Source organism: Eulemur rufifrons, chromosome 13 (genome assembly GCF_041146395.1).
Source record: "Eulemur rufifrons isolate Redbay chromosome 13, OSU_ERuf_1, whole genome shotgun sequence".
Lineage (NCBI taxonomy): Eukaryota > Metazoa > Chordata > Mammalia > Primates > Lemuridae > Eulemur > Eulemur rufifrons.
The window spans coordinates 12,085,839-12,374,196 of NC_090995.1; the positions used below are offsets into that span (position 1 = coordinate 12,085,839).

At 39.8% G+C, this 288,358-nt stretch overlaps 2 protein-coding genes, 1 long non-coding RNA gene and 1 pseudogene across 3 annotated transcripts; 1 reads left to right on the top strand and 3 right to left on the bottom strand.

Moving 5' to 3' along the window:
• Positions 1–7,984: 7,984 nt before the first annotated feature.
• WDFY3 (WD repeat and FYVE domain containing 3) lies at positions 7,985–199,147 on the top strand. Its single transcript, XM_069485368.1, has 66 exons — positions 7,985–8,060; positions 54,912–55,122; positions 65,742–65,865; positions 75,759–75,868; positions 79,267–79,428; positions 85,161–85,353; positions 86,945–87,131; positions 88,762–88,928; positions 90,733–91,200; positions 92,043–92,144; positions 94,577–94,770; positions 96,617–97,074; positions 98,547–98,630; positions 103,573–103,750; positions 104,526–104,740; positions 106,815–106,927; positions 109,516–109,747; positions 110,939–111,039; positions 111,204–111,422; positions 112,941–113,122; positions 115,732–115,963; positions 117,304–117,464; positions 119,720–119,831; positions 121,654–121,844; positions 123,010–123,162; positions 124,880–124,953; positions 125,053–125,214; positions 126,613–126,707; positions 127,261–127,381; positions 127,606–127,823; positions 130,644–130,879; positions 132,048–132,182; positions 133,604–133,783; positions 135,558–135,791; positions 140,474–140,573; positions 142,051–142,211; positions 143,727–143,956; positions 145,076–145,185; positions 146,457–146,639; positions 147,501–147,658; positions 148,703–148,780; positions 149,440–149,667; positions 155,329–155,382; positions 157,472–157,643; positions 159,001–159,164; positions 162,028–162,176; positions 163,529–163,649; positions 164,211–164,296; positions 166,127–166,207; positions 168,586–168,640; positions 168,897–169,016; positions 170,385–170,502; positions 171,429–171,535; positions 173,007–173,160; positions 178,159–178,250; positions 178,793–179,005; positions 181,791–181,938; positions 182,990–183,144; positions 183,981–184,139; positions 186,444–186,623; positions 189,887–190,069; positions 191,212–191,308; positions 193,756–194,079; positions 194,695–194,806; positions 195,221–195,418; positions 198,686–199,147. The coding sequence occupies exons 2-66, from the start codon at positions 54,943–54,945 to the stop codon at positions 198,807–198,809; spliced, it is 10,587 nt and encodes a 3,528-aa protein (XP_069341469.1). The 5' UTR covers positions 7,985–8,060; positions 54,912–54,942; the 3' UTR covers positions 198,810–199,147.
• LOC138394007 (large ribosomal subunit protein eL37 pseudogene) lies at positions 16,183–16,434 on the bottom strand (annotated as a pseudogene).
• LOC138393887 (uncharacterized) lies at positions 96,453–109,603 on the bottom strand. The gene is made up of 4 exons (XR_011235271.1): positions 109,514–109,603; positions 108,934–108,938; positions 103,631–103,771; positions 96,453–96,910 (listed from the first exon to the last, which is right to left on the bottom strand). It is a non-coding gene; the product is annotated as an uncharacterized lncRNA (long non-coding RNA).
• Positions 199,148–218,459: 19,312 nt separating the features above from the next.
• CDS1 (CDP-diacylglycerol synthase 1) lies at positions 218,460–259,929 on the bottom strand. The gene is made up of 13 exons (XM_069485546.1): positions 259,813–259,929; positions 246,342–246,469; positions 244,572–244,668; positions 239,509–239,606; positions 237,222–237,361; positions 235,550–235,608; positions 233,877–233,959; positions 232,283–232,370; positions 229,633–229,701; positions 227,796–227,948; positions 226,116–226,235; positions 224,018–224,121; positions 218,460–220,101 (listed from the first exon to the last, which is right to left on the bottom strand). Exons 1-13 carry the CDS (start codon positions 259,927–259,929, stop codon positions 219,972–219,974), a joined length of 1,386 nt encoding a protein of 461 aa, XP_069341647.1. The 3' UTR covers positions 218,460–219,971.
• Positions 259,930–288,358: the final 28,429 nt, after the last annotated feature.

The window sequence follows — 288,358 nt, forward strand, 5'->3', positions numbered from 1 at the left end:
AGCAGGATATTGCTGGTTTTATAGAATGCTTTGGGAGGAGCTTCCTCCAATCTGGATTGAACTGATTAGTGTAAACAAGCATATATAGTATGCTATCTTTTGTGTAAGATAAAAGGGAAAATAAAACATACGTATCTGCTTGATTTTAGAAAAAGAAGGGGTGGTGGGAGGTAATGGGGCCAAAGGTTTATGGGAGGTAGTGACACTTAAGAGTATACCTTTTTATATAGTTTTGACTTTTCAAAGCATATGTTTTTCCATATCCAAAATAAGGATGGGAATGGAGGAAAATCCTAGTTCACCAAAACAAGTGAACCTGAATGTATTTTAAGTTAGTACTATACCTGCATTGAAGGAGATAAAGAGTGAATCTAAGTAATTTATTAACATAGTATTTGACTCTATGTCCTCAGGTTGGGTAGAGGTGAGACGGAGGGGATGCAGGCAAATCTTGAACTCTTCCTGTTAGGTTTATTTTTTGTAGTGATAGGGACAGAGCACTTGTGGGACTTTTTAGCTGTATTGGAGATTGAGTCAATGTTTTGAGGTTGTTGGAGTGAGGATTTTCCCTGAGAAAGGAGGAACATACAAATGGGGGAAGGCAACAGTAAATCCTGTGGGGGATGAATTGGAATTGCGGTAACGGTGTCAATTATTCAGTTTATGTATTTTACGTATGGGTGTATATATGTACATACATTTGTATGTATATGTGCGTGTATGTGCATATACTTCCTAGCTCTGTCCAACAGAAAGGCAAAGAGGAAAAGAGCCCACCTAACTCCGAAATCTTATTCTCTAATATCATTCCCAAGTCAAAGGAACCAGAGCTCCCCAGAGAAGCAGCTGATGCCAGGCCAGGGCAGGCTACATCCCAGGTGAGCCTGCATCATTTTTTTAATGCTAGAAAACAGGAAAATGGTTTTTAAAAAATGGAAACATGTCCCAAGAAGACTGTTGGTATTTCTGTTAGCCAAATCTGTGATAGTTTACTCATCAAATAAGTATAATAATCAATTATAAACCGTTCATAATAGGAATTAATCTGTAATGATAATAAACTGGTAAATATGTGAATAAAGAGAGGGGGAGGGTGGACTCTTGCTTACAGAAGAATTCTGAGTTGTGGCGTTGGAAAATCATCATTTTGCAGCCAGCATGGTAAAGATTAGGTAGGGCAGGAATCGTAACAAAATTGAGGGGGGGAGGGGTGTTGATGAGGAGCAGGACATTTCCTTGGTCTTAATGTGTCTCCCCACAGACTGTATCCTTGCAAGGGATAAAATAGTGGTTGTGCGTTGGTGACCTCCAGCAACAAACAGCATGGGGCAGATGGTCACCATGTGACTCTGGATGTGACCCCCTAAGGAAATACACATCGAAGCAAAGGAGCAAAGGGCTATGATGAATCTAGTTTATTCTCATTTGCCTTAGAAAAAACAGTGAGTGTGGGTGTTTGTAAGAATGGCATGAAAGTGTGAGAGAGAGCACATGAACACAAATGATAAAGCAGAGGAGGTGACATTAGTAATAGGTGACTCTGGGTGTGAGTGATGTTTGTATTCTTATATTTGTAACTTTTCTATAAGTCTGAAATTATTTTCAAACAAAATATCTAAAACGTTTAAAATAATCTATCCTTTATTTTTAGACTTTCCTCATTTGTAAAGAGCTTAGTTTTTTGTCTGGAACCAGTTTGGAATGAACATTTTTATAATATTTTCCGGTGTGTTGGTGTTGTGCTCTGCAAGCCAGGCATTGTTGAGTATGAGAGCAGTGAGCATAAAATAACGAGTCATTCTGTGGATGGCCAGAGTCTAAAAGTCTAATTTTGGCTGAACTATTTACTCTATTGATTACTTTAAGTTTATGGACGTATCAGCTACAATGTCTGTTGAAGTCTTTGGGGTTATCATTGTTATTTATCTTTTGCAGAAATTTTAGAATGATTATTTTGGATCAAAAATCTAGTTGCCGTTTCCCAGTTATTTAGATTATCTTGTTTTGTAAACTCGGAAAGACTCCTATTTTTAGCACTAAGAGAGTAACTATTCATGTGTTTAATTAAAAAGTGTATATTGAATGTCTGCTATGTGCCAGATCCTTTCCTAGGCATTGAAGGTAAAGCACCAGACAAAACAAAGCCCTTGCCCTGATGGATTTTACATTTTCATGGGAGGACATAGACAAACAGGAATAGAAGTAAAATAAATGAATGTAAGTTGGTTACAGTGGAGAAAAATCAGGGAAAGGGGTTAGGGAGTGCTGGGGGTTGACTTGTTGCAGTTTTAAATAGAATTTTAAATAGGGCAGATAGAAAGCACTTGGTTTCAGTTGTCTGTGGGACATTTGAGGAGAGATGGGAAGATGGGAGGGGATGAGGGCGGTAGAGATAAAGCGGTACCTGCTTATCCGCACTTTCTCTTGTCACAGTTTCAGTTACCCACGGTTTGAAAATAGTAAATGAAAAATTCCAGAAATAAACCATTCTTACATTTTACATTGTGTGCTGTTCTGACTAGCATGCGATGAAATCCCGCACCATCCCCACCTGGGATGTGGACCGTCTCTTTGTCCAGTGTGTCCGGGATGCGTAAGCTGCCGCCCGTTAGTCGCTCAGCAGCCTGCTCCGTCTTCAGATCCGCTGTGGGTATCTCAGTGCTTGTGTGCAAGTAACCCTTATTTTACCTAATAAGGGTCGCACAGCACAAGAGTGCTGTGTCTAATTTATAAATTAAACTTCATCATAGGTATATTATACAAACCTATGATAAAAACCAAAGGAAAAAACATAGTCTATATAGGGTTTAGTACTATCCGTGGTTTCAGGCATCCACTGGGGGGCTTGGGAAGTATCCCCCTGCAGATAAGGAGGGGAGGACTATTATAATCATCCCTTGGAAAAGCAGGTAGGCAGAGAGAATAGCAAGTATAAAGGCCCGAGGCAGGGATGTGCCTGGCCTGTGAAAGGAATAGCAAGGAGGTCAGTAGGAAATGAGGTCAAAGGTAACAGGGGCCAAAATGTGTAGGTTCTTTTGTGACATTTAAAAAAAAAAATTGGCTTTTACTCTGAGATGGGAAACCCTTGGGAGATTTTGGGAGCAGATGTTACATTATATGACTTATGTCAGGGTGTCTGTATCGTCCTGGCTGCTTTGATGAGAAGGGACTGAAAATACGGCAAGGGTAGAAGTTGGGAGGCCAGTTACCAAACTAGGGCAGAAATCCAAGTGAGAGATGGTACAGACTTTGACCAGAATAGTTACTGTGTGAGTGGTGAGGAGTGGTCAGATTCTGGATGTATTTTGTAGACAGAGTCACTTACACTCGCTGATCCGTTGGCGATAAAGAAAGGATAAGAAGTTGAACTTGAGAAGTCAAGGAGAAGAGGAGGAATTGGCAAAGGAGGCTGGAGGGAGTGGCCAATGTGATAGAATGGAATGCACAGAGCTCTTTGTTTCGGAAGCCGGATAAAGAACGTGTATTAGTGTGTGGTTGGTCACGGCAGCGGCTGGAGTATATTTAATTTGAACGGAAGTGTGCTTGCAGACAGAGAGTACATGGTATTGATGTTTTGCCAGACAGGGAACCAAAGAAATTGGCCATCGTTTAGAGGGGTGTGTGGGGTCCAGAGCTTTTTGTTGTTTGTTTTCTACTGATTGGAGATGTAATCTGCCAGTAGTTTTGCTTTATTGGGAGAAGGAAATTGATGGCGTAGGAGAGAACAGTGGGGCTTATTAGAGCAATGTCTTTGAATAGGAGTAGGGTTGTAACATCTAGTAGCAAAGTGCAGGGGTAGGGCATAGATTCAGGTAGGTAGACAAATGTCTTGAGAGATTCTGGAAGTTCTCTTCTGATTGCTAGTTTAGGAATCAAAGTCAGCATGTTTAGAGTGATTCAGGTTTGTTTGACTTTTGATTTCTTTTTCCCAGCGTGATGCTTTTCATCAGGTGATCTGGCAGGAGTCCTTGGAAGCCATAAGAGAGCTATAGAACTGCCTGTTTAAATTTTTTTTGGAAAATTAGCTTTTTGCACTGGTTCACATCTGTAATCCCAGCACTTTGGGAGGCTAAGGCGGGAGGATCACTTGAGCCCAGGAGTTCTAGACCAGCTTGGGCAACATAGCAAGAAGCTATCTCTAAAAAAAATTTTTTTTTAATTAGCTGGGCGTAATGGTGTGCGCCTGTAGCTACTTGAGAGGCTGAGGAGGGAGGATCACTTGAGCCCAAGAGTTAGAGGTTGCAGTGAGCTATGATTGCACCACTGCACTCCAACTTGGGTGACGGAGCAAGACCCTGTATCTTAAAAAAACAAAAACACAAAATTATTTTGTTATTTTAGTTTACTGTGTACTTTTTAAAAACTTGGGAAGAGACACCCCAAATTTTTCTGTGCTATCTGGAAAAAAAATTTACTCGTTGGTTTTTAAGCCAAAAAGTATGATTGATTCAGAGGCCATTAGAATTTACCCAACATAATCCCCATGTTAACTATAAGAAAATCAACTCAAAGACATTGCTAGGCCAGGGTGGTGTAGCTAATCATCTAGTCTAGAATCCAGGTCTCTGTGGCATTCTAATTTACATAATTTAGTTTTGAAATTCAGTTTTCGTACATACATGCATATACATTCAAACTTAACTCTGTGACAATGTAACTGACTTATTCTAAATTGTAGGCAAGCAAGGTATGAAATAAAAATATATAAAATGTCAGGGTAAAAACGGGAACTCGAAATTGTGGTCTAAATCATGAAGTGTATAAAACCTGATATGTCAAAATTGTATTGCATATTGCAATTAGAATGTACTGAAATAATTTCATAATGTTTTCTCTTGGTTAAATTTATTGATATATTAAAATGAAAGATTGTAAAGCTGGATCCATTATATAATATTTTACATTTCTGATACTTTAACATATCTACCAATTGCTTTGATATTCAAAAATGGGTTGAGAAAAACATAAGCACTCTAGCTTGCGTTTCTAGTTGTTTGGCTTCCTGCTATTTTTGCTTCTCCTTCTTTATCTCAACATTGGCCTGTACCTAGGAATTAAAAACTCATAAAACCAAATAATCAGCATCTAAAATACATATAAAATTTCTGTGAAACAGTATGAAAAGGGCAAACAACTCAGGAGGAAAATGGGCAAAAGTTATGAATAGGCATTTCATAAAAGAGGAAACACAACTTAGCCAATAACTAGGAAGAAATGCTCAGCGTCATTAATTGACAAAAAAATTCATACTAAGACCACAATTAGATGCCCTTTTATACCCTATATTAAGAAGCTGGCATTGCTAAATGTTGGAGAGGACGTACGTGTGGCAGTTCCACCACTACCTGTTGGTGGTGGAGTTATAAATCGCTGAGCACACTTTGGGGAAAATAAAAATTAGCATCACCATAAAAAATTGAACATATGATTACTGCCCAACTCTTACGCATATACTTAAGAGAAATTTTGACACATGTGGAATAGGAGACACGTATTAGAACTTTCATAACAAATGTTCATAATAGCAAAAAAAAAAAAAAAAAAAGGAAAAAACCCTGTGGTTAAAATACAAAGCTATTGACACAAGAGAATGAATAACTTGTGGTATGTTTGCACAATGCAGTATTATTCTGCAGTGAAAAATGAATGAACCGCAACCATACACAGCAACATAGATGAATCTTGGGAAGATAATATTGAATGAAAAAATCAAATCTAACAAGACAAGAACTGTTCAATATCATTTTTGTAGAATTCAGATGTAAGCAAAATGGAACACTGTATTGTTGAGGGATACGTAATACACATACTGATTCTGTTTTTTAAAAAGCAAAGTAATGATAAGCACAAAATACAGGATTGCAGTTATAGGAGGTGGAGGGGATGGGAAAGGTGGGGTGTGGAACAGAGGAGGACCAAATCAGCAGAACTGTACCAATAGCTTACGTTCAGTTTCTTGAGTTGGGTGACAGGTATCTGGATGTTCCTTATGTTATTTTGCTTTGAATTTAAAACATGTTACAAATAATTGTTGTATGTAGCGATTAATATATTAAAAGATAATGAAGCCATACTTCAAAGTCACAATTTAGGAGACATGTCATCACTCCTGCCTACTGCCACCCGAATTCCTAATAGCGCTCAATATTTTACTAGCGGTATCTTGTTTTAAAGCTTCTATCTCATTAAGCTTGTTTATGTCTGCCATCTGACAAGTCACTCAGGAAAAACTAGCTGGATCAATGATTTGAGGACATAATAAAGGATTTTTCCTAGAAACCACCTAAGAGGTAGACTTTTTTCTTTTTTTTTTTTTCTTTTATTGAGACAGAGTCTTGCTTTGTTGCCCAGGCTAGAGTGAGTGCCGTGGCGTCAGCCTACCTCACAGCAACCTCAAACTCCTGGGCTCAAGCAATCCTCCTGCCTCAGTCTTCCGAGTAGCTGGGACTACAGGCATGCACCACCATGCCCGGCTAGTTTTTTTTGTTTTTAGTTGTCTGGCTAATTTTTTCTATTTTTAGTAGAGACAGGGTCTTGCTCTTGCTCAGGCTGTTCTTGAACTCCTGACCTCAAGCGATCCTCTTGCCTCGGCCTCCCAAAATGCTAGGATTACAGGCGTGAGCCACCACACCCAGCCAGAGGTAGACTTTTAAGGAATACTTTTCCTTCGACTTCTAGCTGGCTTCCTATAAAATAAGAATCAGCCAAGAAATGAGATAGCAAAACTAGGTTACTGTTGGATAGTCTCTTGAATAATTACCTATATATTTGAAGGCAGTATTACTAATTTTGTTTGAGCTCTTATAATGATCAAAGGGACTAACAAAAAAGTTATATGACAAAAACAAATAGCTGACCAGAAAAGCAGAATGTTGCTAAAGATGAAGCTATTCTTAGGCATAACATTTTGGAGTTAGAAGGCCCTTGGGAATTTAGTCCAAGCATCTCATTTTTGAATAAAGGAGCTTTGGGAGCAAAGAAGTAATTGACTAAACCATAGAACTTGTTGAGAACGGAGTTAACAAGAAGGATCGGAAACTAGATGTCATGGTTCATATACTGGTGATTTCATATTGAAATATTGACTGATAAATAAAACATTTAAATATCTTATATGAGGCACACTAAGTAACTCAAGGCTGGAGTAAGACCTTTGAGTGAGACAGCAGTTTTTTAAAATTTTGATTTATAACAAATCAGTTTAGCTCTATACCACATTTAGCCGCAGATGCTTAGCAAATACATCTAGAGAAATAGCATGAATTTTTGTTTCCTCCAAAAAAGAGACAGTGTGGTCTGTGATGTATAAGTGAATATTGGACTGGAAGTGGGAAGAATTGTGTTCTGAACCTTACTCTGCCACTATGTAACTGTGTTGTCCTTGATTCATTGCACAACTTCTCCAGGTCTCGGTTTCTTCACCAGTAAAATGAAGAAGCTGAATGAGAATGGTCCATAGAAACCAGCTTTAAATGACTGTATTTTTCATGGGGGTGTGGTTTTTTTTGTTGTTGTTTTGGTTTGGTTTGGTTTTTTTTTTTTTTTTTTGAGGCTGGGTCTTGCTTTTCCACCCAGGCCAGAGTGCAGTGGCACAGTCATAGCTCATTGCAGCCTAGAGCTCCTGGGCTTAGGTGATATTTGTCACCATATCCAGCTAATTTATTTTATTTGTATAAATGAGGTCTCTGTTGCCCAAGCTGGTATTGAACTCCTGGCTTCAAGCCGTCTTCCCGCCTCGGTCTCCCAAAGTGCTGGGATCATAGGCGTGAGCCACTGTGCCTGGGCTTCATGGATTTTTAATAGCAAATTTTATCTATTTTAAATAAAGTGTTACGTGTTCCATTATTAAATAATAAGTAAGGCAACAAGTTGAGATAAAATCGGTAGAAAATGAAGGACTCATGATGCTGAGTCAGTTTGTATTCTGAACACAAACTGAGTTTTCTTTTTCTCTCCTTCATCACAGGTATAATACTTCTGCACGTCTGCTTCAGGAAGAAGGTGCCTGCCGTTTCTATTGTTTTTACGCAGGTTCATGCCAGCCCAGAACAAAGAATCAGGTCAGTTTCAGGATTGCTTTATCTGTTGAAAAAGGAGGCGGGAACAGAATCACGGTTGTCTTTCCTGCGTCACTGCGTAATAGCAGGACCACCGAACTGCGATTCGAAAGAGCTGGGTTTCATCCTTCACCACTGACGGCTGGGTCAACGTGGGCAAGCCTTTTCTCCTTGTTGGCTTCTAGTTTTCTGCACCAGCAATGAGGTTCATGAGACTCAATTGTCTTCAGTTTCAATTCTGGCTTTAAATTATTACTGCTTTTATCTTAGGTACCTATAGAGGCTAAAACCATATTTGTAAAGCATCGTTTCCTCTTTTTTTTTCCCTAGAAAAATCTAGTATTTTTAAAGCACAGGATTATTTGGAGGACTTTAATGTATTATATCGTGGTTACTTTGACTAGTTTAAACGACAAACTATGTTGTGAGGCACTTGAGAGTACTGTGGCTGCCCAGTTGCCTTAGTTTCAGTGTTTTATTTTACTTCGTTGTTACTGAAAAGTTTATTTTTTACATGAAGTTACAAATTTTCCAACAATGTTGTTCAGCTTTAGAGAGGATACCTTTTTGCCCATGTTTTTTATTGGTTTCGAGTGACCCAATTCAAATTAGTTTAACTGAAAAGCAGTGATCAGACTTCGGGGAGCGTCCCAGGAGACAGCACGGGACCCGAGGACAGGAACGCAGCCGGACTGCACAATGAGAACCCGGGACCCAGACACAATCGGGTTTCCTGCAGGCTCGCAGCAGAGCGCCTCTCCTCGGCACGCCGCTCTCATTCTTCCCTGTCTCTCTGGAAACTGGCTATCATCACGTTTCCATTCTTTGTGATGGGAACCCTGGTTGCCGCTGCCTCCCAGGCTTTCTGTCTGACACTCCAGACTCCCGAGGAAAGGCTAATTCTTAAGTATCCTACCCTGGAGTTCCCAGCACAGACTCTGCTTCTTAAATCAGATGTCCCTGGACAAGCTGTAGCTTAGGGCACGGTCATTTTAAAACTTGACATCGGCTTTCTTTGTTTCGAAGGCTGTTCTCTGAAGTGGATCCAACTTATTCCTACTAACATGCAGATAGATAGTAACAGTGTAGTAGTATTCCTTCCGGTTGTACAGTAGTGGCCCCTCTTGTCCTAGGGAGATAGGTTCCGTGACCCCCAGTGGATGCCTGGACCCCACCCAGCACTGAACCCTGTATAGACGGTTTTTTCTCTGTACATACATACCTATGGTAGAGTTTAATTTATAAATTAGGTATAGCAGGAGATTAATGACAGTAATAATAAAATAGATCAACTATAACAATACACTGCAATGAAAGTTATGTAGTCTTTCTCTTTCTCTCTCAATATCTTACATTCCTATACCGCAGGTAACTGAAACCGTGGAAGTGGAACTGTGGATAAGGGGAACTACTGTATTTGCATTTTAATTGGGATCAAAGGTTAAGCTAAAGCTGTATTTCCCAAACTGTGTACAAATGAAATCCTAGGTTCCCATATATAAAAAAGAATAATACAAGTGCAAGAAAAGTATTAGAATTTGAAGGGCAGGGTTTTAGGGTTCAGGGAGTGGAAAAAAATAAGAACCCGTGTTAGTGTGGTTAGAGGAAGAGGGCAGATAGATAAGTAAATGTGTATTTCTAAGGTAGCAGTGTTACAAAAAATGGATAAAGGAAGCAAAAGGAAAGCTTTTTTATTTGTCTTTTTGAGAAAAAAAGGTATGAATGTAGGCGACAGCTTTAGTCCTCGCTCAGCTACCAGCTACGGTGTCGGGTAAATTCCCTCTTCTCTGTGCATCTCTGTTTATTCGAATCCTGGCATTGCTACTGAACACCTGGAGTCACTTCAACTTGGGGACATCAGTTTCTTCATCTTACAAATGGAGTTGATGACAGTGGCAGCTCATGGGGTTGTTATGAAGAATTAATGTACACTAAGTGTTCATAATAGTTCCTGGTTCCTCTTCCTCCTCGTCCTCCTCATCATCATCATCAAATTTTAAAGTGAGTAGACTGTGTGATTGCAGGGGTCCCAGCTCACTGAAACTCTGTGATCCTAAGATTTTCTGCTGTGGACTAATATTATCTGGATATCTCCTTACATCCTTCATGGAGACTAATTTTGGTATTGATAAAAATTACCTTGAATTATGTATACATTGTTACCTATTGCTGTGTACATTAGTTTGTTAGGGCTGCCGTAACAAAGCACCCCAAACTAGGTGGCTTAAACAACAGAAATTTATTGTCTCACTGTCTGGAGGCTGGACGTCTGAAATCAAGGAGTTGCAGAGGGGGTTCCTTCCAAGGCCTGTGTGGGAAGGATTTGTTCCAGGCCTTTTTTCTGGGCTGATAGATGCCCATCTTTCCTGTCTCTCCACCTCATCTTCCCTTTGTGCTGTCTTTATCCAGATTTCTAAGGACACTGGTCACACTGGATTAGGGCCCGCCCTAATGACCTAACTTGATTACCTCTGTAAAGATCCTGTTTTCAAATAATGTCACATTTTGAGGTCCTGGGGGTTAAGATTTCAACATGAATTTGGGGGGCGGGAGACACAATGCACCCTATAGCACTACATAACAAATCACCGCAAAACTTAGCAGCTTAAAACAACAAACATCTGTTTTTGTTGCTCAAGAATCTGGGCATTGCTTAGCTGGGTCCTAGCACAGGATCTCTGGCACAGCTGCACTCGGTGTGTCTGCTAGGGCTGTGGTCTCATCCCGAGGTCCTGGGGGAGGAGGGTGTGCGTCCAGTCCACTTGCACAGTTACGGGCAGCATTTAGTTCTAGGCTTGTTGTTGGGCCAAGGGTGTGAGCCATTTGCCAGAAGGCTACCTCAGTTCCTTGCCATGTGAGCTGCTTCCCTGGGGCAGCTCACACCCTGGCAGCAACTTCCAGTAGAACAAGCAAGAGAGGGTAAGCAAGGTGGAAGGCACACTGCTTTGGGAATGTAATCTCAAAGGTGGCATCTCTTCATTGTTTCCATATTCTGTTGATCAGGAGTGAGTCGCTAGGTCCAGCCCACACTCAGGGAGAGGGGATTACACGAGGACATGGATACCAGGAGGTGGGATCATTGGGGGCCATCTTTGAAGCTGTCTACTACAGCATATAAGAATGGAGAGAGAAGAAAATACGCCAAGTGGGAAAATACAGAAAGCATTTAATATTATTCAGAAAGCTTAGTCTTAAACTTTAAAGAGAGGTTCATCACCCCTGTGCGGTACAGCTTTATAAACAGAAAGTACTCCACCCTTACAAAAAGAGAAATATAACTTCTATCTCCATTTCCTTTTTTAAAAACTACAATATAGCAAAGGAGAGTATATTCCGTTTTTTTAAAAAATCAAAATCAGTTATTTTTTGGTCCTATGTAGAATTCTTCAAGTGGTACATGACTTTTCACTTAGCTAAGTTATTAAAATGATATTTCACATAAAATATACAGAAGTGTAACCTGATTTCCCTTAAAAAAAAAAAAAAACAGTAAGAGGTCTTTGGTTATTAAGATTACTTTAATTTTAGGCCGGGCATGGTGGCTCACATCTGTAATCATAGCACTCTGGGAGGCAAAGTGGGAGGATCGCTTGAGGTCAGGAGTTAAAGACCAGCCTGAGAAAGAACAAGACCCATCTCTACTAAAAATAGAAAAATTGGCCAGGTATGGTGGCACGTACCTATAGTCCCAGCTAGTTGGGATGCTGAGGCAGGAGGATCTCTTGAGCCCAGGAGTCTGAGGTTGCAGTGAGCTATGATGACGCCACTGCACTTCAGCTAGGACCACAGAGCAAGACTCGGCCCCCACCCCCCCAAAAAAGATTAATCAACTTTTTTGTGATCACTTTCTACAGCTAAGGTATTATTAAGTATTAGGAGTTATCCATTTGTGTGAGAGTATTTAATACTCCAAACTGGCTAAGGATACTGGCCAATTACGGTTACTTTTACAGAATGTAGTGATATAATCATATATACTGCATTTACCAGCTAGTAGTTATAACCATTTACACTGATAGAAAAATACTTGATGTTTTAGGCAGGGTTTTCCAGAGAGACAGAACTGATAGGGTGTATATTGAGAGAGATACATATGAGAAGGGATTTGTTAGGAGCATTGGCTTGCTTGACTGTGGAGGCTGAGAAGTCCCAGTACAGTCTGTCTGGAAGCTGGAGAACCAGGGAAGCCAGTAGCAAGACTCAGTTCCAGTCCAAAGCCCTTAGAACCAAGGACGCCAATAGCATAACTCTCAGTCCAGGGCCTACGACCCAGGAGTCTAAGGTAGAGGGAGGGGAGGGGAGGGAATGGGGTTGCTGTGAGTCCCAGAGTCACCTGGAGTTCTCATATTCAAGGACAGGAGAAGAACGGCATCCTGTCTCTGGAGGAGAGAGTGAATATCCCTCTCTCTGCCTTGTTTGTTCCATCCAGGACCCCAGCTGCTTGGATGGTGCCTGTTCACATTGACAGTGGATGTTCCCCACTGAATCCACCTACTCATGTGTCTCCTTCAGAAACGTCCTTACCTTCACAGACACACCTGGGGCAGCCCAATCATTCTGATCAAAGGCCAACCACCTGGGCTTCCCTTTCAGCAAAAGAATGGGCTCAGGGTTTCCCCAAGCATTGAGAATAATCACCGTTTCACCAGCTATCTGGGTATCCCTTAATCCAGTCACATGAACACTCGAAGTCGACCACCTCTCCCACTTGGAAACTGTTTTTATGTGGGTTCTTTTTGCAATCCTTGTTATGGAAGGCGGCATAGATGTATTTCTGGAAGTGAGATTTGACCTAGTTGGCATTATCTGTACGAGTTAATCTATAGGGAGGGGTGTGTGTGTGTGTGTGTGTTTGTGTTTAACACCTGGAATAACATTTTCTTCCGTAAATTTAGTCTAAGAAAATCTCAAGTTCATTGAGAAAAGATTGCTTTTAAAAACTGTTAGAATAGATACAGCATGTACTTCTCAAGCATATGATTAGATGATTGGCTTTTACATGTAGTTTAATTACAATTATTTTTGAATTAATATAAACAGCACACATTTTAATAAACAATGAACAAGCAGCCCGTTATTTGAAATGATGAGACTTATTTTTAACTCACTAGGTTTGGAAATTTTACTGTACAGAAAATAAATGAGCATCAGTGTAATAGGATTTCCATGTGGTGAGCTTTTCTACTTGTTGGCAGGATTTAGTTTAGTAGAAACAACACATTAATTTAAGATTTTTTTTTGATACACATATAATGGACTGGAGGATGCTTTCTCATTTTTCAACAAATGGTAATTTTTTTTCCTTAGGAAAAAACTGTCTTGCATTGATTATGGCAAAGAGGGTGTTAGGATACTGTGTTACCAGGATATTGAGCTGAGAGTTTTGTTTGTAATATGCCACCTTTTTGTTATGAAAACTTCTGCAACTGGATAGATTTATGACTTGATTTTAGGCTTTAGACTCTATGAGGAAAAGGAAAATGTTTTATGGCTTTGAAAAATGTCACCCAGAAATGAAAATATGTGTAGAATATATTCTTTCTAAAAACATATATTGAGAGAGTTAAAAAAAAAAGTTCAGGGAAGGGAACTCAAGAAAATATAAGTGGGCAAATATGTTTAATGTGAAGTTTAACTTGCAAAGCACAAAAAGTTTTTATAATCAGGAAAAAAATGCAAAATAAAATAAGATTAGTAAATAGAGTTTTAGGATTTTAAAATTTAATTCAGTTTTCTTTTATTTCAAGAAATGATACTCAAAATTTAGGATTTAGAAGCACTGTCATTTTAATCATTACTGTATCTCATGTCATGAAACTTTTTTCCTTTTTCTTTCGGTTTATTGAATAAAGCTTGCAGACATTCCCACATCATTGAATTGATTTTTAGCCCTGAGTATCCCTTAGTTGGCACTTGTTTTGAGGACATATTATGCATCAGTCTTTATTAACACTATGATGAAAAATGTAAACAGTGTTAAAAAGCAGAGATGAGAGTGGAAAACTGTAGTGTAATAAATGTTTTGGTTAAGGTCTCAACCTTAATCATATTTTCTGGTTGAAATTATGGTATCATTGCTTATAGCTATTTTCCCTGTAACAGATTTCCTAACCTCCTCTTATTTCTTCATCTGTAAAATGGGTTCATTAATAGTATTTAATAGAAGTATCAAAGGATTAAATGCTTGCAAAGGGCTTAATACTGTGCCTGGCACATAGTAAGTACAAGCTAAATCTATGTTAGCTGTCATTTGTTACAAGCATCAACCTTGGTCATTTTTACTTCTGAATTTTTAAAGATTGGAATATAAACAAAATAATGTTTACAGCTAATGCTAATACATGTCCTTCAGTGTTTAGTTGATCGATTACATATTTTATTAGCATTTTGACTTTAATTTTACACTTGATCTTAGCCAAAAGGTGGAGAAGCGATGTCAACTTTATTGTTGAAGAATAAAGTTTGCATGAAAGGATGTGAGTTTAGAGGCATCACTTAAATTATTGACTTGAAGGAAGAAGAAAAAGGAAATAGAGAAATAAGTATGCTCCTTTTGCTTAGGAGGTCTGAGAAAGTATTTTGTAGGAACTAAATAAATTTTAAAAATTGGTAACACTAAGATATACTAAGTTTTTATTTTCTTTTTAAACTGTGTTAACCGCTAGCCACGTTCTTCTATTTTTTCTTTTGTTTTTACATAGGAGAAAATGGTGGGGAGAAGGGAATGCCTGTTTTCTTCATAGGCTTGTAAAGGTGGAGCCATTACCGGTGGTTCTGTGAGGTGGGGGTGCCTCAGTTTTATGAAGATCTCTATTAAAAGGCATCTCGACACGTGTTAATCTGGTTGTGAGATGACTGTGGCCACTTAGTAGCATCCTAAGAAAGCTAAAGCCCCTCTTGTAGAAAAAGGATCTATGCTAAAGTTAAGGGAAATAGGAATTGAGGAGAAAGTCTCTGTTCATGAACATTTTGCCTCTAATTTGGTCATATATCAGCTTTACCTTTGCCTAAACACTTTTTTTTGTGCTTTATAAATGAAAAGGAAGAAGGCCACTGTTCTCATTAAAAGTTTATAATTTGAAAGTGTTAGACAATATAAATAATATAAAAGAAAGGAAATGGAAGAAAAATCTGAAATACAAACTCTCAAGTTGTTTATTACCTTCTTGTGTATATTAGGGGAGGAACCTCAAAAAGCCTAGCCTATGATGGTATTTTGAAAGTAAAGATTCAGTATTTTTTGATTGAATGAAGGATTTTTGGTAAGAGGTCAATGTTCTGAGTTAAAATGTGACTTTAAGAATTATCTGATTTCAAAACATACAAGGAAGAAAGTACAGATTCTTTTTCATTTTTCTTTGCTCTCTTTTAAACCTAATCTTTTTGGATTTTCTTATAAAAATTAGGATATTTTGATTCTTTTCCCCTCTAAATAGCTCAAATTATTTATAATAGTCTCCCTCCCCCCTTCCACCTTCATTTCTTCTTTTTTTTTCTTCCACATAATCTTTGACTTTTCAATTTGGTTCTCTTATATTTGGTCTAACTACATGTTTTGTAGGAAGCAAATTATATATCATGTGTTTATGATGCAAGAATTGTTATTCTCCTTAATAGTATCTCTAGCTGTTTCTTAACTATATAATTGCCTAGTCCAAAACATGTTTCAAAGTCCTGTAGGAATGAATTTTTGTAGTCATCTCTGAGCCAGTCATGGTTCAAAATTCAAACTTTTTGAGATCACAGTTAAGATTCGGTTTATTTTTAAAAACCTTCACCTTTCTTTCAACATCAGTAGATAATCCTAATGCTTTGCTGTTCCTGAGAAGGCATTTAGGAATAAAAGCTTTCTTTTGTGGTAAGGAGTTGTTGAAGGAAAGCCATTACAAAATTTTATCAGAAAGCGAGCTATCTCTCAAGAAAGAACCCTCATGGTTTATTGTTGTGGGGGTCCTACTATAGATTTAGGTAGTCTAGGAGTTTAGAGTTTGTTTTTGTTTTTTAAAATACGGGTTTATCTTTTTTTCTTTTTACATTTTTAAAAACCAAAACATTTATTGCATGACTAATTGTTGAAATTCTTAAGATGAACTGGATGTTTGTTGCAACAGCTGCCCTCTTGGGTTTAGGTGTTTCCTTCACGGGATCCCTGCCTGAATCTGCGGTACGCAGTTTTTGGATGCCTCATCTGACCAGGCCGGGTGGTGTTTTGTCTCTGAGCCCCGGCACTCCAGTCACACTTTCTCTTGCACTTGCCAGGGTAGCCGCGTTGGCCACAGGTCGCCTTTTGAAGGGGGGAAGCCTGGGAGCCACGGCAGCAGCACAGTGTATGCATCTTCCTGTGCCTCTTTCCAAATGATGACAGTCCCTTCGTCATCTCGCTTCTGTGGCCCAGAGCAAAGAGAAAAAATGGGTTTATCTTTCTCTCTCCAATTTTTTGGATCATACGTTGTTGTGTTTTCCATTTTCTGCACCTGCTAAAGAAAGGCATATTCAAGAAATTCAGTTTTATAATGTCCCAGATATATTTGAAATGTATCCCTTTTACTTGAATAATAGTTAATGATCATTATAATGAAAATAATATTAATGGCAGCCAACATTTACTGTTTCCTAGGTTTTTTTTAAACATATTGCATCATGTATTTTCCCTAACAGTCCTGTGAGATAGATTCTATTATTATTATTCTAATTTTATGCTGTTAGAAACAGGCAGGAGAAGTAACTTGCCCATGGTCACAGGATTAGGAAATGACAAGGCCAGGATTCCAATCCAGGAGTCTGGCTCCAGGGCTCCTGCCTTTAACTGCTCTGCTATTCTGCCTCTCTGATACGTGAAGAAAAACATCATTTCTTTCTTTCTTTTTTTTTTTTTTTCTCCTAAAAGGACATAAAGCATTTTTACATTTTCTATTTGAATTTGTGTTTGAAGATGATAGCCTGAGAATGTGCGTTATATTAAACACAGTTTTCAAACATTTTATCCTGTTGCTGAGAAAATACATACTAATAAAAAAATTTGGACCAGAATGATTTGTTCTGTCTTCTCAGGTGACCGCTGTATAAAGTTAACATCCTATTTTGAGGAAGAATCTATTAATTTGTAATTGACTCCCAGGCTTTGCTGTGTCCTAATCATATTTTTGGTATTTAATACATTAATTTAACTCATTTGTTTCCTTTGGAAGTTCATTCTGCATGTATATAGATGTCCATATTTACCTTTTTTTTTGAAAGTTGTTTTGAGAACATTTATCCCAGTGCCAAATATTGTAGACTCAATCAAGTACAGGAAGTACAGCCAGGCTTCTGGGGGAACTGAATATTTTTAGGTGCCTGTTCTCCCTTTCTTTTTCTGTTGTTGCCTGTACTCTTTTGTTTGTTTTGTTTTGCTCGATGGTTTTCTCTGCTTTCTTACCATTGTACAGTGTCAATCGTGAGTGTTAAGTTCAGCTAGCCTGCAGCCCCCATAGGTAGTTATCTTGGTTATGATAGTCTAAATTCTAACTTGCTAGGAGAGAGAATTTATTTGGCTCACAATATGAAGAAGGTCCAACACTGTGCAGTCAGCTATTGTTGGAAGAGCCCAGTTATGTGTTCACGATAGAGTTGCCTTTTCAGTTATCAGGGAAAGGGTAGGGAACGGGCTATATGCAGGAAGAAAATCAGTATCTTTAGTACAGTTAGTAAAGAAAACCATTGTCCACAAACAACCTTTTGGAATTTTAAGTTTTGATACATTTTGAGGTTATTAATTTGAATTAGCCCTTTGCTTTTTCTTGCCTTTGTGGATGTTGGGATTTTTGTGGCAAACCTATTTTCATAGCTCTTAGTTTATGAGTTTGGAATGAGAATATTTTTTAAGTCTAATAGAGTGGAGAATGATGTGTGAACCTGAGTGAATGAATTTTTTAGTCATATGTTATAACTGTATTTTAAATTTCTCTAAAGTGTATTCCAGCAAAAAAAATGTATGGTGACTGTAGTTATCTTTTTAACTTCTTTAGGTTCACTGTACTTGCCTTTCTGTGTGCTTTGCCTAAGGCCTGAGTCTCAAAATGGTTGGGACTTTTAAGAATTAAAAAAAGTCCCTACTACAGAATTCATAGAAAAGAGTATCTGTCAGATTGTGTAAGGTATATGTAAATAATTCACAGGTTTTATGAAAATATAATTTTCTTCTTTATCTTTTGTCTACCTTGATAAGATACTCAGGTAGAGACTATAAAACATGGTTTAAGGAAAGATTTATGCAGTACAACCACAATTTTTATTTTTGGTAACATGGGAGAATTATATGGTTTTATACTTGAAGTATTGGTGATATAACATGCAATTATTTATGGAAGAAAAAGAAAGTAGAGTCATAATTTTGTGTATCCTTCGAACCTGGTAAGGATGGAAACTCATTGTAAGATTTAGCACTTTGCAGACCAGTGGGAAGTTTTTTATTCCTGCTTTATCAAGAATACTATAGCAGAACTAGTATTCTTGTTCTGTATCAAGAATACTAGACATCTAAAAACCAGTGGAGACTGTCCAATGTTTCCCTCACCCCACCTTTTTAATCCGAACTTTGTATTTTGAAATATTAAACATACAGAAAAATTTAATGAATAATACAGTGAACATTGAACCACCTTCAACCTTGACTCAACAATTACCAACATTTTGCCACACACATTCTCATTGTGTGTATGTACATTTCAGGGAAGGGGCGTGGCATTGCTGAACCATTTGAAAGTAATTTCAGACCTTATGACAGTTCACCCGTAAATACTTTAGTACGCATCTCCTAGAAATAAGGACATTCTTCTATATGACCACTATATTATTACCGTATGTAAGAAAATAACGATAATCCCATCTTGCCATTTTAAATCCAGTCCATATCTAAATTCTCCAATTGTCCCCAAAATTTCTTTTATAGATTTTTTTCAAACAACATTACATTTGTTTGTGTCTCTTTATTCCTTTAAAATCTTGATTAGCTTTCTTTTTCATGCTTTTTTTTTTTTTTTTTTTGGAGACAGGGTCTCATTCTGTTTCCTGGGCTAGAGTGCAGTGGCATCATCACAGCTCACTGCAATCTCAAACTCCTCTGGGCTGTAGCGATCATCCTGCTTCAGCTTCTCAAGTAGCTGAGACTACAGGAACGCACCACCACGCCCAGCTAATTTCTTCTATTTTTAGTAGAGACAGGGTCTCGCTCTTGCTCAGGCTGGTCTTGAACTCCTGAGTTTGAGCAATTCCCCTTCCTCTGCCTCCCAGAGTGCTAGAGTACAGGTGTGAGCCACCACTCCTGGCCTCTTCCTTTCTTTTTTAATTATACTGATTTTTTGAAGAGTCCAGACCATTTTCTCGTAGAAATCCACATTCTCCGTTTGTTTCTTCCTGGTGTCTGCCCAGTGAAGTTGGAAAATATTCGTGACATGGGAGCAGGAAGCCCCATGAGATATTAAAAAAAAAAAAACAAAAAAAACTTCCCAGGGAATTGGATAGTGACTTAGAAGTAGTTATTTCTTGGCTGAGGTTAAAAAATGAGAACAATTAAGAGTGATTTCTTTCAGGTTAGTGAAGCAGCAGTTGGGAATAGAATGGGAAAAGAGATTAAAGGGAATGCTCTGGCAGTGAGGCATGATAATAGGTGAGTTACTTAATAAAGAGGGAGGAGGGTTGGAGACTCACGGTCCTCAAAAGCTAGAGGGTTAGATGCCCACTCTCTTTTGGCTGAATGGTGCCTTTGGGTTTTCTGCTCTGACTGTGGGAGGCATAGTGAGCCCACGTCAGTTGAATTGCCATTGGAAAAGCAAAAGAGGTTGTGTGCATTGAACCTTTTGTAAGCATGTTACGGAGTTTCCTATGGAAGCACTCATGGAATATTAATAAATTGTACTTTTTGCAAATTTTTCTAGAGCAAATTTGCAGCCATGATCTTACACTTTGGCTGTGTCTACCTTGTAATGATTATATAGGTACTGTAGTGGGAAGAATTTCAGAATCAGATCTTGGGTTGAAATCCTATTCCTACCACATACTAGCTGAACAACTTTGTTCAAGCACCTTAACCTCTGATTCTGTTTCCTCGTTTGTGAGGATGAAGCAGCCTAGTGTAGGGGAAAGAACAGAGAGGCTTTGGAGTCAGGCAGACCCGATTCTAAAGCCTGGGTCTTCTGGTTCCTAGCATGTGGCCTTGGGCTGCTTAACTTCCTTTACTCTCAGAGTTCTCTTTTGTAAAAGTAGGATTTATAATACCTACTTCATGTGACTGTTGTCAGTATTAGAGAGACAGCTCGTGTAAAACGCTGAGTGTGGAGCCTGGCATATGGTAGGTTCTTGGCAAATGTTAGTTTTCTTCCCACGGGGTTATCGTCAGGGTCAAATTAAATAAATGGTCAGATAAATGTGGAGTGCCTTTCTAAGGAATAAAGTCCTACACAGAAAATTTAGCCAGTGCCTAGGAAATAGAACATGAATATAAAGCCATGTGCTTATTTCCATTCATTTTACATTGTAGAAATCTCTGCAATGATGGTGTCCTAGGAAATATTGTAAATGCTAGAAAATAACATTTCAGAAATCTGCTTTTAAGAAAATAGAACTAACAGTTAAGTATTAAAATGTTGCAATTACTTACACTTTTTTGGTATAGAAAATGATGCCTTTGATTTCTCAGGGCTGTGCACTAAAATCAGTGACCTGTGTGAGTGAGTGTATTTACAGCCTGAATGCTTTCCCTTTGGATGTAGTTTGGAGGAATTTGTTTTATTTACAAAAAATTTTATAAAAACAAAAATAAGCTAATCACAGTTTTTGCAGTTTGACAATAGAGAAAATAATATTTAATTTATAGGGTCAGCGGTCATTATTCTGTTTCCCAATTAGAATTTTTATCTTTGATGCTTGGGACACGGTGTTTGGAACCAGCTGCTAAGAATATCTGTTAGCATTACAGATTAGTAGGGACGTCGTTAAGAATCTGATTTTCTTTTCCCCTGTAGGGGAGGCAGAATTTCAACTCTATCCTCCTAGGGTACTGGCTGGGCCCAAGAATTAAATTGACATAAGACAGATTGATGAGAGACAAAAATAGAAATATATTTAATACAAGTTTTATGTGGCTCAGGAGCCCTCATAAAGAAATGAAGACCCAAGGAAGCAGTGAAAGTCAAACACACACTGAAATGGACAAAGAACAGTGAATTGTGAAAATGTGATGAGGCACAGGGGGCTTGGGCTAGGACAGTCCATTGGGTAGAGAAGTGGCCAGGAAGGTAAGAAGGATTGGTGTTGTAGGACTTGTTTGTATGGACTTCCTTTGGCCTTAATGTTTTATTCTTGATGATAAGAATGCTGTTTTCCTTCTAGCATAGAGAGGACATCTTTCACATGGGAATTTCATCCTCTGCTTTAAGAAACAGCACAAAAGGTCAGAATGATCTTCCTGTACCTGCTGTTTTTCAAATGCCTTTAACTGAAATAATATGCCAGAATGGAATATTTTGGGTGACATGTTCTTAACTCCTTCACCCCAAAAGGTTAAGATCACCCTCATGATTTATAAAACCTTAGACAAACTGCCTTTGTAAGCTCAAAGATCTCTCTGCACGTTCCCCAGCTAAATAGGAGATCGGTGAAACACTTCGATTTTTAGCTGTTAGTATCTTTTAATTCTATAAGCAGTATGTGTGGAGAGTAAATTAAATAACTTTGTTGCCTATAAATTTTTTTGCTGTTCTTTCAGCCCTATATTTATTAGTACATGCTTAGATCTATAGAAATCCAACGGAAAAGCCCATCTATAAACTGAGTTGATCTTTGAGCCTTTACTCTCTCCCCACCCACATGCTCACACATACACACTCATGCTTAATATTTTAAAATTAAAGTTTGAAGGACAAGTGTTATCTGTTGTGAAAAAACTAAATGAATGTGATGATTAAAACTTTTTGTGAGGAGAGAAGGCCATACTATGATTTATTTAATCCTCATTACTTCTGTTTAGTTTGTTTTCTTTTCCTTTTATAAACTGGAACACAACTAGAAGAAGCAAGCTTTTTGTCCTGAGAAGCTAAATCGTTTAGTAAGACACTTTAATGTGTATCTTGTCATCTGTTGTATATTATAGTCTTAGCGTGAAATATAGAGATGTTTATATTTATTAAATATTTTATTTTTTTGTGCAGCTTGAAGTTATCATGAAAGATACTTGAACCTTTTACTGATATCTAAAATCTAGAGGTATAGGTGTACAAGTAGGATCCTAAAATTCAGATATAGATATATATTGTATTAGTTATATAATGTATAATATATAATATTGTATAACATGTAATATACATATGTTTTATATATATGTAGTTGTATGTGCAGTAATGTATAATTATATATTGATGCCTTGAACTGGAAAATTAAAAATCTGAAAGTGAAAGTTTTAGAAACATGGTTCCATGTTTGCTTAAAAATATTTTGCAGTACTTGTAGAGTACACTTTGATTATGAATAGTACTATTTTCAAGTAGCTTTTGATAAAATGCCAGATTTTGATAAAGACATAAAAAAAGAACTTTTCTCTGATTATGTTGAGCTTGCTATTCCATTAGCAATAATTGAGAAAGGGCTAGTTAATTAAAATGTTGACATTTTAATACTGGGCAAATCTCTACTATGAAATCCTAGAGGATAGACTTTTCTTCTTTCTTTCCCTTCCGTTTACTTTTTCCTTCTCTACTTTCAGTTGTCTACCTTTCCACTTCCTTCCCTTCTCTTCTGCTTCCTTTTTTTCCCCTTCCCTTCCTTCCTTTTAATGACCTTCTCTCCCAGAGTTTTTATCTCATGTTATTTGTATAGGAGTCACTGAACATGTTGCTAATAGCAGCTACTTTAAGATTGGGTCCAAGAAGGCTCCTGCAGTTGTTTTATGACTAAATCAATTACGTAATACTAACTTTTAAGTCTCTGGGCAATAATTTTTGCTTCTTTGGTTCTCAGGATCCAAAGTAATATATTTTATCCTTGTCGCCGTTTTTTAAGTTGATCCATTAAGTTCTTTCCTAACTATATTTAGGTCCACTTAAGAAATATAGAGAGTGACACGGTCAGATTTCATTTGGGGGTGGGCACTCTGTGGCAGCATGTAGAGTGATTTACGGCCAAGACCAGAGGAAGGGTGATCATTAGTAGATTGTAGCAAGTAAATCAGATGAGAGATGCTAAGTGATTAGGTCCGAAACCAATTTGGTATGACTGGAGGAAAAAAGGACATGTACATGAAATTCCCTTAGGAAATTATCCTTTTGAATGTGGGAGTTGTAGGAAAGGAAGGAAATGAATTGAAACCTAGTGTAATCTAGGTTAGCTCTAAAGTTTCTAGCAGGATGGCTGGTTGACACTAGGCCTGTTCAGCTGTGTAGGAATTACAGAAGAAAGAACACATATTAGAGAGAAAGATACTGTGTTAGCTTCTGAACATAATGATTTTTTGGGGGGAACATAATTTCAAACTTAAAGTTGCAAAGAACGTCCATGTTTCCAGATTCATCTGTTGTTAGCCTTTTGTCCCAAAAGCTTTATTGCGCTGTATGTGAATGTTTGTGTGTGTATATTTATAAATGCACAAGCATGCACATATATATATATTCTTTTCATTGAGCCATTTGAGAGTTGCATTGAATATATCATAGCCCTTTAGTCCTAAATACCTTAGTGTAGATTTCCAAGAATAAGGATCATCTCTTGCATTAACAGTCTGAAAGCTTCAGTAGACTTAACAATTGTTACATTACTTTACCGATCATTTTCTGATTTTTTCAGCTGACTAAATAATTGTTCTTCATAGCAATTTTCTTCCCCTCCAATACAGGAATTAGTCTGTAACCATATATTGCATTTAGATGTCACGTCTTTTTAGTATCCTTTAATCTGGAATAGTTCTTCAAGCTTTATCATTTATTACATGGACATTTCAGACATTTCAAAGTATGCAGCCATCCTCCCTCTCCCATTTTTGAACAATGCATTCCTTGTTTTTGGTTTGTTTGATGTTGCCTTTTGATAAGATTTCAGGTTATGCATTGCTGAATGGAATGTTACGTAAGGGATGTGTCTGTCTTAGCATTTTACATCTGGAAGTACACAATGTCCTGCACCTCATTTGTGATATAAATTTTGACCATCAGTTTCATCGTCTTAATTTTCCATGATATAGTTTCTGTGTGTCCTTTGCAATTAATAAGCAATCTGTGGGGAGGGAGACACTTCAAGACAATTAAAATATACTGCTTTTCATAAAATTTCATCACCTGTATGTAGCATCCATTGATGATACTTGTTCGATTCAGTCTTTACTATTATGGTTGTAAAATGATTTTGCCTACTCTACTAGTCCCTCCACATTTACCAGTCGTTACTCAGCATTCCACTGTAATAAGAGCCCTTTTATATGTCCATATGTATTATTTTATTATTGGTATGGATTTATGGTGTCCCATTTTTGTCCCAATGGTTATCAACTCATTACTGTCCTTAAATATTTTGGAGCTCAAATTGTCCCAAATCTCACTAGTGGCACCTTCTTCATGCAGGCTCCTGTGGCCTTTTAATGCCCTCATCAATTTTTTTTAAGCATGTCATTGTTTTCATTGTTTATAATAAGGCTCATCTTGTGCCCTTAGTGCCCAGTGCTGGAGTGAGTCATTTCTCCTGGGAGCCCAGCTCCTCTTATTGGGAACTGGTATCTGAGACCAGGATCTGGACACTTGCTATGTGCATTACTGCTGGATGTCTTTGCTTGTGGACCCTAGCAGGGAGCAAAGCTAGAAAATATACGCATGTTTATATCTACATACATACACATGTATGTGTATATATATGTATGTACATGTGTGTGTATATACATGCACGTAACATGGATATATGTATATATTTTTTTCAAAATATGAACTCACACTGATACCTCCAATTCTCCCTTTTTCTATAATGAGAACACAGGCTTCCAGCAGTACCATCATTTTTACTCATTTGCTTGAAATGGGTATCATCTAAAATAGTTTCAGGATTGCTTCACCTATATCACTAAAAAACAAAAACAACATCCTACCCTAGTATAACCAGCCTTACTATTTTCTGATTTATCCTTCTGATTTTCTTTTTACAATGATAAGCAAATATATGTGTTTTCTTATTTCCCCTTTTTTCTAACACAAAAGATAGCATACTGCCTGTATCAGCACTTTGGTACTTAGCTATTTTCACTGGAAAATATAACCTGGAAATTGCTCCATGTCAGTTCGTAGAGATCATTGTCATTCTTTTGTGTGTATGTATACTAGTTTATTCATTCTGTCTTCTGTGTTTGTATATCCAGGTAGTTTCTTGTTTTTTACAGTTACGCAGTGCTGGAGTGAATAACCTTGTGTCTTTTCTTACAGTTGGAGGTATATCTTCAGGATAAATGTAGGAGTGGGATTACTAGGTCAAATTGATGAATGCATATGTAGTTTTGCTAGATGTTACCACATTTCCTTTCCATAGGAGTTGTACTGTTTTGCATTCCCATCAGCAATGTATGAGAGTGCCTGTTTTCCCACTGCCTCGCCAAGAGAATCTATTGTGGAGCTGTTGAATTTTTGCCAATCTGAAGGGCAAGGAAATAGTATTTCAGTGTAGTTTAAATGCGCATTTTCTTATTGTGAGTGAAGTTTAACATCTTTTCAGATCTATAAGAGCCATACGTAAATGGGAGATGTCTGTACGTATCTTCTTCCATTTTTCCCTAGGATTTTTGGTCTTTTTTCCTTGTTTATTAAGCTCTTTGTATGTTAGGAACATTAGCTCTTTATCTGTAATACATATTGCAAATATTTTCTCCTAATTTTCTCATTTAATGTTTTTTGACTTTGCTTATAGTAGTTTTTGCCATTGAAAGTTTTTTTAATTTTTATGTAATCAAATTTATTAACGATTTCTATTATTGTCCTGACATTTTGAGTCGTAGTTAGAAAACATAATGAGTTTAAAATGAATTTGCTGTGTTTAACAGGACCAGAGAAACAGGAATAATTCTTTCAGCTCTATTTATCACTGTCCTGCAATCTTACCTTTTAAAGCCTGAACCAGAAAAATCTGCTATTTTATGTATGGAATAGGTAAATTTATTTTTTTAACTTTTTGTTACAGAAAATTTCAAATATCCATAAAATTAGCGCTCATGTACTGATCATTTAGCTTCAGTAATTATCAGTTCTTTTACACCTCCCATACCAAATGACCTAAATTATAGGTTTTCAGTTATTGTGAATTATCCTTATAAAGAGTAAAGTTTGGAGTAGCCTAGTAGGCTTTGGCCAACTGGCCTCCCAGGCTCTCAGGCCTCTTTTCAACGGTCTTGGCACCGGATCTGACCTCTTTTAGGCTTCTGTAACTTCTCCATTTCTACAAATCTGAAGTTTATAGAAAAAAGATGACAAAGATAATAAGTCATAGACTAATAATGTTGCCACCAATCAGTGAAATAATTCAGACTTGGCTGATTGATGCTTAAAGTTGTATCTTTTATTTCAGGTCAAGGTAAATATATAAGGATATATATTCATCTCTTTTCCATGGTTCATTGTTTAATCAGGATAGAACCAGCAAACATCTTTTATCAGTAGATCTAAGAAGACGGCTTAGAGATGTTTGCTAGCCAGAATCTAAATACCACACAGAAAATATTCAAAAGTTCTAATTCGTCTAATGGAATTTTCTTTGTTCTACAATTATTTTAAACTGAAATTATATTGCTTTTATTTGATAGCTTCCTTAGAAATTGTTTTATTAATTCAGTGTATTCATTTCCAGTTTATTAAGAGTCCGTAGTTAATTTGGAAGAATGACTAATTTGGAAGAATGACGAGATCACAAGAGCTCTGGGATTTCTTCATTCATGTTATTTTTAGGGTCTGTATTCTACTTGGAACAACATTCTTGATACATTGAAACGCAGTTGAAGTACTGAGTTAGAGTTTTAGAATAGTTTTTCCCTCCTGCTTAAGTGGAAGCTGATCAGTCAACTTGCTGACAATCATATGCTGAGAATTACAGTGTTCTTCAGAAACTATGTTAACAGGAGAAGGAAGGAAAATCAATCAGTGACTTCTTCTTCTGATGACTGTAAATAATTTGCATAAGCAAAGTCCACAGTTGGTTTCTGTTTTTCATTGAGAAGAGCGGTGGTAGGGATCATGACAAGACAGAACGCTTCCTGGCAAGAAGCGGATGGAGAAGCCTGGTGTGATCACAGGGAGATGTTGCTGCCCTGGCCTGTGCTCATTATCCTTCCTGTGCCCACGTCTTGGCAACTGCCCGGATGGACCTAAATGTTACATTTTGCTTGTTTTTTGCCTTTCTTGATCTGTCATTTTTGTCTCATTCTGTTTTTAGTATATGATGTTGTTCCTCCCTTTTCTGAAATTACAGCTTATTCACAAAAAGGATGATTTTCTTATAGCTATCCAGCATGATGACAAAAAGGGATCTTTTTATGATTAATACTTACTCCTAAATATATGACAGGGCTCTACTTTTGTGAAATAGGAACATCAAATATAATTTCAGGATTAAGTTTATTATGAGACAGAAGTTCTTTATTAGTTGGTGGGAAATAGTAGCATTCCTGATTAGAAAACAACATGGTAAGTAATTGGTTTGGTGCCCCTTGCCAAAAACATGAGACACATTGTTGGATGTGTGTGTATGTGCGTGTGTGCGCCTGTGAGCTTATAATTAAGACCTTTTTTTTTTTTTTCAGTTCCTGTTAATGGAGGTCTGCACGCTTAAAATTTCTACTACCTAGAGGTTCTACAGTTTTGATTATTACAAATTTGGGTGCGCATATTTTTCTCTTGGGAGTCTCATTTTAAACTGGTTTAAAGAGAGAATTCTAGATGTGGAAATACAAACAAAGTAAAAATAGACAACTGAAGATCTCAAGCCTGCAATAAACTTGGCTTTTATTTCCGTGGAGTGTTTGTGAATTTAGCTTGGCTTGAATGCCAAGTTCTTGCTATAAAAACAAAAATCCTTTTGGGTTCGTTTATAGGCTTCTCCTTTAGTCTGGCTGGGGAACTGGATGCTTCATTTAAATATGGGCTATATACTTTGAAGGTATAGTACTGTATCAGTTTATGTTGGTCTGAAAAGTTTGTTATGATAGACTTTAGATCTAATTAAATTCAGTTTCAGGAATAATATTTAATCTTAAATGCTTTATTCTTTTAACTTGTAAAGTATACATCACCTAAAATTTGCCATTTTAACAATATTTAAGTATACAATTCACTGGCATTATGTATGTTCAGAATGTTGTATAACCATCATGCACTAATTCCAGAACTTTTTCATCATCCCAAACCTAAACTCTATACCCATTAGGCAGTAATTTCTCAATTCTTCTCTCTCTTGTCCCCTGGCCACCTCTATTCTATTTTCTGTCTCTATGAATTTGCCTGTTCTAGATATTTCATATACATGCAGTTATACAATATTTGTCCTTTTGTGTTTGGCTTTTTAAACATGGTATAGTGTTTTCCAGGTTCATCCATGTTGTTGCGTATATCAGAACTCCATTCCTGGCCAGACACGGTGGCTCACACCTGTAATCCCAGCACTTTGGGAGGCCAAGGTGGGAGGATCACTTGAGTCCAGGGTTTAAGACCAGCCTGGCCAACACAGTGAGACCCTATCTCTACAAAAAAAAAAAAAAAGAACTTCATTCCTTTTTATGGCAGAACAATGTTCTAGTGTATGTGTCCACCTCATTTTGCTTATTCATTCATCTGTTGATGGACACCTGGGTTATTTCTACCTTTCACTATTGTGAAAAACTGCTGCTAAGAGTATTGGCATATAAGTATCTGTTTGTGTCCCTGTTTTCAATTCATTTGACAACAGGATTGCCGGGTAATATGGTAACTCTATGTTTAAGTTTTTGAGGAACTAACGAACTTGTTTTCCACAGTGGCTGCACACATTTTGTGTTCTACCAGTAACGCACGAGGGTTCCAGTTTCTCTACATCCTCACCAGCACTTGTTGTTTTCCATTTTTTTGCAGAATAGCCATCCCAGTGGGTGTTGAGTGGTATCTCATTATGGCTTTGATGTGTATTTCCCTAATGACTAAAGACATTGACCATGTTTTTCACACACTTACTGTCTGTATACAGTTGGCCCTTGAAGAACATGGGGCTTAGGGCCGCTGATTCCCATACAGTTGAAAATCCGTGTATAACTTTTGACTCCCCACAAACGTAATTACCAATAGCCCACTGTTAACCAGAAACCTTACCGATAACATAAACAGTTGATTAACACATATTTTGTATGTATATGTAATATATACTATAATCTTACAGTAAGCTAGATAAAAGAAAATGTTATTAAGAAAATCATAAGGAAGAGAAAATGTATTTGCTGTTCATTAAGTGGAAGTGGATCATCACAGAGATCTCTGTCCTTGATTTCACAGTAAGCAGGCTGGGGAGGAGGAAGAGGAGGGATCGATCTTGCTGTCTCGGGGTGGCAGAGGCAGAAGCGGTGGAAGGGGGGGAGGCGGGAGAGGCAGACACACTCAGCGTAGCTTTACAGAAAAACATGGTAATTTCTGTCTGGCTTATTTTTTGCTTTTTCATTTCTCTAAAAATGTTGCTGTCACCAATCCTTCCTCCTCTGTTTGCTTAGGTTCCGGTGCCCTTACCATGGAAGGGTGCATGTTGTGGAAGAAGTCAGAAGCAGTCTTGAATAATCAGAATGCTTCTGCCAGATTGCTCAATGTCAGCTTGTTTTCTGGCACTGCTGCTTCTGTGTCTTCCTCCTCATTGTGTGGCGCTGGGCGGAAGCATTTATCTCCATCCAGTCCTCTTCTGTTAATTCCTCCGGTGTGGTGGTTATTAGCTTTTGAATTTCTCCAAGATCTGTATCTTAAAACCCTTCACCCCCTACCTTTTTTTTTTTTTTTTTTTGCCATATCCACAATCTCTTTTATGATTTCCTTGATTGGCTTTGTCGTAAATCCTATGAAGTAATGCATAACATCTGGACATAGTTTTCTCCCGCAGGAATTTGTTTCAGTCTTGATGGCTTTCACAGCTTTTTCTGTAGCAACAGTGGCATCTTCAGTGGTGTAATCCTTCCAGACTTTCATGGTGTCCTATCAGGGTTCTCTTCCATACATAGCATTGGCAATTCTCTCCATAGAGTACCATGTACAATGAGCCTTAAAGGTCCTTATGACCCCCAGATCTAGAGGCTGAATTTAAGAGTCTTTGTGTCTGGTGGCAAGTAGACCACTTGTACGCTTTTGGTCTGTGTGTGCACAAGTTTTGATAAATTTTAACGTTTTACAATAGATCGTGTATATTTTATAGTACAAAATGATACATAGACTAATATCTATATGTATATTATACATTCATGGCATACCTAATTTTTTCTTAATTTTTTCGATATTTCTAGGCTATGTGGCTTCTCTGTGAGTTTTTCCAAATTGTCGCAAATCTCCCCAATATTTTCCAATATATTTATTGAAAAACATCCACATATAACTGGACCTATGCAGTTCAAATCTGAGGTTTTCCTTTAGCTTGACATATGTGATTAGGTGTTAATAATACCAATGGGAAAACACTTATTCCACATGTTGTATGAGATTGAACCATACACATTACTGATACTCTACCCTTTCTGACCTAACAAAACTGGCAATTTCATCTGACTCGACATAATAGAAAGCAAGAATTTTTTCTAAAAATCTTTATATTCTTTGTGATTTGATTTCCTCAGTTTGTCACTTTTATTCATTCATTCAACAACATAATTAACTCTTCATTTTTAAGTCGTATAATACACATATTCTGGGAGATTTTAAGGACTACAAGTGGTTGGTTAGAAATTATTTGTTAAATTTCTGTTACTCTGGCACCAAGTGAAAGGCTTTGCATATGTTATCTCTAATCCTGACAATAAACCGGAGAGATGAATTACTATAAATGGCAGAGCTAAGATCTGAACCCTTTTACGACCTAGTCTTGGAAGTCCTATAGTATCACTCCCCACATTTTACTTGTTAGAAGTGAGTCTCCATTTCAGGGGGAATGGAGATACAGGCTTTTCCTCTTGAAGGTCGGAGTATGAAAGAATTTGCTGACATTTTAAAATCACCACAATGCTTGGGACTTTTGGATGTACTTTCTGTCGTCATGAAAAATTTATTTTGCCCTCTAAATAGTGCCTTATCTTTGATGTCCATGTAAATGATTTACAGACGATTAGTGGTCACTCCTGAGTTCTCTGTCTTCCAGTTTTAACTTGAGACATGGTCTATTAATTATACACAATGGAAGCAATTACTCTGAATGTTTTTGCTAGAACGGAGATCTTAATCTTCTTCCAGTTTTTCATGTTTGATTTTTTAAAAAAAACTATTTTATTGAATTTACAGAATATATAACTAATCTATAAGTTGTTTCTGTTGATTCTGTGAAAGCACTACACCCTATCTCTTGTTTTTTCTGATAATTATTTTGTATTAACCAGATGTACCTTTTGATTAATTCCTAGTGACAGTTTACAGACTGCTGATGGGCAATCGGCAGGTCTAGTTTCCCGAAAGAAAATTGCAGACCATGTTACAGAGCGAAAACATATGTGGCCCAGTCTCTCAGTGTATGTACAGAATAAGATGCCAGATTTTCTTGACAGCTTGGAGATGTGAAGAGCTTTGAGAGCAGAGTGAGAAAACTCGAGTGTGTGAAAGGGCTGACAACTGTGATCTAAACCACGCCTTTATATTTATGGCTAATCTAGAGAGTAGAATGGAGGTTTCTGAGATAACTTGAATTGCAGTATTTCTTCATGTGGTGTGTCATATTTGACAGAGGAAATATTGCATTCAGGACTTCATATTCACTCTTGGATATCAACCTGTCAGACGGTGTGCAGAAAAATCACAGAGAAATACTGAGATAGGTTATTGATTTAATAATGTCCTATAGTGAATCGATGATTAAAAACCAGGAATAAGACCCAAGATTATTAGTGACCCAGACCATACTTTCTGATCTGATCTTCCTCGGCAAACTCTCAAATTCTCTGTCCTGAATTTTTAGGGATTGTTTTCTTGTTAGTTTGTTTTTCTTTAAGCCATCTGCTGTGATTTGAAGGTGTCCCCTCCAGAATTTAGGTGTTGAAGCATAATGGCCATTGTGATGGTGTGTTAGTCCATTTTCCTTTGCTTATAACAGAATACCCGGAACTGGGTAATTTATGAAGAAAAAAATTTATTTTTTTACAGTTATGGAGGCTGAGAAGTCCAAGGTCAGGGGACCCCATCTGGTGAGGGCCTCCTTGCTGAAAGGGACTCTCTGTAGGGTCCCAAGGTGGCTCAGGGCATCCCATGGGTAGGGGGCTGAGTGTGCTAGCCCAGGTCTCTCTTCCTCTTCTTAAAATTTCACCATGCCCACTCCCATGGTAACCCATTCATCCATGAGTGTATTGATCTATTCATGAGGGCGCTGCCCTCAGGACCTAATCACGTTTTTTTTTTCCTAATTTTTTTTTTTTTTTAATTTTTAGAATCAGGTGTCACTCTGTTGCCCAGGCTAGAGTGCGATGGTGCAATCATAGCTCACTGTAACCTCAAACTTTTGGGCTTAAGCAATCTTCTTACCTCAGCCTTCTAAGTAGCTAGGACCACAGACGTGTGCCACCATTGTCTGGCTAATTTTTAAATTTTTTTTTTTTTTGTAAATATGGGGTCTTTTTGTGTTGCTCAGGCTGGTCTTGAGCTCCTGACCTCAAGAGATCCTCCCACCTTGGACTCCCAAAGTGCTGGGATTACAGGTACAAGCCACTGCACCCGGCCTCATCACCTTTAAAGGCCCCACCTGTCAATACTGCCACTTTGGGGATTAAATTTCAACATGAGTTTTAATGGAAACTTTAAGTGGTGATAAGACCATGAGGGCTTCTTTCTCATGAATGGGACTAAGGCTCTTATAAAAGAGGCTTCATGCGGCATTAGGCGTCTTGCCCTTCCCCATTGTTCCCTGTTAGGACACAGCGTTCCTCGCTTCCAGGGGCTACAGCAACTTAGAAGCAGAAGGTACCCTCACCAGACAACCCAGCCTGCCAGTGCCTTGGTCCTGGATTTCTCAGCCTCCAGAACTGTGAGGAAATAAATTCTTATTATTTATAAGCTACTTGGTTTCAGGTAGTCTGTTATCACAGCACAGATGGACTAAGATACTGTTTTCTGAATTTTTTTACATTTTTAATTAAGTAAAATTGACCTTTTTTGGTATAGCGCTCTATGGATTTTGGTACATATGCAGATTAGTGTCATCACTGCCATAATGAGGGTACAGAACAGCTTTATCACCCCAGACGACTTTGGTCTATCCCATTATAATCACAGTCTTCCTCCACCTCTAACCCCTGGCAACCACTCACCTGTCTCCATCAATATAGTTTTCTCTTTTCAAGGTGGCGTAAGTGGAATTGTGCAGTATGTGATCTTTTGAGACTAGTTTCTTTCATTCAGCATAATGCCTTTGAGAATCATCCAGGTTATTTTATGTATCAATAATTCATTCACTTTTTTTTTTGTTGTTGAATTGTATGAGTGTTCCACAGTTTATTTATCCGTTCACTTACTGAGGGACATTGGGTTGTTTGCATTTTTTGGCTGTTAGAATAGAGACGCTGAAAACTTTTGTGTATAGGTTTTGTGTGAACAAAAGTTTTTGTTTCTCTGGTGCAAAGGTCAGCAAACTTTTTCTGTAAATGGCTCGATAGGAAGTATTTTATGCCAACTGGTCTCAGTTGCAGCTACTCTGCTGCTGTAGTGTGCAATCCATAGAGAGTCCAAAGTGAATGGGTGTGGCTGTGTTCAAATAAAATTTTGGTCACAGAAGTGGGGGTGTGGGCTGGATTTGGTACCACGGCTGTCACTTGCCAACCCCTGTTCTGTTCTGCAGTAAATACCTGGCAGTGGGATTGCCAGGTACAGGATAAATATATGTTTAACTTGATAAAAAATCGCCGAACTTCCAGTTCATCGATTTTGAAAAAATACATAGTTTAGTAAAATTTGAATTACGGGATGTTACTGAACTCAGACCTTATAGTGCACACAGCAGGCTCACATGATTTATGAGAAGACAGGCTTTTGTCACGTCTTACATTGAGGATCTATTTTGCCTTCTACTTTTATTCATATTCATGTGTGGTCTTTTGGCTTGGATGTATCTTTTCTTCACAAATAAAGTGCATACCCTTTTTTCAGTAATTTGTATTTGAATTAGTTGGATATGGTGGGACATTTCAGGGAGACTGCCTTTTTAAAGTATTAGTAGCAAAGGATCAGAGAGCTGCTGTGTTTTTAAATCAGTTAAACAGTTAATTTCATGCTAGAAACTGAGTGTAACTGGATAGGCAGCCATCATACCATGGCATGAAATCTTTTCAGTGCCAAACGTGTACCTTTTCATTACAGCCCACGCTGTTTACCCAGTGGGAGCTCACCTACAACATCATGTCTTTGTTCTGTGTGAGTTCCTGGTGACAGCTTAGGTGTTACATCTTAGGTTTATACCCAAGTACCCTAGGAGTTCTTCTTAGGAACAACATCCTACAGATGCGGATGGGAGGTGGTTGTGTTTGTTTTATCTGCAGAATGCAGAATTAGCTTTCTGTTTTGTTGTGATTCACTTTGCCACAAAAGCTGGGATTTGGGATTAAAAGGAAGGCAACTCGTCTTGGATATATTGTGCCAATAGATAAGGAAGTTGGAGATGATGAATAAAGCAGAGGAGGTATAACTCTCTAGTTAGGGTTTACTATTTATTACTTTTTCTCTTCTGAAAAAGCAGTGAAGCCCAGGACCATGACGACGTTAGGAGGTGGGAAGAACGTTTTGTACCAGTAGTAGACAGTCCCACTTGTCTTGATGTGATGGTTGAAAGGTTGTACCTGTGGGTGGGAAGTGCTACACTGTTGATAAGATACGCTTTTTTACAAGAGTTAACTCTCTGGAAAATAAACGATTTCCTACGTTCTGTGGGCCTGTGCTGTGGCAGTGGAATCATTGGTCTGGAAATTGAACATGATCTTCTTTGGGAAGCAAATAAAAGTCACAGTCATCTTCCCAGAATATACATGCATTCACAGATTTAGTATGATGTTTCAGGGCTTCATTTACTCCTAAGCCAACACTGTCCAATATAACTTTCTGTGACAGTTGAAATGGTCTATATTGTTTTGTCTATTACAGTAGACACTAGACACATACAGTTTTGGGCACTGCAAATATGGCTAATGCAAGTGAGGAACTAGATTTTTTTTACTTAATGTATTTAAATTAATTTGAGTTTAAGTTTAAATAGCCACATATAAATACTTGCTGCCATTGTTCACCTCTGAAGCAATTTTTACAGTCAGACAATAGTCATCGTATGTTGCTATTTTGAGCTAAATTTTAACATAGGTTCGGTTGTCTTCTAAGAATGTAACTTATATGTAACTTAAGGAGATTTAATGGAGTTTCCAGTATTTGATCCTGTTTCTTCCATAATGCAGTGTCCAGAGTCGGTTTGTCTTGGGCTGTGAGGCTTGTTCAGAGAAGGCGAGGTGAGAACACGTACGTATTGAGTGTTGCCTTGTAGGCTCTCCCGTGTCACTGTGTCCTGCAGTAGGAGCACTCTGGTGATTCAGGGCCACCTTGGCTCAAGATTCTTAGAAGTGCATTTCTCACATTTGAACATTTTTTAGTAACAAGAAAAGAAAGTTATGGTGACCTGCGTAAAGTCTGATCCTAACATTTCTGTGGCCGTGATTCTCAACCCTGGATGCACGTTAGAATCAACTGGGGAGCCTGGAAAAACCGTGCCCAGCTCTAGCCCCAGAGATTCTGACTGGAGTGGGATGGGTTCTGGGCATGAGGATATTTTCTAAAGCTCCCTACTTGATTCTGTCATCCAGCTAGGGTTGGGATCTTCCGTGTGTGGGTTAGAGGACCTGGGCCACCCCTGTCAAGGAAAAATTCTGAATTAGAGACTAATTTATAACCTTCCACCTACCCCTTTCTAGTTGGAGCCCAGACTTTGAGTGTTGAGTAAAATGCCGCAAGAGCAGTGAGCCCTCTTGTGCTCACAGGTTCAGAACCTGTTACACAAGGAATGCCCTAAAGGTCAGCGTAGGGGAAGAGAAATTAGTGGGGTTTTGTTTTTAATCTTTATTATCATTGAATTTATTGGTAAATTAAGACCGTAAATGACTTGTGAGTAGAAACGGCTTTTTAAATGAACTTGATGTATAGAGTTACCATTTATAAATTTGGTTACTATATCATATGTGTCTTGAGAATTATTTATTTCTAATAGGCTATTTAAAGGAGAATATGTGTTATATGTCCACCTATAGGCTTACACACATTTAACATATCTTTGGAAAGATATTTAAGAAATTAGTAATGATGCTCTGGGGAGGGGAACTGGACCCTGGGATGGGATATCAACTTTTACTGTTTATTCTGTTCACTGTGGTCTTAACTCCATGCTTTTATTAAATTTCAAAAAATAGTTTTCAATGACTAAAAATGCTTTTTAAAAGTTTTATAAATATGCTTATAGTTTTTTCTGTTTCGAAAATGGAAAATAACCTCACCTTCTTTGAAACTGAGGGTCTTTTCTTACTATTTGATACGGTATTTCTTATTTGGATGTGTTATTTAGGTGCACACATCAACTTTCCCTCTCTTGAAATTTTTGGGTTCCTTTTTTTTTTCCACATTTTCTTTTACCGTTTTATCCACGTCCAAATTTGTCTTTTTTTATCTTTTGCACTAATTCTTATTCCTTTATTCTATTTCCAACTTAGTTAATGGCACTACCATTGTTCCTGTCACCCAGCCTGCAATTCCGAGTCCTCTTCATCTCTTCCCTGTGATCCTGAAAGACATCCACTTCCCAGTGTGTCTATCCTGTGTTGGTGGCAGTACTCGTGCTCTCTCATACCACTGTCCCCACCCCTGCCTCCACCGGCACTGCCTTTATTGTTGAAGGAGCATTTAAAACTGCAGTCCCCAACCCCCAGTCAGTGCCTGTTAGGAAATGTCCCCAGCCCCATCCCCAGTCCGTGGAAAAATTCTCTTCCATGAAACTGGTCCCTGGTGCCAAGAAGGTTGGGGACCGCTGATACCCGTCCCACACTTCACACTATGTTTAGAAATATTTTCTCAACACATATTACTCTCCTGCTTGATAGTTTATCTTTAGCCTTTCACATAAAGCCTTTCAGGATCTGCCTATCTACCTTTTCTGCGCAAGCCCCGTCTCCAGCGTTCCCCGTGTTTACTCCGTGTTCCCACTTTGTTGAACTCCTGGGACAAACCAGAAGCACGTGTTGTGCGTTCTCTTCTGTGTGCATACAGTTTATTTGCTAGAAATAAGGTCCAGCCCATTTTCAGCCAAATGAACTTCTGTTTAGTTTCTAACACTTAGTTCAGATGTCACCTGCTCTATTCATAGTTAACTGCTTCTTCCTTGTGTTCCCATAGCATCTTGTTTACTTATCCATTATTGATTATCATAGCACTTATCATTGCTTACATTGTATCTTTTGGCTTAACCAAGAGCCCCTGGAAGGTAGAATGTTATCTGTTTATCTTTCTAGCATCTAGCAGAGTAGTGGATGTATTAATAAAAAGTGTTATTAAATGAACAAGAAAATAAAAGCACACAGATTTTTGTGCTCTTGCTTTATAATCATTTGAACTCACTAATTCAGTGTTTTTGAAAATTTACTAAGAGCTAGACTGAATTTTACATTGATAAAGAAAGTTTACTAAGTTATTTATATAACTGAGATTGAGGAAAATATTTACTTATTTAAAAGAGCTGACATTTTTTAAAGTATCTTCAGGTGATTGATGATTTAAAATACTTTCCATGCAAATCACTCGTGTAAGTACAAGACAATTTGACTATTATTTAAAGCAGAAACCAAAGTAAGCCTTTATCAACATAAACTAGGGCTTATGTTCTTGAAAGGAGTAATGCTGTATTTATTTAACATATATAGTTTCTATGTTTGATTTATTCTCTACTGCATTTTCGTTTGAATATTGACATTCATTTGCCTTTTATTAATTCTTAGCTTAAATATAATGATAAAAATTTACTGTAGTTTCTAAGTTTATATTCTTTATAGATACTTGAATATATATTTAAAGTTGATTCTGTGCTAAATTATTTTTAAAACAATAGTTTTAGGTCTATAAATCTCGGTGGTCTAGAATTTCTCAAATTTCCAAATAGGAAAATCTAGAGATTGAAAGAAAACATCTGGCGATTGAGAATTATAAGTTCTCCCCATCTCTGGATGTACCTCCTATAAACTTACCTACGGCAGGAAAGGAAAAGGGCCATTTAAAGATGGTTGAGTAAAAGCATTTAAATTCTATACTTCTTCCTGGTGCTAACTGAACATAACTAAAAGAATAGGAAGAAATCTTTTAACTTAAATGCAATGAGGAGAAAACCGTAATCCCAAGCCACAGACTGCAAGAATTGCTGCCAAATACCGTGAACTTGAGAACAAATTGAGGAAGTGTGCAGCCATCTACAGATATTAAACCAGACCTCTCACCCACGGTGGGTGGTATAGGGACCACACATAGTGGCAAGCAATGTGGGCTTCAGGAACAGGCACAGATGTACCCCCCCCCCAAAACTGTGGTGGCAGGAAGCAGCAACATGGAGGCATCTTTTTTTTTTTAATGCAAAGCAGCTGAAGGGAAGTAAACGCTGAATCACAGTGCAGTGATATAAAAGTACATTATTTTATTCACAGAAGAGTAAGGTGATAGTTGCTGTTGATGTTGGAATGAGTTTCTTCCAAGGTTATTATCTCATATTATTTTCTGAATGAATGAATTTTCTGAATGAAAAGATTGCTCAGAACTTATTAAATTACCCAGTACATCACTGAGTTTAATTGCTAATAATAGCTTTCTATTTGTATTTTCCTTTTATGAATTCTGCCAAGAAATCATTTCCTTAATATTGTGAACATTAAGGAATATTTGGGGTTGAGGAATAATGTTAACATTGGGGAAGATTTGAACTAAAGAGAACAAGAAACTCTAAAAGGAAAAGAAAATGTAGTTAGGTGCTAAAACATTTCCTTACGTGTAGTGTATCTAGAGATACTGAGCAGTCTCTGCCAAGACGTTACTCATGAGTCATATTTCTTGTTACCAGTCTGGTTACACCCTTGGTGGAAGATGCACCAAGTAAACATGGGCTTTGTGTTTTCTACTTATTGGGGACAAAAATACTTGACAATTTTGTCCAAATGTTTTAAGGAAGACCAAATAGTACTGTCTCTTGAAGGAATAGCTAGAAAATAAAACCGCCATTGCTTTCCTAAATAAAGTTACTTCATAAAGACAGAGTCAGCTTCCATTTAATGAGAAGAGAACTGAATATAGAGTTGTGTGTCTTGAATTCAAATTTTAGCTGATACTAATGATTGGATCTTTTTGGCAAATGGCTTAATCTCTCTGAGCTTGCGTTTTTTCATCTGTAAAGCAGGCATTATACCGTTTTGCTGTAAGGAAGTAAATGAGTCAATTTCTGTGAAAATACCTAGCTTTGTACTCGGCTTGTATCTTAAGTGTGTATTTCCTAAAGACTGACACAGAGGCAGGAAGCAGGGGTTCCTGAGGGACTGACTCCAGCCCTGGCTACTAATAGCTGATACTGTCCCTTTAGACTTTTAAAAATGATTCAAGGGCAGAATGGCTGGTGTTTTCCACTTGCAAAAACTGGTTACAAACCAATGAGCAGAAAAATTTACGTGTTAATAATTAACATATGCAGAGAACAAAGCTGCAAAAACCTGATTAGCTAGAATGGTTTGAGGATAGGCCAGTGAAGTTTACATTGTTTCTTCTATTGTTGAAAGTCTTTTAAAAATGTGCTTCTCTTTCCTGACACTCTTCCTCCCCACCGACCTGCCTCCCTGCAGCTAGATTAAGTTTCCCTGCTGTTCTTTTCCCTAGTATTTCTTCTGTTATGATGATATAACATGCATCACCTTTATCATCCTTCATTATCTTTGCTACCACCCAGACTCTAAACTCCATGAGGTCAGATATCCTGTCTATTTTAAATGAGTTATCATTTCCTGGCAAATGGTAAAATGTCACATGTGCTTGCTGTTGTTGATCTTCACCACTGTATCTCACGGACCTACCTAGCATAACTGTTAACAATTCATAAATTACTCATCATTCAGAATATTATATTGTATAAATCATCCTTCTAGATCATAATTTTCATCCTGTTTCCATAGAAAGAATGGGAGATTTTGCCTAAGTTGTAGTGACCCCAAAATAGTAATAGCAAGTTGCTCTCTTTTTATTAAAGCCAAAAGTGGGTTATTGAATACTAACAGAACCATCTTCGTATTCCCAAAGTGACTTTGTTGTTATTGGAGACTATTTAGATATGTCTGAGGATTGGAAGAAGCTCAGATTCATTTTGTCATTAAAAGTTGCACAATTTATTTTGATTTTATTTAAAAAAACTAGTTTTATTTCTCCCTTTCTTTCTGATGCCAGATGTCTTTCTGGATCTGAGAGAAGAGGCTTGGTCTAGCTCTTCCCTCTTTGGGTCAGATCCTATTTCCCTCACGGTTTACTAAACATATTGAGTTATTATCATTGGCCAAGAGAGTCATTTCCTCCTCCCCAAGAGGTGTTACCTTTTGTTAGTATGTGTTTTTGCAAAATGTATGTTTTTTTGTGTGCGTATTTTTAATTTCTAAAAAATGCTACTGTAATATGTATTTCATCTTATTTCTTAGTGCTTTTCACCCATCACTCTATTTCCAAGATGCAGCCATCATAAATGGATGGAAAATACATACTTTTAAATGACAGTATATGACTATGCATTGCCTATTCATTTTCTCAGCGATAGACCTCTTATACAGCCTCCAACAAATCCCTCCCCATGAGAGAATTTCTTAGGGGTATAGATGTAAGAACAGAATGAAAGATTTTAAGTAACTCGGGGTTGCCCATTAGGTCCCCCACCATTCTATTTTCCCACCAGTCACGTATGTAGTTCCTGTCCATGTGTCTAAGAACACAGGGCTTTTTCCAGCTTTCTGATTATTATAATCTATTAGGTTGTTAAGTATGAGCTGTCCAATTTCCTTAACTATTAAGTTTGACGGTTGATATCTCTGACATTTCACTTTGACACTTCTTGTTTTACATTTATTGGGAAGGTACATCCTCAGTCTTTGAAATGCGTGTTCTGGCTTGTGATTATCTTTCAAAAATTTTTTAGAGCAATTTTTGTGAAACCATGGATAAGTCAAAAATTTGTGTTATTCTCGAATTTGAGTTCTGTTGTGGAAACAATGCAGTGCAAGTAGCTCGACATATCAACAAAGGGTGTGGCTGATGAACACACAGTATGTCAATGGTTTGAGAAATTCTGTTCTGGTGATTTTAATCTTGAAAAGGAGCCACGTGGGCGACCTGAGACCAAGGTGGATAATGATGAGCTGAAAGCTGTAGTGGAAGAGAATCCATCTCAACCTATGTGTGAATTAGCAGTAAGGTTTGACATCACTATTCCAGCAGTATTGGACCATTTGAAACAAATGGGCAAGGTAAAGAAGCTGGATAGTTTGGCAATGCATGAATTAAACGAGCGTCAGAAGAGAAATTCTTGAAGCTTGCCTTCGTTTGCTGTCATGACATAGAGGGGAACTGTTTCTACACTGTATTGTTACATGTGATGGAAAGTGGATTCTTTTTGACAATCGCAAGTGTTTGGCACAATGGTTGGATGAAGATGAAGTGCGAAAACACAGCCCCAAACCAAATATTCATCACGAAAAATGAATGGGGTCTGTTTGGTGGTCCAGCGCTGGTATAATCCACTACAGCTATATGAAACCTGGTCAGTCGATTGTAGCGGATGTCTACTGCAACCAGTTGGATGAAATGACAAGGATGCTTGCCATGAAGCAGCCGACAGTTGGTCAATAGAGACAGGCCAATCCTCTTGGAAGGCAATGCTTGACGACATGTCACACAAACAATGCTGTTCAAACTACAGTAGCTTGATTTGGAAACTCTTGTCATCCACTGTATTGACCAGACCTCGAACCAACTGACTACCACTACTTCCAGGCTTTGGACCACTTCTTGCAAGGAAAAATACTAAGTTCTCGACAAGCTGTGGAAAATGCCTTTGGTGATTTCCTGGCCACTCGCTCTCCAGGCTTCTTTGCCGCTGGGATAAATGAGCTACCATTAAGAAGGCAAAACTATGTTGATAGTTTAGATACATAGTTTGATTAATTATACTGCTTCTTTGAGATATAATAAACTACACTTTTGATTCAAAATAGGACATTTCATATTTAATGACCTATAATTGGTATAATTATAGGTTTATAATTATAAACCTTGTTTCCTTCTTTTAACATGAATTTCTCTGGTTACTAAATTAAAACATCTCTTTCATATGTTTCATTGCCTTTCAAGTTGCTTGTTCGTATCTGTTTCCTTTTTTCCATTGGATTGCTGTATTTTTCTTGTTAATTTAAGAATTTTTTATAAATTCTAAATTCCGATTCCTGTCAGTTTTAAATATTCCAAATATCTTCCCCCTTTGTGTTCCTTTTTTTACTGGTTCCTGATCTCCTTTCCAAAGTATTTAATTTTGATGTAATTAAAATATTTAATTTTTATGTAATTATATTCATCATTTTATTTTTGTATAGGGTAAGTGGTTTTGAATTTATGCTTCAGAAGTTCTTACCTGATAGATAAAGATACCTTTATATACTTTCTTCTATAACTTTATAGTTTATATTTAATTCATCTTGAGCCGACCTTTGTATGTGGCTTTAGGTAGGAGTCTAGTTTAATTTTATTGTAAAATTAGTTACTTTCTGAGTATCATCTACATGATTATTATATACCCTTTCCTGTAACCATTATCATGTCTTAGGTTTCCAACACATAGATAGGTCTGTTTCTGATCCTTCTCCTCTCTACTTTGGTTTGTTTTTATTTCTTGTTCTATTACTGTTGTTTGGTAAAAGATTTTCAAAATCTAAAAATTATATAATTTAATTTTCAAGTTTCATGGTCATTGTTACCTGTTACCTTCATTAACAAGCACATTTACATTGTGTTTAACACTTTAGTAACCACTATGGTTCTCGAAACATATGTTTTGGAAATTCTTGATAAATGTCTTTAAATATAATTATATATTCTTTAACTATAATTGTGTTAGGATTCTTGATCAGTTGCTTCATGGGTCTCTTTCCATTTTGTTTTTAATGTCAAATTGTGCTTTTCAAGAGAAATCTGAATTTGACATTAAATGAGTTGTGATCTTGTCTAAAATCTGAGAGTATATTGAATATTTATATACTCTGAGAGTATATTAAATGGTATGAAAAATTTTAAATCATTCAGAAGTTAAAGGCAGGTGAAAAACTTTTTTAAAAAATCTAGATAAATAATTAATTTTATTTTTGGAATATGTTGCTTTGAAAAACCAGTCCAAATATTTTAATTAATTAAAGTTGTGGTAGCTCTCAGTATTCCTGAATGACTTAGTGTATGTTCTGCTGGGATGATAAATATATGCGTAAAGCAAAATCAACTGAAATGTCTCAGAGTGACTCAGTTTTGACCATAGAATGACTTTGTTTTGTATAATTTCAAAAGAAAGAAAAAAATTCTAAAAAGTAATTGAAAATTTCTTGAATCCTAAGTCTGTATTCTATTCTTTCCTACCTGCAACGTTTTGCTCAGCCCAAATTGTAATTTTTAGATTGTAATTTTGAGACAGCACAAACACATGTTTATATTTTGTTTTGATCATTAAATAGAAATTATATGTGCTTTCTAGGGGGAGTTAGGTAATGAAACTTCAGTTTATATATTTCATATGGAAACATTTATTCCTTATACCTTATATTTTCTATTTCAGCCGTTGAATTCAAAAGCCTAGACATTTGAAATAAAATAGATTATGTATTTAATTTTAATCTCCAAATGCTTAACCTGCTAGAAAATATTTTAACTGGAAGATTTCAGTTGTATAGTTTTTCTCTTTTTCCTTAGCTCTAGTTGAGCTATTGATTGTAAAATATAACAGGAGACAAATAGGATAAGAGTAATAGCTAGCTAGGTTTGCTTGATCCTTCAGTCCTGAAATTAAAGGCAGTGCTTTTTTAGATTGTTCTCCAAAATAAAAAGAGTTAGGCTTTATTATGGAACATTAAAAAAATGAATCTAGGAAGTAGTCAATTTCCTACTGCTAGAGGGTCTGTGCCGGTTCCTTCGAGATAGTATTTTATATATTTTATTACATGGTATTCCTTCTAACAGGATGCTGAGACTTACCAAGAAAAATATTATAAACTGCTTTGTACTTTGCAAAATTATTTACTTTAGGAACTTATTTCCTGAGAAATTAGAAATGCAATATATTTAAAATATTGTCACTATTTCAGATGGAGTTACAAAGTGTACTAAATAGCTAACTGATAAGAATAGCGTTTCTCCTCTCATTCTTCTTCCCCAAAGGCATTTTTTAAAATAGGATACATGTGATCAACAGTGAAATGATGTAATTAGGACATGGCTATTTGTGGTAATCATTCTTCTGTTTTGGTATGGTAGAAGGTCAGAGATGTGGTTTTTAAATTCTTTTTGCCTCTCCATCCATTCTTTAACCCCTATCCCTGAACCCCTTTAGTGAAACTGTATTCCTTAGCCATGAGAATGTAAATACATTTTTATATTTCATATGTAGACTAATGCAAAAATTATAAGGGAAATAATACTCTGATTAGCAAAGGGTATAAAATCCAGTAACAAGTACTTTTTGTAGCCTTGATATTCGTATTAGTATCACCTTTTCTTTTAAAACTTAAGAGTTTCATAATTTTCCTAATTTTTTTTCATTTATATAATCCCTAGTAAGTGAATAAAGAGCAGATTATACATACACATATAATATTTAATAATTTGGATAGAAGCATTTGCGGAAAAAAATAACAAGTGTCAGCAGTAGAATTCTCTGTCTCACTCTATCCATCCATTTCCCATCCGGCCTGTTAGACATTTATCAGGCACCTTCAGTGTGTGAGGTACTATGCCAAACACTAAAAAGTCGAATATAATAAAACGTAGATCACTGACCTCAGAGGAGATTCCTTTTCAAGGAATGGTGGTGGAGTTGCCCATTTTCTGGAGGTGCCGTCTGTAAATCCCAAGATGCTTTTACTGTACCTGTGGTAGGTTGAGAAATAGCCTCAGGTGGGATCAGACTAAGTTGTTGGCTGTTGACTAAGAGCCTCGATGGGATATTTAGTGCCTGTTTTTCTAGGTGATGAGTACATGTGAATTTGAGCTGTGGATGTGAGATGATGGCACAGACTTACATACAGGTGAATGAACGTGCTTCTTACAGAGAGCAAAGAGCTGTCAGGAGGCATGAATTCAAGTCCTGTTTGTGCTGCTTACTAACAGTTAGGGAAAGTCACCTCTCTGAACCACCTTTCCAGAGGGAATGTTTGAACATTGCATTACGTGATGGTTTTTCATGTGCTTCATGGTTATAAATACTAATGTACAAATGTATGTACATTAAAACAGAAACAGATAAGCAGATCTTAACAATCATTTTTATTTTATGATCTTAAAGATCATGTTTTAGTTAGAGGCCAATTAGATTGTTTTCCTGGGGAAAAAAAAAAAGACACTTGAATTCAACTCTCACAAGGGATGTAATTTGACAGGCTGAGAAAGAGACTTGGTCAGTGGAAGGGAATTTGCCTAAGATACAGCTCTGTTTCTTTCAAAGTGCTTCCAGAAATAACTGTAATGTCTTATTTATTTATCTTTATGGTATGTTTGAGATGAAGCAAGGATAGCTTTTTTGCTTATTCTTTAAATTTAAGCAAACAATTCACAGGGGAATATGTTATTTGCTGCCAGATAAACAGAAAATGATTTCCATGATTCCATGAAATCTGTGAATGAAAAGAGTATCACACAGACTGAAATAGAAAAATGGATTAAAGTAAAAGTGTATAATGTTTAGCAGTCGATGCGTGTGTATGGTAAAAAATTGTAAGATTTGTAAATGGTAAAATCTATTACATGAAAACATGGCCTTGAACAAGGCTAAGTTGAAAAACGTCAATTGTGTATATATGTGACAAACAATTTATGAAGCATAATAGGACCTACCATCGAACCTAAGTATAATATTATCGCTATCATAAAATTTTCCTGAGTGCTTCCTCCCCACTTTGTTCCCTACTTTCTTCTGGAAATGACCTGGAACTTTCTGTCCATCGATCCCTAGCTTTATATTATGGGTGTATGTAAACAAAATGAAAAAATATGTTACATACACATGTGTACAAGCAAAACAATATATTAATAGGTATGTGTACAGTTTTGCTTGTTTGGGAGCTTTATTTAAAAAAAATAGTATCATATAGTATGTTATCTTTTGCAACCTTTTATACTCAACATTAAGCTTCTAAGATTCATCCATATTCCTTCATGTAGTTTGTTCATTTTTACTTTTGTGTAACATTCAATTATGTAAATGTACCAGAAATTATGCTTTCCCTATTGATGAACACTTGCATTATTTTCAGATTTTTGCAATTCAAACTATTGCTTATGAACATTCTTTTATACATCTCATTGTGTATACATATGGAAGTTTCTCTAGAGTATATACCTAGGAGTGGAATTGCTGATTCCTGTGATGTGCACATGTTCAATTTTACTAGATAATTCTACCTAGAAAATGCCAATCCATAAACACTATTTTAAAAATATATAACCCTTTTGTCCACATCTTAACCAATTTGGTAGTCACACTTAATTTTGATATACAATAGTGTATTAATATCCTGTTGCTGCTGTAACAAATCACCATGTTCTTAGTGGCTTAAAACAACACAAACTTAGCTATCTTTAAGTTCTTGAGGTCCGAAGTCCAAAATTGGTCTTACAGGGCTAAAATCACGGTGTGCGTTCCTTCTGGGTGCTCTAGGGGAGAATCTGTTCCTTGCCTTTTTCATCTGTCTTCTAGAGGATGTTCGTATTCCTGGTTTATGGCCATGTCTCTCTGACCTCTGCTTCCATGGTCACGTCTCCTCTCACTCTTCTGTCGTCTTCTTTGCTCCAGTAATACAGAATCATCTACTCATGGCAAGACCGTTTGCTTAATCATGTTTGCAAGGTCCTTTTTGCCATATAAGGTAACAGTTTCTAGAAATTAGCGTGTAAACATCTTTGGGGCCATTATTCTGCCCCTCTCCTGCTAGGATTATCTCTATAATTTGTTTAATGTTCATATTAGATTGCTGGGTTATGTACCCGGTTTGTTGACAGCCGCTCAGCGTTTTGCCTTCACTCCTCAAAAGTAGAAGAAGCTTTGCCTTTACTTTCAAAGTATAAGAAAAGTAAGATTTTCCCCCAGAAAGATTAAGGGATAAAAAAAAATAAACCCTGAGGAATTACTTATATTTCTTTGATGAAACTATGAGACTTCCCTTAGCCATGTGAACTATTTATTTCTTTTCTCATATAATTAAGGAGTTACTTAAGAAAGCTATTCTAAGTTTTTAGCTGAGCTGCTCAAAGGCAGCTGGTCACTTGACAAATTCGTTTTTAAAATTTAGGCTAGCTACTTGTTCTGTACCCTTCTATAATTTAAATAATAGAAAACTGTTTAAAGGATTTGGGGTAGGGAAGTTTAAAGTGGTTTTCAAGGATTAACATAAGAGATTAGATTAAGACATATTATCTGGGTTTATTGCTGTAATTATCCCATTGCTATTTAAATAATGCGCTGTAGGCAGTACAAGTACTTTTTTGTGAAACAAAATAGGGTCTGTATTAGAAAGCCAGCTCTTATACATAATAATCTTTATAAATATTTTGAAAAGCCCTATTAACATTATCCAAAAAAAAATCATTCTTTGGTTTGTCCTCATAATTATATTTTACATATCTCTTCTATATTGCTTTATAAACTTCTTTTTTTTTTTTTTTTTTTTTTGAGACAGAGTCTCACTCTGTTGCCCAGGCTAGAGTGAGTGCCGTGGCGTCAGCCTAGCTCACAGCAACCTCAAACTCCTGAGCTCAAGCGATCCTCCTGTCTCAGCCTCCCGAGTAGCTGGGACTACAGGCATGCGCCACCATGCCCGGCTAATTTTTTCTATATATATTTTTAGCTGTCCATATAATTTCTTTCTATTTTTAGTAGAGACGGGGTCTCGCTCTTGCTCAGGCTGGTCTTGAACTCCTGAGCTCAAACGATCCGCCCACCTCGGCCTCCCAGAGTGCTAGGATTACAGGCGTGAGCCACCGCGCCCGGCCTATAAACTTCTTATTAAACATCCAACTGAGAAATAAATTTTCCCTTAATTTTGTATTTATCATTTTTTGCGAGTCTCTAAAACATAATATTTTAAGGGCTTATAATATGTCCCTTCCCTTGCTTAAATGTCTAAAAATGTAAAGAAAAAGGAATTAAATATTTCATGGTCAAGATAAAGGAAGAAAAATAACATTTATTGAATGTAACTGATGTACTTGGTACTTTATTGAAATGATATTATTTATGTTTCATAAAAAGGCCATGAGGAAAGATTTTGTAGATGAAAGAACTCAAGGGGCATTTAGAACCTTTCACCTGAAGTTACCTAACTTATCATATGGGCATGTTTGCACAGATTTGACTGATAAGTGCCTACTCTTTCTACTCATTCACTGCTGAAGAGTATTTTAGACTTGTTACTCTTGGTCTGAATTATGTTTTAAACATTTAAATGTGGACAAAGCAATGATTCTGAAATCTGATATACTTAAGTGTTTTTTGGCAAGTTAAGAGCAAAGGAGGAATCTGAATTTTTTTCCCCCTTCATTGAGATTATCTGAGTAATTAAGAAATACCAGTAAATCCAGTGAGTTCCTATTAAAAAAAAAAATTCATTCTGACACTTGTTATTTTTTGGTGATGGGCACACCTTTAGCTGGGACTCAAGCATTACAAAAGTGATCCATCTAACCTAAAACGTTTGTATCCCCTGAATATTTTGAAATTAAAAAAATACAGTAACAGTATATAAAAAACGAAACAGTAAGCAGACTTTATTCAGGACTGTCATGAGAGGTGTGGGGATCATTGCAGTGGGGTTTTGCAGAAGAGGAAGAAGATTGAGCTCAACTTCAGTATGAATACAGTGTGGAACAGTGGGAATTTATAGCCGAGGAGCAGGGCGGGGATCCGTGGATGGAAAATTGCCAAGAAGAAACATCGGGGGTCAAGGGAGAGTCTGGCTAAGCCAACCCTACGAGATTCTTGCTGAAGGCAGGACAGGGTGGTCAGACGTCCCCTGGGGGTGGTGGAGGGATGGGGCGCAATCAGATATTGAGGGTGATCAGATAAGCGGGGTGGGGATTCCGGCTAAACTGACCCAGCAGGATTCTTGCTAAAATCGGACAATGCGCAGACAACATTGAAGCCCAAAAGACAGGGCCTAGGTGAGAAGACATTTTAGAGGAGCCCGATTGGAGTTTGGTCAAAGACAGAATCTTTATCACTTTTAGCTGATTGGCATATATCCTTTTGTATCTGATACATATTAAATAACCATGGTACAACAGCTTGATTATAGTTAGGTAATGTTTGTCATAATACGATCGTGTGGTTTTTCTAAGTAAAATGAAAATTGATGGAAAAATATTTCTTTCACATTCTGATTGTTACTTGATGCTAAATAAACAAACATGCTAACTAGAGCCACAGTTTCCAAGAATGTTATAATTTAAAATAGACACATCAATATGAGTAAGTCAGTTAAGCTAAAAGATTTTTTTTTTTCCACTATAGTATTTTGCATGGGTTGTTATTGTCTTGGGGGCCTCCTTAAAGGTAGGGAGCAACCAACCACATTGGCAGTAGCAACAAGAAGAATACAATTCTCAGAAATTAACTTAAATAAGTGAGACACTTGTACACTAAAGATAACAAAACATTGATGAAGGAAATTAAGGACACAGATAATGGGAAAGATACTGTGTTCATGAATTGGTAGAATTAATGTTCCTGAAATGTTTATACTACCCAAAGCAATCTACAGATTGATTGTAATCCTTATCAAAATCCCAATGGAAATCCGTGTATTTACAGTTGACTGATGTTCAAACAAGGCCGCCAAGAACACACAATGGTGAAAGATAGTCTCTATAATAAGTAGTTTTAGGAAAATTGGATACGCACATGCAGAAGAATAAAATTGGACCCTTATACCATAAATAAAACAATTCAAAATGAAATTAAAGGCTTCAATGTAATACCTGAAGCCAAAAAAACCACTAGACGCTATATAGGGAAAACGCTTCTTGATATTGGTCTAGGCAATGATTTTGAGAGGGATGACACCAAAAGTACAGGCAACAAAAGTAAACATGGTCTAGTGAGATTGCATCCAACTAGAAACTTGTGCACAGCAAAGGAAACAATCAGTAAAATGAAAAAGGAACCTATGGAATGAGAAAATATTTATAAACCGTATATCTGGTAAGGGTTTAATATCCAAAATACGTAAGGGATTCATACCACTCAATAGCAAAACCCAGATAACCTGATTAAAAAATGAGTGAAGTACATGAATAGACATTTCGCCAGAGAAGACATACAAATGGCCAACAGGTATATGAAAAGATGCACAATCTTACTAATTGGGAAATGCAAATGAAAACCACAGTGAAATACCACCTCACTGTTAGAATGGCTGTTATCCAAAGGGTAAAAGATAACAAATGTTGGCCAGGATGTGGGAAAAAGGGAACCCTTGTATCAGTATCTCAAGGAGTATCTGCACTCCCATGTATATTGCAGCGTTATTCACAATAGCAAAGATATGGAAAGAACCTAAGTGTCCCTTGGCAAATGATTACCTAAACAAAATGAGGTGTGCGTGCCCACACACACACACACACACACACACACACAGCCTCAGACAAAAGAGAAGGAAATCCTGTCATTTGCAACAACATGTGGATGAACCTTGAGGACATTATCACTAAATATGAAATGAGCCATTCACACAAAGACAAATACTTTGTGATCTCGCTTACACGTCCATATTCTATAGTCAAAGTCATAGAAGTAGAGAGTTAGAAGGGTGGTTGCCAGGGGCTGGAAGGAGGGAAGTTGGGGAGATGTTGATCACGAGGTGCAAAGTTCTGGAGCTCTAAAGGTGTGCCGTAATTAACAGTGCTGTATTGTGTGCTTGATATTTGCTAAGAGGGTAGATACTATGTGTTCTCACCGCAAAATTTTTCTTAAAAATGATAACTATGTGAGGTGATGGATATGTTAATTAGCTAGACTGATTCTTGACTTTTGACTTTTTTTTTTTTTTAAACGATGTAGACCCCTTTGAAAGTTGGGGAATCTCTTAGAAAAAAATTTTTGAAGTATTTGAGGATCATGAATTCCCTGAGTCCTACCCATAATGTCTAGTTATAAAAAGACTAATAAAAAAAAGCATAATCTAAAATGTTAGCTAATGTATAAAATTTTTATAGTTTACTTCAAATTTTGTTTTTGTTCTGGAAATTTCCAGGACCATAAATACCAGTACATACTAGGTTATTTGAATGTATTTGTTGAGATTTTAGTATTTATATTTAGAACTCTTACATATTTTCCAAGAGTGAAATATGTTGAACATCTATGACCTGGACTAATTTTTGTTGTTTTGTAGTTTCATGTTCTCCTGGGCTCTTTGCCTATGTGTCTAAGCGCTGTTTCCTGCACTTGGCCACTGGAAAGTGTACAAACTACACTCTACACAGTAGTCAGTGTAGAAAAGCCATTGGCAGAGTTCTAGGCAGAAGGTATCTTCTGCTCCTCACCTGTGGTATCATATCACATCCTCCTGTTGCAGCGAAGCTAGAGTGCATAAGCATATGCCTGTAGCCAAATACAGATTTCACTCAAAATTCTCAAGGGCATATATTTAAAATGTTTGTCCTTCTTACAGTTTTAAAAATCAATAGGGAAATGTTTAGTAAATAACATTCTAGCTTTGCAATAGTGTTTCCTTTCTTAAGAAATGGCATACTGGCTTGTGTGGTTATGCAGCAAAATTAAAAATTAATCTCAGGTAATGCCTGCTTTTCTACCGATTAAAAAGCAAATTGCCTTCCATCCAAATTCTGCATATCCATAATGTCCTCTCAGCCTTCCTGGTTCCTTTTGTAAGATATCCTGTTTTTGTGTCTGGAATTAGCTAATTGCTGGCACAGTCAGTAGTGGTTAAAAAGGAGTAATGGTGCTTTCTGAAAACCTAGTGTTACTGAGTTTGTAGATACTTTAACACAGTGGTTAGTTTGTATATTTTTAAACTGCAGCTCCAGCAAGGGATCATTTTATATCAGGATTCAATACATATTCATTCGTACACCCTTACCTGAAGTAAGCTTCATGAAACAATAGTTACCTTTACTATGTGTATTCTAATTTTTTCCATTTCTCTTTTTAAAATGCTTGTCACTATCCACTAAATGCATTAACGTGACTCAGCAAAGAGTTTCAAACTGTTGTTTTGAGAACATGATCTTCAATTACATGATCCTTTTATGATTTAGATGATATATTGGGGTATTTAATTTGCATATTTTCAATCTTTGACATACACTGTTCTCAAGCACTCTAAGTGTAGTTTGTCATCTACAAAAAAGTTAGAAAAAATTTTTTCTGCAGATACAATTATTTATTTGCATTGTTTTTAGGAAATTGCCTGTTTCAGCCAGCTCCATAGTTCCTTAAAACTGCTGAATTTCCTTGATTATTTTTTCCATCCAAATTTTTACCCTTATATCCAACATTTTCCCACTTTGTCCATTAGTTTCAATGCTCCAAGCGCTTTCTACACCAAATGACTGGTTGTCAATTTTTCACACCATCCATATTCATAAAAGAAAGCCAGCCACCTACCAAAAACTTTGTGGAGCTCTTGCTTTTGTTTGGCTGTTTGTTTTTGATGTTTTGAGATTTGGATGAACTTGTTTTTCATTCTTTCTGTATATGCTTAACTGTAAGGTTATTAAGTACGAAATGTCGGATTTCTTTACTAAGTTTGACAGTTGATATATATATCTGACATTTCACTTTGCCACTTTTTGTTTTATGTTTATTGGGAAGGTACATCCTCAGTCTTTCAAACACATGTTTTGGCTTGTGATTATCTTTCAAATTTTTTTTTGGAGCAATTTCTTTGAAACCATGGATAAGTCAAAAATTTGTGTTATTTTCGAATGTGAGTTCTGTCGTGGAACCAGTGCAGCGCAGACCACTTGAAATATCCAACAAAGTGTTGGGGAAAGATGTGGCTAATGAACGCATAGTACGTCAATGGTTTGAGAAGTTCCGTTCTGATGATTTTAATCTTGAAAATGAGCCATGAGGGTGATCCGAGACCAAGGTGGATAATGATGAGCTGAAAGTTGTAGTGGAAGAGAATCCATCTTATCCTATGTGTGAATTAGCAGCAAGGTTTGATACCACTATTCCAACAATATTGGACCATTTGAAACAAATGGGCAAGGTAAAGATGCTGGATAGATTGGCACCACATGAATTAAACAAGCGTTAGAAAAGAAGTTGTCTCAAAACTTGCCTTTTTTTGCTGTCACGACATAAAGGTGAACCATTTCTACACCATATTGTTACCTGTGATGAAAAATGGATTCTTTTTGCCAATGCAAGTGTTCGGCACAACGGTTGGATAAAGATGAAGTGCCAAAAACACAATGTAAAACGGAATATTCATCACAAAAAGCAAACGGTGTCTGTTTGGTGGTCCAGTGCTGGTATAATCCACTACAGCTTCATGAAAGCTGGTCAGTCGATTACAGCGGATGTCTGCGGCAACCAGTTGGATGAAATGATGAGGATGCTTGTGATGAAGCAGCCAACATTGGCCAGTACAGACAGGCCAGTCCTTTTCAAGACAACACTAGACCACATATCGCACAAGTAACGCTGCACAAGTAAAACTACAGAGGCTGGAGTTGGAAACTCTTGTCATCCACCATATTCACCAGACCTTGCACCAAACACTTCTTCCAGGCTTTGGACCCTTTCTTGCAAGGAAAAATATTCAGTTTCCAACAAGCTGTGCAAAACGCCTTTCACGATTTCCTAGCCACTCCCTCTCCAGACTTCTTTGCTGCTGGCATAAACAAGCTACTGTTAAGGTGGCAATATTGTGTCAATAATTTAGGTGCATACTTTGATTAATTGTCCTGCTTCTTGTTTGAGATATAATAAACTATACTTTTGATTCAAAACTGGACATTTCATTTTTAATGTCCTCATATTAAGCAACGTATTAGTAAGATTTCTGATCCTTTTACTTGTTGAGCTTGATGTGACTAACTTAATTGGAAACATTTGTTACTGGTCTGATTAATGTTTTATATTTAATACAAATTGTGCCAAGGCTAGTGGGAACTTTGAGTGCCATGATTCATAATTCGTCATTCAGGGAGATATATCAAAATTAACTTTGCTCCTCTGTCTTTTCTGTTTAAGGACGTACAAGGAAATACTGTAGACAGAATTTTCTGTTTTGGAGACTTTTGATAAGCTCTGGCATGCCTGCTTCACCTGGTCAAGATGATGGCGTTTGACCATGTCTGTATTGCCGTGTTCCTACAGAATTAGAAGTGTTTCTCACCAACCCGCCAAGATGAACATGGTGAAGAGGATCATGGGGCGGCCGAGGCAGGAGGAGTGCAGCCCGCAAGACAACGCCTTAGGACTGATGCACCTCCGCCGGCTCTTCACAGAGCTGTGCCATCCTCCCCGGCACATGACCCAGAAGGAACAAGAAGAGAAACTGTACATGATGCTGCCAGTGTTTAACAGGGTAGGTACAGGCTGCCAAGCACACACCTCCCAGGAATTAGGAATGGGACTTTTAAGGTTAATTTTATGTCATAGTTAGAAAAAAATGATAGGATGAGTTAGTTTTTTAAGAAGCTTGATGTTTTTATTTCTTCCTTTCCATTTGCTCTAAATTAATGTAATGTGATATGAAGCCTGCTCAGAATGAACTAAGAATTTCTTCGGTTCTAGCAGATTACAGGAAGGTTGTGAGCCTTCTGTGAAACGTTTCTGTAATGGTAGGGATAGAAAGCGGGATAGATGGTAAATTATCATTTGTGTTATTTCTCTTATCTTTTTTAAGTGATGGTTTTATTACACCAAAGGGTACAATTGCCCAGGCTCTTTGTACACTTTAAAAACTCATTGCAGTTTGTTTTGTTGTTTGGCTGGTTTTCTATACGAGGATAGTTATAATCCATGGACACTCTAAATAGAGTTAATATTTTAATGTATTTTGTCTATTAGTTGGTAGTAAACTTGTTGGAGATTTTTAAAATAACGTTTTATATTTATCAAAGGTTTACAAGTACATAGTTTTCAAAAGTCAAGTAGTTCCACAGGCTTCCAAGTGCCCGCCTGCTCTCTAGCACTAATTGCTGCTGCCACTAAAGCCTTTTAAATAAATACTTTCTCTCCTCTTTTCTGATTATTCGGTTTTAATTGACTTCCCACTGAGCAATATGAGAATTACCTTTTTTACTTCTTGTCCTTCTAAACCATAACATACATACTCCACACTCATTCATACATGCTACCTTCTTATTTTTCCCATATAGTTACCCCATTTTTGTAAGCAGTATTCAGTGTTTACTGTCTACTGACAATGGTGTAAATTTATTCAAATACTAACTTTAAAGTATACCTCATTTTTCCCTATTATTATAGAATTTCTTTTTCCCTAGACTTCACAACTGTTTCAATTTCAGTCTTTCTTTCCATGTTTCTGTTTGTCTTGCTCTTCTCTGTCTGTCTCTCCTTTCCTCCTCCTCTTTCTCTCTCCCTCCATCCCTCCCTCCTTCCCCCTTTGCCTCATCTCCCTTCTCTCTCTCCCTGGTTTTCTCTCCCTTGCCCTGTTCTCCTGTCTCTTCCTCCTTTCTCCTGTTTGTTTCTTTCTTCCTATCTCTGTCTCTCTGTCCATCTCTGAATGCCATCATTTGTGTTTCTCTCCCCCATCACTGTCTTTCTCTCTCCTCCCATTTCTCTTCTTGTCTCTCTCTGTCTCTATCCCTCTCTGTCTCTCTCTCTCCCCTTTGTCTTTTTCTCCTGTTGGATTCCCCATCCCCGGATCTGTCTCTCTGCCCTTTACTATTTCTTCCTCTCCCCCCACCCCTCAGTCTCTGACTTACGCTCTTCCCCCTGGTCTCACTTGGTTTCTGTTTTGTTTTTTCTATCTGTCTATCCCTCTGTCTGAAATTTTCTAGGCTCTTCTCCTTCTCATTATTTTGAAATTTTATTATGGCTTCATGATGAGCCTTCTTAGTCTGAAAACTTTCTATTGTTCTGGGAAAATATTCTGGGAAAATATTCTGAAAGATTTCTTTGAGAACATTCTCCCCTATGTTTTATATATCCCTCTCTTCTGGAACTCTATCAGTCAGATATTAGCTCTCTGAGATTAACCTTGCGCTGTCATAGTTTTAATTTCCTTCTTTCTTACTTTTTTTATGTTGCACAATATCTCCTCTTATCCTTTAAAAGCATTAAAATTTTTTTCGTATTTTCTCGCACTTCTTGCATTATGTTCGCTTCAAGTTAATTTTTTTCACTATGTTATTCTCTTTCATGTAGAGGAATCTTCAGATATCTGGTCATAATTGTCTATGTGTTGATATTTAAGAATGAGATATTAAAATAAAAAGAATGAAATTTTGAAATATTAACTGGAAATGATCCATGCAAGTTCATTTACAACTTTTTAAGTGGTAAGGTGATCCGGCTGTGGGCTATTTAATGGAGAGACCCGCTCAACTTCGGTATCCTGAGATCTTTTCTTTGGGATGTGTTGACACTCCAGGAGGGAGCGATTCCCTAATCTGCCTGGAGCATACAAGCCTCACTGTTAGTGTTTTCTTAAAGCCAAGTTAGGGAGCAAGGCTGATGTCTCATGTCCAGCAGGTAGACTTTTACTTAATTTCCAGTTTCCATACGTGAGTGTTCTCATCCTCGGGTTGTGCTGGCATTCGTGTTCTTCCTCTGTGGGGATTGGGTCTCCAGTCATCTGCACTGAGGAGGGGCAGTCACTTGCAGTTTCAGGGCTGTAAAATAAGAAAAAGAATATCTACTTTATGGGGTTGTTGGGAGGATTAAGTTAAGAAGATATACTTGAAGCACTTAACAAATATTTGTCATCAGAAACTTGTATCTATTGTTATTGTTTTTGTTATTGCATTAAAATATAAAAGTGTAATAAGACAGCAAAAATGATAAACTGTTTATGTGAAATAAGTGGTCAGTTTATGTATTACTCAGACCAAGTTCAAGGCTCATCAGACCCCACATTTGTTTGTTTTCTCATTCCTTCATTTATTCTGTTACTGTGTGTTCACTGATTTATTCATTGAACTTGTATCAAACAAATACACATTTTGCCATACACTGTGCTGTGAATTAGAGTTGCTGAGATGAGATAAATCTGCTGGGGAAGCTATAAACACACAAACAGATAATACAATGAGAAAGAAATGTAGTATTGGAGACACAGGAGGGTACCATGGCACCACTGAGGGTAGTTGTCTGAGAGTCTGAAGGGATCAGGGAAGGAAGGTCTTCCTTAAGAATGTGACGGATGCTTGAGCCCTTACAAGATAAGCATTAGCCAGATTAGGAATAAACTGGGCTCCATTAATTAAGAAGACAGTAGAAGTTAAAGCATGAGCCAAGGCAAAAGGCAATAAACATTTTAATACACCCTAGCATCTGTAAGCGGTCCTAGAAGTTGATTTTACATCAAGGAGGGGCAAAAAATAAGACCACCAAGATTGACAGGAGGCAGATGATGGAAGTTTTAAATGTGATCATATTAGGAGCTGCTGCTTCTTCCTGGAGTCATGCAGAGCCAATGAGGCAGTTTAAGCAACAGAATAAAAGAGGCCAAGGCAAGGCTGTCTCCCACATTTCCAGTTTGGGAAACTGAGTGATTATTTTCCCCAATAGTTGAGAAAGAAAGGCTTAGGGTACAGGTTCAGATTGGGGTGTTTAGTTTGAACCCTTCTGAGCTTCCTAGGTGGAGGTATTCAGCAGCCACTGGCTGGATACATGGTTTGGGGGACCTATTGACAGAGATGTGGTAGTTGAAACCACGGAGCAGGAGCTAGGCAATGACAGGGCAAGAAGAGTGAGGAGAGGGTGGTGTTAGAGAACACAGGAAACATTAATAAAAGGCTTCTAAAAGGAGAACAGTCAACGTTGTCACATACAGTATAGAGAGCTAGTAAGATGAGGACTGAAAAATATTCATGAGATCTACCAGGTTTGGAAGTCACTAGAATAGTGGAGCCAGAGAGCAGTGAGTTGGGAAATAAATGAGAGATGAGAAGAGACAGTGAAGCTTTGAGAAATTTGAAAGAAAGTAAAACAAAAGAAATTGATGGAGGTGAACATGGCAATAAGGGTTTTTTTTGTTTGTATGTTCCTGGTGTTTTCCTTTGTTTTGAAAGATGGGAGTGATCCAGGCATGCTCATAAAGCGAGGAGAAGGCAGCAGAGGGGGAAATGTGGAAATTTTGAGGAGAGAATGAAATTGAGGGAGGAAGGGTCATGGAGTCAACTTACAGGTGGATGGGTAAGACTCGAACAGAAGGACATTCAGGTCATCCTGTAGGGAAATCAGATTTTGTTGGGTGCACAGATTGGTAGTTACAGTAGGTGTTGAATAAGATCTTGATTGATGACCTCAGCTTCCTGTAGTCATCAGCAGGTGAGGTGGCCTGTTCAAATTCCAGAGTAAGTAGGTTGAGTAGGCGACTTCAGAAAATTAAGGTGACTTGGAATATTAGTGCAAGGGAATGAGCGTGAGAGAGAGTTGAAAAGGGGCAATGAAGGAATGGGTTAGTGTTGTTGGCCCGTGAAGGTTGGCGGTGATAGGTTTGAACTGTATCTTACCCCTACTGGCCCGTGTGGAGTAGAGAAGGCTGCACTGAGGTTTGCTGGGCTGGTGAGGCCGAGGGGCAGGACTGGAAGGAAGAGCATTAGAGATGAGTTCACACATCAGTGTGTTGGACAGAATAGGAAGAGGATGGAAGCATTAATGCATTTAGAGAATGTGCGTTTCCTTATCTATGGAATAAGAGGCCAGATTATCTGCTGGGAGTGACGGAGGGAGGAGATGGTAGAGTAGGCACTGAAGACAGGCGGGGAAAGGTTTACCGTAACTGTTCTGCAAATGGGAGTGAGAACTGACTACGAGAAGCCATTGTTTTAGGCCCTGTTCAGGCCAGTTATTAATTTTTATGGGAGCCAGTTCTGGGAAGTAGTTTTTTTGCTTGTTTTGTTTTTTAATCTTGTATTTGTTTGTTTGTTTTTTTCTTAATGTCATGAGGTACTAGTGGCTACTGAGTAGTTGGAGGTAATTTCCTTCTTCCAGACACAGGAATATGTATAAGGTGTTGATAATACATAGAGCAATTAGAGAATTGTTGTTCTTAGCTATTAATGTGCATTACCAAGTAATACCAGACATAGGGATCCCACGTATTTCATCAGTTAGACTTCCACAGCCAGTTAAGGTGAGTCTCAGAATAGAAGATCTAGGGAATATTTGGTTTTTTAAAAAAATAGATATGATAGGCTTTAGCAATTATTTTCTATCTGCTTATGCTATTTTAGTTCTCTTGTGTTCTGTGTTGTTTTAAGTCCTAATAACTATTAACAAATTCTTTCAAGTCACAAGCTTTTAATTCACTAGGAGCACACGGAGATGCAATGCTTTAAACTCTAATATTAATATAAATAGCAATTTGAATATCATAAAGTTTTAGTAAACTCTTAACTAACGAAAAGATAGTTATTTCTGTACCATTGTGACCAATTTAAAAATTACATACAAATTATATTCTTTGGATTATTGTTAATTAAAATTGTCTGTAGATACCATGTCCATTAAATCTAAAAATATATAACCATATCTATTTAATATTTGACCATCTGTGCACAAACCTTCTCTACTAAGGAGAAATGCCTTTGGTGAATGAATGGCTCGGTATGGCCCTCCGGCCGACCAGTTCTATGACTGCTAAAAATGAGTTGCAGTGTCGATTTTTGAGGCTTTGCTGGAGTTGTGCTAGATGGTGAATAAGCCGTAATACCGTTAGACATGGACATCTGTCTGTCTACAGAGTAGATTTTAAAATTATGCTTAATAGTGTTATTTCAGTGTGTAATTTTGCCTTTAGGAGACCTGGTTGGGAAATGACATGTGTTGAGTCCTTTTCCTGGGCCAGGTCTCTTGCTGGGTTCCTGAAATGCCTCCTGTGGTCTTCATTACAGTCCTCCAAGGCGGCCGCTGTTCTCCTCCCTCTCACTGATTCTCTCAAATGGAAAGATGATGGTGGAGTCTCAGAATAGCCGAGTAATATTTATTCAGCATTCTTAAAAGTAATTAACCTTTAGTCGCAAGAACAAAAGCTTACAGAGAAAATACTTGGTCTAAACTTACTCAGAATGAATAGCATTTTAGTTGTCTGAAATTACCTTAACTGCCATTGTTAATTCCTTGGTATGTGTTATCATACTTCACATGTACTTCAGAATGTGATCTTTACCAACTAGATCTTCTTTAAGAAACTCCGCTTGTTTTTGAACTTATTTCCAATTTATATTTGAGAAATATTTAAATTGAATATAGTTTCCTTTTTTGATTGCTTACAAATGACCTTTTTAAGTTGTTGGCTTTAGAGAGAGGTCACCCAAGTTTAGAACCCAGGAAGAGAGATATCAGAAGTGATTTAAAAAAAAAAAAAAAAGTGTGACAAATGAACTATTTGTTGCAGCTTTACAGTGATACTAGAGAAGGTGGCTTGGGTCTGTGCAGCAAAAAACTTGCTGAATTCACCCCTAAAGTAGTCAGGTTTACTTGCCCAGTCACTGGCAAATCTGGACAATGACAAGCCACACCAGAGCAGATGAGAATACGTGTTCTCATGAGGCAGGTACAGCCCAGTAGGAGAGGACAGGGCTGAGGCAGGCGCTCTGTTTCTTCTCTGCTCAGTTTAGGGTTCTTAGAAACAAAAACAGTGTAAGCTAAATGTTTCCATAATCATTTATATTAATTGATAAGAGATATTAACTGTTTTACAATATGAAGTAATATAATTACATCATCATTGTTCATTTTTTCACATTGTTATTTATAGCAAATTACTAAAAGGCTAATGACGGTCAGTATGCTTTCACTTAAGTTTAGATGTTATAATGCGTGTATCTAGGAAACAGACTCCGCTTGTAAAACTTTGTAAACATTCCAGCGTCTCTTTTATTAGTCATATTTAATAAATTCTTGTTGAATAGCATCCTACAGCAACATATTTAAGCCTCTAATTTATGCATGCCATTAGATAACAGCATTTAATTTGTTCTACCTGAGTGCCAAAAACATTTAGTTGAGGGGTGCCAGGAAATTTTCTAAAATTTATTTAGGTGGATATTAAAAATGACCCTTTTGAAAGCAAGTCAGACCATGCTATTTCCTTCTAAAGGTGAATAATAGCAAAGTTATGGTGAGAGGTTCATGGAAAGTTTGAGAAAATATAGTACTGAGTAATTAATAGCCCTGCTTTAGAATCAGACAGATCTAGTTTAAAATTCTGTCTCCACCACCTCCTGTTTTAAGTTAACTTCTCTAACCCTTAATTTACTTATCTGTAAGATTAGGATACTAACGGCACCTATTCTATAGGATTTTATGAGATTTAAATGACACATGAAGAATTTAATAGTGCTAGGTACATTTTTAATGCTCATTATATGGCAATTGTTATTTTTAGTGAATTAGCTAGAAGGCATTTTTGTTCCTTAGTACTGTTTTTTTTTTTTTTTAAATCTGTTATGAATGTCACATGTCTATTATAGAATCATCCCATTTGAGTTGACTGTGTCACCAGTTCTCTTGCCCAACTCTCTCCCTCAACAGATAAGGAAACTAAGAAACAGGAAATTTTGTCCAATTGTCCGTAGTCGCTGAGAGTGAGAAGTAAAATCAAAGCCTCCTGACTCTCGGCTCCATGCTCCATCCCCTCTGGCAAACATTTATGGAAATGGTGGAAGCATTGTATATTTTCAAGAAATGCCAGTATTTGTTGAAGGTGATGAAAACATACCTAATATTTTTAGATATAATTGTTTATGTCAATCACAAAAAAATACACTCTTTTCTTTGCTACCTTATGCATTCAGTATTATCTAAGCTGTCGGATTCATGCTTTAGTCCCTGTACCCCTCCAACCTTATCTTGTTATTAATATAAAAAGTCCCTCTTATGCAAAATGCTCCAGCTTTACCTGCCTCTTTTTGATTCCTCAACCACCCTACTCTCATTCTTTCTCCGAGGTCTTTGCACAGCTCTGTTCTTACTGCCTGGAACCTTCTTTCTTTGTCTCTTTGCATCGTAACTTTTCCTAATCATTCAGTATCATCCTTTGGCAACAGTGTCGTTTCCTCAGAAAGATCTTTTCTGACAACTTTCTTCCCACCCCAGGCATTCTCTTTCAGTTACCTTGTTTTACTTTCTTCATAACATGTCACTGTCTTCACCATAATCTTAACTTTTAACTGAACTTGTTTACTATTTGTCTTCTGTGCTAAAATGTAAACTCCATGAGCATACTCATCATATTTGCTTTATTTATTTGTATTCATCACCCTTAGAACATTGCCTGGCATACATAATAGGAGATCAGTAAATATTTTTGAGTGAATAAATAAATAAATGAATGAATGAATCAATAGGGTTAGCTCCCTAGACCATTAATAAATATTGTTTGTGTCAAAGAAGCAATGTTTGTTCATCTCAGATTAGCAAATGTCACACACTCCGTTTTCTATAGTACTGATTTTGGGTTGGTCAATCCAAGCCAGTTTTATTTATCTTTTGAAAAAAATTTCTTTACAGAAATAAAGCTGTAAATATGAAGATTGTGTGAAAAGTTAGTGGCATTTTCAACAGTGCATTATTTATCCAGCAGGAACTCTGTTCGAATAATCATATCCTTACAACTGTCCAAGAAATGCGCTATTAATTTTATGAAGTTACCTTAATAACTTAGGAAAAAATTAATAACTTAGGAAAACAATACCTCTTAATTTTTAGGAGCAAAAAATATACATCAATATATCCTGAGTAATAGGAATATTTATAAATACCTTCATTAAAAAGTTACTCATCTCTGAGTACAGATAGAATGGCTATTCAAGCATGTATCTTTAATTAGGCTTCTCAATTTTTATCTCCCGTTTTTTAAAGAATGAGTCTTATTTAACAGGTAGCATAAGGTTGACTGTAAGCACGCAACCTTTGTCAAAAATCTCAGCAGAAAAAACATTTATTGACGCACTCCTGGTTCTTTGAGATTATTAAAAATCACAAGTTGATGAATGGACTAGATATAAAAATATATACCCTTGTGGAATTTATTATTTTAGAGTTTTCAACTTAATTTGAGGGAGGTTGTAAGAAACATAGGATCTGTTATAAGAATGTAAGAAACATTTTCTATTAGAAGGATATTATGTTATTTGTTATATACTTTTATTACGATCTTTGAAAGGAATTTTTTTTCAATATTAATAATCCCTCCTTATCTTCGGTTTTTTGCTTTCCGTGGTTTCAGATACACACGGTCAACCATGGTCCAAAAATATTACATGGAAAATTCCAGAAATAAACAATTTATACGTTTGAAATCATACCCTGCCCAGCTCTGTCCCTCTGGGGGGTGGATGGTCCCTTTGTCCGGCGTATACATGCTGTATAGGCCGACCTCACGCTAGTCACTTGGCAGTGGTCTTGGCTGTCAGACCAACTGTTGTGGTGTCACTGTGGTATCCCGGTGCTCGTGTTCAAGGAACCCGTGTTTTACTTAATGATGGCCCCAAAGCGCAACAGTAGTGATGCTGGCAATTCGGATATGCCAAAGAGAAGTGCTTTCTGTAAGTGAAAGGGTGAAAGTTCTCAACTTACTAGGGAAGACCCAAAACCATATGCTGAGGTTGCTAAGATCTATGATAAGAACAAATCTTCTGTCCGTGAAATTGTGAGCAGTATATTGTTACAATTGTTGTATTTTGTTACTAGTTAATCTCTTCCTGTGCCTAATTTATAAATTTCACTTTATCGTAGGTAGGTATATATAGGACCAAACATAGTACATATAGGGTATGGTGCTATCCATGGTCTCAAGCATTCACTGGGGCTCTTGGAACACATCCCCACAGATAAGGGGGGATACTGTAGTATGAGGAATAGAAGTACTTCCTTAAATATATTTTTTCTTACCCTAAGGATGTTATGAATGGTGTGACTGACTGGGTGACGGAGCCAAAATTTGTGACCAAAACATTGAAAATAAAGAGGTCCTTTTGATCTTAGATTTTTAGTCTTTTTTCCAGTCCATCTCCCTAGCCTTTGGTTTTCATTTACTTATTTGTTTTGTTTTCTTTCTTACTGTTAGATTATGTTCTGATGTTCTTCTTCAGTGCTCCCTAAATGTTCTCTAGAATTTGGTGTGGGGACAGGAGGCATCTAAATAACCAACCATGTGTAGGGAGCATCACCATAAAAAGCAGAGAAAGCAAATACAAGTAGATTACGTTCCCTGCTATTGTAGTGACATTTGAACAGGTAATAAGAATACAAAATACTGTGTGATAAGTATTGTAATGGAGAGGATAATAGCTGTTTAGAAGATAGAGAATTTCCTTTCAGCTATAAAAACATTTTTACAAACAGTATTATAGAATACATCTAGTTACATAGCCATTAAAATACTATTTTTTTTTTTCTTGTTATGGTCCATCCAGGTTTCTTACTCTTCTTGCTGAACCCATACTGGTTTATCTTTAAGAATTATTTATTCTAAATTTCCTTTGTCTTCAATTTTTGTAAAAACAAGTTTATTTCATGACCTTTCCATTTATTTTCTTTTATTATAGTCTTTTTCATAACACTAGTGTTTTGAAAATTCTTGTGTTTAGAATTTAGAAATTCTGAGATAATCAGTTTAGCAATAAATCAGTCTCTGCTTTTCACCATACAGTGTCTGTAAGCCATCAACTTTTCTGTAAATTCTCAGTTTAGGTTTTCTGAGAGAAATACTGTATTTTCTAAAGTTTTTAGTGAGATTGATTCAAATTTTATAAATAACATCTCTGGCTTTTAGATTTCATTTTTGATTATCCAACAAATCATTTAATTAATACGGGGAAATGGGACTAAGCATGTGATGATTTATTGAAAGAGTAGTATTTGACACATATTCAGATCCAGAGTAACTATGTAAGTACACTTTCTTGACTTGATTTTTCAAGTCATACCACACTTTGAAAGTTATGGAATTTTTTAAAAAAGTGACAATACTTCATTAAAAATGTTTTTTTTTCTTATCTACAGGTTTTTGGAAATGCTCCGCCAAATACAATGACAGAAAAATTCTCTGACCTTCTGCAGTTCACAACACAAGTCTCACGACTCATGGTGACGGAAATTCGAAGAAGAGCATCAAACAAATCCACAGGTATTTTTACAGAAGCCAGCAAATCCGGACTTATTTGAATGGACAGACAATTCTATAACAGTACTATTAGTATTAAATGGAAAACAGATGCTGTTCGCAGCACGTGGATGTCAGGCGCCAGCAGTTCCCGAGAGTCTTCTACTCTGGGATAGTTCCACTCAAGGCTACTCTTCTTGGACCACCACCACCTCCACCCCAGCCCTTTAAAACACACCCTGTTTCCTTCTAAACAAAATCTAAATTTCTTAGCTTGACATTTAAAACAAATCTGCGATCTGGTTATATGCATTTTTTTTTTTTTTTTTTTTTTTTTTTTTTTTTAGCATACCTTATTTCTGTTGTTTCCTTTTCTGTGTTTCAACCAAACTGGGCTGTTTGAAGTCCGCAGATGTGTCTACACTCTTACTTGGATCCTTCACTTGCAATGCTTCACTGAGTGGGGGGGACTCTTGTTCATCTCAGCATGTCTGAATCTCAGCTTGGATTAAGTCACATTTCCTTGATAGAAGTTTTTTGACTTCGTTCATCAAAAAAAATTTTTCCCTTCTGAAATAGTGTTTTGTTTCAGAACCTCCTGAGTGGTGATTATGTCTTTATCTTCCCATCAGACCCTGAGCTGCTCGGGGGCCTCTGTGTCATCTGTAGCAGTTGCTCTCCAGACCAGCTGACGGCTGTCCCTTTTATGTCTCCACTCATGTTATCCTGGGATTCCTTTCATTTTTTTTTCAAATGGATTCCATTTCTCGAATCCCACGGCATCTTTTTTCTCAAATTAAACTTCCTCTTTTTGGTAAAGCATCTTTGCCAGCAGCTTCCTGAGAAAGGATACAGGGGGGAATTACTGGGGCTTTTTTTGTTTGTTATTTTAAATACCCCATGAGTGAAAAAATTTTTTGATGATTACTGTGTACAACGAGTTTTTTTCTTCTTCACCAAGTAAGGTGATACCTTTAAGCTGACAACCTGTCGGTTACCAGTGCTGGGAACAAATTCTGTTACTTGGCTTTATTATAGAAAAGGAAACTTAGAAAATCAGGGGTCCATATGAGAAAAGAAGGCAGAAGCCCACCACCTTCATGCTCCTACAGAGAAGTGCTCTGGGGAGCTCTACTGAGTGCACTGCTGGGGTTTGCATTTAGATGCAAAGGTACCACCCTCCCTCCTCTCCATCTCCCTTCATTCCCCATTACTAAAGGATGTGCTTGAGAGCGGTCTTATCAGTGAAGAAACACAAACTTCTTGGGATCCAGGTCATGTGAGTACTGGATTTGGAGTGAGTACTGTTGAGTTGCTGGAGAATGCTAGCTGTCTAGTGCCAGGAGACCCTCCTACCAAAGATCGGATGCTACCAGTCTCATGGGGAGTTGAGCTTGGGTTGCCCCTCCTACGGGGAGATGGTCAGCGTCTAGCGGGGTTTTTCTCCCTGCAGCCCAGCGTGAGCACTCGAGGTCATTTTGGGTAATCTTGCTACTTGTATGACATCGATCCTCCTTTAAGTGGGTATCAGATTCTATGTTGCAAGCCATTTTATCTCAGAATTTAAAAAATAATTTCGCTGTCATAGTCTAGATTTCTACACACCTATTGCGAAATCAGAAGCTTACCTAGATTCTTGATTCTTTCTCTGTGACCTAGTTTTTTCTCTAGAAGCTTTTAGGATCCTCTCTTTTTCCCTACTATTCTAAAATTCCAGGATAATGTGCCTTCTGGTAGACCTATTTTTATACATTATGCTACGTACTCACTGGACCCTTTCAGTCTGGGAATTCATACCCTTTAAATTAGGGAAGGTTTCATGAATTGTTTAATAATATCCTCCCCTCCCCTGGAAATAATAATCTCTTTCCAGTCAGATATCTCCATTAGACTGCTCCTCTCATTTTCTGTCTTTGTGTTTTGACTGCTTGTTAGAGAACCCTCAGTTTTATCATCCCTCCCTTCCGTGGAGTGTTTTTCTTCATTTTGTGGCTTTATATTTTTCATTTCTAAGAATTCTTTTTTTTATTGGTTTCTATTCTTACATGGATGCATTTTCTTCTCTTTTCATCCCCCTGAGTACCTGTTTCTTTCAGGCTTAATGAAAATGTTGCCTTTTTATCAATTTGTTTTTGTTTTTATCTTTTATCTTAGAGAATGTCGTCACATGTCTCATCTTTGACCATCTGCTCTTATGTAAGAATGGAGCCTTAAAAAGCTGATGGGCAGCTTTTTAATTACGTGTGGAGTTTGCATCTGTGGGCTTTAGTGTAAGGTGATCTTGGTGGGTTGTTTTGTGGGATTTTTCCCCTGAACTAGGGATACTTCTCAGAGAATTGTCCAGTCTCTGCTTAGAAAATGTATATATGACTATCGACATTTTAGAAGCCAAGTGGAAAAAAGGTTTGAGGGCCCTCAACATTGGGTATATAAGCTTCTGTTTTATTTCTGTGGGCCCACGCTGTGCCTGGTGCCCCCAATCCAGACTCCCCCTCGTACTCTTCTCAGTGAACAAGCCTCCCAGTCCAGTGCTTATCTGGTAGTCTAGGTGCTCTGGAACATGTTTCCTACCAGCTCTCCTCTGTGTAGTCCCGTATTTACCTCTGTGTCCAAAGGTACCTGGTAGCACCAATTCCTGAGCCTCTCGGAGCTTCTGTAGTCTGTAGTTTGGTTGCTTTTCCACTTTCCCTGCACTTACTTTAAGATTCTAGGAGGGTTTGCTAAGTCACTTACCACAAATCTTTCTGCTATTTTGGTATCCCAAATTTTGTTGCTCTTATTTTTTAATAAAAAAAATTTTTTAACTTCTTTTTGGTCTTAAGAGTTTATATCTTTAAAAAAAAAAAGTCTTTTAACAATTATTTTAGTGACTACATTAGTCTGCTTGGGCTGCTGTAACGAAATACCATAGACTAGAAGGCTTACACAACAGAAGTTTATTTTCTATGACCTTGGAGGCTGGAGATGAGGTTGCGAGCACGGTTGGTCTGGTGAGGGCTCTCTGCCTGGCCTGCAGACTGCTGCCTTCTTGCTGTACACTCAGGTGGGGAAGAGAAGGAGAACAAGCTTTCTGCTGTCTCTTCTTGTGAGGGCCCAGCATGAGGGCCCTGTGCTCATGGTGTCATCTAAACCTAATTACCTCCAAGTACCTTCATGTTAGGGGTAGGGCTTCAAAGTATGCATTTTGGAGGGACACAGTTCAGTCTAGAGCAGGGATATTTCAGAAGAGAGCAGAGGTAAATCCATGTGCTCAACTTTCCATCCTAACTGGAGGCGATTATATAGTCTTTTTAGCAGCAGCCATTAAAATCTAGACTGAGGGCTAAATCCCTTATTCAGAAGCAGTACGTGATATGGATTGATGTATGGATTTTAAAGCGAGTTGGTTTAAATTATTTTTGCAGTCCTTGAAAATAAGTCCCATGAAAGGTGATAAGATATTGTAAGGTATCTGTCTCTGTCTTCTCCCTTCTCCACCTAAAATTAGGATCACATCCTTTTTTATCTTTACTTCATTTACTCCTGTGGGAGTGAAAAGTTGGTATACAGAATAAGATTTGTGTCTTTGGCTTTTTTAAACAGGTGATTTGAAGAGAAATTTCTGTCACACATGGATGTCTCATTGCATTTTCTTTCTTGAGTGAGTGATTAGAAAAAAATTCCCAAAAGTTTGCTTATAATTCTGTTGCCGTGTTTTTAAATACCTAATCTACACGTTGGTAGAAAGACATTTTGCTACACTGGTGGTTTGTTCTCCTAAATCCCTTTATGATTTTACATCCATAGAGCAAATTTTTATATGTAGTGAAAAATGTCTTACATGGAGTAGAACATGTCTCATTGTTAGTTAATGGTAAGAGTTACACAAGTATGTTTTTAACTGGTAATTTTGAAATAATTATAGACTCATAGGAAGTTGCAAAAATAGTACATAGCGTGTTGTGTGCCCTTCATCCTCTTTGCCCTAGCAGTGACATGTTCTTACCCAGGAGTTCTTAGGAGACATTTTTCCATGTCATATAATTTCACATAATTTTTAGTTTTAAACTTCTGAAATTTATTAACTTTAGAATCCTGTGCAATTCAGTTGAGTTTGTGTATTATTTCCTGATGAGAAATCTTTCCTAGCACCCTGTCTCAAATAGGTCTTCTGTCCTCTGTCCCCATGCCAGTTAGTATCTGTTCAGTCACCTTGTGTATAATTTCCTTCCTGGCACGTCATCATCTGAAAGTAGCTTATTTATTTACTTATTTAATTTTATCTGTTACCTTCACCCTCATCAGTAACTCCTAGAAAAATGCCTCTCACGTATTAGGTGTTCAATAAATTTTTGTTGTTTTTTGACATAGGATATTTTGGCGTTTTGTTTTGTTTCGTTTTAAATACTTTGAGAATTTGAGTACTGTTAGCAGAGCCAGCCTTCCTGATTTTTAAGAGAGATGAACATAATTCTAGAGTATCTTCTCAGTCTGCATTAAGAAACTCTGGCTATGGGAATCCTTGTTTTCTTCTTTCATTTCTAGTCTTGAACATTGGAAGATTCTTTTGGTCAGTGTTACTGAAATACTTCCATGGAGATTTTTTGAGCTTTTTGATTTTTTTAGTTAAAATTCTAGATTTTCATGATCTAAGTACATCCTAAATCATCCAACTCTTACATATTTCATCCGTATTTTCTTATTTATTTATTTTTATTGTGGTTAAAAAACCTCACATACCATGAGATCTACCTTCGTAACAATTTTTTAAGTGTACATTGTTGTTAACTATATATGTACCATGCTGTATAGCAGATCTCTAGAACTTTTTTATCTTGCATGACCAAAACTTTATACCCATTGAGCAGGAACTCCTTATTTCCACCTCTCCTCAGCCCCTGGACACCAACCAAAATTCTGTTTTCTTCTCCTGTGTGTTTGACTACTTTATTTACCTAATATAACCTTTTATTTTATAGGAGTTATCATTGAAAGGCATTTTGTCATAATTTATATTCACATAATTTTTCTCCAAAAAAACAAGTGAAATGATCTCTCTATTAATTCCTTTGAATGTTGGCTATATTTGTTGTACCAAAACAAGATTATTTTTCCAGGATCCCTCTGAATTTGGTGTGGAAGACTTACTTTGGGTGTTACCTAATCACCACTCAGACATAAAGTCTTCTTATCGGATTACTTCTAACATGGACTGCAGATACCAGAGTAGGAACCGTGCTTCTCTTGTGTTCTCTTGTTTGAATCTCTCAGACGTTAGTGAAAATGGAAATAAAGGGAATTGATTGAGGGAATCAAGGGAATACCAAGATGCAAAATGGATCTGTGGACCTATTTGTTATACATTAGGACAACTTCACAGTCTCTCTCTCTCTCTCCCTCTCTCCCTCTCTCCCTCTCTCCCTGCCTTAATTCTCTTTTGATGCCTCCCATGTGGCTTTTGTTTAAAGTATGCAGTGACTCTCAACTAATTTTAAAAAGAAACATAATTTTTTGGCCCTATGATGTCCGGGGTCTATCTTAAGATTTTTTCCCCCATTTCGTCTAGTTATTTGTTAAGGTCAGCCATGCTAATTCTGCTGAATTCTGAGGGGACATGGTTGATTGATAACAGTGAAGCAGAAAATTCCCACTTGGATAAAAAAATAGTATCTTCAGTTGATCAGTGACTTCGCTGCACGTGGGTCACCACTGTTAAACCCAGTGGCGCAGCCCCCCAGCGATGGAGAGGCTGGACAGTGTGGCCACAATACTCCTGTGGCGGGGTTGGTGGAATGTCCTGAGTCCCCAGTTAGACAACCCAGCCTTTTTTCTTTAAACAGAAAAACAGTGTGCCCTGCTGTCCCCCAAGGATTTCAAAGCCACAACACCCTCAGGTAATCTCATTTCCCAAGGTGTGGTTCTGTATTGTCAAATGAAAACAAGCATGGAAGCTGTGAGTTCTAATGCTGTTTTTCTGACTAACTTGTGGAATTTTTTTTTTTTGGAGGGGTCAGGGGTGTTTAGGGCTTTGTGTCTTCATTAATAAGATAAGTGTAATAATACTATTGACATGTCTCACCATCACGCTGAAGCATCAGTTTGAAAATGACATATGCTTTAAATGGACTTTGCAAAGGAAAAATTATTGTATTGCACTTATTAACAAGTTTTACATTCTAATTGTTCACAATGCTGTCTAATTGAATTCACTCGTATTCTCTCATTGTAGCGTACGTTCTTTATTTAATCTAATTATGAGCTCTACTAACTCCATTTCTGTATTTTTCATTCTAATTATATATGAATTGAAATGAAGTGTGAAAGCTAAAGCTTGAATAAAATAACTGGCAACTCTAAAGATGGGTTAATATTAATATGTTCTTTTTATTAACTCATAATCTTAGATTATTTAAATTTGTGTTTGTTAAATATTATTGAAATTAATAGATCCTAATAACAACATGTTTGTGACAAGTAGTGGGCTTTTTCCCCCCAAAGTTTTAAGAAACTATGTGATTTATGGAGGTTTTATTTAAAATTACTTTCTAGGATACATAACATTTTAAAAATAGCACTAAAGGCTATGTAGTTTAAAAGGAACTGCTTACCTCATTTAAAACAAAAAATGGGAGATCCATTTGAGATGTCCTCAACGACAACATGTTGAAATTGGTAGGTGAAAGTAAAATAGTTCTGAATACATTTGATATATAAAGATAGTTTGTTTTGTCAGTGGAGTTTGGGATCTCCCACGTGTCATTCAACCACAGTCCTGTCCAGACCTCTGTATCTGTAGGAGCATGTCATTCAAAACCAGATAACATCACTTTACATCATTACTGATACAACTTTAGATCTTTTCTACCCTCTCAAAAAGAGTAATTGTTATTGTTACACTGGTAAAGATGTTAAAAGGATACATTACTGACTGTACCACGCTGTTTTTTTCTAGTCTATTTTCACTTGCTTTATCTTGTCCAGTCAGCACAGCAATGCACTGAACATGTTACAGTAATGTTTAATGACAAATAGAACATTAGCTTTTTATCTTTTGTCTTTTCTCATCTTGAGGAATTCCTTAATGTTCATTGTCAGTCAAAACATAAGAAACCACACATTTGAAGTATAAATGCCCCCCATTGATCAGATAATTAGAACTGCTTCAGACCAAGAATACATTTTTGGTGTTTTGGTTCTCAATATATCCATTAGTGTCTATTGTTTGTATCTGACAACTTACTGAATAGTGAAAATACATATTTGCCCATTTTCTTTTAATGCTGATAGTGCTAAATAATATGAGCGGAATCCAAATTCATTTGAAATGTGGCTTATCTGTGGGTTTCTATCTTTTGTCCCAGGAAGATAACTTTGTTTTGCCTTTTCTCTTAAAATAGGTTTAGTTCTTCAAAATCTGTTTTTCCCCCTCTGTGAGAAACATAAGTGGTATTGACAAGATCTTTTCCTAATCATTGTTTTTTATGAAGTAAAATTTCATTACATTGATTTAACTATGAAATAATTTGAAAACTACCAGCGGTTTCTTAAAGATACTGAATTTTGAAATTGGAAATGTACAACGTAAAACAAAAGTTTTATGTTGTGAAGAGGTCTAGAAAATGAAAGCATAATGTGTCAGCCTTTAGCTGAGAGTTCTAGCTAACGGGGAGGTAGTTGTCTTCCTTACATGGGTGTTTAATTACTACTAAGGAAGGGGCTCGTGTTACGTAGCCCTTGGCCAATCGTTTGGTTCTTTGTAGACTTGAAAAAGATATTTGTACATCAGTTTTTACCACTGATCTCCAACCACGGTTGCTAAAGTAGTTTTCTCCATGCTATTCTCTTACTTTTTTTCCTCCTTTCTCTGAGATTTTCACGCTTTAGTCAGCCTTAAACATGGCTTTGTTGTGTTACTCCCCTTTGCAAAACTTTCAGAAATTCCTCTTATCCATGATAAATCCAAACTCCTTGAGAAAGTTGAACTCCCTGTGTCCTCTTGTTATTATTATTCTTTGATCGAGTTAGGTTGATTGACTTAACAGATATTTATTGAGTGGCCGCTTAGTGCTGGGTAATGTGCTAGATACTGGGGATTGGCAGTGAGTGAGGCTTACGAAGAGTCTGCTCTCTTTTCTAGAGGGATGAGAGACTATAAATCAGTAAAAGTAGGAACAGAGTAATTTAAACACTTCCGAGATTTTGAGTATTAGAAATAAGCCAGGCTTCTGTTAGTTTCCCTCTTTTCCAGGAAATAATAATAATTATTATAAATTATTATAAATAGTGTTTCAATAATATTTAATTAAATCGATTAATATTAATTTAATATTAATATTAAATTATAACTATTATTTATAATAATTATATATTTTTAAAGGTAGGATCTGTGTTGTCTAGGGTTGCCTAAAACTTCTGGGCTCAAGCGATCCCCCTGCCTCGTTCAGCTTCCTGAGTAGCCGAGACCACAGGCTCTGCCACTGCGCCTGGCTCCAGTTAATTCTTTTAATCACTGTCTTTGTCTCTTACAGACCAGATGGCCTGGATTTGAATACGAGCTCAAATATGAATTCACTGACTAGCTCTGTGACTATAGGCAAATTACTTACCCTCTCCATTTCTCAATTTTACTATAATGAGGAATAAATTAATAGAAAATAACTGATAGGGTTCTTGTAAAGATTAAATGAGTTAAACTCACCAGTACTTAAAACAGTACTTGACATGTAGTTGACTCAATAAAAAGAAGCCACTTAAAATTTTTTTTCAGTTAAAAATATTCCCTCAAATGGAAGTATATAAAGATGAAATGTGGAAATATGCCTAGCACTGAATCATATGTAAGCCATGTATTCAGTACTCTAATAAAACATTTTTATCTTTATTGTATTAAATTGAAGAAAAAAATACCTCTAGGATAATCTAAATCCTGTTAATTCTACCTTCTGCTCCTTTATGAAGTGTGTTAAGTATACATTAGTATCTTACCCAGTTAGTTCACAGTGAACAGATTGGACTTACTTTCTGACAATTTTAATTCATCTCCTATGTTCATGTGTAAAAATTGGCAAAGTGTACTGATGAAATTAAGTGCAAGTTTAGGGATTTCTCCATTTTCCCTTCTTTCTTAAAACGTAATCAACTAAATTTACTTTGAAAAAGTCTTCAGAGTCTGCATTTGTGTGAGTGGCTTCTCTTACATACCTCACTGATTCTCTGCTCCTACCGTCAGCGGCTCAGGCTGTCCCTGTGTGTATCTCTGAGGCAGTCTCTTCCCTCTGTTTCCCTCCGACCAGTCTCTTTGGCCTTTTATAGTCTGTCCTACACGTTACTCCTAGATTAATAGTCTTGGAATAATCTTTTCATCATCTGCTTTGCCCAAGAAACTACATTTGCTCTCTCTTGCCTAGAGAGTCAAATACAGCCCTTGGCTTGTTAGGCGTCTATATTTTTTATCACTACGGCTGATACTAGACTTGTCAGTTATGCTCTTCTAGATTGTTAAGCCAATGTAATTACCGTTCTTTGCCTTGATCTGTATGTTCAAGCCCATTTCTGTAACCACTCTTGGGTTTCAATACTCTGCTTCTATTCTCTCTGCGTCCCCGGCCGCTCCCACTTCCTGGACAAGTATGTTTTCCAGGGAAGTTTAGCTCACATTTTACCTCTTCCGTGAATCTTTTTGATTAGTTCATGACATATCTTTCCCTAAAATATGTAGGTTGACTTCTGCGTTTCTGTATTAATGATATAAGGGTTTATGTATGCCGTTAAAACATTACTAATTTTAAAATTTGCCCATAGAGTATGTAATAGTGCTAATATAAAGTATGTGCTTTTAGTAAATGACCATTTCCTTGGTAGGTTTTAAGAAAGAGCCTCTTTATATGTGATCTACCCCTCTCCCCTCTCATTTAATGGCTTTCCCTTTGGTTTTCTAGAGGCTGCAAGTCGGGCCATAGTCCAATTCCTGGAGATTAATCAGAGTGAAGAAGCCAGTAGAGGCTGGATGCTTCTGACAACAATTAATTTGTTAGCATCCTCTGGTCAGGTAACCCTCTTTTTTGTATCCTCTTGGGATTTTGTTATTAAATTTATCGTCATATCCAAATGAGATTATGGTAATCATTTGTGTTCTTCTTACTCTTCTAAAACATTATTTCATGCTTCTTGCAACATCTCTGTGAGGAGCTTGATATTTTATGCACTTCACTCACGAGGAAATGCATGGCTTAGAGCAGTGTTTTCCATCTTTGCGTGTCATAACACACATAGGACGTGATACTATTTGTACAGCATCCTGGGCAAAGAGATGGACCACTTAAAGCTGGAGACAAGTAGCCCAGGAGTTCTGGGTTCATCAGGCCTAACCCAACATGTTTGCATCCCATGTTAGGGAAACTCTAGCTTAGAAAAAAATCTTTGTTCATTTAAGGTCACTCAGCTAATAAGGAACAAATGACGTGGAAAATATTTTTACATTTTTATGGAAAATAAGGAAACACTGACATTATCAGGATAATATATATTCTCTTCTCCTTTGATTTATTCTGGAGATTGCTTTTTGTTTTCTCTAAATCAGCTTTAAGTATCTGTCATGATACATGTTGCATGTATTCATTAATAAGCCATTTGGATACCTAGATTTTGACCTTTGATATTTCTGGAGTAAAGGTGGTTTATTCAGCCTTCCAAAATCCAGAGTGTAATTACATATTGAAGTCTGTTCTAATCTTGGGACTGTTTGTTGTCTAAATTGCAATGGACTTTCAAACACCTCATATCATTTAGTAATGGAACTTACAAAGGTGACTGTGAATAATTGTATTCTGAAACTAGTCCCTAGCCCAAAGTAATGGGCACTTGGATTTTTCTCCTTGGAATGGTCTGTTCTCTTTTTCTTGTTTTGTTTTTGTTTGTGTGGTTTTTTTTTAGTTTTTTTCCCCACTCGGAATTAGTGTGACTAACTTGTCCTGGTTTTCTGGAACTTGTATGTAGACAGTCCTACATCTGAGGAAACCACTCAGTCCTAGACAAATGGAGATGGTTGGTCACCCTAAGTAAGCTTCAGATGGTCCTAAAAGCAGACCATTGTTTTCGTGCATCTGTGACTATACTGGATGACTAACAAAATCCCAATTCCATTTGCTGTTGATGGTAGCTATAAATGGTTCTGTGTTACTATATCAAATTTAAATATCTATTATAATATTTAAGTATTTCATATCAATAACTTTTCATTGTAATGTTTTTACATTTATTCATATTTTCTGTAGAAACCTAATCACTTAAAAATTACAAGTTTAGATGCCAAGTTATTCTTTAAATCTATCAATATGATGAAAATGAAAAATCATGTCATTTTTCTTAATAGGAAGGGAAAGCTAGTAATATAACTGGGGGAAAAAAAACACTTAAGAAGCAAATTTGTTCTGCAGAAGGGTGGGCTCACTGAAAAAAATAAATAAAAAATAAAAAGCAAATTTAGTGTTATGTTACTGAGCTGCCTTTTTTGTTTGAGTACCATTTTCTGGTGGCAACAGCGATACAGAGCGATGACTAAAACATGGTCCTGACTCGACATGTAGATGACAGAAATGAAGCAGAGAAAGATAACACCATGAAGTCAACAATAGGGTATATGTATCGCCATGAACATAGAAATGTGAGAGTAAGCATTTTGAAGGCAAGGGTAGGATGGAAGATAAGAAATTAAGGAAAGTTTGAGACGTAGCAGATATTTAAACCGAACGTTCAGATGGATGGTGACATGGTATGTCAAGAAATAATAAACATAGGTGGGTAGAAAAGACGGTTTGGTAGTATTTGAGGCAGAAAATGATACTGGGTAGGTAGAAAGGGGACAGATTTTGCAAAGGGTTGTTCTTGAGGGTCTCTGCTCTCCATCACCGTGCTGCTGCGTTAGTTCAGACCCCATCTCTCCTGTGGTGGTTGGTATTCCTTTCCTAATTATCCTTACCTTCTGGCTCTCTGTATTTTATGATCTGTACTACCACCAGCTAATTTTCTGAAATCTAGTTCTGTTATTTTTTTATTTGTAACATATCACTGGGTCTTTGTTGCCAGCAAAGTAGAAATCAAACTAGAATGTGGGACCATTTTTGTAGGTTGTTGAACATACAGTCTTTGTGGGCCACTTAACCAGCTCTCTGCCCTAAAGAAGGGTGTGTAAGTAACGAGCCTCAGTTGCTTTGTGTGTAAAATAAGGATCGTACAGTAACAGTGTCTACCTCACAAGGTTGACTTGAGGAATAGATGACAGCATTTAGATAAAGTGCTTAGCCTTTTGCCTGTTACGTAATAACCACTAATTAAAGATTAGCCATTATTATTGTGGCTTTTCAGGAGTCAGCAATTTTGAACTCTGTGTTTGCTCAAACATACTGTACCATCTGGCCTAACCTGCTATGTATCTTGATCCAGGTGACCTTTCCCTTTTTATTTTAGTTCCTTATACATCTCTATTCCATTCCTGCCAGTGTTGATCAGTCCCTTTCATGTATATATATATACACACACACACACACATACATACATATACATATACACACACTACCGTTGTTAGACTTAAGCGATTAAATCATAGTTACTTATGAATCTGCTAATGCTAGTAGACTGTGGTCTTCTGAAGAGCAGGGATGCTTTTATCTGCCAGCACACAACCTGACATTCCCTAGGCATTCAATAAATGTTTGACGAGAAAGTAAATAATCAACAGGTGATGCCAACCTATTGCTCTCTAGTGCAGTAAAACTTTTTATTCCAAGCCTCATCATGGAAAATTTTGACAAATATCATACTGTATTTCTTAACAACATTAAAATGTTTGCTATAAGAAGGTCCAGAATTTTTTCCTCTGGAAATCGTTGAAAATAATAGAGGGATGTATTTGTATCAGTGATGGCTTTATCTGCCAAATGTCTTTCCAGCCCCAAGAGTCTGTAATAAGAATAAAAGTAAAAATGATAGTAAGGCAGCTATTAATGTAGTTAGTGCTTAATATCTTTTGCATTTATTATCTTATGTATCCCTGATATTTACCCTAAGATATAGGTACCATTCTATCTACTTTTATAAGAGAGAAAAGTGAGGCCCAAGAAAATTAAGTATTTTGCTGAAGTTCATGGTTATTAGGTGCTTGTTTTTCTAAATTCCAAAGCCTATATTCTTTTAAACATGGTGCTTTTTAATAAATAAGTATCAAATTTAATAATTAACCTGCTATATAAAAAAGCAAACCTAATCTCAATATTTGATTAAGGGACAATGGAGTATTTCTTGGCACGTAGTCATTTTTAAATTCTTACATGAATTTAAAAACTTACTTTGATATGTGACTTTCTGGCTTAACATGTGTGAATTATTCAGCTATACCAATTACGGTTATGTCTGTCTGTCGATTCATTTATTTATTGGTTTATTTTCCAGAAAACCGTGGACTGCATGACAACGATGTCAGTGCCTTCCACCCTGGTTAAATGTTTATATCTGTTTTTTGACCTTCCACATGTGCCTGAGGCAGCTGGAGGTGCCCAGAATGAGCTACCTCTAGCGGAACGCCGAGGACTACTCCAGAAAGTTTTTGTACAGGTATGGAAGGTGCTATACCTGTCGTCTGTATAGCTCTACTTAAAATGAAATGGGTGCACTTCTTAAAAAGATGTTCTACATATTCCATTTTGTATAGTATCTCATTCTGTTTATTTTAGTATGGCTTTATATCATATAATTATCACATTTTTTGAATCTGCAGAAAGAATATTGAAATATTATTTTCAGGAATATTCGAGTGAGGCCTTAGAAAGTTTGTTTCTCCGAATAGATCCAGTTGTTAGTATTACATTTGATAGGTCAATAACATCTCTAAAACAAACTAAGCAAGGAAAACTTTTTTGAAAAGTAAGATTTAGGTAATATTTCTGAATCAAGACATTCTGTTCAGTTGCTGTTTATGTACAGGACATTCCTAACCTATAAATATTTAAATTATAAAGGCAGTTTGTTTTAGTGGCTGCTGCTAACTCCTCTACCTCCTGTCTGCCAAGTCTTCTTTCTTACTGTTACTGCCGTTCTTGTAATGGCATTGTGGGTTAACGGAGGTGTAATAGACCTTTGTTAGCTAGCCTGGGAATGTAGTTATCATGCGTGATATTCTTCCTTGGGAGAAAAATTTCAAAACAAGCAACCTGCAAACATGTAGAATACAATGCGTCCACTGGTCTAATGCAGTATAAAAAACACGTTTGACACAAAAAGATAAACACTGTGTGATTCCACTCAGGTAAGTTATCTACAGTAGTCAAACAATTAGAATAGAAAGTAGAATACTGGTTGCTAGAGACTAAGGGGAGGGAAGAAAAGGGAATTACTGTTCAGTGGGAATAGAATTTGCAGTTTTGCAGGATGAAAACGTTCTGGAGATCTGTTGCATAACCTTGTATGTGTTGTTAACACTAATGTACTGCACAGTGAAAATGGTTAAGATGGTAAATTTTGTTAGGAGTTTTTTTTTTTTTTTTTATCACAATACAAAGTTAACAACAACATGTTTAAATCTAGTTCTCTGAAGTTATATAACCTAAGATGCAGATTTTTCACCTATAAAATGAAAATGATATTTACTTAAAGGGTTTTTGTGAGATTCAGATGAAATACTAAGTAAAGCTATGGGTCTCTACTTAGCACATAGTAGACATTCAAGAAAAGTAACTGATTGCTGCTCTGGGTCCATCACCACTGAGAGAGTAGAAACAGGATAGAAAGGACGGTGGATTGGAGTAGATACGATTGGAATGGGCACCGTAGAGCAGGTGTGGAGAATGGTTGCGTACTCACTTCATGTTACTGGAGTCTTTCCTGCCCCTGCTTTGCAGAGGTGCTAGTGATGAAAGAACAGGAGAGAAGGGAGACCAAGGCATTTTTAGAAAGTTAAAAGAATGGAACTATCAAATAAAATACTAAATCAGCAAATATTTATTCAACACTTGATCCATTATACACTTTTGTGCTTGTGGTTGACATGTCTTATCTTATCTCAATTTGCAACACAACCCCATGGCTTCAGAGCTTTTGTTTTCCCCCAAAATGATGGTGTGAGCAAGTGGCAGAAATAAGATTAGGACTCAGGTTTATCTGACTCCTGAAGATTGGATGAGAAAAGCAACGGGAATAAATAAAGGAATAAATCACATAGAATTAAAGCTGCTTAAAGATACTGCTGATGAATGTGGTGGATTATTCTTCGCTGATTAGACTAGCAGCCTCATTTCAATAAAGCCCTTTTAAAGAACTAATCAAATCAATGCCTTAGGCGATAAGTGGGAGCTACAATTTTATACTTCTAATATCTAATGGAAACGCATTTTTCTACTTTTAATATTAATACCTAAGTAAACATAGCACAGTTTTTTTTTTAAACTTAAAAAAAAATGTCCCTGTCTTTGAAAGCAGTGAGTGCTGACTTTCAAATAATGTGGGACTCGTTTTAGCACTGTGGAATCACTGAATGTTAAACTCCTCGTGTACAGTTGTGGAAAATGGTACCCGTGTGTGTGGTCCCCGCAGGTGAGTGGCAGCGATGAGAACCTGGCTTTCCCACCTCCTGGTTCTGTGTTCCTCTAGTGCATCTCTTCCTTTGTTTTAGTTCCTCGGTGCAGGCTAGATACTGGTTTCATCCTTTTGTCTAGAAGGCCAATTGAGACAAGTTTGTTAAATGTTTTATGATAGATGAAATCCCCATGTTTGCATTATTACGTGACAGATGGTTTCCTGGGAATTTAGCATTTGGTCCTGCTTCACGCAGGCATTCTTTTTTTTTTTTTTTGTCGATGTGGCCAATTATTGTTCTGCCACACTCGGTTGGACTTTGTAACCACAAATAGAAGTGGTTAGTGTAGGGGCAGAACAGGAATGAGAAATAGACTCTTCAGCTTTCTGTTCTGTAAAATGACAGGATTATACTAGATTATTTGTAAGAACTTTTTTGCCTAGGAAGATGAAGAACCAGTTATCTTAGAAGTCATCAGTCAGATTCAAGGAATCGTTAAATCCAGTTTATTTTTGAGAACGGGGATTTGACTTGGAAAAAAAGCAATTTATTGCTTTTTTGAGTTTGCTTTCTATGTTAGAAATTAGGGAAATGGCATCTGTGCCTCTAATCACATAAGGCAGTGTCAGAACCAATAACAGGTACAATCAGTACATCTCTCTGAGCATATACCATTCTGTTGCAGTTGACTATCTATATTCACATGGGAAAAGATGGACGTTCAGAATCCAGCAGTTTTTCCCGGCATCTGGTGCGAGGGTGCCGTATTTACTGATTTTGTAAATATTTTATTGTTTTTCTTAATTCTTAATACTTTTTTCTTCCTGGTATTTGGCAGCTGCGAATTAGAAAGCTTTTGCATTTAAGCAAATTTTTGCATTGAAGGACATAGGAAAAGGAACACTTAACTTTTGCAGACAAAGCATATTTCAAATACCTCTTTCTATTTAGCAATTTCCCCACTGATGTTGAAATACCCAAATTTCATGAAGCATTTTATCTTTCAGGAGGATAAAATGATGTCACAAATTAGAGTCATTTTATTCATGTTGTATATTTTAAAAATATTTAGATGAGGAAAAGTTAATGAAGACAAAAAAGTTAACTTTTCTGACCCTGAACTGGGATTAGAAGGAAGAGTCTATTGAGGGCAGAAACCACTGCTGAATTCCCCAAGCAGCAAGCTCTATAATGCTGTGAGCACTCGTGCAGTGAGTATCTTGCAAATCATAGTTAAGGAATAAGCTCTCATCAAGAATTTAAGAAGTCTTGAGTCTTCTTTGAAAGCAATTCTAAAAGGTTTTGGCAACTAGATATATAATTTTTAAAGACACTTCCAAGTAAAGATTATTTTTGTTGTTTCGTATATCCCCATTTACTTGTGTAGAAAACTGAAACAATTTGAAAAATACCTTTACTTTTAAAGATCTATTTTTACTTTCTCATTTCCCCAAAACTGTATTTTTAGAGAAGAAAATTTCACTTTAACTGTGGCAAACTAAGAATTAAAAAACTACATTAAAAAAAATAAAACACTGGCCTTGAAAAGTAATGCTGTTTTATCCTGTTTCAAGCCAAAGGTGTACAAAAATACGGTGAGGAGAAGACAGTAAGTGTTTTTAAAAAAATAAATTGATAGAAGTAGGATTGGTTTATTGTCTTAAGGTGAAATACATCTCAATTTTAGACGTCTTTTTTAATGTTGCCTAAAAGCGGTAATCATTGTGGTTTTAATGACATTGCTTAATATTTACTCTGAACTTTTTAATAATATTCAGATCTAGTCCTTTTCTAGCTCTTCCCTTTCCTCAAACATTTATTTATTTATATACACACTTGTGGGGTTTTTGCATGTATTTATTTTTTATTTCAGAATATTAAGGGAGTACAAATGTTTTTGCTACATGGCTTGAGTCAGAGCTATAAATGTGCCCATCACCCACATAGTGTTCATTGTAGCTGTTAGGTGGGTTTTTGCCCCTCCCCTCCTCTCCCTTACCCCCTGCTTGATTTCCAAAGACTTTTACTTCCCGCTGTGCACTGTGTGCCCATGGGTTGGTTCCGGTTTATTAGAGAGTACGTGTGGTGTTTGTGTTTTCCATTCTTGAGATACTTCACTTAGGAAAATGGTCTGCAGTTCCTTCCAAATTACTGCAAAAGGTATTAATTCATCCTTTTTAATGGCTGAGTGGTACTCAGCCATTAGATATACCACATTTTGTTAATCTGCTCATGAATTGGTGGGCACTTGGGTTGATGCCACGTCTTTGCAGTTGTGAATTGTGCTGCAATAAACATTCGAGTGCAGGTGTCTTTTTGATAAAATGACTTCTTTTCCTTTGGGTAAATACATAGTAGTGGGATTGCTGGATCAAATGGTAGGTCTACTTTTAGTTTTTTGAGGAATCTCCATAATGTTTTCCACAGGGATTACGCTAATTTGCAGTCCCTCCAACAGTATATAAGTGTTCCTTTCTCTCTGCATCCACACCAGCATCTATGGTTTTTGAACTTTTTAATAAAAGCCATTCTAACAAGAGCAAGGTGATACCTCATTGTGGTTTTAATTTTCACCTCCCTGATGATTAGTGATGCTGAACATTTTTTCATAAGTTTATTGCCATTTGTCTTCATTTGAAAAGCTTCTGTTTATGTCCTTTGCCCACTTTTTATAGGAGTTATTTTTTTCCTGCCGATTTGTTCGAGTTCTTTGTAGATTCTGGATATTAGCCCTTTATCTGATGTTTAGATTGTGAATATTTTGTCCCTGCTTTTGTTATTTTTAATTGACACATAACAATTGTACGTATTTATGGGCTAGAGTGCGATGTTTTAATACATACAATGTATAATGATCGAATCAGGATAATTAGCATATCTATCACCACAAACTTCTATCATTTCTTTGTGTCGAGAACATTGAAAATCCATTCTTTTAGCTATTTAAAAATAAATGATAAATTGTTAATAACAGTCACCATACAGTGCTATTGTAGAAGACTAGAACTTATTCCTTCTGTCTGGATGTACTGTTGTATCCGTTAACCGACTTTCAGCTCTCTCCCCTCCTCCCTGCGTCTGTTAACCACTGCTCTACCCTCTAGTTCTATGAGATCAACTTTTTTAGCTTCCACATATGAGTGAGAACATTTGGTATTTATATTTCTGTGTCAGGATTATTTCACTTAACATAATGTTTTCCAAGCTCATCCATGTTGCCTCAAATGACAGAATTTCATTCTTCTATATGGCTAAATAGTATTAGATTGTATATATATACCACATTTTCTTTATCCATTCATCTATTGATGGACACTTAGGTTGATTCCAAATTTTGGCTGTTGTGACTAGCACTGCAATAAATATGGGAATGCAGCTATCTTTTCGACATACTGATTTTTTTTTTTTTCCTTTGGGTAAATACTCAGTAGTGGGGTTGTTGGATCATGCGGTAATTCTGTTTTTAGTCTTCTGAAGAACCTCCATACTGTTTTCCATAATTGCTGTACTAATTTACATTCCCACCAACAGTCTAGAAGAATTCCCCTTTTACCATATATTCACCAACATCCATTATTTTTAACTGAGGTGAGGTGATATCTTATTGTGGTTTTGATTTGCATTTCCCTAATAATTGGTGGTGTTACGCATTTTTTCCTATACCTATTAGCTATTTGTATGTCTTCTTTTGAGACATATCTGTTCAGCTTATTTGCCCATTTCTAAATCAGATTATTTTGACTTTTTGCTTATACATTCTTGTTTTGTTTTTTAGATCTTAGTGAAATTGTGCAGTTTTGTTTCTCCGGCGGAGGAACTGGCTCAAAAAGATGATCTCCAGCTTTTATTCAGTGCAATAACCTCTTGGTGCCCTCCCTATAACCTGCCTTGGAGAAAGAGTGCTGGAGAAGTCCTTATGACCATCTCCCGTCATGGTCTTAGTGTCAATGTAGTGAAGTATATTCACGGTGAATATCTCTTTATATATTCATTTTAAGTGTTCTGAATTTCTTCCACTTTTCTTCCTTTGATGACCTTTATTTTTATCTATCAATTTTCCAAAGATTGTTCTTTAAATTAAAAAACAGATTTGCCAGGAGAAAAAAATTATTTTGTTATTTGTGGGGTAATTTAAATGTAAGAAATTCTCAGGTTTCGAACAACAGTTATTTACAAGAGGTAATATAATTTCATTATTATGTACATGTTCAGTCACAATATAATGTAAGTTCTGTTATAGTCTATTCTTCTCTCTCCTTTTAATGAAAAAAAGAGGAGTTTTATGAAATTCTACAGTTACCAGACTTTCTGAAGATAATGCATAAGTAGCCAGATAATCCGTCCGATGCAGCATAGATGGAACTAGGTAGATATCTTTATCGGCAGTAAGAAGTTAGGTCTGTTTAACTTACACATGATATTCAGCTATCCAAATAGTCTACTTATTTAACATACAGATGCTCCTCAACTTACGGTAGGGTTAGGTCCTGCCTGATAAACCCATCATTAAGTTGAAAATATTGATAAGTCAAAAATGCATTTAATACACCTAACCTACTGAACATCATACCTTAGCCTGTCTTACCTTGAGTGTGCTGAGAGCACTTAAGTTAGCCTGCAGTTGGGCAGAATCATCCAACACAAAGCCTATTTTATAATAAAATGCTGAATATTTCATGTAATTTATTGACTACGGTTCTGAAAGTGAAAAGCGGAATGTTTGTATGGGTGCTTGAAGTACAGTTTCTGCTGAATACTTACCGATGCTGCACCATCACAAAGTTGAGAAATCTGAAGTGGAACCATTGTTAAGTCAGAGACCATGTGTATATTATTCTCCTGAAACTCATTCAAAATAATTAATACGACTATTTTTTTATTTATTTACACTTATTAAATGACATATGTGAAACTTAGGTCATTAAATGTTTCCTTCCATTCCTGTGTTAAATCCTAGCTTTTATGTGACATTGGGTTTCTTTATATAAATAAATTTCACTAAAGATATTTTTTGAAATGCCACAAATTCTCAAAGTCAGTGATAGGATATAACTGTGTTTTAAACTGGTAATATATTGTACAAATATAATTTTTAAAATCTTATTTCCTGAGGCATTTCTGCATTTCGTTGGTCTATATTCTAATTTAAAGTTTTAATTAACTATTGGATCTTTCTTCTTAAAAGACAGTTTTTTGTTTTTTTCATACTGTTACTAAATCAGTATAAAAGATCAAAAATACTGCTTGGCAGTGGCCAGTTATTTTGTTTAATGATAAAACATCAAAATATGATATAAAAAATTACATGTACTTGCAATATATGTCAGCTATTTTTCAACGCTTTTCTATACTATTATGTATTTTTTAAACTACTTAGAGGTAGTACAGTACTTTCTCAATGAATTTGACTCACTTTTCAAATGTGTAACACACATCTCATAGCATTTTGCAGATACCTTAAAATTTAATGTTTCATTAAACATCAATTAAAAATGAAGAAAATTTGCTTAAGCAATTGACATAAATATACCTGTTCATTTAATTTTTTTATTCTTGCAGAGAAAGAATGTTTATCTACCTGTGTTCAGAATATGCAGCAGTCAGATGACCTGTCTCCCCTAGAAATTGTCGAGATGTTTGCTGGGCTTTCGTGTTTCCTCAAAGATTCCAGTGATGTTTCTCAAACACTTTTGGATGATTTTCGGATATGGCAAGGATATAATTTTCTCTGTGATCTCTTGCTTAGGTAAAACCCCACAATTTAAGACTAAATTTTAAAGTGTACTCAGTCTTGTCTGTCAAACGAAACAACGTGATTTGGGGTTGTAGGGAAAAGGAATCAATGAAACGCTTATGTAATGTATACTTGGGTCACCTCTTGGCTTTACTCCCTTCTTTCTGTTCTTTTTCTGCCAACAGAATAGAAAAAGTTGATTTGAAGGTAAATTGGCAAATGCGAGCCCAAAGCATGGTGGAGTCAGAGGTTAGCTGTCTATGAAGAATAAATCTGCTCTTTAGGAAGAGAGGGAGGAGAGTTCAGATGAACTAATTAATATCTTCCTAAAGTATAAACTCTTCTTGTTTAATAATAGTATTGGTTATCCTTATTTTTTTAGTACTTTTCTAGTGTTTTTATTAACGTAGTTAATAACAAGAATAATTACGTAGATTAAACGAAACCTTACAAATGTGTGTATAAAACACATGAGTCCAAAATGTTTCACTAGTCTCCTTTTTTATTCCAAATGGTACATGCATATACTCAGAAAGTGGCTGGTTATAAACATTATTAGGAAAAAGATGCACATTCCTCATCTAGCTATTCCTGGGCCATCAGTTATGTTTTAATCATTTTATCTGTTGTAAGCCAGGACTATTTTGTAAACTTCTTAATTCAATTTTTTCCTTTTTTTTTTTTTCTTTAAATAGACAGGGTCTCGCTATGTTGCCCAGGCTGGCCTAGAACTCCTGGGCTCAAGCAGTTCTCTCCCCTCACCAAATAGCTGGGACTATGGGCACCTGGCTTTAAACTTCTTATCAGTTTAACCTAGTTGCTCTTAGTTAATAGTAGGCAACCCCCCAAAGAATACAGTTTTACATGTATATCCTCATGTATGAAAGAGCACATATGAAAGTTGATGAAATAACCACTTCACACCAACACAGTGAGGTGCTAATTGGTGCAGTCCTTTGAGAATACAGGTTGACCAGTTATTAAGAGCCTCAAAAACGTTGATAACTGTGACACAGTAATTTCATTTTTGGTTATTGATCCTAAGGATATAATTGTTAAGTGTAGATGAACTTTTATGTACAGTAGTGGTCTTGTATTCTACTGGCTGTCTCACCTTCCCCTCCCCAAATTTGTGGCTGGCTCTGCGTGATTAAAAACATATCTATGATAGCTTATACTAATGCGCAGAGGCACATAAATCACACTGGTCAATTAAAAAAAGGAGGTTGCAAAATTCTCTATGTGATATCAGAATAAATATTGTAAAAACTGAACTTTTCACATTAAAAAAGACATGTTTAAGAAATATAATGTTAAAAGTGATTATGAGGCTAACTATAATTTTTCTCCTTTCCTACTTTTGTACATTCTCCAAGTTTATTTTGATAAGAATAATTTCTTCTAAGGGGAAAAACCCAATAAATTTTGTTCTTTACGAAAGATATTTGTTGCACCCCATTTTTTGTTCTCAGGACGGCCATGGTCAAAAGCTAATTGCCTGATGACTCCTGTGTTCTTTCAGAACTTCTCGAAGTACTTTATACATTTGTTTACTGCATATACAGTTGAAAAATACTTTCTGTATTAAACTTGAGAATACAACAAAAGAGAAAAATTATTTCCTAAATCATACTCTTTCTAGATTGGAACAAGCAAAAGAGGCAGAATCCAAAGATGCCTTGAAAGATCTGGTTAATCTGATAACTTCTCTAACAACATACGGCGTCAGTGAACTAAAACCAGCTGGTCTTACCACGGGGGCACCCTTTTTATTGCCTGGATTTGCAGTACCTCAGCCTGCAGGCAAAGGTCAGTCATTTCTGCCCCCTCCATTCTGAGCTACTCAGAGCGATGGAGAAAGAATGAATGTGTTTTACTTTGGTTGCTCTTTGTTTATGTTACTTGTACGAAAATAATATGTTGTTTTTCATTAGAGTTTGTGCTTTTTATGGTTTGTCTATGTAATAATTTCTTGAGTTAAGTTACGGTCTTTAGCAGATTAAAGGCTTGAAAATAATATTATAAAATGTCATAAAATTAAACAATGAAATTTCTGTTATAGTATTTCTTTTGAGCATTCTAACAATTTAATAATCCAAACGCACTTCTTTTGAATAATGGCATTCCATGCATTTCTACTTTACGAAGATGAAATTTAATGCACACTCTAATCTCTGTACCTGTTACTAATATATGTAAGTTGTCTGTCAGTATCCGGGGGGCTTGGGTCCAGCATCCCCCACAGATAATGACATCCGTGGATATTCAAGACTCTTACATAGAATGCTATAGAATTTGCATATAACCTACACACACATCTTCCCATATACTTTAAATCATCTCTAGATTACTTATAATATCGAATACAATGTAAATGTTATGCAAATAGTTATGCTGTATTGTTTAAGAAATAATGACAAGGAAAAAAGTCTGTAATTGTTCAGTGCAGGCACAAACATTCCTGTTTTTTCCTTGAATATTTTTCTTCTGTGTCTGGTTGAATCCACAGATAAGGAAGGCCCACTGTTTTGGAAAACATGAAGTATAAATGCTTATATTTTATTTAAAGCTAAGCAAATCTAAGTACAAAGAAGTTACATTGTTTCAAGAAGTTTCATTGTTTTTGGTATTTGCCATACATGGAATAAATTGATACATTATAAAACAAAATTAAAATCATATATAAGCTGAAGATTTTTAAAAATCTTTGCATATTTTAGAAATGTACAAGCCAGGGTTTCTGAACAGTCTTTCTAAACTTTTAATATTTTTTGTAGTTCTGTGTTTACCCTTTTTCTAAAATCCAGCTTATTCTGTAAGACTCTATATTCATTCTTTGGTCACTCTTGCAAATGCTGTTCACTCCTAATAGTTGTTTAACTGGCATCAGTCTTTACAGGCAAACTACTTGTTTTCATGTACATCTAATACCACTTTCTATGTTAATTTCTTTATGATTATTGTCACTAATTTGTCTCACAAGAGCCATGTATTAATATATAGATTTTTATTTTCCAGTTGATGTGTCTAAAAATCAGAGGGTTAAAAATATAACTAGTAGCTAGCCATAAATTGCTTTAACAAACATTTATATAAAGAAATTATACTTTTAGCTTGAAAACAAATTTCCAACTTAAAATTTATTAATTATAACGGAAAACTGGAACTTAGAGAATTTTTCCCCTCCTAATTTCCTGCTTCATTCTTGCTGCTCTTAGGCCTGTTACTTCTTCGGCCCTAAAGTCTTTTCACCTTGAGAGGTAACTGTTCTTATAGTCAACGTCCATGTTACAGATAATAAAATGTGACACCACTATACATTTCCAAACTCTGGATCAATATAATTTGTGTGTATTCTAACAGTCTAATTTTTCAACATATACTATTTTTTAATTGAAATATTCATGATGATGCATTAAAGGTTTAATCAGTTTTATTTTTAATTAAATGATATGAATATGATGAAGAAAAATAAGACCCTTTGTGTGAACAGGGTGTTTTCTTAGTAAATAGTTGATAATTGTAACAATTCGTGATGTATTTAAACAGACTAGTTTGCCATGATTAAACTATCACATAGCACCTACCTTTGTGTTTCTGTTTTCTATTTTAGGTCACAGTGTGAGAAACATCCAGGCCTTTGCAGTTCTTCAGAATGCATTTTTAAAAGCAAAAACCAGCTTCCTTGCCCAAATCATCCTTGATGCCATCACCAATATTTATATGGCCGACAATGCCAATTATTTCATCCTCGAGTCACAGCACACACTGTCACAGTTTGCAGAGAAGATTTCCAAACTCCCAGAAGTACAAAACAAATACTTTGAGATGTTGGAGTTTGTTGTTTTTAGCTTAAATTATATCCCTTGTAAAGAACTTATTAGTGTTAGTATCCTCTTAAAATCTAGCTCTTCTTACTACTGTAGCATCATTGCCATGAAAACCCTTCTTAAGTTTACAAGACATGACTGCATATTTAAAGATGTGTTCAGGGAGGTGGGCCTTCTGGAGGTCATGGTAAACCTCTTACATAAATACGCCGCCCTCTTGAAGGATCCCACTCAGGCACTGAATGAACAAGGTAAAGCATTTTCCGTAGTTTTATTTTTGTTTGACAAAGGGGTTTGGGAAGTTTGTTTGTTCTCATTGTGCCTTTCAGTTGGTTATTGATTTGAATGACCTGCTAATGTGTATTACTGTGACATACTAGTGAATATCCAGGGTTAACTTTTTCATTCAACCTCAGTTAGGGAATTGGGGAAGGAGAGCCTAGAATTGTGTCACTGTAGTGGAAGAGAGTTTAAAGGAAGGCAAAAGCTGAGGAAAAACATGCATGACCCACATGACAAGTGTCTACTATTAATACATTCTGCTTCTCAGAGGGAATCCTAAAAAGTTTCTGGACATAATTGGATTATTACTGATCAGATTAATTTTTGGAAGTAAATTTGATTAAATGTGTAGTTACCTTTAAATATTAATTATAGAGAGCAAAAAAATACATCTGTTTAATGATGTTATACACATACAGGTATTATTATATACCTTTCTGATAAATCTGATAAAAGTACTGTATTATCTGGCAATTAGTAAAATGTGAATGAATATAAGTTGAATAGGTAGCATTTTTCATAAACTTTTTTTTCTTTATGGTGCTTCAAAACGTAGCATTTTCCTGTTGACCTCCTTGATTAGGAAAATCTCTATGAGAAGGATATATTTAACTTTTGCATTTTTGTTTTTCATACTTGTTGGATAACTGTTTCCAGCCATACCAAAATAAAATCTGTTAACATTGATTTTGAGCCTACTTTTGCCAAATGTTGGACGCGTGTATTATCTTGAAAGAAATTATTAAAATTGAATCAAGAAAAAATAAGCTTTATTATTTTTGTGATTTGGATCTTTGAACCTTTTTCCTAGGGGACTCAAGAAATAATAGTTCAGTTGAAGACCAAAAACATTTGGCTTTGTTGGTTATGGAGACCTTGACAGTCCTTCTTCAAGGATCCAACACAAATGCAGGTAATTAGGAAAGCCACAGGCAGATACTTTGGGAGGAGATTACTTCAGGTTGTATCTTCTCTAGAGATTCTTGCTTCAGAAATCTTCCTATAAAAAATATTTATGATGGTACATTCATGTCCCTAAAAATGCACTACTTTTGACCATTAGAAGTATCTTAATGACAAAATATATAACGTTTTTACTATTTCAGAATGTTTTTTAAATTGCTTCTTATGATATGTCTTATATTTAAAGTATTCTTTTTCTAATCTTTGACTTATATATTAATAAATGCACTCTTATTCAATTTGCTTATTTAAATTTTTTTGAAAATATTTTCTCTGATGATTTAAAAAAATTTTTTTAGTACTACCTTGGAGTATTACAATGCTACAACCTTTAGGAAGTATTGAAAAATGATTCTCTAATAAAACTTAACCTATCCTAGGTAAATGAGGTTTATTAAATATTTTGTTTATCTTTAGTCTCCATTGCTTTTACTTCCTTTTCTTTCTGTCATTAACACAGAGTCCAACTATGTTTATAAAATAATCACTCTTGCTTTAAAAGAAAGATTACTTGAAATTTTAGTCCACATCAAAAAGCTCTCAGGCAACAGGGTCAATACAGCTTGAGGGAATAAGTGAAGGGAAGGTGCGTTCTGATTAGCAGGCTGGGCCCGGATCATGCAGAGGTTGTTAGGACGTGGTGAAGAGCTTGGATTTTAAGTGTCATGGGAAGCCGTGGATGAATAAATGAATGAACAAATGAACCCCATGCACAAATGCATGACTGTTCACCTGAGTGCAGAGAAACTCAGCATTCGGCATATTTGAAATACATCATTTGTTCTAGGTGTTAGGGATGGAAAGGAAAGACAATTTATGCTCCAAAGCAATTACAGTCTAATGGAGGAAGATGTTAATACATAATTATATAAGTAATTATTTAAATATAATTTTGTCAAATGGCAAGACAGAGTTGAATGAATTTAGTAGGTAATTGAAACAATGAGCATGATGAAGTTTAATGGGTACTATAATAATATTTTGTGTATGGCATAATGCATCATTTTCTTATTTCCAGTTGCCTGAGGTACTCAGAAACATAATAAAGATGTACTAACAAGAATTTATTTGGCAAATTAGCTTTTGATGACATGATCTAGAGGTTGCACAGGGCGGGATTGGACAATTCTGCTTAATACATCTCCCAAGGTGCCAAACATTTCCACACAGTTCTTACTGTCTTTCTTTTCCTTATTAAGAAAGATGTTACTAGCTGTGTGATCTCAGGCACTTGAAGAAGTACTTTGCTCATAGTAAGTGTTTAAAACAGGATTAGCCATTATGATTACCTGTTTATCCCTCACTGGCAACAAGGACATGAGTAAACAAGGTCTTCATGTGACCAAAGGATGTCACAGATTCCATGTGCTGAATCTCAAGCACGTAACTTAGATTCACCACTAAGTTATATAATTCTTAAAAAGTTAGCAAATAGCCATGATATAGGACGGTGGTTGCTACAGCAAAATACACTATCAGTTACTCAGCAAACGTTTATTGAAACACAAATCAGGAGAAATCCAAGAGTTACAGAGGACCAAGCATAGAAACAATAATAGTAAGACTGTTGGCTATAAACTGTAATAAAGGTATTCTGAAAGCATACAGAGTAGAAAAATTACTTAGCGGAAATACTAATTAGTGATTTTTAAGTCACTTCATCCTTTGTTTTTATACTCGAGGATGATACTTGATGTGAGAACAGTATCACTTGTAAGCAGGAGCACAGTCTGCAAGGCTGGGCTGTGTAGACAGACATGTCCTGCTCTGTTGCTTGCTAGCTGTGTGGGTTGGGCCGCATTACTCAACTGCTGTATGGGAGGGGATGCGTATTACATCAGTCTCTGTGAAGGCTTTGGAGCAGAGCTATGACTGATGCTTTCTATTCCAGAATTTGTCTTCTTTTGTTGTTGTGCTCTACCTATGTAACAAAAAATTTTGGTTCCTTGTGCTTTTTCCTGTGGTAAAATAATTTAGTTCATTCTTTCCTTGTCACTATTTTGAAAGCCTTGTTCAGTTTGAATCTCATTTATTTGGGGTATTGGTTTTCTGAAAGCGTTTTACGTAAGTTTATTTCATTATTGGGTATCCTGGTGTCTACCTATGAAATTTCTGAAAGTTGCAGATTTGGAGAATTTGGACATGGTGAACATACCAGGGCATTAATCTTGCATTAAGGAAATCTAGGGAAAATGTGCATGACTTTTCTGACATTCACAGTGCAATTTTATATTTTAATTCACATGGTGAAATCGCTGGGTAGGTTTTACGTACATTCTTTTGAGTTACTGTACCTACAAAAAGAAATGAATTTCTATTCATCTGACTTGTCTCAGAACATTTTAAGTTAGCCCACATGGTACTTTTTCTCCCTCCTTCAAGGAATTTTTCGAGAATTTGGAGGTGCAAGATGTGCACATAATATAGTAAAGTACCCTCAATGCCGGCAGCATGCCCTGATGACCATCCAGCAGCTGGTGCTGTCCCCAAATGGGGACGATGACATGGGCACTCTCCTGGGGTTAATGCATTCGGCTCCACCAACAGAACTGCAGTTGAAGACTGACATTTTACGGGTAAGTTTGATAAGTATGTTTCTACTCTTTTATTCCAGAAACCTTAGGTTATTTTTAAGTGATTTATATTTAAGTTAGAGACAAGGAAATTTCAGAAATCCAAATTATTAAAAAAAACCATACAGCTTGGTAGATAGTATTTAAAAAAATATATGTTAAAATCTTTTCTTAGTATGAGTTAATATTGTATGTACAAATACATTTTATTAAATTTAACAAGATATGGAGACTATTGTTACCAAATAATATGAAAATTTATTGGTTGCAGAATAATGAAAGAACTGCACAGTTTTTACATTTTATTTACATATAGATTGTGTATTTCCTGTCTTGTAAAATAATAAATTAAGACATAGTTATGTATAATGAAATCCTCATAATTTCTTAAGCAGTACATGTCAAAAAGGTGATTATATATATTAATACAGGTTGAGCATTTCTAATCTAAAAATCTGAAATTCGAAATGCTTCAAACTATTTTCATGCACCAAATTATTAACATGATTGTATAAAATTACCTTTAACCTTTATATATAAGATGTATATGAAACATAAATGAATTTCGTGTTTAGACTTGGCTCCTATCCCCAAGCTACCTCATTATGTAAATGCAGATATTCCAAAATCTGAAAAAATCTGAAATGTTAATCATTTCTGGTCCCAAGCATTTTGAATAAGGGACACTCAACCCATACGGAGCCTTTCCATTCTTCAGATACCATTATAAATGTGTGAAATCCTTTAATAAAGTGAGTTTTTCAAATGTAAACGATTGGGAAGATTATAAATTAATCTAAGGTCATAGTAGATTAGTCTAAGGTAATAGTAGATACTCATTGTGCTACAATTACAGAAATAGAAAAGGAGTCCGTTGTATCTAAACGGATCTCAAATTACTGTTTGGGTGAATAAAGGTTAAGTGCATGAGTAGCGTAATTACACTGCCTGGGGTTAAATCCTGCCTTCACCATTGTATAAGCTGCACAATCTTTGGCAAGTTATTTTACCACGTTGTACCCAATTCCTCATCTATAAAGTGGGAATAACAGTAGTACCTAACACATAGGATTGTTGAAAGGGTTAATAAGCTAATGTACAAAAGCACTTAGAGTGCCCGGTACAAAGTATGTGCCCAGTAAATTATCAGGTGATTTTATATTGTGTTTTTTAAAATCATAAGGCAAATTAAAAGTATGACAGTTCAAAAAATAACTGAAAGTTATAAAAGTTTTTTTTTTTTTTTTTTATGTATTTAGGTTTAATTTCTGAGAACATACTGCTGTTCTGGGAAAGGGCAAACTTTCAGCCCTCAGGCTCCAGTTCACTTTGCAAGAGAGAACGTAGTAATTCCTCTAAAGTTGAGAATATGGTCATTTTATATGAATCAAAAGACCTCAAACTGTGGCTGCCCTGAGCATCTCTCTGATCTCTCCTAGAATAAATCAGTTTGTACACACAGTCACAACTTTTCATGAATGTGTGTTAATCAAATTAGACTAGAATATGTATTTTACTTATTTGATACCTGAATTCATTGATGCTGTCATTAATTAAAGACACTGGAAAAGCTTTTCAGCCAAGATTTGGATATAGCCCTACTCTATCAAAAGAAATGTGTGATGGTGTTTCGTAAAATTATTTTCTGTCTTTAATATGGCATTTTTAATTAGCAAAATATTTGATATGCTTCCTATTACAGAACTGCTTATTGGGTAAATAACAAAAACATTCATGTCAGATGTTCACAGAATACAGACTCTTTGATATATATGCATGATGGTTTTCTCTTTTTCTTAAAATTTGAATTATGTTTGTTTTTGGTTGTTTTGTCTTTCCCCTCCCCCAGGCCCTCCTGTCAGTCCTTCGAGAAAGCCATCGTTCAAGAACAGTTTTTAGGAAAGTTGGAGGATTTGTGTACATTACATCCTTGCTCGTTGCCATGGAGAGATCTCTGAGCTTTCCACCCAAGAATGGCTGGGAGAAAGTGAACCAGAATCAAGTGTTTGAGCTTCTCCACACCGTGTTCTGCACACTGACTGCCGCAATGCGCTATGAGCCAGCCAACTCTCACTTCTTCAAAACAGAGATCCAGTATGAGAAGTTGGCAGATGCTGTTCGATTTCTTGGCTGCTTCTCAGACCTAAGAAAAATAAGCGCCATGAATGTCTTCCCCTCAAACACACAGCCATTTCAAAGACTCCTAGAGGAGGACGTGATCTCACTGGACTCGGTGTCGCCCACCTTACGGCACTGCAGCAAACTCTTCATCTATCTTTACAAAGTAGCCACAGATTCTTTTGACAGGTATGGTTCTGTTCTGTCCCCTGATTACAGGGCGTACTAGGCGTGACTTCAGCATTAAGACTTGAATTGCAAGTTAACCCAATAGAAAATGAAAACAAAGGAATCTTCTCTCCTAGATGCTAGAGGTGTATCACTTTATTTTTTAATATTACTGTTGCGCTGGTGTTAAGTTTTTTAGCATGGAAGCCTGCATAGTATTTGTAAATTCAGGTTCAGTTAGCTCTCATTGCAGTTATTGCAATAGTTTTTATGAAGTTTCCTTTAATGGTGGTGTTTGCTTTTGTTCTCTCTTTCCTTTGTAGCCCCAGAAGCACTAGGTGCGTTCGGACTTACTGATATTTGTTATCAACAGAACATGGCTCTGATTATTCATATTACCAGACAGATGCTCTGTCTTTCTCAACGTCTCATAATCCCCAAAAAATGATAAAGCTCCTTAAGAGACGTATCAGTGTCTCGACTCATCAAGCCCAGTAGTCAGTCAGGCTCATTGACTTATTCCTTCATTACACAAGGACTTAACAAAATCCCATTGCGCCAACTCACTGTGCTAGGCATTGGAGATTCCGCTCTGAACAGGACTGTCTTGGTCCTTGCTTTCTTGTAGTTGAAATACAGACACATGGGTAATCAATTACATGTATTGTGACAAATTCTGTAATGGAAAAAATACAGGGTTCTAGGCGAGCCACTTTACCCAAATCACTTAATATTTTCAATGCTTCAACTGTGTCTTTAATTAAGTTGTCACTGTGAAAATAATGTAAGAGTTATGCTTCTAATTTATGTCCATGTATTATTGCTTTTAACAATTATCATAGTTTTATAAAATAAATGAGTTATTTTTAAATTGCCCCATAAACAGCTAAAGTAATGCTATTGGATAGAGCTTCTAATAAGTTTGGTATCCTTTACCGTGGAATAGCTACTTTGAAATATCTGCTAAGATATTTCTTGCTTCTTTACAAAGATTTCTGAGTCCTTAATATTTAGATTTGAAAGTAAAAAAAAAATTGTAAGACATTATAAAAAAAAAAAAAACTTCTGTTTTTCCCTATCTGAAATGAAGATGCATATATACTGTTAACTTATCGGAAACATGAGATAGTGTAGTGTCCTAGGAAGAAGCTATATAAATTTATGCATTCAAATTTAACCTCGTTTCCCTTGATTTCTACTTATCCTAGCGAGCATACCTCATTTTTGGTCACTTTGTCAAAAATAGGGCTTAGGAAAGTCTGTTTAACAACTGTGTTAGATGTTAACATTAATGGAATAAGCATCCGCCTTAAGCATGCTTTCCTGTTTCATTCAGTGCACGTGTTGTAGTCTTGTTCCTTGTTCCCGCTGAATACGGAGGATGTTCCTTATTAAACTTTTACTGGCATTTCTTGTGAAACTAACCTATGGCCAACCTGGTGTTCTCTTCTTCTAACCTCTCTAAACCGCCCTGTCTGTTTTGTCGTCTGTAGTCGTGCAGAGCACATCCCTCCCTGCCTGACAAGTGAGTCTTCTCTCCCCTCTCCTTGGGGGACACCAGCTTTGTCCAGGAAAAGGTACTGATCTTCTAAGAGAAGTCAATCTATTTGTGTGGGGTTTTTTTTTTTTTTTTTTTTTCCCTGTGCTTACTTATATGTTGATGTGGTCATTGTGTTTTGTACCTTCAATTTCTTTTTTTTTTTTTTTTTTTGGCTTTCTGTTTGACTTTTTTCTTTTTAGGTTTTAAAATTATCAATTTCTCTTGAATATATTTATGAAAGTAAAATGTGTTGGTACTATAAAGCTATGAGGGACGTGAAGAATTTTGTCATCCAGCTCCATTATTTAGACTAAAGGACACATTTTGGTTATAGAGAAGGCATGTCTTTTATTAAAAATAACATAAGAATCTGAGAACTTAATGTCTCTTCAAGTAGAGTACTTTTCTGCTCTTTTTTTTTTTTTTTTTTTAACTTTAAATGTTAGGATCATTCTTTGGTTTTTATTTTTACTCCAAAATGAACATCATAGCCCTGGAAGGAAAAGTGTATTTTCTCAAGCAGGTTCGACCAGTTGAAATACGCTATTGTGAAGACTTATCAAAGCTAAACTTTGAAAAAGTGAATAACAATCTACTTCAGTTCATTGTTTCATGGGTTCTGTGTAAATCTCTGGTCTAGTTGATCTTGTATATTAAACTTACGAATTTTTTAAAATTGCAGTAGATTGACAAAAAATACAATTAAGATCCATTTAAGATAACATTTGCAACCTGCATATAAAATGATCATAGTCTACAGTTGGTACCAAATACTTTTCGTTCCCTCTCCTGTTTTCCTCATGACCAAGAATAAGTCTTTAACTTATATGTAAATATTCTTCCATTGTGGATTTTTAAAAATGAATCCTGAGATTCTGCTTTATTGTCGTTTTAATTTTATTACTATTGTTCAGATTTTAAAACTTGAATGTAGTTGGAGCTAGTGCATGAAAAGTATTTGTTACAGGTTCTGTATTTTAGCATATTATAGTAGTAACATTTATTAGGGCCAGACCAGGTGCCTCACATCTGTAATCCCAGCACTTAGGGAGGATCACTTGAGGCCAGGAGTTCGAGACCAGCCTGGGCAACATAATGAGACCCCCGTCTCTATGGAAAAAAAAAAAAAAAGCCAGATTTGGTGGTACATGTCTGTAGTTCCAGCTGTTTGGGAGCCTGAGGTGGGAGAATCACTTGGCCGAAGGGGTTTAAGGTTGCAGTGAGCTATGATTGCACCACTGCACTTCAGCCTGGGTGACAGAGTGAAATCCTGTCTCTTAAATATATATATATATATATTCATTAAGTATATAGAAAGACTTATTTTCCTTTTTCTCTTAAATTTACACAGGGGCTTAACAGCTTATTTCTTACAGTAAACCATGACATAGTTCAAACTGGTCTTAAATAAATTTAGAGTTGTTCAATATGTTTGTGCTTAAAAAATACTTTTTTCTTTTTAAAGAGGTGTCTTAATTCATGAAACCATAAACTAGATAAATTTGATTTGATATAGTATATTTTTCTTCTGCCAAAATCAATGAGGTAAAGTATTTGTGTTTGAAGATTTGTGTATGTGATCCCAAAGAACTACTGAATGTTAGCAAAATAATTTAAATTACTAGTTTCAAATTACTTAATATCACGTTTAAAGTATAATGATTATATCATAAATGGTAAAGTCCTAAAAATTACTGTTTAAAAACATTTAGTAGTTTTTAAGTATTAGCCAAAAACTACAAAATAGAAATGAACAGATTAAAAGGGATACATTTAAAAAAAATTCCATCGGAATTTACTGTTTATTTAAATGGTAATTTGACAAAGGGAAAACATTTTCTTTCTTTTCTTAAAGAGTTATTTATGGCTTTAAATAATAAAAAAAAAAAAATTGTCATCATGTTTTGTACATCTGCATGTAGAGATACCAGGTCTTTGACTTAAGGCAAAACCATGACTGAGTAAACAAACCTAGTTGAGAGAATCCTAATCCATTTGAGTTCTCCATCAGTCTTCCGAATTGATGTAACCCCAAGGACAGAAAACCCTTGATAGTGTTCATGCTAATGCTGAAATCAGTGTTGACGTTTTCAGGTTGCCTTCTTTTCGGGTCCCACGCATTTTGCTGAGTGTGAGAAGCATAAGCTAGTAAAGAATATCATGTTTTTACTTCACAAATCCAATTCCAGTAACTTTTGAAATTAGAATTGAATTCACACTAATTCTAGAACCTCTCAACAAATGACATCAGCTCGCAGGCATCTTTTTCTTGTGGCAAAACATGTTGGTTTTGTTGGCAAAGGGAGAAACCAACACTGCACTGTGTTTTTGATGGCTTGTGGAGCATTCAGATGCTAAGAAAATTGTGAGCTTGTGATACTTGCCTGAAATGTAAAATCCTGGAGGTTCTTCTCTAATTATTTTAAGAATCGGGGGGAAGAGAGCTAGTTAACCTCATATTTAGAAAACTAAAACTTATAATCTTTTTCATTATTTGTTATTCAGAGGAATAATAGAACAGAATTGTAGCTGAGCAGTGTTCAATCAGAGTTGGAGGAAGTGAATGCAAAATAGTAATCAAAACTCAACAGAATATAACTGCAGTGGAACAAGAGGTGGTGGGTACTGGTTATTGTTCAAACGTGGTATCTGTTACTCAGTGCCCCTGCACACTTGATGATAATTACAGCAAAGCATATTCAGAACTTAAATATTCAACTATATATTCCTAAAAGAGGTAGATCAGTCTTAAATATATGTGAGAATTTAGGTTGAAATATTTAAAATAACAATTTCTGTAACTTTTGCAAGGGACCGCAACATAAAAATTAAATTTTGAAATGTCGTCTTATCCTGTCTTTACAAATGGTTAGGTCTTGCTCGGGAATTAACCATTAGCTTACCATAATCCGTAAATTTAAAAAGTGGTCATACCTGTGGTGATACCTAGATGATTTAATAAGAATTAATGTATAACATCTATTATAATACACCTAATTTTAGTTAATAAATATGTTTTAGATTTCAGCAATCTTTGTAGTCTTTTTCTGTTTTGAAAATGGTGAATGTAATTTCTTTATCGGAATATTGTTTTCTTATAAAAGGTTAAAAAAACGTTTGCTACTATAGTAGTATATACAGGTTGAGTATCCCTTATCTGAAATGTTTGGTACCAGAAGTATTTTGGATTTTGGATATTTTCAGATTTTGTAGTATTTACATATACATAATGAAATACTAAAATATCTTGGGGATGGGACCCAAGTCCAAACAGAATTTATTTATGTTGCATATGTACCTCATACACATAGCCTGAAGATAGTTTTATATAATATTTTTAATATTAATAATTTAGTGGATGAAACATAGTTTTGACTGCATTTTGAATGCAACGCGTCACATGAGGGGTAGAATTTTCCACTTGTGATGCCATGTTAGTGCTCAAAAAGGCTTAGGTTTTGGAGGGTTTGGGATATTAGGGTTAGGGATGCTCAACCTGTATTAGTAAAGAGTTCACTGTCCAAAGACGTTAAGATTTCTTTCAGGGTCTTTCCATAATTTAAATCCAAATCTAGATTAAATGTGTCAATTTAGAAATAATTTTGGAAGGCCTATAACTAAAATATACAATTAGAATGTGTGCGTGTTTAATGAAAACATTTTTTATGAAATTTTTGAATTCAGTGGTGAGAATTCCTGTTAATACTATAGAGGAATTAGGAATCTTTTTTTCTAGATGGGTCAAAATATTTTAAAGAACAAAGTGAACAACATAGAAAGAGGATACCTGTTGGTAATAAGCATTTAGAGATCTTTCTCTCGTAAGTTTAGAAATTAAATCCTTCTGAACGAAAAACAGCAAATACAGGGAGTGAAAACATGAATGGGTGGAGAACTTGCTGACTTAAATAAACTAGGAGAGCCCGTGTGGTTTTTTTGTAAGTAAAGCTGAATACTTTCCTAGAATCTCTGTTAAAAAGAGAATGTTACTTTTTTTAAAAAAACATGGCAGTGCCAATTCTTTGCTACTAAATCACTGACACGAAGCATCTGTTTCCCAAGCTGCTCTCGTACCAGAGAGCTGAGACTGCACTGCTCTCGGTGACAGAGCTCAGCATTAGGCAAATTACGCTGAGACCAACTTGCTGGAACAAAGAGCTCCTATAGGCTGAAACCACAAGCATCTGTTTCTTGGTGCCAAGATGCAAATTGTGCAAAATTCATGAATTGTAGATGAGTAGTATGAAAGAGAAAGTGGAGATCATTGATGAGAAGAAATGTTTACATTCAGGACATGGCTGGGCTTTCTAACTCACAGAAACTTATATAAAATATGTCTTCTAAGTTTTTAAAAATAGTGATGAATATTTACAGTGGTTGCGGGAACAGATGCAAACAGTGAATGTCGTTCCACATAAACTAAAGGAAAACTTCCGTAATGCTTAATGTATTTATTCTTGGGTAGCCAGGGCTCTGAGCCAACCCTTACTCAGTTGGCCCAGTTATAGAGGAGGCCACTTTGATCTTGTTAGTTCTTGTTAGGCTACTTTGATCATAGGCTAAGGAAAGTTAAAAACACATAATTTCAGAAGAAAACAGTCTCATTGAGGAACTTAATTTAACTAGATCTTTCATCACATATTATTTCATCTTCCCAGAACTTTGAATCACTATGATTTTACTTATGTGTTCTTCTCATCTTCTGGTACAAGTGTCATTTTTTAATGAAACAATCCAAACAGTAAATGGTAAAGACATACAAAGGCCAAGAATAGTTGATAAATAGTCTATATATGACTCAAGAGTTGATAATATGTTGCATGTTTATATCCCAACCTTAAAATATTTTGCAACCTATCCCTGAATTACAAGGCTTTTTGCTTATCAGTGGCTATAAAAGTAACAGACGATGAAGAAAATGAACAGAGAATCTGATGGGAATCAAATACCAAATTTACCCCTTCTTTCTTTTTATCTAGACATGCATATCATTCTGTTTCAACTCCCCCCGTTTACCCTCCTAAAAATGTCGCTGACCTGAAACTCCACGTGACAACTTCGTCTCTTCCGAGTTCCGATGCGGTCATCATCCATCCTGGAGCCATGCTTGCCATGCTGGACCTCCTGGCCTCTGTGGGGTCCGTGACACAGCCGGAAGTAAGCTGGGTTACGTTACTTCTTCCCTATGTTTCATGAATGAGAGGATGTGAATGTGATTGATTACATGAGCCCAGGGTGTGTTACCTATCACGTGCTAAAGTAGGTACAGGGAAAAAATAGGATTTTTCTATTTGAGCCTTTCATGATGCATGGTAGATAGGTATGTTGTAGAATACAGTTCATTCGTTACAAATGCAACCGCGATGGTTCCCTCTGGTACTAGAATAATCCTGTTTGTCCTTGTAAATCCTTCTCGGCAGTGGACACTGTTCATGAATAATACAGAAGGAAAAATGACTGAAGATACTGTGTTGAGGCTATTTGTTTGTTTTGACTGCTAGCACTCAAGAGGTTGGGTAAATGGGGGTTTGGGTGACTATTTTGTGAAAATGTTCTATGGGCTTTAAGGCCTAAAGTATCACAAATACAAACAGGAGGCCTTCCTTATATTAGTTATCTCCCTACCATGGAAAGAGTTTATACTCACTATTTTTATAAAAGTTAGAACTACTTCTAGTTATATAGTCATGTAATACAAAAGACTTGGAAGAAAATGGAGTCCAGCTGGGTATGCTTCTAATAAAATTAAAATGGGAAGTTTTCCCCTAGCCTGTTCTATGATTGCTCTGTCACTCTAAGCCAGTTACTCAGCTTATCTGAATGTGTCTTGAAGCATGTAGAGACCTCATATTAAAACGTGTGCTTTGTGTGGAAAGAAGTGTCACCTCTCTCACTAAGAATGCCCTGGTTTCCTGGATTTCTTTACCTTTAGCATGCTTTGGACCTTCAGCTTGCCGTGGCAAACATTTTGCAATCCCTGGTGCACACAGAAAGAAACCAGCAAGTCATGTGTGAAGCTGGTCTTCATGCACGACTGCTGCAGAGGTGCAGCGCCGCGCTGGCTGACGAGGACCACTCCCTGCACCCGCCGCTCCAGCGCATGTTCGAGCGATTGGCCTCCCAGGCCCTGGAGCCCATGGTGCTGAGGTCAGTGAGTTCCCTTCTGCATGCTCAGCAGGCCGCAGTTGTTAGTAGCAATGTCAGTTTCTAGAGTCGTTTGTGATTCCAGAGTTCTTGCTTTAGTTATCTGTGGGCAAAGCATAACAAAAATGGATAAAATACTCAAAAGATAGCATTTAGAAATAAATCTGGTTATGAGCAGTCATTTAGTGTTTTCTGTCCATTAGTTATTTCTTCCACTTGAATTCAGCAAACTCTCACTTTCCTTTAAAAATAGGCCAGGCGCAGTGGCTCATGCCCGTAATCCCAGCACTTTGGGGAGACTGAGGCGGGAAGATCACTTGAGCCAGGAGTTCAAGACCAGCCTGGGCAACATAGCAGACCATGTCCCTACAAAAACAATAAGAAAAATTAGCTGGGCGTGGTGGTGTGCACCTGTAGTCTCAACTGCTAGGGAGGTTGAGGCAGGAGGATCTCCTAAGCCTAGGAGTTCGAGGCTGCAGTGAGCTGTGATCATGCCACTGCAGTCCAGCCTGGGTGACAGAGGGAGACTCTGTCTTGAAAAATAAATAAATAAAGTCATGTTTAATATGTAAATGGCTTATAGCTACTTTATATTCATATTTAAGAACTTTTCCTATGTAAGAAATTTTTTAGAAATACTTTTAACTTTTTTACTTTGAAATAATTATAGATTCACAATAAGTTGTAAAGATAGTCCTAAAGCTTTGAAAATAGCATTGTGATTTTCCCCTGGTCCTTTTTTTTTTTTTTTTAATAATCTGTTTTAATAGCAGAGGGATAGAACGATAGACTGTCTCATACCTAATACTAACCATAACCATAACCGTTTGGTTATGCTCTGTTTTTGCAATGAATTCAACAGGGGAAAAAAACTCAAGTGACAGACAGTACCAGTACCTGGCTCCCTACAAGCCTTAGCTTATAAGCTAAGTGTCTGTAACATGCTACATGAAAAACTGGCAAAGGATACTTCTTTACTTTTAAACCTCATTTTTTTCTACCAGAGGGAATTGAAAATTCAGAGCAATTTTTTTTTTTTTTTTACATGATGTCATAAATGACAGGGTGTGGAAGATTCATGCTCTCAGAAAATGTATGATATAGTAAGGAATAATCAGATAAGCAGAAAATTAAAATATTGCCTAAGTTCTGTAATAGCCGTGTCATGGAGTTCATAGAGGGGCAGCTTACCCAGACTTTTTGGGAAGGGTGGCTCATAGCAGGTTTTGTGGAAGAAATGACAATTAAGAGATAAAGTTTGGAAAAGAGTTAATTGTATTAAAAAGTGGGGGAAAGAATATTCTCAGCAACTAGAAAGGCAAATATGATGGTCCAGAGTAGGGAAGGAGTACAGTATTCTTAGGGAGTCAGAAATTAAATACACCTCGAATTTATGATTGGGGGAAAAAAATGGGAGCAGTGAAGCTGGAGGGTGAAGTGAGAATCTTGTCGTGTATGATACTGTATACCAGCCGTTTTGGGGAGTTTGGGTTTCCATCTACTCACCTACGAGAAATGGAAAGCCACTGCAGAGTCTTAAGCAACAGAGTGACATTGAGTAGATTTTCATTTTGACAGAGACTGACTAGAGGGGAGAATGGATTGAGTTGGGGCAAGACTGGAGTTACAGGAGGTAGGGAAGACTCTGTTTTAGGAATGGAAATGGTGTGGTCTGGGTGGTAGCAGCAAGAATGGAGAGAATATGGCAAGATGCAATATTATTAGGGAGTAGAATCAGCAGGATTTTCTGAATGTGGAAAGTCAAAGGAGAGGAATCAAAGCGCATTTCAGTGAGATGCAAATGGTAAGAAAAGCCCCAGGTTTTTGCATATAAGGTTGCTGAGTTTGGTTTAGACATATTCGAGTTGGAGTGCTTCTTATTTCTGAAAACATAAATACTGAAAAATATGTAGTAGATATATAGCTATATGGAGATTAATTATGAGGTTAACATTGTATATTTCTTTTGTGTTTTAACTACTCTGTTATAATTCATTAACTCTCTCTTTTTTGAGTGTTCAGTTTATGAATTATATAATGTTCATCGAAGAATAATTTTGCTTTGTGTCTTCATCAGGGAGTTTTTGCGTTTGGCAAGTCCTTTAAATTGTGGTGCCTGGGACAAAAAACTGCTAAAACAGTATCGGGTCCACAAACCAAGTTCACTGAGTTACGAACCAGAGATGAGAAGTAAGTTGACTTTTGAGGTTCCTTTTTTTGGTGTGTTTTAGAAATGAAAATCATGTGAGGGATGAATATTATGTCAAGAAGTTTGTGAAGAAAAAGAAAGCGAAGGGTTTGTTGTTACTTAAATGGAGAAACACAAGGTGGGGTCGGTTAACTAAGGAAGGGGCGGTTGGGTGGAAAGGGAATCGTCGGTGATGATAGGATGCAGAGGAGATGAGGATTACGGGCAGAATAACCCTGGGTGTGGAACGGGGATACGTCTTTCTCAGAGGATTCATACTCCCCTTGCTGCCTGGACTAAAGAGTGGCTGATTAGATTATTATTAACGGGCTGTGGATTTGCAAGGCAGCTGCTGCAGGAGAACATGGAGAATAGGAAATTAAAAATACTGATAAAAGTAGTTGAAGTTACACTCCAAGGAGTGCAGGCCAGATAGGGAATGAAGTGAGGCCAGGCGGCTAGTGATAGGCTGAGAGAAAAGGGGTAGATCGGTGGACTGGAGAGGAACAGCCAGGCCAAAGTGCAGATGCAGTGGGAGAAAAGGAATGAGGAACTGGAGGAAGGAGGACGGGATAATGCGATCAAAACTGAAGGAGTGGAACACGCAGAGAAAATGACCGTGTCCAGATGGTGGCTCTGGAGTGAAGGAGAGGTGAAACTTGAAGGAAAGGTGATCTTAGAACTAGAAGGGAGGCGTCAGGTGTGTCGTTCGTGTGGATACTGACATCCCCCAGTACGATGGCAAGCATTCGTATCGAGAAGACTGAGAACAAAATGCCAATGTTCTTGAAATCAGCAGAGGTCCTACTAGGAGAACAGTAGATGGCAGCTTCCTAGAGAGACGAGATAGTATTGCTGATGAGAAGTGTTTGCCTGAGGCTGATAGGAGAATGATTGGGGAGTTAGCAGGATGCAGGTAGGCACTGCCTAGCGTCTGTCATGGACACAGGGGAAGCAACAGACTCCGTGCATTCGAGACCTGTGGGCAAAAAGTGTTCTCAGTGGAGAACTCAGTTGCTCTGGTTTCCTCCCAGTGTTAATTCTGTGCTTCTGCTGGATTTTTACTTGTTACTCATTTTATATCATTGTTGGCAAAGTGATAAATTATTTGTTTCGATGGATTACGATGGCCGTTACTAGTGAAACAGGCAAGAATAAAGTAGGATGGCCACTTTGGAAGGAGGGAGTGATCTTGTAGATCAACCCATTCATTTTTCAGGTGAGAATTCTGAGAGTCAGATTAAACAACCATCAACCATTATTTCAGTCTTAATTTTTCCTCATATGAATTATTATCGGTGATTAATCAATACTGTGTTATGGAAAGTTCCAGACCTTTTGAGTTCCAACACAGTTAGTTTTATTGGAAAACAGCAAGTATTGGACCTTTTCATAGCAATTAATATACATCTCCTGGGTGTATTATTTTTGTTGTTATTTTTGTACTTTACGCAGTTACTTAGAATTGAGTTGGGATTTTCTTTGCTAAGAGTAGAAAGAAAGATAGCTCCTTTCGCTAAGAGCATATTGAGATATTTTTTACAGTTCCCTGAATGTCCAGCACATTTGAGAGGAAAATAATTACATGCACTTAGGTAATTTATCTTGAGAGGAAGTATTTTCTCTGTTACATTTGCAATATATTCCTGGGAAGGTAGGATAATTTGTTTAGAATTTGTCTTTTTATTCTTCAGATTGTTGTCATTTGTATTCATATAGGAATCTTTAAATTTGAGTACATTTGTAATCACATATTCTAATAGTTATAAGGAAAGAATTAAAAATGGGGGAAAAAATGAGGGAAGCAAAGATGACCTGTTTGCTTTCGTTTTAATGCTTCTACAATATTTTGTTTTCCTCTCAGAAATAACACAAGATAGCTTTGTGAAATAAAAGTATAACCTGGTAGGCCGGGCGCGGTGGCTCACGCCTGTAATCCTAGCACTCTGGGAGGCCGAGGCGGGTGGATTGCTCAAGGTCAGGAGTTCAAGACCAGCCTGAGGGAGACCCCGTCTCTACTAAAAATAGAAAGACATTATATGGACAACTAAAAATCTATATAGAAAAAACTAGCCGGGCATAGTGGCGCATGCCTGTAGTCCCAGCTACTCGGGAGGCTGAGGCAGTAGGATCGCTTAAGCCGAGGAGTCTGAGGTTGCTGTGAGCTAAGCTGACGCCACGGCACTCACTCTAGCCTGGGCAACAAAGTGAGACTCTGTCTCAACAAAAAAAAAAAAAAAAAAAAAAAGTATAACCTGGTTTTAAACCATTAATTCAGATTTATAATTAAATTACATTGTAGCAGTGGCTTGGGTCGTGATTATTGGTGAGTTTTATTCTTGTTTGTATTCTGTAGTTTCCAACATTTCTGCAATGTGCATATTATTTTAGTATGAAGCAAAAAAGGAAACATACTATTTAAGTTTTAAAATGTAAAGTACATTAAAACTATATAGTGATCTTGATAGTTAAACAGAAAATTACTGTATATTGAAAGTGAAGAGTGGGTATGTCAAAATAAATCAGCCTTGTCAAGTTACTTTTAAACTCCACATGATACTTTTCACCAGAGATTTTCTTTGACTTACAGGTAGTATGATCACGTCTCTTGAAGGTCTGGGTAGTGATAATGTTTTTAGCTTACATGAAGATAATCATTACCGGATAAGCAAGAGCCTGGTAAAATCCGCAGAAGGAAGTACTGTACCTCTGACCAGGGTGAAGTGTCTGGTCTCCATGACAACCCCACATGACATCAGACTTCATGGGTCATCAGTTACTCCGGCTTTTGTTGAATTTGACACGTCCCTAGAAGGGTTTGGGTAAGAATTTGCAAGGTAGCCAAGCCTTTATTGTATTATTTTATGCCTCATACTTGCCTTTCCAAGTAGATCTTTTGTTTTTAAATCTACTTGATTAAAACATGTGATAGCATACTATGTATTTTTAAATGAGTTATTTGTGCATGTTATTTTAAGATTTCTACATTTGATTATTCTAAATTATTTATTATACTAGATAATTTGATATGATAGAGGAGTTTTCAGTCTAAGGCCCATGGCCTTCTGTTAGTAAAGTTTTTGTAAATGTTATTTTTTTTTTTAAAAGAAAGTTTTATTGGAACACAACCACACTCATTTAAATATGTATTTTCTGTGGCTGCTTTTGTTCTTCAGTGGTGGAGTTGAGTAGTCAGGATAGAGACTTCTACTTCGCAAAGCGTAAAATATTTATGATTTGGCCCTTACCGGAAGAGTTTGTCAACCCCTCATATGATAAATACAAATATACAGATAATATATAAATTAAAAATAGATTAAAAGCTTTTTGAATGGGTATCATAATCTACTCAAATTATCTACTAAATATCTTATATACTATAAGTATTCAGTGACTGTCACTTTAAATTCTTTCAAGGGACAGAAAAGGCTACAGTAGCAGAAGCAACCAGGAAGAATCTACAAGTGTTTATGTTACGAAGTCCAACAGCCTTGAAATTGACACAGTTACAATGCTCATAGATGATGTTTGTCTATACTAGTTGTTTGCAGGGTTCTTATATGTTGAACTAAATCTGTGAATTGTATTTTAAGAATATTGTGGAGAGTTGTTACCGAACAGTAGATGAAGACGTGTTTGAGAATAGTCAGAACTAACAAGAGCAGAGGCCACAGGAGAGGGTGACGGGGGGGTTGCAGGAGGATTTCTCCGCAGTGATGAGATTGTTCTAATGTCTGCATCGGGGTTATACGTTAGTGCAATTTACCATTTGCAGGTTATACCTTGATTTTTAAAAAATTGAAATTAAAATGATATTATTGGAGATTAAAAAGTATATCTTCCAGTGCTTTTACAAGTTAAGAGAAAAGCTTTGCTAGGCATCCTGATTAATTCCATGGTCTTCTCATTCTAGTTACCATTAAATTCTGGCAGTTTATTTCACTGTGGTAAGTGCATGGTGTTAAGAGAAGAAATATTTGCTCTCTAATATCTGTGTTGTCTTTTCTTAATAGCTGCCTGTTCCTGCCCAGCCTGGCCCCTCATAATGCCCCCACGAATAATGCCGTCACGACAGGTCTCACGGATGGGGCTGTGGTCAGCGGCATTGGTTCCGGTAAATACTACTTTCCTTTTGCTGGGGAGATTTCTTTTTCCCAGTAGATTATATTTTATTCAGAGTTTACATGCTTTCATTGGCCTCTTTTTTTTTTTTTTTTTTTTAAATGTAAATATGTCAGCACAAACTCTTTCATTGTTATTTTTCTATTTTTACTCCAGGTGAAAGATTCTTCCCTCCTCCATCTGGCCTAAGCTACTCTAGCTGGTTTTGTATCGAACACTTCAGTTCTCCTCCAAACAACCACCCCGTCAGACTCCTCACAGTCGTGCGCCGAGCCAACTCTTCTGAGCAGCATTACGTGTGCCTGGCTGTGGTTCTGTCCGCAAAGGACCGGTCTCTGATTATTTCCACCAAAGAGGAACTACTACAAAATTATGGTCAGTATTTGCTTTTTCTGCCTTTATTTCTTGATTCCAGAAGTATTAAAACTTTAGCGTTTATTTTTAAAGTCCATCTAATAGTTCCTTTTCAACTTAAATTATTATGGCATAGAACAGGTTATGTGAAACCTAGAATATTGTTTACCAGGGAATTTTAAGGCACTTCCAAAGAGACTTAAAAAACAGTGAAGGGAGTGCCAAATAAGGACTCATCTCTACTTGCCAAGAAATCACAGCTTTTGCTAGGAAAGCAGGTTGCTTGTTTGATGTATTTTGGTAAGGATTATCATTGGCTGTGAATTCTGCTTAACTAATTAATATTCATCAGGCACCTGCCTACCATATGTGCCACACTGTGCTAGACACAATAACATTTCAGTTACTTTATCCGTCACTTAACCTTCAAGACTTAAAAATACCGTTTCATAATCCTCATTCCCTCCAACATGCCGTAACCTACCTCGCTAGAATATATCTGCAAACTGAAGATATTCACGAAGATCTTTCTAAATGATGTAAATAACATAAAGTATAAATCTCAATTTACTCAATTTTCTTTGGTTTGAATGGAAGCATTTGCATATAAATGTATTCTTTTTGAGTCGTCTAATTTTCTTTAAAGTAAATAAGGTAATATCACACTGATTGACATGTGGTTGGTACTCAGTAAATATTAATTGAACATGAATTTTAGCTTTTCAGTTAGATTGTGAGGTTTCTTGTCTTAGTATTCTTCATGGTGCCCAGCGCTAAGCTGGGCGTTAACATAGTTAATACGTTAGAATTTTTGTTAGGACACTGTATTAGCCACTTGCTGGCATTTGGTCCTGTTGACTTCTTCCTCCTAATTGAAACTTCAGAATGGTGGTATTTCATTGTGGTTTTGGTTTGCCTTTCCCTGATGATGAGGGGTATTGAGCATCTTTTCATATACTTGTCCACCATATGTGTGCCTTCTTTGGAGAAATGTCTATTCAAGTCTTTAGCCCTTTTTATAATTGGGATATTAGTTTCTTTACTGTTGAGTTGTAGTAGTTCCTTATATATTTTTGAAATTAACCGCTTATCAGACATAGGGTTTGCAGATATTTTCTCCCATTCCGTAGGTTGCCTCTTCACTCTGTTGCTTGTTTCCTCTGCTGTGCAAAAGCGTTTCAGTGTGATATAGCCCCACTCGTTTATTTTTGGTTTTGGTGTCAACTAGTCTCTCTTTATTATTTATCATAAGGTTATTTTATTATCTATTTTATTTTTTACTTCATCAGCTGTTGTAACTTTGATTATAACTACATATGTGTCTTGAGCAGAAGAAAGTAAAAATATCTCCTAGGTTTTACTTCTTACTACAGATAAGTGTATTGAATGAATAGTGTATCTTCATTTGCATCATCATTTTATTTGTTTTAACATAAAGTCAAAACATGCTGATCAAGATATGAATAATTGTTAGAATATGGATGATGTCGGAAAAGATTTTTTTTTTACATCTTCTTCCTCCCCCCTGCTTTATTTTAGTTGATGATTTTAGTGAAGAATCCTCATTTTATGAGATTCTCCCGTGCTGTGCTCGCTTTCGATGTGGAGAGCTTATTGTTGAGGGACAGTGGCATCATCTGGTTCTGGTGATGAGCAAAGGCATGTTGAAAAACAGCACCGCAGCCCTCTACATTGACGGACAGCTTGTTAACACTGTAAAGGTAAATCTATCCACTTTACGAGATAGTTTGGGGCGGTGATGTGTATTTCGTAGGGTTATTTTTAAGGTTATTCTCTTAGTTTTAAGTTGACCTTCAGTACCCATTGGAATAATACGTTAGAATCATGCGGCTGATTCTTACCACTTTATTAGGGAAGAAAACAACTGAGAGATTATAGGTACCAAAGAAGTTACTGAGTATGTCAGAGCTTACCCAGATTGCTAAGTGCTTTCTCATAATAGAGAAACCAGCTGAGGCCGGGCCTGGTGACTCAGCCTGTAATCCCAGTGCTTTGGAAGGCCAAGGTGGAGGATCACTTGAGGCCAGGAGTTTGCAACTAGGCTGGGCAACTTAGCAAAACCTTGTCTCTACAAAAAACTTTTTTAAAAAATTAGCTGAGTGCCTGTAATCCAAGCTACTCAGGAAGCTGAGGCTGGAAGATCCTTTAGCCCAGGACTTCAAGGTCATAGTGAGCTGTGGTCACACCCCTGCACTCTACCCTGGGCATCAGAGAAAGACCCTGTCTCTTAAAAAAAAAAAAAAATTTAAAAGAGGAAAAACCAGTCGAAGAATTCCTAGTAACTGTGAACACACTATTTTACCACTTCATTCTTATTATTGTAATTTAGTCCAGAAGACTATTTCTTTAGAGCCAGAATAATTTTTTTTCCTTTGTTTTCAGATCCCCCAGCTTATTCCCTTATAATGATAAGTATTCAGGTTGCTGTTTGTTGAATGAGTGAGCACATAAACATTACTCTAGATACCTCCACTATGGTATTCAGATGAGAGAGAAGAGAGTTGAAGGAACCAGTAAAGAAACAGATGAAGTTACATTTTCCAAATCAGCATGAACGCTGCTAGTTACTTTCTACAGAGCTCAGCAAGCAAGCTCTTAGAATTGTTTCCATTCTACAAGATAGTATCCATTTTAGAATGATACCACTTAAAAGAAGTAACAAAGCCAAAGTTTGTCATTTTGTGTGAATTAAGGTTTAAAATCACTGAAACCAGCAACTTCTTGTAATACATTTCCTTCTTTAATGATAATGATATATTTTTTGTGACATTGTGTTTCAATATGATAAACCCTACAATGCACCTCATGAGAATAGTCATTAACTTTTCGTATACCTGATTGCATTTGTAGATTGTGTAGCAGGTTGCTCCTTTGTGTGTGTGTGTGTGTGTCATTGAAAATAAAAATATTCTCAGGTTCTAGAATTTAGGGATAGAATATTTACTATTAATATATTTCCATCACTGTCCCCGTGAGTAGTCACAGTACTATGAAATCAACTTTAGTTCGCATGTTGGTTTTCACATTCGTACTATTAACATCACCAAGAGTTGTTCTTTAATATATAGAATAATAGATGAGATCTGAAGCTGAGACAATGTTACAACAAAATAATCACGGAAATGTCCTTCATCCCATTAAGTCAACAGTCTCTAACCTTTTTGGCATCAGAGACCAGTTTCATAGAAGACAATTTTTCCTTGGAGTGGGGGGTGGGGGTTGGGAGGAGGAATAGGGGGTGGTGTCGGGATGACTGAAGCGTGTTACATTTATTGTGCAGTCAAACCTCTCTGCTAATGATGATTGGTATTTTCAGCCGCTGCCTGAGCTCTGCCTCACACCATCAGGCATTAGATTCTCCTAAGGAACATGCAGCCTAGATCCCGCGCATGCGCAGTTTACAGTAGGGTTCCCGCTCCTGTGAGACTCTAATGCCGCTGCTGATCTGACAGGCAGAGCTTGATGCGAGCCATGGGGAGCGGCTGTAAATACAGATGAAGCTTCACTTGCTCGCCAGCCGCTCACCTCCCGCTGTGTGGCCTAGTTCCTAACAGGCCACGAACCGGTACCAGTCTGTGGCCCCGGGGGCTGGGGATTGCAGCCTTAAGTGACAAAAGCTGCCTAAGTAATGAAAACTGCTTCTGCTAGAAAAAGCAACTTAATTTCCTTATCTCTTACACTCTACCTAATTATACATTTATATAAATGAATGGAATGATAATTTAGGCACCTCATTAAACAGTGGTATAATTTCAAATCTGGGACTGTCAATCAACAGTGGTTAGTACTTTACATTGAGATTAATATGTAAGAGTATAAATTGCAGTGTGTATAAGGACTGTTCATTTTTCTTAATATTTTTCTAGTACTTTACCCCTACAAAACACTTTCATCAATAATTTTAGTTCATAGACTCACACTGAAGGTAACAGCTACTTTTAAGACTACTTGAATTCCATAGTGGAAATCTCCCTATTTTATATCAACACTAAAATTTCAGAGAAGCATCATGAATTTGATATCCAGGCCAACCAGACAGTGACAATATCCCAATACTTTTGCCATTTCTAGCATTACAGAGTCTATCTGTGTTAGAGAGTTGGATAACAAATTTCCAGCTACCATATTTGGTGTAGACCCCTGAATCTTGCCCTACCCTTATGTTCCTTAACCCCAGATGTTTTTGTGTGTTTGTAAAGTTGTGTAACTTTGGGGTAATGAAAATATACACAGCTGAAGTAGTTATTTTTTTTTTTTTGGTGAAAGTGATTTTTCACATCTCACACATTTGCTTTTGTCTTTCTTACAGCTTCATTATGTTCACAGTACTTCTGGGGGTTCAAGTTCTGCAAATCCGCCCGTGGTGAGCACGGTCTATGCCTACATTGGCACCCCGCCTGCCCAGCGCCAAATTGCTTCGTTAGTGTGGCGCCTGGGACCCACTCATTTTCTAGAAGAAGTTTTACCTCCTTCAAATGTTACTACCATTTATGAACTCGGACCAAACTATGTTGGAAGTTTTCAGGCTGTCTGTATGCCATGTGAGTAACTTATTCCCAGTTCTTGAAGTTTTATGAAACTTAACTCCTGCAGTATTGTAGGTGCATGTGTGTGTAAGGTTGTATGTACGTTTATCTAGGAAAAGGGCCTTCTCCAGTTTTCTTCAGCATGATACTATTGACCACTTACTCCTACGTAAAACACTCTCCTCCACTGATCACACTGTACTTTCCTGATTCTTTGTCTTTATGCCTGATCGCGAATTATCCAGTTTCTCTTGCTGGCTCCAAGATGTAAGCGTACACTCTCTGAGAGTCTAAGCTAAACCCTGTTCTTTCTGTAATTTTTCCTGTTACATGAAGCAAGTTAAAGCGTAGCTAGTCTTACTAACGGAAGAATGGATTGGTTCAGTAAACACACATGTATTCTCTAGATTAGACCAATTAACATTTCTCCTCATCTCTTTACTCCTATAGTCTACTTTTTGTTATCCTTTCTCCCCCTAGAAAATTTAGAATCAAAGGTACTAAGGTTAAGCTGGCAGTTCCTTTGCAGTGCCCCTTCTAAATGGTATCTTTTATTCCCTTGCTCTGATTCTGCCAAGGGTCTCAGACGGGTTAGGAGAGGTATATTGTAAATGATAATAATCCTATGACTCAGTAGTTTGTCTTATTGCTCATATCCTTGATTAAATCAAGGTACTATCTAATAAAAAGCTAATACTTCTCAAGCACTTACTATGTGCTAAGTTAATATGCAAGAAAGACGTAGTTGTTCTGAGCCCTTCACTTGTATTTATTCCTCTCAAAACACTAAAAATTATGTACTGTCATTATCATCCCCATTTCACAGATGAGGAAACCGAGGCACAGAGGTGTATAAATCATACAGCTTTTAAGTGATAAAGGAATATTCAAACTCAGGTCATTTAGCTTCAAAACTTACACTCTTAACTTCTCTGTCATGTTGTCCAGAATAATACAGGGGGGCTCTTCTTGGGGAGGGGACACGGTGCTGCCAGGCTCAGGGCCGTTCCGTTCATTGTCATTCCCCTTTTCCTTCAAATCTGGGAGGACGTGCTTTACGATCTGTCAGATAACAGTTAAAACACCATCTCTCTCTTTACATTATGCCATTTGTTAAGCATATTTTAAGAGCAAAACTTGGAATTAAAGCTCTATGACTAGATTTTTTTCTCTATTTTCTAATTAAACAAATGAATAGCCAAAAATTTAAGTAAAATAGTTTTTTAATGTAGTCCATTTTAAAAGATTTTTCAAGTCCACCCGTTGAAAAATGATAGTAAGAATTAAAAAAAACACTTGAGTTAGGATATGGAGAATTCCTAGTGATTTTAAAAAGAATTACTCTTGTTTTAAAGGTAAAGATGCAAAATCCGAAGGGGTCATCCCATCCCCTGTGTCATTAGTACCAGAGGAAAAAGTGTCGTTTGGCCTCTATGCCCTGTCCGTGTCTTCCCTAACAGTGGCAAGAATCCGGAAGGTGTATAATAAGTTGGACAGCAAAGCCATTGCTAAGCAGGTAAGCAGAATGATTTCCCAGTGAACTATGCCTGATTCTTACTGGGAACCTATTTCAGAACCTCCTGTGAATACCATGCGATTATGAGTAGTTGCTAAAAACAGTGCCGTTCTTGAATTGTTTATGTTTGGTTTATTTGACTTCTCATGTAAGCCAAAACACATTTAGATATTCAGCTTAATTTGGAAAAGTGACAATTTCTTTCTGTTAATGAGCGCATGATTTATATTAATTCTTGTATACTGGCAATTAAATTAAACTTTAGAAAACTAAAGAAAAAAATTCCTATTTTTAAGGCTGTAACTCAACAGCTCTTTTGTCAGGCACCAGTTGGGTCAAGGCACAACTGTGGGTAAGAAGAAAGCGCCTGCCTCTGTTTCTTACGTTCTAGTGGGAGAGACAGATGATGCTAACTAAGCAAATAACCTAATCGTAAAGTGCGTTACAAGAGGATGACTGCTGTGCAGTGGAATGAAGCAAGGAAGAGGGAGAACAGAGAAGCTTCCAGTTTTAAATATGATACTCAAAGGAGGCCTCACTGAGAGGTTGGATTTCGAGCAAAGACTGAACAGAGAGGAGGCATCAAGCCACAGGACTATGGAGAGGGGGCTCTACGGTGGGCTTGAGGGTATTTTGTATTCCAGGAATACAAATGCAAACCCCTGACAAAAGCACTCTACATGCCTACCGCAGAAGCAGGTGTGGGTAGAGTGAAAGGAGAGAGAGCCTGAGTAGCAGAAGAGGAGCCCAGGGAGGTGATGGTGCCAGATTGTTCAGGATTTACAGGCAATTGTTGAGGTATGACTCTCACTGAGGCAGGAGGCATCATGGGGTTCCACACATGGGTGGAAAATGTTGTAACTTCCACTTTAACCAGGATCACTGTGACTTCCTCTATGGAGAAGAGGTGGAAGAGAAACACAGGTAGAAGCAGGGAGACCAGTTATGAGGCCAATGCTATAAATAATTCCTATGAGAGATTTTGGTGGCCGCAACTGGGACGATAGCAGTGGTAGTGGTAAGAAGTGATCAGATTTGAGGTATGTTTGAAGACCTAACAGTTTTTGGTGGAGGAATGTGGATGGGTGCGGAATGTGAGAGAGTCGAGGATAAGTCCAAGGTTTTATTCTTAAATGATAAGGAAAATGGCGTCACCTTTTCTGATTTGGAGAAAACTAAAGAATTAATAGATTTGGGAGGAATGTCGAGAGTTCTGTTTTAGAAAAGTTTGACACATGTTGTATTAGACAGCTTAGTAGAGACATCAACACCATTGGAAATATGAACCTGGACTTCAGGGGAGAAGTCTGAGTTCCATGGATGTTCACACGTGGTGTTTAAAGCTGTGAGACTCTGTGTTTTCACCAAAGCATAGACGTAGATGGCAAAAAGAAAGCTTTGAGTACTGAAATCTGGGACATGCCAGTGTTGTGGAGTTGGGGAGAAAAAGAAAAACCAGAAGAGAAGACTCAGAAGTAACAGTCTGGGAGAAAGGAGAAAAGCCAGGAGAGTCTGGTGATGTGAAAATCACTGTGGCAAGTGTGTTAAGCCATCAAATAGGATGAGGAGGGAGGACCGACCACGGGGTGTAGTGACGTAGAAAGTCATCATTGAGCTTGAACAGCCGTTTTGGCTGCTTATCGGAGGCAAAGCCCAAGGGGAAGGAAATCAAAAGAGACTGGGAGCGGTACGTGTTGACAGCTTTTGTGCAGAGTTGTGTGCGTGGGCTCCTTCCCTAAGGAACTCTAAGGAACATAAACCACCTAAATTAAATGCTACGTGAATAGAATTAAAGCGCTAGGATTACATTTGCTTTGAAAATAGATCCTGTATGTACAGAATTTAACATTCCTTTACATAGGCATGTTTTATCTATTGAATTCTTGAATAATTTTATGACAGGTTTACTCAGATACGGAGTAAAGCTAATGTTCGCTGATCAGGATCACTGAGGCGGCAGTGAATGGTGACAGCCTTTAAAACACAACAGGATCCCATTCAGAGAGACCCCCTGACGCTGTGTCCCAAGGTGTCCTTGCCATCTGTGTCCCAGTAGATTGTATTTAACTTAACTTTCTATGAGTTTCCACACTTTGGAAGTGTTTGTCCATTTTTAAAAATGATTGCTCTTTTTCTCAACATTCTGATGAGGGAGGAGAGGAAAGCGATGTTACCAGTGATATGTTTGGTGTCTTTTCCAGGCACAGCGCTGAGACTATTCTGTAGTTACATTGTTTCCCTTTCCTATTCTCCAGTTAGGCATTTCCTCCCACGAGAATGCCACTCCCGTGAAGCTGATACACAATTCAGCGGGACACCTCAACGGGCCCGCCCGCACAGTTGGGGCCGCGCTGATTGGATACTTGGGTGAGTTAGATTGTTGTTGTCCCAGACGTCTTTGTTTGCCTGCAGTTTGCATCCACTTTGCTTACTTGAGGGGTAGCTTTTTAAGTTCGTATTTTACAGCACTGACTGGTAGTGTTCTTGCAATATTTAGAGATTAATGTCACAATCTCAAGTTCCAGTCAACTTTAAATTCATAACCTTTCCTAAAATCCTACTATTTGCCTTTTGTCAGCACTGTTGAGTACTAACTGCATACTTCTATGTAATTTTTAGGTAGACTTCCAACTACATTTAAAGACAGGTGTGAAATTCAGAACTATAGTTGATTGTTTCATGGTTCGGTATGGCAGTGGTCTTGCTATGAGTATTTCTGTTAATAGAAATAAGCTATAAATAAAAGCTTTGGAGTATAAACACTGTGAATCTGAGGCATGATGATGCCACTGCACTTTAGCCAGGGTGACAGAGTGAGACTGTCTCCAAAAAAAAGAAAAAAGAGACTTTAGCGCCGATAGACATTCTATAGAGCCTTGTACATAATGTCTGCTTTAAAAGAGTTGATTTTTTTGATTGGATAGAATCTTGAGGCATAATCCGATCAGGCCATCCAGAAACTTCTGATCTAGTGATTATGCCTTTTAATATATAAATCAGCGGGTAATACTGGGTCCTGTTTAGATTAACAAAAAATGTTGTGCTGGTCCGAATCCTTCGTGTTTATCAGCCCTTGGCAATTTTCATTGTCCCAGTGATGTGCACACATCCTTGTTTTTCTTTTTTTGATACTGTTGAATTAACACAGCAGTTTTCTTTAAAGCACATAATGGTTTTCTTTTCAATAATACTTACTGAGTACTTCTCAGTGTCCTCTTCACGAGCACAGCAGTACTGTGGCGCGGTGGAAAGAGCAGGGAATGAAAAGTCCAAAGATTTCATTGGTAGCCCTGAGATGTCACTGTGTGACATCGTGCCAGACATTTGAGCTCCGTGAACTTCAGTTTTCTTATCTATAAAATGATAATCCTGGCCCTAATCACCTTAGAAGGGAGTTTTCAAGACCCAGTGCCATAACATATGAAAGTACTGTGATTACTGCAATGCGCATAAAAATATAAAATGCAGGTTAATTTATTTTTTAAAATCTCAGTCCCGATCACTGGGCAAGTGACATTCAAACAGTGCGTTCAAAAAATATTAGGAATGTAGATGTGGTTTTGTTTTTGGTTTTTTTTTTTGTTTGTTTGTTTGTTTTTTATTGACTTACACAGTTCCAGGGCGATGTTTCCACGAAGTTATGCTCTCCTGGGGTCTCTGATGTGCTGTTACTCAGATTATTTCACTAGTAGCAGCTTTGGGTAATATTCAGTCCTGTGCTTTCCTTGGCTTATCCATGCAAAATACTTCATCCCTGCCAGGGTGGCCTCTCTAACGCCTCCCCCAGTTCACAGAATTAAGGCAATTCTGTTGTCCCCAAGTTTATTTCCCAACAGAAGCTACCAAGGCACTCACACTTTGCTCAAAATACGTTCCCCAAACCCCTGCACCATGAGCACCGCCCACAGCCACACAGCAGAAACTCGTGTGCTCGCTCTAAAGCCCAGCTCTTCTCTGCTCCCTCCTCCCTTCCCAGACTCTTCCCTGAGAGTAGGTACATTCGTATGTATCCCCTTCTCCCACATTCTACCTTTAATTGTTTTTTGTCTTTTTCAGAATTTGCATTTTAGGGCAGAATATCTTTTAAAAATAAAATCTATGATTAATTAAAAACTTCTTAAGATGATCTATTCAGTTCTTGTCCACATGGGGAATTCATTTTAATTATTTTTCACTATCTTTTAATCAGGAGTAAGAACATTTGTCCCTAAGCCTGTTGCCACTACTTTGCAGTACATTGGTGGAGCTGCAGCCATCCTGGGCCTGGTGGCCATGGCCTCTGACGTGGAGGGGCTGTACGCAGCCGTCAAGGCCCTGGTCTGTGTGGTCAAGAGCAACCCACTAGCCAGCAAAGAGATGGAAAGGATCAAGGGCTACCAGGTTGGTGACCGTAAAGCTTTGCCGTCACTTCACTTCGCACCAAAAAAATACTCTAGTTTTCATCATCATTCACGTTGTTTCACACTCCGGAAGAATCATATTGTCCAGATAAACTTAAAAGAGCCAGTATTTTTTATTAAAATTAACATGTGTCGAATGAGAATATGCATTATTTTCTTCAATTTATTCTTTATCTCAGGTCTTACTAAACCCTTGAATTAGGCTACATTATTTTGACATTGCTTTGATACATTTGTGTATGTTTGCAGAACAATGATTTGCTTGTTTGGACGTTGTTTTTCTCTGTGGAAATGGGAATGACATGAAAGAGAGTCCTGTTACCCTCTCCTTGAGATCTTGCTGGATCAGTGATAGAGCCAGGGCTCTCCCCGTTTCCTTGTCTCTCCGCTTCGTCATCCTTTACCTCCCTTACTCAGAAGATGTGGAGGCCACTACGTAATAAGCAGGGCATTGCCATTCCTGCAAACTCACGTGGAATTAACAAATATACGGTGTTCATGTATCTACAGTGTGTACAAGATTTAGGCAGAAAGTTATTTGTAAGAAGAGAAACAAATATTTGAAACAAGATTAAATTCTTCTATCATAGATGAAGTACAATTACCTTCTACAACTTCAGCCATTAGTTCTTGGTAGTGAATATACTGTTTACTGTGTGATATAGATATAATTGCACTATTTTCGTAAGTGTTTTGGAAGAATTTCAAAATGATTATTTGTAGCATTGTTCATCATACAAAATAAGAACAACCTAAATGTACCAACAATATGAGAATGACTAATTATGCTGAAAACATTCCTTAGCGTATTATTCAGCCCTTTAAAATTGTAATTATGAAGTCTGTTTTGCAAAAGAAAAAATCCTTTTATGGGGAAAAGAAGTACAAAATTGTATGCACGTGATGGTAACGCCTATGTAAATTATGGGTTTATGTAAAAGTAGATATTTTAATAATAGAGTGATAGGATCACTTTGTTTACCAGATTTTCTCTAATGTTATATTATCATGATAAAAATTTAGAAATCAGTTTGGAAATCTCAAATTGCTCTCCATGGGATTCTCCACTGTGTGTGTGTGCGCGTGTGTGTTTGTGTGATACATATGACGATTCATCAACAGGCGTTGGTGTCACTGTCTTGCAGTTGCTGGCCATGCTGCTCAAGAAGAAACGCTCCCTTCTCAACAGCCACATCCTCCATCTGACCTTCTCTCTGGTGGGAACGGTTGACAGCGGACACGAGACCTCCATTATTCCAAATTCAACCGCTTTTCAGGACCTTCTCTGTGATTTTGAAGTACGTTATAAAAACACTAACTGGTAGCAGATAACCAGTGACCCATTTCTTCTGTGCAATTATAGAGTTAAACTGTTTTATCTGAGATGTGTTTAAAGTTCTATAATTTTCTGATCATGTTAATATCATTTAGCAAAATACAAAAAAGTAGAGCAGTGGGTAGGGTTCCTGCTCTGCAAGGTACTCCATTTGATAAATGTTTTCCAAGGGAAATGGTGCAACGCATGTCTCTAGCTAATCCGCTGCTGCCAGCGGCATGATAAGGGGGCAAACGTAGTTTCATCAAACAATTCTGGTAGAAAGTTTTCCTCAATAAATGGGAATCTACACCTGTAATTTTGGTTACTAGCAGCTACGTAGTAAAATAGCATTCATTTTACCAAAATCACAAGATTTTCATGTCTACTGTATTGTTGTCGTAGCAGCTTCCACCCTGTCCTCTCAAGGCACCACGTAACCACTCATGTCCTTTCTCCACTTAGCTTCTTGTCCACAGTGCTTGGCATAGTCCCCACAGTGTCTGCACACTAACCTCATGGAATATGTCCCCGTCAAACTGTAGGGTCTTTAGGCTTTATGACTGCAGAGATCATCCCTGTCTCTGTGTCCCTACCGCCCAGCGTAGCGCCTGGCACTGTGTTTGCTAACGGTGATATCTAGGCCCCGACTCCTGTTCCTCGTGACTACTGTAAGTTCCCTCCCAGAATCAGTACCCTCATTGCTTTACTGAAACTGTATTTTCAAGGCTCATGAACAGCCTCCTTCTAAATATAAATTTATGGCTTATACTCCGTTCTCGGTATCCACAGCTCTCGGTAGCATTTGATACAGTTTGTTTTCCTCTGTCAACTTGCACTCTTCTTGCTAGCCTTCAGGAATCGCTCAAATGCTATGTAAAATAATGAACACTGTGTAGCCGAAAGATTATAGAGAAAGTAGTAAGAAAGACTACTTTTTCTTCCTTTCTGGAGGATATTTTTGCATGGAATAGAATTCTAGTTGACTGTTTTTATTCCTTTCACATTTTGAAGATGTCAGTCATTCAGTTGTCCTCTTCATGTTTCTTCTGCTTAGGTTTATTGATCTGTAAGTTCATCATTTTCATCAAATTTGAAATTTTTTAGCCATTTTTTAAACTATATTTCCTGCTCCTGCCTCCCTTCTCTAGACACCAGTTACACATATCTTGGAGTGCTTAATACCGTCTCACAAATCACTCATACACTAAATCTGATCATTTCTTTTTAGTATTTTTTTCTTATGGTTCATTTTGATTAGTTTCTATTGTTGGGTCTTCAAGTTTACCTGAATCGTTTTTCTGCAGTTTGTAGCCTGGTATTAGTACCATCCGGTAAATTTTTCATTTTAGATATTTTATTTTTCATGTCTAGTAGTTTGCTTTGGGGCTTTGGTTATCTCTGGTTATCTTCCATTTCATTCCTCATCATTTTCATGTTCTCCATTATATTCTTCAGTTATATGGGGCATATTTGGGATAGCTTTTTAATTGTGGGTTAATTCCATCATCTCTGTCATTTTTGGGGCTGTTTATTTGCCCTATTTTTTAATTTTTTTTCCCCCTGCATATGAGCAGTTTTATGGGGCTTTACAAAATAATTATAAGTGATATAAGTTACATGTGCTGTATTTGTGTTTGTTGGATTGGCATTGGTATTTTCTAACCTGAAGTATACCACTATTCTTTATTTTATTCTAGGTCTGGCTCCACGCACCATATGAACTGCATCTTTCCTTATTTGAACACTTTATCGAACTGCTCACAGAGTCCAGGTATTAGTATTAACTAATTAGTATTAACTATAACCCATGTAGTTGTTCAGTTACAGAAAAGGTGATAGTCCAGTGTGTAAAATCTCCTTTCTGTTACAGTGAAGCTTCAAAGAATGCCAAATTAATGAGGGAATTCCAGTTAATCCCAAAGCTGCTGCTGACTCTTCGAGACATGTCTTTGTCCCAGCCGACTATCGCTGCCATTAGCAACGTGCTGAGCTTCCTACTGCAAGGTTTCCCCAACAGCAATGACCTGCTCAGGTATGAAAACTTCCATGTTTCTCTTGTTACTAAGTAAAAGTACCAATGAGATTACGATGAACATGATTGGTTCCTATTCCTGTGTAATAACATCTGTAATGTTAATACTATTCAGGATACTTGCGAGGCCTGGAAAACGTACATATCTTAGAATCTTACCTTTATGGACCAAGGGCCAATCGTTGCCACTAGTGAGTAAGAGAATTTTGGTGAGAAAAGATAAAGGAATTAGCCCAGTGAGATTGATTGGCCTGGACATAAAAGCATTCCGTCTAGGAATTCCTCATCTCTCTTCACACATTCATAAGTGTGTGTGCACTAGCAAGTACACGCACTCGCACGCACGCACACACACACACACCCCCCCTAGAGCAGACATGCATCTTTTTTCTATTTGGTCTCCATTACTCAAGCATAAGATGATATTTTATCATTGCATGTTCACAGTTTTCATATAATGTGAGTAATATTTTGCTGACAATGTGAAATGTGGTTTAAGGCATATTTATGGAGAGTCTGAGAAATGTTCTTGTGTTCACATGACAATCCCCAGTTTGGAGGATTATGGTATCATGGAAGGAAAACAAGAAAAAACAAACTATCCCAGTCAAAGTATTTTCCAAGTAGAGAATTGCTTAAACTGGATTTGATCACTACTTTCCATGTGATCTCCCAGGCATCTCAGATGAAATCATACCCATTTATTTGATTATTCTCTGCAGACTAATAGCTAATCTGTGTGTTTGCAAATCACTCACTTTTATATTCATTTACCTTGAAAACATGTTTTGTTTTGTTTTGTTCTAACTCAGTGACAGATGTAAAATTGGAACTGAAGAATTATTTTGGAGAATTATAACTATCATTATCAACAATGCTTATTTAAAACTTACCCTAGCATTATAATGATCACTTCACTAAAACCTATCAAAGTTTTTAATTTTTTCCTTACTTTAAAATGAAGAAACGAGCACCCACAGAAATTAAACTACTTGTCCCAGTTTATATGTTTATAAAATAATAGAGGCAGGATTTTACTTTGATCTGTAAACTCATGTTCTTAACCACCAGGCTACAGTGGATCCAAGCAGATAATGTTAGGACATTTTAATTTGGATCAGGCAGTTTGATTTTTGAAACAGTTTGGGTGTTAGTAGATTAAAGAATTCATATTTCTGGAAAACTGTATTTTCCCTATATTTTAAAAACATTGTATATAATGTTACTTGGGATAGCTCAAGAGGAAGCAAACCAAATATAATCACCTAAAGATCCATAAAAGATTAGTTAAAATAAGCACGATTTTTTTTTTCTTTGTATTTTGCTTCTTTGTACTTTATTATTTGTCTTGGGGAGAAGAAAAATAAAATCCATAACATCTTTTTCCTTTATTTAAAGGTTTGGACAGTTTATTTCTTCTACTTTGCCAACCTTTGCAGTTTGTGAGAAATTTGTAGTTATGGAAATAAATAATGAAGAGAAGCTTGACACTGGTGAGTTGATTCTGGAGTTTGGAAAAGTTAGTGGTCAGTTAATTACTATGCCCCTTTCTCTTCTGGCACTAATTAGACCTGAATTATATGTCATCATATTATATTACTTTTCTCCTTAAATTATTTTTGTGGTGTTTCACACATGTATTTGTTTTATATCAGGCCTATACAATATACAGAAGTACAGTGTTGCCTACAAAATTAAGAGGGTGTAAATTTTACTTTGAAAATAAAATTACTGTTTTTACTTGTATGAGCCTCATTGGGTGGCTTTCCCCCTGTTGGGATGGGGATGGGAATGTTAATGCAAAAAAGTGCTCACACTGCCTTTATTATCACTAGTTTAGGAAATGGCAAATGTAAATGAAAAATTTGGAGGGTTCTAAGAGAAATGATTTCACTGACCCTTTTTCTCGTCCATGTTAGTGGAAAGCACTCCTAAAGAATGTTTCCTAAAAGATATATTTTTCAGTGAGATTTCAAAGAACCATGTTGGATATTTTATTTTTGTTTACCTGCAAGGGAGATTTTAATATATTTATTTTCGTTTTAGGAACCGAAGAGGAGTTTGGAGGTCTTGTGTCTGCTAATCTTATACTTTTGAGGAACAGACTTCTAGATATCTTGCTAAAACTAATTTATACATCTAAAGAAAAGACAAGCATTAATTTGCAGTAAGTAAAACCTGTTTGGAATCAGTTGTACCGGTTGCTGTCACTACTTTCTTCATGTCAGACAAAAACATGAAGGACTTGCTGCTGACTCTAAACGGACTTTTTTAACCCTGAAAGTTATACTATTTCAGGAATGAAAACTAGTCTTACTTCTTTTGTTTTAATTTGAAATCCTAATCTTTTAAATTAATTTTATTTTTTTATCTCCATCTGTCTTTGAACAGAGCTTGTGAGGAGCTGGTCAAGACACTGGGTTTTGACTGGATCATGATGTTTATGGAGGAACACTTGCATTCCACCACAGTCACGGCGGCAATGAGGATTCTCGTCGTCCTGCTGAGTAATCAGTCCATTCTCATCAAGTTTAAAGAAGGACTTAGTGGTGGAGGATGGCTGGAACAGACAGATTCCGTCTTAACCAACAAGATAGGAACTGTCTTAGGTATGAGACTTTTGACAGTCAGCTGCTTGAAAATAAGCTGTTCTGTTTTGTTTTTAAATCTTACGTAAACGTGTACTCCAATTTATCTGATAATGATTAAGAGTTTTGAATTTTAATTAATGATAACAATGCAAAGCTTAGGAGATTTCAGATTTGTATTTTTTAATGACTAGTCAGTCTGAAGTCAGGGATAAGATATGACAATTTGAAAATTCAGGGAATTCCTCAGGATATTTTTGTAGTATAGGTCCCTTTCTATTCTGTAAGTTAATAATTAGCAAATTATTAGTAGAACTGAATTAATGATAATTAATATTTTGTGTTTGTGCCAGTTCCTAAACACTTGTCATATAATTAATAACATGTCATTTTCACAGTACCTCTATGAGGTGTCAATACCATCATACCCATTTCACAGATTAGGAAGCCAAGGCTTAGGGGTAAAGTCACTTGTCACATAGCGAGGAAGTGTCAGAATCTGGATCCATTTCACTCAGATCCAAAGGCCATGCTTTTAACAGTTACGTTATGTTGCTGCTCAAGGACTTAAGCTCAATCAATGTTTCAGCAAAATTCTTTCACATATATTTTCTCATTTGTCCTTCATGATTCTGGATATAGGTATATATTAATATTTTATAGTATATAAATTTTATAGGAAGTAAATGAAGCCTAATGAATATAAATTAAGGATTAATTTCTCTACTTAGGATTTTAAGATTTAACTATACGAGAGTCCTGGACCAGGCAATAGCAGTGTCTAAGACTCTGTCTTATGACTATTAGTCTTATGTTTTTACTGTCCTACATCACTTTAGTAATATTAAAAAGAGGTGTTACCGTATTTGACCCACCTGACTTTATGTCTTAGAATTTGTTTGTCCTTCATTGATACCTGCTTGCACTTTGCATGTGCTGCTTTGATTCCAAAAAGGAAATCTAGGTACTCACTTTTAATTTGATTCCATTTAATTTAATTTCCCCTGAATATCTATGTGACACATACATATATGTGTGTATATAAACATGTGTCATCTCATTTGATTCTATCTGTTTGATCTGATGAGCAACCTAATGTTTTTGACTGTTTAAGTGCACATTTATTTATGAAATTTTTCTTTATAAAAATACCTTTCACACAGCCATAATTTGAATCTAAATTAACACTTAATTGTATATTAAATATTTTTTAAGATTAATTATAGGGGAAAAATAGTATGAAATTTTAAAAAGGAAAATGAGAATGCTAGTATTGGTTTTTTTTTTTTTTAGAACCTGCAATTGAATAAAAATTTATTTTCCTGTTTAGCATATAAAATACTACTTTATGTCTTTTGATTATTTTTCATTTTAATTAATTGAGAGAGAAAAGAGAGAAAGAGAGACGTCTTGCTGTGTTGCCGGGCTGGATTCAGACTACTGGGCTCAAGCAGTCCTCTCACTTCAGCCTTCCAAATAGCTGGGATGTCTTCTGATTTTTTAGAGCTCAAAACATTTTTTATTTTTGTAATTTCATTTAGAACTTAACTATAAACACAAAATCAATTCCATCTTCTAATCTAGCCAGTCTTTCAGAAACGTGGCAGTGTCATTAACAAGGGCAAAGGAAGTAGCGTAATTTTATAGGCTCTAAAGTAGAGACATCAGGTTTCAAATCTTCCCGTCATACCACTTTGTGAATTTGAACAAAAAAAACACATATTTTCTATGGTATAAAAATGATAGCAGTTTCTAAAGCACATGTTCATTGTGACTAAGAAATGGAATGATATATGAAGGAGTTGGGTAAATTGCTATACAATTTTTATTAATTAAAAGAGCATGGTATTTAGGAAGAAACCTAGACATAAATTTTTCTTTTATTATGTAAAATAGGAGTTGCAAATAGGTGCTTTACTTCATTCTAGAAAAATCTTTAAAAATGTGAATATTTGAAATATAAATTGCTTCAGAATAAAAAAATCAATCCTTCATCTCTTGGTTGCTATTCACAAAAGTCTTCCATTGAAAATTTGGCTGTGTACTGAGTCCTTTACTAAGTTTGGGGGTGGAAAAAGAACCAAATGTTTGGAATATGTCCTGAATTTAGCTATGAAGCAGAAGAAACACTATTGGTAGAAATACTGATACTGTCGCCATATTAATAAGCACTGACCATCTCCTGAAACAGCTGGGTTTCTGGAAGGGATTCTGAGTGCTCAGCTGAGCCTGTGGGTCGCTGTGGCCACACAGGGCTTGAATTGGCCATCCCAGTGCCTGGCCGCTTTCCAACAGATTGCAGATCACGCTGCGAGGGAAGACTGTTTTTGCTTATTCATTTAGTTTTGTCTCTAAATTTGTAGATAACTTAAAGTGAATGAGCTTATCATGGTTTTCAGGACAAGTGAAATATATTAACTATAACAAGCATATTTTTAAGTTTCATATTTTAGCATCCTAAATTTTGGCTGTATTTTAGTTTTCACTTTTTTCCTAGGGAAATAATACAAGCAGGAACATCAGAGCTCTTCTGAGATTATTCCTCTAATGAGTAGAATTTATATGCCCTTACGAAGCATTTTCAGAGTCTCGTATCTGACCGTCTCAGCTGTATTTCTTAAACGTGTGTCCTAATAGATAAACTTGCTAAAGTCAAACAGCTGGTGAAGTAAAACTTCTGACTGTGAGATTAATTCCACAATTGAATACTTAATTGCCTGTCGTGATACGAACGTTCTGGGTAGAAATGTTACCCATACTGAATGACCGCCTTTGTTGTTAATGCGTCGTGGCTGCGGCTGGCTACTTTTGTGCTTATTGTCGCATTTCCTCTTCCCGTAGGGTTCAACGTGGGCAGGAGTGCTGGCGGGAGATCGACCGTCAGGGAGATCAACCGGGATGCGTGTCACTTCCCTGGTTTTCCGGTCCTGCAGTCGTTCCTTCCCAAGCACACTAATGTCCCTGCCCTCTATTTCCTCCTCATGGCACTGTTTCTGCAGCAGCCAGTGAGTGAGCTGCCTGAGAACCTGCAGGTCAGTGTGCCTGTCATCAGCTGCCGATGTAAGCAGGGTGGCCAGGTAGGAATGACCTAGTAAGGTGAGAGTGTAATTACATGTACCAAAGACTCACCGTAGGGTAGTGGGTAATCACAGCAAAACCGTCACTTCTCTCACGTTAAAGTTGATTTGGGATAGAAAAAAAATCTAAAAGTACCATAGATAATTTTCTCAAAAAGAAGTCCTTTGTCCTTGTTTGGACTTTTTCTCTGTATGATGACTGTGTATGATTATATGTGCATAAAGACTTTGGATGCTGTTTGGATGATCTAAAGAACTCTTTTATTATGTGATTTTTATCTAGAAAAATAATTTCATTTCCATAAAATTAAAAATGAAGGGAGTTGTTTGTGTACCGTAAATTAATTGAGTGGATATGACAGGTTTCTCAGTGTAAATTCTGATTAAAAAAAAAATGTAATCACTTAATGTTAGATATAACCGTCCACATTAGGAAAATAGTAAGACTTGTCTTCTAATTGAAGACTGTTAATGTCTGTATATAATTTATGTTTGTGACACTACAAACCCTTAGGAATTTAAATTTTAAACTCTGCGTCCATCCTAATGCTAAATGCTATTCAAATCAGTTCTAGTAGTTGACAAAACCTTTTAAGTGAAAACACTGAGTCTGTGCACTTACATTAAATCAAATTACAGGTTCATGCTTCGTAGAGTTTTGTTGGTTATGTAATTTTTCAAAATACACATGACACCATGAAATATTATGTAAAACTGCTAGGAATAAATTTCTTCCAATTGATTTTTATTTCATCAAATCTCATCTTTAAATAATCTGAAATTAAATTAGAACATTGCTGAGAATGGGAAGGAAGTGAATTCATGGTGCTTTTTAAAAAAGATCCTGTTTAAAATCATCAGTTCTATAATTTCATCTTGTGGTTAATATGTATTTTATTTTTGTTTTCTTTAGAAAAATTGGAAAGCAATGTTTTATAACGTAAATACCTAAAACAGGATATGATACATAGTATTCAACTTTTTTTATAAGTATATAAATGAGTTTTAAAATGTAGGATGCAGGAGTACTAGGTCTTTATCTCTTTATCATTGCTGACTTTAAAAAAAAAAACTAGTGTCAGAGAAATTTTACAATATTAGAACTTATGAGGGTCTCTACTGAAAAAAATTAATAGTGGCTAATCTTTAATCACTTTCACCTCTGCAGTTTGATTTGGATTCTATTTGGACGTTTATCTTTGGAGTTCCTGCCTCCAGTGGAACTGTGGTCTCTTCTATCCACAATGTGTGTACAGAAGCTGCTTTTTTATTATTGGGAATGCTTCGCAGCATGCTGAACTCAGTAAGTTTACCGACATTCCGAGACCTGTTGATAGTTCCTCCGGCCCGTGATTTTTTTGTAAATAGAGGAATCCTTCAGTAGCATAGCTGTATATTTACAACGTGATCTCTGGAACCTCAAAGTCTGTTTTATTATTTCTAACATGAGAACGGACTGTACTGTTCTTAAGACCAGGGACTGTCAAGCCCTACCTAGTGCAGAGCCTTCCTGTGGAACTTCAGACATACTGACCTCAGTTGTGTGCCTCAGTTTCCTCATGTGTAAAATGCTGATGATAATAGAATTTATCTCTTAGGGTTTTTGTGATGATTTAACTAGTTAGTGTACACATAAAACGTTTATAAGATTGCCTGGTATATAGTAAGTGCTTCAGAAGTATTAACTGATATTAACATTATTAATGTAATAAAGTATATTTTATAGTGTATACATCTGTAATCAATGTATATGACAGTATATGTTGTTACAATAGTATGTTATTTTAACCTTTAAAGTCACTTTCATTTAGAAGTTAAAAATGGTGACAATGTAAGTTTTACTTTCTTTTGCTTTTGTTTTTCTGTTCTGATTATTTCTGACTTAAAGTATTGAAAAAAGAGTAAGAACACAAAATTTATGTTCCTGTCTATCTGATGGGAATACTGTGAATAATGGATTTGTTTACACAATTTTAGGATTGCTCTGTAAGAGGAATTGTTAACTTAGACTGCTTGAATTACACATACCTGACAAATCTAATTTTAGTCAAAAGTATGATTATGTCATCTAAGCGCAGAACATTACCATCAAATGCATGAATTTAGAAAATGCTTTAGAATTCTTGTTTTGTCACACCCATTCTCCTGGAACGTGAAAAAAAAAAAAAAGGATTCTTGTTTTGGTGCCTACTGTAAACAAATATAAAAATCTAACTTACAAAGAAAGCCATTCTCTGGGCAGGTATCAGGAGATACACGTTGTTCAAATATACAGTGTTCTTTTTATGTTTTTTAATCATCATTGTTGTTGTTGTTGTGTTATATAATGCTCAAGTGTGAGGCCCGGAAAGGTGAACTGCCTTCCCCATCCTTTATGGTGACTGCTCACTCTGGCACGATGCACAGTGGGTCACACTGGTGGCAGTCCAGCCGCTGGTGGTACCAGAGTACTCACATTAATGGGATGAGTGGTCAGAACCACTGACTTCAGTTAGCTGAGCTGTGAATAACCCTGTCAGTTTCCAAGGGCATTGTTTTTGTTTTAGCTAATTTCTAAGTTAGTTTGTGTGTGTACACGAGTGCGTCTGCTCAAGTGTGTAACTTAAAGAGTGCTGGACCAACGATATATCCAGTTTTATAAGAATAGTGAGTAATGGGTTTTTAAAGTAATTTTTCGCAGTGTCCGTTACTCTAACACAGTGGTTCTTCTCTTGTTGCCGGCAGCCGTGGCAGTCGGAAGAAGAGGGATCTTGGCTCCGAGAGTACCCGGTGACCCTGATGCAGTTCTTCAGATACCTGTACCACAACGTGCCCGACCTCGCCTCCATGTGGATGAGCCCGGATTTCCTGTGCGCCCTGGCGGCCACGGTCTTCCCCTTCAATATTCGCCCCTACTCAGAGATGGTAGGAACGGGGGAGGAAAGTGTCAGAACTGGAATTTGTCTGTGCCAGTGGTTAGCAGATGGTTTTGTTGTTGTTGTTGTCAATCTTTGAGGCCTTTGACCAGGTTATGGGATCATAACTCTGTGCAGCACCTTTTACACCATCCCGTGTCCTCAGCTCCCACACTTCCCTTCTGCTTTCCCCTAAAATGACAGCAAACTGTGCTTCCTTTTTTCATTTACCATATTCCTGTAAGTCCCTGGTTAGTAATTTCCCTCTCCAAGTAATTGATCATTTCTCATGTGATGATAAATAACTCTGTAGTTGTAAAATGTTCTTTTCAGGTAAAAGAACTCTAGTCTAACAGAACTTCTCTCTGTTTTATTTTAGGAATTAGGCACTTGCTGAATTTAATCCTTATAAATGACTTATAGGTTTGATGGTCTTTATAAAAAATAAAGTATATGTTGGTCCTTCTGCTCAACTTTTCTCATTTCATTCAACTTTTATTTTTCTTATTTTATACTAATTTAGTAGAAAATTATTAGCTTATAATCATATAGAGTATAGATACTTTTCTCCTTTATTTTAATCTTTTTTAATTTTTTAACTGACAATAATTGTACATATTAATGGGGTACACGGTGATGTTTCAGTACATATGATGTATAATGATCAGATCAGAGTAATTAGAATATCATACCAAACATTTGTCATTTCTTTATATTAGGAATGGTTGATATTCTCCTAGCGTTTTGAAACTATGTATTACCGTTAGCGTAGTCAGTCCTGTGGTGGTGTAGAACACGAGAACTTACTCCTGCTATGTAGCTGTAATTTTGTATCCTTGAACAAATCTCTTCCTGTCCCTCTTCCCCCTGCCGTTCTCATTCCTAGTATCCTCGCTTCTACTTTTTCGTTCTTTGAGGTTAACTTTTTTTAGCTTCCACATACGAGTGAGAATATCTATTGTTTAACTTACTGTTCCTGGCTTAGTTCACTTAATTCTTTTCTCCTTTAAAATAGGCCCACAAGACAGTTATTCCTCCATAATACTTCAGAATTTCATGATGTTTCCTCTCATTTCTACTACATGGTCTAGGGCCTAGGATAAACCGCCTTCTTCGTACAAATTTTCCTCCCTGTATAAAGGTGGAATATTCATTGTACAATTACAGGGATTTATAGAAGAAAGACAAGTGTAACACATGACCTCAATAGCTTGACAGGTTTATAATTTTAGAATCCTCATTTCTGGTAAAAATTGACCTTCAGTGCTATCTCAGTGCCTTTGTAATCTGTCTGCTAGTCTCTCACACTTGCCTCCAAATTGGCACAAGTTTTATTTATTTATTGGGGTTTTTTAACTTGCAAAAAAATGGATCACCCCTTGGGTGCTACTAGTATGCCAGATTTTTATCTGAAATTTTGTGAGATTTGACTTCTCAGTATATGGGTTTCAAATATGCAAATGTAGTCATTCTCATTTTATTATTTATTGTAGGTGCAGTTATCCACAGTAGACTTATAATTTAGCATAACGCAGATTGTATTGTTAGTCGTAGATCAGAAAGACCATGTGTTGAGTAACCTTGACACGTGCTACCAGATTACTTACCTTGAACGCGAGAGTCAGGTAAAGCAGAGTGAAATCATGTGCTGGGCAGCTTAATAGGTGGTAAATGCTGAGAGAAGACACTTCTGCTGCAACAATTTTATTTTTAGGAACCACAGAAGTAAAAACGTCAAATAAAATCTAGTATGATTACCATATTTTCCCATTTGATTTTGCTAGGTGACCGATCTTGACGATGAGGTCGGATCTCCGGCAGAAGAGTTTAAAGCGTTCGCAGTGGACACAGGCATGAACAGGAGCCAGTCCGAGTACTGCAACGTGGGAACCAAGACGTATCTGACCAATCACCCCGCTAAGAAGTTTGTTTTTGACTTCATGCGGGTCTTAATAATAGACAACCTCTGTCTAACCCCTGCCAGCAAGCAAACGCCACTAATTGATCTTCTGCTGGAGGTAAAGACGAAGAAACGCATTTACATCTCTTCTGCATTGCTTTTGTAGTTAGAGTGTCAATGACCATACAAGTTCTATGCCACAGATTTCTAATTCTTCAGGGTTCTGTATGCGCAGAACTTGTCATGGGCTGTGGAAAGTTTTTAATCTTACCTGTGCTTCAGACCCTATCAATTTGTTCTTTTTTCCATTTCCTCAAGCACGTCTCGAGCCTTCATCACCCTTTCTCTAGGAGGTGGCAAACATTTTTGTAAAGGGCCAAGTAGTAAATATTTTAGGCTTTGTGGGCCATACAGTCTGTGTCACAACTGTATAACTACACTATTGTATTAATAGCTAAAAATCAGCCGTGGGCACTACATAAAGGTATGAGCATAGCTGTGTTCCAGCAAAACTTTATCTGCAAAAATGGGCCCAGGCTGGAAATGGCCCACAGGCCACAGTGTGTCAGCCCCTTCGCTAGACATTGACGGTACCGAGTAGCATTGTCTCCTCACCTCGCCACTCCCTGTGTCAGTCCTACATATCCATTGTTGCCGGATACTATGGCGTTGGCGTGCTGTGCACCTGAAGGCCTGGTGGGTCTTGCGCGTGTAGGGGCTCAGTGTGTGCCCGTCAGATTTTCCCCAAGGCGGCACAACTGCTGGGTTGGTTGCCAGTTCTGCCGCTGCGTGGTCTGAGTCAGCTGATGGGTCAGAAGGTGAGAGTGGCTCTGAGCCTTAAGTGGCCTCGCTCGTGGCGCTAGACATTAGCCATCCCTGAAAAACATTAAAAATGTTCACTTAGAAAAGTCTTCAGAGAAAATAAAAGATCACAGAGAGGGAATTTAATATGATATAATTAGTTTCCTATTCATTCATGTTCTTTTAGCCAATTCATACAAATAGGGTCAAATAGTACATGCCAGGGGCTCTTTAAAAAACATGTTTTATGAAGGTTTTGGTCCTAGCAGATGCCTGCATTTCTCTCTGAGGGACTTCCTGCGTGCCCTCCGCAGTCTGGCATCGGAGCCGGAGCTTTCTCTGCTCCCTCTAGTGGCTAACACAGTTACCTTGTTATTTGCAACCTGAAGACCATAGATGTTTATCTTACTCAAGTGACAGTATCTCCATTTGGTCAATTAAAAAAACTCACTAATGTAATTTGGATACCGGTCATGCTAAGCATTTTAATCAGGAACACAATGTTTAATAATGGTAGAAGAATAATTGGTTTCGTCAGTAAGCCATGTAGTAGAATTTTAAAACATGCCTGGTAGAGCTTGTCCCCTTTGGAAGCTTTAAAAAGATCTGAGAAGAGAGATAGCCTGCATCATAGTGTATAGGGTAAAAATCTGAAGTATTCTGTGAAAAAAATGTCACGGTAATTGGAAAATAACAGCATAAAGTTCAGGAGAGAAGTGTGCAAGAAAGCAGAACTGAGCAAAAAGTAAGATACACATATGTGAAAGATGCGGGGTGAGTGGGTATATCCAGTAACCGCATTTTCAGGCTCATAGGAACCTTAATAGCTAATGAACTGGCCCTCTATAGTTATCTTTTATTTTTGTTTTCTCTATTTTTTTAATAAGAAAAGTTTGACATAACTATTAACCTTGAGATAAGTTTCTCATTGTTGCGGGCATGAATTTGTCCTGTGGTGGAATTGTGTCCCTAACGGTACTGGGAAGTTGTGCGTGATGGGATTATCGTACCGGGAGGAGCAGGGAGTTAGTTTCTGGATGAACCTCAGGTAGATTATAAACCACGTAGTTAGAGATCAACTTTCCTGTGTTCTTTCATCTCTCACAACAATTAGCACAGTGCCTTGGTGTATTCTATAAGCACAGTAAGTCCTCACTTAATGTCATTGATAGGTTCTTGGAAACTGTGACTTTAAGTGAAATGACACATAGCAGGTCCTTGAATAATATCATTTCCTTCAATGTTGTTTCATTAAAATGATGAGGAAAAAAATTGGCTTTTTTATATATCATTGTGCTTGAAGTCAAAATGTCCAAGAATGTATCAATGACATTAAGTGAAGACTTACTTTATTTTTGAATCATTTAATTATTAACTACATCCGTGGCAGTTCCCAAACAGGAAGATATAATACTACATAATAAAAGGGATAGAAATTTACTTTTAAAAATGAATGCACTACTTTGATGAACTTTAAATCTAATACATACGTAAAGAATACATATAAAAATATGTTAATGAAAATATTACATGCCTTCCTATGATGTAAAAAATTGCAAATATGATTTCGAATATTATGATTATGAAGTCTTTATCCATGAAGAGATTCAAGAATAGAGTTACCATATATACTTACCATTTACCTACATAACCGTCTTCAGTCTTATGAGTGCTAGAGTTTCATCATGAAAGCATCTCCTTACTTGATTATGTCCACAAGAACATGAAGTTATCTTCATTAGCAATCTGTAAAAATAGAGGATTCTTATTCACATAGACTGGCTTGAGTGTGACACTGAAGCCACATACGAGGAAGGTGGTGTGGTCTAATGGAAAGAGCATGGGTTTGGGAGGAAGAAATACCTGGGTTTAAATTCTGTCCCTTGTTTATTATGTAAGCATTTTAATCTCCCTCAGCTAAATTCATTCTCTGGGAATGATGCTGTTTACTATCTCGGCTGCAGGATTGTTGCGAAGGTTAAATATGTGTGCATCACTCAGCTAAAAGTATTCTGAGGATGCAAGCGTTCATACAGTCTTAAGGCCTTTAAAAGTTAGTCTGGTGTAAATCTCAGCAAGGACATAGGACTAGGCCACTAGGGCCGGTAACAAGTAAAAGTTCTTGGTCCTGATCACTCTGCTTATCATAACAGCTTTGGTGAGAAGAATCAGAGTATTAAATGCCTATTGGTGACTGAGCCAGCCTTAAATCCTTCTGGAATAAGAAAGAATATTAATAAAAATAAATACTGCTGACTGACCAAGCACCTCTCTAGTATAGTCCCTCTGTTTGACAGACTCCAAAACTTTGTCCAGCTGAGATTTGGTAAACCTTACTCATTATTAGGTATTTCATTAACACCTTGAGCTCATTACAATCCTGAAGGAGTACTGTTGTCTTCAGAGTGTGGACTATTCCTTAGTAAATTCTGATCACTCAAGCTGTTGCCTGAAATGGTCTCTGATCTCATTATAAGGAAATCCTCATGGAACTGCTAGTGTGCTGTCAATCGTTTGTAAGTCCTCACTTTCTCTTCAGTTACTGGGGGTAAGACTCTCGAGCTAACACCAGCCTGAGAGACGAGGCAGGCCTTGCTCACAAGTCCCCTGCTGACCCTTGTCTTAACCTGTTCAACTACACGAAGAAATTCAGTAAGGTTAAATACAGTTTGAGAAATTCTTCCCTTTTTCCAAAATTAGGTAACTGACAAACCAAACTCCTAAGCACTAGTATTCTTTTAACTGTTACTAGACCCATATTTTGTCATTTTAAAACTAAATAAATGTCTTCTCATGCAAAAAAAAAAAAAAAAAAAGAAAAGAAAAAAATTATTCTTTACAACTTTTGTTTAGCTGTCGGTTTTTGAATCTCAGGCTATTGATTTCACTATATAGCACTCAGATTTCAACTGCTGCTTTAAAGGCTTTAACAAGACCACCTTGAAAATCACAATAGAAAGAAAAACAGAGCAGTCTTCTAAAACCCCACTTTTTTTTTTAACATAGTCATAAACACAATCCTGGATCTCTCTGCAAGAATAAGTAGGTTCTTTCATTTCATTGGCCAAGCATCAATACTGTGGCTGAATCTAAAGCATGCAGATCTCTTTGTAAGGAAGAACATTACAGTTTATTGAATTATTCAGTTTCTAACTCCTGTCAAAAGCCTGGCTAGAACTACTGGCATTTGGGAACGATGGCAAAAGGATCTTTCCTGCATTTCAGCATGTGTTCCCCGTGCTTTGCCGCTGACTTGGTCAGACACTGGAGAGCCATGCACTTGGATTGTCTTCCCCTAATTAGCGCTAGAAATGCTGTCCGGGGACTGTACTTTGTGCCCTAAGCTTTTACTCAAGATAATTTTTAAAAATCATCTCTGTACTTTGTAAAACTTATCAAAGATACTACCTATAAAGGTTGTTCACTGTCCTCCTGATACCCATAGAGAACATTTCTCTCCGAACAATTTTAAGAAAACACATATCCCTGCTGACAATCTAGTCTGCTTTTTATGAATAATACACAGCTTTGTGAACCATCTTTTTTCTCCTTCTTGGTACCTATGAAGCTCAGAACTAAATTGTTTTTTATTGTAAATATTTCATTCCCCGTTGACTTACTCTCTTGATGACTAGGTTCTTGAGCTTGTATTTGTTTTAATGGCTTTAAGATTTATATATTATCCATATTTCATTACAACTTGCCAGATTTCTTTGGGAAGTGAGATATAATAATAGATTATCAAATATTTATTAAATACTTGCAGTGTTTAGAATACTATTTTTGGAGAAATGGATTTAAATTTGCTTTAAATTTTTAAAAATTCTATGATTAGAAAAATAAGAGAAGGATTGTAAGCATATATACCATCTCTCACGTCCTATTTCTTTTTATCTAACAGTAGAGTTTTTAAATTTTTTTAATACATTTGGTAATGTAAATATGGTTTAGCCTTATCTTTGGTTGGTTCTGTTTCTAATTCTAAGTTTTGTTGATTAGGCTTCCCCTGAAAGATCTACAAGAACTCAGCAAAAAGAATTTCAGACTTACATTTTGGATAGTGTGATGGATCATTTGCTTGCAGCTGATGTGTTATTGGGTAATTCTGTGTTTTATTTTATAATAGTACCTATAATTACTCTCCTTCTCTATCTAAACCCCAGGTGTCTCTCTTTTTTAACTTCATCTGTCTCCTCTTGTCTTTTTAGTCTAGCTTCATATACGCAACATTGTATTTGTGCTATTTATCCATGTTGTTGTATATTGTAGCATGAGTCCATTTATTCTTACTACTATATGGTATCCTGTCATGGATATATGTTTATCCATTTTACTATTGATAGACATATGGACATTTCCAGTTCTAGAAAACTATAAATAAAGCTGCTATAAACATTCTTGTTCATATGGACCACATATGTGTACAATATTTATACATATCTGTTGAGTATGTGCCTATGAGTGGAATTGTTGGGTCACAGGTATATATATATGTTACTTTTTAGGATGGCTTCCAGGAAAAAGATCAAAACACATTGAAATGTGTTTTTTCGGTATGTCAGTATCTAATTACAATAAAAATAAAAAACTTTATAGTGAAGCCAATATTTATATCTAAAACAAAGAATTTATAGGAGAGGGAAAAGAGATGGTTTAGTATACTATGTATGCTACTTTGAGTTCCTGGTGATACTGTTAATCATAGAACCTGTGCACTATTAACATTTTTTTCAAAAGTAAATTTGCAAGGAAATCTTTAGTATTGTGTTAACATGTAACTGTGCACTCTGAAAGCAGGGTGTCGAGTCTCACTTTGTACTTGTTCTTATCAGTTGAGATCGGTCATACTATATAATGACACAAGGTAATGGAGCAGTGTAGAGTTAGGTAGGAATAATAGTAATCACATTTAGTGCAGCCTCCAGAATTTCCACAGAGGAAGGGCTGAGAGGGAACATTCTAGGTGGGAGGTGGGGCTAGGAGGGTTAGTCACAAAGCAGTGTTATATAGCAAGCACACTGAAGACATTGGGGTCCCTTTAAAAAGAGAGATGGTGCTGATGATAATTACAGAGGGGGCTACATGCACCACCACCATTGATTGTGCTTTATTTTGTGTAGTTTTTATGAAGCTCTATTCTGCCTGTGTTACTTCATTGTTACTAAAGGTGTATACTCAGAGAGTTTTATTTGGTGTTCTGTTTTTACCCTTTATTACTTACATAGAATCAATTTATAGCTGATAAACTGACCTAAGTTTTCTCCCCAGTGGCGATCACTTGTGACTGACAGTTTATGTTGAAGAACTGTTCACTTATCGCAGGCTGTCTTTACGCAATAAGGGACTTCACAGGTAGTCTCAATCCATAACACTTTATTACTGCTGAAATCATTTCTTGCAGTATTTCTACTGATTTCTGACCATGAGCATCATTTTCTTAAAGACATACGTAAGAGCTAGTGGTCATATTTCTAAGTGTTACACTCGTTTTCCCTTAGCCTGGTTTTCTTTGAGGATCTGGTCGTACGCTGGTAGATGCCAATTTTCTTAGACCTTTTTTTCCTGCTGGAATATAGGGGAAGACGCCTCTCTGCCTATTACCAGTGGAGGAAGCTACCAGGTATTGGTGAACAATGTGTTTTATTTCACGCAACGTGTGGTGGACAAGCTTTGGCAAGGCATGTTCAACAAAGAATCTAAACTTCTCATAGATTTTATAATTCAACTAATTGCACAGGTAATCCGTTGTCACCGTGAGTTGTAGAGTACGTGTCTTCCCATTGAAAACCTTGGCCTGTAGCGTCAACATTGTCAGAAATAAGTGTAACTAATAAGATAATGACTGTTAACATTTAATACAAAGCTACGCCTCTTAAAAGTGAATTTAAAAATATGGACTTCTAACTCTTCCCCTGTTGGCCTGGTGCCAACGTGTGCCTTGTGAAGTTGTCTAGTTCTCGCAAGCTGCGGTCGCTCACTGACCTCCCCACTGGTGTCGTTCTTTGCTACCCAGATAGATTTAAACACCTTAAGTTAATGCAATTTGATAGGTTTTCACAGTATCCTGCATCAATGTGTAAAGGCTTACACAGTATGAACAGTTGATATTAAAGGAATAGTCTCTTATCAACTGAATTTTTTACAAAGTCCATCGATGTGTAAAGGCTTACACAGCATGAAGAGTTGATATTAAAGGAATAGTCTCTTACCAACTGAATTTTTTACAAAGTCCATTGTAGTCCATATTACTTTGAAATTGTCATTTTTTGTGCATGTTCACGGTATTTTTAACTAAGGGATATTGGCCTGGTTTGGTTTGGCATGAGTGATTAATTTTATCCAACACATCATGTAGAAAGTAGGAAATACTGTTACCATGTTTTGTTAGCATGTAACGAAGACACACAGGTTCTCTTACATAACCTAAGAATGTTTTTACAGGTACATTTATGTTTAAGCCAAAGAGAAAATTCTCAAGTGAGAGGATGAAACTAGAATGTCAAAAAAAATTTTTTTTTTGGCACATCATGTCCCAGGGGGCAGAGAGGGGGGATTTTTTTTTCCCTCACATTTTAGGTAAATTTTTTCAGTAATTTTGAGCAGAGGTCATTTAACCTAGTAAAATTCGCTCAGTAGGAGCCTTCACCCAGATGGCACTTCTTCATGCCATCCGGGAGGCTGCTCTGCCCACAGGAGTGTTAGTGGCTCTCTTCACTAAGAGCTCTGTTTTTTTGTTTCTGCTTTTGTTTTTGTTTCTGAGACAGCTTCTTGCCTGTTGCCCGGGTTAAAGTGCAGTGGCATCATCATAGCTCACTGCAACCTCAAACTCCTGGGCTTAAGCCATCCTCCTACCTCAGCCTTGCAAGTAGCTAGGACTACAGGTGTGTGCTACCACTCCCAGCTAATTTTTTTTATAGAGACAGTGTCTTGCTGTGTTGCTCAGGCTGGACTTGAACTCCTGTCTTCAAGCTCTTCTCCCACCTCCGCCTCCCAGAGTGCTGAGATTACAGGCATGAGCCACTGCGCCCAGCCCAGAGCTCTGTGTTTATGTAGCACTTGTTCATTAAATTGCATTTATGTGCCTCATGGGTTCTGAACTCTGTATTAGTAAGAGCTTTGTATCTTTTAACTTACCACCTCTAGTAGTTAGCACAGCATCTACATAAAGACCTAATGAAAATTCGTGTGTAAATGATGCATAGATCTTTTATGGTTGTCCATTTTACTGAAAACTTATCTTTCATATCTTTAGTCAAAGAGAAGATCACAGGGATTGTCACTGGATGCCGTTTATCACTGCCTCAACAGGACCATCTTATACCAGTTCTCTCGGGCACACAAAACTGTTCCTCAGCAAGTGGCTCTCCTGGACTCGCTCAGGGTCTTGACTGTAAACAGGAACTTGATCCTGGGACCTGGGAACCACGACCAAGAATTCATTAGCTGTCTGGCTCACTGCTTGGTCAATCTACATGCTGGAAGGTAAATCCTTTAGGCTCAGTTTGCTACATTGAATTTGTCTTTGATATTATTCCACCAGAATCCTTTGTTTTATTTTTTCGATAGTAACGTTTCTTTCTGTGTTTAATCAATTTTATTTAAAACTTTATGCAAAAGGTACAGGGCAAGTGTTGCATTTTGGCAATGCATAAATGGGTATTTTTTTCTTTTACTTTCTGCATGTCTAAAATTTTCCATAATCACCGTGTCACTTACATCATTTTTAAAAAGAAATTTGCTTTTAAAGCAAATTAAATACACACCGTTGGAGGCTAAGCAAAGTAAAAAGAAAAACTTGATGTAATGTTATATGTTAAGTGAATAGAATTAGTAATTTACTGTTGATTGCTTTGACATATTTTTTTTAATGTCTGCTGGGGACCAGGCATGGAATTAGGAGCTGGGATAAAATGTAAAACAGACCATGTGGCCCTCTCGAAAGGAAAACGGATCGCTAAGCAGGACGGATAGCTAAACAAGACCTGTCAGGTGTACTGCGTGCTCTGCTAGTACAAGCACAGTGCTTTGGGAGCACAAAATAGGGCCCCCTAACTGGAGAGAAACACCTGCCCACTTGCAACTTGAGACCTAGCTGGAGTTGGGGAGGACAAGAGAATGGGGACAAGGGCTGCAGGTAGACAGAGCAATCTATGTGACTGCTCAGAAAGAAGAATAGGACACGTTTGGGAAACTGAGTATTTCACTGCTATAGGAGCAGAGTGGTGAGATGAGGGACTGGAGAGAGGACACAGGCATATTAGTAGAATGTTCTTTGTTAAATGAACTTTTTGTAATTTTTAAGTAGAAATGTTAACAATAATCAAAAAGCATGTTAAATATTAAGATGATAATCTTGATGCTACAGATAAGTTTAATCACATTTAGTCAAGTGGGTTTATTTGATCACCCCTTAAAGAATCTTCACGGTAAACTAGTTTTATTCTGGGCGTCTGCTGCTTAGACATTCAGTAACGTCTGCCGATAACGGAAGTTGGTGAGGGCACCGTGTTTACTTGTGTCTGCAGAGTAATTCTTAGTTACTGTAGTTTTTCAGCTACAAGCATTTCCTTCATATAATTTAAACTGGCTGGAATTTTCCAGTAACGTGGATGGATTTGGACTGGAGGCAGAAGCCCGCATGACCACGTGGCACATCATGATCCCCTCGGACATCGAACCAGACGGTAGTTACAGCCAGGATATTAGTGAAGGTAATTGCCTCAATTTAGGGATTTGTTATTGTTGTTGTTTTATCTCCAGTTTTTAATAGATAACCAAAAAAATTGACTTCAGAAACTGCCAACATTGACAGCCACTCTCTGAGTAGGGCAACTTGTACACACACCAACAAAGTGTCTCTTTGTGCCAAGACGGGTCATCACCAGCTCTCCATGTTTCTTAGTAACACTGAGAGACCTGATGGTAGGATTTACACTTGGGTAAGTAGTAGAAGTGCAGATACTAACTTAGCGTTTACTGTAACGTAGAATCAGCCATAGCACATTAGAGGCCAAACATTGCTTGTGACGGGTTGTTAGTAGTGCCATTTTTATTTTATTCTCTCTCTTCTTAAAAATCTGGTTTTCCCTCTGGTATCGTAGGTATTACACGTTGAAGTCTTTGTGTGGATTGATTTCTTTTCTTCACATGTTCAGTAATAAAGATGAAATCAGTATGGTGGTGTCTGTCTCCCAGCAATACTGTGTGGCAGTTCTGCGTTTGCTTTTATCCTTAGGAAATCCAGCACTAATTCTTTCTTTCTTTCATTCATTTAAGCATTATTCTTCTTTCACCAGACTCTCTTGAACCCCAGACACAAAAGACACAGGGATTGTTTTCGTCCCCTAAAGAGCTGACACTCCTTCTCAAAGCAAGGTCCTCAGACTAGCAATGTCAGCGTCAGCACTTGGTAGAAAAACAGATTCTCTGGTCCCACTCAGATGTACTGAATCGGAAACTCTGGGAGTGGGACCAGCCGTCTGTTGTAACGGGCCCTCCAGGAGATTCCGATGCTGGGTGAAGATTGACTGTTCTCGAGGAAGAGTCAGACAAATTGACAAGGAGTCCAAAGCAAAACTGAATTTAATAGTAAAAATCTTCATTACTTATTTTCTTGTGCAAACTATTCAAAAACAACTGACTTAGTTTTGAACTCACGTTAAATATTCAGAGCTAAAAATTACTATTTAAAAGTAATAGATAAGACATAAGTTCTTATCTTTTAGAAGCTAGGTAATTATATATGTGTAATTTCTAATTTTCTAAAGAAAAATATAGTCTTTCTTTATGAATGTAAAGATCTTTAAAATGTTTTCCAAGTAGCCAGGCATAGTTTGGGTTAGCTAAATAACCTTTCACTGAGCTGGATATAACATGAACGTTTTTGCAATTAAATACTGTAGTTGAAATTCCTAGATGTGAAACATGAAGAAAAATTATTGTATTTTGATTATTTGCTTGCCTTTTTCTTTTCATTTACTAGGGCGTCAGCTTCTCATAAAAGCTGTCAACAGAGTTTGGACTGAACTGATTCATAGCAAGAAACAAGTTTTGGAGGAACTTTTCAAAGTAACTCTGCCCGTGAACGAAAGGGGCCACGTGGACATAGCCATAGCAAGGCCGCTCATTGAGGAAGCTGGTCTGAAGTGCTGGCAGAACCATTTGGGTAAGGAGGCCTGTAGACATCATGTGACCATGCATCCGTCATGTGTGGGTCCACTTTAAATACGTAATTAAAACATTCGTCAAAGAATACTGTATGGCAGTAGAAATTGAAATCTATACATTCTAACCATTCTAGAATGATTATATCGAGATGTCAGTTTTCTTCTTGTATTTTTTTTTTTTTTTTTTTACATTCAAGGTGTGTTATACATCTGCCATGGATGAGTTTAGAAAATAACACATTGCTTACAGCTTTAGTGTGGTCGCTGTCTTGGCTCTGTGTCCATGACCCCTTCTCCATAATTTTGAAATTCAAATAGCCCTGAAAACCCAACATTTTTCATTAATGTAGTGCCAAAACTGACTTGGTAGCAGAACCTAACTTATCTTTCTTTGTCCTACTTGGTGTGAATATTCATACGTTTTGCTGCAGTAATATTATGTGTTAAATTATAGCTTGGTACCCTCGACCCTCTGGTGGTGTTCTATAACGTACAATGTATGTACCGTATAGCCTTTTTAAAATCCAAAACTTTTTAAGTTCCAACATTTACCCAGCACCAGAGATTTTTGCTAAGGGATTGTGAATTATTATTAGCCTAGAAATGCATTACAGTTAAAATAAATTGGCATATTATTACAGAGCTGTGAGACTTCAATCAAATGTGAATTGAGCTAGTATAATAATTCACAAGCAGCCATCCTTAAATAAATTTGCGTTATCTAAAATGTCTGCATTAGTAATACATGCTGCTTTTGATAACGATAGTATTGTGGTTTGTAACCATGGTATGAAAGTATTAAAAGTAAGGCTCATAAATACATGGAGAAATTATAAAATAATGTAATTTTAATTTCATAGCCCATGAAAAGAAATGCATAAGTCGAGGAGAAGCTTTGGTGCCCACCACCCAGTCCAAACTGTCCCGTGTCAGCAGTGGCTTCGGTCTTTCCAAGTTAACAGGATCAAGAAGGAATCGAAAGGAAAGTGGTCTAAACAAACACAGTCTTTCCACCCAGGTACTTTATGTAGTTTCATTAATGATTATTATTAGGAATCTATATTTCAAGGTTTAGTTCTAGTATTTTATTATACATGATATGCTTAATACGTACAAGCAGATGATTGGAAACGGAACTTTTCTGTGTTTTTGCTTTAGAAAAGAGAAGTAACCCAGATTATGAGAACTTCTTCCATTTTATTAGGGTAAAATTGCATTATGAGTGCTGTGTACTTACATCCACTTTATAATTGGACATAACATGAGATTCATAGATTGATAAACGATCAGACTATGGGTAATTTTCTCCCAGTTTTTCCAACTTTCACTGTTACTGATAGTTACGTGAATTTTAAGGCAACAGCACAGCAAAGGCTTTTTAAAATTTTTATGATCTTGTTGTATATACTTGTGACTGATGTTTTTAAAAAACTCATCTGCCTCCAGCATTAGCTTCTACCTCATCACACTTCCTTCACCATCCCGGAATCTAAGTGGCATCTCGTGTGTCAGGTTGGGTTTTCCAGGAAGAAAACTCTGAGATGGAGTTTAGTGTAGAGGGTGTCTGTTAGAGGTGCCCTTGGGGTCAGCGCCCACGGGAGGGAGGTGAAGGAAGCAGGATGGGGCACAGGGAAATGTCAGGCTGCAGTGCAGTTCTGGTGACAGCCTCACCTGACCTCAGTGAAGTCTTGAAGCCAAAATAGCCTGGCGGAGTTGACGTGCCCTGAGCTGACATGGCTCAGCCTCAGCGCTCAGATCAGCTCCTCACTGGGTGTGAGTCGCCCTGCGGCTCACGCAGTCCCTGGGGTGCCGGCAGCACTCGGGGCGCTGGGCGGCAAGCCCTTCTCTGACGGGGACTGGGGGCAGGGCCGCAGAGTTCTGTCCGTCACACAGACCTCCATTAGACTCATCACATAAAATTCAGTCCGGATTTATTTGTGTTTTCTGTAGTGGGTGCTTTTGACAGAATTTTAACTAATTATTAAGCATCCATTTCAAGGGTAGTTGACTCTTTTTCCAGGAAATCCATGAAATACTCACGACTCTTTCTATCCGTTGTTAGGAGATTTCTCAGTGGATGTTTACGCATATCGCTGTTGTTCGTGACCTGGTAGATACACAGTACAAGGAGTATCAGGAGGTAAGAATCTGTAATCACGGTAATGATCTGTTTTGCATTTCTTGGATGTGATCGGGCTCTGTTCTTCCTGACATCTTCCTACCCATTGTAAGGGTACGTTGCTGAACTGTGTTCATCATCAGGTGACGCTTTTAATTAGCCCTGCCATCAGCTATATTCTGGCCATTGATTTTAAGATGAAAAATTTGAATCTTCTATAAACTACTTTTGAAAAAGCAACAAGGGAAATCAGCACAGTTGAATGCTATTGGTATTCACTACTGACATATCACATGTCTTTGTTCCTAATAAAAATAAAAACATAAGAATGCACCCTCTCTTTCAGTATATTTTCATAAGTGATGTTACCATTTTTCCTGTGCCAGAGAAACGAAGTTCCTTCAGCTCTATTTGACGACACTGCATACTCTCCCTGTACATACCTGTCATTTCCTTGGCACCAAAATAATCGTCATCTTGGGTCCCCACAACAAACGCCACTTCTCACTAAGTCATTGGCACTGTAACCGTAAATGAATGTCCGTTTACTTTTATAATACTGACAGAAGTGCTGTGGATTGTGCGTGCTTCCACACGGTCACTGGGTTTCGGTGACTCGTAGACCTCTCGCTGTTACTTCTGCCTTTGCCTGGAAACCCACCTGGGCTCTCTCCCGCCAGCGCCAGCAGAACGCCCTGAAGTACGTGACGGAGGAGTGGTGCCAGATCGAGTGCGAGCTGCTGCGGGAGCGGGGGCTCTGGGGCCCCCCCATCGGCTCCCACCTGGACAAGTGGATGCTGGAGATGACAGAGGGGCCCTGCCGGATGAGGAAGAAGATGGTGCGGAACGACATGTTTTACAACCACTACCCGTACGTGCCCGAAACAGAGCAAGAGACAAGCGTGCCGGTGAGTGTGCAGAAGTAAACGTCTGTAGTGACTGTCACGGGTGGTTGTTTTTTTTTCTTTGTAAACATTTTTTTCGTTTTTAGATGCATTACCTAAACTAGCTAATACGGAAGATTCAACAGGTGGTACTAAAGTGATAACGTCAGGGTGGTGGAATGCAGAGACGCAGCGCTGTGACAGGGACACGTCGTAGGGAAGTGGCTTCGATCACGGACTCTGACGCCAGACTGCCCAGATTTGAAACCTGGCTCCGCCACTTTTCTAGCTGGGCGCAAGTCATGGAACGTTGCTAGGTTTCCATCCCCGTAGGTCTAAAATGCAGCCAGGAATAGTTCCACCTCATGGGGCTGTTAGGAGGATTAAGTTAGTTATTATAAAATTAGTGAAGTACTTAGAATGATGTTCGGCATAGAGTAAGCGCTATACACGTCTTCTAATAAGTAGTTCGGATTGTATAATATGAGGCAGCTCAGATTGGTCCAATGCCTTTTTCTTCTCTGCCAAAAACCACGGCTCCGTTCATCTTGTACTCACTGATTCAGCCTCTGTCCTGATGCTACTTGGAACATAGATCTTAGCATCAACCTAAGTGCCCATCAGCAGGTGAATGGATGGAGAAAATGTGGTGTATATACACCATGCAGTACTATTCAGCCTTTAAAAAGAGGGAAATCTGTCACTTGTGACAACGTGGATGAATCTGGAGGACATACTGAGGTGAAATTCAGCCAGGTGCAAAAGAACAAATGCCGCATGGTCTCATGCAGAAGCTAAAACAATTGAACTCAAAGCAGAGTAGAATGGTGGTGACCGGAGGCTGGGTTTGGGGGAATGGGGAGAGGTTGGTCAAAGGGTATGAAGTTTCAGTTACACTGGAGGAATAAATTTTTGAAGATCTATTTCATGCCGTGATGACTATAGTTAATAATGTATGTTTTGAAATTGCTAAGGGAGTAAATTTCAAATGTTCTCAACACAAAATAACTATTTGAGGTGATGGATGTGTTAATTAGCTATATTTAATCATTCACATTGTGTACTTGTAACAGTATTTTGTACTCCATAAATATAAATAATTATAATTTGACAATTTACAGTAAATTTTTTTTTAGAGAAAGAATGTGGGGCCGGGCGCGGTGGCTCACGCCTGTAATCCTAGCACTCTAGGAGGCTGAGGCGGGAGGATCCCTTGAGCCCAGGAGTTGGAGGTTGCAGTGAGCTATGATGATGCCACTGCACTCTAGCTGGGGCGACAGAGCAAGACTGTGTCTCAACAACAACAAAAAAAAGAATATAGGTGTTTGCCCCTGCTAATAGTTAAGATTTTTGAAGATAGCTGTCTAAAGTGTACTTTTCTCAAAGCCGTTCAATTTTGTCAAGAATGCCGTACTTGATATAGCTGCACCTTAAAGCACTATAATTCCTAATATGAGAGCACTAGGTAAGAAAATTAATCCACCCATATTTTTGCAGCCTTTTACTAGCACCTACTTTTATAAGAGCAAAGCAGCAATACAATCTCTGATACTTAATCTTTTTCCTCACACAAATAATCATTAAGAATTTAAGCCTTTAGCAGTTTGATTCTTATTGAGGCAACATTCGTTTAAATTTAATCCATTCAGGAATACTAAGATATAAAATAAATATGTTCTCCCAAATACATGACCAATTCACTATTTTGGTGACTGAGACATAAACTACTATAGCAGATAAAACCAAAGTAACCCATTCAGAGTTGACACCTGCAACCTTAATATCTTCAGCGTTTCACCTAAGCAAAGGGGTTCACCAGCCTGTGAAATCTAAACAGATACTCTCAGAAATGAGCATGTACCATGTAGAACTTATTTTTTAACAGATGAGTCACATGCTGGAAAATACAAGACAGTTGAGAAATGCTGGAGATAAGTTTACATAAAAGGAAAAAGCAGGTGGGAAGAGGAGACAATTACAGAATGTAGAATTCATGCTGCATAGTTCATGCAAGAGTCAAGGTTAACCTGCTAGGATGAAATTTTCTGAATGAATAATCTTTATTTTGGTTTTTGGCAGTTCAAAATCTTTTGTCAATTTGAAATGCCATTAAATGTTCACTGTTACCTTACGGAATGTGCATTCTGACAATGTGGAAAACAAAGAACTTTTCAGAAAGTGAAAGTATCTGTTACCCCCTCTGACTTCTACCATGAAGTCAAAAAAAAAAAAAAAAAAAAGGAAGCTAATATTTACAAAGCACAGTGAGCTAGATGCTCTGCAGAGCAGTTATGTGATTTTCATGTCAGTCTTATAACAGCCCTCAGGAGTACTGTTAACATTAGTATCCCAGATTTACGGATGAGGAACTACAACCTAGGATAGTTAAGGAACTCTTCTAAGTTCTGCTCCTCTACTAAGTAGTGGAGTAAGGTGTGAATACAGTTCAGCAGTTCCTTAGACATTGAATCACTTTGAAAAAGAAAAGATTCTGGTGTTTACTGGTTTTGTGACATTGTCCATAGACAGTGAGTATATTCTATATTTGGTTTTGTCTCTCAGATGCTAACAGAGTGCCTAATAATAAATGTTGAGTGAGTGGACTACCAGCATTCTGTCTTCTTAAGTTATAAACTTTGTTCCATTGCTTCCTGTTCAGCACTCTAGAATTTTCCTAAATCTGAATTTTTTCCACTAAAAAAGTCTAGAAGCAGATTTTATGAACCCTGAAGTTTATACAATTTAGGAGAGAGCTCTGTAAGAAAAAGAGTACAGAATTGTGAGCACAAAATTACTAGGGCTCTGCTTCCAGGGTTTTGAAGGGGACCCATGAGAAGTGAGGGCCACTGAGGTTTAAGCTGCGTTGACCCCATAGTCAATCCACCCCCATCCCGAGCTGTATCAAACACGGCTTCCCAGAGTCAGAGACCAGTCAGTTCTTCCCTTTCGACGCCGATAAATACAGTCAGTACTTCCTGGGACGTAACAGACGTGTGCCAACCTAGAAACTGCTTTTGAAGGCTCTTGATGTGGGTAAAACAGGCTTTTACCTATCAAGGGCAAATGATTCCATCTTTTGCCTTATTTATTAATTACTGCGTCTCAGTAACGTTTACATTTTTAGTCCTGTCACTTAAGCTGAAGAATACAGTGATGATTAAAAAGTTAATTTCTTGTTTTAAAGGTTTCGTGTGTTAGAAATAAATTAGGCGATTTGGGTTTTTTTTTTTTTTTTTAGTCATTCAAGTGACTTGACAGTGTTACATACTGTATAAAATAAAGCTTACCTGTTTTGAATCTTATTTCTTGATTTTAAATTATATATTTGTTTATAGAACATATTTTAGTGTTTCATTTGGTACAGACTTAAAAGCATTGGAAGTTTATCAAAAATTGTTGTAATAAAAGAGATAGTAATAATTTTTAATGTCCGGAGGAAAATTCTGTATTCTTACATGAAAATGATGTATTCTCGCTGCACGGTGGCTTTCCTTAGAGGGTAATTTTCATAATTAAAACAGCTATATTAAATTATACTATAATTTTATATTTTAAATAGTAATATTAATTATAGATAGTGTTAAAATGTAAGCCTGGAATATGATGAAAATACAAAATCTGGTTTTTTTTTAAAGCAATTCTCTCTTTACTCTGACTCGTAAGGAAAATAAGATCCCATATTTTGCAATTTAAAAATATCATATTTAAATATTAGGCTTTAAATCTGTAATCCCCTTACTTTTACAGAATAGTAATCTCAAACAAATTTATTATTCTTTTGCAGAGATCATTGAGGCAAAGACTTCATTGTCTACCCATTAATTTTGGGTTGCTCAGGGACAGGAGGCTAATCAACTTTAAGGTTTCTTTTCTAATGAAGCGAGTCTCTTGTGGCTGCCTCCACATATTTTTATATTATATATAGATGTCACAAGAGTCATAGAAACTGAACAACTCATTTGAGAAATTTCATTGCCAGCGTTATAGAAAAATTATTTTTTAGAAATCCTGACTTTGAAAAATAGATGTCTATGTAAGTAATTATAAAAATTAGTGCTACTTTTTAAATAAAAAGGGAACCATGATAATACTAAAATTATTGGTGTAGCATACGTATTTGCTGTTGAATGCTGGACCTTTTAGTAGAATAAGAATCTCAGTCAATCAATCAATGAGCAAATATGGATTAAACCAACATAGTACCATGTGCTGCAGGGAAAAATTATGAGGGTAGACGTGGAAGATCCTACCCACATTCTGGTTGGAAATGTAGATAGTGTGCATCAAACCTGGGTTTGACAGTAGTAATTGGTCCATTTTGCTTTTTGGTTTATGACATTATATATGTCTATATTGGTTTTTTTAGTAAATTTCAAAGTGAGTTGCAGAATCAGTACCATTTCCACTGTATTTTATTACGATTAATTAGAGTTCAATATTTGTTTATAATTCTTTTTTCACTGAGGCAAATTTTACATACATTGAAATACACAGATCTTAAGTGTGCCATTCAGTGATTTGTTTTTTCTTGGTCTCTTTTTTTTAACATTGGATTTCCTGATCTCTTTTTGCGTTTAAAATACTTTTATTTTATCGTGGTCCATTCAGTGAGTTTGAACAAATGTATACCCTGCACTTGTGTAATCTAAATCCCTACCAAGACCGAGGACATTGATGTGGATTTTAAACATTATTCTTCCATAGAAGATAGACTTTTACAAGTTTGCTTTAAGAAGAAAGATTCATGAAAACCATGTGAAATATTTGAAAGTCTGCCTAGTGGTCCAGTGTTTGTTTTGCCCATGGAAGCAAACATTTGTGGAAGCATTGTGTCTGCTTATGTTTACTGTAGGGAGAGGTACCAGAAGTCACTGCCTGATATACACTATGAAAAGGAGGAAAGCTTGGAAGTAGTTCTTGGCTGCATTACTGTCTATGTGTAGCTGCCTGTGTGCTTACGTGCACAAGCTATGTGCTCAACAGAAATTGCCTTCTTGTTAATCAGGATTTTATTCTGAGAATAAAATATAAATCAACTACCTAGTTCTTTTAAAAGGACTCTTTAAAAAATTTTTGGTCTGCGGGCCAATGATCCAGTGTACCTTCTGCTTTCAGCGTTTCTGCGATGGTGAAGGTAGTGAAAAAAAAAAAAAAAGTAGGTCCTTGGGCTTTTATTGGAGGATGTTTTTTCACTAATAAGCACTTAGTGATTTCTGTGGCATGGGGTATCACAGATGATAGTTGAAACCAGTTCGTTGCTCCTGTTACAACGCAGACCTGGGCATAAGCACAGGGAAAAGAAGATGAAATATATCAGCTAGCATTAGGTTCTGTTATACTGATTTCTGTTTTTTCCTTTTGAAAACATATAAAGACTTGCCTGTAACTCGTCCAGGATGGCAGCCTGTGCTGAAGTTTTGTCTGTGTGGTTTGTAAGAGTTTGCCCTGTTCGGTAGCACTGAGACTTTGGGTGTGTTCAGGTTTCACTTAAAGCTACTTTTTGATCATTGAAAAAATAACTGCAAGATGCAAAGTAATTATTTAAGCTGCTTCGCTGTCATGTTAATTTTCTTTGAGTGACTACATCTTCCATATTTCATACGATCCTCAAGAAAATTTTATTTTGTTTTCCTCTTTTATGTTTTTTTTTTTCTGATATGTCTATACTTAATACCCTGTTTTCAGTCTGAGATCCCAAGTAAACAGCCTGAGACACCCGATGATATCATTCCTCAAAAGGTAAAACACGAATTACCGTCAAAGAATGCAAAAACTACTTGCAGTTTTTTGTTTTTCGGGGTTTTGTTGTTTGTGCATGGTAGACTAGACTAACTTTAAAGACTGGCTTTCAATTCGTTGTTTCTCTAAAGTTCCTTAGAGTTGAAAAGTTGGTTTCATTCACGCTGAGAGATGCTGTTCTGCCCTTTCTCAGCTCTGTTCTGATCAGCTCCGTAGGGTTTGTGTGCTGCTCACTAACAGGCTCGCTTCTCACTGCTCTCACCGCACAGCGTGAACCGCTTCCCACTCAGACTAACACACTGTGAGGCACGTTAGTAATGGGCAGCCTGGCATCTCCAACTTCTTTTTTTCAAGCACTCATTTAATTCTTCTAGACGCTAAAGTGTGTATTTCGAGAATGCAACAGTGCCTTCTCTTTTAAAATTATTATTTTTTTTTCAATCCGAAGGAACTAATGGAAACTAAGAATGTGTGATCACTTCTTAATGTACCATTTTGATTTATTTTGATTAGGATAAAATTTAATCATTGTTTTCATTTTCCAGAAAGATGAAGTACATAACTCAGTAAAAAAATGTAGTTCTTTAGAACACAGAAATGTACCTCAAAAAAATATTTAAGGGAAAATTCTTGTGGATGAAGTTTAAATCTGCACCGAAGTCAGTAAGCAAGTGAATGCTGCCCCACGTCTTTTAATTCATTGTCTTGCCCATTACTAACTATGCTTCATCTTTTTAAATATTAGCAATTTTGAGTTGAAAATAACTGTCGTACCTTATGCAGAATTGTTACGATGCAAAGTTTACTGCCTTCCTTTCATTCTCTAAAATATTGCAGTGTCCTTATGCCCATCAGATTGAGCCTTTGAGTTGTAATATTATTTTACATCATTTTAATACTTTCCTGTGTCATCTCATGTTTTTCATTCTCCTCAGTTCACTAGCAACTCTGCTCCCTGACGCTGTGCCTAAGTTAAAAGAAGGGGAGTGTAATTCCACGTAGCTACCTTTCTGTGTAGCAATCAGTTCACAGACGTTGCTTGAAATGAGCAACGTTGGGATGATACATAGTGACTACGTGAGTTTAAAGAGTAGGCAAATAGAATACTTTTAATTAGGTATTGTTATTCATAGGAAAGGAGAAATAAAAATGATATTTAGAAGGGGAAGGTTTTAAAGCATGTTTCAAATTCCATTGTTTTCTTAATTGTTAATCCAAAGTCTGGATCGAATTCTGAGCTGAGGAACCTACATACACCTAAACGTCTCCCTCTGTGGTTTTAAATTTTGTAGGATATTTTAATCTTTTATTTCTCATCGTCTGTGGCCTTAAGAGGAAAAAATTATCAAAACATATATTTGTAGGTGATTAGTTTCTTCAAAATGGACTTACGTATGCTCTTGCTATACTCACTCAGTGAGTAAGTGACGTATCACATGATCTGTCACACGACAGACAATCAGCAGGTCGGAGGTGGCAGCTGGTGGTGGCAGGCCAACCAGAGTGTCAGCGGGCAGGGAACTGCTTGATCCCTGGTGGGTCAGGACTCTCAGAAGGGTCTGAGGAAGGTTTTGGCCATATCCAGAGAATTCCCAGTGAAACATGGGAATATGGGAAAGACTAGGGCAGTTCTGAGTCTCTGCCTCCAGGTGTCTGCCGTGAACACTCGCACCGATGGTTCTGACTGTATGCCTGGCCGACGGACGGGACCTGGGGCGGAAGCAGAGCCCCGGGCCCCTCCCCGACGAGACAGTCTCCGGTGGGCGCTCTCTTTACTGCCCAGGGAGCTGTCCGGATGCATCACTGAAGACGTGCTGTGCTAACATGGAAACACGGTTTGGCCAGAGATTATTTTAGGAAGGACAAAACTGCCAATACTGTTTTCCATATCAGTTGTAAATATCAGTGGAACTTAAAAATAGAGAAATTTAACCCAGAAGTCTGTGGATTTTACTGTGTATACATACAGTCTATTAAATGCCCCTAGAAAGGGTAACAGAAAGAAATCTTGACACCCTCCCTTTTCTCAAGAAGCTTATATTTTAATTCGGGGAAATAATTCTCTGAGGCATTTTCTTTTATTTCTCAGAAACCTGCTCGGTACAGAAGAGCCGTCAGCTATGACAGTAAAGAGTACTACATGCGACTGGCCTCCGGCAACCCGGCCATCGTCCAGGATGCTATCGTGGAGAGCTCGGAAGGTGAAGCTGCCCAGCAGGAGCCGGAGCAGCACGGTGAAGACACGATCGCCAAAGTCAAAGGTCAGCGCCACCCCCCCCCCGTGATTTTGATTAAAAGTCACTTGGGACATTTTTGTATTTGAATTTACATGAAAATAGGAGCAACTGTAAACAGCAGGGCCAACCTTAAAAGCACCCATACATATTTTACCATCTCATACCCTTACAGGTTGATTTCTTTACCAGAACTAGAGTGACCTGTCTTCATTGCCTGCAGATGGATGCAGTGTGCCCATATATGAAAATAAAACTCTTCCCAAGGCAAAGCACAGCCTCTGGTAACTGGTGTTCAGAGGATCAGACTCTGGACAGGGTGACTTGTGCTTTTCCAGAACGCTTAGAGCAGCTGTAACTGGCAGGTGCAGCGTTAACTTTTGACAGCACAACTAAGGAAAAGAAGGTTAATTTAATTAAATGTATGGCTTAGGGTATTCTGAGGACTTTCCGTAGTTGGGATCTCACTGGTTACTATTATCAACTGATTTTAATTTCTTCCACTGTGCTTATTTACAAAGTTATCAAAATGTTAGCAGTAAAATGTTTTCTTCATCTGCAAATGAAATGGTCTGTCCCTATATTATAGAGAATTCTGTTCTTGCTCTTTCTGACCTGATGTTTTGATCATATTCATTCCTGTATATAAAACCTTCCTGCCAAAATAGTCTTCACGAGCCCTTCATGTAGGTGGGGCCTCTTCTCATCATGTTCATGACTTGCTGTCTTTATTTTTATTTATGACAATGATTGATTATTCATGGTGTCCCCTCATGACACCTGTCTATAAGCAACACAGTTCTTACTATCACTTATGGTTTATCATTACCATTATGTGACACTGATTGAGAATTTATTATGTATTACCTATACTGTTAAGCACTTTACATGAATTACCTCACTTCATCCTCCAACAGCCCTCTGTCCTCTGAGATAGATATTCTCATCCTAGTTTTTTTGTGTTTTGTTCTTGTTTTTTTTTTTTTTTTTTAATAGAGATGGGGTCTCACTATGTTGCCCAGGCTGGAGTGCAGTGCCTGTTCATAGGCACTGTCGCAACACACTACAGCCTCAAACTCCTGGCCTCCAGTGATCCTCCAGCCTCAGCCTCCCAAGTAGCTGTGACTGCAGGTGCACACCGCCACACCCGACACTTGTCGCAGTTTTATAGATGAGAAAAGTGAGGTTCAGAAAGTGTGAATAATTTTCCAAAGTCACACAGCTATTTAACTCCAGAGCCTGTGCTCTCAACCACTGAACTGTGCTGCTTCCCGATACCTTCCAGCATTCTCTCAAACTGGAAATGTGTAGAAGGGGCTACAGGGAGACTAAAGTGCTCCCCAGAATGACGCCTACCGTGGCCCCCTTGGTTATCGTGCTGCAGGTCTGGTCAAGCCTCCTCTTAAACGCTCTCGGTCTGCACCGGACGGTGGCGATGAGGAGAACCAGGAGCAGCTGCAAGACCAGATCGCTGAGGGCAGCTCCATAGAAGAGGAGGAGAAAACAGACAATGCCACCTTGCTGCGCCTGCTAGAGGAGGGAGAAAAGGTACTGTGCTTCTAAGAAGGAAGGATGCCTTTAAGTAACAAATGATGAGATGAGTTGGCAGGGTAGTTAAGGAAGATAAATGTTTTAGTTCCTTTAATAAAATACAGTTTGAAACAACCTTTTGGGCTCAGTACTGTACCTCTCTCATCTTCAAGGGTTTTCTGACCTCTGAGAACACATTAAAATAGTATAAATTTCATCAGATACAATACTGACAACTGGCACCTCATTCACTGTCTTCCTCTATACCCTTTATCAGATCGCAGCTCTTGCCATAATTCTCTGTTTCAAATCCATGGAGACAACCCATTCAGTCATCTGGCCTTGTATTTTTTTTTTTACACCTCCATAATTGTGGTATCCACCTACAAGCAGCTTCAGCCTGTCTGAACCATCACCTCCAGCCTTGTGTTATGTAACCTCTGTTCTTCACTTGCAGAGTGATCACCCTCCTGTTTCTCTCTCAGCCCCTGCACCCCGCTGGCCTCGCCAGGGTCATTTCATCACCTCTGCCCGTAGCCTGAGTCTCCTAGCATCGTGCACCTTGTAGTTAATTACACCCACCACATTGGGTTTTTTGTTTTTTTTTTTCTCTGCACTTTACTTATACTGTTTTTCCTGCGAACATGCCCTTCTTCACTTGCATTACCTCTGTCTCAGTAACTCCCATTTGATGTAATTCCATTTATCCAGGTGTCTGTAATACTCACACACAGGAAGCTTTCCTTGACTGTCTTGACAGCGCAGGCTTGGTTGGACACCCTCCTCTGTGCTTTTATGACGCCTTGTATGTATCACCCTGTATTCCCATGTCATAATTACTCGTGCTTGAATCTCTCTCTTCCCCTGGATGGTGAGCTCCTTGTAGGCAAGCGCTGTAGTGGACATCCAGTAAACCTTGGAATTAGGGGGTGATAAGTAAGGGAATTAGGGATCAGGGGGAATAAGGGATTAGGGGGTTGAATAAATCAGGAAATGAATGAATTGAATGTGTAGTGAATGTCACCTTTTTTAAGGATGTTCTTTTTATTTGCCTGTTATTATATTAGATCTTGATACAACCCTTGAGATCTTACCCACTAAGAAGTAGTAACCAGAAATTGGGGTATAATTAAAACAATTCTGTTCATAGGTGTGTCCTAATTCATCTTAAATGACAGTACCTGAAGAAAAGATCACGTAAATGTCAAAGTACATCAGATGAGAAGGAAGCACTAAGGGAGGCCCCTGGGGTTTGGGGCGTGAATGCTGATCACACTGTACTGTTAGCGTTTGAAAATTCATTGAGCTACGCACTTAAGAAATAAACATTTTTCTGTGTGTATATAGTATGTTATACTGCAATACAGTTATTTTTAAAAATCAAGATTGCTCAAATGTGGCAATGAAAATTGGCATATGTTTAGATAGTTTACAAAACCTATCGAATTGCTTTCATTTTTAAAACTTTTAATCTCATAGGTACAGTTTTTGCTCTAATTGCTTTAGGTTTGAATAGTGCAGGAAGCATATTCAAAATGACATTTATTTGACATTAGTTTAACTTTGATTTAATTGCTGATTTTTTTTTTTTCCTTGACTCCTGTTGAACTGAGTTTAAGCAAGAAAGAATTTTTACTGAGAATTAGATACTGCCCTTTGGAAAGAAAACAATACTTGCATTGAGGAGAGATTCAGCAGCCCTCCCCCTCTGAGGAGAGTACAGCTCTGCCCAGCTTGCCTTTTCATGATAGCACAGCAGTATGCCAGGGAGACGGGACCCAGGTGGGGAGCGAATAAGGACACATTCCACAGTGCCGGTTCCAGGGGCTGTGATGGAAAAAGAGGAAAGTGAAAACTACACGGAAGAAAAGACAACCAGCAATTCCTAACCTGGTTATGTACATTACCTCACTTAATGCTCACAACAAGCCAATGAGGTGTATTGGAAATTTACAAATGAAGGCCGTGAAGACTCAGAGATACTAAGAAACTTGACCCTTGGCCGGGCGCGGTGGCTCACGCCTGTCATCCTAGCTCTCTGGGAGGCCGAGGTGGGCGGATCGTTTGAGCTCAGGAGTTCGAGACCAGCCTGAGCAAGAGCGAGACCCCATCTCTACTAAAAATAGAAAGAATTATATGGACAGCTAAAAATATATATATAGAAAAAATTAGCCGGGCATGGTGGTGCATGCCTGTAGTCCCAGCTACTCGGGAGGCTGAGACAGGAGGATCGCTTGAGCCCAGGAGTTTGAGGTTGCTGTGAGCTAGACTGACGCCACGGCACTCACTCTAGCCCGGGCAACAGAGTGAGACTCTGTCTCAAAAAAAAAAAAACAAAAAAAAACAAAAAAAAAAAAAAAGAAACTTGACCCAACCTACAAAATGACAGACCTGAGAATTCAGCCGGAGTTAGCAGGCCCCGCACTTTTCACTCTGTGTCGTCCTGCGTCACATGGAGCACAGTCCTGTCCTAATCTCCTTGCGTGTGTGCCTCAGTGCCCTTTCTCGCCAAGCTCACTGTGTCTGTCTCTCTCTCCTGTTTCCTTGCTGTGTCTGTCTCCCAGGATGAGGTCCCTGAAAGCAGGAACCTTGTCTACATTGTTCATCACTTGCAGAAGCTGTCCCATGTGTGCCTGGAATACAGTCAGTCCACACTGACTACTGGGAGCGATGGGACGGGTGGGTGGAAATGAGTGAATGGTGGTTTCCTCTCACTGAAGTCAGGTACAATCTGACCGCAGTCTAAGCTGCGGTCTAAGCCTTCTTCACATGCTTAAACTCAGGTTTAACATGCTTCACGTAAGGAATGCCGTAGCAGAGTAAAAAAAAGAAATTATCATTTTAAAAAAGTGTTAATGAGTGTTTATGAACTTCTTTATAGATCCAGCACATGTACCGTTGTGCTCGAGTCCAGGGCCTCGATACCAGTGAAGGGCTACTGCTTTTTGGTAAAGAGCATTTTTATGTGATCGATGGATTTACCATGACAGCAACCAGGGAAATAAGAGATATTGAAACCTTACCTCCCAAGTAAGTAAATGAATGAAGAGACACCAAGTACACCTATCTTTAAAAGACAAAAATATATTTGCATAGTTTTTTTTTTTTTTAATCAAAAAAATTGTGTCCTAGGTAATGTGACTGCTCAGTTTATGTGCTTTCGTCTTTCCATGCTCACAGGGGTAATTCTCGCTTATTTCAAGACAATAAAGAAAACATTTGGCTTGTTTATCGAGGTGAAAACTAAGTAAAAATTATTTCTCTGCATTAATAGCGTCAGACACCAAGTTACTTGTTATTGATCTATATATTTATAAATTTATTCTGAATTTGTAAGTAGTTCTTTTTTAAAAACAGTAGCAGATACACAGTTGTAGGCAAAGTGCAGGTCGTTGCATGATACTCTTACAAATGAAAGAGGAGTGTCGCCAGCTGCTCTGAGTCCCCTAGGAGCAGCGTGGCTGAAGCACCAGCAGGGATTATCTGAGTTTTCTGTATCTTCCTTTTCTTCTGCCTGTCCTATGATTGATATGATAGTGAGTAATGGAAAACTCAGGAGACAGACAAAGCCAGAAGGAAGATAAGCTAAATTAAGCCTTAGAAAATCAACAGGCCTTTTCTCTTCTTTCAACATTTTTGAATAAGCACTGTTGAATGTAGACATGGTCTCTATAGTTCATGCCTAGGAAATATTTCAAGTAATTATCTTCAACAACAATCAGGGTCACATTCTGACTTTCATGGACCCTCCTTCCATACAAAATATTATTAAAATCACATTTCGTGACTATTAGCATTAAGATAAATATAGTCATATACTAAAACATTCCTAAAAGTTCGATTTTTGATTCTGATTTTAAAAGAAATTAAAGCATTTTCTTGGGCCCCAAAAGTATGTGAGCTAACTTGCTAACTATGCCTGGTGGATAAGTTGGTCCTTATAGTAATAAGGTGATTTTAAAAATTGTGTTCATTGAGACTGAACAATGTAGTGAGACCCCGTTGCTACAAAAAAATAGAAAAATTAGCCAGGCATGGTGGTATGGGCCCTGTCATCCCAGCTACGTGGGAGAGGCTGAGGCAGGAGGATCGCTTGAGCCTATGAGTTGGAGGTTGCAGTGAGCTGTGATGATGCCATGGCACTCTAGCCAGGGCAACAGAGCGAGACTCTGTCTCAAAAAAAAAAAAATTCATCAGAGGAGATTCCTTGTATCTCAGGTAGCTGACAAATTCTTTCAAACATTTTTTTTTTAACTGAAAATTCTGATATGTTGTTCTCCCATCCTATGCGTATGTTGGAAATAGCATAGCACACCTTTTGTTGAGCAGTCGGTTTATCTCTTGCTCTGTTTTTATTTCCTTTTCCTCCTGGCTGCCTGTAGTATGCACGAGCCAATCATCCCCAGAGGAGCCAGGCAGGGCCCCAGTCAGCTCAAGAGAACCTGCAGCATTTTTGCATATGAAGATATCAAGGAAGTGCATAAAAGGAGGTATCTGCTGCAGGTGAGTGGCTGTAGTAGTACTGAGTGTTTTGTCCTGTGCTTTATTCAGAAGATGTATTATTTTAATACTGATACATGCCAGGAAAGTCCTCTGTAGGATCCACATTATTCTTTAGAGTGTTTCTTAGATGTGGTTCTATGATAGACAAGCCCAGGTCACAGGGGACGTGACTCTGTATGATGCATATCTCTCTTTTTCTAAACTCAGCCCAAACTTTGGGTGATATCTTTGTTTTCCATCTTTCCCTGTAGGTATCCAAATCAACATTTTTAATTGTCTTTTAATATAAAAATTACATCCTTACTATCTTGTTACAGAGTTATAATTTTATGATTATTTTTATCATTCAATTAAAATTTTTAGAAATAAATTGAGCAAAATAAGAAAAATCTGTTTATTGTATAGCTTAATTTGCAGGGAATTTATGGTTCTGAAAATGTTTTTAATCAACAAATTATCTTCTTCAACATTGCAGAAATTTGTAGTGGAAAAGTTAATAGAAAAATCTCATTTGTGAACTTAACGTTTTTTTCTTAATGTTTTTCTCTCTGATCATTTCAGCCTATTGCTGTGGAAGTTTTCTCTGGAGATGGACGGAATTACCTCCTTGCATTTCAGAAAGGAATTAGAAACAAAGTCTATCAAAGGTCTTGTTTATCAGGAACACTTCACATGCTATCATGGGACGAGATGGGAGGGGGAAACTATTCCCGGTCTAGCTAGTTTTTAAAAATCTAGAGTTAGATCAGTAAGTCACAATCTTTGAAGATGTTTGTTTTATATTTGCCAACCTCATGAAGTATGATTCCTCTAACTTTTTAAAATGCAATTCTATTGTGACACGCCATTTTTCTTCTTGGTAACTTATAGTAGAGATCATCAAAAAGCTGCTTTTATCACTAAGTCCTGTGTCTCTAAATATAAAAGGATGATGAAACCGTAAAACAGGCTTCCTTACTATTAACAAAAACGAAGCCAGTGCCGTTCCTTACTATTGATGGCAGGGACTGAGTTCCCATAGAAATTGTATTCACATAAGACTCTTTCTGGCCTTGGAAGAGAAGTTGGATGTCTTCATTCTTGAAAAAGTAGCATAGCCAAATAAAGCAGTTAGTCTAATCTAAGCATGTTTTATCTTTGTAAACTATATTTAAAATGTGCCTTTTAAAAGAAAAATAGGATATATCCATGGTGCTTGAAGATATTTCTGTTTGGTATGTGAATAATAGGGCTTTTCTGAACTGGTTATAGGGATGAGAGGCATTCTCTTGTTCTTTGAAGGGTGGTGCAGAGTCTAGCCATCTCTCTATTAGGGGAAGTTATTTTTTTTAATTTCAAGATACTAAAGGGGTACAAATGTTTTTGTTACATGGATCGCTTTTGTAATGCTCGAGTCACGGCTGTAAGTGTGCCCATCACCCGAACAGTGTTCATTGTATCATTAAGTGGGTTTTTGTCCCTTCCCCCCCTCCCCTGTCCTGCTTGATTTTCAATGAGTTTTACTTGCCTCTGTGCACATGTGGGCCCATCATTGGTTCCAGTTTAATAGAGGGTATATGTGGTGTTTTTTTTTCCATTCTTGAGATACTTCACTTAGGATAATGGTCTGGAAGTTTTGTATTTGAAATTACTTCCATGAGGAGTAACTCATACCATGCTCACTGCAGTCCAGCAGTAGCACCTGTGAGCACCTGGAGAACGAGGGCAGGTCTTGAAAGACAGAGCCTGTGGGTGCTGATTGGTAATTCAGAACTTTCACATACAGGAAGGGCTAAGGGGAGTGATGGAAATTCACTTTTACTTATCTAATTTATTAATTTCTAAAGGTGATACCGTTTTCAACACTAGGAAATCATCTGTTTTGCATAATTAGAAGCTGCTACAAGGAGATGAGTTTTGTTTTTCTCTTAAGAAATTTCAGTTGCCAAGTTTAAGGTCTACATACATTTCAGGAATCCTCCCATAGTTCTCTTTTGACTTTAAAAATTTATATTGACGTTGTGAAGAACTCTGCAAGGAAACTTAGAACCGTGTCACATAAAGGTTCTATCTTGTGTGTGTCTTTATTTGTATGGTGATGTCTGTGTTCTGTCTTGTTTAGCCGTCGTCATCACTTACTGCCATGTGACTATCTAGTTGTTAATGACTCAACAGGACTTCATTAAGTTGACTCAGTTTCTGCAAATCAGTGTTGCAAGTCTGTCTTTCTGGTAGTGTGGCAGCGTATGGGAAAGTTCAGTCATAGATTTTGCTGTAGGCCTTTATATGTGGTTTTGGAAGTCGTCACCTTACCGTTTTTTATAACCAATGGTGTTCTACTGGTTATAATTACTGTATGTTCCCTTTGCCTGCTGTGTACTGGGTGATGGGCGGGTAGCTGCGACAATGAAGATCTAAATGAGTCATCGTGTCTTAAGCTTCCTTAAATCCTGACTGAGATTTCATTTGCAATTTTATGCTGTTTTAAAATTTTGCAGGTTTTTGGCTGTAGTGCCCTCTCTAACTGACAGTTCAGAATCTGTATCTGGGCAGCGACCAAACACAAGCGTGGAGCAGGGGTAGGTGGTTTGTTGCTTGTACATTACAATTTAATAATGAAATTAGGATGGTTTATATCATTTTTAATGAATGTTCCCCGGCCCCCCCCCCCCCCCGCCTCTCCCCACCGGTTGCAGAAAATTATTTAAATACTGGAAACTGAAAGGAACAAAAGAAAAATGCATGTATAGTCAGTCATGTCAAATTACGGTGCACATTTTGATCAATTATCTTTTTTTTTAAGCAAGTGTATATTGCTGTGTGCATAATTGAGTTCATATACTCTACACGTTTTTATTCTGCTTCTTCCATTCAGTGTTATATTTAAATATTTCCCCCTGCCGTTAAAATATTCTTCAGAAATAATAACTTTTATTTGCTACCTATTCATTATAAAGCATTCTCTTATTTTGAGATACTTCATCTTTATTAGGTTTTCTTATCATAATACTAGCAATATAATTCCTCATTATTTTGTTAGGGTAGAGTCCCCTTAGTAAACTAAAGGGTATTTATTTAAGGCTTTTTATATACAAAGCCAATTTGATATCCATAAAACTACAGAAGTTTATATTTCACCATTAGTGAGTGGATAAATTTGCTTGTCTCAATAGATACTTGCCAGCTTTGTGTATTAATTTTTTATTTTTACTGATTTTATACAATGCTTTCTCACTTTTTTAATGTATATTTCTTTAATTATTAGTAAGGTTGAGCTCTGTGTATGTTTGTTAGCCGTTTTAAATCATCATTTGTAAACTGTCCATATCTTTTGCCCATTTTTCCTCTGAGTTCTTATTATTAGTTTCTGTGGGATTTTTCTATAATATGTTACTCCTTTGCTTGTCATATTTGTTGCAGATTGCCCCGTTTTCCTCTTAATTTTATTTTTTCGCATTTAAATTTAAACTTCTGTTCTTATGTATTCAAACCTATTAGAGGTTCCTTTGTGCTCTTTACAGCTGCTTTTTGTCCTAGAAAGTCCTTCTGGATGATATAGCCATTTCCAGACTTCCTAGACCCAGCTCCGTTTACATCTCTCAGTAACTGGTAGCTCTTTGTGATCCACTGGAACGAAGCACTGCTTTGGAGCTGTAAATTAATTATTCCAACATGCTGGAAAATTCCTTAAAAATTTACTAGAGATTCTGTAATTTTTAAATAAAATTTGATTCCAGTCTGTGCATATCTATATCTATTAAGTTTGTGTGTTTCTCTTTAAGTTGTTGCTTTTATTTTTCATTAGCCACGGCTTAGCAAATACAAATGCTACATGTTTGCTTTTGTTAACCTCAGAAACACGTCCAGTTCCTAACCATTTGTGTTGTTATTAACATAAATACCGGAAGTGAAAATTTTCCTGATGAGCCTTTTTTCTACTTGTAAGCAAATTGCTAGTTTTCCTGCCTAGATTAGCTTGAACTTGCTATTTTGTTGTTCTTGCTGCGTTCTGTGCTGAGTAGGCAGCTCTTAAAGAACTTTTCAGAGCTCAGAGGCAAGAAATAGAAATTAATTTCCAACTTTCCAGTCTTCCATTTCAGTTGTCCCCTTTCTTACAAAGTTGAGGAATAATCATGGCTGTCTTTCTAAAGAGAGTATCCTGCATGTTCAGTTTGTCTGATTGAAAGAATGAATCTAGAAGTGGAAAGTAGTAGCTGTACTATTGAACTGGGTGTGTTTATGACCTAAGGCTTACAAATCTATTGATTTCTTTTCAGATAATAAAATAGTTAAATACTATCTTCCTGGTTCCATGACCAATTATTAATTATCAATATTATAAAGCTGATAAACCTTGAATAGGGTTTTATAACATTCTAAGAAAGTCTGTTATCCAAAAAAGTAGTGTGTAAGTTTTAAAGGACCTAGACAGCAATGTCTTTACTGTCACAAAATATTCATATTTTCATTTATTCAATATCTCTTTTAGGAGGAGATGTACTATGTACCTACTATGTACAAAATATTTATAATATTTCAGTTATCCAATTAAATGTCTTTGGATCTGTTTACAAAGGGATTATAGTAAAAAATTAGAAGGTTGGGCCAGACCAATGTTTTTCCAACTCTTGACCATGACCTACAGTAAGAAATATATACTAAATATCATCCCAAGACACACAAAGTCATAAGTACTAAGACAAAATCCACAGAAAATATTTTCCCTTACTATGTGTGATGCCTTGTGATGTTCTCTGTTTTCTTCAGTTCAGTTCTGCTATTTCACATTTCAAAATGCTGATCAATAACCCACTGAACTGATTTTTGTGACCCACCAATAGATCCTCTGTAGTTTGAAAAATTCCTGGTCCAGGTGACTTAAATTTTCCAACATGATAATTGCTCAGATTTAAAACTATGTTGCTTACAACTTAGTTCATTATGTATTGTTTTTTAGATCTGGATTGCTTAGCACTTTGGTTGGAGAGAAGTCTGTGACTCAGAGATGGGAGGTAAGCTTAACAGATTACTTCGTTAGTAATTTGCAATTATGGGGTAAGTCATACAGTTAAAGGCACTTTAATAATAATCCATAAAATATATGCAAGGGAGAAAATGTTTTCTTTTAAGGGAAAAAGTGTCTCATTGTTCTGAAATCCGTTGAAAAGATACTATCCTTTACCTCAGTTTGCATATAAATGTTAAAAAGTGAACATGTTGGAAATGATTGATTGATTGCTCCAAAAATGAATCTCTGTCTCTTCTAAGAGAGGCGAAATCAGCAACTTCCAGTATTTGATGCACCTGAACACTCTGGCCGGCAGATCGTACAACGACCTCATGCAGTACCCTGTCTTCCCCTGGATCCTTGCAGATTACGACTCGGAGGTAAATCTCAAGTCATTTTCCCTAAGTGGAACACGTTTTCAAAAATAATTTTAAAATACTGCAATCGCCTAAATACTTTATTTGCTTTGTAGTTCAGTATTCTCAATAGGCACAGGCACTAATTTAAAAAAGTATAAATAAGGTACTTTGCATGTAGACTTTGAGAGGAAAAATGTATTAATTTGACTTATATTCGCAAACGAAGATCAGTTTCTCCTGCCCAAAATTTTTATGATACAAATTTGGCCAGTCACAATGCCCTCTACAAAGGACACAAATTCAATATCCTACAGGTACATATTTCAGATTTCTACTTTTAAAATCCTCAGGAAGTAAATTTTGATTTCCTTTTAAATATATGAATTAGGTCAGCTAGAGATGAGCCTTTTTTTTCCCCCCCCATAGTACCGTGGGGGTACAAACGTTTTGGTTACATAAATTGCTTACGTACAGTGCAAGTCAAAGTTATAAGTGTGCCCATTACCCAGATAGTGCACATTGTACCCGTTAGGTGTGAATTTACCCATCCCCTCCTCCCCACTCCCACCTGCTTAATTTCCAATGACTTTTATTTCCATATGTGCACATAGTGTTATTCGGTTAGTTCCAATTTAATAGCACATGTGGTGTTTATTTTTCTATTTGTGTGATTCTTCACTTAGAAGAATGATTTCCAGTTCCATCCAGGTCAATATAGGAGGTATTAATTCACCATTTTTTTTTTATGGCTGAGTAGTAGTCCATGATATATAAATACTACATTTTATTAATCCACTCATGGATTGATGGGCACTTGGGTTGTTTCCATGTAGAGATGAGCTTTTAAAATAATTTCTGGGAGACTGAAAGAATCCATCTCATTTGGAAGTCACTTGACTTGGTAGGCAGGATGTTGTCTCCTAGAGGTGAGTGAATGACCGAGTGCTCTAGTTTGTACCACTTCCAGATCACCTCTAAGAAGAAAACGCTCAGAAGTGAAGTTGGAGGGAGACAGGGAAGGGGTAGGGAGTAGGGGACACAGAAGGGAGTTTTGATTTTCCATTTATGTGAGTGATGGAGGGTAGTGGGGAATCGGAGCTTTTGTCTAGAGCTTTTGTCTAGACCTCACCCCCGCACCTCCATCCTGAGTGCCTTCCTTCCTCTGTGAAACACATAATTCCCAAAGCAGTTGTCCTAAGACTGAGTCAGTTAACAAACTGTTAAGCGTCTGTCTGGAACGTATGGATGAACAGGTACAGAGGGTGGGTTTGGATCAGTTCTGCCAGTTTGACCCCACAGGTCCCAGTGTCTGCTCCTGCCACTGTATCTACATCGGCAAGAATAGCGAGTTCAGAGTAACCTGGAACTGGGTTTCGTTTTGTCTTTTAGGAGGTAGATCTCACTAATCCCAAGACATTTAGAAACCTGGCGAAGCCAATGGGAGCACAGACAGACGAGCGACTTGCTCAGTATAAGAAGCGATATAAAGACTGGGAGGATCCCAACGGTAATGACTTTTTCTGTCATCGGATTTTGTACCTAAGTTTCAAAAGTAACCAATTTAGTTACCTGACATACTTGCATCCTTCCTCACGTTGCTTGTATGCCATTAGATCTACATATGTTACATGTGCACATGTACAGGTTTTGCACGCCAACTTAGCCATGCTTAGCAGGCATTTTTAGGTGGCTTGTCAGCGTACTGGCAAAAACTAAGCGTGTCTGCCATGCATAGGGCAGAAATTTCCCATCATAATCTGCCCCCCTGTCTCATCATATGTAGTCCAGGAACCACACTCTCATTTATTGACTCTCTTTCAATTTTATTAAAGCACTTTTTGGAAACATTTTGCATTAAAAAAAAGAAAAGAAAAATGGCTACCTTCTAAAACTGTATCATTTACTTATTTATTATGTTTAATGTTTATTGTCTTTCCCCATAAACAGGCCAAACAAAGGAGAAAAAAACCTTAAGCCTAAGCCTATTAATATTCTTACATGGGCTCTTTTTGGTCCCTCTCTGCCAAGGAAAATAAATGATAAAAACACATAAAATTGCATAATATTCATAGACAACAATTTAGACATATATATAATTTCAAAGCCAGAGCCTAATAAAAAGTAGCTGTAAGTCAATATTCTGCTTTAGTGGAGGATGGGTGAAGTATGACAATAAGCTTCAAAACATGCAGTTGGTAGATGTGAGTTTTGGGGGAAAGGCTGTTGATTTATGCTGACTTTGGATTTCTGCCAGATACGTGCGTGAGGGACAGTGGTGTCGTCATGAAGTTTTCCTGCTGCATCGCCAGTGCTGACTGCATTTAGTGTCACGGTGATCACATACACTGGCATTTTCAAGCCCATAAATTAATGCCAGTTTTATTTTTCATATTTTCTCTTCTGTTTTCACTCATGTCTAATTTCCTTGAACAGGAGAAACTCCCGCCTATCACTATGGGACCCACTACTCATCTGCAATGATTGTGGCCTCGTACCTGGTCAGGATGGAGCCTTTCACACAGATATTCTTAAGACTACAGGTAAAACTTTAAATTTGAAATTTTGCCATTGTATTCAAGCCTACTGTCTGTCTAAAATGTGACTTTTTAAAATGTCATTATCTTGCCTTACGAGAAGCCCTGTGGAGTTTTAGTGATAAAGTAGTCAAACAGAATTAAAGTAGAATTTCACTGGACCAAAACTGATGAATAAACTAGAGTTCACTTAAAATAAACAAATGCCAGGCTCCTTTAGTCAAATAAGTGCCTGGTGTATACTTTGCAACCAGCCCCAAGTGCTTGAGTTCGACAAGTGTTTTTTCAACATAAGAGTGATGCATTCTGACTCATTTGCTGTCGTTTTGATTATAATTGCTTTTCTCCACATTCTTTCATTCAGCAAATATTTATTGCATACCTACTATGTGCTAGGCACTGTTCAGGTACTTGGAGAGACATCAATGAATAAAGACAAAAGCCCTGCCTGTGGAGCTTATGTGTGTAGTTGAGGGAGACAGCCAAACATAATAAACAAGTAAATTATAAAGTGTTCTAGAGGGTGATAAAATCTATCAGAAAAATACAGTTCAAGGAAAGGGCACGGGGGTGAGGGGCGGCAGGATGCAGTTTTAGATAGAGGGTCGGAGTAGGTGTCCTGTGCACAGAAACGTCAGGGAGCCAAGGGCATTGCTCCTGCAGACGTCTGGGGCAACTGTGCTCTGAGCAGAGGGAGGAACCTGTGCAAGGGCCCGAAGGCAGGACTGTGCCTGGCAGGTTGGAGGAGCAGCAGGGAGTCCGACCCGTCCAGAATGGATGAGGAGGAAAGTCACGGGAGATGAAGTCAGAAAGGAAACAGGCCAGGCTGGGGCGGGCCGTGCAGCTATCGTGTGGGCTTTGGCGTTTTCCCACAGGGGACATCGTGAGACAAATACACCGTGTTCACATAAAACACAGCATAGGGGCTGTGATTGAAGAAGGTGGGTAGTGGCAAAAGAAATCCCTTTTCTATTTGAGTTTATCAGTCTGTAGCTTTCTGATCTCCTTTCCTAATTTCTCCATTTAATTCTCATTGGTATGAGAACTTGGATGTCATGTTAACTTGTAAAATTAACCAAACATGTATTAATATGTAACTTGAATATTTCCAGCTGTAGATGGTTTATATTAGAATCTTTTCTTAAGATGTCATCATCAAACTGTGGAAGAATTCCTATTTGTTGATAATCTTGCGCTCTCTATGGAAGCTAATATTCTTAAAAATATTTATATGTGGATTTGACTTTGATTATAAAACAAATACATGGAGAACCCTCTGTAAAGAAGTAACCCCCAAAGAGAATTAGATTAATTTTCTTTTTGTGATTATGTAAAAATTTACATATTTAATGTAGGATAGTGGGAAATGGAAAACGTCACCACACATATTTGGGGTTTTCGAGCCCTTGAGCTTGGCAGAGGCGGTGAGGTGGGAATGGTTCCCTAACAGAGAGGCGCCTTCTCGTTCTGCCCACAGGGCGGCCACTTCGACCTGGCGGACCGGATGTTTCACAGCGTGCGCGAGGCCTGGTACTCGGCGTCGAAGCACAACATGGCGGACGTCAAGGAGCTCATTCCAGAATTTTTTTACTTACCAGAATTCCTGTTCAATTCCAACAACTTTGATCTAGGTACGGTGAGCTCTGGCACTGTCTCGGGAATGCTAGCCAGGAAAAGGGCAGCAGAAGTAAGTGACTTTTCTGAAGGCTGTCTACAGCACGCGTGAACAAGAGAAGGCCTCCGTGTAGTTTCAGTTGCCGTTACTTACTGTAACGGGTGTGAGCGGTTACATACAAAAAGAAAAGCAAATTTATGCCCCAAGGAGCTGTTTCAAACTTAGAGTCTGGTAGACATTTAAGAGTTGACACAGATTAGATCTGATGTTCAGGATGTTGTTGTTTTGATGAAAAAGAGGCAAAGTGAAAATTTATTTGAAAATTGTTACTACTGAAAACCATAGTAGTCAAGAGTGGTATATCTAGATTTTTCAGGCCGGGCGCAGTGGCTCACACCTGTAATCCTAGCACTCTGGAAGGCCAAGGCAGGAGGCTCACTTGAGCTCAGGAGTTCGAGACCAGCCTGAGCAAGAGTGAGACCCCCGTCTCTACTAAAAATAGAAAACATTAGCCAGGCCTGGTGGCGCATGCCTGTAGTCCCAGCTACTCGGGAGGCTGAGGCAGGAGGATCGCTTTAGCCCAGGAGTTTGAGGTGGCAGTGATCTATGATGACGCCACTGAGCTCTAGCTGGGGCGACAGAGCAAGTCTCTGTCTCAGAAAAAAAAAAGATTTTTTATATATTGTTCTAATCTCATGTATTGCCTAAGTCAGCCTGTGTTTATATGCTAATGTCTTTTAAAATTAAAATTTCAGAATAACTTTAAGTAAATCCTTTTTTTTTTTTTCTTTTATCCTGTGAGGATCCTATTTTCTAGAAAAACCGGGCCAAATCAGCATTTACAAAAAGGAGAAAAATTTCGTCAGTACTGTTTTTATATTATCTGGCAGCTAGAGGAAGTAAATTTGACTTTGGTTATGGCTTCTTGGAACATATTTTGCTGATCTGTGCTTCTAAGTATTTGTTTTATAGCATATCATAATTCCATTGTTTCCACTTTAGAATATTCCTTCCAGGTATTGTTCTGTTTTTGTATTTTTTTCATACCCTGTATTTTCTGCTCTTCTTAAGAGTTCAAAATATAAATCATTACCATGCTGGCTCCAAATTTTCATTAACACAAAATTTAGGGAAATATTCATATCCTATACATTTGAGTGATTCTTCTTTTTAAAATTTTCTAGAAATAATTTTTATTTATTTAATTGTCCATCAGCAGCCCTCACTTTGTGAAATGGGATTCAGTGGGAAAGACTCTCCGCAGCCCCAGCAACAGTCCTGAAACTGAGTCTCATTTCCTCCAGCTGGGCCTGCGAGCTTGCCCTTGACCAGCTCCGGACCCAACTTCTAGAGCTTAGCGTTGGAGAAAGTGATGGTTTCCCCAAAGGAATAAAACAGATGGTCAGCAAGCAGAGTCAGCAACTGCATGCTGCAGCATTTGAATATGGGTTCACGTTAGTGTTGTGTTATGATCATTTACAATTCGCCTTTGGGTAATGTTGCCTTCTTCCCCAAGATCACCACTTTCAAAGGACAGATATGGACAGGTGCAGAGAGAGATACCCCCAATCTTCCAGAAACACTGGCTCGGTTATGACAATCCATGTTGGAAAGGTGTTTCCACCAGACCACTTACAAACCCAACCAAACAATGTCCTTTTAAAATAAGTAAATAAGAGAAGGGTCATGTATCTTGGTCATGTTCACCTTCATAACAAGTCGTCTTCCCTCCTTGAAATCACATACTTTAAAAAACACTGTTTACACATAAAAGCTGAAACAATAAAACTTTTATAAGAAAACATAGAAGTAAATCTTTACGATCTGGAAGTTGATAATGGATTCTTAGATATGATATCAAAAGGACATGCAATAGCAACCAAAGATAAATCAGGCTTTATCAAAATTAAAAACTTACGCATCGAAGGACATTATTAAGAAAGTGAAAAGATAGTGTATAGAATGGAAGAAAATATTTTGCAAATGATATATCTGATAAGGGTCTAGTATCCAGAATATAAACAACTCTTACAATTCAACAACAAGACAAACAACCCAACTGAAAAATGGGGAAAGGGGCCAAACCTGTAATCCCAGCACTTTGGGAGGCCGAGGCAGGAGGATCACTTCAGGCCAGGAGTTCAACACCAGCCTGGGTAACATGGCAAGACCCCATCTCTACAAAATATTTAAAAAGTAGCCAGGTATAGTGGCATGTGCCTGTTGTCCCAGCTTCTCAGGAGGCTGAGGGGAGAAGATCATTTGAGCCCAGAAGTTCAAGGCTGCAGCGAGTTGTGATCCTGTCACTGCACTCCAGCCTGGGCAACACAGAGAGACCCTGTCTCTTAAGAAAAAAAAAAAAAAAAAAATATATGGGCAAAGGACTTGGAATAGACATTTTTCCCAATGGCCAGTAAGCACATGAAAAGGTGCTCCCCATCATGAGTAGGGGAATGCAAATCAAAACCACAGTGAGGTATCCCTTCACATCTACCCATATGGCTATAGTGGGGAAAAAAAAAAAAAGAAAAATAACAAGTGCTGGCAAGGTTGTAGAAAGATTAGAACCCTCAAACATTGCTGGTGGGAATATAAAATGCTGTAGCCATTATTCACAATGACCAAATGGCAAAAACAGCCCAGACGCCTATCAAGGGATGAATATAGGTAAACAAATTGTGGCATGTGTGTGTATATATATAATGAAATATTACTCAGCCATGAAAATGAATGAAATACTGATAGATAAACCTCAAAAACATTATGCTACGTGAAAGAAGCCAGACACAGATAGTCAAATAACGTATGATTCCGCTCACAGGAAACAGACAAACCCACAGAGACAGAACACAGTTCTTGCTCTCGGGGTGGGGCAAAATGGTGTGAGGAGCAGGTGATTCATAGGTACGATGTTTGTTTTGGGTGTGTTGAAAATGCTTGGGGACTAGGGAGAAATGGTGGTCGCATAACCTTGCCCATGTGCTAAATGACGCTGAATTGTTCACCTGACAGTGGTTAATTCTGTGTGAATTTCCCCTCAATAGAAAAAAACAAAAACAAAATACTGTTTGCCTCTTCACCCAGAAAAGGTGTAGTAAATGGTGCAAAAGAAAAAAGCACGTGGGTTTTTTCTCCTGGCCCTGAGATGAGTGATATTTACTGTGGGGGCTTTTTGTTTCTGCAACCTTTGGACACACATGGAGGAGAATTTAGACAGCAGAACTAGACCGAGAGCTTTCTACAGGTTTTCTACAGACTGTTTTTTCTTTATAAATTGCAGATAGTGTTGATAAAATAAAATTATATTACATAAGTATTTGGGGATTATAGCAAAATTTTGCAAAGTATTAGTAATTTATAGCTCAAGTAGTTTATTATTACCTGCTTATTATCAAAAAATTGGGACTAGAGGGCATTTCAGGGGGGTCGGAATAGGGGTGTAAAGTGTGGTTGGGGGGGAAGGGTTGCAATACTCAATTTTTATCTTAAGTCATATGGTAATTTTTACAGCCAAGTCAAGACATTCCTCTAACAATAAATTGATATTTGTATCACTTACTTAATACCACATTGTAAATAAGCCATCAAATAACAGTGATGAAGACAAGATTGTTTCCAGGGGAAATATTTCTATTGGCTTTCACTTGGAATGGGCTTTGTGTTCTTAAAATTTGAACAAGTGCACTTCTCTGTGAAAATTTCCAATTCAACTATTTATTTAACCAACTGCTGTTAAGCTAGTGAGTCAGCATTGTTGTTTGTAGAGTCATTTTTTTATAATAATGATCTGATTTGTATCTATGAAAACTCTGTAAGCCACGGGGACTTTTTTGGTGTATTTCAGAAAAAAGAAAAAGAATATTTCTTTAGATGCCAGCCCAATTTAATATATTTTGTTGTGGATAGATTTCATAGCCAATGGTTCAATGGTTTCTACAATATTTTAGAGGATTATCTAGCTATGACTTAAAATAACAGTTTATGTGAAATAAATGTTATTTATGTACTTTTTTTTTTTTGAGGATCTTGCTCTGTCACCCAGGCTGGAATGCAGTGGCACAATCACAGCTCATTGCAGCCTTGAATTCCTGGGCCCAAGCCATCCTCCTACCTCAGCCTCACAAGTACCTAGGCGGGCAGCCACATGCTATCACGCCTGGCTAATTTTTCTATTTTTTGTGGAGGGGTCTTGCTATGTTTCCCAGGCTGGCCTCAAACTCCCAGCCTCAAGCAATCTTTCTGCCTTGGCCTCCCAAAGTGCTGGGATTATAGATGTGAGACACTGTGCCCAGCCTTATTTTTGTACTTTTTCACATGGTGTTTTTGTTTTTGTCAAGCAGTCCCATAGTCTTTCTAAATATTTTTTCTGTTAAGTGATGAATTAACAATATAAAAATAAAACAATATACAACAATATAAAAAAAATTATATTGTTTCGGACTTCATCTTTGTTTTGATGAGAAACTTCTGTAAAATATATGCCTTACTGTAAAATACATGCCAGTTCTATGGAGCTCTTTTGAGAATTTCAGATTCAGAAATACAAAGAAATCTCATGAATGACAAATATCTCCAGGAGACTGTGTCCAGAAAGACTCAAAACAGTAGTCCACAATGTTCCATTGAAAAGGGGTCCTGCAGTCAAATTAAATTTGAGAAATTTCATGTCTAATGTCTTTCTAAGAGAAGTGCAGTGCACTTTAGTACATTTGAACCTCTGAGCAGTCTTGCAGCAAAGAAACATGTTTAGCTTTGCGTAACTCAGCATTTCCAAGGAGACTTAGTAGTGAGGGGCCCGCAGTTGTGTTAACCCTTGGTAAATGTCCCTGAAGGAGCACTCTCGGGAGTGGTCTTGGGGACATGCCAGAGGAGAGGATCTCAGAGGGTCCTTTCTGGTGGTAACATTTTATAAGTTCTGGTAAGGATCGAACCCGCTGTTTCTCTGTCACTTTAATATAAAAACGCCATTTATCCCATTCTTTCATTTTTTGTTTTAATGTGTCCAATTGCGTAGGCTGTAAACAAAATGGCACCAAGCTTGGCGATGTCATCCTTCCACCCTGGGCAAAAGGGGACCCACGAGAATTCATCAGAGTCCACCGCGAGGTAATGGGAGCACACTTTGCAGTTCAGGTTGGATTTCGTTGGGTCGTCGATCACAATACAAAGGACCTTGAGCAATATGTCACCTGTTCATTTATGTCACTAGTACAGCAGTTCCTCCTTATTTGTAGGAGATACGTTCCAAGACCCCCAAAGGATGTCTGAAACCGTGAATAGTACCGATCCTTATGTGTGTACTATGCTTTTTCCTATACATGTGTACCTATGATAAAGTTTAGTGTCTAAATTAGGCACAGTAAGAGATTAACAATAAATAATAATAAAATAGAGCAATTACAGCAACATACTGTAATAAAAACTATGTGAATATGGTGGTCTCCCTCTCTTCCTCAAAATACCGCAGTATTTTCAGACCGTGGCACGGGTAACTGAAACTACAGAAAGCAAAACCATGAAAAAGAGGGTGCTACTGTATTGTTTTGATGATGTTTAGTTGTTTCAGTTCCTGTTGACCACGGGCCAAGTTACTTTCTGAGCAGGTAGTAAGTGTCGGCCCCGGCTGAAGCTGCGTGTTAACCTCGCAGGCTCTGGAGTGCGATTACGTGAGCGCTCATCTGCACGAGTGGATCGACCTGATCTTCGGCTACAAACAGCAGGGCCCCGCCGCAGTGGAGGCCGTGAACGTCTTCCACCATCTCTTCTACGAGGGTCAGGTGGACATCTACAACATAAACGACCCCCTCAAGGAGACGGCCACCATCGGCTTCATCAATAACTTCGGGCAGATCCCCAAACAGGTGCGGACGTTTCCTCCTCGTCGTCAGCCTACTCTGTTTCGTTTTGTAAATTTTGTGATATTACTCCAGAAGGTAGATGGCATATAATAAATAGGTTTAGATTGGGTTAATGAAGAACCATAAATAGCACCCAGTAGGTTCAATAGATTCCTAGATTACTGCTTTTTTCCTCCTTTTCACAGTTCAGATAAATGGAAATTTTGTTGTTTAAAGACAATGTTCACTCGTAGACTAGTGCAGAGTTTACTTCCTTATATGTGCACCAGACCTAACACAAGGGATCTCGTAGGTCACAGTTTATGCAATGATGGCCTTTCATCTAGAAGCCACTGGTGATTTTAGCCAGGGAAATGACATGGCCATATTTCAGCTTTAAAAGTTTATCCTGGCCTCAGTGTTTGTCTCTCTCTCTCTCTCTCTCTCTCTCTCACACACACACGCACACACACGCACACACACGCATGCACGCAGACACTGTAGGGGGAGCAATTTGGGAGCAGAAGACCCCTTATTACATAAAGCTACTGTAGTGGTTTAGGAAACAGATGACGACAATAGTTGGGTTAGATGACTGATGTGGGTGAGATACGTGCTGTGCTGTGAGGCCATATGCCACAGGAATACCTAGGAGGACACGCAGCAGCTGTCTCACACCATCTAGAACTCGGAGAGGAAGACCAAGAGTGAAGCTTCTTGGCACCCAGATGCTGTAGATCTGTGCTTCACGTTCAGTGATGAGCAAACCTCCGTGGAGAGACACCATCTCTTCTCCCCTCGCTCTCTGATCCTCACTGTCCAGGGTACAGCAGGAAGGGTGGGCGGGCTGCACCAGGAGCACAGCATGGAAAAGGCACTCTTTGCGGAATTGGTCCGACCACACAACCTTGACCAAGTACCAGTGGCTGCACTCTGCGGCCCTGGCTGTCTTCTCTGTTCCTCGTTTAGATGTTTCTCCTGGACTCGCTTTTTGTAGGTTAACCAACTCCGAGGTTTCCAGGGTTGACACTTGAAAACACACGGAACAGTGGGAAGTCTCCGTACATGAAAAGCCACAGCAGACAGCTGACCAGCCTCTGACGCACCATTCACAGTGCAGTCTCACCCCCTGATAAAGAAAACGTGTTTGCTTTTAAAGCAGAATAGTTGTTAAACTCTACTCACAGTTAAAGAATCTCAGTTATACCTTTATTTAGTTAAATCTTTCCATTTTCCAGAGTTGCAAGGCTAGGAGTCATATTTCGTACCCTGTGGGAAACAAACATTCTGAGCAAAAAAATCAAGACACTTAGACTGTTGCAATATTTTTGTGCTACTTTGGAGTATAAGAGGCCAGTGGTTTGGGAAACATGGATTGAATGCCACTGTATTTCTAGGACATTCTAATGAGTAATGAAGAGTACTTTCGAGTAGAGCCTAAAATAATCTAGGTTTTATGGTCACTGTGTCCATACATCTTTATTTACTTGCCATCTGACACACTGCTGTGTACTTAGGTCTCATATGAAAGTTCTTCAGTAAATGTTCATTCGTGAGCATGCTTTAAAATGTATCTTTACAGAACACTGACCCTTTGACCCTGTTATGTAGATAAAATAGAAACAAAACATGTAAAGGTTTAGGAGCCTGGGATATATGTGTGTCTTCCTTTATATAAACCATTTTTTCTGTTTTTTTCTCTTAGAAACTCCAAATATCTGATTCACAAAGTGTGATAATATTTATTCATCTTAAAAATCATTGCATCTAAGGGTTTTCAGATATCCTCCTCAAATACTAACTTTCCGACAGAAACTACTATATGCCTGTTTCGAAGACCTACAATAGTTAAAAAATAGTAATATTAAATGTAGATTAATATTTTTAATCTTGTAGAAATACTGACTGAAGATACAATAGATGTTTATATTTTTCCTTGATAACAAAGCCAAGTGAAAACAGTGTAATAATGTTCACACTTTCACCATATTAGTAGGAGCTAAAAGACACTAAAGTGACACTGCTAAATCACATAAAGTTCACGTTGAAACCAGAAATAATCTGATTACACATGATTGAAGGCCCGCCTGCCTTCCATGGCACAGAATGGTATTAGGCTATAAAGAATTGGTTAATTTTTATTTATTTATTTATTTTTTGAGACAGAGTCTCACTCTGTTGCCCGGGCTAGAGTGAGTGCCGTGGCGTCAGCCTAGCTCACAGCAACCTCAAACTCCTGGGCTCAAGCGATCCTCCTGTCTCAGCCTCCCGAGTAGCTGGGACTACAGGAATGTGCCACTATGCCCGGCTAATTTTTCTATATATATATTTTTAGTTGTCCATATAATTTCTTTCTATTTTTAGTAGAGACGGGGTCTCGCTCTTGCTCAGGCTGGTCTCGAACTCCTGACCTTGAGCGATCCACCCGCCTCGGCCTCCCAGAGTGCTAGGATTACAGGCATGAGCCACCACGCCCGGCCGAGAATTGGTTAATTTTTAAACACCATTAGAAGATCATAGCTGTAGTTTGAGTACAACTTGCAAGGAAAGTTATTCAGAAGTCAGCGTAGAACATGACAGTAACCCAAGCTTTGGTGTCATAGTCCTGTCCCTGCTTATTAAGGTGTGGGTTCTCTGGCAACCTTCTTAGCCTCTTTGAATTTCTTTTCTTAGATATAAAATGGGGATGACATCGTACCCAGTGGTTGTTGTGAAGCTTAAGTGAGATAAGGACGTGATGCCTGGCATATAGAAGGACTTAGTACACGTTCTCGTTCGTTATAAAGTGTGTCATCTTCTTTTGTACCAGTTATTTAAAAAACCTCATCCACCGAAGAGAGTGAGGAGTCGACTCAACGGAGACAACGCAGGAATCTCTGTCCTTCCGGGATCCACAAGTGACAAGATCTTTTTTCATCATCTGGACAACTTGAGGCCTTCCCTAACACCTGTAAAAGGTAAGAGGATGGGAAATAAACTTTTGATTCATGATCTGATGGGATTATTTAATAATCCTAGTTCAGCAGTAACAAATTTGCTTTTTCACAGCAGTGTAATTTGTATAGTTAGTACTATACGTTTTGTGTTAAATCACTAAATACTTGTTAGTATTCTTTTTTTTCCTTTTTCTTGTTTTCTTTTTTTGGCCCGTTGGATTTTGCATCAGAAAGAACCAAACAGTTTTCTTATTAAGGTAGTCAAAACTCTAAAGTATCAGAATCTTACCACTTTGTATGTAGAAAATAATTTGTCCTCATTTTTCATTTATGTATATATGTATTCTGCCTATCAGAAATAGTAGTAAGAGAACGTATTTTCAATATGCCAATAAAAAGACAAATTTCTTTTATCTAAAGGGTCTAATGAGATAACTAAAAGCATTTTTTCAAGTAGATTTTTTCCCCCTTAGAATGAAAAAATGTTTTGCAAAATCTTGAAGTTGTCACTTAAAAAAATCCAAGAATGAATTAGAGCATCAAAGTCTGGCTGACGTGGTTGGCTGCCACACTGTGCCATTGCCTCTTTGCATACCCTGCCCTGTGCCAGCCCAGTCACTCCCCAGCGATTGTTTGGGGGGCTAGTGTGGTCGGCAGGGGTCTGGTGTGGAGCAAGGAGTCCGTGCCTTGTGGGGAACATCACAGCTTTCCTTCAGGAGGTCTGAGGGCGGCTGTAACTTGGGAGGTGGTAAAGACAGACTGATTGATGGTCTGTGTCCCTGTGCCCTTCTAGGGAGTGTCCCGGATTACTCTTCCTAGGGACGCAAAGCGTCCAGAAACGGGAAGGCTGAGGGAAGCCCCGCAGAGGACCTGGCAGGGCCAGCGTCTTGCCCAGATGGTCTTGTAGGGGACTCCAAGGCCAAGCCCCATTTCTAAGATCATTTTGTCTTAATGTAGGTGTCAGGATGCTTGATCGGTATGAATATATGAGATCACTGTGTCATCCCCTATGGGATAAGGAGGTTAGCTTTTCCCTGTCCCTGTCTTAATGCAATCATTTGTTTTTTTATAGAACTCAAAGAGCCTGTGGGCCAAATAGTGTGTACAGATAAAGGTATCCTCGCAGTAGAACAGAACAAGGTTCTCATCCCGCCAGCCTGGAACAAAACCTTCGCTTGGGGCTATGCGGACCTCAGCTGCAGACTGGGAACCTACGAGTCGGACAAGGTTTGCGTTTATGCCTCGTGTACTCGGAACCTTGGGCTTTCATGGCCTGGATGTCCTGGTTCTTGGGGTGGGGAGCCAGGTACAAGGGTGTATCAGCTGTTCCTCCAAAGCCCAGAGGAAGGGAGAGCCTCGCTGAATGAGACCAGGATAGAGGAGCTAGCGGAGAAAGTCATGTTTCCTGCAGAACAAGCCCCTGTTGGAGAGTTACGTGATAGGGGCTAGCAGTTCCCTTCCCCCTCAAACAGTTCCCCCAAGGGATCCCAGCCAGCAAGGTGCTCGGCATTTCTGCCCACCAGAGTAGCCTCCTTTTGGTGAGCTACCGTCTGGCCCGCTTTCCATTCTAGTCGTCTCAACAAGCTGACAAAACACCTGTCACCCCATCCCACAAGAAGCAGCAGTGTCTCTTGGAGAGGTGATACGCAGTGACCCTTCAGTGCCCTGTGTTCGGCCTGTGACAGTCCCCTCCCGAGTGCAGGGTGGACGAGTCTGCAGTCTGTGACGGTGCACGTGACACACATTCCGTTCAGTTAGTGTCACCCTACACGGCAGCACCCGTGCTTGCTTCTTACATTCTAACCGGCCACGGAACACGCATCCTTTTACCGGATCATCCCTGCGTCTCACATAGCACCACACAGTTTGCAGATCGCGTTCCCAGACTGGGGAACCCAGAGACCCTCACCAGTGAGGAAGCCGCAGGGGCAGCTCAGGGCAGAGCTTCAGTGGATGCGCGGCCAGCACGGGCGGCCTTCCCCGTCACTCGGCTTCGCCCCCTGCACTTCAGAGGTTTGTGGCTCTCGGTGGCCCGTGTGTCCCACATCCGCGTTGTCTTGCAGGCCATGACGGTTTATGAATGTCTGTCCGAGTGGGGCCAGATCCTCTGCGCCATCTGCCCCAACCCCAAGCTGGTCATCACGGGCGGGACGAGCACGGTGGTGTGCGTGTGGGAGATGGGCACCTCCAAAGAGAAGGCCAAGACGCTGGCGCTCAAGCAGGTACGGGGCGCGCAGGACACGCGGAGGTGGGCGTGTTCCGTGTGGCTGCCCGTGCTCCGCGGGAACAGGACAGCGTCCTGAGCTCTGGAGCACTTCAGACGTGATGGATAAAACCAAAAAGTGTTCTTCTGCTGGAAATAACCTTTTTAAAAAAGGGAAATCAGAGTATGCTATTTCTAAAAATGATCCAAGCTGGTCCTTTTTTTAAAATCTGAAGAAAGTTTCCTTTAGGTAATACGTATTTTAATATACGTAAGTGATATAAATGTTTCTTAGAATGATATATAAGTTGGATTTTTGCAAGCCACATGATATTTGCCATTGATTGATATTAATTTCCTCCCAGGGTGATTTCCATTCAGCTGGATCACTACATCTTTGAGTCTTTGTTTTTCTTTTTCATCATTTGTTGTATCCTTAAGGATATGCTAAACTCATGATTATATTCAGTGGGACCCTTGATGATTTAATTATTATTTTATTTATTTTTTTATTTTTTTGAGACAGGGTCTCACTCTGTTGCCCGGGCTAGAGTGCAGTGGCGTCAGCCTAGCTCACAGCAACCTCAAACTCCTGGGCTCAAGCGATCCTCCTGCCTCGGCTTCCTGAGTAGCTGGGACTACAGGCATGTGCCACCATGCCCAGCCAATTTTTTCTATATATTTTTAGTTGTCCGGCTAATTGCTTTCTATTTTTAATAGAGACGGGGTTTCACTCTTGCTCAGGCTGGTCTCGAACTCCTGAGCTGAAATGATCCTCCTGCCTCGGCCTCCCAGAGTGATATGATTACAGGCGTGAGCCACTATGCCTGGCCCAAGATGATTTAATTATTAACAAGTATTTTTAATTGTCCGTTATGTACCTGATTGTACTATTAATTTTTACTTAAAACAATAATCCTTTTATAATTAAGCCATTTCTTAATATTTGATTTGTAAGAGAATTTACCATAAGGTGTTTTTTAATAAAGAGCATACATCTAAATGTTTTTAATGATACAAATTTGAAAAGTAATATATCAATACTAGTTATCATTTATTGAGCATCTACTATGTTCAGAACATTGTGCTGGGTACTTTAAAAACATAAAATTCCAATTCTACACTGTAGTTATTAGCCCTATTTTAACACCTGAAAAACAGGTTAGAGAGTTCACACATGCCCAGTCACATTTAATGGTAAAGCCATGGTTCAAATACAGTTCTGACTTCAAAGCTATTGTAAAACCAAACTCAATCAAACAGTGGTGTCTTAAATATCTGTGGAAAGAATCAAACCCTTTGTTCAATGTAGAATTGAACCATCTGTACAAGCCAGAAGCTTCCTAGCTGCTGGGTCTTTGAGGCAAGGTGCCTGGAGAGATGGACAGTCTCGATGTGAACAGATACGAGTTTGGCAGTGCATTTTCTGATCCACACTCTCTTCCTTAAAAATATTTCCCATTTAAAAAATGGGCTTTGAAACCAATGTGCCAGCAAAAAGGTCTTCTTACTCAAAACAGTCTTCTAGGGTTTGCTAAGCATACGATAAAGATGTCTGCATGACCAAAGTTTTAAGCCAACTCTATTGAAGCAAGTGTATTCTTCCGCCAGGGCAGATGGCCCGTTCTAAGTACTCAGGAACTGCTAGCAGTAATCTGAATCCTTTTCTTCAAGATACTTATTTTCACACACTGGCAGTTATCTGGGTCCTGTTTCTCTCCGTATCCCCGCAAGAGAGAAGAGTTCTTATTCTAGTGTGAGGAAGGACTTCCTCTCGGGCACAAATGTGCAGACGTCTCTCGCTGAGAAGCAGGACTTCTGCACGGTGACACAGCGCGACCGTGTTTTCCTTTATCTGTCTAGGAATATGCACTGAAGCCGGTGGCTCTCACAGTCTGCGTTTTTTTTAAAAAAATCATCCATTGTAGTTCCTTACAATGGAATGAACAGAAGTTTGTGGCATAAAAGAATAGATACAGAGTTCAGATTCTGTATTTCAGGCCCCATAATGAATACGCTTCCAAATAGAAATGGTACGAAGAAACCGAAGCTGGGTGGCAGTTGTCACTCCCCCATCCTTGTAAGATCCTGGCCCAAGACCAGGAAAGAAGTAATGTGAAAGTGGAGAGAAGCAGCCTCCAGAATACTCCAGGCTTCTCTCTTCCCTCTGTAGGATGCGGCAAGGGCGGCCAGCAGGAGGCAGAAGGGTCTGCCCCAGACACCCTGCGCACGGCAGCCCCTGCCCAGCACGCCGGCATTTCCCGACGCGTCCAGGAGCCTTATCACTGCGATCGGCCTGACCGTTTTCTCTTCTTACTTGCAGGCCTTACTCGGCCACACGGACACTGTCACCTGCACCACGGCGTCCCTAGCCTACCACATCATCGTCAGCGGGTCCCGCGACCGAACCTGCATCATCTGGGACTTGAACAAACTGTCGTTTTTAACCCAGCTCCGGGGCCACCGAGCCCCCGTTTCTGCTCTTTGCATCAATGAGTTAACAGTGAGTAGTAAATTGCGCGCTGGGTTTATGTTTAGGGAAACAAGCAGCTCTGGCCAAACTGCATAAAAAACGGCTCTGCGTGTTTTCTAAGTTGATGACCTACCGAGCCCATTTGACGTTAAAATCCATTCACTGCTGTGTACTCTGAAGAGAAATCAAAATTCGGTTAAAATAAAGCATTCTAAAGGATGCTTTTTTAAAAAACAAGGAATTGTAGGGTTTGCTAAGAATGTTAGAAATTGGTTGAAATATTTAATGAAATATACTCAGATGACTCATTTATTACGTGAAGTGAAAAGAGTAACAATTTGGGTTCCCAAATGAGAGAGAGAGATTGTTCCAGAGCTATTTGCACAATAGACCCCAGTGTTTTCAAAGGATGTTATCTCTTCTCAGAAATAAATCTTGTATATAAAATTACATAAGTCAGAATAAAATGCACGCACTGGCCGGGGAGCCCTCCACGCACATGGAGCCCACCTGAAGTGGACGGGAGGGGCAGCGTTACCAAGATGAGTTGCAGAGCAGGGGGCTTCGGGGCAGGTTTGCAGGGACCCAGGCCCCCGTGTCCACGGGCAGGTTACCACGTTAGAAGGTCGATGATGCCCCCGTGCGCAGACGCACCCTGCAAGTCAGGAATTCGCCCTCAACTTCATCGCTTCTTAGCTGTGCAGACCCGTCCCCCTTACCCCGACCCCGACCCGGGGCCGTCCCGTGACACAGAGTCATTCTGCCCGTGTCGCTGCGTGATGTTGATGTCGCCACCCACACAGGCCGCTGTCCTTCTGAAGGATGCTGCACTTTTGACTTCTATCAGAAGATACTAAGTGTTGTGCATTTAGTCAGATACTTTGTAGTCACTCAAAGGAGGAGGAGAGAGAAATTCGGTTCTAGTGAGGGGCCCTGAGAGTGTGTCACTGATGGTAGCAGGAGTAACTGGAGTTGAGACGCGTGGGAGGCAGGCGGGGGTAGTGGAGTCAGCTTAGGTTTTGGTGCATTGGGAAGGTTTACGAAGTTTTCAGAACAACACTTGGGGTTGGTCCTTCAAAGTTTGCGCCCTGAGAGCTTTACGGAAACGTGGGTGCTACGGAGCCAGTCTGATCAGTGTGACTCTGCGTCAGGTGCTCACTGCCATTATTCAGGGCACTGTGTTTTGAGGTTGTCCTTAAATAGTGAGAATTTTATTTACAATATACAGCCAGTGTACACCCATTGGATCGCAATAGTTACTGCAGGTACCTACAGAAGCATTTTTTCTTCTTAAGCTGCTTTTGTAATCTCTTAATAACTCTCGAAAAGATCTCTGTTTCTGTCATGTTTCTCCGAGCAGTATCAAGTCAGCTTCACTTCAGTTTGTATTTTGGACCAAAGCTACTTTGCAGCTGCCCCTCAGTAATTCTTCTTGTGGCTTAGCCCTCATAACCACGGGATTTGCGCTAATACACTCTAATTGAGGCCCCCCTTGCCCCCCGCCCCGAGTCACTAAAGACAGCCTTGCCTGGTGCGGAACGGAGTGGCCGTCCCTTGCCTCTTGCGGAGACTGAAGCCACGAATTAAAACTCAGCTGCCGACACTCACCGGCCAGAGATGGTTCAGTGACCAGTATGAGGTAGACACAGTAATGCTGTGCTGAGTGTTGTTTTTGTTTGGGTTTCGGTTTAGTTTTTGCCATCTTGGTAGAAGAAGAGCTGGGCTGGGGAGGGGACAAGGAGCAGTAGCGGGGCCAGTAGGGGTGGTGCAGCGCAGGTGTGCCTGGAACCAGCCCAGTCCTCCTCCTAGTCCTCCCCCTTACCCTCCTCCTTGCACTGGTGCTGCTGGCCGGCGTGTAGTCCTCCCTCTGCTTTTGCTGACCGTCCTCACATTTCTGTGGGTTCTCACGTGTTTCCTGACTATGCTGAACCTCACCAGGCATTTTCTAAGGCTAGGACCCGTGTGACAGCCTGGCTATCTTGGGGGTGAGAGTGAAGCATGGTACGGTGTTCAGGCTTTGGGGCTCGAGAGTGCCGGCTTCAAATCTTGACTCTGATACTAAGCGAATCACGTAAGCTCTTTGTACCTCACTCTCATCCTTCAAAGCAGGCCAGTGATAACCGACCTCCCAAGCTTGTTCCCAGGGTTGACCTGGAGTGTCTAAAGCGTCCCCCACAGGAACTGGTACCCAGCAGATGCTTCAGAACGCACCTTCCTTCCCTCAGCAGTGGGGAGTTGCATTCTCAGCAGGTCGGACAGAGCCCAGCCTGGTAGAATTTGAGAAGAAAAGCTTGTTCTTTTCTGTCTTTGGAACTCATGAAAATGCGAGTTCCCAGCTCCGAGAGTCTTAGGGTTTATTACGTTTGTCAAGAAGTGACCCGTGTAGGCCGGGCGCGGTGGCTCACGCCTGTAATCCTAGCACTCTGGGAGGCCGAGGTGGGCGGATCGTTTGAGCTCAGGAGTTCGTGACCAGCCTGAGCAAGAGCGAGACCCCATCTCTACTAAAAATAGAAAGAAATTATATGGACAGCTAAAAATATATATAGAAAAAATTAGCCGGGCATGGTGGCGCATGCCTGTAGTCCCAGCTACTCGGGAGGCTGAGACAGGAGGATCCCTTGAGCTCAGGAGTTTGAGGTTGCTGTGAGCTAGGCTGACGCCACGGCACTCACTCTAGCCTGGGCAACAGAGTGAGACTCTGTCTCAAAAAAAAAAAAAAAAAAAAGAAGTGACCCGTGTAGCAGTTTTCTTCCTTTTTTCCACATCCCTCCACCCCTGTTGTGAATACAAATTTTAAAAGAGGGATATTACAGTGTTACCAAGATTTCATCATTTCATTTGTTGAAGAGAGAGAGACAACTGTATCTGAAAATTTCCCCTTCTATCCTGTAGTTTCGGTGTTTGGACTCATTTTGTAAAAGTAGGTAGATTCCTGCCTCTAAAGGAAAGATATAAATAGATTTTGTTGACCACAGGAGGAAGAAGAGTAGTTCATCATCTCCTCGGATTACAGACAGTTTCATTGTGGACTCAGACCTAGCTCAGCCATCTGTCAGGGACGTAAACCTGCCTTAGTGTCCCCTGTGATCCCTGCGGCCACCGTGTCCTGTCATCTCTGAGCTCTTACAGAAGCCTCTGTTCAGGGTGTTTTTAATTCGGCCAGCACTCAGAAACGACCCAGCCAGCCACTAGTCTAAGGAGTGAAAGGTGTTCCGAGATCCAGGCACAGGATTTAATTTGGGTTTGAAACCAGAATGTGATATGGAGTGAAGAGTCTGTCTTTGTCTTCCCAGGGGGACATTGTGTCCTGCGCCGGCACCTACATCCACGTGTGGAGCATCAACGGGAACCCCATCATGAGCGTGAACACGTTCACAGGCGGGAGCCAGCACATCGTGTGCTGCTGCGTGTCCGAGATGAACGAGTGGGACACGCAGAATGTCATAGTGACAGGACACTCGGACGGAGTGGTTCGGGTGAGTGAGTCGAGAGAAGAACTCGCCAGGATATTTGTTGCCCTGGTTTACCTGAAACTTGAAGCTGTCCACGGTGTAAGGACACGTGAACAGGTTGTGATGCTGTTTAGGGAACTCTTGCTCCTACTCAAACAAGCCTTGGCCACTGTCGAATCAGACATGAGGAACATCAGTGGCTTGGCCTCTTTTCCTCCTGCTAAGTAGATCTGTTAGTGCTGCTAACCGCTGACAGCTTGACACAGGAAGGCCACTTACACAGGAGTCCCGTGTCACACTGGGATGGCTAACAGTGCGAACTGTGTTAAGTGTTGGGTTTTCGGCCTGTCAGATGGCTTCTAAGGGAAAACAGAGGAAGCGGGAAGAGTCTCTTCTGTGCGGAGAATCGCAGGCTTGAACACACTTCCAGGGTCTGTCCCCTGGCTGGGGTCCCAGGGGACTTCACCTGGAACCTGGATACAGTGTATCCTTTCCTTAGATTTCTGCCTGATGGGCCCCTGCAGGGAATGAAATCAACAGAGTGTTTGCCTTTGCAGTCTATTCAAATATGAGTTTTTCTATCTCTTGCGCCTATTTTGCTTTGATGGTGTTTTTTGTAAAAGCCAAGAGCAGCTGATCACCACCCTCCTCGGTCATGGTCACGTACTGAGAGACAGTGAGGCTGTGAGCCCGCGCGCACCTGTACACTCACACACACGCACACGCACACACGCTCACACCGGCACACGCCCCACCCCAGAGCCTGCTTTCCCGAGAGCAGCGTTTCCGATCGCCAAACCTATGAAGCGTTATATGCTAATAAATCTCCATGAGGCAAGCACTTGGGCTTCCTGTATGCCTTCTTGAAGACCTGCAGCGTATGTTGGTGTGTGCAATACTCCGAAAGGTTTTGGTAGGAAACGAAGACGTTGAACCATGATTTTAAGCTTACTTGACCACAGTCTTTTCCCTCTGCTTTGAGACAGCCGTTACGTGTAGGCAGCCCCTTGATGCATTTTCCAAGGTACGGGGAAATTTAATTACACACAATAATAGAAATTAAGTTATCCGTTTAACCCTGAAAGCGCATCTTCATCCAGTAACATGTAAATTGTTTCCTTAATCTGTTTCTTAACTTTCTTATTTTCGTACTCATTTAAATTTAGTTTTGGAGAATGGAGTTTTTGCAAGTTCCCGAAACCCCAGCTCCTGAGCCCGTTGAAGTCCTAGAAATGCAGGAAGACTGTCCAGAAGCACAAATAGGTACTTAACGCTCTCTAAAAAATTGCTCAGTCGTTTTCCTATTTCGTTCTCTTTACATCACTGTGGATGAACTCGTACCAAACGATGTAAACAAGAGCCTGAGGCTGGACACTGCCCGCAGAAATGTGATCGCGGCCTATTCTGCGAGTCCTCTGGGCAGACACGCGGGTTTCCTCCGGTCTGCTGGGCGGCGTTCGGCGTGGTGGTGTCTTGTGGACTTCCACATTCCGGGCTAAATATAGCACGAGCTTCCGGGGGTGCCAGGGGCTGGGACTCTCACTGCTAAACATACCCCGAGCAGGTCTGGAGGGCGCAGCGTGGGGTGCGTCAGACAAACCCCCTGCCCACCGCGTGGCCAGCCAGTGCGGCGTGGGTGACAGGGCGGTGTCGGGTTTGCAAACTGTTCCCAGCTTCAGACCGGAGTCCGCCTTCTAGTGCCCACCCCAGGCTGCTCACGTAGGGCGTTAATTTGCACTGAAGCCCAGTGACCTGCAGTCCATTGTCTGTCACTTGTGAAGCACTTTAACATTTTTGAGTGAAAGATAAAGATTTTGATTTCTATACAGAATGACTGAAAACAAATACCATGAAACCAGGCTGAGATGTGCTTTGTGTTGCTCATCTCGGGAGAAGCTGCTCCGCTGGGTGTACAAGGGACTTCACAGGAAGGACCAGGGTTTTAGGTTTGACCTTCAGATTGTCCCTGACCAGTTGGTGTACACTGAGAATTCAGGGTTACTCTAATGATATAAGGGAAGCCTAGAAAGACACAAATCACTTCTCTTTGTACACTGAGAGTAGTCTTTCCTTTCCATGCCAGAAAACAGCAAAGATCCCGTAGAGAGGGCGTTTTAACCCTTGTGTTACGTTACTACATGTAAATTTCTATATCATTAATTATAGTCCCACCACAAAGGTCATCTGGGTGTTGGGGGACACAAGAATTCAGTAAGTGTTTGGGGTCATCTGTAACATATCAGACATTGCATTAAGGGGTCCAGTGAGACGTGGGTCCCTGTCTCTTCCTTGAACAATGATTTTAAGTAAGTGACAGTGGAGGATGAGGTGACTAAGTGAGATAGAGAAGGGGTCAGATTCGGGGTGGAGAGACGTGTAAGTGTCACCTTCCTCCTCACGTAGTCAGATTGTGGGCAGAGTCTGGCAAAAGTGGCAGAGAGAACAGCCCACAAGGAAGGGTTGACTCGGCAGCGGAGAAGCGGGAGACCCGAGGGCGCTCGCTGGGCGGAAAGGTGGACGACCCCGGGGTTTGCTGGAAATCAGAGCCGTTTCCGGCGGTTTGTTTGGGAACCTTAGCGCTCATGACTGTGAAGCCATTGGGGTAAAAACTCTTCCCATTAGCCCCAATGAGCAGCAGGCAGGCAAAGGAAGTATCTGTCTAAAACATACGTATGTGTCGTGGGCTGGCGCTTGCACGCTCATTAGCACTCTGTCTCCTTTTTTCCAGTATATACAGCTATCTAATGTCCCTGGGGCGTTGGTTCCAGAACTTCCTGCAGATACCAAAATCCAAGGATGCACAGGTCCCTTGTATAAACTGGCCTAGTGTTTGCATATAACCTGTGCACATCCTCCCGTATACCTTACATCATCTCTAGATTATATATAATACCTAAGAACGGCGTCAATGCTGTGTGAATAGTTGTGATACTGTAGTGAGTGTTTAGGGAGTATATTGCAAGGAAAAAAATCTGTACATATTCAATAGACCAGTTTTTCCCCCAAATATCTTTAATCCACAGTTGTTCAAATCCACAGATGCAGACCCCACTGATATGGAGCACCAGCTACTTCTCATAAATGGGAATCCCAAATCAAAGCTTTGGGCAATAATTCTCTAACTGCTATATCCGAGGGCCCCTCCTCTCAAGCTTCTCTCTACTGTCTGATAGAAACAACGTCCAAAAGTATAGTTTAGGGTGAGAATTTCAAGAACTCGAAAGGCACAGAATTATTAAAGAAGTCCAGAGGAGGGGAAAATAGTTTCAGCTGAAGATACTGGGGTGAGAGTTTAGAGAAAGTCGAGTTTCAACTGTGCCTTCAAACACAGCCGAAGCCAGGACACAAAGACGCGGGGAAGGCAGGTGCGGGGCGGGCCGAGGGCGCGCGGCGGGGACTCCTGCAGAGGAGCCGGGGCGTGAGGATGAGGCAGGGCTCAGCCAGATTGTGAAAGAGCAAATGCCAAGGTAAGGATTTTGGTATTGGAGGTATTCCCTGAATTCTTCCAGAACTTCTGCCTTTGTTTTTTTTCTATCTGTGCTCTGGCCAAAAATCCTGGCTTTTTTTTGTTGTTGTTGTTGTTGTTCTCCTTAGATTAAAATACTGGGTCTACGGTGGCTTTTGCGTGGTAGCAAAATATACTGGTAGAACAAAGCTGGGTCTGACCGTGATGTGTCCGTGTCTTCTAACTCTCCCCATGCCTCCCCCAGGGCAGGAAGCCCAGGACGAGGACAGCAGTGACTCGGACGCCGATGAGCAGAGCGTCAGCCAGGAGCCCAGGGATGCCCCGAGCCAGCCCAGCAGCACCAGCCACCGGCCCCGGGCGGCCTCCTGCCGCGCAGCCGCCGCCTGGTGCACCGACAGCGGCTCCGACGACTCCAGGCGCTGGTCGGACCAGCTCAGCCTGGACGAGAAGGACGGCTTCATATTTGTCAACTACTCGGAAGGCCAGGCCAGAGCCCACCTGCAGGGCCCCCTTAGCCACCCCCACCCCAACCCCATCGAGGCGCGGAGTTACAGCCGATTGAAACCCGGTAACTTGGAGTCTGGTATTTATTTCTCGCTCCTTCTAAGTGGCGTGAGGGTTGGGGGATGGTGGCAGTGGGGTCCGGCTCTCTGGGCCCCGTCCCTGACGTGCTCTTGTGACCTGGGCCACCCACACACGAAGGCCTCCTAAGTTTCTTCTTGGGTGAGGTTAGAGATTCAGTCTTACAACGGCATGTGCAGTACGCTGGGCATTTTCTTAAAAACAAAAACACCTCAGACCAAAAGTGCATGCATTTACAAATCTTGAACGCTTTTGAAAATAGCCAAGTTACTCGTTACAAATAAATAAATAAGGCTGCAATGGCAGGTAACTTGCCCAGGGTAGAGTTGGAGGCAGGGTCCTCAGCAGGAGAAGCTGCATCCTCTTGCCTTGAGGAGTTCCCTTTTTCCTTACTTTGTCCTTTCCGACGGGACATGCTCCAACCTGGCCTGTGATTAACGTTCAGCTAGGCTGCTCTGCCTTCCAAAGGCAGCAGCTGCTAGAACTGGACGAGTTGCTGTCACTGCATGTTGAGGTCCCCAGCTTTCAGGGCCACCGTCGTCAGGTGCATTGAGCCCGTGCTGGCTTTCCTGGATTTAGAACGTCACATCCTCCCCCCCAGGGTACCGGTGGGAGCGGCAGCTGGTGTTCCGGAGCAAGCTGACCATGCACACGGCCTTCGATCGGAAGGACAACGCACACCCCGCCGAGGTCACCGCCCTGGCCATCTCCAAGTAAGCGCCAGGCTTTCTCCCGCTCCTCGTCCCGTCTGAGTCATTCGGCTGGCCAAGGGCCACGCACTCCAGCCCAGCCTGTGGGAAAGCAGATTCCATTTGCAGTATCGGTAGTGTCAGAGATGAATCTAAAGAAGAAACATAACAGTGAATAGAGTTTCATGCTGAATTAAAAGAAAAAAAATTGCCTTCTCTGTTCTTCGAACATACAGCAAGGTTTGGTCCAAAGAAAGTTGAACTGGGAGTGTAAGTTCTGGCTCAGTTCTGTGTTTTCTTTATCCGCACTTCCCTGGGGGGGGCAAGGGGCCTCCCCTATATCACACACCCACTAAAACCGGGGGGCCTCGGAGCGTCGCACGCACAGCAGAGGCCTGCCTCGCAGTGACTGCCCCGTCCCCGTCGTGTCTCCCGCAGGGACCACAGCAGGATCCTCGTGGGCGACAGTCGAGGCCGAGTGTTCAGCTGGTCTGTGAGCGACCAGCCCGGGCGCTCGGCCGCTGACCACTGGGTGAAGGACGAAGGCGGCGACAGCTGCTCCGGCTGCTCCGTGAGGTTTTCGCTCACAGAAAGACGGCACCATTGCAGGAACTGTGGTCAGCTCTTCTGCCAGAAGTAAGACGTGACGCGCGTGCTTCTGCGTTCCCACAGATTGAGCTCTCAGTGTTAATTGCGTCCCGCACGCAGGTCCTCATTCGCCCTGGGGTCCCCATTGCAGTAGCCCTGCCGTCCCCGTTGCAGTAGCCCTGCCGTCCCCGTTGCAGGATGCGCTTTTCTCTCTGTTCTTTCCTACCACTACAAATACAAAGTATTCCTGTCTTACTAACGAGTGCACAAGTAACCACAAACAGCTGGTCATTCCTGGCTCGGGATGTGCAGGTGCTAACGGTTCATCTGTTCCTGCGACATGTTTCGTGTTTGCATTAACGGGGTGCCTGTGAAATGTGTGTCTGTAAACACTGTAGACACATTTTAAGTCTTCTTTGCACCCTTCACCACTCACACCCCTTCACCAGGCTTTTATACTGCCGTGGGCGTGCGTTGTCTCTGTAGACATCACGTAGTGTTGTTCCGTGTGGTTTTCAGCCTTACATTTCAACCTGACATGCTGTCTTTACTCTTCTATAACTTTTCTTTACTCAACATTGTTTTTGAAATCCATTCATTTAGGTAACTATTCTTCTGGTATATTCATTTTAACTATTAGTTATTATGTGAATATATCAGAATTTATTTCCCTTTTGATGACATCTTAAGGGTTTTTTTTCTGTATTTCGTCAGTACTGTAAGTGATGCTACGATGCACACCTTTATAAATGCCCTTCCGTTAATAATACACAGCTGGAATGTCTCTAGAGGAGACGGAATGGAATTGATAAAACATAGGCTTATGCTTGACCCTAACTAGATCTTGCCAAACTACTCTCCAAAACAGCAGTGATAGTTCACACTGCCTCCAACAAGGTAGGCAAGCTCCTTCAGGTCTTAGTGGTGGTTGGTGCTGCCCAACTTGCTCACTGTTGCCAATCTGATAGCTAAGAAACAGTGCTTTGTTGTTCTAACTCGCAGTGCCAGAGAGGTTGGACACTTGCTGGCTGTTGGGACTTCCTCTTGGATAACTTTGCCCATCTCCCCTTTGGCTGTGCCTGTCTTTGTGTTTTTTTTTTTTTTCCTTGAGGAGTTCTTTATATGTTCTGGGCTCTACTCCCTTGTCGATTATACATCTTTCAGATTATCTTCTGCCAGTCTGTGGCTTGTGTTTTAACTTTGCCTGTGTTTTCTTTCTATCACACAGGTTTTCAAATTTGATGTAGTCACATTTATTACTCTTTATGATTTTTGCTATTTTTGTGCCTTAAGAATACTTCCCCTGTCCTACGATCATAAAGATAACTTGTTTATTATCTTTTCAAATTTTCCAAAGCTTTATTTTTCCCGTGTAGGCCTCTAATTCATCTGGGATTTATTTTGGGGTCTGACGTGAGGCGGGGGGCTGCGTTTCCCCCTGTGAGACGTCAGCATGGGCGTGGCCGTCCCCTCTGTCGGGCACCGCAGCCCCAGATGGGCAGGCACAGTCCTCCCTTGGTCCCCCAGGCCGCGCGCTCGGAGACACTTCACAGAAAACACATGGCTGTCACACCGTGCGCCCGCTTCTCAGGCAGCTGCCGAGCTGTCGTGGGCAGCACTGGCTTATTGGTGAAGGGACGGTCTTCGGGTCTGCACTGGCCAAGCGCTCACGGGCTGCTGTCTGTCGCGTTGCCGCAGGCAGGTTACTGAACCTCTCTGAGCTTCAGTCTCTTCCTCTGAGAACGTGGATTGTAAGCCCTCTCCTCACAGAGGCGCTGAGAGAGTTGACTGAGACCAGGCGCGCGAGTGCCGTCAGGTGCACACTACCTGTTCCGTGACAGCTGTTACCACCACTGATTTTTCCCCTAAACCTGTCGTCCCGGGCCGTCCGACTGAAGGCGAGGTAGCCAGAGCGCTGCTGCCAGCCGTTCCCTCTGGGGCTGGCCGAGGACCCCGTCTTGTCGCTCTGTGCTTTGAGAGGCCTGCTCTGCTCTGTAAAACCTGGTGATCTAGTAATCTCTGAAAGTCAACACCCGGTTTGCGTGCTGGCACACACCTGCTCTCTGTGGTGTTTAACTTTCAAAATATCGCAGGGAGTTCCTTAAACTGTCTGCTGCTGCCAGATGCTGCACCCGGGCCTTATGGGAACCGCTGACCAGCAGGGACCGCGCTGACACAGCGGCGTGGACGGAAGCCCCGCGCAGGCGCACGTGCCTGGTTCAGAGCTCAACAGGCCTGAGGGTTCCAGAGTCCAGTAATTGTCCTTCAAACCCCAGAAGCTTGGAGCACTTAACTTATGCTCTAAACACGTTTATTTGTAGACTGGTGGAGTCTCCATTTCAGTCTTGTGAAAATGCAAGCTTAAAGTGGTTTAATGCCATCACCTCCTTTATTCCAGGAATGGGAACTCCGAGTACTTTCAAGGAATGCAAACATCTCTTCAGTACAGTCTACTTCAATTCTATCAAGATACATAGAAAATGAGGCCGGGTGTGGTGGTGCATGCCTGTAATCCCAGCACTTGGAGAGGCTGAGGCGGGAGGATTGCTTGAGGACAGGAGTTTGAGATCAGCCTGGGCAACATAGCAAGACCCCATCTCTACAAAAAATTTAAAAATAAAAAATGTGCTGGGTATGGTGGTGCACACCTGTAGCCTCAGCTACTTGGGAGGCTCAGGCAGGAGGATAGCTTGGCCCCAGGAATTCAAGGTTACAGGGAGCTATGATGGCACCACTGGACTCCAGCCTGGGCAGCAGAGTAAGACCCCGTCTCCAAAAACAAAAAGGAAATGAGGGCATTTGGACTAGTCAAAAAAATGCCAAACTACCTGTTTAAGAAATAATTGACAAGTGGATTAATCAACATGTTTAAAACCACAAAGGAATTTGATAGTAATCAAACCTTCTTTTCAAATGGGCAATGAGTCTTCTAATTTCCAAGGGAAAAAAATGTCAAGCTCCAACTAAAGACACTGACATACCGCCCAAGTGTATAGGCCATGGGAACCAATTTTGCCTCACACACAGCTGTTCAGACCCCCTGGCTTCATTGTGTAGGAAAATGTCAACTCTGTTTTTTTTGTTTTTGTTTTTGTTTTTTAAGTTCTCTTGAGTCAAAGAAATCGCTTCCCTGGTTTAACACTACTTTTCTTCATAGACTAAAGCAAATAATGCAGCTTGGTCAGCCACAGGACAGAGCAGCACGGCCCTTAGCCTCAGACGGCAGGCTTTCCGTTCCATTATTACTGTTTCTGGCCCCAGCGATCAAGCATGTCTGCGAAGACCGGTAACTAATCGATTTTCCTTTCGTTTTAGGTGCAGTCGGTTTCAGTCTGAAATCAAACGCTTGAAAATATCATCCCCGGTGCGTGTGTGCCAGAACTGTTACTATAACCTGCAGCACGAGAGGGCTTCAGAAGACGGGCCCCGGAATTGCTGAAGGTTCCACAAGCCCATCGGAGACCACGGTCTGCAGACCCCCTCGCGGTTCCCCCGTCACCGCCCGGAAGGCATCGGAAACAGTCTCCGTTTACACAGCTCTGCACGCCGCGCGTCTGGAGTGTCGCATGCAAAGGGATCATTGTGTGAACGGGTGTCGCGTGCAGTACAGGGGCAGCCGCCACTCGGGCGACAGCGCAGGACGAATGTGCGTTGGCTCCAGGAGCAGCATCTGCAACGTCCGGTCCTCCCTGGTAACAGTCGCGTCTCCAAGAGAAAAACCTTCACTTATTAACTGTCTTTTCCTGCATCTCATTTTTATAGAGCTACTTATCCTTATTTGGAAAAACCCACAACCACCAAAAAAAAAAGGCTTTTAGAAAATGGTTGTAAATCTGACTTCTTTGCAAGTAACTATATATATTGTAAATAGGAATAAAGGCCTTTTTTTTTTTTTTTTTTCCTAAATAAGGACTTAACTGCCTGTAACATGAAACTTCAAACTAAACCAACTAACTCAATGAACCGCTTCCGGTTTTGTCTGACATCCCTCACTCACCAGTTAATGATAAATATGTTTTTTAAACCCTCAAAGACATTATCTGTAGTCTTTTTCTTTTCCTTTCCAACCCAGCCTGTGTGCCTGATGTCATTGCTTCCAAGTTGCCCACAGTGTCCCGACCTAAACGAGGCTAGTAACCAAAACAGCGCGGACCTTCTTTAGGAACCAGTGTTGGGGGGACAGGGGTCCGGCCGCAGGAGAAACTGGAAATATCTGGGCGCCTTGCACCTGGCTGCGCACCCCCTCAGTGTTGTTGTTACCTGACAGGGCCCCTTTTAAACTTGTCCCTGGACTGCTGTTCGGTCAAAGCACCCTCCTAGCATTGCGGCAAGGTGGCCAGGGACCCGGTGTAGCGCAGGAAAGAGCCCTGTCTCGACTAACGGAAATATATTTGCATGTAACCCCCAAATTAGCTTCTCTCGCATAGAACAGAATTAAGTACGTGTCTTTGGTGACACTGATGTTCTAATATATCTTATTTTCAAAAAAGGTTAAAAAAAAAAGTAAAAAAAAAAGTGTACAGAATTAACATATAAACTTTGTTGTAAAACTGGATCATGTCAGAACTGCTTAAAAATTAACCTTTACCATTTACTGTCATCTACCTGAAAACAGTGAGATTTATACTGTATCGATGTCTATTTTTTTGTTTTTGCTATGAATATAATTACAGTATTTTAATATTTAGTTATTTAATTGGTTCTACTAGTTGGAGAGACAGAACACACAAATCCAGGGGGATTGAAGCTGGAGGGCGAAGGGATTAGTTTAGTTTACAGAGAAAAGGCTTTGGTGGTGGGATTTTTTTAAATGTGTGTTGTGTACAAATATATATTATATATATATATAAAACAAATGAAACAATTAATCTAGATTTTAACATTTTCAGATACTTAGTGATATTATGAACAATTCTAAAAGCCCTGTGATTGGAAAAATGTAGGATCATTAATGGCCCAAGAAAGGAAGGACAGGCCTTCACGCTCTCATGGAGGGACCAGACAAAGGACAGTGGCTTTGGCTTTTCCAACTTTTCATCTTTAGGCCCTGGCGAGAGGCACATTTATGCACTAAAATGCACATTTATGCACATGCATTCAAACACAGGCATTCGGTACAACAGCGACCTTGTACCCAATGGGCTGAAACCAGCTTAAGAACAGATCTGTTCTTCCTGACAACTAGGTCTCCAAGAGAAAATACAAAGGCTGCTTTAGTGCCTTACGCTTACTAAATTTAAATCTTTATTTACTTAGGTTTGAGCCTACAGTCTATTTATGATTACATATCAAAATTGATTAAAACACTTCCATTTCTAAAAGTTCAAATATACTTGTTAATAAAAGGATTATTGGCATTAATACTTTAACTTGCAGAGAAGTTGTGTTCTGTTTTCCTTTCTGTGTCTCACTCCCCCCCGCCCCCGCCCCATCACCATCTTTCTTTAGCTCTAACAAGCGATGCTGAGGTTCAACAGCTGCAGAAATCGTGCTGTGACGTAACCGCGGGCTTTGCCGCTGTGCCCCCAGGTGACCCGTAGCAGTGTTATTCTACACTTTTTAAAGACGCGTCCTTTTGTCCACGAGCCGTGTTCACCCCGCACCCGGTGGCAGAGGTGTTCTTTTAAGACTTGAACATATGAATGTGTGTCTGTAGTTACTTAAGGGTTATTCCTCTTTGTAACCTGAAATTCTATGGGATACATACTTTTAAACTTTCCAACGCAACTTCCGTAACTAGAAGGTGAAAGCCAAAACCCTCACGATAGTATTTCCTCCGGCAGCTGGTGCTGTGGGCAACTTTTGTTCAATCGGGTTTGTTTTTTCGTCTTTCGGGTCTTTTTGTTTATTTGCTTTTGGGTTTTCCTTTGGGGGAGGGAGGGTTAGTTTTTTTGCTTCTAATGCAGAAATCACAGAATCGCTCACAGATACTCACGTACATAAACTAATTGTTTCTCTGGATATCTTCCTGTGTTCCATGTAAATTTATTTACCAACATATATTCTCCACATGTCCATCTACCTTTGTGTGGTCTGTATTCTTTCTCTGAGAGTACCTCACAAGGCTCCTGCCTGATCTTTGTAGTTTGTCTGTCCATCCATCCGTCCTCCCACCCACGTATTCATCCGTGTACCCTAACATCTGTGTGTAGTGTGCAACTGTAATGTCCTGCCTTTGAAGAAGAGAATAGCTATCCATAGCAGCCATCCGTCTGGATAATAGCAAAACACTCTAGATAAGTTATTTTGCACTTTCTTATGTATAAAGTTGGTAGAAACTTATTTTTGCTTTGTATCATTTAAATACATTTTGTTTTGGTAAATGAACTGTGTATAAAATATTTATGCCGTTAAAACTGTTTTTAGAAAGTATTTTTAATTTCAGCAAGTTTGGTTACTTGTTGCATGACTATTAACACAGCTGACTTTTTGTGTCAGTGCAATGTATATTTTTTGTCTTGTTATTAACTTGTAAGCCCTAGTATTGGCCAATTATTTGTACAGCAAAGAAGTAAATTGAAGATACTGGCTAAGACTGGATTGATTGTGGACTTTTGTACTATATTGCAGAATTCAATATCTGTTTCTTGGTGGTTATGTAACAGGCCTGAAGAATTACTATCCAGTGTGCAATCTGTGATATCTGAATGTTCATTGTATATCTGTCTCTGATGCAAAAAGGTAGAGTAACACAATTACAATTCATGATTAAATGCAATAGTCCAGGTACCTAAGTAATTTTTTTCATTTCAAATAAATACCTACTATTTACCACCACACACACACACACAAAAAAAAAAAAAACAAAAACAAGGTTGTTTTTAAGTCAGTTCTTTAGGGAAGGAAAAAACAAAAACTGAGGTCTAATAATTTCCTAAAGTTTATATAGTTCTTTTCTAGTTGTGAATATTTCTTTTAGAAGCACCTGCTCAGGATTGCAGAGATGGGGGCTGTTAGGCTTCTAGTTCCAGTTCTAGTTTGACCCGTCCTTAAGAACCGGGCTGTCTGCGTTCCGAGCTGCCCAGTTGTGCTGGATTGCGGGGCTGATGAGCGTGCGGGGGAGGCAGTAGGGAGAAGCAGGTGGCTTCTGGGAGACATGACCCTCAAACGTGACCTGTAGAGGAAGCCCTGCCTGCGTTGTTTTTGCTTATCTTTCCTGAGCCTTATTCCCTATGCATCCTGTGAAAAGTAAGCAGCTGTGTGTGTGTGTGTGTGTGTGTGTGTGTGTACGTGTTCATCCCACCTGACTGCAGTAGCACAGCACGGCCACTCCACCGTCCTGCCCCTCTTCCGGAAGTACAGCAGCTGCTGGCCTTTCCAGTTCAGCCTTCAGTCTCAGAGTGTTGGAACTCACCAATCCGTTTGTATTCTTAGTAGCTTGTTTGAGTTTTGGGGGGTGGGAGAGGGTGTTTTAAGCTTCTTTGGTTTTCAAATAGCCTTCCTGGTAAAAGAGAGTGTCGAGAACACTTTTTAAGTTTATTTAGGCTGTTCTGATGATTTTACTTTTCCTCTTTCTACAGATACTAAGTTCATTTGAGCTTGAACAGCAGATTCTCCAAATTTGAGGCTATTGTGGTTGTTACAGTTTGATTTTACCTCGGTGCAGCTCCCCTTTAGGCAGAAGATAAAGGACTGCCAAGAACTTCGAAAACAATAATAATTTCTATAAAAATAAAAAATGAAGGGTAAGAAAGCAGGCCCAGGGCAGTTCCCATGTCTTTAATGCAGTGTCACTCGTAGCTGTAATGACTTTGAGCAGGATTATAGTCACATTGCAGAATTCTCAAATGCAGAAATTCTTCCAGAGTTTACAAGAACAGAGACATGCACAAGATGTTCGGTAAGTCCTTTTTCCACCATTTGCTTCTCGTCTTCAACAAAATTCCCTCTCCCGGCCTCACTTTGGCCCATTCAATGGAAGTGGCCCAGCATTGGCCTAATCTCTTTGCCTTATGAATACTCTGTTCCCCCACCCACTGCAAAGCTGTTTTTTATTTGTTGTTCTTTAGACTTTTGCTAGAGATGGCACCCAGCCAGGCTACCGCACTCGGAGACAGCATGGTGTTTTGGAGAGCCCTGAATAGGAAGGAAGACTGAGGCTGCCGTTCTAACTGGCTGGGGAATTTAAGAAGCCTCTTGGTTCGGCCGTTCTCTTTGCAGCAGGTTTTCCCGTTTAAATACCAGCTCCTGAGGGTGGGCGGGGCTAGGATACTGCCTCTTTAAACTTTTGGGTCTTAGGACTCTTTGACCCTTAAAAGTTTCCAAAGACCCCAAATAGATTTTGCTTATATAGTCATTGTACTAGAAATTAAAACAGTGTTAAATATAAAACTCCTTTTAAAATAACAATAAGACCATGATATAGTAACATAAATTGCATAATTTCTATTTAAAAAAAAAAACTTTTCCAAACCAAAAAAAAAAAAAAATTGGGGCAAGTGGATTTGTTTTACAGTTTTGCAAATCTCTTGAATGTCTGGCTTAATAGAAGACAGGTGGCTTCTCATAGATGCTTCTGCATTTGGGCTGTTGTGACACTTTGTGTAGGTTGAAGCATCGGAAGAAAATCCAGCCTCACACAGGTATGTACTTGAAAAAAGGGAGAATATTCAATAGCTTTTTCAGACAATTGTTTCTGGAAAGTAATAGTTTTAAGTTTAATAGCTTATTTCTTAAAGATTGATTACTAGATAGAATCTGCGATTATACCAATGAACTTCATACTGTATTAGGTTACGAACCATTGGTCTGTCTTGCACTTTGAATGTATCTCTTACCCATCATGCATTATTTAGAAAACATATATTTTTTTTAAAAATTCTGATTCAAGCATCAGAGACAGAAAAAATAGATACTGGTTCACTGATGTGGCACTTAACGACCACTGCAGCATATGTAGTTCTTTCAAATGTTGATATATATTATTACATAGTATAATGCCAGAAAAATGACATTAGCATATATGATATTAAAATACCACCAGCAGTCTTGGGACAGTCTAAGTTGTGGTGGCAGATGCAAGTTTTCTAAAAATTATAATTTTTGCTTAAAACCTAAAATTTTATCATTGGCAACAAATACTGCCTGCTGGTTTCTTCGAAGTGACAGGCCACTTAAGGCCACTTTGTTAATGTTCTAGAACACTTGTGTCACAGGACCATAGTTTGTCGTTGAAAAGGTGTTCACAGTCACACAAGAGCTTCTGTTTGAGACAACCGCTGTGCTTGAGTACGCAGGAGCCTTGTGGCCACTTCTCATTTTGTGACACACTACTTTAGGGTGAAGACTTAATAAAAGGAACAATTTCAGCCGGGCGCGGTGGCTCACGCCTGTAATCCTAGCACTCTTGGAAGGCTGAGGCGGGAGGATCGCTCAAGGTCAGGAGTTTGAGACCAGCCTGAGCAAGAGCGAGACCCCGTCTCTACTAACAATAGAAAGAAATTAGCTGGGCAACTAAAAATATATAGAAAAAAATTAGCCGGGCATAGTGGCGCATGCCTGTAGTCCCAGCTACTCGGGAGGCTGAGGCAGGAGGATCGCTTGAGCCCAGGAGTTGGAGGTTGCTGTGAGCTGGGCTGACGCCACAGCACTCTAGCCCGGGCAACAGAGCTGGACTCTGTCTCAAAAAAGAAAATGATAATTTCTACTGCTTCTCCAGGGATATTATAGTCAAACAGGCACTTTTTTTTTTTTTTTTACTGCAAGTGCCTGCCGCGGTCTCTACTGCTCGGAGTTTGGTGCCAGTGTCTGAATTCCACACTGAGGTCCCAACAGTTGTACCCACCTGTGCTTTTTCACCTCAGTGCATACATCAGTGCAATGAAAGAGGCAAATAACATTTTAGTAGTAGTATAAAAATAAACTTGTAGACTCTCTGAAAGGGACTCAGGCCTCCTTAGGGTCTGGAAACCAGACTTGGAGAACCACTGGTCCAAGGCGAAGATGCGTGAAATGATGCTCCTTAAATTGCAAAGTAGCAGGCATGCAATCTCATGTTAAGGGTTTCTAATAAGGACTTTTACATTATTCTAGTCAAAACTCTAAAATTTCAATGTAAAACTGTTCATCTTTTAATATGAGGTACAGTTCTAACAAGTATAATGCATGGGTTAGGAGGGTCAGTCTGGGGTCCGAGTTCTTGTTCTGCCACTCTCGGTGTGATCTTGGGCAAAGGGCTTGACCTCTGCACGTCTTGAGTGTCCTTATGTGAAAGTTCGTGTTACGGTGTCTTCCCACAAAGAATTCTTATAAGGGTTAGATCCAGTAATCTACATGGGCAATGTAGTGCTTTGCAAGTGTGTTCTCGGTACGTCATGGTGTTAATTTGGAAATAGGAACGTAAAAGGGGTAACGCACTAAAACGTTTCCCGAATGCTAAAGGAAAGCCAGGGGCAGGGAGTCTGTCTTTAGTCCGATGCGCAGGAGGCAGCATGTCACGCTGGGAAGAGCTTAGAAGTCATCAAGCCCAGACTCTGCCTTAACACGAGCGGGAAGGGTTCACGGGGTGTCTGGTTCTCCAGGCCGGGTCCCCCGTAAGTAGAATTCACAGTCCTGCCCCCCCAGCTTCTGACGCCCAGGCCAATGCTCTTCATGAGCCGCCCCCTACCTGTATTCTCTCTCTCAGGTGACCGCAGTACTAGTGTACGTAGGATGTTGTCTCAGGGTCACCCATGCAGGACCATGGCCTGCTTTATCAAGAACTTCGGCCTTGACCTTCAGCTGTAAGGCAAGGAAAGTTGCAGGCTGCAATCCAGTGCAGAGGAGAGTTATGATCTTGCTCTCGAGCACTACTATAAATTTCAAACAAAAGCTCTATCCTAAAAACACACTACCTGTTCATAAAAGGAAGCCACTCCTTTGCAAACTGACTCTGGAAAAATACACCATGGAGCAAAGGTTAAACAAACAGCCTTTGGTTATAAACTTGAGGATCATTCAGTCTGGCTCTGCTGGCCGGCATGCCAAGAGGGAGGAGGAAACAGTTCTACTGAAGCAGCGTGATCACGAGTGCTGGTGGTTCTCGTTCAGATCTGTGAATGCAGATGTGCTTCCCTGGAGCAGTTTCTGTGTTCAGCTGGGCCTTGAGGGAGATATAAAAATGACGTAACTGTCCTCGCCAAGAACTTTCTAGCCTGTAAACAAGAGGTTTGCCTTCGTGAAGGTATTTGTAATTGAATTTTCAGGAAGTCTATTCCATTCCTTACTGTTGCTAATTCAGTAAGAGTAATGCTCTTTTCCACAGCTTTTTTTTTTTTCTTTTAGCTCAGCAGTCTTCATTTTCGTATCATTCTGTTATTTTATCACCTCATCTTTGATCTGTTATTGGATTATACTCTTACTAAGTTGTATGATAGAAAGCCTTCCCAGGAAGTTCTCTCCTGTTCCTGGGGTGGTCCCCTACTGGGTTTTTGACCTTTTGAAAACTTCTTTCCTGCCTGCCTGTCTTTTGTTTAGATGTCTTGCCATTGATTTTCCTCTTCCACCTTTTCAAAATTTTAATTATGCGTACATAATATTTGTATATACTTACAGGGTACATGTGAGGTTTTGATACAGGTATACAATGTATAATCTTTATTGTTTATTGAATTTATATTCTTACTTATGCAATACAAAGCCTCCCCAGGAAATTGTCTTCTGTTCCCTGGGGTGTTCCCTGCTGGGTTCTTGATAATCAGGGTAATGGGGTGTCCGTCACCTCAGGCATTTGTCATTTCTTTGTGTTAGGAGCATTCCAGTCCCACTCGTTCAGTGAAAGTGTACCCTTATTGTTGATTATAGTCACTTTGTTGCACTATCAAATATTGTTCATTCCTTCTGATTATCTGTTTTTGCACCCATTAACCCTCCCCACTTTATCCCCCCTGCTCCCCTTCCCAGCCTCTGGTAACCATTGTTCTACTCTGTCTCCATGAGATCAATTGTTTTAATGTTTAGCTCCCACACAGGAGTGAGGACATGTGAAATTTACTTTTCTGTGCTTGGCTTATTTCACTTAACATAATGTTCTCCAGTTGCACCCGTGTTGTTGCAAATGGCAAGGTTTCATTCTTTCTGTGGCTGAATAGTATTCCATTGTGTATATGGACCATATTTTCTTTAGCCATTTTTTTAAATGTGGATATTCCTGCCCAGACTTTACATTTGGTGTGATACGCTGAGTGAATTCTCCTTAATGCCGTTCCCACCCAGTTCAACTCAATAGGATGAACAGAAATTTGCCCCACTTATCAATTCTCTGAATAAATGTGAATGAGTTGAAGTGCCCACTCAGGAGACATAGGCTGGCTGAATGGATAAATACACACCAGTCGAGTATCTGCCGTCTTCAGGAAAACCATCTAACCTGCAAGAATGCATTTAGATGCAAGGAGAAGGGGTAGAAAATAATATTTCAAGCAAACAGAAGCCAAAAGAAGGCTGGCGTGGGGGTTTTGATTTCAGATACCTTAGTCTTTAAATCAATAAAAGTAATGAAAGACAAAGAAGGTCACTATATAATAGTGAAGGGTACAGTTCAACAAGAAGACATAATAATTCTAAATCTTTATGCACCCAACTCAGGTGCACCCAGATTCATAAAGCGTATTCTACTTGATCTAAACAAAATGATCAACAGCAACACCATAATAGCCGGAGGCTTCAACAGCCCTATGACAACACAGGACAGATCCTCCAAACAGAAAATTAACAAAGAAACAATGGACTTAAACAGAACTCTAGAACAAATGGGCCCGACTGATATTTACAGAACATTCTACCCCAAAAACCACTGAATATACGTTATTTTTTCTCATCAGCTCATGGGACATTCTCTAAGATTGACCATCTACTAGGCCACAAAGCATGTCTCAAAAAATTTAAAAAAATAGAAATTATACCTTGCATCTTCTCAGACCACAGTGGAATAAAATTAGAAATCAATAAAAACTCTAATCTCTACACCAAGTCATGGAAACTACACAACCTTCTGCTGAACAATTATTTCATTAACAAGGGAATCAAGGTGGAAATCAAAAGATTCTTTGAACTAAATGACAAAGGAGACAAAAGTTACCAAAATCTGTGGGACACAGCTAATCCAAAAGACAGATCACAAATAAACAATCTAATAAATCGTCTCAAAGAACTGGAAAAGGATGAGCTGACCAACCCCAAACCCAGCAGAAGAAAAGACATAACAAAGATCAGAGCAGAACTAAATGAAATTGGTAACAAAGTATACAGAAGGTTAATTAAACAAAAAGTTGGTTCTTTGAAAAAATAAAATTGACATGCCTTTGGCTACATTAACAAAAAGCAGAAAAGAAAGAATTCTAATAAGCTCCATCAGGAATGAAAAAGGAGAAATTACAACTGATGCCATGGAAATACAAAATATCATCTCTGAATACTATGAAAACCTCTATGCACATAAACTGGAAAATGTGGAGGAAATGGACAAATTCTTAGAAATGCACGGCCTCCCTAGGCTCAACCAAGAAGAAACAGAATTCCTGAACAGACCAATATCAAGTGCTGAAGTTGAAATAGCAATAAAAAAACCTTCCTAAAAAGAAAATCCCAGACAAGATGGTTTCACACCCAAATTTTACCACACCTACAAAGAAGAACTGGTGCCTATCCTGCAGAAATTATTTCACAACAATGAGAAGGATAGACTTCCCCCCCAACACATTTTATGAAGCCAACATCACCCTGATACCAAAACCAGGAAAGGACGCAAGAAGAAGAAAAAACTACAGACCAATCTCCCTTATGGATACAGATGCAAAAGTTCTCAACAAAATCCTAGCAAACTGAATCCAGGTGCTGATCAAGAAAATAGTCCATCATGACCAAGTGGGCTTCATCCCAGAGATGCACAGATGGTTCAACATATGTAAATCTATAAATGTGATGCACCATATAAATAGAAGCAAAAACAAAGACCATATGATCCTCTCAATAGACACAGAGAAAGCACTGGACAAAATCCAACACTGTTTTATGATAAGAACACTTAACAAAATAGGCATAGACGGGGCCTGCCTAAAAATGGTACAAGCCATATATGACAAACCCACAGCCAACATCATACTGAATGGGGAAAAATTGAAAGCCTTCCCACTTAGAAATGGAACCAGACAAGGTTGCCCACTGTCCCCACTGCTATTCAACACAGTGCTGTAAGTCCCAGCCAGAGCAATCAGATAAGAGAAGCAAATCCCAGGCATCCTAATGGGGGCAGAAGAGGTCAAACTGTCTCCCTTTGCTGACGACATAATCTTATACCTAGAAAACCCCAAATATTCGGCCATGAGACTACTGGAATTGATAAAGAAATTTGGCAAAGTCTCAGGTTACAAAATCAATGTACAGAAATCAGTAGCATTCCTATATGCCACCAATAGTCAAACTGAGAACCAAATCAAAGATTCAATACCCTTCACAATAGCAATAAAGTACCTAGGAATATATTTAACTAAGAAGGTAAAAGACCTCTACAGGGAGAACTATGAAACACTGAGGAAGGAAATAGCAGAGGACATAAACAGGTGGAAAAGCATACCACGCTCATGGGTTGGCAGAGTCAGCATTGTTGAAAGGTCCATCTTACCCAAAGTGATCTACAGATTCAGTGCAATCCCTGTTAAAATACCAACGTCATTTTTCACAGATATAGAAAAAATAATTTTACGCTTTGTATAGAACCAGAGAAGACCCCATATAACAAAAGCAATCTTAAGCAAAAAGAACAAATTGGGAGGCTTCAATTTATCAGACTTCAACCTCTACTACAAGGCTATAGTAAGTAAAACAGCATGGTACTGGCACAAGGACAGGGACATAGACCAATGGAACAGAGCTTAGAAACCAGACATAAAACTTTCCTCATATAGCTATCTAATATTTGGCAAAGCAGACAAAAACATACTCTGGGGGAAAGAATCCTTATTCAATAAATGGTGCTGGGAAAACTGGATAGCCACATGCAGAAGACTGAAACAGGATCCGAACCTTTCATCTCTCACAGAAATCAACTCACACTAGATAAAAGAGGTAAACCTAAGGCATGAAACTATAAGAATTCTAGAAGAAAAAGTTGGAAAAATTCTTATAGACACTGGCCTACGTAAAGAATTTATGAAGAAGACCCCAAAGGCAATCACAGCAGCAACAAAAATAAATAAATGGGACCTGATCAAATTAAAAAGCTTCTGCACAGCCAGGGACACTATCATGAGAGCAAACAGAGAACCTACAGAATGGGAGAAAATATTCGCATGTTACACATCTGATAAAGGACTGATAACTAGAATCTATTTAGAACTCAGGAAAATCACCAAGAAAAAAATCAAACAACTATCAAAAAGTGGGCAAAGGACATGAACAGAAACTTTGCAAAAGAAGACAGAAAAATGGCTAACATATGAAAAAATGCTCAACATCTCTAATCATCAGGGAAATGCAAATCAAAACCACAATGAGATATCACTTATCTCCAATGAGAATGGCCTATATAAAAAAGTCCCAAAACAATAAATGTTGGCGTGGATGCGGAGAGACAGGAACACTCATACGCTGCTGGTGGGACTGCAAACTAGTGCAACCCCTGTGGAAAGCAATATGGAGACACCTTAAACAGATACAAGTAGACCTACCGTTTGATCCAGCAATCCCATTACTGGCCATCTACCCAAAAGAACAAAAGACATTCCATAAAAAAGACATCTACACTTGAATGTTTATAGCAGCACAATTCACAATTGAAAAGATGTGGAAACAACCCAAGTGCCCATCAATACATGAGTGGATTAATAAAATGTGGTATATGTATACCATGGAGTATTACTCAGCCATAAGAAATAATGGTGATCTAGCACCTCTTGTATTTTCCTGGATAGAGCTGGAACCCATTCTACTAAGTGAAGTATCCCAAGAATGGAAAAACAAGCACCACATGTACTCACCATCAAATTGGTTTCATTGATCATCACCTACACCTACATGCACATATAGGAATAACATTCATCGGGTGTCGGGCAGATGGCGGGGGAGGGGATGGGTGTATTCACACCTAATGGGTGTGGTGCACACTGTCTGGGGGCTGGACGCGATTGAGGCTCTGACTCATGTAGGACAAGGGCAATATACGTAACCTAAACATTGGTACCCCCATAATATGCTGAAATAAAAAAAAATAACTCTTAAATCATCTTGTGTTGAATTTGAGTTTTCAATATACCATATGCCTGAACACTTGTGTTTGAAACTCTCACTAAGGTTTGGTCTTAAACATTCAAAGTTCCTTAGTTCCTGAGGGCACCTTGAGCAAGGCGCCCTCTCCCTATGGGGGAGATCTCTCCCACGCCACCTCGGGCTGGGAGCTGCAGGGTCTCTGTGGCAGGCCAGGGAGGCAAGCCACCTCCCCTCCTCCTAGTCAGCCTAATCGGAAAGGCAGAATGAAATACTCCAGGTGACCCCTCCACCCTGCCTGGCAGACAGATGTGGGGGGCTGGACCCCATGTGGGGTTCCCCTCGGGTCCAGCTGGCAGCCTCTGCCTGCCCCACCCCCAGGTGCCGAATCCCCCTCCCTGCTGCCTGCCCGCCACACTCCACCATTACAGATCCTCCACTCGGACATTTTAACACTCGAGATACAACTAACATACTGTAAATATCATCAAAGTCTACATTGCAGTGTGCTTTGGTATATTTATGGAGTTATGGGACCATCACCACATCATCACCCGAAAAGAAACCCCTCACCATGAGCAGTTATTCCCCATCCCCCATCCCTGCCCCCACCGCCCCGGCGACCACTGCCCTACTGGCCGTAGATCTGTCCACTCGGGACGTCTCCCGTGATGGAATCATGCAACGTGGGGTCTCCCATCACTGGCCTATTTCCCATCTCATTTCTGAGGTTCGTTCATGCTGTAGCATGTCCGGGATTCCATTCCTCTATTTCCAGCTGGCGGTCGCTTTACGGATAGACCACATGCTATTTATTCACCCACCACGTGCTGAACATTTAGGCTGTTCCCACTTCACTACTGTGCATGCTGCTGCTATGAACATTCACGTGCGGGATTCTGTGTAGACAAATGTATTCATTTCTCTTGGGTCTACACCTGTGATATGATGACATTTATACACAGGCTTTTGTCCACAGTTCCTGCCTCCTAACGCCCACAGCCCTTGTTGCTGTGAACAGAGTCTCTGTCTCTCTGACCTCCTCCTGTCCTCCTTTCAGGTGTCCTTGGCAGGACTCTCATCTATGGGTCATCAGCCCCTCATTCCGGGGGGTCCTGCCCCACACCCTGGAGGAAGGAATGTCGCACAGAGAGACCAAGGAGCATCTGGGCAGACAGGCCTTGCCGGCTTGTCCAGTCACATCTCCACGTGGCTGTCAGTCACATCTGTCCAACAAGGTCTCCACAAAGGGCCCAGGAACACAGGGCGCGCAGAGCTTCCGGAGAGCCAGACCCCTGCAGCTTCCCGGCGTGTCGTGCACAGGGAAGGGCGCGGGGGCTCCGAGTCCCTTCCCTGCGCCTCACCGCCTCTGTGCCCTCTGTAATGTTCTTTACAATAAATTTCCCTGCCTTCTCTAAGCTGCTCTAGCAAATTAATCAAACCCAAACCCGGGGTCACGGGACCCCCAACTTGAAGCCAATCGGTCAGAAGTTCCACAGGCCCGGACGTGCAACTTGTGTCTGAAATTGGGGGATAGTTTGGGGGACGGAGCCCCCAACCTGTGGGATCTGACGCCGTCTCCAAGGAGACAGTGTTGGACCTGACACCAGCCGGTGTCCACTGAGAGCTGGTTGCTGGTTTGGTGACGGGGAGAAAGCCACGCCCTACATTTGGTCACAGAAATCTTCTGTGTTGATTGTTGTGTTAAGAGAATAGGAAGAAACAATTTGGGTTTTTCATAATGATACCAAAGAGCAGAATCTCTGAATCACACAGTAACTCCACGCATTACATTTTGAGGAGCTGTCAGACTGTGGTTTCCAAAACCGTCGCGTTACTTTACATCGCCACCAGCAACGTATCCGGTTTTATTCTCAGGAAGGAACAGCACCAAGCAGCCCACACTCCCTCTGTGTGCCGCCTGCGAACTCTCATCAACATCTGAGTCTCTCTGGCTGGGCAACAGGCCACTTCCAAACATACTTTCACGAAGGTGTCAGATAAGGAAGGAGGTGACGCCGATGGCCTGTCCCAGCATCCTTGGATGCGCCGGGGTCTCTGGTCCTGCCTGGGCTTCCCCCACCCCCTCTCCTCCCTGCCAGCCCCAGCTCCGGTCAAGGTCAGGGGTCTTCCCGAGTAGACCACAACCACAGGCCTTCTACAATGTCTCCCTCCGCCAATCTGCAAATTCTTTTAAGGGCAGGGGATGTGTTGAATTATGTTAGGTACTAAAATGAGATCTTGTTCAAACGCGGTTCCACACCCACATTTAGTGGACACATGCTAGCTGTCGCTTAGCGAATGGCGGGGTTCTGGGGGGCAGGGGGGAGTAAACGTTCCTAGCAGTATATATTGTGGTCAAGGAAAACTCACCCTCCTGAAATTCCTGAAAGCTCTTAGAACTCAATCACCCTTTCAGGAGGCCAACAAGTGCTACCTGTTGTCAAAAAGAAGTTCTTTTGGCACGAGTTTTATTTTTAAATATTAATGTATGCACTTGGTCACTACTCCTCAGCTGGGGTTGTCACATACGGACTAAGCTGTCCCTTCCCTTCCTCCTATACAACAGAACTGTCACGGTGGGGCTGCCAGCTCTGGCTGAGCACAGGGCGGCCGATCCTCTCTCCAAAACGCATCTACAAAGCCAGACACACTCGGTCTTGCCGCGCTCTGGCAATCGGACAAAGACACACAACAGTACGAAAAGCATTTGTGCTTGGAAAACCAGCACAGCGGGAGCTTGTGGAGTCCTGGCCCCGACTGCTCCCGCGGCCCTGCCAGCCTGGCTGGGGTGGGGGCTTACCCAGGGCAGGACAGACCATGAGGACAACTCTGGTGGTCAGAGGGGACTCAATCAGTTTGAAACAGCGGACAAAGCCCACCCCCAGTGAAGTCAGTGGAAGTGTGACAATCTCAGCGGAGGGTCACAGGCAGGGCAAATAGCCCCACAGACCTGGAATTGTGTGGCTGGGCCAAGCACGTTCCGGAAGGAGACTGCGCACACACACAACAGAGCCCCATGGGGGGCCCGGGCGACACACACAACAGGCCCACCCTGAGGCTGCTTGCAGGGTCCTCCATAGACAAAACGGACTAACTGGACATCATCAAAATTAAAAGGGGTCAAACTTCAAAGGCACCATTAAGAAAATAACAAGACAAGCCAAAGTCAGAGAAAATATGTGCAAATTGCCTATCTGGTAAGGGACTTGTATCCAGAACATATAAAGATCTCTTACAACTCAGAAGAAAAAGACATGCCATTTAAAAATAAGCAAAAGACATGAACAGAAGCCAGGCACAGTGACAAGCGCATGTAGTTCCAGTTACTCAGGAAGCTGAGGCAGGAGGATCACTTGAGCCCTGGAGTTCAAGGCTGCAGTGAGCTATGGTCCTGTCTGTGAACTGTCACTGCACTCCAGCTTGGGCAATATAGTGAGACTCTGTCTCTAGAAAGAGAAAGAAAAGATACAGAGATTTCATCACAGAAGATACACAAATGGCAAATGAGCATACAAAAAAAATGCTCAACACCGTCAACCATTAGGGAAATGCAAATTAAAACCACAACGATACCTCTCCACACCAGCTACAATGTCTGTAATTTAAAGGACAATATCAGGTTTGGGTGAGGATACAGAACAACTAGGACCCGTCCACACTGCAAGCAAGAATCTAAGACTGTGTAGCCACTTTAAAAAACACTTTGGTTATTTCTTTAAAAGTTGAACATAAACTTTACAATCCAGCAATCCACCCCCAGCCATCTCCCCAGGAGAAAGGAAGACATGACCTCACAAAGACACGTGTGTCTACACAGATTCACAGCAACCTTTTTCGTAAGAGCCAAAAACTGGAAATAACCCACATGTCCATCAGCTGGTATACGGGTTAGGAAAATCTGGCATTACTAAAAACTGATACATGCAACAACATCATGCCACAGGCAAAACACTGTACGTTGGAGGGTTCCTTTCAGCTGCAGAAAAGGCCAATTCACAGCCAGCAGCTCAGCGGCTGCCCGGGGCTGGGGCTGGGGTGGGGGTGAACTGCGAGTGGGCGCCAGGTAACGTGGTAGAGCACAGAAATGTTCTCACACTGGATTCGGTGATGGTTACACAATGTTACAGTATATCAATTGTATCTCAATAAAGCTGTTGGGGAAAAAAGAGAAAACAAATCGAATTTCTGATCATTCAAGTGTGTCTGTCTTACCTGGACTAGCTGAAGCGTCTGTTTCCTTTCCTTCACAAGTTTTTGAGATTTACTAAGGCTGATGAAAAATACATTTAATACATTACTCAAGAATGTTCCCCAAACTTAGCACTTTCTTGGCCCCATCTGAAGTTCGAAATCACACGTTCTTGAATAGAAATCCATCTGGATCCCAGACTCAAGTTGGAGGTGCAGCAGAAAGGGGGGTCTGAGCGTGTAAAGCCCCAAGTCCCAGACCCTGCTCAAGGTACAAGCTGACAGCAGATTGAGCCGTCATTCTCTCACTCAAGACGACAACGTGATCCTTACGGTGTCCTGTGCCTCAGTGACTCTCTCTCTCTGGGCGACAAGGCTCTTGCTTTTCCAGCCCCTAACCTTCGTACACCTTAGAGAGCCAGACTGGCTTTGCTCCACGCCGTCTGCAACTCATTGCCATCATCAGAAACGTCCCACTCATCTCTCACGGAATGCCTCTCGGGGCTGACCTCGTGATTGAAGAAGGTTCTCCATTTCTGTCCAGGAAGACGACAGGACTAAGGTGGGACAGGCTTCTGATTTTTGGTTAAATTGTCTAGACCTGCATTGTATCTGCAGCTGCTACAAGCAGAGCCCCTGGGTGAGTGGATTTTAGGCTTTGTAAGTTGCAGGAGGGGCGGAGAGATCCGGCTGTGGGCCACGCTCAGGACAGACAGGTCCCGAGTGCAGGTCCCAGGCTGGTCTCCTGCTTTCCCACGCACCTGGTTCATATCTGTCATCACCCTGATCAACATCCACCTCGGATGGCGTTTACCGCTGTATCCGCCTGTCCTGTCACGGGGCAGAAAACTACCAGTTCTGACGTTTTTCTTGGTGCCAGAACGAAGCACAGGGTGGGGTGGAAGGTAGACATTCCAGGTAATGGGCTGTCTGCCATTCAAGGAACGCTTAGGGTAACGCCACCTGCCGCAGACACGGCCAAAGGGACGGTTACCTTTCTGCTCAGTCCCACCACCTGTCACTCCCCACTGGACACAGGCGACAGGAGAGGAGCAGACAGGGAGGAGGAAGGACGGAAGGAGGGTTACTAATCACATACTCTACGCTGGACACAAATCAGGGCATTTTCACGTGAGTTTGCTCTGACTCCTTGTAACAACCCTATTTGCTGGGATTAGCGAGGGCCGCCTTGGAGCTATGCAGAACACAAACTCTGGAAACTCCAGGGGAGGGAGGAGGGGCTGTCCAAGAGACAGGTGGAAGGTGCACAGCTGGGTCTTTGGACTCTAAGCCACGCATTTGCTCAGAAGCTCGAGAGGCCGCGGCACGCAGGCGTACCTTCCCATTCAGAGGACATCACCGCTCAGCACACAAGACGTTCAGTCATCACCAGAACGTACCTGTCTCCATCCCTGAAGATGTCACTGTAGGTGTCGGTGATGGAACATACACGACGTGATACTTACGTGCATCTGTCATTATTCTGTAAACACAGGTTGCATGAACGCATGAATGTTTCTTCTCCAACGATAAAACGGCACAAAGTCAAAATATGATTTGTTTCAGTTTTATTTTCCTATCTCAGTTTCAGTAAAAGATTCAGAGAACCGATTGACACATATAAACTGCCACCCATACACAGTATATAGAAACTGTTTCTGCTTTTTCTTTTTCGAACAAGGCGATTCTATCTTTGTTCTCACCAAAGTGTGAATGGAGAGATACGACAAATGAAAGGGGGGGGTCTCTTTACTCTCGGGTAGTAAACGCACACGCACCGCAGGGGAAAGCGCTGAGGAACATTTGCATCCGCAGGTTAAAAAGTCAAGCAGTCGGTACCAGGAGAGCGCCTCCAAAATCAGCAAATCTGGAGCCATGAGCCATTGTAGTGAAAGGCGTTCCCGGTTTTTCATTTCTCCACCACCGCATTGCTAACTGGAATCTAGGCCCTCTTCACAGTGCAAATATAAAAGTGATCAAAGTCAGGGTTTTATGGCAATCTTTTGCTAAAATATATTCTATTTTAATATACATGCTATAAAAGTCCACTAAAAAGATCAACCTTTAGAGCTCTGTTAAAATTAAGAATTTACTTTTTTACATACAGAATAATGTACACCCACTTTTAGAAAGTATATTTGAGAAACGCTGTTCGTGACCCCAAATATTTCTAACCTGTTTGGTTTATAATATTGATTTTGTAATGCATGTATTCAGCAATGCTCTCTTATAATTCTGTGCCTCAACGCCTCACCAACTACTGTAAATAAAAACGTACAGGGGTCTGGGAATCTCCCGACGAGTTCTTACTTGTGCAGACTACTAAATTTTTAACGTAAATTCCTATCACAAAATTTTCATTCTATCTTTTAAACTTTGGGATCCTAAATTCCTTTACAATCAACATCTGAAGCTGCTGATGAGGCAAGGAAAAAAATGTGAGCTGTTGAAGATTAACTTGTAGGTGGCCTGGTTTTAAAAGTGATCATTCCTGCCTCTAATGACATTTCCAACACCAGTTCTAGATTTTTATGGAATAGTGTGAAATGCGCTGAGCACAGCCGGTGGGGACGGACCAAGTGGACGCAGGCCAGACCAAGACACAAGACTCTCGGTACTGCGTGTGCCCGTGTCTGCTATGACCACGTAGTACACGCGGTGAGGCCACAGGCGGGCGACCGGGGCACACTCGCCATCTTTTGTTTCAGGTGTAGTTTCAGGTGTAGTACCCGGACGGAAATATACAATAATTGAAATTTGTTGCTGATTCAAACAAAAATATTTCCTCTTCTCATTAGCAAAACATTCTTTAAAATATATCTATGTCTCCCCTCTGGACACGGAACCAGGAGCACGGGGCACTTTCTGAAGGGTCAGTGCCGACTGCTCAGTAAACACGGCCGTGCAGAGCACAGCGACAGCTTTGCCTACGGCCACGGGTAAGAAATTTAGTCTCACCTGGTGACAGCGTCCAGTCCGCAAAGGAAACGGAAGGCTTGGCATCGGTGTGCTTTTTGTTCTTGGTAGGAATCACTTCTGCTTGATTTCCATTATTAGAAGAAAAAATTCATCAGCTGATGTCCTCGGACTTTATGACATGATGCAAAGGAGCAACGGGACAAAGGTCAGCTGCAACCAGGAGGCTGGGCTTGGACTGGGTCTCCAGGCGGATCTTCCTTCTTGCCGGGTGAGCCTCCCTCCGGCGGGCTGTGCTGGGGTGAGGCGGGCGGGACACGGGGCGGGACACTCGGGTCTGCATCCCCTGCCCTGCTCCAGCCGCCCCTCCACTCCCGGCCCTGCGCAGTGGTGGCCTGCCTGTGCTGGTGGCTGCAGAACTTACTGGAAGCCGGTTCTCGGGGAAGCAGGGAGAGGAGACCCAGGCCACGTGTCCTCATCTCAGGCTGCCTCCTGAGCCCCTGCCCTCTGCAGAGATCCATGCACGACCTGTCCGCGGTGTTCTTCACAGACTTCTTTGTTTCTCTTGATGAGCTTTTCGCGAGGTTGTGTTTTTCCAAACAATTTTATCAGAAGTAGAGTTTGATGCCTGCTCTTTCCAACAAACCAATAAATAAATGGCAGACATTTCAGCCTCCCTCTCCTGCATTTTCTTTTGTTTTCTCCTATAACCTTGAGGACAGTATCTCCTGGACTCCGAACCTATCTAAAGCAGAGTGTTTCCCCCTGGCAAATGAGGACTGCTTTCAAAAGTGGACAATCTTTTTTTTTTTTTTTGATCCAACTAAACCCTTTAGAAAATACTTCAGACTGTGTGAGGAGGAAGCGCAGCAGCTGACTCCCTGTTGTGCCTACATCAAACATTTTGCTAAAATCACGGGCAGCTCCAAGTGCAAACGTAAATATTTGTGCAAAGGGGCAGGCTGCCGCGTGCAATTTTAAGACATCCTCAACTTGTGCATTTTATAGTGCTCGACTCTTTGAAATACAAAGTCTTTCCAATTCTGAGACCCAGCAAGTAAGAGGAAGGAAGTTCACAACCGAAAACACACTTCAGAAAAAGCACAGGATCCGTTGCCGGCAACTGGCTACTTATTTCGTAACTCAGACCAAGCAAGTGTTTGGTAAACATTCACAGTAATTTCAGAGAGAAACATTCATGTCTGCAAAAACTTCAATCTATTACATTTCCAACCACGGTTCTGTACAGTTACGAGATTGCTGTCAGTGCTGCTCTGAAGAACTCCTTCCGGCCAGCGCTCCCCTCCGGGTCCAGTTATACCTTCAGGGTGGGCTGCAGGACTCCTTTCTCGATGAGATGGGTCTTCAGGGTTTTGTAGATGTTCAGCTGCTGTTCCGGCTGAAGCACCAACAACTGCTGCAGCACTTTGCTGGGATTTGGACCCCTGATGACAAGGCAGAGAAGACAAAGTTCATGCTATTTGAAGAGGGCAGAAGGAAGTGTATCTCCCCAATGTAAAACAAGCCATTCCTCTAAGTGTGGAGTAGCAATCTTTACAGGATCGAAAGAGCTCTGGGTAAGAGCTCACTTTAATGTCCACTGTTTATGTCAAGGGGATAAGAAAACCCAGAGTGATTCTGCGGTGAGCAGCACAGAGCGCAGGTGCGGGAACAGCAGGCACAGACACAAAACACAAGGACAACGCGAGGCGATTTAGGACGTGCAGACTGAGCTGTACGAAAATTCTCAAAACGACAATCTGAGTTCAAAGTGCTGATAAATAACAAGTCCTGAGACTGGACAAGACACAAAAACTACTCTGTAAGGATAAACCAAAAAGAGGGCATGAAAATATAATTTAATTTTTAGCTTCCAAGAAACTTCAGATGATGGAAGGTACTTTGTTGAAGAAATAGCCCCAGGAAACTGTGAGTGTTCAAGAGACACCAGAGACAAACACACACTGAGCCTAGCACCGAAGTCCCTATCTGTGATATATACTGGGTGCCATAACCTTTGTTCAAAGAAAGTCTTGGGGCCAGGCACAGTGGCTCACGCCTGTAATCCTAGCACTTCGGGAGGTTGAGGTGGGAGGATTGCTTGAGATCAGGAGTTCAAGACCTGCCTGAGCAACACAGCCAGACCCCATCTCTACTAAAAATAGAAAAATTCACCAGGTGTGGTGGCACTCCTGTAGTCCCAGCTCCCAGGGAGGCTGAGGCAGGAGCATGGCCGGAGCCTGAGAGACTGAGGCTGCAGTGAGCCACGATGGCACCACTGCGCTCTAGCCTGGGCAACAGAACGAGATCCTGTCTCAAAAACAAAAGAAAGTCTTACGTAAACCCCAACACACAAAACAAAATCCAAGCAGATCTGCTTTAAGATCCAATCGGATAAAGCAAGAGGTAAGTAATATACGGGGAATGGCACAGAATTCTGAGAAAGACGTTTTCATGGGTAAAGAAATTTATGATTTACAATAGACTGTTCAAATAGAATTAGAGGAAGTGGAAATCCCAGCAACAAAGAAATATCTGCTATACAGCGGTATCACAGTGAGCAGTAGAGGAACTATTTACTCTGCAAATCTTTGACTTAAAAAATTGTACAAGAGCCCCGATTAGCCATCCCCTGGGTCTCCTTAATGCATGTGGTTCGTCTGCCAGAAAACGGGCCACTCCAGTCGGGACGCAGCTGGTCTCATTACATTTATTCAAAAGACTCAGCAACTTCACAGATAAGCCCAGAGCAGGGACCCGGGGAGGAAAGGCTGTTTTAGCAAGTTCAGCTAAATGCAAAGTTGTGGCAGCAGGTGCTCCCCGCTCCCCGTTAGCGCCATCCTGGCCCGACCTCTGTATTTCCAATAGTCTCAATGTTTGCTTTCAAAGGGGGGGGGTACAGGGCTCAGCATGACTCCTCTCTACTGAGAGAATAGCAAATTGTAAAACAAGAAAACGTGTGAGTTAATGCCCTAAACAGCTTCATCTTCTGAAAATGGAGTTCTAAAGATTTAACCACTAATTACTAATACCCAAATATATCCATAAATAAATAATACTCAAATAGGTTAAATACGTTAAAAGACAAAGATTGTCAATGGGGTCATTAAAAAACAGGGAAAAAAACGGCCATATGCTTGTTAGAAAAGAGAAACATATTAATTGTAAGGAGAAACAAATACTAAAAATAAAAGAGAAAAAGAGATACTATGCAAACACTAACCAAAAGAAAGCTGATGTAGCTATTCTAACATCCAACAAAGGAAGCTCCAAGGCAAGCAGTAAAGACAGACATTACAGAATGACAGAAGGGCCCATTCAACAAAGAGGTACAACAAGCTTCAATTTGTAAATACCTAATACAACCTGAAAATATATAAAGCAAAAACTGATAGAACTAGAAATAAAAATAAATTTACGATCACAGTGAGAAATTTTAACAAAGCACTCTCTGTGACTGATACAAGAAGCAGACCCACCACCCCCCACCCCCGCCAAAAAAAACCCAACAAAAACAAAATTAGTCCGGAAGATTTCATTTCATTAAACTTCACCTAACTGACATTTGTAACACTGTATCCAAGCACTATACAATGCATGTCAGTTTCACCTACACGTGGAATATGTATCAGAACGGCAGGTGGAGTCATAAGCTAAGTCTCAAAAACTATTAAATACTGAAATCGTGAAGAGTGCGATTTCTGACCCGCAATGGAAATCTCAATAAAGCAAGGAAAATGAGAAAAATCTCCATTTGTTTGGAAACTAATCAATACACTTCTAGGCCGGGCGTGGTGGCTCATGCCTGTAATCCTAGCACTCTGGGAGGCCGAGGTGGGCGGATCGTTTGAGCTCAGGAGTTCGAGACCAGCCTCAGCAAGAGCGAGACCCCATCTCTACTAAAAATAGAAAGAAATTATATGGACAGCTAAAAATATATATAGAAAAAATTAGCCGGGCATGGTGGTGCATGCCTGTAGTCCCAGCTACTCGGGAGGCCGAGACAGGAGGATCGCTTGAGCTCAGGAGTTTGAGGTTGCTGTGAGCTAGGCTGACGCCACGGCACTCACTCTAGCCTGGGCAACAGAGTGAGACTCTGTCTCAAAAAAAAAATACACTTCTAAATAACCCATGTGTTAAAGGAGATACAATACTGGAAACAGGAAACTATTTGTAACTGAATAATGAAAATACAAGTGTCATTACTTGTTGGATGAGGACAAAGTGATATATAAGAGGAAATCTATGGTCTGAAGTGGATACATTAGACAAGCAGGCTGAACATCAACAACCTAAGCTTTCTCTCAAGAAGCTAGAAAAGGAACAGCAAATTGCACCTACAGAAAAAAGGTAAAGGAATGAAAGATGAGAGTGGGAATCAATGAAATAGAAAACACACAGTAGAGAAAATTAACAAAGCCACAAGCTGATTCTTTGAAGAGATTAATGAAATCGAGGAACCCCACGCAAGACTGTCCCCCTGCCAATAAAATTAATACAAAAAGTCTCACACCGCTATGGGTGTATATTTAAAACGTCTATTTAGAGATTTCTAAATATGTGTTTCCTCCAACTAATGCTATGAAAGCAATCCATGTTTTCTATGGCTCAGATGCTATTAGTAAATGTTCTGGCTACAGGGCCCCAGCAGAGGCCACAGGAAACAGAGCTCACATGTGGGTGATGTGGCCAGCCGTCGCAGCCCAAACTGGCACCCTGGGGTAGATCCAAACCATTAAGGTTTAGTAACAAGAATAAACCACCCGACAGAAAATAGCAACACCTGTCCACCCGCCAGCCAGCCACCCCTCTGCACACACAGCCGTGACGCCCGGACTGCTGTATTTTTCTCCGTGGCGCTTACAACCACCTAACAAACTGTACGCATCTGTTCATGGTCTGTTTCCAAACCTTCTCCCTCCAACCTCCCAACAAGAAGTTCTGAAGGCAAAGACTTAGTCTGGTTTGTTCCCTGCTACATTCATGCCTAGAACATTCTACCATACGTGACAGGCACTTGAGCGGTAACTGGTGGATTATGTTCTCCTCCTCCTCAACTCTTAGTAGCCACGATCACTGCGATGCCCACAGCTGAGAGGTGAAATCTCCTCCTGTTTCAAATCCAATACCATCTCCTGTTAAGGACCATGACCTACACTGCTGTTTTTTCTAAGTTGATCAAATGTATGTAAAACAATTACAATTTAACTATATTGCTCAGGGCTACAACTCCAGAGACCACCATTGCCTTTGATATTATAAATGATCACGGACAGAAACGGTTAACTTACTCAAACTCATGTCAATAGAAAGGAGAACTCAAAGAAAACATCTAAAAATGTGTTTTCCACATCAAAGTACCTTATAAAGCTTGTGATGTACACGTGTACAAAAGTTGCCATCAAATACTGACAGTCGAATCTGTCCATGATGCCACCGTGTCCAGGAATGGTGTTTGCAAAATCCTTTAGAGACAAACAGATATATTAGCAAATTTTCAAAAAAGTAAATAAATAAATAAATAAATCACCTGCTGCAAAATTCCTATCTGTGTCTCCTGGGCATCACAGACTCTGTACGGAAAATACTTTACCGTTGGATTTTCTTCACTAAATACAAACTCACTGGAACACGTCCGACAGATTACAGCTGTGTTTTCTAAATATGGGCCCATCCTAAAATGATTTCTGAATTGACCGACACCATTCAAACAGTAATTAAATCTTGCACTGTTTTTAGCGAATAAATTTTTTTCTAAATCACACTCCTATCCGCTATTACTAACCTAGTTTTGTTACAGCCCGCCCCTCTGCTTAACCAGAAGCTATTCGGGCGGCTACAGCTGGTTCTAACTCACATTTATCCTAATAGTTCTTACTTTGAGATAAACATTTTACTAATACGATCGATGTTTTTTTAAGCGTTAGAGTAAAAGGCAGATCAACACAGCTGGCTCTTTTGGGACGTGTCAGTTCACTCAGTGGCCACACCGCGGCATTGTCACGAGCCTCACGACCCCGCGCGGACGTCTTCCCACGTCCCAGGGCCCGGGGAACGGACGGGACCAACTGCTCTTCTGTCTCACTCAGGCAACCTAGAAACATCTGACACGCAACAGCAATCACTTCTGCATTCCAGACACGCAAGAGAATCCCACCATGCAACAAGAGACCTTGGACTGGGGACCATTACAAAAAATGCTATTGTAAATGTAACGTTTCTCTGTTTAAAATGATTATTGAAAGATTGATTATTCTTTGGCTACTTTTTGCCAACCCTCTTCCTCCCTTCCTCTCCCTGCCAACTGAAGCATGAGAGAGCCATGGGAACGGCAACCTTCACGAGACACACACTCCGCGCGGCGGCTGCCGCGGTTCTCTGTGGATGTCTCATCTCCCCAGGAAGGCGGCGAGAGAACAGGGACGGCACCTCGTGCGCTTTTGTGCAGTGCACCCACCGAACACGGTGCCTTCCCCGGGCAGAGCTCCTCGAGTTCATTGATGTCCCCGGCCTCCGCCAAACCCGGCAGCCCCGGGCCCGCCCCTCGGCCGCGGGCACACACACTGCTCTCCCTCCCTCCTCTGCACCTTCTGGAATTCTCTTCCTTACATTTCTCTGCAGGACTCACTCTCCTCCTCTTCTCGGAAGTCTGCTCAAATGCCACCTCCTCAGAGAGGCCCTCCTCGACCTCCCCACTTTCAACAGCCTCTCTCTGATGACACAACTTTCCCCCTTAAGTCAGCACAGCCACGTGGGGGAGGCTGAGACGAAACTGCTGAGATAACGTGTCGCTTTATGATGATCCCACTTAAAACAGAGAGACAATTTTCCATCTCTGGAGCAAGGATCGGCAAACTCTGTTCTGCAGACCAAATCCCGCCCACGGCCTGTGTCTGTAAACTAAGTTTTACTATAAACGCAGCCGGGCCGTCCGCCGACACGCTGCCCGCGGGCGGGGGCTTCGCACGACAACGGCGGGGCCCGGCGCTTAGCGGCCGTGGTAGAACCCGTGTCTGCGAAGCCTGAGAAGCTGATCATTTCCAGAAAGAGTCTGGTGACTCCTGATCTGACAGAATGAACCGTCACAAATCCAAAGGCTTCGCTCCATGTCCCCCTTCAAGTGAGACTGTCGCCAAACCATAAACACCAGACGATTCATGCCTGCATTCTTGGAATGCACACCTGAAAAGGCAGAGATTCTGGGTCTGTCCCTACACTAAGGGACAGATCCCATTTCTATAAAACAGACGGACACAACACTTTACAACTGTACTCACATGGCATGACCGAACCCTAACAAGAAAGAACACACACTCCGATCACCCAGGCAGCGCCTCTGTGAGGTTGAAAACGTTTTTGCCTAAGGGTTTAACGCAGACCAAGAGCGAACCAAATTCCAACTAGGTTACTCTCTCTAATTACGTTCTCAAACAACATAACAGAGAATCGAAACACACACCTTGATTTTGAAAGCTCTTTTGAATCCACTGGCAAAGAAGCCTCCAAATGGGCCAATCAAAGAGGCGAATGTTGAAAGAGCGATGCTGTGTATCTGGAACGGATACAAGCTCACCGTTTCCTGCGGAGGAAGGAGGAGGAGAGGTGGGGCCAACATCATTACTATTACATTTGAGCGTGCCCGCCAGTCTAAGAACCATGACATGAACAGTAAGTCAAAGCACATACCACATTTTTGTTAATGCCACAAACTTTAAGAATCACGGGAGAAGAATATAAGGCAAGCTGTCTGTGTCACCCACTACCGAGCCCACACTCTCTCCACTCCCTCTCTAAGTGGACTCAAGGCCCTGGCACCCTGAAACCTTGCAGCGGGTGGGCTACCTTCTAGTTGGTCTAGGAACTTCTACAATTCAGTTGTAGGCTGACTGACAATCAGTTAACTTCTAAATTTGGTTGTGTTTTTCTTTTTGCCAACAGTAGTACCTTTGTTTGTAATTATATGATTTAACATTGTACTATATTCCATTTTCATTTTACACGATCAACTAAAGGAAAATTGGCCTTTTCTCTTAAAACTAAGTCGAATGCCGCGGGGAACACACAAACGTAAGTTGCGTAAAAACCACCACCAAAATGGGAATTGGCAAGGCAATTATGAAAGGTTTGGGGAGAAGAACATAAAAATTGAGAGGAGTTCCATAGTCAAATTATTTTGTAAATTCTTAGTTCTTGCTCCTTTTAAAATAATCTGAAACTGCAAATTGTAGGCAGCGCATAATAGGTGTGGTTCAAAAAAGATGTTTGCGAACACCAATGTTTGGACCTGTTCTCAGAGCAACCGACTTGCTCCTAATCAAAGATTGGCAACATCCAAAGTTTTATAGCAGGTAAACAGATGGGCTCAGACCTTGAAAAAATTCTTGGAATCCATTTATTGAGCACTCAAGGGCAGAAACAGTTTGTTGATTTATCTGCTTATCAAAAATTATGTATTTTAGTTAAAAATAAAATGTTTCAGATACAAATACATGCGTGTATATGTGCACACAAAGACACACTCACACACATTATTTCATTCCTCACTTTAACCAACCACCCACCAGTCCTGATGACATAGATCAAGAGGGTTCTAGAGGGTTCTACGGGGGAGCATGTCAACACCCCTCAGTGAAAGACCTCAAGGATACCTTTAAATGGCAGCAATGTCCTTTGGGAAGGAAAACCAATTTTTAGAAGCAGCAGCTTTCTGTACTAATAAACGTCCTCTAAAACTCAAGGGCTCTTTGAACCGGTGAATTTTAATTAAGTTTTAAATCGAGTTAACTCAGACCAGTAACATGTGAAACTCACTCTAATCCATTTGATTTGTAAAAACCTCTGAAATATTGGGGGGGAAAAAAAAAAACGTCTTCACAACAAATACAAAATAAATTACCATCAGCATTTAACCCATTGGGCAAGTAAATTCCTGGTCCACGACTGATTTGCAATAGTAACATTCATTTTATGTTCAAGAAAGAGAAATCACAAGGGGGTGGAGTATCACATTGACAATAAACTCAAACCACTGCTACATTAAAGCGTTAAAAATTTTACAGGAATCAGTTAAATCCGAATCCCGCTTTTGCAGAAGGCGTACTGGTCGGAGCGGAAGATCCCTGGCCTGGTGCGCTCTTACCCTTCTCAACGCCGCCTTCAGAAAGGGCGGAAGTGAGTAACTCTGAAGCCGGAAAAGTTCGGAGGGCTCACACTCCGTGACGAAGGAGTTGACATCGCTCCGGTATTCCACGGGGCAGACAAAGTACTGGTATTTGGACAACACGTAGGCAGCCTGAATAACAAAGCAAAGATACACGTTTTCAGTTAGGTGTCAGAGAGACCAGAGACAGAATGCCAGAACCTCTTTGCATGAACATTCGGCTATGCATTTTCAAAGCTAGATGGCCGTAACTGTCCCAGCAAAAGACTTCAAAGACCTTTAGAAAATGAGAGAGTTTTTGAAATCAATGAGATTTCAACCTCTGTATGACCACAATTACACAGCAGAGTCAAAGATGTACGTTTACTGCAAACAAGCTTACATTAATTTCATCACTTACTTAATCAGTGATTCAAAATTACTGAGAAAATAGTATTAATACAAAATAGTGCAGGTGGAAACCACCACTGCTCTTAGCCAATCCACAAAGCTTTGACCATGTTATACTTTTCCTTGGCCACAAAACTAGCCGTTCTCAGGCACGAAAGTAAACGATACATAAAATATCCTGCTGTAAGTTTAAATTGCTAGGCAACAGTTTTATTCCCTCTTCTCTTCCAGCCATAAAGAATGGCTAAAATTCAGATATGATTCTAGGAACGGATATTAACTGATTTTGCTTTCAAACAATCAGTTTCTTCATAACCATTTATTTGAAAATATGTATCATTTCCCTCATTATTTTGTCATGCATTACATTCTTATGAGGTAGCTCTTTATGTTCTTCCAATAACATGGTTCTTCCTGTAGTATTTCCAAATTAATCTTTAAAGTAATTAATCTTAAAGTATGAATTTAATAATGTTTTAATCATTCTTATTTTGTAACGTAAAAACATTGGATGGGGTTAGGTCCTTTTTCATTCTATTTATCAATTATTATCGCACCCATAGTCTACCACAAAAACTTGGAGTAATTTTATCAAATTTTATTGGAATTTTCATTGAGAATGAACTAAACTATAAATTAAATGGAGGAATTAGAATTACAGTGGTTTTCCCACCTAGGATTCCGGCACAATTCCATTTATTTGTATCTCTCTCTCAAAGCTTCATGTTGTTACAAGTTACTCTACATCGGGGTACAGAATGTAACTGCAACTGTCAGACGAGACTGTTAAAAAAATTAAACCTTCTAAGAGTAATCTGTATATTTATCTTACATTCAGCCATTTTACTGTACCCTTATTGATTCTAAACGAGGCAATTTTTAGTCAGAAACTAAATTCCCTAACTGTAAACTAATTTTTAAAACCTGAACGATATCCATTATTCACAGCTAGAAGTGAACATGGATTTATTTGAAATTAACAGACTCTTTCCTGCAAGTTGGGATCATGGCGGGAACCACTCACGGAGCCACGTGGCCACCGCGTGTTAAGAAGGCAGAACCCGTCAGCGTCATTTGCATTCTCTGCCATTACTCAAAGCCACCACCTGCCCCAGTGCTTGTGTTCCCCACAAGGCAGAACAGCTGTTAGAAATGACTAAAACACAGCAGTGGGTCTCAAGCCCGGCTGTGCGTCAGAATTACCTGGCCTGGGCTGAGGCTGGGACACGGATTTTGTTTATGCTTCCCAGGTGATTCTACACGCAGCCAGGCTAAGCGGTACAGACTAGATTCTGTTCGGTAGGACTCAGTAAATGTAATGCATTATTAGCATGATGTGGTCTCATATTTAGGTTTATAATAGACTCATAAACTTGGCATCGTTTTTCAAAATACACATAAAATAAAAATCCTAGCAAAAACTCACAGTGAATCCAAACACGACTGTGGAAAAGAAACCGCCAATGAATCCTTCCCAAGTCTTTTTAGGAGACAACTAAAAAAAGGCCAAATAAAATTAAAAAGCATTACTGCACTCACAAAACATACAATACACATGCAAACTCTGTTCAAGGCATTCCTGCAATACCTGGTCCGTCACTCTACGTTTTTCCTGCTGCAATAGTTTAAAACCCTTTCCCTTCATTTTATGATCCTGATTTTACTGGTAGATCTCTCTAGTAGCATTTAAACACATAGTAGGCATTCAAACATTTGACATGCTGTGAATATGCATTTGCTCCTCTTAAATAGCCACGATGTATTTGTTCTTTCTTTCAAAGAACTATAAACTCTATACTGAAACAATCCATTGCCCATGACTTTTATGCTTATATAACATCCCATAATAGACAGGATAAGTTCTTGGAATAAGGATGGGATATGTACATTCCAGGTACACATGGCCAGTAATGACCTGCTGTTGACCCAAAATGGAGTGAATGCAACACAACACGGCACTGCAACACACCCGGTCTTCATGCATTCCTAACATGCTACACACGGACTTCTTTCTGAAATGGTCAAATAAGCCACAGCCCCCAATGTATTTGCTCCTTAAATAGTCACAATCCATGTCTGTCTCCAGGAAGAAAGGCACATGCTGTGCTTCTAAGAATAGACACTGCTTGTTTCAGAGTCAGGCTATTGTTTCCCGGTCAATGAAGCATTCAGGGAGAGAAATCTGGAAGGAAACCTGGAACCCAGCGGTGCAGGGGCAGGAGGAAAAGACCTGGGAGTGGAAGGTGCTAACTGCCCGCACAGGATACGGATGAACACGTATTGGGAGATTTGGTCATCAGATCAGTGACCGGGGACAGATGCCAAAATGGGTTACAGGCTAAGCCACGAGAGCTCTTTACAGACCTCTTGTCCTTGATGTTCATAAAACCCAAAACCAAATGGTTTCTTCAGAAATGTGATAACAATTCTGCCACAGAAAAGGGACAGATAGACATTCTCCTCAGATAATCTATTTGGTATTATTGCCATGAAGTAAGAGCGGACTCAAATTCAAAAGTGTCTGTTATTTTAAAGAAGGCTTATCAAATTAGATTGATTCCTATCATACTGAGTTAGAGGTTAATTGCTCAATTATCTTAAGGTACATCATGCAACTAATCCAGCCTGGTAAATTCACTGGAAAGCTTTCTTCAAAACCAGTCCCCGAGCTTCTCTGACAGCTCTAACAGCCTTTCTGAAGGCTTCCTAAGCCAGAAACATCTCGGCCTGTGTAGAACTCTTGCATACTTAATCACTTGCTCCGGAGCAGCTTTAGAAATGTTTTAAAGAAGACACAGCTTTCTTGCAACTACCCCTGCAGCTCAGCGGGGGGCTCTCTGTGGCTCCTCCCCAAGGGGGAAAAGTTTAAGGAAGGTTTTTTGAAGGAAAGGCAGTCTATGGATTCTTCTGGAATGCACAACTTCTCTCACGCCACTCTGAACAGGCAGAAGGTTTTATATCTGAACGGCTATCTCAGTCCCTCTAAAACTGCCTTCGAACAATAACACCGGAATAGCCAAGTACTGCATTTGTGAGAACGCTATGAAAGACTCTGCCCGGTGTGTTAACTGAGTGAATCCGATCTGAAGCCCCGAAATGAAAACCTTTTTTAAAGAAATCAGCTCTAGGAAATGGTTTGATTTTCGTGAAGAATTGGTTTCTTTTTCCCCAAAACGAGAACTGTGTGATTTAGTTCATTTCCTTCTTTGCCTCCACTGCCCATAAACAGAACCAAGTTTCAGGCAAAACAACAGGATCTGTGCCTCCGTGCTCCTTTCCCGCGTCTTAACCTGTCACTGTGACCCGCGTTTTGTCGGCATGTTACCGCACGGTCCCCAGATCTTTTTTTGAAATGAATTTGGATATAAAAGTCTTACAAACAGACGTGAACATGTGAAGACGGTATGATTTACTCTCTCAGCAAGTTTGGTGCAGGAGGCGGGTAGAGGAGGGGACAGCTTGGGGGTGGGGCAGGGTCGAGGGAAGGCTCCAGGGCTGCGGGGAGGAGAAGGAAGAACCACACCGATGGCGGAGACAAAGGAACCGGCAGAAAGATGCGGCAAAGACTTCACAAGCCGATGGAGTCAAGCCCTTACAGAGGAGCCACAAACTGTCTGGTGAAGAACCCGGGGGAACCCTGCCCCTACGCTGCAGCGCTAAGTGCAAAATCAAAGGACCTCAGGAACCAAAAACGTCCAACAGCACCAAGATGGCGGAAATGTTCTCCAGTGGCTGATCGTGAAGGTCATGGCAACCTTCAGATGTACAGAGTTACTTCTCTATAGCAGTGGCTTGCATGTTCAGAAAGCATTTTTATTTGTTAAAAATTATAAACCTTAAAAACTAGTTGGAATGGAGAAAAAGCTTAAGATTAAAAAAAAAATCTGACCATATTTTTCCCCTATGAATTTTAAACTGATTGATTAAAGTCTTTTATAGTTAATGGGTTTTACCAAGATAAATTTTATTGCCCTGACAGGTTTATGTTTTTTTTTTTTACTAAAGGGGGTGTGTCCATGCATAAATAACTAGAATCACCTGAATATTGTCTCCATTCTGCCATATTTTTCTATTACCTTAATTAGTGGAGTTCTTCCAAAAAAAAATCCAAAAAGGTAAGCAGTTATGTCATTGCAGATAACACTTGATATTGGAACAAGGAACCTGTAAAGAAAAAAAAATTCATATGATTAAGTAGAAAATATTCATATAGGTTATAACTCATAATAAACCAGTGGAATAAGCCTTTAGGTTACACTGCATGCTAGTCCAGAACGTAGTAACTGCCAAAACATTAGTGGAAACAGTAAATACCAACCAAATTTGCCCATTTAGCGATTGAAGCAGAGCAAAATCTATTGATAAACAAATATACTAGGAGAATATTGACAAGGAAAATATTAAATTATCAATTTCTATAGTTATGGACATTTTAGGGTTTTTTGGGGTTTTTTTAACTTTTTTTTTTTTTTAGGGACCGAGTCTTGCTCTGTTGCCCAGGCTTGAGTGCAGTGGTGCCATCATAGCTCACTGCAGCCTTGAACTCCTGGGCTCAAGTGATCCTCCCACCTCAGCCTCCTGAGTAGCTGGGACATTACAGGCTTGCACCACTGTGCCTGGCTAATTTTTGAAATTTTTTTCAGGGTCTCACCATGTTACCCAGGTCAGTCTCGAACAATCCTCCAGCCTCAACCTTCCAAGCAGCTGGTATTACAGGTACGAGCTACCGCGCCCCGCTCAATTTTAGTTTTATCAGGAGCAAGTCATAATAATAATTTTAAAAAGATAGACTGAAAGATTATCTTAAGAAAAGCAGCCTTTTATTTTTTAATTCTATCGTAACTATGACTGCATTAAATGCTACTAATTGTACAGAACCTACTTAACTGCAGTAACTGTTCCCATTGATTAAAAGTTTGCACAATATAGGGAAGACAGTGTTAAAGTGATTCCAATTGTTTACACACACACACACACACACACACACACACATATACCTTGGTAAACAACAGAAGCCTGTCAAGGGAATAAAATTTATCTTGATAAAACCCATCAACTGTAAGACTTTAATTGATCAGTTTACAATCAATGTGGGAAAAATATGGTCAGATTCTTTTTAATCTTAAGCTTTTTCTCCATTCCAACTAATTTTTAACTAATAAAAATGCCCTCTGAATATGCAAGCCACTGCTATAGAGCAGGTAACTCCGTACATCTGACATCCGGAAACCTAATCCTACATGACAGCGAAAAGTAGTTCTACCCAACTTTCACCTAGAAAAAAATGTATTTCCAGCACACAGTTCACTGACAAGCAAACTTTCACATTCTTTTCTATTCCATGTATATGGTATCTTAAAAAGTCTATCCTTTGTAAAAAGTCACATTAAAGTTTATTAACACCCGAAAATGTAATTAATTATTTGAGGATCATATGGGGGACTTTACACACTTTCTTTGGAACCCAAATAAAAAGTTTCTACTTGTTAATGAAGCATTTTGGTCTTTAGTTGTCAAACAGTAAGCAGAACTCCGTAAGACATTGTAATGGAATACAGGAACAACAAACAGCACATTTTGGTAGGAATTTGTTAAGACACGGTCCAACGTTAAAGAGCTTTAAAAGTGCCAAGACATAAATAATAAAACAGCGTATTACCGTTCCCTTACCATATCATGCCTTCAAACAGATTTTGGATGACGAGGTGTGACTGAGTAACGGTTATCAGTAAAGTGACATGAGTCCATGCGAACTGTTAATAGCCCAACGACACAAAAATTAGTCAACACAACTGATCGGTGTGGCCGAAGAAGCAATAGTGACTTTGGAACACAAATTTCTACCCTGACGTTTGGTCCAAATTTGTAAGGTAACGTCATATGAAATACATGCCGTTAGTAAATTACATTCACTTTGTTACCTATTGGAACCTTAAAATAATGAAAACATTTAACAAAGTAATCTTAACTTATATACAAATAGAATGCTAATAATAGATATACTGCTAAATTAAAAAAACACAAATATAGACCATGATCTTGAATCGTTAGATTTAAATGATAATGAGAAATACATGCTGTTGTTATAGCATTTAGAGAATACTTTATTCTGGCTGCCTTCTGCAGTTATGAAAAATGCTAAAAATTAATTTTCTTCCAGAGTTTATTATGGTAACTTTTTCACATAAAGATTTATTAGTATTTCTAACTTCAAATGACTTAGGCCAACAGGGTTCAATTGCCTGTAACAGGTCTGTTTAACAACAGTATTCAATTTCAAATTTTCAAAGATCTTTGTGTTTCATCAATGCATTTAGCCTGAGAGATGGCCACTTCAGTGACTTTTAATATAATCAGTACGAGAATGTACACAAAAAGAAGCTAATGTTTTCATATGCTAGCCTTATAATTTTTATTGAAATTTATAAAATGTCTTTATAATTCTTGGGATTTTGATTTATTCTTAATAAATCTGTTTCCCATTGCAGCAAACCATATATTATATTGGTTGTTTTGTTTCATTTTATTTTCATCTGCTGAAAAGATCCAATTCTCTTTTACCTGGATGCTTCAAAATGCGTACATAATTTCTTTCCACTAGGCACAACTGATATTCTCACAGGAGATTCTAATTTGTCTTGAATGTTTCTAGATTTTCACTAAAAATTTTCCTCTTCCTTTTCAGATCCTGTGACATTAGAAATGTAAGAAACAACTACAGTTTCCCAGCGCTAATGCTCAGCAGAATGTCTTGATGGAGGAAAGCAACGCACGAAGAATAGAAAATACACGGCACTTCCAAACAAGCCTTACTAAATCGTGTCCATTCTTATAATTAGCTACAGTTGAAGTAAGAAAAGTTCATCATGTACAGTGATAAATTTCATAAAACATAGACTTTGGTATGCTGAACAAAACACCTTGTGCCAAGAAGAATTATGCAATTCCATGACTAACCGCAATTGCCAAGAAAATACATGCCCTGCTCCCTTGTATGCTCATGGTAAGAGCAAGGAAACATAGTTACTCTCCATAGAACAATGTAGTAGATGTTTCCCAGATTTAGGAACTGCCCAGGAGACTATGAAACTCTTCAAATTTCTATAAAGTTAAGGAATCCAAATATTTTAACTTTACAGCATTTAAAAGAGTTCTAAGAAAAAGGTTGCAGGAAGCTTTGAAAATAGTTAAAGTTTAAAAATCCTCACCAACTTTTCAACTTTAATGCTTTATATTTAATGGTCATCTGAAATTGAAATATCCCTCATATTTAGGCGAGACATGAACTAGCACATTAGGTTTTTATTACACACAATGACCACAGCATAATGGCTAATACACACCATATAGAACTGCAGACGATAATGTTTCTTCACCAAGCTCAGCACAAACATGCAGAAACCTGTTCGAGAACAAAAAAAGTGCTTGTAGTGCAACTTGGCACAAATTATGCAGGTAACGTCTATTGAATCTGAGTACGGAGAAGTGAGAGGTTATAGTAAGAAGTCAACAGGTAACACCTAAAATGAGTTAAGAAATAGCTGTATTAGAAAAGCAGAGAAAATCGGAAAGTGGTGCAATAAAGGGTTGCTCTTTGTAATTCTTTCGAAAATGATTTTTAAGACTAATGTACATATACTAATGATACAAATGACTCATATTTTAATTAATCACAATTGTTTCTAAATAATTACGAAGATAAGCACATGAAATAAAGTGAAATTGTTGGGTTCAATAACAGCAGACATCACAGACCCCCTTGCTTGTCCATATTGTTATTAAAACTAAAATGCCAGAAAAGAAATCTTGCCAGTCTAAACATACACTGAGAAGCTACTATATTTTTCTGTCCCATAACAGGAAAGAATTCATCCAGCATCCACCTTAACATTTAACAAAATCAATCAAGCTTACTGGTGTGGTTCAGTGAGAGAAAATACTCAAAATTCCCACCATGAAAAAATGCCACAAAGGTGTATTGACGCAGAACCAGAGTCAAGCGTTTTACTCTTCAAAAACAAACGCTAACAAATATTGAAATAGTTCCAGGTACTGTTCTAAGTGCTTTACAAAGAAACTGAGGCACAGATAATTTAATTAAATATGCCAACATTAACTCAGATAGTTAGCAGCAATCTGGCTTTTTGGGGGGGAGGGGGAGGGTACAGAGTCTCACTGTGTCACCCTGGGTAGAGTGCCATGGTGTCATCATAGCTCGCTACAACCTCAAACTCCCGGGCTCAAGTGATCCTCCTCCATCAGCCTCCCAAGTAGCTGGGACTACAGGCATGCGCCACCATGCCTGGCTAATTTTTCTTTTTCCTTTTTTTAGTAGAGACGGGGTCTCGCTCTTGCTTAGCTGCTCTGGAACTCCTGAGGCTCAAGCGATCCCCCTGTCTCAGCCTCCCAGAGCAACCAAGCCCAGCCAGCAATCTGGCTTTTATTAATAAAAAGTACATTTTAAAATCAATTTCTTAGAGATTTTTTTTATGATCAGTAAAATTTTATGGAAAAGAAATCTCTTTATTCTAGTATTTCTCTAAAAATATAATTTTAAATCTCAAATCATAAAAATGTGGCACAGCATATTATCAACAAAGTCATATATAATAAATCATGTCAAGAAAACTAATTACTCTGATGAATTCTACACGAAAAAGCTCTATTTTCCAGGGACAAATAAAGCAACATGCATGTGAAAGTTTCTTTGTAAATTATATTTGGTGAATAATCACTATGTATTTAAGTCTCTTTATTACAACTTACAAAGAAAATTTTAAAATACATGGAAGGACTATCATTAAGTACTTTTTTTAACCACCATGAGGGAATAATTGCTACTAATATTTAAGTCCATAATGAAAGAAACAGCCTTATACGTGGTAAACAATTACAAAGAGGGGCTGGAATAAAATGTAACAAATAAAGGATGTTATGAATTAAATAACATAAATAAAAATAAACATGGAAAATAAGTTAGCTACATATCAATACAGACTATTTGCCTTAACTTACCTGCCAGATAGAGGGCAAATGATATAAACCTATGATAGCGAATGAGGAACTGAAGTTGTTCTTCTCTTTGTACAAACGTAGCAAAATAATCAGCTACAGTCTCTCCATAGAAAAAGTAGTTTACACACAGTAGAAAGTACCTATAATTTAAAAACAATTAGCTTTTTTTTTTATATTTGAAGCTTTCCTTCCCCCCAAACTCAATAGAACCATTCTCTACATTTTAATGACACAAAGATCGAAACCAAGTTCAGAACACCAACTCAAGATATATCCCACCAAAACGTTATTTTCCCTATTTTAAACTTAATTTTAAACTTATTAGCAAGAATTTACTGAATATAGTTCATGCCTTTATCTAGCTCAAAATCTAATGCCAGAAATAGATGATCAAGAAATAACGTAGAAAATCCTCCACACACAATCCCCACTTTTGGTGTGTACGTGTGTACTACACACACATACACAAACACACATACACATTATTACAATGGAAAATAACTCCCCACTGCTCATGACTCTAACGCTTTTTAATAGTACAGGTGCTGAGACCAATCCCCACCTGCCCTAAGAAGATGAAGAGGGAGAGGAGGAAGAGGTCATTCAAACTCTCTCCCCACTGCCCTGCACACAGTAGGCTCTTTCTCCCGTCATCTAACGCTCCAGATGGATGGACTCCAGTTGAGCAGTGACCCTTACGGGGTAGCAGTGGGAGCAGGGAGCTTGCAGCAGGTAAATATCTCACCTGTCCCTCCACCAAGACATCCCCCGTCCTCAAGGAAGAAGTTGAACCCACTGAGATTTTGCTGATGAGAGCTCGTGTGAGCCAGGAAAAAGGCTGAGAAACACGGCCTCACAGCAACTCAGTGTCTCATCCTGGAGTCCTAGCTAGCTGGGAGAGCCACAGAGGAAGAAGGGGGTGGTTTCCCTCTGGTTCTCACTGAGGGAATTATACCCAATGTTCCAAAGCTCAGGGCAAGTCTTCTCATTTCCATCGACTGCCTTACCATGTTTCCATTTTCCTACAGTGGAAACTGTCTTTGACACCTCCGTAAGGCAGTCAAGGCCTGACCTAGCCCACCCATCTCACTTTTTGCCCACTGTTCTCTAATCAATGCCTTCTGCTCAGAAGGGTCAGGAATGTCCCACCGTCTGTAGCACATGCTCCACCTGTCCCACATCCAGAAACTGACGGGTGCTGCTTCTCTACCTAGAAGCCACTTCTCTGCCCAAAGCCTGCCCATTTCAACAATCAGCCTCCCTCTCACCTCTTCTATGAAGGCTCCTGCAATCACTGGTGCCCAGCCTGATTTATCTTTCCTTTTTCTACACTTAGAATCAATCCTGCATGGTTTGGCGTTTCATTATTCTCCAATTATTTTATCTACCTAACATTTCTTGTATACTTTACCGCTCATAAAGAAACCTGCTAGAAGAAAAATCAGCCATTTCCCCAATCAAGAAACTTCTTTTTGACTATTCTGAACCCTACCTGTTAAGTAAGACACCGGCTCCTTGCTGATACTAATTAAAGCAACTATATTAAAATGCATGGCCACTTAGGTTAAATATATAAACTATAATATTATCATGTTTCCTGGACAACGTCTTCATAGCTATAAATTATACCTGAAACGTTTTGAAAAGATATAAAACTTTAAATGTTAAAATCCTTTAGTGATTTTCTTCTTACTAACTACAAGCGCTTGTGTGTGTGTGTATGTGTGTATGTATGTGTGTGTGTGTGTGTGTATATATATATATATAAAATATTTTGTGTGTTCTCACGTCAACTGAGGGGAAATAAAGCAAAAGATTATACAGACAGGACGATCTCTTGAGCCCAGGAGTTTGAGGTTGCTGTGAGCTAGGCTGACGCCACGGCACTCTAGCCCGGGCGACAGAATGAGACTGTCTCAAAAAAAGAAAAAAAAAAAAAGGAAAGAAAAGAAAAGCAAAAGATCATTAGTAAAAGTTTTATTAAAATCACAATTATAAAGGACATAAAAATTGTCCAATATAATGTTTAGTTTTTTTAAAAGGACAAGAATGATGTAATATTCAACATAAATTAGACATCTCTACAAAGACTGAAATATGAGACGTGAAAAAAGTGTTGGAGTGGGAAAGATAAAGGTGATATCCAATTACATTTTTTAAATTTACCTTTCTCCAAAATCAATCTATTAGATAAACTGAGTGGATATGGACTGAGCAGGATGTTTCCTTTATAAACTTCAGAAATAAACCAGATTTTCGTATCTGAACCAGCTTCACGCTTACTTACCAGCTTAGTGTTCTGAACCACGGTAGGTCGTAAGACCGGTAGACTCTGTAACCTATAGTGATAATTTCATGGAAGCATTTCACTTGGATGCTCAGAACCTGAAACCAAGAGAAAACATTAACACACTAACACATTTCTCAATGTTTACATGTGTGCTTAATCATGTAATAAAGCAGCTTATTATACATATTTTAAAAACCTTAATCTACCAATTCTTAATGATTCTAAAGGCCAGTAACAAAAATGCAATACTCAGTATCTTTAAAATCAAATGCTATGCCCCAAAGCGGCAAGCAAATGCCGTCTTATTCAAAAAGGTTGGAAAGGTCCTTCCCCAAAGGGTGGCACTGGAGTTTAGGGTGCGAGGGGTCAAGTCTGGCTGGTCACAGCTGACCAAACTCTACTCCCTGCCCCCTGCTTCAGGTCTTGAGATCAAGCTTCTCAAGACAGAATCTTTTTCTCCAAATTTGTCCATTACATCTCTGGAGAAATCCTAGGAAAACGATCACCTGTGAAATTTTGCTCGTAGTATATATATATTTATTTGTAACCATACAAATGGTTAAAATATCTTCTACCCGATCACCCAGCGCTTGGGCATGGTCTTTTCATCCTACCGACTGTGCCCACTCTCCCAGAGCCAGCTGCTCTCTGGTCGATCTAAGCTGTGCTAATTTGGCAAATTATAAGCAGCCTTCGACAACTGCAGCGACTTTGGCCGGTCCACTGAGTTTACGCAGTTCTATTTACACAGTGTCCTAAACACACGCCCATTAAACGGGCTTATAGTTATGAATTCCTTCTTGATGTTCTAATTTAGCAGTCCTGCACACTGCTGTACCGGCCGATCTAGGTGACAGCAGTTTCTCAGGATGTGGCATTAGATCCAGTGTTTGGCTTACGTTAATTCAAGACTCAAAGAGCAAATGACAAGTTGAACACTTATTATCAGGAACTAAGAGGTCAAAATCTTTGTAAATATGGCAGACTAACTTTTTCAACCTCTAGAGAACATCCCCAAAGGTATGGTTGTTAGAGCCCTCAAGCTAAGAATGGATTTTTATATTTTTAAAGAGTTAAAAAAAAAAAAAATCTAAGATTATGTGACAGGAACATATACAGATCCTAAACACCTAAAATATTACTATCTGATCCTTTACAGAAAAAGCTTACCAGACTTTATCTGAAGATATACTTTCATTTAAAGTAGGACTTCTTTTTAAGATTTTCACAAATTAGCTTTCCCAAGCCTACCGTTCGGGATATTCTTGAGCTATTTTTCCCATTATATCTATTATTAATACACGTCCAATCACATACTTAAAAAAGTAAATGTGTCCCCCCTCAGCCACATGATAAAAAAAAAAAATTACACCAAACTACCATAAACAGTACCTATAGGAGAAAGTCACAGATGTGTTGTCATGTAAAGAGAAGAGGAAATTTAAATGCTGCCATTTACATAATCTTTGTACACAGTCGCAGAATGGGGACAGTGCTCAACGTTAAGTGGCAAAGCCATGCTATTTATAGAACCAAAGGGCTTTTAAAACACCGAATGACGAACACGATGTCTATGAGCACGCTTGCTAGAGAGCACCCATTAGCACTGTATGATATGCTACTGACTGGAGGGAAAAAAGAGCATTTTTCATAGCACATATATGCTTATATGCTCATTAATTAAAGCTTGCAAAGAGAACTTTCAGTATCTTCTATATGTTCACTTCTATCTTTAAATCAAAATATGCTTTAGTAACCCCACCACTGAGAAAGTGCGATTCCAAGCTGTGAATACAACAATTAAAGAACTATAAATAGAAGGTTAAAGGAAAAGGGATCCTGTTGGGGAAGATGAGTTCGCATTCCATCTTAAAACAGCAGCTATCATTTCCTGGAAGTTTTTAATAAAACTATCTTGAATTAGTCATTTTTGAGTACCGACACCGTAAGACAAAGGCAAACTAGGCATAATGTGTACTTCTCAAAATATAAATGATCTAGGAATCATTTAGGAATTTAGGATTTAGGAATATGAACATAGTGAGACTTTAAAATACATAAAAGTAATCCCAGTTGAGTACCAACTATGTGTATCATCCATGTACCCCTAACATAAATATCATATAAATATAATATGTATGTACACACATGTACGTACATACAATAAACTTAAGCAGTAACAATTCAAATCTACTTTAGATCTTTAATATTCTTATTTTCTTCTTTGATTAAACTCACCAATCAAAGCAAATAACTAGTAATAAAATCATATTTCCTTTCATAGCAGAAAAAAATTTTAAAAGCCAAAGTACTTTAAGCATGCTTAAGAGTCTCTTTTAAAAAATCAGGATCCAAATGTATGCACGAATACCTTTAAAAGTGTTGTGAATTTTGTCCTAACAGAGTGGCTAAAAAATAGTCTTTATCCACAAATTCCTGCCCTAGTTATCATACTCCACAGTTTAGTTTGGAGAAAAACATAACTTACTCACAGGGGAGCCCACCGAACCAGCCTAAGTCAGTACGCCTAGGATACTGGTGATTTGCAATATCTTACATCAAAATTTTCCTCTAAAGGGGGAATAACAACTCAAATGATCCCCAACAGTTTCAATGGCTCCTCACTGCTTTCCAAATAAAACCCAAACTTCTCATAGGATTGCAAGGCCCTCCAGAATCTGATCCCTAATTATTTTTCCAGGTTCAAAGGCCCTAAGCGCAAGGAAAAAACACCTTTTTCTGGCACACCTGGCCACTGGGGACCCTTGGTCACAGTGCTCCCTCTGCCCAAGGGATGGCTCAAGGTCCCACCCAAAGGTCCCTCCATCCACAAAGCCGCATGGAGCTTCCTGCCCTCCCTTGGTGCCTTCTTGCCCAGGCCTGCTGGCTCGCCACACAGCAGTGCAAAGTGCCCTGCACGCAACCACTTCTGAAACGCTCGTGTCCCAGGGACCACGGTGGCCACCTGAGCTCTCGGCAGGTTGAGGGACAGACGGCTGGGAGGTGGGCGCCCTTCTCTGGGGACCGCACCTGGACGACTGCCCGCCTGGCTTTCAGAACCTGCACCTTCTGCCCTCACGTTAAGTCTGCCCTGTCCGTTTCCCAAGTAAGAAAAAGCACTTTAAGATGCTGGCAAATTAACAGAACAAAGAAAGTAATTCCTCATTCCTTTTCATTATCTTGAGATCCCCCAAGGAAGTACAAAATTAACAAGAGGACAAAAAGAAGAGCAAAACAGGCTTCGTGATGCTCATGAAAGACACTTTCAGTGGTTTCAGGAGTTGATGGAATTTTATTTAATCGTGTCTAATTTCGCTTCGAAACTTATTCTTTTATAAAACAAAAGGAAAATCGTATCATATTGCTCGTAAGCCCATGAGCTGCGAATGGAATGGAGCGTGGAGGCGGGAGGCCGGGGAGATGGGCACGCACATCTCCGAGTGGGCGAGAGCGGCCGGAGATCAAGGAGGTGAGCATGGGCAGAGGCCGAATTAACTGATAAGGGAGGAAGAAAGCAACAGTAACAACGATCATTAAAAAGCGAGACACGCCGCACACGTGAGAGCAGGCTGTCGCCCGTCACTGCGAACCCACGCTCGGCACTTTGTTAAGTGCTTGATAAATTTGCTGGACAAACGCATTTCTCCTTCTCATTCCCAACACTTTGGGCTCCAGATGTTTCACGCTTCTTTAGACATCAAAGCTTCTGCACACAGAAATCCTCTGCCTGTGACGATCCCTCCGCCAAGCTCCTCCCTGCACCTTGACCTTCAGACAGCAGCTCACTTGCTCAGCACCACGCCCCGGAGAGTCTCTGGTTCCCTCTCGGCTCCCAGCACCCTTTCCTACAAACGCTCACCGCGGTTTGCAATTGTATGTGTGGTCATGTGTTGCTTAACCATGGGGAGAACTTCTGAAATACGCGTCGTGAGGCCATCTCGTCGCTGTGGGAGCACGGAGCGCACTTACAAAAACCCAGACGCGCAGCCTGCCGCACACCCAGCCGTGCGGTGCACACAGCCCGCGGCTCCCCGGCCACCCTCCTGCGCGGCCGGTTACCCACCGAATACGGCCCACGAACGGAACACAGGGCACTAGGTGGTGGGAACTTTCCAGCTCCATCGTCATCGCACGGGGCCACCGTCATGTCTGTGGTCCATCACTGACCAAAGTGTCCTAGGTGGCAATGGCTGTATATTTATGATAAACTCTTTAAGGTGTAAACAGTGAGCCACGTGAAGGCAGAGACGGGGACGTCTTTGTCAGTACCACCGTGTCATACCCCAGAACCAACATAACGCCTGGCACATACATGGCGCCCTGCAAGCACTTCTTAGATGAATTAAGAGCTTCAAATACTTGTTCAGCTTCAGGACTTGTTGGGCTTCCCACACACAACAAAACCCAAAACTCCCAGCATGGCTTCTACCCGCCTCTCCTGGTCTCATCCCTAGACCCCCTCCGCATGCACCACCTGCAGACCCTCCACTGGAGCACGTTCTCTCACTGCCTCCGTGCCTGGCCCGTGACACGTCCCTGTCTGGTCTTCGGGACTCAGCTTTGGCCCCGTCTCTTCGGGAAGCCCCCCGCCTCCCCCGCAGACCGGACCAGGGGCTTCTCCACTGTGCTGTCCTAGCGTGTTCCATCGCAGGACCCACCCCGCTTACTGACCGCACTACTTACGCACATGGCTACTTGCATGTCTCTGCCACTTCGCTGAGTCCCTTGAAATCAGGGCTCTAGCTAGTGGCCATATACGTTGCAGCTGCGTGTACCTCTGTCGTATCTAACACTTGGCGCAACGTCGGACACACAGACACGTATGTACCATGCGAATCTGGCCTCTGCTGAACCAACACATTCAACAGTCACTTTGCAAACAGAAAAGATTAGTTCAGATCATTCCATGAACTAGAAGACACTTTTAAAGAAACTGAAGTTGCTGTTACCCAGTCTTGAATTACCATCATTCTTTTTTGTGACATGGTTACATTACTTCAATCATGGATAAATGATGAAAAACAAACCAAGAGACACGTAAGGAAATGTCAAACACTTACCAGAAGCATCAGCATGAAGGATCCCATATAGATGATCAGGAAAAACAAGGAAATCATAGTTAGAGTCAGAATTCCACGAATCCACCAGTTTTTCCACCTACAGAGAAAGTGTTTGCAGAGTTAGTATTTAATGGGTTTTTTTTTTTTTTTTTTAACTTTTCGTGTGGTTTCCGTATTGAGTCGCCGGACTTACAAATTTTTCCTAACGATACTTTAAGACTCTCCTACTTCACTTTACATAATAAGAACAAACAATGTTCACTCTCTGAGAGAGAAATTAAATTTTATTTTTGTTAAATGTGAGTGGGGATGGATCATGAGGTTAGGCAGTGAGGTGGTCAAGGGGGGTGTGAAGGTCAGGCGTCCCACCGGGAAGACGGGACTGACAGCACATCCCGGCGGTGAGAAAAAGTGATGAAGGATGAGACGGAACTAAAACTGGAAAGCACAGTGGTTCCCGGGAAATAAAGGAGCGAGGTGCCAGTGATCCCAGAGGTCGGTCCCTGAGGATAAGGACACATGGATGGATCCTTCCTTGTATTGCTCCAAGTGCGCTGCCTGCTCGCCTTGATTAGGGGCAGAATCTTGGGCAGAAAAGTATTTTCTTACCCTCCGTAGAGCAGAGCGTCCCTGCACCTACCCTGCTGGTTCCTGCCGTGCTGAGAACTGATGTCCCTCGACTGTTCTCTGCGAGGGCCTGGGATGCCCGACTGCCCCACCCCCCACACACCAGGAGCCGCACGCTCCACCACCAGTGCACGACACAAACAGCATCACTGCTTGCGTGAGGTGTCATGAACAATGCTGGCAGCCATTGTATGAAAAAACCCAGAACGATTCAAATACATAGATGGTGATTTCTGAAGGCACCTACCTGTACATGGATGATGATTTCTGAATCTAAAATTGTTGCTGTCTTTAAGACTTATCTGATTTTTATTAATTCAAATGACAGCATTTAAATTACAAGAGATTTTGATTCAGTTTAAAGTCCAGTAACATATATACACTGTATTCTAAGCACAGGGCCTCACTGTCTTACGACAGAAATATCAGCTGTTTTCATCCATTTATAAGATACTGATGACATTCCTTGCTTTCAATCTCTCTCCTATATAGATACTTTCAACTAACTACTCTCCTTCAAATACCCTCTTTATCATGTCATCTCTGCAAAGATCCAAAATGCCAAAACATTAAGTCCACAAACTTTTCTTCTAGCTTCCACAGTTTGTCACGAGGTAGTCAAATTGAACCACCCAACTTTATTTCCCTTTACTGTTTAACAAACTACATAGACTCATAAATTTCTTGTGAGACTACAAGCTCAGAGGCTGAAGTAAAAATGGGTGGAGAGTCAAAAATGCGATGGCCGCCAGGTACAGTGGCTCATGCCCGTAATCCCAGCACCTTGGGAGGCTGAGGTGGGAGGATCACTTGAGGCCAGGAGTTGGAGTCGAGCCTCAGCAATACAGTGAGATCCAGTCTCTACAAAAAAGTTTTTTAAAAATTAGCCGGGCGTGATAGCACATGCCTATAGTCCTAGATACTTGGGAGGCTGAGACAAAGGGATTCACTTAAGCCCAGGACTTCAAGCTTGCTGTGAGTTTTGACTGTGCCACTGCACTCCAGCCTGGGTGACAGAGCGAGACCCTGTCTCCAAAAACAAAAATAGTTCCCATAGTTCCCAAACTTATAAAAAGTCAAAATTATTACATGCACAAGGATAACCTCAAAGCTTATCTTATGCACATCTTCCTGGAATCATACCTTGAAGATAAACCAGATAGAGCTTTCTTGAGAATCTCGGGGGTTCTATCTGAGGATGGTGGAATTTCTGGAATATCAGAATCTGTTCTGGAATCCAAATCTCCATATCTGTCATCAATATCTGTTTCCTAAAATGGAAAAAGAGAGATACATCACTGTGCAAAATAATGTTTAAAAAAGCACGTTTGCCAAGGCATTTATTTATTGTTCAGTGTGTGAAATTTTAGTTATATAATCTGAAAAAAAGAAACAACTATGAACTCATCTTGAACATCCAAGCACTGTTATACTTTTGTTAGGAAAGTTTATCTCTGCTAAAATCTGTCTATATAAAGGATCACTTTAAACCGAAGACACAAAAGCAGCTCATATACTTTCAAAATCAGAAATTTATCCCCCCAAAATGAATTATGTATCGTTTTGCTACTGAACTGGAAGAACATGGTGTTATTTCCATGTATTTCATGTAGATTCTCATCAGCTGCTCACAGTCCCTTTTTAGATTTGATTACAATCAAAGTATCAATAATAAGAGTAATATCTATAATCCTAGCAATCTGGGAGGCTGAGGCAGGTGGATTGTTTGAGCTCAGCAGATCGAGACCAGCCTGAGCAAAAGCAAGACCCCATCTCTACTTAAAAAAAAAAAATAGAAAGAAATTATATGGACAACTAAAAATATATATAGAAAAATTAGCCGGGCATGGTGGCGCATGCCTGTAGTCCCAGCTACTTGGGAGACTGAAGGAGGAAGATGGCCTGAGCTCAGGAGTTTGAGGTTGCTGTGAGCTAGGCTGACGCCACGGCACTCTAGCCTGGGCAACAGAGTGAGACGGTCTCAAAAAAAAAAAAAAAAAAAATAGTAAGAGTAATATCTTACATGAACATAGCATTTTATATATATTAATACTTTTAAGCATGAACTTCTATCATTTCTATTAGATCCTTAAGAGAAAATCCCAATGAAGCAGGTCAAACAGACATTTCTATTTTAGCAATAGGTAAACTATGATCAAAAGCATTTGCTTTGGTGGTGAGACGTTTTAAAAAGTTACTTAAAACCCAAACTGATTTCTAAGAGTGCATGTACCGGAGCTGTGTGTATATGCTGGGGGGAGGCGGGGTGGCAGGGAGCGCCAGGCCCTTCGACAAAAGGTGGTCACTGCAAATTTCCAGGGATAGGGTGGTCAAAGCAATTTTAAGACCAGAAACGTCATACAATGCTCAGTTTGAAATCGTTCATTCTGCTGCAATCTAACAGTTTCTACTCCCGTGTCCTCCCTCTCCTCCATTCTCTCAACCCCACCCTGGTAACCTTTACTACAGGGCGCCAAACACACAGACACCTTAGGAGAGCGTTTCACGGAGAAACCGGAGCAAGGGAGCTGAACCCGGGTAGAGGAAATACAAGCAGATGAAGCAATGAGCACAACACCGAGCCAGGAATAATCCTAGGAATAAAAGCGACTGGGAATTTGGAATACTGAGAATCTCAACCCAAACTCAGCCTTTATTAGTGCCAAACCTGTGGCAAATGTCATCGCCCCTTTTAACTGTTTCTTCATCCATAAAATGAAGCATTTAATGTAGTGCCGATGACTCAGTAAATTCAATCAGTGGTGAGCTACTACGATGACTGAATTAAGTCTTCTAATTCCTCATTAAGTGGCTTACCAAATAAAGTTTTAGCCTTTGGGGAGTATTTTCAGTTTCAGAAAGAAATACATTTTAGTTTAATAACTTTATTAAACAATTATGAAATTAAACGTCACTGTACCAAAAATGACAAATGAAAGAGACATGCTGAATTCCCACTGTGACACTGAGAGGCCGCTGGCCCTGAGGCAGCTCAGATAGAGAGACGTTGACTAATGAACAACCAGACACAACGCCCCCTCTGAAAATATCGGGGTACCTGCTGTCAGTCTGACATGCCAGAGGGCTCTGACATCTGGAACGGCGGTCCCCAACCTTTCTGGCACCAGGGACCGGTTTCATGGAAGACAATTTTTCCACGGGCTAGGGGGAGGGATGGGTTCAGGATGATCCAAGTGCATTACATTTATTGTACAGTCAAAGCTCTCTGCTAATGATGATCTGTATTTGCAGCTGCTCCCCAGCACTAGCATCACCACCCCAGCTGCACCTCACATCAGCAGCTGCACTAGATTCTCATAAGGACCAACCTAGATCCCTCGCATGTGCAGTTTGCGGTAGGGTTCACGCTCCTAAGAGAATCTGATCCGCCCCTGATCACTCAGGGGGAGGAGCTTATGCAGTGATGTGAGCGATGGGGAGCGGCTGTAAAGACAGATGAAGCTTCACTCGCTCACCCGCCACTTAGCTCCTGCTGTGTGGCCCAGTTACTATCAGGCTACAGACTGGTACCAGGCCACGGCCCATGGTCTGGGGACCACGGATCTACAACAATGAAATGCATCACTTTTTTTCCCCCCACCACTTTCTTTTCACCGTCAATAACCCAGAGTGCGGAATGGGCTGGCTTGAGTGGCAGGGGAGATGGCGGCTAATGAAGTAGTTCTCTGAGGCAACATCACCCCGGTACGGAGAGAACCCCAGACGAGGAATCACCAGTTACCAGCACTAACCCCACCTCTACCCTAACTGGCAGTGTGACAAAGGGCAGATCACTTAACTTCAAGGCAACTCATCAGGCAGCAGTTTCCTCTCTTACAAAACACTAAAGCTCTGGGCTAGCATTCAAACTGCGCTCCTCAAAACTGTGAAGTTTTCTGCAACCCACTTCAAAGCCACCTGGCAATAATGGTGACGTGCCACAACCCTCCCACCCCACCCTCAACAAAGCTGTCCTGCTTTAATTCACATTACTGAAGTTTCTGGTATCTACTTTACATCCTTTAGAGGTTTCTGAGCAAGGCAAGAAATTCTCTAAAACCTCTAAAGGATATCAAATAAAAATTTAAAATTTAACTAGGCTTCTTCAATTTCATTCTAATAAAGAATAAAAGATAATTCCTACATAGTATCATTTCCAGAGCAATGTTGCTCATCTACAGAATCAGGAGAAGGGACCCTTGTTTTTCTGCGTTTCCTGCATAGACTCTGTAACAAAGACGCTAGACTTGAAAAGGAAAACAAGAGTGAGATTGGAGATGGGGGAAAGAAGGAAGCAGGCGTAGTACTTTTAATGATCAACTTAAGAGCCACGTGGCATTGTGCATGCTAAATGAAGGTATTTAAAATGTTTAAGAGAACCTAAAACTTAGGAACAACTTCTCAAGCTTTTAATTTAAACATGATGGCCCTCAAATTTCCCTCTTGGGTTCTCCCACCACCACCGGGTCATCTCACACACCCCTGTGGCTTCCTTCCCACCCGGTCACACCAACAACTCCCCCTAAACCTGCATCTCTGGCTCCCAATGTGCAAGCTCCCGGTGGGTTTTCCACCAGCACCACCTGAAACTCAAGCGAACTGACTTCTCTCTCTTCGACATCAAACTGCTGTCTCCTTCTGTGTTTCCTACCACAGAGAGACAAATGTACACGTACGGCAGGATGAGGCAAATTCACCAAAATCTCCACAATTGTTAAATTTAAGTGCTGGATACACTGTGACCATGGTGCTAACTTTTTAACTTTCTATATTATTAAAAAGTTATAATGAACAGCTAGGAAAAAAATTTAAAAACTAATCTTGGGGCTCAGGACACACCACCCCAAAATGTGACTGTAGGAAATCCAAATAGGCCACTCCAAAATATACTTCTTCGGCGTATTTTGAGCTTATAAATCTGAGAAACTGCAGACACGGCGATATCGCTGAAAAGCTGTTCTTTTGTAAAAGAAATTGGTATCTACAAAGGAAATGTACATTAGTAAAGTGTCTGTATAGGGAAGAAGCCTGCCCCAGACAAGTTTTACTACCTGAGAGATTTTATCTGCATAACAAGACAACCTTTATTCACCACGCCCCTCCTCCCCTTACCCTCCCATAGCTCACTGTGGCCACACCCTCCAGAAGCCCCATGTCCCCACTCCTTTCGGTAGCTCAGCATGCTACGTGAACTCCAATCATCTGGCCCTTCTCTGAGTATGTTCTGTGGGACTCCCATGCATAGATACGCAACTAAACATGGTTTTTCTCCTGTTAATTATCTTATGTCAATTTAATCTGTAGCCCAGCCAAAAAACCTAGAAGGGTGTAGGGAAGCCGTTTTTCACTCCTCTACACGAAACAATAAACCTTTCAAGGACACAAACCTGTGTTGTAAACTTACCAAGAGAAAGGAGGAAACGAAAAACACAAAATTCAAGTTGTGATTACCTCTGAGAGGATAGGCCAGCCAGGTCACGAGCTAGTAGGTGCCCAGGTGTTTCTCGTATCATCGTCTTTTTGTAGCAGTTCCGTATTTATTACAAGCAGTATAAATTATTGTAAATAGGACTGCCATGGGCAGAATTCCAGGGGACACTGTCTACCTTGAACGCCACACGAATAGAGTCCCACAGAGTTCTTCAAAGCCTCAACCCTGAGACAGCCCGTGTACAAGCACAGTAAGTGGGCGGAAAGCAAACAAAACCACAACCTTGAAAGAGACATGAGTCTAATTTCGTTCCCCAGATCTGGATTTTTATACATGGAGACAAAATGTTAAGTCCCAGATGGGCTTTAGTATTTACTGTCCCCACAGCTCCACGGTTGTTTTGGAAACAACCTGCTTGGGACAGGAAGGTGGCAGCGAGCCCAGCCTTAATTGCCAAGGTGTTTGGTTCCACCTGGGCCAGCAAGATGACGAAGTCAGACTGCCTGGGTCAGCCTTACCTGAAGCTCCTCAACAGCTGGCCATGGGTCCCAACAAACGAAGGGGATTGCAGCCACGGCCAGGAAGCAGAAGAGCAACACCGCTTCCCTGCAAAAAACCAAGTTTGCAAAAAAACAGCTACAACCTTCCATAGGTGTGAGCCCTTCACACTGGACAGGACTCCTGTTTTCCCCATCCTGTGCCTTTCCATGTCGTATTTTAAGAGAAAGTTGAAAAGCTTAGTAGTTCTGACAAAGTCTTAAGCAAACAAACATTCAGTGACAAGACATGAAAAATAACTTTGACCTCTCTTTGAGGCTAAGAAAATAAGCAAGCGTTAACAACGACGGTGACCCTGACACACCTCAAGAACGATCAAAAACCAACTGGGTCGTCATGACATTAGTTCCTCTCCGTCCCTGGAGTTACTTCAAAATTGTGATGTCATTCTCATTAAGTAAGTTCTGGAACATTTCCCATCCAAATCAAAATGTAAACAGCTATAAAATGAAATAAAAGCTAATGATTTCTTCTCCTAATCAATCATCAAGGAAGCAAGGAAAGACTCCGAACGTTTTTTTTTTTGTTTTTAAATCCAGGTGCCCGAAATTACGGCATTACAGGTTTTCAGCTAAAAGTTTCTAGTCCCTTGCCAACATTTCACAGATTCAGAAGGAAAAAATGAGTCCAAAATCACACAGAGTAATAACAGAGTAAAACATTTCTTAAGCAAATGTTTTAATTGATTTTATAAATCTAGGGCCACAGACCTAAGCTATCCTTTAAATTTTTTAGTCAGAAATTTTAGGGTACACCCCAGCTGTAAATACTGTGTGATCATGAGCAGGGCATGTAAGGTTGTCAAATTTTAATTCTCTCAGGTGTAAACTAAGACGATCTCCCTGGTCCTCACAATTACTAAGAGATTTAAATTGCTATTAACTGTAAGCTAGCATTTTGCAAGTTGTAAATTATTTCACAATAATAGATTACTTTGTTACCATTATTCCATGCAGTGAAAGGCCACCATTCAAGATATCAGTATAGTCTACAATTAGCTGTTGAACAACAAATCCTGGTACCACCTCTTTTCTCAAAGAGTATAACGAGGCACAAAAAAAGGTGACCAGTCAAGTAGCATTTCACTTATAATCGGCACCCGACAAGCATTTCATGAATGCAAAGAACGAAACCAAGCCTCAGGAAATATGCTCATAATTTCCTCAATGACCTATTTTCCTTACACTGAATTCAAATCTGTATTTTTAGAAGACACACCCCCAAACACAAAATAGTTAAAGGAAAACAAACACACCAAACCCCCGTATTTATCTGTGGCACCCATGGAAAAAAACATGTGAAAGTCTGCTTTACAAAAATGCATATGCACAAACACATAATCATATTAAATGTGTGCATACGATTTTTCTTTATAACTTTCCAGAGGACTACTTTAAATTGTCCCACTTTTCCCCTCAAGATTTATGACAAAATGCTGTTTGCATTAAAAAAGAAAAGACATTTTGTATCTGAACAATATGAGCCCCTTTATTGTCAGGCCCAGAGAAGCGTTTAAAATGTGAGCACAGTCAGGTGTCGCTCTCCCCTTGAGCTAAAAACCTCTGGAAGCCACTTGCTCTGTGGACTCTAGGCTGACACCAAGTAGCCATAACATGCCACACGCTGGACACCGTAGGTCACACCCTACGGTTCAACAATGTACTGTATCTGCCCACTCCTTGTTCCCTTTGCCTTTAAAAACCTGCTGGTGACAAAGGTCAAATGGAGCCCTCCCCAAGGCACCTTGCAAGTTTGTCCCAGGCAGCTGTCCTCACTTTGGCTCAAGCAAACTCTTTAAATTCTATTTTGTGCCTCAGCTTCTTCCTTGAGGAAGACGGCATCAAAAAACCCACTGTGGCACACGTCCAGAGCTTAAAGTACTTGCTCACATCCTACGGTAAAACTTCTCAACTGTAAGAGGATGAATTGTTCAAAGTCAAGATCATCAGCAGTAAGTGAAAATTCATGTGGTAACACTAATGTGGTAACAGTATTCTCTAGAAATCCCTAGTATGAAACATACTTTAAAATGAGAAACCACCTCCCCTCACCCCCACGTAGCTTCCTGTCTACATTCACATGACTTTAGAATCCAGCTGTTTTGTTAGTCTAACTTCACTATTCCTGGAGACTCTTGCTAGGAGTTTGCCAACGTTTAGATCTGGTCTGTTTGGCCCCACGAAGGCTCATGCTGAAGTCCGACCCCCAGTGTTGGAGGTAGGGCCTGGCGGGAGGGGTCTGGGTCACAGGGGCGGATGCCCAGTCAAGTTTTTCTGGCAGGAGGGAGTTCAGGAGAACTGGCTGTTGACAAGAGCCTGGCTCCTCTCCCTCTTTCTGCGTCTTCCTTCCACTCTCACCCCGTGGTCTCTGCACACACCAGCTCCCCTTTGCTTTCCCCATGAGTGGAAGCTCCCCAGAGCCCTCACGGGAAGCAGAGGCTGGCACTGTGCTTCTTGTACGGCCTGCAGAACTGTGAGACAGATAAACCTCTTTTCTTTACAAAGTACCCAGCCTCAGGTGTTCCTTTACAGCGACACAACCAGAGTAAGAATTCACTATTCTTTACAAGAATTTCTAAAAGACACAACTCTTCAGAAGGAATTTTGGACAGTTTAGTCCAAAGATTCTTTGAACCTCTTGCCTTAAAAATCTTTGCATGGCTATTTCCACTGACCCCAAACTGCTGTTAATACAGTGTGACCCTTACCCAGGCCTAAGCAAGTCCCCACACTGCACAAACTTCCAGTCCTCTATGAAATCACACCTTGCCTTTCCCCCGGGACACTACTCCAAGCCACTGAGGAGCCGTCCTCCCTCGCTGCAGAAAGCCATACACTCAGCTCTGCCCTGTCACCTGGTTGGGCTGGTGACATCTGGGGCTTGGGCTGGTGACCTCTGGGAAGTCAACATCCAAAAAAAAAAAAGTTATTAAGTGAAATGAATACGCTGCAAATGATAAAAAGCTGAATCACGAAAATTATTTAGGTAGCAACGCTAACGATTGATCAACAATTAGGGACCATCAGCATGAACGGTATTCTGAAAACCCAGATCTAAACATTAATATTTTACTAATATTAATATTTTGCTAATGGCCTAGAATTAGATGAAAAATTATAGAAAATGTTCATTGCACTTCTAGGTGACATTACAGTGTGCCAAAATGAAGAAACAATTTATAAAGCCAAAACACGGTTTGGTGAACAAGTAGAGAAAATGTCGTGTTGGATCCTGGATTGGACCCCGGAGTGGTAACTGGACAGGAAAACAACTAGTGAAATCTGAACGAAGTCTGCAGTCTAATTAATAACATCACACCTACGTTCATTTCCCAAGTTTTGACAAATGTACCGTGGTCGCATGACGTGTGAACATTAGGGGAAGCTGAATGAAGGGCACATGGAAATGCTATTATCTTTGTAACTTTTCTTAAATCCAAACTATTCCAAAATTAAGAGTTTATTCTTAAAATATTAGCGTATTTATGAAAGAAACTACACACATCTCACGTGGGGAAGGACAGAAATTAACCGGTTTCTGGACTGGTTACCCCTCAACTTTGCAACCAAGATCTCTAAGCAGCAGGCCCACACACGAGCACGTCGGGGACTCCATCTGAGAGCGCACTATTATTCCACGTGGGCTCCCCTTTACCGGCCACAGCTGCAATGTGCGTCCTCGACTCTCCCACTTCTTGGTGAAGGAGGTAAAAATAGCTCACTCCAGTACACTTCTCTGACATACTTTGAGACGGCCGTTCGGAAGTGGCCCTGCAAAGCCGTCTTCTGCGGAGGAGACCTGCGTCCGCAGAGGATGTGCACTGACGAAGCCAGGCTGGCCTTCTCTCGTCCAGATTTAGGGAAGGTTAACTGAGACGCTGACACCTTTGAAGGTCTGAAGGAAACATTCACCACCTGGTCTCTCCGAGGGCTCCCACCTGCGCGGTTTCATCTCCGTGTCAAGACAACCTGTGTGAGCCAGCCGCCAGCCCTCCTCTTCTTCTCTCCCTCCCGTAACTCGTCTTGCCACACTACAACCAGATGTCGCACCATAGCGTGCCTTGGGCCATGCTCAGAACCCCCATTCTGGCCGGGCGCGGTGGCTCACGCCTGTAATCCCAGCACTCTGGGAGGCCGAGGCGGGTGGATCGCTCGAGGTCAGGGTTCGAGACCAGCCTGAGCAAGAGCGAGACCCCGTTTCTACTAAAAATAGAAAGAAATTATATGGACAGCTAAAAATATATATAAAAAAAATTAGCCGGGCATGGTGGTGCATACCTGTAGCCCCAGCCACTCGGGAGGCTGAGACAGGAGGATCGCTTGAGCCCAGGAGTTGGAGGTTGCTGTGAGCGAGGCTGAAGCCACGGCACTCAACCCTGGGCAACAGAGTGAGACTCTGTCTCAAAAAAAAGAAAACCCATTCTTTCTGTAACCTCACGAGGGCATATAAGCTCCTGTACCCCCTTGGGAGGTGGGGGTCCCCCTCCCACGCACGTTAACAAATTTGCATGCCACTGACCCTCTTAAGCTTCCTCTTGTCAGTTGACTTTTCAGCGAACCTTCAGTGGGTGAAGGGGAAGTTTTCGCTTTCCCTCTCGATGCTCCCCCCTCATCCAGCGGAGCTCCCCCATCCCACTTCCCTGCCCACCCTACACCGTTGTGAGCCACTTCAGTCCCGGCCTCGCTCAGTCTCTAATTCCTCACACATCCTTGACCTCTGGCATTCACCTGGCCTAAGTCACTCCCATTGCCTTTCTTCTCAACTATTAGAGGCTATTCCTACTACAGACAGTCAGTCACTGAGAGAAGCAAATAAAGATGTAAAAGTACTACCCCTAAGCTACTCTAGAAGTAGCGATTATTATACTATTACTGCTCCTGAATTCAGAACTATGCTAATCTGATACTCAACAAATTTGGGTTCAGCTGAGTCTTCACTGAGTTGGATAGTTCTATATAGCTCTACAATAGTTGTATCTTGTTCATTTCATATTATATTCCCTAAAAATGACACTCCAAACAGGTGCCAGTCATGGTATGATGTACCAGAGCAGTCCTGGCCTCTGACTGGGCAGGGACGGCTCTGCAACTTGCTCTAGGTCACTTTGCACAAAAAAATTATAACTGAGAGCAAGTTTATTATTCTTAACTATACATATAAGAATTGGGTTAAACTGTTTCTAAGATTCCTTGAAGCTCATTGGTACCACTTCACTGAGAAAAACAAAGGCACCAAACACGTTGATCTTCCCTCTTCTGCCTTTCAAAATGTTTCTACAGCCAGCCTCCATTCCTTCTTAAGGAAGGGGCATACACCTCTCTTTTCCTTCCTTGCATGCCCCAATCATCGATATTCCCTACCCCACATTTGATGTCTTTTTTCTAGGGCCCACCCATCCTTGCCAGCATCTTCACTTACTTGACTTTCATACACATACATACCTCCCCTCCCTTGAAAAGAAAAATCTTGGCCGGGCGTGGTGGCTCACGCCTGTAATCCTAGCACTCTGGGAGGCCGAGGTGGGCGGATCGTTTGAGCTCAGGAGTTCGAGACCAGCCTGAGCAAGAGCGAGACCCCACCTCTACTAAAAATAGAAAGAAATTATATGGACAGCTAAAAATATATATAGAAAAAAATTAGCCGGGCATGGTGGCGCATGCCTGTAGTCCCAGCTACTCGGGAGGCTGAGGCAGGAGGATCGCTTGAGCTCAGGAGTTTGAGGTTGCTGTGAGCTAGGCTGACGCCACGGCACTCACTCTAGCCTGGGCAACAGAGTGAGACTCTGTCTCAAAAAAAAAAAAAAAAAAAAAAAAAAAAGAAAAATCTTCACTTCATCCTCCTGTCCTCTCTAGCTGCCACCCTGCATTCCCTCCCTTTCACTGCCACTTTCTGACAACAACTAGCAACATTTCACCTCTCCATTTCCTCCCCCTAAAACCTGGCTTCTCCTAAGATCTTCTGCTGAATCCAGTGTTCTAAGCCTCAGCCCTTACCCCTAAGTACGACCGACAGATAATACCCTCCGGCAATCCCTCCTCCTTCAGCTCTCGGGATCCTCCTTATCTCCCCGGCTGCATCTCCAGCCCCGTGCCTGTCTCCAGCCCCGTGCCTGGAGTGCTGACTCGAGAAAAGCCCCACCTGTCCTTTGCCTAGAATGCCCTTCCCCCACCCTCGTCCACCTGGTGAGTCCCCAGGAATCTTTTAATTCCCACTCCGACCCTGGCCTGCAATTTATAGCTTTTCCTGTAATTTCCAGGTGTAGTCCAATTACGCCCTCTGTGCTAAAACTGAGCCTGTACATACTACTAATAAATCTAACTCATAGACGTCTCCTGGAGGGTCCCTTGAGGGGGTGGTCCTTGTCATCTTTCAAGTACCACTCCAGCATTTAACAGCTGGGAACACTGCCCTGCAGGTAAGAAGCACTGTTTCCACTTGCGAATTCTCTGGAGCACAGAGCCTTCTCTCAGCATAAGTCTGCAGTCCAGAACACTGGGAATGTCATGTTAATAAAATGATTATAAAAAGACTACAGAATGGCAATGCATGGAGGTGCATTATAACTGCAGAATATAATACCTCCTCCACTCTTTCATTAACTCCCCAAGAGTTCTGCCTTTACTGCAACTTCAACACAGAAGGCACTTAAAAGAGTGTGAATAGACCAAATATTAACCACTCTCTGAAGTGCAAACTGATTTTAAAATAGCCCTTGACCTGGAAATACAGGTGCGTTCAAATACACACCCTGATAAGAAAGGAGAGACAGAGGATAGAGTTCAACATCTCGAAGCTTGCCAAGTCAAGAGGTCCTTTGTGATAAACTCTGAAAGTACAGCAATACTTTAGATAATGTTTGAATATGTTCATCCTTGTCTAAGAAATCTCAACAAAACAGGTTACATATACCAACACCTACTTTCAGAAAATAAAACACAGCTGGACATGTATTAATGAAAACCCATACAGTACGGCGTTAATAAATAAATATGCAGTGAGGTAAGCCAGTCCCAGAGAGCTAGAGACAACAGTTCTGAGTCAAATCACACCACAGAAGTAGTGTGCTTTTAAATTCATTTTAAATACATTATGGTGTTAAAAAAAAAAACAAGGGTTATTTTATACATGGCTCCCTACACATGCTTCCTCTTAATAAAAGCTTGTTAGCTTTGTCAAGTTAAGGAAGTCAACATGGAGAAGCTGGTATTTCCTTGATTCTAAATTATACCAGTGCTCAAAACAAAACAAATCCCAATCTAATTAATTCTATTTTTGGTCTAGTTTCCAAGGCAGTTTTCACAAAGACTATTCTCAGCCCACTGCTTCTAGCTTTGTAACTTCAACCTTCAGCAGCTGGAAATTGTTATAATTTGTGTAATTCCTTGACACATGTGTTCTATCAGAGACTCATGGTACTCCACCTGCTAAAAGGGTAAGGAAAAAAAAAAAAGTGTTATCCCATTGATTCTAAAGTTCCAGTCCTGAGATCACTGTTAAGTTTATTATTTCATGCTACCAGGTGATACGCTCCTATTAGGGCTTTGTAACTTGGGTTACAGGTAAAGTTCATCAGCTTTGACTTTCAGGTGGAACCTTCCGCAAATCAAAACTGCCAGTGCGTCTGGGCAATGGTATAAATCAGAAGAAAGGGAACAGGAAACATAGGTTCTAGTTTCAAAAGGCACCGACTTGACCTTGAGCAATTCACTTCACTTGTGTAAGTCAAACTGCAACACCTACTTCCAAAAAAAAGTAGGTGTTGCACCTCTAGAAACAGGTGAAGTGTTTTGGGCTTCTCAAATAAAATGGAATTTTACAAACAAAAAGTTTTAGAAAACACATCTGTTCTCTGGCCCAATTTCCTAAGCCATCCGGTCCATAAAGTCATAAAACTAAATTCCTTCTAAAGTTCTTTCTTGCACCACTGTATTACGGAATATGCCTGAACTCTCTTTTTCTGGATTATTCTTAAATGGGAAACAAGGCTAATCTATGCAAGAGAGAGTGAAACAGCCTCATGAATTAACGTACCGGGTGAAATGAAATCTACTGGCAGACAGAAGAATCGCACTGTCTGCCTGGCACTCAAAAGCAGCTGGAAGATGACAACTGTGTCACGTGCGTGACACCCTCGAACCCCCAAAATCTATTATACTGAGAAAGGACAGGGGAAACGAAAGCGCTGATGGGGTAGCGAGGGAAGCCGAGCCTCCCGGATCCAGTAACAGGTTAGAACCGAAGGAGCCTGTCTTAAGTTCAGTCCTCGCTAACTTTGTCCCTTCTCCTGAGACGAGGCGCGAGGTGGCAGCTCCCGGGGTGGCCGGTTTCATCCTGATTCCAGTCGGTCCCAGATCCTCAGGAAGGGACTCAAGTGGGAAGCAGCTAAACCGAAGCCAAGGGGGACACGCAGCCACCCAGGGCAGCGGTCGCGGTCACCCTGGGAAACGCATCGTCGCCAGGGTCGGCGTTCTCGACCCCGCTCGGGACGGAGGAAACACCCTTCCCAAGGTGACAGCCCGCACCCTCACCTGACGTTCTGTGGGCCCCACCCTCGCTCCCAGGTGTCCCAGCCCAAACCAGGAACCGACCCGGGCGCGGGCGCGCGCCCCCCGCGGCTCCACTCACTTTGTCGCTGGTGCTCTCGGTTTCGTGGTCGCCGCCGGCCGCCTCTCCTTCGCGGGGTGGCGGCGCCCCCGCTCCCCCGGGGCCCGGGCAGCCTCCGCGGTGCCTCAGCTCCAGCATCTCTCGCTCCCGCGCCGCCGTGGCGGCCTCCAGCGCCCCGGAGCCGGAGCCGCGGGCTGGGTCTCGCCGGCGGGCCCCGCGGCCGCGCACTGGGCGTCCGGCAGCGCCGCGGCCACTAGCGCTCCCGCACCATGGAGCCGCCGCCGCCGCCGCCGCGCCGGGTCACCCCCAAAACGGCAGCAACGAGCGGGCGCTCGAGGCCGCCCCCTGAGCGAGCGCGGCGCCGGCCGAGCGGCAGCCTCGGGGTCCCGGCAGGCGCGGGGCGCACGGCCCGAGCCGAGACGGCGGGGACAGGCGGAGCGCGGTTGCCAGGTGCGCGTCCCCACGCCGAGGCCCGGGCGGGAGGAGGCGCAGGGGCGGGGTGGGCGGGAGGACGCGTGACCCGCTTGAGCGCCGCGAGGGGCGCGGGCTGCCCGGGCCGGCCCCGCCCCGCCCCGCCTCCCGGAGCCGGACTCGGCGTCCGCAGGTCCCGGCCCCGCCACCGCGCTCGGGTCCTGCCCCCCGCAGCCGGGTCACGCGCCGCAGGCCCCGCCCCGCCCCGCCCCTCCGCGCTGCACTGCGGCGCCCGCGGCCCCGCCCCCCGCGGGGAGGTGACGTCACCGGCCCCGCCCCTGCGCGCGCACAGGTGGGGGCTCGGGCGAAAGGTGGGGGGGGCGCGAGCGGGACCCGCGCGCAGCTCGGCGGGGAGAAGCGGGGACGCGCGGACGCGGCGCGGGGCTGGTCTACACCGACAGCCCCCGGCACTACCGCTGCAAACGACTCCACGGCCCGGCCGCCGCGGGTCGCCGCACCGCGTCGTGTCGCAGCTTCAGAGTCGGCCAGAAGCAGAAACTCGTCTGGCAGGACCGGCTCCTCGGCCCCGCGACATTCCTGCCGCGTGTCATCACCTGGAGCCCGGGAGGTGCCTTTGCCTCGCTGGGCGTCGGGGACCGGTTGGCCAGACCCGAGCGCTGCCTCCCAGAAACTCGGTGTTCACGCTCACAAAGTCGACTGCCCGGGGGACAGGGAAAGCCCGAGACGTCGTGGGGTGCAGTCGCCCCCCAGCTGGTCTCTGAGCACTCGTGGACCTTGGGCTGCTAAAGCTGGAACGGGAAGGGCACAAGATCCGCCTTAGTACTAGTCCAAATCCTGTTAGGAGGTGATTAGTTTTCTTGACGTGTATCTGTCACCTCATCATTACTGACAAGGTGACAAAGAAAAAAAAAAAAGCAAGCCTTCACACAAACACTCAGACAGTACAACGTTCAGGAGAGCATTCTCATAGAAATAAATCAACAGTATAAATTACTCAAGGTCATTACTGACGCAGTGAAAATGAGCAACGTGTTTTCGGAAAATTTAGTAACAAATAAGCAAAAACAAAAGTCAAAGTGGGGTGCATGGAGAAGCAGGACACAAGGACGTCATTTCACTTCAAACAAATCTTTAAAACTGTGGGTTCAGTTTGGGTTGCCTCATTTTCAAAAAGATGTGGAGAAATCATGATTTGTTCTTTACAGGGAGAGTTACAGAAATGACAGATCTAGCTCTTGCCCCAGTGCCAACCCCCACCACACTCAGGTGGTCAGCACTGTTTGTCGAAGAAGTGAGTGAAGAAATGAATGGATGTCAGAGGAACAGAGTCACAAGGGAAACATAGTCATGTGTCACTTAATGATGGGGATGTATACTGAGAAATGTGTTGGTAGACAATTTTGTCCTTTGTAAGCATCGTAAATGGTAGTTACACAAACCTAGATAGTGTAGCCTACCGCACACCTAGGCTGTGGGGTATAGCCTACTGCTGCTGGGCTACAAACTTGTACAGCCTGTTACTGTACTGTGTACTGTAGGCAACTGTTACGCAGTGGTATTTGTGTAGCTAAACAAATCTAAACATAGAACAGATACAGTAGAAATATGGTATTATAATCTTAGGGGCCACCGTTGTATATGTGGTCCGTTGTTGATCAAAATGTCATTATGCAGCACATGAATGTGGTGTTTATGGTTTCTTAATTTTAAAAAGTCTATGTTAGACTTACATATGTGCCCATTTTTCTTCATTTTTCACTTTATATGAGAAAGAGATTGATTTTAATATGCATTAACAGGGGCTCTAGAAATGACTTCTGTGTTTTATTTAAGAGATATTAATCACCTAAGTGAACATTTGGGAATAAACACCAATTGGATGTCGGGCAGATGTGGGGGGAGGGGATGGGTGTATACCTACATGATGAGTGTGATGTGTACTGTCTGGGGAATGGACAGGCCCGAAGCTCTGACTTGGGGGTGGGGGAGTGGGGGGGGCATGGGCAAGATACATAACCTAAACTTTTGTACCCCCATCATAAGCTGAAATTTAAAAAAAAGAGATATTACAATATATTCAACCACAACTGGTTTACTGAACTCTGTGTTCTCAGCCTTTTTCAATGTCTTTTTTCTTCTTCTTTTTCTTTTTTCTCTTATGTATTTTTACCTTTCATTTTTCTTCATTCGGGGAACTTATGTCCTCTACATTTATTGCATTTTTGTTTGGTGACACAGAATCTGATGCGTGATGGTTTCTAAGGCCTGCCCTGTTCATTTTGCTAGAACGAAAACCTGCTGAAGGGCATCATGTATGGGCCGAATCACAGAGGGGACACCCGGCCAACACTTTCTTGGTTGATTTTAAGATTTCCCACTTGAGTGATTCTGGAATTATTTCTAACTCCTAGAGAGGGATTTGCTAGGGAGGTGAGAGTAAGAGAGTGCTCACATTTATTATTTATATGATTTTTGTTTTAATTAGATGTTTTCTTTTTACCTTCTCTTTTGTCCAAAGTAGTGAGAGATGTTGCTTGAAGGAGTAAGAGTATGAGGTGGAGAGACTTTTTATCACTCCTCCCCAAGTGCCCTCAGAATGTTCCCTGGCTGATAACCGTGCCCCTCCTGGGTGGGAATCAGAGCTGCTCTCCACAACAGAGGCTCAAAGGCGCCTGGCTGGAATATCCCCAGCTTGCCAGGGAAACAAGAAATCTTCCTCGGCCAAGGGTTTCCGGTTGCTTAGATACCCGTGTTACAGCTTTTGTCGCTTGGCCTGTCTTACTCTGTTGCCCTCTGTCAGCTCTGTTTGTAAGCTGGAGGTGGTAATTTCCAATTCAGGCCTACCGGAGAAATATTTTGTGAAAAAAATACATTGAAGGACAATTTATGTTTACATTCTTATTTTTAATGCAAGTGCACAGGAAAACAACAATGTACTCTCAGGTACTGCAGTGAGAGAGCGTCAGAGGAGACAGTGAGGTAGCATAGTCACAAATACGGGATTTATATACCAACAACCCTGGGGTCGAATCACAGCTCCACTGCCTTCTAACTGTGACTTGATTGACTTTAAGCAACATTTGCGTCACACACAGCTGAAGCTAGATCCGAACTGGCGCACCCATTCAAAGTTAAGTGATAATTCTTTCCATAAAACTTTCCAAAGCACTTCCACATTCATTATTGCATGTGATCTATTCAATAATCTATTTGGTAGGCATCACAAACATTATTATTCCCATTTTACAAGAAAAAAAATCTTGAGGCTCAGATGTACAAATTTACAGGAGAAATTTAGGATTGCAATGTCCATTATTATACTTCAAATTCTGCGTGGTCCACCGTGTAGTGCAAATACATAGTAGCGGAAACAGGTTAACTTCTAAGAGGGGATAATCTGTTACAACAAGCACGTAAATGCTGAAGCCCGCCTGAGTTCCAATCCCAGCTCTGCCACCTACTGGCCTTCGTCAAGCAGCTAAACCCCTCTGTGCCTCAGCAGGTTCTGTGTTTTTATCGGCAACGTACCACGCACAGAGTCAGTACTGTACTGTTGCGTTTAGGGAACAAATGTCAAAATGATGTACTCTAATTAGGTTTTGCCAAGTTATTTTCAGTCTTATTGAGGAAGAGATTAATGGTGCAATGCAAACATCTTAGGCAAGGACGCTTTGAGATTTCACAAGGCAAAGCTTTGAATTACCTGACTTGCAAAGCAAGTTTACATAATTTTGTCACTTTGCAATCTTGTCAAGAGAGTGAGTGAATAAAAAAATTACTCAGAACTATGGAATCATTGACAAATATCAAAAAAGAGATTCATAAATATTTTAAAACACCAAGAACATAGATGAATATTAGCCTAGCAGTGTCAGGAAAAATTGACAAAATTTTGGAAGTGAGCAAAAAAGATTTCTGGCCATCTTTACTGTGGACTTCAGGCATGCCTAGTGGGCCTGCTGGACATTATATGAATCTAGAGGGGGAATGGAGCTTTTTTTTCCTTTTGTTTTCCGGAGATGGGGTTTCACTATGTTACCCAGGCTGGAGTGCAGTGGCTATTCACAGATGCAATTATACTGCACTATAGCCTCAGACTCCTGGGCTCAAGTGAGCCACCTGCTTCAGCCTCCCAAGTAGCTGTCACTACAGGCTTGCACCGTGCGCCCATTTGGGGGATGCATCTTTGATTGTCTTTGATCAAATAGGCTATTTTACAACTCTGTAGGAATGAAAGAAGGTAATTTGTGGAAAACTGATAATCATGCCCACAGTTCTTGTTCATGGCAATGTAGGTGAATTTTGTCTGATATAAACCATTTTAAGTCAAAATCCCATTTGAACCAATTTGAATATCTCCGACTCCCTCATTAATGAATGCATTCAATACAGTCTTTGATATGTGTCCATTTTATATTTGTATGAGATTCGTGATTTTTACCCTTTTGGAAATTGTGCTTTAGCCGCAGTAATAAAGCATGTCTATTTTCATTCAGTAGATATTCACCTGTTTATGTTACATTTGTTACAAATGTTTATTGAGCACCAACAATGTCAAAACACAGTGCTAGGCACTTTATGTGAGATATAGGTGGATAGATTGCTACCAATGATAGATGAATACACATGAAGTTAAAAAGTTAAACAATACAGTATTATCTAGAGTATATAGTAATATAAAGTCCACTTTCCACCTTCCTAGAAACATACTTCTTTCACTAGAAATAAGCACTATTGTTAACTGTTTGCTGAACTTTCTTGAAAATCTTTTTCTATGCCCTTGTATGCTTATATAAATATATATGCACATGTATACATTCTGTATACAGAATTCTGTGTAACATTCTGTAACGTACTTTTTGTTTAATGTTATGACTTGAAGCACTTTTAGTGTTAGTTTATAAATATGTTCCTTATTCTTTTAAATTATTATATATGCATGGTGAATGTACCATAATTTATTCCACTTCCCTATCATAGACATTTAGGGATTTCCCCTGATTTTTAGATTATTAAAATTATAGTGCCATAAATAGGTTTGAACATGTATCTATGAAACATGCGCAATTCTATACAGATGCCCAGACATGGAGCAGGGGGAAAAAAGGTGTTATTTAATTGCATCTAGTAAGATGTTATCACTTAAACACGCCATTCCTGTTTTCACAAGCTGCTCACAATGCCGCAAATAATTTGCTGCTCTGAAAAACCCTTAGGTACAAACAGTATTTCTTTCAAGGAGGAAGTTCAAAGCAGATAATAACAGCCTAACTTCTCCAAGCTCATTTCAATATGTGTATCAGCAAAAGTTTTCTTTTCTTCTTTTTGAGCCTTGCAATTCAAAAGGAAAGACTGAACTCAGAGTATCAGCTTTCTGAGTAAACGAGGAACAAAAATAAGAATTGTTGGACTCTGGAGTTCCACTTTCACTACCCTGCCGGCTCAAGCTCATGATCTCCAGACTTACCCAGAAACAATTTTAAAGATCCTTATCTCAGCCAAGAACCAGAGCCTGCAAACCAAAGCCTCATGAGCGGTGAGATGAAAGGATCTCCAACAGCCTACGGGTTATTTGTGTTACTGTTGTTAGGATGATTATTACTCTGATTTTGTTTTTTCCTGGCCAAAACTGAAGTGAATTTTATGGGATTTTTTTTTTTTATTAATTCTTATCTTGTAGGACAGTTGTATTCTTTTTCCAGGATTTGGATTTCCATGAGATCTTGGAAAATTAGAAAAGTGAAAGGTAGGGAATATTGGCTATAAAAACAACACATACCCACTGGAAAGTGTTTGGAAAATATAGAAAAGCATGAAAAGCAAAATAAGTCACCTCAAATCTCACAACCTCAGATTAACCATTGCTGATCTTTTGGCATACTTTCTTCTAGGCTTTTTGATATACATACCATATATACATACACACATATATGCACATACTATACATATATTATACATGCATACACACACGCTGTACCCATACACTGTATTTTAATCTTTTTCCCCCTTTACTTAATAGTATATCATAAGCATTTTCCCAAGCACAACTTTCCAGGATGGGATTACACGCAGGATTTTTTCTCCCCATTCTACCTTTCTGTGACGCAATTCCTCAGGCCGCTGGTTTGATCTGGCTGCGTCACATGTGTGACCGCTGTGGGGAGTCTGGTGGTGACTGTGATCCACCTGCCTGTCGCTGGTTTCCCAGGTCACCATTGACATTGTCCATCCCCCAGAGACACTTACAGACTCACACAGCTTCAAGCCTGGACAACTTAACTGTTCAGTCCTCATTTCCTGAGTGACCCCTTCCCCCCACCGGTTGGGGGTGTCAATTTATATTTTAGTTTATTTTTTTTTTTAGGGACAGAGTCTCACTCTATTGCCCAGGCTGGAGTGCAGTGGTGTGATCATAGCTCACTGTAACCTTGAACTCCCGGGCTCAAGCCATCCTCCTGCCTCTGCCTCCTCAGTAGAGTAGCTGGGACTACAGACACACAACACCACGCCTGGCTAATTTGTGTGTGTGTGTGTGTGTGTGTGAAGACAGGGACTAACTATGTTGCCCTGGCTGGTCTTGAACTCCTGAGCTCAAGGGATCCTCCCACCTCAGCCTCCTAAAGCGCTAGGATTACAGGCATGAGCCACAGTGCCCAGCCAAGGGAGTGTTGATTTTTACAGTGCATTTGCTAGACCTTTTTGTGGATGAGGGAAATGGAGGAATGAAAGGCCAGCTAAGTTTCTTTTTTCGTAATGCTGAGGTCTCACAGCCCAGAATGTAATTGGCAATTATTCTTTGATCTGCTTTGTCACGGGATAGACAACCAGTCCTTCACCTATTCCAGACCTCCTCTCCTTCCCTCAAGCACCAGGCAATGCAACCCAAGCCGGGTTTGTGGTTTTCCACCCACATGGTCAGAGCGGGAGCATATTAGTAGCGAGGTGGGCTCAGAGCTTTGCCTACATTTCTTTTATGACTTTCATCAGCACTAGATATTGTCATTATTTTACACATGCCTAAGCTGAGCTTCAGAGAAGGCAAGGATGAGAGATTTGCCAAAGCCTTAATAACTAGTAATCAACAAAACCAGGGTTTGAACACAGGTCTGTCCCTATGCTAAGGCTTTCTTCTCTGCAGTGTGACAATCTTGACTCCCAATATATAGCAATGGCAATATTTTGAAGACCTACCAAGTGAGCTTATTTCAGTGAATCAAAGGACCTTTCTTATATTTTTTTTTATTTTATTTGTTTTTGAATCCCACTCATTATTCTACATCTTTTTTTTCATTTAACAATATACCTTAGAGCTATTTGTATAGGAGGACACATCAACGTGCCTGATAATTTTCATATCTAGTTACCATTCCATGTGCCCTTGTACCTAATTCTTAGCTGTAAACTACAGGATTTCCTCTGGCTGGTTTAAACAGAAGAGAAGCTTGTGCACGTCTATTGGGTGTTAAAAAAAAAAAAAAAAAAGATCTCTGGGACAATCAGAGAACCGGCCTCTGAAACTCTGCAGCCAGGAACGCCGCCACCAAAAAGCTACTGAAAATTCCTGTGCCTGGAAGACCTCGTCACTGCATGATCCAGTGGAGGCCCCTGAGTATCCATATCCTTTTTTTTTTTGCTTAATTTGGTCAGTTTCCCTGGAGAGAAATTCTCCAATATTCTGTGTGTGGTTTTAAGTCTTCTCTCGTGTCTGGGAGCCAAATGGAGGTTGGCGGTGCGGGGAGTGGATTTGGAGGTCTCACTTTGGAGGACGTAGATTCCCGCACTTGCTTTCCACCTTTGCAGTTTCTTATCACTGCTGTCGGCTGTGTTTGACGTCTCCAAGTCCACGGACTCCACAGTTCAAAGAGGGTCAACCTGTCTTCTGCCCAGAGTGGGCCATGGTATCAGCCTGGCTTCCTAGGATGTACAAGGGGACCTTGAACTCCTTATATATAGTCGTATATAACTAATATATCTGCTCCTTAAACAGACTCTCAGTCGTTCCTCCAGTTTGTAGCCTTGCTCCTAACATTGCATCTGTAGATGGTTCTAGCACTTCCAAGCCTTTCAGTGGAAGGGGTAAGAGGTAGAAGTGCTCTGTGGTTAAAGAAAAAAAAAAAAAAAAAACTTACTTTTTAATGGATATTTTTCCCTGGTGCCAATTCAATTTCAGTTTTCTCTGGTTCGCTACATCAGTTATTATTCATCCATCTGCTTGCCAGCTTCCAAAAATGTTATCGACATTTCATCTGCTCTCTTCTTCCTTCCTTCTTTCTTTCTTTCTTGTTTTTCATCTTCTCTTTTCCTTATTATTTCAGCTTTATATCTTTTAAATGTCTTTACTGGAGTTTTAGTGGCGTCTTGGTGGGCGGTGGTGATAACTTGGTATTAAATACGCCATGGGATGCCTATTGCAATATGACCTGCAATAATATTTATCCAAAAGAAAATCCCCAGCCCTCGCCCTTGTCTGTCAAGCGATATTGTTGTCAGCGTTCCCAGGCTCATCGTATGAAGTTACTGAGCCGGTCTCCGAGAAAGCTCAGGTCACTGACTTCAGCATTCCAGGATCGTTGGCCAAGTTGTGCCTCAGAATAGCTTGCTGAGTAATCAATGAGAACCCTGCCCACGAGGCGATGTCCTGGCCCAGAGGATAATATGATAATAGAAAGCATCAGCTTTACTTCTTAATGCTTGTTAAAGAGTATAGATACGCTGGGCGCGGTGGCTCACGCCTGTAATCCCAGCACTCTGGGAGGCCGAGGAGGGAGGATCGCTCGAGCTCAGGAGTTCGAGACCAGCCTGAGCAAGAGCGAGACCCCCGTCTCTACTAAAAATAGAAAGAAATTAGCTGGACAACTAAAAATATATAGAAAAAATTAGCTGGGCATGGTGGTGCATGCCTGTAGTCCCAGCTACCTGGGAGGCTGAGGCACGAGGATCGCTTGAGCCCAGGAGTGTGAGGTTGCTGTGAGCGAGGCTGACGCCACGGCACTCTAGCCCAGGTGACAGAGCGAGACTCTGTCTCAAAAAAAAAAAAAAAAAACCTATAGAGAATACCTTTGTAGTGTTTTATTATTTTTTAATAGGACTTTTGTAGATTATTCGCTTTGTCAGAGGTCATGACATTTCTCAATTTTTACAAACACATTTGGCTTACAGAGTATGGATACAATTAAATCTGGAGGTTGGGAAAGATGGAAATACTATGGATTTAGGGAAAAACTATCCAAACGTGTTTAGACACAATAGGAAGAAGTCTGAAGGCGAAATACAGTAAAATAATTCATGTCAAACTGCTTCACAGGATTAGTTTAGGTGACTGGCTATGGATTGAAGTTATTTAGACGATGTGCATGATGAAGACAATGCAGAGGACTTCAGAGACCTGCCACAGTGAGTCTCTGGCTAACGCTTGATGACAATCTTTCTCAGCTTCTTAAAGTGAATCTGACTCGATGGAATGGTTTGATAAAATGGATTTGCATCAGAATAATCCAGTGGAGGAGGTGGAGGGAAGTGCGTGGGTGTATAGATTAGACAAGATTGGCCATGTGTTGATAATTATTAAACTGGCTTGATGGATTCATTCTGTTCTTCCTATTTTTGTACTGTTGAAAAATTTGATAATAGAAGTTTATAAAGAGAAATCACTTTCGAAGAAAGAGATTTCATTTTTTAGAGCAGTGTTAGGTACACAGCAAAATGGAACAGAAAGTACAGGGTTCTCATATTCCCTCTGCGTCCACACGTACATAGCCTCCCCCAGTATCAACCTCTCACGTCACACTGGTACTGTTGTTATAACTGACGAATCTATAGCAACACGTAATTGTCACCCGAAGTCCACAGTTTACATTAGGGTCCACTTGGTGTTGTGCATTCTACGGGTGAGGACAAATGTATAATGACATGTGTCCACCATTTTCGTGTTACCCAGCGTGGTAACACTGGCCCTCAAACTCCTCTGGGCTCTACCTATTCGTGACCATCACTGATGTTTCTATTGTCTCCACAGTTTTGTCTTCTCCAGGATGTCATCTAGCTAGAATTGGAAATCACTTTTTCAAATGACTCCTCAAAAGTAAAATCAATCTCTTGACACATTGCATTTATTTATGTAAAAATAAGAAGAATGCACATTTAATAAAATTATTTAAGACGTGACTTCACCACAAAACAGGAATGGGGAATATGGAAAAAACCATCCCTGAGACTACCACTTGATCTTAGGAATGAGTACAACTCTACCTCCTTTTTGCTTACTTGAATTTGCTTCTCTTCTCTTTGTTTCCCTAGATGTTCTCTGATATTCTCTTGGGCTCCTCTGTAGTGAAGACCAGCATTGGACTTGTTTTTCTACATTAACCTTAACCCTCTCCTTTAAGCGTCCATTCCACGCGAGCGACCCAGGCAAGATCTTTGCTCACCTGTCCCTACACAGGAGCTGATAACACCTTAGAAATCGGCCAGGCCAAACCCGGCCTGGCTAAGAATCCTGTTGGCTCTTTTTACATTTGCAATGGTGGATAATACAATAAAAAGAAGAAACTTGTTTTGAATGTTAACTGGAACTCCTTGTCCGATTTAATCTTCACAATAGCCTTAACAAAGTAAGCTTTAATATTATTTCCATCCGGTAGATGAGGACACTGAGGCAGCAGAGATTAAGCAAGTGGGTCAAGTTCGTCCTGCTGGTGAGAGGTGCAGGAGCCCTGGACTGGGAATCGGGAGGCCACGCTCTCCTCTTGCCTTTGCTGCAAACCAGGCATGTTCACTCAAAAGGTTGCCTTTCAAAGGAGACATGCCCAGTCTTCAGTGAGTCTTTTTTGGTGGGTACTGTTTTCATGTAAGTGAATGTGTTCAAGTAGTATATAGGTTTACTTCTTTTCTTTCATACTTGCATCCTTGTCTCAGTCCATTTTGTGTTGCTATCACAGAATATCTGAGACTGGGTAATTTATACAGAAAAGAGGCTTCTTTGGCCTCTGGTGTCTAGAAAAGCCAGGCCTGTTGGCGATCGTTGAAGCTGGGGGTTGGGTACGTGGACACTTAGTACCTTATACTAGTCGTTCCATCTTATGCCTGTTTGAAATTTATCCATTAAAAAGCTTTGAAATGGCCATAAAACTGCTTCAGGAGATTATGGGTGACTTTTGTCGGAATACATTTATTAGAGGGTCGCAGCAGAAGCCAGACTGCAGTGGGTGGAAGAGTGAAAGATAAGAAATGAGGACGATAAGTGGAGATTGTCTTTCTCAGAAGTTTGATTTTGAAGGAAAGGAGAGAGAGCAGAAGCTTGAAGGGGAGGACAGGTTAAGGCGGGGTTGTTGGGAGGAGAGAAATGGCCAAAGGCTCTCGGTGAAATAAAGGATAAAGTAACACATTCAATTGATTATGAGCCACAAAGCTGTCCACATCAGCCTCAAGGCTCTCGGTCTTTCTGTTGCCGCTCTTGGCGTTGCCTGAATGCAATGGAGAATTTCTCTGAGTGGCCTTAAGAGTCTCCAAATCTGTTGATTCTAAATAACTTAATTACCAGAACTGCAGCTAAAACAAATGCTTTCCTGAACAGCTTTTTATAATGCTATGTATGGCATAGGAGTGCTGAAGGCAGTACCTGAGTTGCAATTTGAAGGGTTGTCTGATGAAATTTCAAACAGAAATAAGTAGCCAAAATCCAATAATACCAACCCTGGGGGCTGCTGTGAGAATGAAGCCACATGGATAAAAGTGATCAGCAAATATTCTTTTTCTTTCCTTCTGTATTATAAAATGGCATTTTCTAAAATGTGTTTGGGTCGGGCGCGGTGGCTCACGCCTGTAATCCTAGCTCTCTGGGAGGCCGAGGCGGGTGGATCGCTGGAGGTCAGGAGTTTGAGACCAGCCTGAGCAAGAGCAAGACCCCGTCTCTACTAAAAATAGAAAGAAATTATATGGACAACTAAAAATATATATAGAAAAAATTAGCTGGGCATGGTGGCGCATGTCTGTAGTCCCAGCTACTTGGGAGGCTGAGGCAGTAGGATCGTTTAAGCCCAGGAGTTTGAGGCTGCTGTGAGCTAGGCTGACGCCACGGCACTCACTCTAGCCTGGGCAACAGAGTGAGACTCTGTCTCAAAAAAAAAAAAAAAAAATGTGTTTGAAGGACACGCGTCCTAAAGGATGTTAACAAGTGGTATAAAAAAACAGTTTTCCATAGACAAATAAATTTGGGACATGTTGAGTTAATAGTTAAATAGCTACCGTATCATAGAAGCTTCTGAAAATCATTTATATGCTCAAGTGCATTGTGGATTTTCAAGAATATGCAATATTTTCCAACTGTATTAAACTATAGAATTTTTTTTTTTTTTCAAAAAGGAGAATCCCTCAAGACGGCTGTTCTTGAGAACCTACTTTGGGAAATAATTGCACTAAACCACGTGATCCACCTGAGCATCACGTGACTCTGAAGGAATTGAAACACATCACCAGTGACAATTCCTTACGGGAAGTACTCGCTGTTGTTTTTCTGGCCTGATCAGTTACTAATAAATGCCTTATACATTCTGAACAACGAAAAACAGTCTTCATGCTTATTCATAAGGATTCATAAAGATACCAAAAATTGGATATTTTTGTATCCCTTTCTGCCATCGACTCTGGGGAGGCAGGTTGCTTTAGTGATTGAGAATCAGCTCTGGAATCTGATAACCAGTATGGATTCAGAACCCAGCTGTGGGATGCTGGGCAAGTCTCTCGGAGAATATTTTGAGCCTCAGTCTTCTCATCAGTAAAATGGGTATAAAATGTTGATAGTCGAATTTCCATGTTTTATGCTGTTAGTTTTATACACATTTATACCTTAGTTAAAACTGTCTAGTAAATTACACTGTATTAACACCCTCTTGTAGGTTCAGCTCTTTACAAGCAATACTTTGATTTCCTTTATAAAGTCACTACGGGTTTTATTCAAGAGAAGATGAGAACCCTGAACGGAGAGGGCCTCCTCAGCCTGCAGCGAAGAAAGATCCTGCTGCCGAGATGAAGTGAGAGGAATCTCCCTTTAATAACCGGTTCGCGTTCTAGGGGTGGAGCTGGAGACACAGACCTGTTTGGAGGAATGTCAAGAGCAGGTACAGCCAGAGGACACACATCAAGTCACGTTTATGGAAGAGCACCGAAGGTTAAGCTGAAGAAACTGAACCTGTCATCAGACTATAGAGATCATGGTGATGTGAAGGGGCTGCTGGGGACAGGGACGGGGACAGGGATGGCGATGGAAGGGGAGGCTGACTTGAATACATTGAAGAAACAAAGCAGGAACACGTTGGGAGGGCTCGAGCTTTGGTTGTGAGCAGGGCTGAGTCAGCCCGAGCTCCCTCTCACTGTGCTCGCTGTAGGGAGGATGATGGTTTGGCCTGGGTGCAGGGACTTGTGTGTCCCAGCAGGAAGGTGCCGGAACTGGGCTGGTGGCCCTGTGCACATCCATCTCTCGACAGAAACATTACCTGCTTAGCCAGTCGTCTGGGCCCCGCTTTGAGGGCTCATTCCTTGCCTCTCCCACATTCCCATATCCAGGTGTTACCTGCAAAACCCGTCCTATTTGTAGTAGTCAGGGTTCTCCAGAGAATTAGAGACAATCTGTGTGTGTGTGTGTGTGTGTGTGTGTGTGAGAGAGAGAGAGAGAGAGAGACTGATTTTAATGAATTAGCTTAACTCACACAATCGTGGAGGAGACAGACAAGTCCGAAATCTGCAGGGTGGGCTGGCAGGCCATAGATCAGAGGAGAATTACTGATGCCATGGTACAAGTCCAGGAGCAGTAGGATTGCAGACTTCTCTCTTCTCTGGGGGAGGTCGGTCTTTTTCTCCCAAGGCCTTCAACCGATTCGATGAGGCCCCTCTACATTACGGAGGGGGACTCTTGCTACTTTGCTCAAAGTCAACTGTTTTAAATGTTACTCTCCTATAACAAATACGTTCACAGAAACATCTAGAGTAATGTGTACCGTGCGTCTGGGTACAGTGCCTTAGGCAAGTCGACACATAAAATTAACCACACACTGTTCTTTCTTCTTCTTCCACCAAAAGCCTCCCGGCACCTCCCACCAGTTGACATGTTAAAAAGAGAATGAGGTTGATTCTTGGAAACTTGAAACTCATCTTCGTGAGGTGTATTAATTTTTATGCTCTCATTATTGGGCCCTCAGATTAGCATGGCCTGATTTCCACTACCAGGAATAAGATGTGTGCTGTGCTAATGGGAAATGATATATTTAGTGTTGTGTGTGATCATTCTTTAGTGTCTGTGTCCCTTTTATTGGATGAGAGCCCACATGGAGTAGCTGGATAAATGTGTCCTTTCTGCTTAACCCTGCATTAGGAATAAAAGAGAGAGAAAATGTGTGTGCGCTCATGAGAAAAAAAAATCCATTATTTTACAGATATTTATGGCATCATATTCAATGTAATAACTTCCGAGTACCTTCTAGTTAGTAAGCTTTGCAGGGGATAAAGTAATTCCATATCAGCTGAAACCAGTGACGCCTCCCATGTTGGATTCCATTCCAGTTGTGCTTTAAATGACACGTGCTTCTCCGCAAAGTTTAACAACTAAGGACTAATTTTGCTGGGCGACGTAATTAGCACGTTAACAAAATATAATTTAAAACAAGGGGAAGGTGATGAAGGGAAAAAAGAATATAAATGTATTTATTACCATTGAACGATACACTTAAAAATGGTAAAGATGGTAGATTATATATGTATATTTTAACTCCATAAAAAAACAAGGGCAGGCCGGGCATGGTGGCTCACACCTGTAATCCTAGCACTCTGGGAGGCCGAGGCGGGTGGATTGTTTGAGCTCAGGAGTTCGAGACCAGCCTGAGCCAGAGCGAGACCCCGTCTCTACTAAAAATAGAAAGAAATTATATGGACAGCTAAAAATATATATAGAAAAATTAGCCGGGCAGGGTGGCACATGCCTGTAGTCCAAGCTACTCAGGAGGCTGAGGCAGGAGGATCGCTTGAGCCCAGGAATTTGAGGTTGCTGTGAGCTAGGCTGATGCCACGGCACTCACTCTAGCCTGGGCAACAGAGTGAGACTCTGTCTCAAAAAAAAAAAAACAAAACACACACACACACACACACACACACACACACACACAAGGGCAATTCTTTTCAGAGCTTATAGGAATACATTATGCTTAGCGGATAGATAACGTTTTTGGAATTGGAGTAATTTTAGTCAATTTAATGTTTAAGTACCACAAGCAATTTCCTTTTTACACTATGTGAAATAAGCCGTCTTCCATTTACAGAACAGCATCACGGCGTGACACCAATCTTTTGAAGAATCATGACATTTCTCCTCGTTGACATACGAGAACAGATAACATTTGAAAGTCAATCTGTTTGTCTCTATCCAAGATTAGGAGAATTAACAGATAATATAGACCCCTTCAAGGTAGGGACCAAGTCTCCTATGTCACCAAACACGGGACTCAGGATGTTCTGGTTCACCTGCTGGAGAAAGGCTGGCCGATGTCACCAGGTGGACTAGGGCGTGGCCTGTTCTACCCCAGTTGAGCAACTACTGCAAAGCCTCCTGGTGCCCTATTGTTCCTTAAGCAATAACAAGGACAAGTGGGCCTGGAAATGGGTCACTTTGTTCTATTTCCTGTAACCCTTTCAGTGGTTTATGGACTTAAGTGGAACAGCATATACTTGTGACAAAGGGAAGAACTGGCTGGGCGCGGTGGCTCACGCCTGTAATCCTAGCACTCTGGGAGGCCGAGGTGGGCGGATCGTTTGAGCTCAGGAGTTCGAGACCAGCCTGAGCAAGAGCGAGACCCCATCTCTACTAAAAATAGAAAGAAATCATATGGACAGCTAAAAATATATATAGAAAAAATTAGCCGGGCATGGTGGTGCATGCCTGTAGTCCCAGCTACTCGGGAGGCTGAGACAGGAGGATCCCTTGAGCTCAGGAGTTTGAGGTTGCTGTGAGCTAGGCTGACGCCACGGCACTCACTCTAGCCTGGGCAACAGAGTGAGACTCTGTCTCAAAAAAAAAAAAAAAAAAAAAAGAAGATGAATTGGGAAGCACAGGTGGTAGTTGGACAGTTGGGCAGCCCGGCGGTGACCTTGCATTGATGGTGGCAGCAATCATACACACAATCATACACACAATCATGGTTGTGTATCTCCTCCAGCAGGACTCCATGGTGAGGGGTCCTGAGGATTAGATGCAAAAGGCCTTACCACCTCAGTAACGTCCCAGGTAAACAATCATGATCACTTAAGTTGTGTGGAGCATTTGGCTCCTAAGGTACCCAGAATCATCAAGAGTAGATTGTCATGTTCCTTATATTCTGTTTGAAATATCAGAAACATGTTAAATACATGTATACAGTTGGTCTGAAAATGTATTTCCGTGTTGAAGGGTCTACATGTCAGTTTCTGTGTGTGGTTTAGAAAATTCCCTTCTGTGAATGATCACATTTCTCAGGAATGACAGATGAGGATAGTACGTTGTAGTAATAAAAATCATAGAAACAGCAACATGACATATGACTATTAGGGTAATAAAAATAATAAGAAGCTTAATATGATGCTTCTTAAAGTGTTTTTTCTCAGATGCTTTCTTATTTATTTATTTTATTAAACCTATCTTGAAAAAATTCCAGATCTGAGAAAAATTACAAGACAACTACAGTGAATTCATACATACCCTTCACCTAAATTTTGCCAAATTTGCTATGTCTCTCTCTTTATATATAATACATATGTCTAATATGCTAATACACACAATGTTTTTTATCCTTCTCGTCATGTTTTCTGAACCAATTGAAAGTAGATTACAGAGATTATAACCTTTCATTCCCAAATACTTCCGTGATGTATCTCCTGAGAACAAGGACTGTCTCTCCTATAACCGGTACGTTATCAAAAATCAGAAAATTTAACATGGATATAATACTATCTCGTATGGAGTTCAGATGGAAATTTTGGCTATTGTACCATTAATGTCTTTTATAAAAGCAACTTTTTTTGCAACTCAAAATCCAATCTAAAATCACACACCCAACTTAATCGTCATGCTTTAGTTTTCTTTAATCTAGAACAGTTGGTTTTCAGCCTAACATGAGACCTTTCACAACAGTGAGTTTTTGAAGCATGCAGCCTGTTGTTTTGTAGAAGAAATCTCATAGGTTCGGAAATTTTTGATTAGGAAAAGGGCCAACACCGGGTCCGCAAACTGGGATTTAAATGGTGAGCACCACACAGCATTTGTTTGCTTTCTCTGAATCAGTTTTGTCATCTTAAAAATAGGGAGACTGTTGCCTGTCCTGACTCACAGGGTTCTTTGGGAGATAAAAGGAGAAAATAGAGGCGGAATTATTACTTCAAAACTGCAGAGCATTTTACAAAACGAAAGGCATCACTTTCAGTTGTGAGTCAATGCTACAGATTGTTAAATGTGCTCAGTTGTGTGCGTTGCTCTTCCTGATGGAACATCTCTGGCTTTCCTTCCTTCCCTCCCCCCTTCCTCTTCTTTCTTCCTCTCTTTCTACACTCACACGCACACGCACCCCAAGGTAATGGGGAAGATTTCAAATCCTTTGTGGCTGTATCATACAGACATGGTGCCCAGCGCTTACTTGGTGACTGTAAGCTACAAAATCATCACGCTACAAGGGAGTTTAGAAAAATTCTAGGTCAGAGTGTTCATCTCCCAGAGATGGTGACCTGCGTGGGCACAGAGCTAATCCAGAGTCAGGACCAGACAGGCAGGTTCTGCTCCTGGTCCCCTGCCCTTTGCCTCGCCCTCACTGCCTGACTTCATCCTGGCCCAGGGAGCCAGTCCATTCATTGAAAGAATATAGGCCGGGTGCGGTGGCTCATGCCTGTAATCCTAGCACTCTGGGAGGCCCAGGCGGGAGGATCGCTCAAGGTCAGGAGTTCAATACCAGCTTGAGCAAGAGCAAGACCCCATCTTTACTAAAAAAATAGAAAGAAATTAGCTGGACAACTAAAAAAAAAAAATATATATATATATATAAAATTAGCCGGGCGTGGTGGCGCATGCCTGTAGTCCCAGCTACTCGGGAGGCTGAGGCAGGAGGATCCACGCAGGAGGCCGGCAGAGCCGCTCTGCCACGTGAGACGTCATTACTTTATATAGAAAGCTTTACTTGAAAACAATTTAAAACTTGCAGAAAAAAATTGCAAAAATAAAAATAGTACAACAAACACGCAGATGTCCTTTACCCAAATCCACCTATTAGCAGTTTACTCTCTGCTCTCTTTATTTATTTATGCAAAATATTTATATATTTTTTTCTAATTGTGGCAAGATACGCAGTTACCCTCTGAACCATTTTTTAAGCATAATGTTCAATGGCATTGAGTAGATTCACACTGTGCCATCGTCACCACCGTCTGTCCAGAGAACACTTCTCATCTTGCAAAACTGGAACTCTGTATTCATTAAACCACACACATACTTTTTTTCTGAACCATTTGAAGGCAAATTGCCTCCCTTTTCCCCCTAGATACTTGGCAGTATGTTTTCTGAGAATTGAGACATTATCTTAACCGCAGGACAGCAATCACATTCAGCGAATCTGTGTCTTACCCATGCAATGCTTTTGTGTCATCTACCGTTCGTATTTCAATTTTGTCAGTTGACCCAACAGCTCTTTCTAACGTTTTCCCCCTCCTGTACGGAATCAAGTCTGGAAACAGGCATTGCATTTCATTGTCACATATCTTTAGCCCCTTAAATCTGGGTGGTTTCCACAGCTTTTCTTTGCCTCGTGATTTTGACAGTTTTAAAGGTTAGACTCCTCCCTCTTACCAAAGCAGAACGTGCATCATGTGGGTTTTGCTGATGTTTTCTTGTGGTTGCAGTGAGACCATGTATTCTCGCTGAGAAAAACCACACGTGTGGTACGTTCTCCTGAAGGCTTTCCACCTGCAGGCACCTGATGTCCACCTGTTTCTTATTGCTCACGTTCCACTTGGTCACCAGATCAAGGTGTTTTCTCGTTTCTCTACTGTATAATTTCTGTCTTATTCTCCTCCCTTGCAACTAAGAGGTAGGAGGTGGGAAGACACTTTAAAATCGCGCAAATATCCGATTCCTCACCAAAATCTCCCTCTAGATTTGGAACCTATGAATGTGTCTTGCCGTAGTCAGCCTCACTATGGCGGTTGCAAAGCGATGGGTTTGAAACTCCTGCCATCCCTCCGCGATTGCTGTCTGCTCTGAACAGTCCCCGTGTTCTCCTACCGGCAAGAGCTTCCCCTTTTTCTTAAGTCTATCTTAGTATGAACTCATGAATTCTTAATGTTTCAGTGGTTTATAATTAATCATGTTAGTGCTCAAATTGTCCCAGGTTTGGCCAGAAGTCTTTTTAAGCTGGGCACCTGTGTCCCTGTGACTTGCTGTGACCTGTTCCTGTCTTCTTTATTGAGCGCTCTCTGACCTTCTGACCTAACAGGCTGTTTGGGGCCCATCTTGTCCCTCCCCTGCCTCAACTCTGGGATGAGTCACCGCTACTTCCTGACTCGGTGGCAGCTACAGCCTCAGGCACATGTGCAGAAAGGGGGACCGCAGCCAGATTTGCTATTATGAGAAGAACCAGGTTTGGGACCTAAATAAACGTGTGGCTGTGTTGACAGACTAGAACTGTGGCATGGTGCGTGGCCTCTGGAGTCAGACAGCCTGGATTCCAATGTCACCTCTGTCATTGGCTAGCTGTGTGTCCTCAGGCCAAAGACTTAGCTTCTTCATATGTAAAATGAGATTCATAATGGTATGAATATGGTAAAGCAAGGCAAAGATTACATTAAATAACCCGTGTCGTTTCTGAGCAGAATCTATAGCACATGGGAAGTGCTCAATAAATCACAATTTTTATTATCAATCATATTTGCTGGATTCTTTTTCATTTTTCCTGTTTCAAGTTGAGAGAATAAAACATAACGTCATTCTTTTCTAGTTGAAAACCGTTCTGCTGAGAGGGTTAATCCTTGTGAGTATATGCGGAGCTGAAAAAACCATTTGGTGACATAACTTCTGTTTACCTGCGTGGTAGAACATTTCTAAGTAACTACCAAGTAATCAAATCAGTAACCCTGAAGGGCGTTCAGAAACCAGTAGTGAGCATGTCCACTAGAGGGAGCTATTGTAACAAATTATGTGGAGCTCTTTTTAAGCACACTGTGTTTATACAAACTTCATAGTTTATTGATAATGTACCTGTGTCGTGAAGTCAAGATTGAAAAGTATTATGGTATACTTTCATGCAGACTATAAATACGACAGCTGTGTGTTTTAAAAGATACACATTCCTATAATTCAGAGAGAACAAATATTTACTAAACTTTGAAAATTACACTAGGGTTTCATTCTGTCTTGGCCAAATGAATTTCATAGAAATTGTAAGAGCTATTAATAATCAATAGGGGTATCTAGTTAAATAAAGTCTATTAAACACATTACATTGTGAAATAAAAACAAGCCATTTAAAATAGTTGACAACATTGTCCAAGGTAACATTTAAAAAATGAAATAGGCCGGGCGCGGTGGCTGACTCCTGTAATCCTAGCACTCTGGGAGGCCGAGGCGGGTGGATCGCTTGAGGTCAGGAGTTCGAGACCAGCCTGAGCAAGAGCGAGACCCCATCTCTACTAAAAATAGAAAGAAATTATATGGCCAACTAAAAATATATATAGAAAAAATTAGCCAGGCATGGTGGCGCATGCCTGTAGTCCCAGCTACTCGGGAGGCTGAGGCAGTAGAATTGCTTAAGCCCAGGAGTTTGAGGTTGCTGTGAGCTAGGCTGACGCCAGGGCACTCATTCTAGCCAGGGCAACAAAGCGACACTCTGTCTCAAAAAAAAAAAAAAAATGAAATAAAGACAAATGAAAATTTAGAAGTGTTAGAACCGGTCTCCCTCAGCCCCAGGAACAGATAGGCAGAGTCACCAAGGCTGCTACAGACAAAGGAGTTTATTCTCTAGCTCGAGCAGGGTCCAAGGCCCAGAGCACCAACACAGTGGCCTCGCCAGGAGCCAGGACCCCGCCCTGGGGTGGGAACTAAGTTTTTATACTCATCAGTAGGTTACATGTATCGGGCACACCATCCCCCACCCCCCCTTTTAGTTCATTTGCTCTTTCAAAAGTGGCTGATAGTGTTGGCTCCTGATTGGCCAGTTTCCAAGCTGGGGTTTGGCTCCTGATTGGCCAGTTTCCAAGCCAGGGGCCTTGGCTCCTGATTGGTTGGTTTCCAGGGCCTTGGCTCCTGATTGGCCGGTGTCCAAGCCGGGGCCTTGGCTCCTGATTGGCCGGTTTTCAAGCCAGGGCCTTGGCTCCTGATTGGCCGGTTTTCAAGCCAGGGCCTTGGCTCCTGATTGGCCAGTTTCGGGGCTTTCAGTTGTTACTAGCGGCATTCGGGGAGGGGAGGGCCTGCGTGGGGGAAACCGAAACTTAGGCCTCTCCTAGGAGGTCCAGTCTGTCATGGAGTTACTCCTGTTTTCCTTCCTGCTCTACAGAAGCACAGGAGACTCTTGACAACGTGGGTTTAAACTGCAAGGGTCCGTTTATACGTGGATCTTTTTCAACCAAACATGGATCTAAAGTACAGTATTTGCTGGACGTGAAGCCCAAGTGTTCGCAGAGCAGACTTAACCAATCCCTCGTTACACAGACGGACGGCTGTAGGTTTCCCAAATCTTGCTCCACCTGGACGAAGGGAGACGAGAGAAAAGCAGCAGTTGGAATCAGATACAATCTGGCGATCTGGGACTCAGTGTGCCAGAGCAGTAGGGGACAGGGTCTAGTCTGGCAGTAGGGGGCTCTGCATTTGGGGACCCCTCTTCTTTCTGTTTGACCCCGGGCAAGTTATTCAGCCTCTGTTGCCTCACCTTTAACAGGAAGGGGTTAGAGCTCAAACGTTTGCAGTAAATTAGTGTAATTACATTTAAAGTAGCTGTTTGCTTAACTTTTTATTTTTTTGGTCCTTAATTTTTTTTTTTTTTTTTTAGAATATTACGGGGGTACAAATGTTTAGGTCACATATATTGCCTTTGCCCCGCCCAAGTCAGACCTCCAAGTGAGCCTCAGCCTGAGACAGCGAGCACCGCACCCATTAGGTGTGAATACACCCATCCCCTCCTCCCCCATCTTGCTTAACATTTAATATCTTAAGGATTACAGTGAGATGCTCCTTGTTTCGCTCCAGTCAAATCTTTCCTAACACCCAGACTCAGAGTTATAGTTTATCTATGCAAAATTTCCTCACGTGTAATTCTTATTTTGTTTTGTTTTCTTTTGGTTCTTTTCAGAGGGTTAAGAGAATAATTTCTTAGCACTAGACTAAGCTGAAGAATATTTAAGCTGGCTACACCTGGAAGAACGCATGGGCTATAGTTTATGATACAAAGCCAAGTGAACCAACAGAAGAAATATATATTTTTAAGAGGATTTCATATTTTTCAACTGAAAACTCTCATGTCAGCTGTGAGTGAATTTATAGCTGGCAGCCCCAAATCATATCTCCCCTTTTTGTTTGCGAAAATGCTGTTTAGTATTTGGAAGATTCATTTGAACCTACTGAATTATATTGAGAAACACGCTGTTCCCATTTCAATCAAAAATAACTTTATACTATATACTGTAACAATAAAGAACTTCTGGGTAGTTTGCTTGTAAAACCACAACTGTGTTACACTTATTCACTTGTCCCTTTCAAAAATGACATATCCATTTGTAGACCTTGTTAGTATCCTGATTCAAACAAAATTACTGTACCTGTGAAAAGATACATACGGCGCATTTAAGAAAATGTGAATTCGGAGGAATATTTGATAAAATGAATGAACTCTAATTTTTAGGTATGAAAATGATAATGTGGTTATTTTTTTGAATAGTCCTTTTTTAAAGACACACACACTAAAATAATTATAGCTGACATGATATGATGTCTGGGATTTGCTTCAAAATAGACGAGGGCTTGGGGAGAGCAAAGTGGGTGGGATAGAGATGAAATAAGCTTAGCTGTGAGTTAGTAATTTTTGCAGCTGGGTCCTGAGTATATGAGGATACGGTCATTATCTATTCTTTCTGCTTTTGCATGAGTTTGAATTTTTTCATAATAAAAAGTTAAAAACCAATCGCATGCCAAAAAAAAACTCCCAAGCCCAACTGTCATTATTTAATAACTTTGAACTCAGTGTGGACCCAAGAAGGCATCTTTCACAAGAGAAATTTGCAGTTTCAAGTGTTTTTCTTGATGATTGGGTCTGAATGTGTTAATCAATGCTGCCCTGTCATAGCCCCTGACATAAGGAAAACGCTGAAATGTGATTTTTAAATCATAAAAATGTGCCCGTAGTAATAGCTCCGTCTTTTGCATAATATTTAAATCAATTCATTGATTTCCAGTTGCTTGATACTCTTATTTCAGTAACAAAATAAACGATACATAGTTCAGTAAAGTTGAATCCATTTGGGTTCATTTGTGCTCAAAGTCTGAAGCCAATTAAGATCTGCCTCTTAGCTGGCGTCGGGGGAACAGGACATCCGTCTCTTTGTAAGGCTTGGTTTTTTTCTTTCTTTTCTCGTATAGTTGCCAACCATGTCCATGAAAAGAGAAATTAAGGGCAAAACACATCTATATCTTGCCTTGGTTTTTTTTTTTTTTTTGTATATTTGCATATGGATAAATATTAATAAAAAACCCAAAACGTCCCCGCAAACAAGACTTCTTCACTCCATATTCCCCTTCTCTCTCTTCATTTTTCTGTTTCCCTTTAACGGCAGAACCCCTCAAAAGAGTCATCTGTACGTGCTCTCTCCAGTTCCTGTCGTCATAGTCTTTCCTGAAGTCACTTCGTTCGGGCCTTGGCTACCGCCACCACCCTGTTCTTGTCAAGATCATTGATGACTTTCCCTTTGCTAAATCGAAGCGTCAGCTCTCAGTGTTCACGTGGCTGGACCGACCGTCAGCGTTGGACGTGGCTGATCACGCCACGCTCCCAGATCACTTTCCACTCCACCCTCAGATCACCGCGGTCTCGGGGCTTTCCTTCTCCTTCACCGGTCCACTTTCTCAGTGTCTTTTGCTGACTTTCCCCCCTCATATTCTCGATTTTAAAGGCTCCAGTTTCAGTCCTTGAAATCCTGCTCTTCTCCATCCATGCTCGTTATCTTGGTAATATCCTTTGGTCTCAACTAAGCTCTAAATATCATACAAATGCCGATGTTCCCAAATTCAAATCCTGATGTTCCCAAATGCAGATGTTCGCAAATTCAAACCCAGCGCAGACGTCTCCCCATCAATGTCAGACTCTAATATTCAACTACTCCCTTAATCTCAGATGTCAAAAAGGCATTTCAAAATTAACAGGTCCAAAACTGAACGGCTGCCCTTCCCACCCACCCCAAACCCAGTTTCCCTGTGGTCCACGCATCACGGGAACGGCCACTCATGACTCAGGCCAAATCCTTAAACTCATCCTCTCTCCTTTTTATAACCCACATCCAATCCTTGCACAAATCCTGTCGTTTCTACCATCAAAATGTATCAGGACTCTGCCTACCTCTCACCGTCTCCACTGTTACCACCCTGATCTCTCTTCTGTATTATTCAAAAAGCCTCCCAGCTGGTCTTTCTTTGCTCGTCTTTTCTGTTCAGCAGTTTATTTTCCATACAGCAAAGCGGTTCCTTCAACACTTATCTCAGGCCATGCAATCCTTTGCTCAAAACTCCTCCCTAGTGTACGGGAGGTGGCCCCTGCCCCTGGGCTGTTCACACTACCTGTCTTACTTGTTTCCCTGCTACTCTCCCCGTCCCTTGCTGTCCCCAGGCACCTGGCTTCCTAACCACATCAGACCTCAGGACCCCTGTCACTGCCAGTGTTCAAGCAAATGCTTTAAAGACCAAGAGTGCTGGAGAGGGTGGGGGAGACCAGATTCATTTTTCCCAAACTATTCTTCAATGCCCACTAATGAGTCATGAAATCAATTTAGTGTGTTGCATTAGTTTTCTAGGTCTGCTGTGTAACAAAGGACCGCAAACTGGGTGTTGTGAACAACAGAAATTTATTGTCTCTCAAGCTGAGATCAAGCTGTCTGCACGGTGGCCTCCTTCGAGGGCTGGGAGGGAAAGGACCTGCTCCAGGGCTCCCTCCTTGGCCCGCAGACGGCCGTCTTCTCCCTAGGTCTCTTCACACCGTCATCCTGCCGTGCAGATCATGCGTATTGCTGTGCCCAGATCACTCCTGTTTATAAGGACCACAGACATACTGGACTAGGACCCACCCTAACGACCTGATTTTGTCTTGATTACTTCTATAAAAACACAATCTCCAAATAAGGTCACATTCGAAGGTATTGGGGGTTAAGATGTCAACATAAGAATTTTGGGCGGGGACACAATTCAACCCCATAGCATGTGACTTAACCAGAATTTTAACAGGATGAAATAGGATAGAATACGATAGGGAACATTGAAGGACCTCATCTCTATGTCTCTGTGTGTGTGTGCATACCGGGTTGCAGTGAAAATGTCGTAAAGCTTCTGAAGCTGCGAGTTTGGAGTTGGAACAGAGGGAAAAAGCTAAAGTAGGATTCAGAGCTCGAAATGGGGAAGACACATCCAAGTGACTCCACCTTGTGGGCACTGGTGGCCCCAGCGACCCTGGCAGGTCACGTCTACAGGTCTGTCTGGGTTGCGTTTGCCTCCCTGACCCATGCTACTTTGTGTTTGCACTGCTTACTTTTCTTTTCCTGTGTGTTGTGTACACTTGCCTTTATTAAATTTTATTCCGCTGTTTCAGGAACCTCATTGTGCTTCCCCCCCCCCCCCCGCCCCCAACAATGCTTTTACCCTTACTTAAAATTCCATTTGCGGAACTAATTTACTCTAAGCCTAACTTTATGACATTAAACTGAGTTACATGATATGAACTATAGCTCAGCTTTGTTAGGGAGAAAATACTAGTTATCAAAATATAGCTCCATGGAAGCACACTGTATTTCAAGTAATCATGGCATTTGTCAAGGCCAAAAATGTAATCCCATCACTCTGCTTGGCGACTGTCGTGAGTGCTTCAGGTGAAATTTCCAGTGACGGTTCTTTGCTTATTGATAGAAGAGGCAGGACTGGTCTGGGCTGTGTATACTTTATGCCTGAATGATGCTTCCCTTCATTTAGAATTTAATCAAATTTATGACTTGGCATCTGTAGTGATTTGGGTGACTGTATTTTTTATGCATTTGGATCAATTGACAGGAAAATGTGTCTTTTTATATAACTGGCAGTTTCTCCTAACTGTAGAAAGGAATGCCCATTGGTAGGTGCTGCTTTGCCAGTCAGACCTCTAAAGCCAGGGTCGGGGCAAAGTGATGTAAATGATGGTTCAGAGTGGGCTGCTCCAGTCACACAGGATGGATAAATCTGTTCCTTTCTAGTAAAAAAAAAAAAAAAAGTCTAATGCATTGTGATCGGTGTAGTGTGTAAGCTTAGTACCCAGGGTCTCTCTTCTGCAGGTAAACTAGTCAGGGTCTTTAAGAGGGAAATTATGAAATGTGTCAATTAAGTATGGAGATTAAAATCCATGACAGAGTTGTTGTTTTATGTTTCATCTTCTTTCCTCTTAATTGAATTTTAGTTAGGAGTCATAATTTGCCCCCAAGAGGATATTAAGAATTTCTATCTGACGTCACCATTATACTAAGCTCTTCAGTTGAAACTACTAATAATAGATATTTCCCCTGAGCCACAGGTTTAAATGTAACTCCTTTGTCAGCCGTTCTGAATTTAGGACACAGCTGTGCGTTTTACACTGTACTGATATAGTAAAAGTAAGAACTAGCAACTGTGTTTTAACTTGCAGAAGAGATGGTCATAGCCATAAGCGACTTCAAAAATACCTCCTGTAAGAATTGGAGATAAAAAATGATCGCATTTTCTGCAAAGCCTGAGACATGGTGAGGCTGAAGGAGAGAAGGCTGTCTTTGTCCAGCAAGCCCGAAAAGGATGGGAACCAAGTAGTGGATCAATAAGAAAGAGAATGCAAAGATCAACCTCTCTGCTCTCACAGCGCTGGCCTATTCTTCGCCATCCACGAGTCACACGGCAGTCCTGGTCCCAGCCCAGGGAGACCGATGCTGGGGAAACTGCTGGAGTCACGACCATCCAGTGTTGCAAAAGCTCGTGCAGGCAACTGGATAGCTCCACACTGTTACTAACTAATCCCTGTAGTTACCTCTTCTCAATTTATTCACATATGTCTCTCAACAACTTTCTTGTATTTTTCTCCCTCTTCCCTGAATCTTTTCATGGAATGGATGTTTCCCATTGACCTGAGAGAAATTTCCTTAGTCCTTCCGCTCTCGCTAAACATCTGTGCTTCTGTATAGCTCATCTTGTCCTGTTCCTTCAGCCCCACGGACAGGCTTACCTGTCCACCTAATCTCACCCGCTTGGATAGTTCTTATTCAATCATCCCCTCTGTCTTTAGCATCGTCAGTCTCTTCCTCTTCATTTTCTTCCTTTTGGCTTTCGACAAAAATGTACAAGAATATCCGGTCTGGGGAAAAATACAGAAACACACACAAAAAATCGAAAGGGTCCAGCTTAGATTAGATTCTGTCTCATGTGCAGTGAAGCTTATTAAAGCCACTCTGTTGCTCTTATTCCATCATTTGCGAAGCCCCCTGCTGCAGCATGGCCTAAATACTGTAAAATACTTACAACAGTAAATATTCAGTGTTAGCTATTGTTGTTATAATCATCTCATCAAAGTCTGAGAACCGATGGCCAAGGATCTGAGCATCTGAAAGGGCCAATGGTGAGTGGAGGAGTCAGGGCGGGAACTTTGGCAGTGGAGTAATCTCTGAGCGAGATATTACTGTTTCTTAGAGTGAGCCAAACCCAGGTCTCCCAGGCCCTTCAGTACAGAGCATTTTCCACTTCATAGGAGGCTAAATCCATGGGATGCCCAAGCCAGGTCTGTTCTCGCTTCAATAAGTGAATAAAGCAGGTTATATTATTAATAATAAAAATGGGTTTAAGGATACCATATTATATAATCCATATAATCTCAACCATTAAAACAAAGTGTAGAATAAGGCC

Excerpts from the sequence above, each read along its gene's own strand:
- WDFY3 (XM_069485368.1), top strand. The coding sequence starts at position 54,943 with ATGAACATGGTGAAGAGGATCATGGGGCGGCCGAGGCAGGAGGAGTGC. Across the intron at positions 140,574-142,050 it reads TGCAGCTGATGTGTTATTGG|GGGAAGACGCCTCTCTGCCT; the intron begins GTAATTCTGTGT and ends GCTGGAATATAG. Across the intron at positions 184,140-186,443 it reads AGACGCTGGCGCTCAAGCAG|GCCTTACTCGGCCACACGGA; the intron begins GTACGGGGCGCG and ends TCTTACTTGCAG.
- CDS1 (XM_069485546.1), bottom strand. The coding sequence starts at position 259,929 with ATGCTGGAGCTGAGGCACCGCGGAGGCTGCCCGGGCCCCGGGGGAGCG. Across the intron at positions 232,371-233,876 it reads CTGTTTGAAGGCATGATATG|GTTCCTTGTTCCAATATCAA; the intron begins GTAAGGGAACGG and ends TTTTCTTTACAG. Across the intron at positions 220,102-224,017 it reads TACATCACAAGCTTTATAAG|GGGTCCAAATCCCAGCAAAG; the intron begins GTACTTTGATGT and ends CCTTGTCATCAG.